At 42.9% G+C, this 244,108-nt stretch overlaps 3 protein-coding genes and 1 long non-coding RNA gene across 12 annotated transcripts; 2 read left to right on the forward strand and 2 right to left on the reverse strand.

Annotated features, from left to right (window-relative positions):
• Positions 1-598: 598 nt before the first annotated feature.
• Positions 599-31,624, reverse strand: SF3A2 (splicing factor 3a subunit 2). Of its 3 annotated transcripts, none has more exons than XM_021008822.2 (9): positions 31,525-31,624; positions 22,020-22,198; positions 20,198-20,269; positions 18,515-18,561; positions 14,222-14,331; positions 6,918-6,967; positions 6,440-6,580; positions 2,464-2,532; positions 599-1,835 (listed from the first exon to the last, which is right to left on the reverse strand). In XM_021008822.2, exons 2-9 carry the CDS (start codon positions 22,143-22,145, stop codon positions 744-746), a joined length of 1,707 nt encoding a protein of 568 aa, XP_020864481.1. In that variant the 5' UTR covers positions 22,146-22,198; positions 31,525-31,624; the 3' UTR covers positions 599-743. The 3 variants fall into 3 exon arrangements, with proteins under 3 accessions (XP_020864481.1, XP_020864482.1, XP_020864483.1); XM_021008823.2 differs by lacking the exon at positions 31,525-31,624 and adding an exon at positions 31,342-31,432; XM_021008824.2 differs by lacking the exon at positions 31,525-31,624 and having other exon boundaries at positions 22,020-29,940.
• A 255-nt stretch (positions 31,625-31,879) lies between these two features.
• PLEKHJ1 (pleckstrin homology domain containing J1) lies at positions 31,880-45,812 on the forward strand. Of its 3 annotated transcripts, none has more exons than XM_021008825.2 (6): positions 31,880-32,230; positions 34,422-34,489; positions 39,912-39,978; positions 43,292-43,382; positions 43,766-43,885; positions 44,493-45,812. In XM_021008825.2, the coding sequence occupies exons 1-6, from the start codon at positions 32,137-32,139 to the stop codon at positions 44,539-44,541; spliced, it is 489 nt and encodes a 162-aa protein (XP_020864484.1). In that variant the 5' UTR covers positions 31,880-32,136; the 3' UTR covers positions 44,542-45,812. The 3 variants fall into 3 exon arrangements, with proteins under 3 accessions (XP_020864484.1, XP_020864485.1, XP_020864486.1); XM_021008826.2 differs by having other exon boundaries at positions 43,766-43,829; XM_021008827.2 differs by lacking the exon at positions 43,766-43,885.
• A 935-nt stretch (positions 45,813-46,747) lies between these two features.
• Positions 46,748-161,736, reverse strand: DOT1L (DOT1 like histone lysine methyltransferase). 5 transcript variants are annotated; one of them, XM_021009103.2, is made up of 30 exons: positions 161,320-161,736; positions 136,497-136,540; positions 128,157-128,231; positions 120,276-120,339; positions 117,130-117,358; positions 111,859-111,953; positions 109,833-109,895; positions 99,408-99,463; positions 93,928-94,007; positions 91,971-92,039; positions 90,757-90,863; positions 89,905-89,946; positions 89,009-89,119; positions 88,007-88,241; positions 86,548-86,661; positions 84,075-84,166; positions 82,623-82,724; positions 81,853-81,990; positions 79,820-79,945; positions 77,292-77,776; positions 76,769-76,904; positions 74,709-74,855; positions 73,986-74,118; positions 70,156-70,455; positions 69,833-70,062; positions 68,514-68,719; positions 59,733-59,794; positions 58,015-58,992; positions 56,198-56,816; positions 46,748-52,813 (listed from the first exon to the last, which is right to left on the reverse strand). In XM_021009103.2, the coding sequence occupies exons 1-29, from the start codon at positions 161,398-161,400 to the stop codon at positions 56,233-56,235; spliced, it is 5,184 nt and encodes a 1,727-aa protein (XP_020864762.1). In that variant the 5' UTR covers positions 161,401-161,736; the 3' UTR covers positions 46,748-52,813; positions 56,198-56,232. The 5 variants fall into 5 exon arrangements, with proteins under 5 accessions (XP_020864762.1, XP_020864761.1, XP_020864757.1 ...); XM_021009102.2 differs by having other exon boundaries at positions 68,514-68,635; positions 69,833-70,455; XM_021009098.2 differs by having other exon boundaries at positions 69,833-70,455.
• A 156-nt stretch (positions 161,737-161,892) lies between these two features.
• On the forward strand, positions 161,893-170,402 carry LOC110223515 (uncharacterized). Its single transcript, XR_002328721.2, has 3 exons — positions 161,893-162,218; positions 168,345-168,431; positions 170,088-170,402. It is a non-coding gene; the product is annotated as an uncharacterized LOC110223515 (long non-coding RNA).
• The last annotated feature ends 73,706 nt before the right edge of the window (positions 170,403-244,108 follow it).

A 244,108-nucleotide genomic window follows, 5' to 3' on the forward strand; every position in this document is an offset into this window, starting at 1 on the left:
ACCTGGGCAAACGTTGTGAAATACCTGCTGGAGTTGGGGCTAAGTACTTGGAATGACTGCATGACCCTGGCTTCATTAGTACCAAGCTCAAACTGGCAATGCCGCAGGGATAGAAAGAGATCCTAAACTGGCCTGGCAGAGTACTGCAGATCTGCAGGCTAGCTAGGGCCCTAATCAGATGTCTCCCGAGATACAAACCCGCCTCCTTCCCCTGACTAAGGTTCAAGGAAAGTCCCAGAGCTGGAAACCTATGCCACAGATCTGCTGTGACAAACTGCAGGGTTAAGGAGGAGAAGTGTACACAGCGCCCAATTCTGGGGAGATTGTGGCCATGTCTACTCGACAGAACTCTTGCCAAGCCTTGGGAGGGTGTCGGAGCCCACCCACTCAAACAAGACAAGGGACGAGGGCTGAACCCCAACTCAACACGCTCCTTATGAATATCTGCACAAGTCAGGGAACCAAGCACTCAGAGGTTTTCTTCCTAGACCCAATATGCATGGGAACTAGGGAAAGGCAGTGAAGTGGTTGAATGTTTCCCAGTGACCTGTCATTGGGACTCTACAGTAGCTTAATGAGACTATTTCATATTATTCCATTCAATGTAAACAAGGTAGAAACCTATTTAATCAACTTTGAGGACAAAGTTCAAACCCCTGTACAAAAAAACACCAAAACTTGTCTTTGGGGGAATGATACAGTGTAAATAAAAACCAACTTGGCAGGGGAGGAGGAAAAGCTTTTCAATTGGTTGGTGGAGGAGGAGGAATGTTTCCAGGTCCTTCCGAGGGAAGAGGGGGCCGCAACATTGGGGGCATAGGAGTTGGGGGATGTACTCCTGGGTTTGGGGGATGTACACCTGGGGCTTGGGGGTGAACCCCCGGAGCTTGGGGGTGAACCCCCGGAGCCTGGGGATGAACCCCCGGAGCCTGGGGATGAACCCCAGGTGCTTGGGGGTGTACCCCAGGAGCTTGGGGGTGAACTCCAGGAGCTTGGGGGTGAACTCCAGGTGCTTGGGGGTGTACCCCTGGAGCCTGAGGATGAACCCCAGGTGCTTGGGGGTGTACCCCAGGAGCTTGAGGGTGAACCCCAGGTGCTTGGGGGTGTACCCCTGGAGCCTGAGGGTGAACCCCAGGTGCTTGGGGGTGTACCCCTGGAGCCTGAGGGTGAACCCCAGGTGCTTGGGGGTGTACCCCAGGAGCCTGAGGGTGAACCCCAGGTGCTTGGGGATGCACTCCTGGAGCCTGAGGGTGAACCCCAGGTGCTTGGGGGTGAACTCCTGGAGCCTGAGGATGAACCCCAGGTGCTGGGGGGTGTACCCCTGGTGCTGAGGGATGTACCCCAGGTGCTTGGGGGTGTACCCCTGGAGCTGGGGGATGAACCCCAGGAGCTGGAGGATGTACTCCAGGAGCAGGAGGGTGGACTCCAGGAGCAGGAGGGTGGACTCCAGGAGCAGGAGGGTGGACTCCAGGAGCAGGAGGGTGGACTCCAGGAGCCGGGGGATGTACCCCAGGAGCTGGAGGATGAACCCCAGGAGCAGGGGGGTGAACCCCAGGAGCTGGAGGATGAACCCCAGGAGCTGGAGGATGAACTCCAGGTGCAGGAGGGGGCATCTGAGGAGGCCCAGGAGGGCCTGGGGGTGCAGGCCCACTGGGAGGCATGGGTGGCAGAGGCATGCCGCCTGGAGGTGGTGGTGGCAAGGACTCTGGCAGAGGTGGTCGAGGAGGCAAACCATTCATCAGTGGAGGTGGGGGCCGCTTCACTCCAGGAGGCCCAGCAGGGAGGGCTGGAGGAGCAGGAGGCTTCTCCATTTTAAAATGGAACTGGAGAAAAAACTGAAAGAAAAGCAAAAGATGAAGAAGCCTTCTGAGAGCCATGACAGACCAGCAGGGGTCCCTAAGCTGACTCTCCTACCCTCCACCAGGGAATGTCAATAAGCTCGGTTAGGAGCTGCTTCCTCCTTTAAAGCAGGTGCCCAGGCCTCTCCAAGCTGTCCTGTGATTTGGAACAGGAACCAAATGTCCAGGAGAGGCTCTGACCTTAACCCAGACACGACCCAGCCTGCCTCCAGTCTCCCAACAGTCTCACTGAATGAAAAACAAGCTGAGCTGCACAGGCGAGAGAGCAGAGGCTGCCCAACAAAGGCCTTGGCCACAGCCATAGTGGTGAATGTAGACAGAGGACACTTGTGGCTACAAGGGGAATTTTAGCCGGAGAAGCCTCCACTCTTGACAAGTCAACATCTGGTCACGCGATAAAAAGGAGCTCTGATTTGGCAACGCCCAGAGGTTTGAAAATGCCCACCCTGGAGGTACAATCCACCTCTAACCAAGAGGACCACTCCCCTAGTCTGTGAAGTTACTCACTCACCAGGGGCTACAGGGAACCCCAAATCAGAAAAGTTCAAAGCTAGAGAAGTTCTCAAAAAAATGATCTAGGTCAAGGCAAGGAATTACCGATTACCTGCTTGGTTTCTCTGTTCCAGTGGGTCCAAAACTTTCCCTCAGCCTTGTCAATCTCTCTACTTGGTACCTGAGCAGAAAGGAAGAGATCAGACAGGGGTAGCTGAGTGATAACCTCTTAGATTTCTGTTTCTACCCCTCCAGGCATGCCGTTATGTTAAGATGTTAAAAACAAGGAGGAAAGGGCTAAGGCAGAGCAAGGCAAGGGGGTGGTGGTGGTATAGTTATGAGGATTCAGTATCTTTTGGGACCACATTAGTGTAATGCCTATATAACATCTCCCTAGGAAGCCAAAAGTCTGAAGGTCTCTGGTTCAGACCATTAAGAGACCAGGCTCAGACTTCTGGCTCAGAGATTTAGGATGATAATACGTAGAGATCTTCTAATGATGCTGGTGGGAAATAACAATAGGTTGATTTGCCCAAAGTCACATGAGTACTTTTGGCCCACACTGGGAAAGGAATTCCATGTGCAGAGTCTGAGAATCCTGAAGGCTAAAAATTCATCTTGAGGATATTGTCCCCAGATCTACACTTGGACCAGAAGGAACCCAGTTGCTAAGTGTCTGCCCACACAAAAGGCCACCTTTCTTGGGACAAGAATTAACAGGAAGTACTAGAATGCCTGCAGTAGAGATGGGGAGGCCAGTGGCAAGCACAGGGATGCCTAGAGGGAAGATATCAAAATTCTCTATGCAGGCACACCTGTCCTGACCATCATGGTCCGGCCCTATGTTAGTTTAGCTACCACATTTCCCATCACTCTCCAACAGAAACTCTCCACTGAAGGCAAGATAAATGTACCCTTCTACTTCTGGCTTCCACTTATTTGTTTTCCAGCCTAGAGATGATAAGACCACCCTCCTCTACCTAGCCAAATTCTATCCATTCTTCAAACTCCAGATCAAGAAGCCATTCCAAGAAGCCTCCTTCTAGCCTGCCATTGTCTAACTCCTAATACACTTAATGATTGTAGCACACAATCAGATCTTGGCTACAAAAAAGGGTGACAGAGTGGGGAAAATGCAATCAGATGTCGTGGATTCAAATCCTGGTTCTGCCCAACTTCCTGTGTGCCCCTGTACAAGTCACCTAAACTTTCTGACCTTCGTTTTCCTCATCTGTAAGATTAGAGGGTTGCACTAAATGACCTTTGAGGGCCTTTCAATCAATTGATTAATAAGCATTTATTAAGTGCTAGATATGTGCCAGAAACTCTCCTAGATGCCAGGGGTACAAATACCAAAATGAAACAATTCCTACTTTTAGGAAACAAAGTCTCTCAAGACAGACTGTGTGTGTGTGTGTGTGTGTGTGTGTGTGTGTGTGTGTGTGTGTGTGTGTGTGTGTGTGTGTGTGTGTGTAAGGGGGTGGGGGGGGAGAAGGAAAAGGGAGAGGGAGGGGGAGAGAGAGAAAGAGAGAGAGAGAGAGAGAGAGAGAGAGAGAGAGAGAGAGAGAGAGGAGTGTGTGTGTGTGTGTGTGTGTGTGTGTGTGTGTGTGTGTGTGTGTGTGTGTGTGTGTATAAATAAAATAAAGCAGTTAAGCATAAGGCAGCTTGCAAAGGAGAGCACTAGCCACGAAGTGGCTGTTACTGTCTAGTCTTTTTCAGTCACGCCCAACTCTTCCTGACCCCATTTGGAGTTTTCTTAGCAAAGATACAAAAGCAGTTTGCCATTCCCTTCTCCAGGTCATTTTACAGATGAGGAAACTGAGGCAAAGAGGGTTAAGTGATGTGCCCAGGGTCACACAGCTAGTGAGTGTCTGCGTCTGGATCTGACCCCAAGTCTTCGCGACTCCAGGCCCAGCGCTCTATCCACAGCACCGTCTACCTGTCCAGTGAGGAGGATCAGAAAAAACTGCATGGTAGGTGAGGTGTGAGTGGTATCTTGGAAGGAGGCTGAGGTGAGACAGAGAATCCTAGACATGAGGGACGCTTGTACCGAGGCACAGAGGGAGGTGCTGTGTGCATGCATGAGGAACAGAGAGAAGGCCACTGGGAAAGCACCAGAGTGTGAAGAGATGGATAATGTAGAATGAGGTCAGAAAGATGGGTCGGGGCCAGGTTGTGAAAGGCTTTGCAAACCAAAGAGAGTTCATGGGTGACCCTAAAAGCATGGGGGGGCACTGCAGTTCATTGACTATGGGAGTGACGTGGTCGGATGTCTGCTTGAAAAGAACCATTGCCACAGCTGCTTTGTTGGTGGACTGGAAGGGAGACAATTGGAAGGCTCCTTTGGTCTAGGTAAGAGGCAATGAAGTCCTGCACTAAGGTAAGGCGGGGGGGGGCAGGGCGGCTGTGTAAGGAAAATAAGCTGAATGCAGGAGAGGCCGAGGAGGTAGAAATGGCAAGATCTGGTAACTGACTGGCTGTAGGCCAAGGCAGTGGCTGCTACAGAAACCAGGAAACTAAGAGGGACGGGTCTGGAGGAAAGAGAATTGATTCTGTTTTGGACACACTAAGTTCAAGAGGTGTTTTCACGACATACAGTCTGAAATGCCTAGTAAGTACAGAACGACGATGTAGGACTCTGCAAAGCTCAGGTGAGAGAGACTGGATGTAAAGACCTACATGTCACCTGCCCGCAGAAGGTAACTAAACTAGCCAATGAGGTCACCAAGACAGAGTGCAGAAAGGAGAGAAGCAGCCCAAGGCCAAAGCCCTAGAGAACACTGGCAGTGAAGGGGCCTGCTGCAGATTATGTGCCAGCCAACGAGGGCCTCAACGTAAGATGGAGGAGGATCAAGAGCAGTCTCAGTGTGACTTTGGAAAGAGCAGTCAGCTTCAGGTGAGCTCGGACTGGACACTGCAAAGGCCTGAGGAGTGAGAGGAGAGGAAATGGAGGCAAGGAGTACAGAGACTGCTTTTTCTAGTCACATCAGCAAAGGGAAGGAGAGATAAAGGGCAACAGCTTGAGAGGATGATGTCTCCAGCAAAAGTTTGTTTGTTTTTTTAAGGATGGATGGCAGGAATTCAGACATGTCTGAAGACAGCATTAGAGACAGGGGAGGAGGGAGGTGAAAATGTGCTGGAGGAGATGGGATTGAGGGCACATCTAGTGGCTGGCCCTGGTCAGGAGAAGGGCCCCTCAACGGTGATCAGCCACCACCTGACAGGCGAGGTGTTAAACTGCGGAGATAGAAAGTTGGGCAAAAACAGTTCAAGGAACCTGCCCTCTAAGGCTAGTTAGAAGTGGGGAAGGGGGAAAGAACACAATATGTCAATAAATAGGTACAGAGAAGATATGTACAGAATACCCAAAGGTGATCTTGTGAGAAAGGTCCTATCAGCAGAGGAGCCTGGGAAAGGCATCTGGCAGGAGGTTGCTTGTGAGGAGGGACAGCATTCCAGGGATAAGGTCAGCCAGGGCAAAGGAAAGAGAGGGACGCACAGGAGAGATGTGGTGAAGGGAGAAAGGACAATGCCAATAGACTGTAGGGTGACTGTGAGGAGAGTGGGCCTCTCATCAGAATGGATGAGGACAAAACAGGGAGGATCAGAGGGAAAGATAATGGGTTCTGCTTTGGATATGCTGAGTTAAGGACGGCTCTGGGATATCTAGTTTAAGATGTAGAACAGGCAGTGGGGGATGTGGGCCTAGAGCTCAGAAGGAGACCTGGGCTGGACAGATGGATCTGGGATCACCAGAGACTGGGAGAAAGTACTAGCGTAAAGGATAATGTCCAGCTTTAAATCTACCATCCTTTTTCTATCTTACAGCATTTTCTCTTACATTTCTGGTGTCCTTGAGGGGATTCGTTTTGAGAGCAGGGATAAATACTCTCACTTACAACCACCAGATTTAGAGCAACTGCCCCTGCCTTCCACCTACGGTCCTAAAGCAGTGTTAGGGGTACAGCGGGTTCGGTAAATACTGGAGAAGCTGTTCTAAAGGAAGGATACAGTGACTTGGTGGGAAGCACAAGGCTGGGAGGGGGAAGGGGAAAGAAGACCAGCCTCTCAGCTCTTTTCTACATTACCTTGAAAGCAATGGTTTCATAGGGCTCAGCCGCCATCAAAAGATACTGCCAGCGTCTGTCTGGGGGTTCAATCCTCTGCTCGTACGCAGACATGAACCGGTGGCGGGGCATGATGCTCTCTGCGATCTCAGGATAGTCAATCTGCAGGGACAGGCCAAGGAGCACAACTAAGCAGAGTGTGGTTAACACAGCAGGAGAAAGGGAAAAGACAAGACACAAAAGGCATTAACAGCAGCTGCACTTTTCTTTTCACCTCCCTACTGGAGTGGGGGTGGGTGGCGCCCGGGAGATGGGAACACTCAGCTAGAACATACAACACAGAGCTGCAGGATCAGGGGTGATTCTCTGGCCTCTTATGAACCCTCATCACATGTGCACCAGAGTTCTTAAGGAAAAGAGACTTTCTGCTGAGGACTCACACACAGGGAACACGATCATTCACAAAGGGTGATGGGGGGTGGGGAGGTGGCTTCCTTACCTGGAAGAGGAGGCTCTGCTGGCCCAGCTCCGTGTCCCGCTGCTTGGTGACTGAGACAGACAAAGAAGCGGTTGGTCACTCTAACAAAGCCCACCCCAATCTTCCTCTTCTCTGAACTATACCACTCGTCCTACACTGTTCTCCTGCACAGCCATAAGAAACCTGAGGGCAAGGACTGCATTCTCTTCTATGTTCTCTGCAGTGCCTAGCACCACACTGATGAAGCACATGGCAGAAAGGGAAGCAATGCCTGCTGAATGACGGGGGTGGCAGAGATGCAAGCGTCACCGCCAGGCTGGCTGCCTCCACATCACACACCTGGGGAGCCAGAGAGGGCCAAGCTGCCTGCACTATTCCGGAAATTCAGACACTTGCTTCTCACAGATTTACAAAGTGTTGCTCTGGAGAGTGGCACATTTATCTGCCATTTCACATGCAGGACAAAAACGTGCAGGCAAACTTGCGTAAATGCTGCCTGCTTGGATGGGGATGGTCATCAGGTACAGGCAGATAAAGCAGAGGAAGCAGATGTTGGATTCTTTGAAAGAAGCTGTCCTCTGACCCATGATGAAATCCATGAGGAGGGACTCGGGGTGCACACTGAACCACAGATTTTGGGGGCATGACCAAGGCGGGAATTACTTTTGCTTGACTATATATATGTTACAAGGCTTTTTTCACCCTTACTTTTTTTTCAACGGTAGGGGGGAAGAGTGGAGAAGATTTTTGTTAACTGAAAACAATTTTAATTAAATTTTAAATATTGAAAAAAAGTAACATTTATATGCATCCCCCGAATCTTGGAAGTACACAAAGCAATAACAATATTTACTGTAAATGTACTTCACTTTGCACTGCACACAAAAGACACTGTAGCACAGTGGAAAGAGCAATGGATTTCTAGTCAAGAAGATCCAAATTCAAATCCTGGCTCTGCTCCTTGCTACCTCTGTGACCTTTGAGAGATTATGTCACCTCGCTGGGCCTCAGTATCTCCTCTTACACCAGATGCCCTCTATGGTGCCTTCCAGCCCTAAGCCTCTGACCCTCTGATCCTATTCCTGAAAAGCTGTTGCTAAGTGTAATCACTCTGAAGGCCTCTTAAGGTGATTATCAAAACCCTTCATTCACTCAACATTAAGTGAATATTACATGCAGTGTTACACTGTGCTAAGTGCTAGTGAAGACACAAAGATAAACAGGGCAGCTGTGCTCAAAAGCTTGTACTGTTACATCAGCCTCCTTCCTAACACAAGTCTTTTCCTGCCTTCCCTACAATAATCCTTCTTGAGGGAGGCAGAACCAAGATGGCAGAGTAAAGGCAAGGACTCGCCTGAGCTCTCCCAAAACCTCTCCAAATACCTTTAAAAAATGACTCTAAAAAATTCTAGAACAGCAGAACCCATAAAAAGACAGAGCGAAACAATTTTCCAGGCCAAGACAACTTGGAAGGTCAGCAAGAAAGGTCTGATACACCAGGGTGAGAGAGGAGGGCAGTCCAGTGCAGGCCACACCAGCACAGCTCCAGCCACAGCAGACCAGTAGCAGGCCTTGGCAGTCATCGAATCACCAGCAGCAGCAGCCACAGCAGCAGCAGCTCATGCTGCTACTTCTGGTGCTCTAAGCGCACAGATGGCAAGGGTCTCTGTTTTGTTAGCACTAAGAGAGAACTCTGTTGCTTTGCCTATACTTGGATCCAGGCTGCAGTCCCAGGAAGTCCCAGGACAAGGAGGAACATGGGGAGCAGAGCTTGCAGCCACGGTGGAGTAGGACCCTTGTCACAGTTCCAGGGCAGAAAAGAGTGCTTCTAGTTGCTCACAGACCAGAGTACAGGCCAGGAGAGTCGTAAACACTTCTCCTTAGAGCGTGCCACCTTGGAAGAACTGAAAACGTACAGGACCTTAGAAGTATTTCTGAAAACAGCTGCACAAAATCCCTGAAACTTGGGACAGTGTGCCCTTCACCCTGGAAGAAGAGCCCTACTTTAAGAAAGAGTTAAAAGTCAAATAATAGCCTGGGGATATGAGCAAGCAACAGAAAAAAATTGTGACCATACAAAGTTACTATGATGACAAGGAAGATCAAAACACACTCAGAAGACAACAAAGTCAAAGCTCCTACATCCAAAGCCTCTAAGATAAACATGAATTGGTCTCAGGCCGCGGAAGGGTTCAAAAAGGATTCTGAAAATCAAGTAAGGGGGAGGCAGAGCCAAGATGGTAGAGGGAAAGCAGTGACTTGCTTGAGATCTCCCCCAAACCTCTCCAAATACCTATAAAAAATGGCTCTAAACAAATTCTAAAGCAACAGAACCCACAAAAAGACAGAGTGAAGCAAATTTCCAGGCCAAGACAACCTGGATGGTTGATAGGAAAAGTATATTGCACTGGGCTGGGAGTGGAGCACAGTGCAGCGTGGGCACGTAGGCCGCAGTGAACCTGGAGCAGGCCTCAGAGAACTGAATCTCGGGCAGCTGTGGTGATTTCCAGACTTCTCAAACCAGGAACGCCAAAGATAACTTAGAAGATCAGTGGGAAAAGTCTGTTGCTAAGAGAGAACGAGGTGGTCTCAGCTCCATTCCCTGAGCACGGCCTGAGGTGGGGGCTGCCTCCTGAGCTTCTGGCCCACAGACTGAGGGGGAATCAAGTGGCTGATCAAAGGGGGATTGCAGGGATCTCTTTGCCAGTGCTGAGGCAGGAATCTCTTGCTTTGCCCATGCCTGGATCTGGGTTACAGTTCTGAGGGGCGATCCTGGGGCGAGGAGGAATGCTGGCATAGTGGAACTTGTAGTAACTGTGGAAAGGAAACCCTCCTCACAGTTCCAGGACAGAAAGGAGTGCTTGTGGTCACTAACAGACCAGAACACAGGCCAGGAAAGGAGTAAACACCTCGCCCCTTATCATACCACCTTGAAAGAACTGAAAATTTACAGGTCCCTACAAGTATCTCTGAAAACAGCTGTACAAACCCCTGAAGCTTGGGACAGTACATTCTCCACATTGGAAGCAGACTCTTACCTTAACAAAGAGTTTAAAACTCAAGTAACTGGCTGGGATCATGAGCAAGCAGCGCAAAAAGAGTCAGACTATATTATCTTACTTTGGTGACAAAAAAGATCAAAACATACAACCAGAAGAAGACAACAAAGTCAAAGCTCCCACATCCAAAGCCTCCAAGAAAAATATGTATCAGTCCCAGGCCTTGGAAGAGCTCAAAAGGGATTTTGAGAAGCAAGTAAGAGAAGTAGAGGAAAAACTGGGAAGAGAAATGAGAGTGATGCAAGAAAATCATGAAAAACAAGTCAACAGCTTGCTAAAGGAGACCCAAAAAAATACTGAAGAAAATAACACCTTAAAAAATAGCCTAACCCAAATGGCAAAAGAGGTCCAAAAAGCCAATGAGGAGAAGAATGCCCTAAAAAAATTGGCCAAATGGAAAAGGAAGTCCAAAAGATTACTGAAGAAAATACTTCCTTAAAAATTAGAATAGAGCAATTGGAAGAGTGACTTTATGAGAAATCAAGACACTGTAAAACAAATCCAAAAGAATGAAAAAATAGAAGACAATGTGAAATATCGCATTGGAAAAAAGATCCAGGAGAGAGAATTTAAGTACTGGACTATCTGAAAGCCATGATCACAAAATGAGCCTAGACATCATCTTTCAAGAAATTATCAAGGAAAACTGCCCTGATATATTAGAACCAGAGGGCAAAATAGAAATTGAAAGAATCCACTGATCTCCTCCTGAAAGAGATCCCCAAAGGAAAACTCCTAGGAATATTGTAGCCAAATTCCAGAGTTCCCAGGTCAAGGAGAAAATATTACAAGCTGCCAGAAAGAAACAATTCAAGTATTGTGGAAACACAATCAGGATAACACAAGATTTAGCAGCTTCTACATTAAAGGACTGCAGGGCATGGAATATAATATTCTGGAGGGCAAAGGAGATAGGATTACAACCAAGAATCACCTACCCAGCAAAACTGAGTATAATCCTTCAGGGGAAAAAATGGTCATTCAGTGAAATAGAGGACTTTCAAGCATTCTTGATGAAAAGACCAGAGCTGAATAGAAAATTTGACTTTCAAATACAAGACTCAAGTGGAACATGAAGAGGTAAACAGGAAAGAGAAATCATAAGAGACTTATTAAGGTTGAACTGTTTACATTCCTGCATGGAAAGATGATATTTATAACTCATGAGACCTTTGTCAGTATTAGGGTAGTTGGAGGGAAAAAATTATATGCATGTAGATAGAAAGAAAGAAAGAAAAGAAAGAAAGAAAGAAAGAAAAGAAAGAAAGAAAGAGAAAGAAAGAAAGAAAGAAAGAAAGAAAGAAGAAAGGAAGAAAGGAAGAAAGGAAGAAAGGAAGAAAGGAAGAAAGGAAGAAAGGAAGAAAGGAAGAAAGGAAGAAAGGAAGAAAGGAAGAAGGAAGAAAGGAAGAAAGGAAGAAAGGAAGAAAGGAAGGAAGGAAGGAAGGAAGGAAGGAAGAAGAAAGGAAGGAAGGAAGGAAGGAAGGAAGAAAGAAGAAAGAAAGAAAGAAAGAAAGAAGAAGAAAGAAAGAAAGAAAAAGAAAGAAAGAAAGAAGAAAGGAAGAAAGAAAGAAAGAAAGAAAGAAAGAAAGAAAGAAAGAAAGAAAGAAAGAAAGAAAGAAAGAAAGAAAGAAAGACAGATAGATAGACAGAGGGCACAGGGTGAGTTGAAGATTAAGGGGTCATATCTGGAGAATAAAATTAAGGGATGGGAGAGGATTATACTAGGAGAAGAAGAAAGGGAGAGGTAGAATGGGGTAAATTATCTCACAAAAAACCAGAAAAGAAAAGGGTCTTACAGTGGAGGGGAAACGGGGGAAGGTGAGAGGGAAAGAGTGAATCTTATTCTCATAGGATTTGGCTTAAGGAGGGAATGACATACACATTCAATTCGATATGGAAATCTGTCTTACCCTATAGGAAAATAGGGGGAGAAGGGGACAAGAGAGCAGGGGGATGACAGAGAGGAGGGCAGATTGGGAAAGGGGGTAAATTAGAAGCAAATACTTCTGAGGAGGGACAGGGTCAAAAGAAAGAACAGAATAAATAGGGGGGCAGGATAGGATTGAGGGAAATAGAGTTAGTTTTTCACAACATGTCTACTATGGAAGTGTTTTGCATAACTGCACATGTATAACCTATATTGAGTGGCTTGCCTTTTCAATGAGGGTGGGTGGGGAGGGAAGAAGGGAGAAAATTTAGAACCCAAAGTTTTAAAAACATGTTTAAAAAAATGTTTCCACATGCAACTGGAAAATAAGAAATACAGGAAATGGGGTACAGAAGTCTATCCTGCCCTACAGGAAAACAGAAGGAGAAGGGGATGAGAGAAGAGGTTGGGGGGAGAGATAGAAGAGAGGGCAGACTAGAGGAAGAGGTATTCAGAATGCATGCCATCTTGGGGTGGGGGTAGGGGCAAGATGGGGTGAAAATTTGGAACTCAAAATCTTGTGGAAGTAAATGCTGAAAACTAAAAATAAAATAAATTTATATTTAATAAATAAATACAAATTTTAAAAAACCAAGTAAGAGAAGTAGAGGAAAAACTGGAAACAGAAATGAGGGTGATACAATAATCCTTCTTAAGCATCTCTCTGGTTATGCTACTCCTCTGCTCAAACATTGTCTGTGGCTCCCTAGTGCCTAACAAGGAAAGCTAAAACTTCTTTACAAGGCATTAAGAACCTCACTACAACTTTATTTCACTACCTGGGCAGTCCAATCTCAGGTCAACTTCACAGCCCTGTCCTCTGCCCCTCAAATGGCACTTTCCTGCTGTTACTCATGCCATCCCTAATGCCTGAACTGTCTTCCTTCCCTTACCATCTTGCTGAATTTCTACCCATGATGTGAAGCCCAATTAAAACGCCACCTCCCCGATGAAACTTTCCAAGACCCCTCATAGTACCTCAGCTCTCACTAACTTTGTACCTCTCTAAAGCCTATGTAATCCTGTGTATTACAGTTACCTGTGTTCGTCTTATCCCTCCCTAGACAGCTGGCTGTTCTCCCTCCACCACAGTGCTCTACACACTGGGGTGTTCAATAACCGTTTGCTGGAGTAAAGCCATGTCTAAAAATGACAATAAAATCAATCTAAGCACCTAAGAGCAGGACAGTGCTAGGAAAATAACAAATCCTGCCACAAAGCCAAGAGGCCTTCTTCTCCACATTCCCTGGCTCCATGGGCCAGGCTTGGGATCAGGCTTGCTTAAAGACAAGATGAAAATGACTCAGACTGTTGAGAGGGTTTCTGGGTTGCCCAGCTCCAAAAAGGTGAAGGGGCCTGTTTGGTCAAATGGTTTTTGGCTACTGGCTCCATAAAGCAGCCCAGCCTATCTACAGGACTTCCCCTGGGGGTGACTTTCTCTGAAATAAATACCAATAAAAAAAGAGAGGGAGGGCAGAGGACAGAAAAAAGAAACCCCAGATTTCTGTGTTGGATCTACAGAAAACTCACTACTCTACACTGAGTGTGGTCCTCTTTGGAAAAATGCAGGCAGTAATATCAAATGGCATGCTATTATAGGGGGCCTGAGAGTCCTGTGCTAGAAGGTAAAAATCCCCGACAAGACAGGGAGGCAGAGAAGGGGGAAGGGTATTCAGGTTTGTTATTCTAGTGCCTTTCATTAGCCTGGGATGGTTGGCAAAACACTCGTTTTAAAGGAAAAGGAATAGAACACTTCTTCCTTTAGAGGCATTACTGTCGACCAAAGGGAACCTTACAAGGCAAGATTAAACACAACTAGGTCAGACACACCGCCAACAATTGTCAATTCAGAATGCATGCCATCTTGGGGTGGGGGTAGGGGCAAGATGGGGTGAAAATTTGGAACTCAAAATCTTGTGGAAGTAAATGCTGAAAACTAAAAATAAAACAAATTTATATTTAATAAATAAATACAAATTTTAAAAAATCAAGTAAGAGAAGTAGAGGAAAAACTGGAAACAGAAATGAGGGTGATACAATAATCCTTCTTAAGCATCTCTCTGGTTATGCTACTCCTCTGCTCACAAAGGAGGGGGAGACAGTTATCAAGTGTGGCAGAAAGGTCCATAGAAAGAGCTAGGAGGAGATTTTGAGGAGTTGACTGGATTCCTGGTATGAATTCCAGAGATGAACAGTCTTTCTATAGGTACAGGGAGGGTTTCAGGGTCATTGATTACAGTAGCTAAAAGCTTATTTACAATTCAAAGAGCAGCTGTGGAGACCACCTGCTATACTGTACTCCAAGTCCAGTTTGCCTGAGGGAGCCCTGAGTCACATACCTTTATAGCCTGGACGGCCAATTTTCACAAACTTCTTCACTTCCACTTTGACTTTCTCTGGGGCTGGCTGGGCTGGAGCCTCCTTGGCTTCTTTGGCTGCTCTCCGAGCCCTAAGGTCAACCACAACAAAGAGTTAGTGACGCGCCGTGTCTCTAAGTTGTCTGAAGGGGAGATTCTCTTATTGTAGCAAAAAGGGTACTGAACTAGGGGCCAGGAGGCCTGGGTTCTAGTTTGGCTCCGTCACCTTCTTGCTCTGTGGCCCCCCCCTTCCCCAGCTCTCAATTTATCATCCATGGGGATCTCATTTCACCTCATCTAGAAACTAGAACAATCATCCAACTTGTTTTGCCTGCTTCAAAGGGGTATAGTGAGGATGGAATGAGAGTTGGAAAGAAGTTCAGAGGTCATCTAGCCCCAAATCCTTCACTAGGTTGGAAACTGAGCCTAAAGAGATTCAAAAACGTGCTCAAGTAACAGAGTCAGGTTCTCCGGCTTTACCATCTAGCTCTCTTCCTACCATACCACAAATATACGGCAAAGAGTTGTGTGAAGTGTAAATCTTCATGTACATAAAGGATTGCAACAACCACTCACTCACATTTATGGAGCAGCTAACCAAGTGACTGCCTTGGCAACCCTGACAGGTGGGCATTATGCTGGGGGGCTATGACTCTCCAAGATCACAGAGCTGATCAGTGGCAAGACTATGAGTCTTTTTTCCACATCATCACTGCTGCCTCTCAGATATTCTATCTTCCTTCCTCACCTCAGGGTCCTAAGTTATGACAATCAAAATGGAGTACCCCTGGCTGTGACAGCTCTCAACTCTGGGATCTTCTCCAAGGCTTTGCAAGCAGGAGAGATTCACCACATGCCTGCTGCCTTCACTCATATCAACCAGTTCCTCTGCTTGTGGATATATGGACAGCTCAGGTAGAGGGACAAGAATTCTAACAACCTAAAAAATGGACTCAGTTGGCTTCAAACAACATTTTGACACATACCTTAAAACAATGGTTCTCAAACTTTCTGTAGTAGTAGCAGAAACACTTTAAACAAAATTCAGTGGAACCCTTGGACCCATGGGTGTCCTCCAAGGCTCTGTCCTAGGCCCTCATCTCCTCTACCTCTACGCTATTTCATTTGGTGATCTCAGTTCCTAGGGATTAAATTATCAACTCTATGAAGATGATTCTCAGATTTACCAAGTCCTAACCCTCTATCCTGGCCTCTTGTCCCACATTTCAAACTGCCCCTTGGACATCTTGAACTATATATTCCAGACACTTTAAACTCAATGTGCTCAAAACTGAACTCATTATCTTTACTCTCAACCCCTCTCCTCCTCCTAACTCCCCTCTTACTGTCAAGGGTCCCACCATCCTCCTCGTCACCCTAGCTCACAATCTAGGTGACACCTTTTAACTCCTCACTGCCTCTTATCCTTATATCCAATCTGCTGCCAAGGAGTATCAATTTGACGTCTGTAACATCTCTTACGAACCCTCCCTTCTCTCCTCTGACACTGCTACCACTCCCTACCTAGCCTATTGTAATAGGCTGCTTGGTGGTCTCCCTATGACAAGTATCTCCTGGGCCATCATCAGCTCAGCTATCAAAATGGTCTTCCTAAAGTGCAGGTCTGACCATGTCATCTCCCTACTCAATAAACTCCAGTGGCTCCCTATTAAGTCTAGGATCAAATATAAAACCTGTTTGGCATTCCAAGCCCTTCACAACCTGGCTCTCCTCCTCCCTTTCTTGTCTTCCTCCACTGCTGATGATGAAATTCCATCCAGTGACACTGACCTCATGCCTATCTCCTGCACAAGACCCTCGGAACTCCCTGCATCTCCATCGGCTGTCCTCCATGCCTGGAATCTTCCACCTCTTTACCACTGGCTCTAGAGCTCTCCAGCTTCTTTCATGTCTCAACTAAAATCATACCTTCTGCAAGTCTTTCTGGTCCCACTTAATGCTAGGGCCTTTCCACTAAGATTATCTCCACTTCAGCCTGTACATATCTTGTTTGGACCATGGTTGTGTGTGTGTCGTCCTTCAGAAGAACGTGAGCCCCTTGAAGCCTGAGACTGTTTTGTCTTTCTTGTCACTCCCAGCATTTATCACACTGCCTGGCACTTACTAAGCACTTAATAAATGCTTGCTAACTAAAACCTCTTAAAATGATTTTTAAATGCTCATTACTAGAACTTTGGTACTGTTGTACTAAATAACATATGAACAATAACTTTAAAAACTTTAAGCCCTAGCCTTTAAATTAAAAAAAAAAAAACAACCCACAAACCTTTATTTTCAACTTTTTTTCCCCAGATTTAGACAAATTATAAGCAACTTAGTAAAAAAAGATGTGACTAAAATGATCAGTAAGTATTTTTTAACTTTACCACTACACATGCTGACTCATAACAATTTTCACTTCCCTTTTGACTTACATAAACCAACATTCCGGCCTGGTTTAGTTCATCATAGTTTCATTTGTTTCTGAAAGTTGTTTCAACTTTCAAGTTGTTTCTGCATTTACTGTTTTATTTATAAATTTCTTCGTAATTTTACTATAACCAAAGAACTTTTTTTTTAAATTGGCTCCACAGCACATCAGGATAAACCTGATGTAACTATTTAAAAGTAAATGTGATTCTGCCAACTTCCTTTTCCATCCATTCATCTAACTCAGCCTATGCTTTCTCTGAGCTCTTAAGGCACAGTAAAATTTCACACAGCTTGCTCAGCTGGTCCATGGGCACCTTCTTTGTTTCCATCTATGTGCAACCATGCAAAGTGCTGAACTGCACAAAGAACTGGGAACAAAGAGAAAGATGATCAGCTGGGCACAGCTAACTACACTTTGGTGTATGAATGATGGAAAATCATTACTATGATGAATACAGAAGAGAAACACGGGAAAATGTAAACTGATGAAGAGTAAAGGAAGCAGAACCAGGGAAACAACACGTACAAAGTAACTGAAAGAACATAAGTGAAATGCTCTGCAAATCTAACGGCCAAGCTTGACCCCAAAGAAGAAATCAAAGACGACCCCTCCTCCCCTGCTCCTGACCCTGCATAAAACCTCAGACAACGCTTTCCATGTGTTGGTTAGTTTTGCTCAATTGTCTTCTTCCTCTTTTTTTCCTTCTTTATTTTAAGAAATAGCTCTCTGGGATAAGGTGAGGTGGGGAAAGGGTATTAGGGGAACTATAGGTGATCTAAAAATAAGATACAGCAATAAGAATTTATTTTTAAAAAAAATACAAATCTAAATTAGAGACAGTTAATATTGCTTTTGTATTTCTCTGATATTTTGAAATTTGGCACTCAAGTTACATCCATGGCTATTTGTTTCACTGCCAGACAATTAACAGTTTTACTTTCTTGTGACTCTTTATTATCCTCACTTTCCCCAATTATCTATAATGGGTATGCAAAAAAAAATTAATAAAAGAAAAAATTACCACACAACACTAAGAGTAAAAATACACACTTCATTATATATATTTTGATTGAGACAAACTGTTTGACATGAGACATTATTGGAGACAAATAGTGACTGCTTCCACAGCAATCTACTGCTTGAGGGCAGTTTTTGTATGAAGAATGGTTTACGTTTTTTAATTACAACATACCTGTTTAAAAACATAAAAACCATTCTCTGCAGTCCTATAGTTTGTCAGCCCCTGTTCCAGACCAACAGTAAGAAACTTTATTAGTTATATAACCAATTGAGCCTAATTTCCAACTAATTTTCCATTTTCTTTCCACATTGAATGACCATAAGAATAAAGTTTTGGGGCTGTGTTTATCTGTAGCTATTTGTCTTTTTCATAGAATCCCATGAATGCTTTAATTCAAGGAACAGTACCTTAAATAAAAGCAGAGCGTTTCAAAACAGCACTTTGAATACCAAATAACCAAGCTGAAAGAGATGTGGTGACACTCAGCCAGTCAATAAACATTTATTAAATGCCTACACCTTACTAAAGCCCAGGGGATACACAAAAGAGACATCCCTGCCCTCAAAGAGCTAACAACCTGACAGATGAAACAATTAGCAAATCAATATGTACTACAAACAAGTTACACCCACGATAAAAAGGAAATAATTAACAGAGGAAAGGCACTAGAATTAGTAGGTGTTGAGAAAGGCTTCTCATAAAAGGCGGAATTTTTTGGTTGGGACTTAAAGGAAGACAGGGAAGTTGGTAGGTGGAAATAAGTACAAGTAACCAATAATTCAACATCAGGTCCCTAAAGATTATTATTTTAAATACTTACAAATTTGTTTGATGCTTTTTTCCTTGAGTATGCGCCAAGTAGCTTCCCTAGGGGGAAAACACACCAAAGAAATTAGGGTAAGTTAAAGTATAAGAAGTTTCACAGAATCAAAACACAAGAGAATGGGATCTCAGTAATCACACAGTTCAAATGCTAGCCCAAGTGTGAATCCTGCTTACAACATGACTGGAAAAGTCCCCTCGCTCTGCTGAAAGACCTCTAGTGACAAGAGATGCCCCCTCTCCTTCCTAAAGTAAACCAAATCGGTATGTTATTGGAGAGCTCTAACTAGAGATTTCTTATAATGGGCTGAAATCCTACTACCCTTTTAAATTCCACTCACCAGTCTGTCCTCCAAAGTCCAGCTGAACAAATTTAATTCCTTTCTCACTTGACAGATTTTCCAATATTTAAAGACAATGTACATCAACCCCTCACACACACCTCCACTCCCACTTCCTCTAGCTAAGGGTCTTCAGTTCCTTTAACTGATATAGTCTGTCTGAGGCCTGTTGTCCAGTCTTCCTCCTCCTAATCCTAGATGCCCTCCTCTGCTCTACCTGGTCCCTGCCCAGAGCAGGATACAATACCACAGACAGGCTCTGAAAAGGAAAGAGTTCCATATGACCATCATTCACAGATATTAACTTGCTATGAATACAGTCTAGGACCACATCAGCTTTTTTTAGGTGCCAAAACACATTGTTGAGTTTTATGAAAATTTCAGTTTGCTAAAACTCCACATGAAACTACCGAGTCATACTTCCTATCCTGTACAACTGATTTTCTGAACCAAAGCACAGCAGGACTTTATATTTAACCCTATTACATTTCATTTTATTAGCTTCAACCTATTATTCTAACCTGCTGAGTTTATTTTGGACATCAACTGTGTTGTCTACCAGATTATCTAACTCTAGTCGTGTGTGTGTGTGTGTGTGTGTGTGTGTATGTATGTATGTATATGTATGTATGTGTGTGTGTGTATATATATATAAATATATATATATATATACACACACACACACACACACACACACACACACACACACACACACACACACACACATAGGAAGATACTTTGATTTGTCCATTTGGAACTAAATGGATACAAGAGGAGAAGAGGAGGGAGGAACAGTTTTTATTTATGTCACTTCATGTTTTTCAGGCTTCTAAGAACCATCAATGAGCTCACAAACACTGGCTAGCTAACTTCAATTAACACTGCAAATGCGACTCATATTCCTGAGCATTCTGCAGACTGGCTGCAGAACACTTGCTCGGTTTTTTCAAACTTCAGAGGGATGAGGGAGATGATGTTCTTACACTCAGCCCTTGAGGAATGTCTGCCCAGGTTTCACCTCACCATGCAGGCATACCTCAGTATTCAGAAGCTGCCTTCTCATGACCCCCCAGGAATTCTACTTCTGATCATAGGAAAAACCCACAGAGGTTAAAGGCAGCATAGGACTACAGGTACTATCGTCCTCAATTTCTTTCGTTGTTCAGTCCTTTCTGATTCTTCATGACTCCGTTTGGAGTTTTCGTGGCAAAGATACTGGAATGGTTTGCCATTTCTTTCTCCAGCTCATTTTATAGACAAGGAAACTGAGGCAAAGAAGGTTAAGTGACTTGCCCTGGGTCACATGGCTACTGTTTGAGCCCAGAGCCAACATAACTCACCTCATTGTTGTGAAGTGTTAAGCAGAGTTTGCATTCATAGGAACCTAAATGGTTCTTCATAAAGTATGGATCCTAGAAAAGTAAAAATATAATTCATGTTAATGAAATGAAAACCACAGACACAATAACATGCTTGATATTATCAGAAGGGTTGTTCTGGGGCAAAAAAAGCAGCAGCCTGTGACAATTACTACTGTCTTTGCTCATGTTCCTGCCTGAAATAACACACAGCCCTTACAGAATGGAAACTATAGGAAAAATCCTTCTTTTACTAGGCACTCAGAAGTAAGACTCATTATATTCTTTGGATGTGTGAGAGAGCTCTTAATGAAGTCACTGGAGTGCATATGCGCACGTGAGCACACGCGCGCGCGCACACACACACACACACACACACATATGACAGTGTGACCCCAAAGACCTGTACAATTTGGAGGAGGAAGGCAGGGAGAAAGAGTTTCTTTTTTTGCCTTTAAGCCTTTAATGGGAGAACTTTTCTGATTCCTAGGGATGGCCACTGCCCTCTCCTGTCAAAGAGAGAGATGAACGTGGCCAAGAAGGTTGAGAATTAGTTAAACTAAAAACTTCTTAAAAGTCAATTCAATTTAACATTTGTTATTTTGGTACATGAAACTTTGCTAGGTGCTGAGGACACAAAGACCCCCATCCCTTAAAGCAGTTCCTATTCTCAAGGACCTTACATCTGAGAGACAGGGATAAGGGGAGGGAGCTTTGGTGTACAGTGAGGAGTAGCTCATTCTATTAGGGGAAAGTAAAGATATTAAACTTGATTATTAAATTGATCATCATTTTATAGACTGCTATTCTTTGAAAGAGATCGAGGTATCAGGAAACATGCTTTCATAAAAAAAGACATTAAAGAACCATAGATTCTGGAACTGAAGTTAGAAGAGATTATCTTGTCTCACCTCTAGAAAGACAAGATATTATTTCCTCCATTTTAGAGAAGAGGTGATCAAATCTAAAAAGGCAATGCGACCTGCCCACATTCACACTGCACACATACTAAGTATCCTGAAGTGTCATGAGAATATAACAGGCCATGTCAGTGGCAGACGTTGAGACACATAGTGAAATGGAATGAATATGGAGAAGAAACTGTCACATGCTACTACTTAGGCTGTCATGGACCTAAAACAAAGGAAAACCACAATTCAACCCTGATATCCTCTTCTTCAATTTTGTACTGGCATTTTGCTAGAACTTGTTTCATTTTTAAAAGGCTTAAGATGTTGTCTGTCCTGTTCCTAACCTTTACCTCAATCTTTCACTGCAATCAATAAGGTCATACAATTTTAGGGGCTGGAAGAAAACTTTAGTGGGTAATCTTGTCAAGCCTCTCATTTTTATGGTTGAAGAAAACTGAGAAGGAAAGAGGTTAATTTGTCCAAGATAAGCAATGAAGCTGGAACCAGAACTCCAGCCTCCTGACTCCTAGCTTTCAATATAACGTGCTGCTTCTCAAAAGGCAGAGTACAAGGGGATATGGGATGGGGGGGTGGGATAGGGAGAGCTCTATGTTGTTCTTGTTTGTTCTTCGTTCTCAAAGAGGACCATGATATCAGGGAGGTGATGGCCTGAACTACAAGGGAACTGGATTTAAGTGAGGGAGGGCTGTGCAAAGTCACCAGCCTCACTCTGTCCTCCAGAGCCATCTGGGTCTAGTGGCAAGATATAGCTCAAGAGGACCAGAAATGGCTCCCGGGAGAGTTCTAACCTACCAATCTGAGATAATGTATCAAGTTCTAAAAATTAAGGCAGCCAGATGGTTTCCTTTAACTAAGAAACGACTGAATTTTACCTTGTTGATATCAATCGTTTCAAGAGCCAGTTGTCGGAGCCGTTCTCTTCTATCTCGGTTACTCTCAGACGATGAAGCCACCCCACCGCTCCCAGTCTTGCCCCCAGGCCGATGCTGAAAATCCATGGTGATGGTCTTTGTACTTCAGTGCACTGAGGAAAGAAATCTGCAAAACAAGACTGGAAGAGAGGACCATTAACCCAGGGCAAAAGCTGTAAATTTCAGAAATTTAACAAATACACCCCCATCCCAGTTTGGGATTCAACATATAAACACACAGTACGCCAATGACAAAAGCTGTCAATCACCAGAGGAGAAACGTATCCCTGCTCATGAAGAGCTTCTCTAAATCTAGCAGGAGTCTGCCATACTCCCAATAATATGACTACATCACTTCCCTCATGCAAATTCTCCAAAGATCCCCCAACGCTGCCCCCTCAATATCAGGTTCAAACTTACTAAGTTAATAGAAAATTTCACTCACATATCCCACCCCCTTGTGAAGTCTGTCCTTGTCACTCCTTCCTCTGAATTCCTGCAGGACTTTTTGACAAGCTGCTTACCATCTATGGTCGGCACTGCTAATTAACTTTTTACATAGCTGAGTCTCCCCTCCCCCACACCCTCTTTATATGCTACCCACCCCACTTTAGAAAGGTCACATTTTGTTAATTCAAATTTGTCAATTCAAATATTTATTACATGCTTACTCTGTCCTCTGGATAGAAAAACACAACACAGTCCCTGATCTCAAGGAGCTGACATTCTTGGTAGGGGATAGGGAGTAAAATATATACCAGCATTAAGTAAAGTATTTGGTTTAAGAGAGGGAAAAGCTGAGGTAGCTAGGTGCACAGTGGATAGAGCACTGGCCCTGGATTCAGGAGGACCTGGGTTCAAATTCAGCCTCAAGACACATAGCACTTACTAGCTGTGTGATCCTGGGCAAGTCACTTAAACCCATTGCCTAACCAAAAAAACAAAAAAAGAGAGAGAGAGAGAGAGAGAGAGAGAGAGAGAGAGAGAGAGAGAGAGACAGAGACACAGAGACAGAGACAGGGAAAAGCACAAACAAGTCACAGTGAGGGAGTGGCAAAGAAAAGAATGGAGGGAAGGCTTCACAGAGGAAGGGGTAAAGTGCATAACAGGCATGGAGAACAGCTGGTGTAAAGGCAGAGACAGTGACAGCTAGAATTTATGTAGTGTTTTAAGGTATAAAAAGAGCTTGACATATATATTAACTCACAAAAGGCTTGGGAGGGAGGTGCTATTATTATTCCTATGTTACAGATGAGGAAACAGAGACACAACAGTTTAAGGTGTGTCTGAGGCAGGATTTGGCCTCAGGATTTCCTAACTCCAAGTCCTGTACCCTATCTATACATCACCTAAAATGACCTGCCTGGCTGAAACCAAATTGTGAAAGAGAATAATATGACTTGAAGATATAAGAGGTAGGTTGGAAATAGTTCATGTAGTGGTTTAAATGCCAGGCTCTTTCTATTTTATCCTGGAGGCAACAGAAAGCCACTGAAGATTTTCTGAGCAAAGGAATGACATAATAGCTGTATGCCTTAGAAAGGCACTTATTTCAGCAGCTGTGCAGAAGGTTGACGAAAAAGAAGAGAGCCTACAAAAGCAAGGAAACAAATTAGAAGGCTACTAAAATAGTCTAAATAAAAAGTGAACAGGACCAGCCTAAGGTTAGCTGGGTACGGGAAAAGAAGAGATAGAAGAAACACTGCGGACATCAGGTCAACAATACCTGGCAACTGAATTTTGAATAAAGGGACGACAGTACAGGACAAAGAAAAGTCAAAAGTGACTGAGGTTGTAAACCTAGATGTCTAGAAGAACGGGGGTTCCTGTAACAGAAAAAAGGGCATGAAAGAGAAAAGGAACAAATTTAGGAGAAAGATGATTCTATTTTATAGCTGGTGAATGTAAGTTAACAAGACATTTGGGTGAAAATTCAGCAGGCAGTTGGCGATGTACACACAAAATATACACATTAAGTATATGGGAGGGAGGGAGCACTAGCCAGTTGGGGAAAGAAGAAAGGCTTTATGGTACCTGAGCTGAATCTTGAAGGAAACTAGGATTCTAAGAAGTGGAGGTGAAGGAGAAATACATTCCAAACATGTAGAAACCCTTGAGAGCTGATGAACACATAGAAAAATCTGAAGAAAGAAGGCGGGAGGAGGTGCGGATGATGATCCGGCAAAGGAAACTGAGAAAGAAGTCACACAAGCAGGAGAAAAATCTGGATAGGACGAAGTGAGAAAGACTGGCCAAGAGAAGGGGATGGTCAGCAGGGTCAAAAGCAGTAGAAAGGTCGAGCAGGATGAGGACTTAGAAAAGGCTATTGGACCCAGCAGTTGTAAGATAACTGGTAACCTTGGACAGGGTCGTTTCAGTCAAGTGGTGCAGTCAGAAGTCAGATTAGAAAAGGCTGAGAAGTGGGAGGTGAGGAAGTGAAGGCAACAAGGATAGGTAGTTTTTTTCCTAGGAATGTGCTTGTGAACGGGTAAAGAGACAGAGGATGGGAACAGTCAAGTGAAGGAGGAGACCTGGGCATGTTTATATATAATAGGGAAGAAGCCAGTTGATAAGGAGAGATTAAAGATGAGAGGAACATGCTGGCTGACAGACTGATCTTCCCAAAGTGTAACTGCGATTGCTACCACCCCACAGGCCTACCCCAATGCCCCATTCAATCAATTCCAATGGCTCCTTATTGCTTTCAGGATCAAACACGAAATCCTCTACTTGGCTTATAAGCTTTCCATAACCTTGCTCTTTTAGTCTTCTCATACCTTAAACACCCCACATATTCTATAATCATGGGAGACTGGCCTCCAGGCTTGTGCCTCAAACAAGACACTCCATCTCTGACTGCTAGTGTTTTCACGGGCTGTCCCTCATGCCTGGAGTGCTCTCCCACCCCATCTCCATCTCCATATTTCCTTGGCTTCCTTCAAGTCTTAACTGAAGTCCTCTTCGCGTCTTGCCCAATTCCCCTTGCTGCTACTCTAGTCTCTTTCCTCTATTGATTATCTCTAATTTAACCTGTGTATATCTTATTTGTACAGAATTGCTTGCACGTTGTTTCCCCCATTAGACTGTGAGCTTCTCAAAGGCAGGGACTATCTCTTACCTTTCTTGGTATCCTCATCACTTCACCCAGTGCCTGGCACACAGCAGGCACTTATAAATGCTCATTGACTAACATTTGCCTTGTTACTTTCCCTGCCAGAATCTAAGTAACAGCAGCCTCTCCATCTGCCTTGAACTGAACAAGAATGTGAGGTAAGCCTTCCTTTCTTGTGTTATCTCCCCCAATGAGAATGTAAGCTCCCCTTTACCACTGCATTCCAATGATTGATCTGGTAAGATGCCAACAGTGACAGGAGAGGATGGGAGCAAGGGCACAAGTAAAATGGCTGGACTTAGCAAGGGAAATGATCATCCCATCCTAGGAGACTACAGCAAGGAAGAGAGAACGGGGAATGACTTAATGAGACCTTAAAATGTGGGAAAGGAGAGAAGGATGGCTTCAGTTTTCTCATAAAGGTAGAAGGTAAAGTCATTCACTGACAGAGATGAAGGATCGGTGGTGTATATGGCTAGAGGACAGAGATGTTTAGAATAGTCAATGTATGGAGAATAAGCCAAGCAGGGAAGAATAAAAGGATTGCTTCAAAGCAGTAAAGACTCATTTGAGATGGCATAAATTTGGTAGCTGCAGAAAGGGGGTTATACCAAGGTATGGAGGAGAAGTCTGCTGGAGAGAAGAAATGTTCAATTCAATATTTATTAAGAACTTACTGTGTGCCAGGCACGGTGTTAAGTATTGGGGATAAAATAAGTAAGACAGCCCCTGCCCTCAAGAAGCTTACTAATGGGGCAAGACAATGACAAAGCAAAGCTGAAAGGGGAGGTAGGGTGGAAGGTGGGCAGCAGTAGGGCATGGTGTTCCATGGAGAAATGGGGGCTTCAACTCTACAGGGTCCTATGACAATGCAGGGCTAGCTCAATTTGTTTTCTCTCAAACACAGTGGGGAGAAGGAGCTGACCTAGCAAAGAGATAAACCAGACTGGATATCTGAGACTCGATACGTACCTAGCGATCAGGTCATACAGGGGACTGACTGAATTCACATGCCATGCCAATTCCTCTTTATTCCAACACAGCAGGGAATAATGTATACCATAAGATATACTGCATACACATGCATACACCTGAGCTCTGGGCAGGCCTGGGCTTTGAGGCCCTGAAGAGAGGGCTAGTGGCCTGATGCCTGGGCCCTAAAATGTTTTATTCATTCAGCAAACATTTATTAAGTACTTGCAATGTGCCAGGTACTGTAAAGGGATAAAGAGACTGGACCTGTAAGATAAAACGAAACATGTCCACTGACTTCAATGACCTCATATTCCACTGGAGTACTGTGGGGACACAATACAAAAAGTGCTCAATTAGAGAACCCCAAATAAGGGTTGGATTGATATAAGTTTGTTGTTGTTTTGAATCTTAAATGGCATATACACAGGGTGTCACACAAGTCTTAGTGGTGTTGTAAACTATTAAAGCTTTTAGCTGCACTAAGACTTGTGGGGCACCCTGTATGTATCCAAAGACCAATGTTTCTGTGGTGTTTTAAAGTTCACAAAGAACTTGTATCAATCAAGCAGGCAACAGATATGTATTATACACCTCTATGTGCCAAGCTAGGTGTTGGCACAATAAAGAAAAAGAAACAGCTCTTGCCCTTAAAGAGCTCACATTTGGACAGGGAAAACATGTACACTCCAAGTACATACAAAATACACATATACATACATACATACATGTATATGTATACCACTTACATTCATTTTTATTGGACCTATGACTTCATCAAGGAAAAATCTGCATTCTCTACCAATGAAGGGGGGCGTACCACAGAGATGGAGAAGTTAATATGTGGCAGAGGAAAAGCTTGAAACCAGGTCACCCTGGTTTTGAAGCTCTCTATCTTTTATGACACACTGCCTCTCCACATTAAAAAAAATACAAAATGCATATATACAAGACAATTTTTCAAAGGAGGGCACTAGCAGCTGGCGGGAAAATCAGGAAAAGGTGTCACAGAAGGTGACACTTGAGCAGAGCTTTGAAGGAAATCAAGGATTCAAAAAAGCAGAGATGAAGAAAGACAAACAACCCAGGAACTAAGAGATGAAACGTTATATATGAAGCACATAAAAAAATTTCTCGTGTGGCTAAGACCACAGAGTATGGGAAAGGAACCAACATATACTGTCTCTGGAAAGGGAGGTTGAAGCCAGGTTACCAAGACCCTTAAAGGCCAAAAAGACACAGTCAGCTTACTGAGGAATGATACATTCAGACCTTTGAGGCTCCTTCTGGCTTGATGATCCCATGATAAAATCACTTGCCATACTTTATTTTCCCTTCTGCTTTCTCCAAAATTACCAATGATCTATTAATTGCCCAATCTGGCAGATGGGGAAGAAATCTAGGATGGTAAAGGCTCTACAAGGATTGGTTAAAGGATATGGGAACATTTAAGCTGGAAAAGAGAAAATTTAGGGGGAAACAGGATAACTGCCCTGAAATATCTGAAAGGCTATTACAAGAAAGAAGTCGATTCATTCTGTTTGGTCCCAGAGAGCAGAACTGGGAATGGAAATCACAAGACAGATTCTGGCTTACAATTTATCAGCGCTATCCCAAAGCAGAGTCAGGTACCTTCAGAATTTTTTGTTCTCTCCTTCCTCGTCTTCAAACTAAAAGTAGATGCCCAAGGGTCAGCCCCAAGATCTCCTCTGACTGAAATTGTGTGAAAATCACATTGCTACCATGATGACCACAATGCTGACACTTAACACTAAGCCAAGATAAGGACCCAGTACAGTAAATAACAGCTTGGTCATCTGACTTGGGGTCAGGGCTTCAAGGATGTGGAAGAACTAGCCAGAGAAGCATAATACAAGCTGTCAGTAAGAGTTCTGAGAGGAAGAGATCAGTGTGGGATCTGGAAAGGTTTCATGTAGGAGGTGAGCTTAAGGAACTCAACCTATAGTTTAATCCTGTAGATTAAAAAATTGACAAGAATTTAATATGCATCTACTACATATGAGCCAGGCACTAAGGCAGGTGCTGGCATACAAAGGAAACAATTCACACTCTATAAGGGGAGGCAACATGTCCCACCTAAATATATAAGACTATATATAAAATAAAAACAAAGCATCTTCTTTGGTAGGAAGGGCACTAGGACCAGAAGGGAATTAGGAAAGGTTTCATGAAGAAGGTGGTGGTACTTGAGTTCAATCTTGAAGGAAATAAAAGACTTCAAGAAGTCAAGTCAGTCAGTCAACAAAGCATTAATTATGTGCCAGGCACTGTAAGTATTCAGGAAACAAAAGCAAAAAACTGTTGTCACTCTCAAGGATGTCACAATCTAGCAGGGAGATAGTTTAAGCAACTATGCATAAACAAGATAGAGAAGATAAATTTGAGAAAAAGCCTTTTTCAGTAACTGGCATTTTAGCTGAGACTTGAAGGAAGCCAAGAGGTGGAGGGAGAAGGACAATTTAGGCATGGGGACAGCCAGAAAAAATGCCCAGAGTCAGGACACAGGTCGCCTCATTCAAGGAATAGCAAGGTGCCCAGTGTCACTGGGGCGAGTACAGTTTAGGAAGACTAGAAAGGCACAAGGTAGCCAGGTTATGAACGCCACACACAGGCTTTTGTATTAGATGTGGCAGGTGATGGGGTACCACTGGAGTTTTGGATGTGCTGAGATGTCTAACAGACAGTTAGAAATTCCAATTTGGAAGTTAGAAGAGAAGTTGGAGCTTCATAAGCAGATCTAAGAGTCATCTTCATAGTGATAACTGAATACCTAGGAGGTGATGAAATAGTACAGAGAAAGAAAAGAGGGCCCAGCAGAGCCTTAGGGGACAGCCAGGGTTAGAGGGCACAGATTCAGCAAAGATTAAGCAAAGGAGACTGAGGAGTAGTCACCCAGGTAGGAGAACCAGGACACAGTAGAGCACCAAATCTAGAGGAAAATATCAAAGAGAAGAAAATTTGTCAAAGGCTACAGAGAGGTCTGGAAGGATGAGGATTGAGAAAAAGCCATGAGAGTCTACAATTAAAAAATAATTAGTATTAAAGCTAGCATTAATACACAGCTTTAAGATTTACAAGGGTGCTTTACAAGTACCTTATTTTATCTTCAAATCAACCCTGGGAGTAGGTAGCATTATAATCCCCATTTTACCAATCAGGAATTGAGGCAGGCAGAGATTAAGTAACTTGTACATACAGCTATTAAGACTCTAAGGTTGGGTTTTAATCAAGTCTTCCTATTTCCAGGGTCCAGTGCTCTATCCATTGTGCTACCTAACTTTTAAAGAGAGCAGTTTCATTGAATGAGGTAGGTGGGAGTGTACTTCAGGCATGAATGATAGCCAGTACAAGGGCATTACGTGTGAGGAAGAGCAAGAAGGTACCACAGAGCTCATGAAGGAGAGCAATGAATAGCGAGACTGGAAAGGCAGAGTGACAGTTGTAAAAGACTTTACATGACAGAGGGGTTTGTCTGATTCTAGAGACAATAAGGAAATCCCCGGGGCTGACGGACAAGACCATTTCCCTGCGTTAATGTACCAGGGCCCCCTTCAAATCACTCCTTTTCTAGTGAGTAGTGACATGATCAGACCTGCACTTTAAGAAGGTCACTCAGTGAAATAGAGGACTTTCAAGCATTCTTGATGAAAAGACCAGAGCTGAATAGAAGATCTGACTTTCAAATACAGGACTCAAGTGGAACATGAAGAGGTAAACAGGAAAGAGAAATCATAAGAAACTTTTTAAGATTGAACTGTTTACATTCCTGCATGGAAAGATGATATTTATAACTCATGAGACCTTTGTCAGTATTAGGGTAGTTGGAGGGAAAAAATTATATGTATGTATGTATGTAGATAGATAGATAGATAGAGGGCATAGGGTGAGTTGAATATTAAGGGGTCATATTTGAAGAATAAAATTAAAGAGATGAGAGAGGATTATACTCGGAGAAGAAGAAAGGGAGAGGTAAAATGGGGTAAATTATCTCACAAAAAAAAACCCACCAGAAAAGTCTCTTACAGTGGAAGAGAAAAGGGGGGGGAGGTGAGAGGGAATGAGTGAATCTTATTCTCATAGGATTTGGCTTAAAAAGGGAATAACATACACATTCAATTAGATATGGAAATCTGTTTTACCCTACAGGAAAATAGGGGGAGAAGGGGACAAGAGAGCAGGGGGGTGATAGAGAGGAGTGCAGATTGGGAAAGGGTTAGGGTTATACTTCTGAGGAGGGACAGGGTCAAAAGAAAGAATAGAATAAATGGGAGGGCAGGATAGGATTAAGGGAAATAGAGTTAGTTTTTCACAACATGTCTACTATGGACGTGTTTTGCATAACTGCACATGTACAATCTATATTGAGTTGCTTGCCTTTTCAATGAGGGGGTTGGGGAGGGAGGAAGAGAGAAAATTTGAAACCTAGAGTTTTAAAAGCATATGTTTAAAAAAATGTTTTCACATGCTACTGGGAAATAAGAAATACACGAAATGGAGTACAGAAGTCTATCCTGCTCTACAGGAAAATAGAAGGGGAAGGGGTTAAGAGAAGGGGAGAGAAGTAGAAGAGAGGACAGACTAGAGGAAGGGATATTCAGAATGCATGCCATCTTGGGGGTTGGGTGGAAGGGGGAGATGGGGTGAAAATTTGGAATTCAAAAACTTGTGGGAGTGAATGTTGAGAACTAAAAATAAATAAATTTATATTTTAAAAAAGCTATTGGAAAATCAACTTGGTGAGGTGTAGAAAAGGGAAAGTCAGCAAGTGTTTATTAGGTTTTTTCTATGTGCAAGGTGCTGAGAACAGCAAAGTAAAAATTACCCTCGTGGAACTTACACAGTACTGGGATGACTCAGAATACAGAAAATTAAATGCAAAATACTTAAATAGCAAATTTAAGTCTCCAGGAAGGAAGTTCACTAACACCGAGAAATCCACTGACAATGGTGGCAATCAGGAGGCCATGGCCTCCCACCAGCTCGGCCCAAGCTCTGGGACTCGAGGACTTTACCCGGCTGCCCCCTCTCCATCACAGTCTAGCAGAGACACCCCCCCCTCGCCCCGCCCCAGGCACGCCCCTCCCTGCGCAATCTCAGTCCAGTGTGCCCTCCCCTCTCCCTCCCTCCCAGGGCCACTCTCCCCACTAGCCCCCTCCGGTGCGCGCCCCCGCCGCCTACCTACAGGTGACCCGGGCTCGGGCGCGCCCCCGCTCCCCAGCGCCGATATCGGACCTTCACACGCCGAGACCCAGGCCTCAGGCCTCGCGGCCGCTTTCTCCTCCTCCTCCTCCTCCTCCCCTCGCCCCTCCTCCTCGTCGCGAGCCCCCCTGGACTCCAAAGGGTCTATTCCCGTCTCCTCACCGGCCTCCTCACAGAAATCCCAAGCGCCGGTCAGGACCAGCGCCACGAGCCCCTCCGCCGTTATCTGTACCGCCTGCTCGTCGTACCGACCCTCCACGCATGCGCGCCGCCGCCGCAGCTTCGACCTGCGCACGCGCGCGACGGGGAGCCCTCGCAAACTTTATTGACCGCTTTGCTCACGAACAGCTAGGTGGGTGTTTCGCCCCGCCCCCTGTGGCGCCTAGGGCCGCCCTGCGCCTTCCTTCCCTAGAGCCCGCGAAAAGGCCAGAGGCTAGAATCTAACTCGTCCCACCCAGAATTCCTGTACATCCGGGTCTCTAGAAATCAAAGAAGAAACGAGCGTGGATAGGGGAGGAGCACGCAACTCAGCCATCAACAAAACTTTATTGCGGGCCGCGGGGGCGAGCTCTGCGGAACAACTTTATTAGGGCCCCCGGCGACGAACAAGAACAAAGCAGAGCTCTTGGGGGCGGAGAGAACGAGGGCGGGAGGAAGGGAGGGGAGGAGTGGGGAGCGGCCCGGCCGGGACTGGCGGGCCGCGGGAGCCGGAGCCGGAGCCGGAGCAGGATCCCGACGTGGCCGCGGGGCCTCCCACCTCCCTTCGCCGTCAAGATGCGGTACAACGAGAAGGAGCTCCAGGCGCTGTCCCGGCAGCCGGCAGAGAAAGCGGCGGAGATCGGGATGCGGGTCCCCAAGAAGGGCAGCGGTGAGAGCGGAGGGGAGGCCGGGCCGGGGCGGGAGGGCGCCCGGGGGGGGGCAGGGACGCCAGCCCCCCAGGGGCTGCCCATCGCTGCCCCCTACAGGAGCCCCCAGGGTGTTCCCGGTGTGCTGAGCCTTCCAGGCCACCAGCCTCAGCCCCTCTCCCCCAAGAACGCACCCCCTCCTGAGCCCGGCCTGCCTGCCCCCCTTGTATGAGTCCCCCAGGGTCGACCTGTGTACAGAGCCCTCCAGGCCACCAGCCTCAGGACCCCCTGTATCCCTCCTGCCTGACTCCCAAGTCACCAGACTGAGCCACCCTGCCACCCCCACTTCCATGTACCCAGTCTCCCAGCGTCAGCCCCACCAGTGAGCATACCTGCCTGACTCCCCTTCACCCTCCCTCCATCTTGTCAGGTTCATATCTACCTGCACAACCTACCAGCTCTTGGACTCGGCTTCCCCCAGACTCAGTCACCCCCGTGTACATTCTCCTAAGATGCTAGCTTCAGCCTCCCCTAACTAAGCCCTCCCCACCTTCATGTAAATCACCTGCCAGGTCCTCCTGAGGTTACCTCCAGTGTCATAGCATCCCCCCTTCATCATCCCCTCTCAGGTTCCCACCAGGATCCTACTCCCTTAGGTACAGCTTCTCGAACTCCATCCAGAGAACCCTTCCTGAGCCCTTCCTTCAGTGCTCCAGTGTTACAACATGCTAGGTTCAAATACTGACTGATATGTGGACCTGTGGCCTCTGGGCAAGTTAATTAACCTTTTAGTTCTGTCATCTGTAAAACTAAAGCATTACACGAGAAAGTCTAAGGTTCCTCCTTGCTCCAAATCATTGATCTAGTTTGTCTGACTTTCTCTTCCTTTAATCTGTTAGCCCCCCCCTTTTCCTTCTGAATCCAGGAAAGTTACCCCAACTTGTATACAGTATTCTAAGCTCCCAAGTCCTTCCAAAGAAAAATCCCCACCTTGATCTAACTACCCTTCTAATCAAACTACTAACGAAGCTTTAAAAATGGAATATAAACATTTGTGGGGAAAAATAATGGTTCCTCAGCTGGCCTTGCAAACACTGCCACCACCCCCTAAACAAATAAAAATGTCAATATCCTGCTAGGTGACCCTATCGTTAGAGCACTGAGCTTGGAATCAGGAGTCGGGAAGACTCATTTTCATGAGTTCCAGTCTGGCCTCAGACACTTACTAGCATTGCGACCCTAGGCTAGTCACTTAACCCTGTCTGTCTCAGTTTCCTCATCTGTAAAATGAACTGGAGAAGGAAATGGCGAACCACTCCAGTATCTTTGGCAAGAAGAGCCCAAAATGGGGTCGTGAAGAGTTGGATATGACTGAAACTACTGGACAGGGCAGCAGCAGTAGCCTCCTGGAGCCACAGTCCCAAACAGGTTTCCACAAAAGTCTAAGCCTCCAAGCTTAGCAAACCCCAGACAGAATCTTACTGTATAACCTCCCTTAGGCTCCCCCAGGCCCTCTGCCCCAGCTGCCCTTTTACAGAGAACCTCCCTGTCTAGCCTCTGTGTAAGGCTGTTCCACCTCAGCCTTTCCAGAGAAAATCCTCTATCCCAGTCCCTCCTTGGCCCTGTCTCCCCACTGTCCATCCCACTCTAGCCCAGGCCTGCCCTCTACCCTGTCCAGATGGTCCTGCTTCCAGCTCTGCTCTGGAATGGGGCTCCTCTTTCTGGAAGGCATTTGTCCTTCGTTTGGACCGTGGCATTATTGATGAGGGTACAGTGGGGGCTCTGACTCAAGGAACTCCCCTGGGTGACTAAAGAAGAGTCAAGTCAACCCCTAAAATAGCTGGTCTCAGTCTTGGACAGATGTACTCTGCACAGATGGGACAGAGAATGGTGCTTCCCTCTTTGGGATGAGAAGGCAGGAATTTGTATTTTTGGATTTTCCCCATGGTATTCCACCTTGTTTTACTTTCCTGTTCTGCCCTCCCATCTCTTTAAACTAGGTCAGATTCTACCCTCCAAGAGTCTATGTGTTTTTCCCAAAGTTTAAAGGTTAGAGAAATTCTAGTAAAGGATGCTGTTATTTTGGAAGGAGCCTGAGGAAAGGGTGGGAAGGCTGAGGGGAGAAGCCTGGTCTCACCTGTGCTCTGGACAGGGGCTCTCTGGGATTTTCATGCAGTGCCCAACTTCCACATTCTCTTTTGATCTCTCCCCCAGTGGTGAAACGGAGGCTCGTGAAGCTGGTGGTGAATTTCCTCTTTTATTTCCGGACAGATGAAGCGGAGGTAGGAGGATTCTGGGCTACGGTCTGTGATAATATAGAATCCCTTCCAAGGGCTTCCCCATCTATGGAGTTTCTAAGCAGGGGGGACCTTTCCACCTAGAGCATTTTGATCTGGAAGAAATCTTAGCAATAATATAATCTAATTCAGAGTGTCAAATATTCAGCCCTCAACACTCCTGAGTGGGGCCCCATCATCCAGATTAAAATATAATTGGGAAATACTGAACAAAATAAATAAAAATATAATAGAACATAGATAATGTTACTATATGGTTTTCTAAGTCAATATGTGACTCAGATGGATTCTTAGGTACACTATTTCTACTTGAGTTTGACACTTCTCCCCCATTTGATAGATGAGGAAACTGAGGCCACAAAGAGTGACTTCACCACCATCCCCCAGTGAGACAGGGATTGAGCTTGAATGTGGTCCCAAGGTCAAGGCTTTTCCCACTGCCGGCTCTTTCTACTCCTCTGGTTATTATTTCATGTGCTACTCACAACACAACCCGGGGAACAGGAAGCTTCAGGCCCCGGAGGTTACATGACAGGCCTAAAGTGTCACAGCCAAGCGATGGCAGAAGAAAGACCTTCAGCCAGTCAGCCAACAAGGATTCGTCTGCTTGGTGACAGGTATTTAGGTTACAAGGACGGAGAAGGAAACAGCAGCTCACATTCTGGTGGGGGAGACAAAAAGTACAGTTAAAATATAACATGAGTAAATGCAAATATATGTGAGGTCGTCAAATGCGTAGTAGTTTGGGAGCGGAGTCCCTGGCATTTGGGGAGATCAGCAAAGGCTTTGTGCAGAAGATGATGATTGAGCTGCATCTTAAGGAAGAGAGGGACTTTTATGGGGCCAGCGTGAGGGAATGCATTCCAAGAAGGGGGCGCTTTCAGTACAAAGCCATGGAGATAGGGGATGGAGAGGTGTGGAGAACAGATAGAGGGCCAGTGTGGCTGAATCACAAGAGTGTGGAAAGGGGAGTCATGTGCAGTAAAACTGAAAATAGAGAGTGGAACCAGGTTATATAGGGCTTTAAAGCTAAATAAAGGAGTTTATGTCGAACAGTAGAGCCACTGGAAGTGGTGAAATAGGGGAATCACATTGGCATTTTAAGGAGAATTACCCTGGCAAACAGTGTGTAGGGTGGAGTGCAGTAGGGAGAGGTTTGAGGCACAGAGTCCAATTAGGGGCTGCTGTAATAATTTTGGAGAGATGTGATGACAGCCTAAATGAGGGGGGTAGGTTATGAGTAGAGAGAACAGATCAGAAAGGAGAGATGTTGTGAAAACAGAAAGGGCAAAATTTGGTAATTGATTAGATATGTGAGATGAGGATGCGTGAGGAGTCCAGGAGGCTGCTGGGAGACTGGAAGGCTGATGGTGTCTTCCACAGACATAGGGAAATTTGGGAAGAGGGGAGGGTTTAGGCCAGGGGCAGGGAACCTGTGGCCTTCTAGGTCCTCAAGTGTGGCCCTTTGACGGAATCCAAACTTCACAGAACAAGTCTCCTTAAGAAAAGGATTTGTTCTGGAGAGCTTGGACTCAGTCAAAAGGCCACACCCAAGGACCTGGAAGGCCACATGTGGCCTCTAGCCCGCAGGTTCCCCACCCCTGTGCTAGGGCAATGAGTTCTTGACATTTGTGTGTTAATGGATCGCTTAGAATAATGTTTTTAAGTATCTGGAAAACCAGGAGAAGAGAGAATACCCAGGAAGAAAGGGTGGTCAGTAGCGTCATATGCAACAGATGGGTCAAGAAGGATGAAGACTGGGGTAGCTAGGTGGCACAGTGGACAGAGCACCCGGCTCTCCAGTCAGGAGGACCTGAGTTCAAATCTGACCTCCGACGCTTGATACTCAGATGCAGATACTTGACACAGATACTCAGACGTTAGCTGTGTGATCCTGGCCAAGTCACTTAACCCCAACTGCCTCACTAAAAAAAAAAGCAATAACCAAAGAAGAATGAGGACTAAGAAAAGGCCGTTGTATTTGCCTTTTTAATCTGTTGCTGTTCAGTCGTTTTCAGTCATGTCCGATTCTTCGTGACCCCTTTTGGGGTTTTCTTGGCAAAGATACTGGAGTGGTTTGCCATTTCTAAATATCATTTTCCAGATGAGGAAACTGAGGCGAACAGGGTTAAGTGACTTGCCCAGGATCACACAGTTAGTAAGTGTCTGAGGCAAGATTTGAACTCAGATCTTTCTAAGTCCAGGCCCAGTACTTCACTGGGCCACCTAACTGTATCTACAGTTTATTGACTGTTGATTCAGCAATTAAGAGATCATTGAGGGGCAGCTAGGTGGCGCAGTGGATAGAGCACTGGCCCTGAAGTCAGGAGGACCTGAGTTCAAATCCGGCCTCAGACCAAACACTTGACACTTACTAGCTGTGTGACCCTGGGCAAGTCACTTAACCCCAATTGCCTCACCAAAAAAAAAAAGAAAGAAAAGAAGAAATCATTGATAAGATTGGAGAGAGCTGTTTCATCTGAGCAATGCGGTCAGAAGCTAGATTAAGAGGTGACTAAGGAGGAGGAGAGAAGAGGAAGTAGAGGTACTAAGTAGACCAATTTTTCATAGTGTTGGAGAAGGAGAGCAAAGATAAGGATGATAGCTTGAGGGTGTGGTAGGATGTGTGAAAGTTTCCTAAGAATGGGGGAACCTTGGCCATGTCTAAAGGGAGTAAGGAAGGAACTGTTGGACATGGAAAGGTTGAAAAATTGAGGGAGAGATGATTGAGGATGAAATCTTCAGTGGGAGACAGGAGGGGCTGGGGTCAAGGGAACATGGAGAGGGGTTGGCCCTGGGAAGGAGAAGGGCCCCCTCTTTGTCCGAGATGGAGGGAGAGGAGGAAGAGAGGGGAAGTGATGTCTAGGGGGTTTCCAGTGAAAAGAGTGGGAGGAGGAGGTGCTTCCATGGCAGTGCAGAAAGTAAAGTAAGAGGCAGGTCCTCATGAGAGAGGGCCAGGGCAGGTGCAGGAGGCCTCTGGGGGGAAGAGAAGACCTGGGAAAGTGGTCAACACTTGTTCCTTTAAACCGTGGGCTAGGGCGAGCTGTCAAGGGTTCTGAAAGTGGAGCTTGTGAACTTGTATGTGTGGGGGGTGGTTGTTTCTTGTTTGTTTTTATAACTATTTCAGCATGGTTGGTTTGCTTTGTCATCCTGTGATTTTTATTTTATTCAGTTAAAAACATCATTTTGCAAAGGGGTTCCAAAGTCTTTACCAGATGACCAAAGACAAAAAACATAACCAAAAAAAGATTGAAATTCCTTGTTTTACATATTTTCGGCTGCTACTGAAGCAGCCCCTTGAAGACAGTTTTGAAAAGTAGGAAGACTTTCCCCAGTGTGCACAGTGAAAATATTTCTGAAAGTACAGGACCCCTGGAAACTTCTCCCCGAAGCTAGATGTTTTTTAACTTATACAGTCTAAAGGTCCACTCAGGGCAGGCTTCCTTGTCTGTCGGGTCGGGTTGGTCCACACCCACCCCAGGTCGGGGGCTGGGCACTTGTGTGTCCTAGAGAAGAGTATCTTTAGCAAAGGGTTCTAGATGCTGCAGCTGGAGCATCGGTGGCCAGCATCCGGTGGTGGAAAGAGCCCTGGACCAGGCTCATAGTACAGATGTGAGCCGGAAGATATCTGAGAAGTCGCCTATTCCAAACCTCTAGTTTTTCCGATGAGGAGACTGAAGCCAGAGAGGTTAAGTGACAGGGAGTAGATGTCCAAAGCAGGATCTGGCCAAGCCAGGCTTTTCATTGCCTTGGGGCTTGCTCTGAGCCACCCTCACACACATAGGCTTTTCTCAGAAGAAATGAGGCTACAATGAAGCATGCCAAGTTCTTCAAGGCCAGTGATAGTCTCACTCATTTTTGTGTGCCCCTCGTCCTGCACCCGGGGATCCTAACATCAGAGGCTTGGTGCTGGAAGGGACCTCAAGGAGGCCCAGCACAGTCAGGTGACCTCCCCAGAGGTAGTCTCTGGGGTGTCTCCCTCCAGATGGAGTGTGACGTTGTAGGAGCACTGCCGTGGGGGAAAGTGAACCTCCCTTTGGGGTTTGGGTCCTGGCCATGTAGTGAGACACTGGTGACATGGGACTTGCTCTACCAAGCCCTCTGTGTCCTAAGTCACCCCAGGCTGCCTCATGGCAGGAGCTTAAAGGGACAGAAAGGAGTCATTGGGAGATGGGGATGATGAGCTTAATTCTATTTCTATCATGATGATGGGTGGGCATTTTTATTTTAGCATTTCCTGGAAGTACCATCTAGAAAATTTCTGACCTGAGGGGACTTTAAAGATGGGGAAATAGGCCAAGAAAAGGGAAATTATTTGCCCAAGGTCCCAGAACAAGGTCATGGTAGTTCTGGTGCTGTCCAGCTCCCGGCTCATTGCTTTTTCCCCACGATCCAAGGCTTCCTTTTTATCTGCTGCATCCCGGCATTCTCGATGAGTCACTGGGATCCAGCCGGGTTCTCCTCTGGGCTCCCTCCCCCCTTCCTTAGGGTAGTTCTAGGTCACTGGAGAAGACTGTTAATCAGTGACTCTGGGGGATGGGCCTGGTACCAGGAAGCCCAAGTCAATGAGTGATCTGCAAGTGTTAAGAACCTGTTGTGTGCTGGGTAGTGTAGCAAAAAGTACACTCAATTTAGAGCTGAAGTCCTAAGTTGGAATCCCAGCTCCATTACCTGCCAGCTGATTGACCCTTCACAAAACCCTCTGGACATAGATTTCCTCTTCTGAAAAATGAGCAGGTGGGGCTAGATGACCTCAAAGGTCCCCTTTACCTCTGAAGAGCTCCAGGAGGGCTGAGTACTGACCCACAGCCCTATTTTCTGGCTCCATCCACCGAGTTCCTTCTCTCCTTCTTAGAATGCCTCCCACTCCCCCTCCCCTTCCTCCCATCCCTGGGCTGTATGACCCTGAGGGTAGAAAGCCAGGCCCATTTTTATTCCACAGTTAATAACCTCTGGTCTGAACCTTTTCACTGGCACTGGGTGGGGCAGATCCAGTCCCTGCCCTGGAGGCCCGGATGGTACTCTGTGACATCAACTGAGGAGTGGCTCCTAGAGCTCCCAGGAGCCTTGCTAGATTGGTAATAAGGTCCTCACCCTGGTTCATAGAGCAGACTGCTGTCTCTCCAAGCCTCAGTGTCTTCATCTGTCACATATGGAAACTAACGACTATGATAGAATAAAAGATCCGTTGAGGCAGAAAACCTGAGTTTGTTCCTGGCTCTGCCACTTCTGTTAGTCTCAGCTTCTCCGTCTCTGGCAGCGCCTGAGGATCGTACCTTACGGGATGTTGGGAGGAAACCTTGAGGCCCTATACAGATGGAATGATTCCTTGTTTTCTTCCTGAATTGTGGGTCCTAAGCCCAGGTACTTAGCTTAGCTTTCTCCTTCCACTGTTCTGTCTTGCCAGCCCATCGGAGCCTTGCTTCTGGAACACTGCCGGATTGCCAAGGAAGAGCCAAGTGGCTTCTCTATCAGTGAGTCTGGAAGGAGGGGTGTTGTTAGACACCAGGGGGATGGAAAGAGAGGGTCCTGGAACCCCCAGTGCCTGCCCCTTTGGCTTCTCAGTCTGATAAATGTGGGGGCAAGAGCAGGGCCAGGGAGGGCCCTCTGTTTCCTGTTGGCCATTCTGGGGTCCCCTAGCACTGTCCCAACTTCAGAAACCTCCTCTGCTCAGGCCTCAGAAAGGGGATGGGCTGGGGCCCCTGGCCCAGCCCAGCATTTCCTTCTCCCACCCCCCCTCACACCTAGCCCTCACACCAGGCCGCTCTGCCTGGGCGGCTTGACCTTGGGATAGCGGAGGCTCCAGCCTGGCTCCTCCCGGCCCTCCTGAGGAACAATTGCCCTTTGTATGCGTGCTCACCTCACCCAGGGCCCTCCCTCTTGTCAAGGTCGGCCTGAGTTCTCAGCCTTGGCCTGCTGCAGCTGGCGTACCCACCTGGCGATCTTGTCTTGTCCCCTTGGCCTAAACCTTTGTAGGGACCCACCTCATTTCCCAGCTGTTGTCGTCAGGAGGGCAAGTAGCTGTTCCCTCCACTTGCCACCTGAGATGATGCCTTTTTTCTGCCACCAGATTTGATTCTTTTGTAGGAGGTACCTAGTCTGATGGCCCACCATACTATAAAGCTGGCCCGACACACAGGCTGGAAGGGGACCGTGGTGTAATGAGGGTGGGGTGGGGAGAGCCAGGGTTCAACATCGGGAATGCCTTGGGCAAATCATCTTCCCTTGTCTGGTGCCCCTGGGATGAGGCCATTGGACTATTATCATTTCCAAGGCCTCTTCTGGCTCTGAAGTCTCTCATCTGAAGACCATTCCCACAGACAGCTGAAATCCTACCTTTTAAGCCTTTCCTTTGGGCCATGCAGTGCCTTTTTCTAGATCCCTTTTTTGCAGTAAAGCTACATTGGAAGGGAAATCTGTGGAGTCCTTCATCCTGTAAGGTGAGTTTAGGCATAGAATCTTAAGAGTTAGAAGTCATCTACCTCAATGTCTATGTAGATTCTGAATTATAATCTGTGACATCTCTGGAATACCACCAGGAACAGGGAGTTCATTGCCCCCCTTAGCCTGCCTGTTCCATAACAGCCACATGAACAGGTTTTTGCTTAGGTTGAGCCAAAATCTGCCTCCTGTTCTTACTCTGTCCTCTGAACCCAAACAGCAAGTCTTTTCTCAGGGACAGCCAGCCACCATCCTTCCCCTAAGTCTTCCTTCCCTTCCTCAGGTTAAACATTCTCGCTTCCATTCATGGCACTTGAACCATCCTGGTCTCATCTCCACAGGGGCCTTTCTGAACAATTATGCCCCAAATTGGACGTGGTGCTCCTGGGAAGGGCAGAAGCCAGAGTATAAAGAAGACCATTGGGTCCCTCCCTGTGGACACGGGATTTCTATTTATGCAGCCTTTTGATCAGTTTTTGAGCACCTCACGCTGCTCTCTCCTAGAATGGGTGGTTCATTAAAATACTAAAGTTTGTCTAGGCGCATCTCCACTATCCTTTACTTTTGAAGTTGATTTTTTCAAACTCACCTATAGGTCTTTTTTCCCTGTTAAATTTCATCTTGTTGATGATGTCTGTCTACAGCATTACTCCGATCTACGAGTCTAGTAACCCTTTCCTTTTTTTTTTCCTCCTCACTTATTATTTATTTATTTTTAGCAGTCTTTTCTTTTTAAATTTTGAGTTCCAAATTCTCCCTCTCCCTCCTTCCCCTCCCTGATCCACAGGGAAGGCAAGCAATATGTTATCAATCGTACATGTGAAATCTAAGCCAAATCATTTAATTTTAAAAAGGAAAGAGAGCGAGAACATTGTACTTCAGTTTGCACTCAGAGCTGCTCGGTTCTCTCTGGAGGTGGATAGTGTTTTTGATCCTTTGGAACTGTTTTGGATCATTGTATTGACCAGAGTAGCCAAGTCTTTTATAGTTGATCATCAGTTTGCTGTTACTGTGCACAGTGATCTCCGGGTTCTTTTTCTAGTAACCCTTTCAAAAATGTTAATGAGATTGGAGTAGAATGGTTTGTCTTTGATGAACCCACCGTGTTGTCTCGCAGGGATGACCATTTCCCTGTCTCACAAATTATCCTTGTAATAAGGAATTCTGGAATTTTGTCAGCTCACCACGTTGTATTTTTTAAGTCTCTACTTCCTCTTATTTTTTGAAAATCAGGCTATTTGCCTATCTCAAGGCCTAGAGCACTCTTCCCATTGTCTGTGACTTCCGAGATGGACAGCAATAGTTCAGTAAGCAAATGCTTTCATTCCTGGGATGCAGTTCATCTGTACTGATGACTTGAATTCATTAAGAGTATCATCTCCCCACTTATCCTGAACTTCAGTTCTGTTTATTTTTGTTCTACCCTTCCCAGTCCAAAGAGTCTGCTTTGTAGGGGAAACAGAACAAAAACAGGAGTGAAGTAGTTGTATCTCACTGTTCTCAAACCATTATCTCCCCAGCTATGAGCATCAGGGGTCGGAGGATGCCAGGAAAGGTCAAGGATCCTATTCCTTCTGTAATCTTCTTGTCTCTATCATAGCTTAAGAAGGCCATTTTTGTTTTCCTCTGCATATATTTACAGAACTATACTGCTGCTCCTGTTTCCTCTTAGTTCCCCATGCTCCATCCTTCATATTTGTCGCTGATGAATATAAGTTCCTTGTTCAACCACATTTGTTTTTAAGCCCTCTTCCCTTCTTCTCTTTTTTGTGGCCAGTTGTGATCGGTTCGCCAGATTGTGGTGTGGGGCCCTTCTCATGCTGAATTACACTTTGAGAGTCACACGCTCACCCTAACTCTTTGAAAGCTGAGCCCTCGAGTCAAGGGCATGAATTAGCATGCCAGCCTGCCATGGTTATCTCCACTTCAAGGACCAGTCCTTGAAAGATGAGAATCAAGTATAGAACAGCCATGTTCCTTGCGTTGTTTCCTCTCTTCCCCAAAAGAGGGGATTGCCATTCAGGCCAGTGAGGCCTCTTCTCAGCAGCTCAGCTGCTTTTCAAGGAGAGAGACCTTTCCATGTCTAGATAGATGAAGGCTCCTGTCATCACCCCTGTCTCTGTGCCTATACTGCAGTCCTGGCTACCACAGAATCCAGATGTTGTGTTTTTCAGGCACTGGGAAGGGGGCAGGAAAATGAAAGTGGGATGGGGCATGTTTTGGGTGGGGGGGCTTCCCCTGGCCACTGGCTTCTGCAGCTGGTTGTCCCAGGGTGGTACCCTGCAGCCGGGGGTTTCCTGTTGGCTCGTCCCCAGCTCCGAAGGCCCTCTCTCTTTTGCCGTACAGGTTTCATTGAGGACCCTGACAGAAAGTACTACTTTGAGTGCAGCAGCGAGGAGCAATGTCAGGAGTGGATTGACGCCCTGAGGAGAGCGAGGTAGGTTTGGGGGAGGAGTGAAGAGACCTCTGGTGTCGAGTTCCTGGTAGACCTCTAGGCTTTGACTAACTTAGTGGGCAGTATGGACTGAGCACTTCCTGTGAACAGGGGATATTCTGAAGGAGGGGAACTGGGGGGCAGGAAAGGAGGGGAGGAGTGTCCCCAGTCTGAGGGGAGCAGACAGGCAGACGTAGGCTAAAGATTTGTGTCCTCTGGGCACCTTTCCCTCCGAGACTGCCTGATGTTGGCTGATTGAGGATGCCTCGATGCCTCATGGAGGTATGTGGACACTGGCATTTCCCTTTCTGGTATTAGGGCATCCTCTTCCATTAAGGAATACACAGCCTCCCTGACTCCCCTTCTTTGTGCTTCTCACTTCCCAGCTATGAGTTCATGCGGAGAAGTCTCATCTTTTATAGGAATGAGATCCAGAAGATGACGGGAAAGGTGAATATTCCAGGAAAGGACCTCATCCTCTTGATGTTTCTTTTTTTGTTTTTTAGGTAATTGGGGTTAAGTGACTTGCCCAGGGTCACACAGCTAATAAGTGTCAAGTGTTTGGTCTGAGGCCGGATTGGAACTCAGGTCCTCCTGACTTCAGGGCCGGTGCTCTATCCACTGTGCCACCTAGCTGCCCCCTCATTCTCTTGAGATCCAGGTTTCTGATACACCTGGATCCTAGTTGTGAGGTCAGGGGTTTAAGGCCTTCTTGAAATAGTGGGGATGGGATAACCTGAGGGACAAAGGTCCTGGCTCCTCAGGCCCAGAGGAGGGGCTCTGCTCCTGGACACAGTCATGATCACCTTTGTCTAGGTTCTGGCAAACCTGCGTCGCCTCAGTGTTCTCCCACCCCCTTACTCCTGGAGCCTGTTTTACCACCCTGACGATTCCAGCAACCTCAGTCCCCTTTATAGACTATTTCTGAAAGTTTATTTTGGCTTTCATTTACAAAGGGGAAACTGACAGTGAAATTTCTAACTCCATCCTCCCCCCACCCTCATCCCCATACCCAGGCCTGGCATGGTGAGAAATGCCTTCTGCCCCTCACAGCTGGGCCTATGGAGTAGAGCTCTGGGGGTGCTCTTTCAAGACTCTTTTCTCCCTGCTCAGGACCCCTTGGAGCAGTACGGTATCTCTGAGGAGGCCAGGTTCCAGCTGAACACGCACCAGGCATGACCATCTCTTCTAAGAAAGAAGTCTGCCTTGCTCCACTCCCTGCCAGTGTTCGCCCCAGTGACTATTGGGGGGTTGGGGGGTAGGGAAGGGGGGGGACAGGAGAAGAAAGGATTTACAGGCCTCGGGCCTTCTACAGCAGAAGACCTTACCCTGGGACTGGCAATGGGCTGCCTGGATTGTTTCAACAAGATCTGGGCCCAGAGGAGGGAAGGGAATGAAATGTAGTTTTTCTTCTCGGGTTGAAAAAGGTAACCAAGGCCTAGAGGTAGGGCTCCTTCAAGCAGCCTTCACTGGAGTCGGGCAGGGCAGAGTGCTCCCCAGGCTTGAGGGCTTGTAGCTGGGGTCTTGAAGGAAGGGATGGGGCCGAGCACCAGTCTCCTTGGACAACGTTTCCATGGCCTTTGTAGGTGAATGCAGACAGTGTGGAAGGGGGAAGGAAGCCATTAATGAGCTTGGTGCTGCTGTGGAAGTTGTCCTTCAAGTCCTGGTTTGTAAAGGCCCCTTCCATCCCTTCTCAGGATAAGTCGGCTTTCCTCTTATCCCCTGGCCCTAGCAGCTACTGTACTGCATCAGTGGTGTGGCCCCGGATAAGTCATTTGCCCATCTATAAAGGGAGGGTGGACTAGCTAGTCTCTTCTGAGTTGTCATGCCAGTTGGGTCAGAACTGTGAGAGGAAAGGGTAGGGCAGACCTAGAAATGTCTCTTGGGATGTTGGGGGCTACCCTCTACCCTGGAAGCTGGTTTCTATACAGTCTCAGTCGAGCCTCCGCTAACCCTGTTGGGGCAGCCGAATTCCTCATTTCTGACATAGCCAGAAACTTAGAAGGGGATGCTACAGTTTGAGCAAAGTAAACAAGTCCTGTTTTGGCCTCTGGCCTCATAAGCCAATGGGGTGAGGGTGATCAAGGGAGCAGGTGCGAGAGAACCCACCCTGGGATTTCATTACCCAGACCTGCCTGAAGATGGCCTTGAGCCAGAAGATGCTGGCCCCTGCCTGAGCTTTTTTGGCAACAGAGGCTCTGGACTTCTGTTTCCCTACCTACTTGAATGTATGCTACTAGATGATGCTGTGAATGGCTTGGGGGGAGGGGGGTGGTGCAAACCCCACGTGATTGTGGAGTCTGCTTCTGGGTGCTGTCCAGCTACGGAAAGCTCTCCTTTTCATTTCTGCTTCTGTCCCGTCAAGGAAGTGGTTCTGCAGGTACTGTCCTAGGGAGGGTCTTGTGGATTTGAAATAAATGTCTCTTTTGTCAAGACACCTCTGTGAGACTCCTCTTTGGTAGGACAAAAGCAACAGACTCCTAGGGAGGAGGCAAGCTTGGGCCTCTTCCCTTTCCCAGGACTCCGTGAGCAGCCACAAGTAATCTAGCTGGCCTCTTCACACCTCCCTGGAGAGGAAGCACAGTCCAAGCCGAATGAGAGCAGAGACTCCAGCAAACTTTCCTCCACCCCAGACAAAAAGAGGAGATTTAGGAAACCCCTTTGCCTGTGTAGGGCCTGGGTCAGGACAGGGTCAGTGCCTGGAAGACCCGAAGGTGGAAAATAAAATGTGAGGGCAACACCCAACCCATGGTCAGTGTCCCTAGTGAGGGAAGCATGACCCCCACTCCTCACCCCCTCAGCTCTGCCAGATGGGCTTCCTACCTTCCACCCCAGTCTTCATTTGCATTTCTTCCAGGGGAAGAGGTGGGATTTGGCTTCAGTCTTTTTTATGGCTCTTAGGGGCTGCTAGATTTTTAACTGGTGCCAGGACATCCAGAGACAGGCTATAATGAAGTACTGGACTTGGTGAGTTGAGAAGCAGCCCAAGGAGAGAGGCCAGGGTGGCTCCAATTCCCGTCCCCCAAAAGACACTGTGTATCTGATGGCCTGAGGTCCCTCCTAGCTTTGGAGGTGCTTTTTTTTAAAATATAAATTCCTCCATCATTTTATTTTATTTTTTGGGAAGCAATCAGGATTAAGTGACTGGCCCAGGGTCACACAGCTAGTTGAGTATCACGTGTCTGAGGCCACATTTGAACTCAGGTCCTGCCGACTCCAAGGCCGGTTCTCTATCCACTGCGCCAACCTAGTTGCCCCAAGCAATAACACTGTAAATATTAACATATGAATCTGTGATATGAAAAGGAGCCATTACTTATCCTATCATCTAACTTTAATACTGAATAAAAGTTCCCATTAAAAACAGATACAAGTGAAAATAAATATTTTTATTTGAGTCTAGGGGTGGAAATGGAGAATGTTATGGATTTCCCATAGGAAAGGATGCTTAAACCAACAGCCTCAAGGGGGAAGCAACACAGCGATACACACATTTAAAATACAGATTTTAATATAAAGGCAAACTTAAAAGCATCTTCTCAATTACAAATTAAGATAGAAGGAACTGAAATAGAAGGGAAAACCTTTTAAATTCTGAACTGTGAAGAATTAATTACAAGCATGAGAGGGAAAAGGATTAGGATTAACTATTTCCTACTAAAAATGAACGGAATGACAATGTATTGACATAAATTAAGGGAAACAATTTGAATTTTAAATAAGTCACAAATTCATAGGCTAAAGCATATAAACTAATTCCTATTGACTAGGAAACATCCCATAGCACATGTCCTAAGCAAGATGTAGGGGTGTGGGGGTGTGTGGGGATGTGTTTTTTAATCCATTCTGGGGAAGGGACTGTTTTAGTTGTTAAAAGTTTAACAAATCAATATGCGAGCAAAGTAATTTCATGACCTGCTTCATGTCCCTGAACGACCCCTCTGCTCTCCAACAGCTCTAAATCCCATGCATAAAAGCCAAAGTTGACCATTTTAGCTAAACGGATTGCAAACCCCAAATTCTCTCCTGAGCTAAAGATCTATTCCTCCCTTCCCCCCGTCTCTTAAAAAGCACCTTTATGAAAGGCTAATCTCAGTGAAGCATACAGGTGTACCTTAGAGTCAGTCACAGGGCAACCTGAAGGGTTAATCATGTTCAATTATACATTATAATTATTTGTCAGCATTTAAAGTGACACACACATATTTTTTCTTCAAGGAATGAAAAAAAAATTTTCAATCCCTAAAGAATTTCACAAATGCCATATACTGAGAGTATAATTCCATTTAATCTCAGGTGTTACGTTCTGGTAGCCACAGTACTATCTTGTACTGCAGTAGTCAAGTCAATGTGTGTGTGTATGTGTGTGTGCATACAGGTTTGGTTTTTTTTTAATGAAGAAAGTATGAACAAAAATGGCACAAAACAGTAATTCATCCGACATGTTTGTGAAACACAGCCAGCCACCATTCCAAAGACTGTGCGGTGTGGAGCACAGAAGGACTCTCCAACTCTTACTTAAGGTGTCTCTGACTGTCCCTCTAAGCCTCCTGCTGGGGAGGGCAGAGATATCACCTAACAGCTTCTGGCCAAGAGGAGGTGGGGAAGGACCCAGGAGAGGAAGGAAGGTGCCTGGGTCACCGAGGTTGGAGACAAGTGCCAAAACCTTGAAATTTGAACATGCTCCTTCACCTAGGAGGCCACAAGGAAGACAAACAACAGGCCTACTTCATGCAGAATGGGATTGGGTGATCTCCAACTCATCTATCCATAGCACACGTAGCACCTGGGAGCAAGGAGAGCACCAACTTCACTGGAAGGAGAGAGGGAACAATTTCCCTCTTGAATATTAAGTTTGTTTGTTTGTTAAAAGCTGATAAATAGCACCATCTCAAAATTGGTCTTTTGCTCTACAGCACAAATCAAGTGTGTAAGCTCCCTAAAGGGTCAAACCAGTCCTGTTCCCCACCCCCAAGGTGAGGGGGAGGGCCCCTCCAGTTGTGCCAGAGAACAAGCATCCAGGCTCCCAGTGCCCTGCGGTCACAGCGAACTGCCTCTGGCTACTCCAACATGCCAGGCCTTCACAGGGAGCAGTCACCCTCTGGCAACTCACTGGAGGGTGAGCAGAAAGGGGGGGGGGGAAGAGGCACTCCTACCAACTCGACACGCCCTCCCCATCCAGCAGGCTGCAATATTAGACCAAGTCTTTTGGGACAGTCTGCTAGGTTTTGGAAGGAGCACTCCCGTGCTGCTTGCCCTCCCCGAGCCCAACTGCATCCATACCCACGGGACCTTGTTCAAGGCCTGCTGAAGCTCAAAATCTCCAATCTTTACCAACTTATGGGAAACCCTTCCAGTGACTACTGAAGGTGAAAACAGACAAAGGAAATCTTCAGAGAACATATTCAAGGGGAAATTACTAGGAGCACTAGGAATGGCTCTGAAAGTGTCGAATATATATATGAATATATGAGAGCACCCAATGCAGGAATGCCTTTAACTGCATGCTCAAAGGGAGCTAAGACCCCTCTCAACACAGACTCCAGGGCAGCTGACAAAGCCAGCCACCCTTCATTCCTGCTCAATAATTTAATCTCGTGGGGGAGGGGAGAGACAGCGATGGATCAGAATCTTCCATTTTTCAGGCCTCTCTTGTCCCACTGGACACACCTGTTACTCTGGGCCTATTCACTCAACATTCATGGGTTTGCATCGGCCTCCTATTTCCCCTTAAAGAGCAGAGAGAGGAAGAGCACCGGGAAACACATTCTGTCACTCCATCATCACCTGAGCTGGCTCAGCACCACCATCCCTCAAAGAGCCTCTCGGCATCTTTAAGCTCTTAGAATGTACAGGTTCTCATCAAATAGTGCCCACCCCCTCCATAAACTCGGGGGGAGGGCAAGTGTTCTGAACTGGAGGGAAGAGCCAACACGGCCACTGTCACATTCTTTTAAACCACCCACCACTGGGGAGGACCCAGCAAAACCGGACTTGATCAGTGAGGGGGTTTACAAGGTTGCTTTCTAAAGAGCATTTATTAATTTAGATGTGAATTAACTGACATTCTGAGGATCTGAAAGTTATGGGAATACAAGATACAATTTTAATGGTTTCATTTCCTATTTTAAACTAGTTCCTGAGAAAAGAAAGATGAAGCCTGTGTCTTGCCCAGACACCTGCATGAGGTTCAGGGGAAGGTTCCAGCTGACAAGGGAATCCATCTAGACTAGGCGTATGGGAGCTGTTCTGAAGGGGTCTGTCATAAAGCCTAGAATCACTGCAGAAAACAGCCTTTCTAGCCCCACATTTTTTTACCTCTGTGGCTGCCTCTGGGAAATCCCAACAGGAGAGTTTCCTTTTTTCCTCCCAGAAACAGCTTCATTCAATTCACCCTCAGGCCGTGAAGCCTAAATTAAAGCTGTCCACAGGTAAAGCATCCTTCCTGTCCTCCTTCCCCTACTCCTCAGCAACCTCCCAACATCTACACTTGGGCATGAGGTCTCAGTAAAAACAAAGGCTAACGGCAAAGATGCCCTGGGTGCTGAACGATCAGACTCGATGCTTTCAGTACTTCGATGTCCCAAGCCCCAAAGGCTTTCTGTAGTAGCCTTTAAAAAACAAACCATTCTCAAGGCCATCAACATGTGGGCTGATCATCTGACCAGAACTGCTCCCGGGATTCTGTACGCAAAGGCGGCCAGGGAAGAGGGATGGCAGGGAGAGCTAGGGGTGGCAAAGACCAGACAACCAGCTACCTGAGCAACTCCAAGGGCCCTCACCTTTCATCCAGAAACACTGCTACATTCACTAATAACTGGATTTGCCAAAGTCTCACACTTAATTCTAGCCACCAGTTGGACTCCAACACGGGAACCTTTTTGATCTGCCCCCAGATCCTGACTACCCTCAGTCTTGAGCTATTCTGGGCAACGATGAAGTAGCTGTCCTTATCTTGAATCCCAATGTACCAACCACAAGGAATGCTAATGGCCTCATCATTTTACATTGCCCTCCCTTCTCCAAGCCCACATCCACCACTTTTAACAAGACACCAGTTCTATCTATAATGTCAAGAGACAGCACAATGAGGTTGCCCTCAACTCAACCTGAGGACAGTCATTTCTTGTGAGTTTCCCCGAGCCTCAGGGCTCCAAAGACTCGCATCCAAGTTTGGGCTTCCACAGAACCTGTGCTAGGGGATTCGCCTCTCTGGTGGTCAGGAGTTACTAGGCTTCATTTCATGACTTCCTGGATTCCAGGGAATATTCCCAGCTTCTACTAGAAGCTACTGCCCTTGTGAGTTATCTTCTCCAGCTCCTCCTCCACTCACTTCTTCCCAACAGTCCGACTCAACCTGCTCACTTTTGCTGAGTACCGACAATGAAACCTTCACGTCCCTGTGGCTCAGTGCAGGAATGGGGGGTGAGGGGGAGACGAGGGTTGAAGAACAGGGAGAATCACCAGCTGGGGAAATTCTGTAGCAGAGGCTGAAGCTTGGAATACCTAATCCAGCAACTGGATTCTAAATACAATTCTACACTGAGAACATTCCCAGACACGGCCTGCTGGGTTGTAGGCAATAACCTGATTCAGAGAGACACAAATAAGAAGAAATATTATCAAGATTAGGCATTTAATTCATTACCAATTAACTGATGAAGCCTAACACGATGCAGCCAAGCAGAAGAAATCAATCAAGGTAGGTAAGAACAGCTGAGGAAGAAACGTGTTTCTCCATCCCAGGTCTGTGTGTGAAAATAGGATGCTTTAGTAAGTTTTGCAGGAATGGATCCAAGGAGGCCAAAAGGCTTCAAAAGCCTCTGCCCGCCATGACTGAACACTTGCTTAGGCAGGGGTACATTGGGTCTAGTCGACATACTACTGCAATTCATGGTTATTGCCATTTCCTATCTGAGTACTTGGTCCAATCCATGATACCTAGTCTCAAAATGAGAAGCTTAAAAATGGAACCCATACCCTTTTTTGTGCACTTGAATAAATAAAAATGTTTTGTAATTTTTTTCCTCTCTTTTTTTAAAAGTTTACTGTGCATTATACAATCTAAAAATAAATGAAATCAAGTATATGAAATTTATAAATTTTCATCATATCTCTATAAAATACTGTCACTTCCATAGCGTGACACTTTTCTGTACACAGAACACCAGGTCACAAGACAACTAATCTGTCGCCACATCCTCAGATCGGTGCGTAATAAGATAGTTGTGTGGGATTTGTGTGTGTATGTGTGTGTGTTTGTGTGTATGTGAGAGAACTACCATTTAAACCTACTGAAAAGCAAAGAAATACAAAAGCAAATGCACTTAGTACAAAGGCCAAGCCATCTGGGGGTCAAGTATCAAAAAATTACTAACAAAATACAGAGTACTTTGAACAAAAACAACAAAAGCTGAGAAATCAAAGGTTGCCCCAGCTTAGGAATTAATGTCCAATGTTGCCATGAAGAATTAAAATGGGCCTGACCAACACCAGTAATTATGCACCCTGTTCATATGCCAATGACATCCCCAAAATAAAGGGCTAAAAGAATTAACAGTATAGCAGGTAAAATTCACAGTGACAGGGGAACTCAGTGATGAGGGCATGTGTGGGGGACAAGGAAAACATTAAATGGAACTAGCTTTAAGGTATTCTCAGTTCACGATGAACTGTTTGGTGGGATGGTCACAAGGACTAAAGACCAGGCGGCCTACCAGCTGGTTGAGAAGGTGGAAAACAGTGGTCAAACATACATAGTTGCTTAAAGGAGTTGTTTTTAAAAACAAAAACAAACAAATAAAAACCACCAAGGCCCCAAACCCACACATCAACTTTTTTGCCCTCACTTCTTCAGGACAGGTAAAGCCTTTGGTAAATGAACAGAGTGACTTCAATAAATAAAGCAGACTTTCCCAAGAACTATATTTGGCATTGGTCAACCCTCGAAAGTCAGCACCAAGGAGAACTACAGAGGCACAGTTCTGATGGATGAAATAGCACCGAGAACAAGCTGTTGACGTCTCTGCTGGTGTGCCAGTCCTTATATATATCTTATTTATTTATATATATTCTTATATATAGTTATTTATATCTTCTTAATAAGTTGCCTTTTATGACTTAGATGGAATAAAATAAGTCAAAATTGTTTTTACTTTTTAAAAAATGATAAATACTTTATCTAAAACTATCAACAATACAAACTGGAGCCTTTAAGTCATTTCTTCTGCAGTTTTTTTTTTTAAACTCCGATTCACAGTAGAATATTCTTTACTCTTCGTACTTAAAAAATCTTTTTGTTTACGTTGTCATCCAGTAGTTTGTGAGCTGAAACCCTTGCAGGCCAGGTGAGCACCTTTCAGTGGAAGCTGAGTGAGTTGGTCCACGATGTCCTTGCATAGGTCACACGGGGTTGAGGTAGAAATCCTAGTTACCTGGAAGAAGACAACCAGGGAGGGAGAGAGAGCAAGCCAAGAATCAAAAATCTAGCCCATCATTTTCTAACATTAGGTTTGCCAGGGAAGTCAAAATACTCCTATAAAAAAGTATACCACAGTAACCTTTTGGGGGATTGTGCATGGTAAAATGAACAAAAATTTCATTTTCTAGAATCAGAGTGGAAGCAAATGGAAAGGAAACTGAGGCCACAGAAGATTAAGTGACTATCCCTTTTTACTTAATGGAACAAGGTACTGAATCTGGGAGACCTCATGCTCACATAAGCCTTCAGCCTTCAGGGAACAGAGAACTGAGCTGACAAACCCCGTTCCTTCGCAAACAACCATTACTGGAATAGTCCCCAAACCTCTGAGAGTGAGCAGGTAGGAGCAGGGCTAGAAAGTTACACTTGTCCTGCCCTCCCCAGGGAAGCATCAGCTTCCGTGAAAAGGCTTGGCTAGAAACTGAGAGCTCCCACCGTGGAGCCAGGCGCTGCCTTTATAGGACTGGACAATATCTGGGAAGCCCCTCTCTGTGTGTGCCCCTGCCTCCTCATCTGGGAAAGGACCACGTAAAGACAAAACAAGAAACACAGCAACAGGCAGAAGACACTGTCTTCTCCCTCTGGGGATTCTCTGCCAACCAGCTCTTATTTTTTAAGGATGGTGTTTCAGTTCCTCCGGATGACGGGTGTCAGGGAGAGCGAGCAGCGAATGCAGCACTGCAGCAGCAATAGCAGCTAGCTCAACGAAGCAGAAGCACAGCCCCCGTCCCAGGCTGCCCAGGCTCAGTCAGATCCTACACTGGTTTGCTTCCAGGTGACCGTCTCCTACAGAACTGTGACAACCGTGACGGACAGTCACAGCAGGAGCTTCAAGTTAAGTAGCAGTCATTCTCAAAACACCTACAATGCCAACAGAACTAAAACCACAAATGAGAATAATACCACGCTTCATTTATCGAGCACCAGAAGTGCAGGGACGGGAGGGAATGACAACAGGAGGGTTAAGTTGGGCTGAAGAATTTCACAGGGAACAGCATCCAAATGACAACTGACTCCCGAGGGGTCAGCGATTTCACCAGGGGGCTTCCCCTCCACTGGATGATTTCAATCTCTAAGGTTTGGGAGAGGTGCGGAAATTGAAAACTTCATTGCTCTGAAGCCAAGTACTAGGGGAGCTCGTCTATACAACATATGCCGGCTGTTTCAGAGGTCACAGTGCAGTTTGAAGTTACTAAACTTAAAAGGCCCTGTCTGACCAAACTCAGAGTCTTTCCAGCTCAGAAGGACCTGCCAGCACCGAACTCTGCTGGAAATCTGGGGGGGCCCAGAAACCAGGCACTGGGAGCAGGGCGGCATGTGTACACAGAACATAAATAAAAAAGAATGGCCATGCCTGTAGTTATTTATTTGTTTCTTTCTTGCATAAGGGACCTGTCCCCTTAGAAACTGAACAGCAGCTTTATTAAACAAGCATCGATCTGTATGATCACAACTAAGGAAAAACTGAAATAGGTTCAAACAACTGCCCCAGGTCATAATCAACAGCAGAACTGGGGCCAGACTGCTCCCTGCAGTTACTGCCTGACAAGGTGCTGAGTTAAGGCCACATCATGGATACCTTAACTGGCTTGCACAAAAGTCTGGCAAGAAGTATTTGCTTCAAGGTAAAGTGCCAACTTCTGAACTGCCAGGCAATCAAAGCTGGCTGGGTGTTCATGACGAGAAGACACCAGGGATTGCCTTTGTTGTCATTTTATGTGTGCGATGAAATGATGGCCATAAGAACAGAAGCCAGCTGGTGAGCCCACATTTCACACTTACAGTCAACTAGTGGCTTACTTAAAAAGGAACTTCCAACACCATGTGTGTAAAAAGATGGTCATTTCCCTAGTGCCACTGTTACCTGCTTTAGAAAAGAAGACAGTGCGGTTCTGTTTGTCAGGCGTGGAGCAGAGGAGCTATGGGGGAAAGAGACTGGGCCTGTGGTCCTTCTGTGGACCTCTGCTATCCAAACAACGTGGATTTCATGTCTCTTAACAAAGAGTAAGATAAAAACAAACCTTGATGGGACCAAGGTTAATGCCAACCGAATCGAAATTCTCCTGGTAACACCAAAGCATCCAGCTCCCATGTCTTGCATGGAATGAGCATTTAACATTGGGTGAATCAATAACTTAGTCCATCCTATCCCTTTTCCCAAAAACACACACTTGACCTGCATGTAAATCATCTCAAAACACACACTAGGACCACAGAATTGTAAAGATAACTGAAAAGAACACAGCAATTATCGATGGGACTACTGGTGGACTGAGCTGTTCCCTGCAGGGTTTTAAATGAATTGCTGGAGCACAAATACTACTTCAAACTTGTACGCTGAAAAAAGTATGGTTCATCCCAGAGGCTAAACCTCAAAATCCTTTTTGGATACAAAGTGGTAAGACGGGCCATGAAAGTCACACCTTAAACAGGGCCTTTCTTACCTGGAATACCTGCAACAGGCCAGGGAAGGAAGATGAACTGAGGTGTGACTTCAGAGAGAAGTGACAGTGGGTCTGGCAGTGCCCATGCCACTTAGGCCTGAGTCTAGAAAGCTCATGGACATTAGGAGGGAAGAGGAAAGGGCTGCTATCTGAGCCCTAGACTGCCCCAAATTAAATAAGCAATAGGGTCTAAATTCAACTTGATCAGCTGAAAGGGACTGCTCCAGCTAAAACCACACCTCTCCCCAGCCAGCGGCCCTAGTACCCCAGAGCCTGTCAGAGGCTGCCTAAGTACAGAAGTCCAAGGTCTGGGTGCCATGCTTCAGTAGACAGGTTACTGGGCAGCACTATCAGCTGAGCCAGATTAACATCAATGAGTTTCTTCTTCCTCCTTCATCAGCACTGTGCCCCTCAAGCTGTAGTCACCCCCAAGGCCCTTACGTAGGGTGCCCCCCCATGAGGAATGGGCTTTTTTTCTGGACTTGTCTGGAGCACACTCATGACTCATGCCACCAGGGCAAACAAAATAGGCATGCGTCCTCCCGGGAAGGTCAGGATGGCAGCTCGGTCACCTCGACAGGAGGAAGGGCTTTTCACCTACTTAACCAGTGTGACCAGCCTCATGTATTTCCGGCTGCTGGGCACTATTTTTGTTTTTTTGGGTTGTTTTTTTTTTTTTGCCTCGTCGGCATTTGGAGAACTCCTGATGAGCACGAGGAAAGGATGCAATGAAACATCCCACTCTACTGGCCACGGGAGGGATGCTGATCTCCAAACCCTGGTAAAGCCTGCATTGGCACACCCGAGACTCCTACTCTGACCTTAACTGGCCTCTGTGAAAGGAAGGGAATTCAATGTTGTGCATAAACCACCTAGTTAGGCTCTAGCCTTACCTTACATAATATGAACTGCTAGCTAAGCAAGCTCTTTATCGCGGCTTAACCCCAGAAAGGTGCGAAGCGTAAGGAGACTGCATGCCAAGGGTAACCCACATAGCGGGTGGGCCAGCGGTGTTGGACTGCGGGACCACGGGTGCAGCCTGGGCCAGGGCCAAACGGGGCAGAGGCTGGTGATGGACTGTGAAGGAGGGAAGGGAAGCTTTGTGGGGGAGGGAAGTGAGCTTGATAGACAGAGAAGCGTTAGCCTGGAGAGAAGCAGCCGACGAGGGCGCAATAAAAGCTCTGTTAGCGGGAACAGACGTTAGGGTCGACAGAAGCCCCGGCTCCGGGTTAGAAGCAGCGAGTAATGGAGGGGGTGGAGGTAACGAGATGTTAGCAGGAGGAGGAGCGGGGGGAGGAGGAGGAGGAGGATGCAGGACAGGCTGCACAGGCCTGAGGTGCTGGGGGGCTCTAGCCTCGCTACATGTTCCTATGCTAGAGGAAGGGGCCTGGAAGGAAGAGGAAGTGGGGGTGACCACAGCCTGCACTGGGTTTAAGCTTAGCATGGTGCTGCTACAGAAACTGGCTCCAAACTGATGAGAAGAGGCAGAAGGCACCGCATGGTTAAAAACACCTGCAAACAGGAGAGAAAAACTGAGCTTCAACACAGAGGCATTGTCCAGGAACGGTGAAGAGACATGTGTGCCAGCACACACACACGTGCACTCAAGCAGGGGTGCCGACAGACAAGACACGCACCTGTGCCAAACACGTACAGGTACACACACACACACACACACACACACGTGCAAACGCACACATACACACACACATACACACACACACACAGAGCAAAAAGCAAAACCGTCAAGGTGAGAGCCTGATGTCCGACAGGCAGCCCGCACTGAAAGCCACAGTGCCAGAGGCAAGGGCTCCACAGCACAACTTACCTTCAGACGCCCTGGGCAAACGAGAGAGAAGAGGCCCTACCCAAGCGCAGGGAGAAAAGACTAGCCCCAGACCACGGAGGCTCTGCGCGAGGCCGGGGAACTGCGCTTTGGCAGAGACCGAGGGGCGGGCGAGGATCTCAACCCCGGGCAGCCATCACTCGGCCACTCTTGCAGAGAAGGGAGACAATTAAGGAATGTAGGGTCTGCTTCTTCCCTGTATAATATCTCCAGAAAGGATGAACAGAAACCGGGCAGGGGCATACATAGGGAGGTACATGTTCTGTCAACTACCAGCTGAAGACCTTGAAATCAATGCCGTGCAAACATTCAAACAGGGGTGTCCCCAAACAAAGGGCTTTATGGTTTAGGGCCAGGGAAGGGAGGCAAGTAACGTGCTATTGTGACAAGGTGCACACACTCAGGACTGGTCAGATAGAGGTCACTGGCTGCACTGTGCACAAAGCACCTGGATTACAGAATCAGGAAGTTCTGAGAGGCAGGCAAATCAAATCGTTTTACGGAAAGCTAGTAGCCTGTCTAAATGCTGTGTGTTTGCTGTAGGGTGGAGGCAAGGAGAGGAAGGAGAGAACAATGTAATGAGGGGAAGAGGGAGAGAGTGACAAGGCAGGATCTCCCCTCAAACCGCAACATGTAATCACAGGCTCCCTGTGAAGAGTATCCTAGAGACAAACCTAGGGAAGTCACTTCTGTCTGGGCCTCAGTTTCCTGATGTGGAAAATGAGGGGGAATTAGAATAGAGATGACCTTGAAGGGTCCCTCTGGCTCTGAAATGATCCTAGCACCTTCCCTGCACAGCTTGATTCTCAAAAGCAACCTCTAAGTGGCTCCTTGGACAGGAGGAGCAAAGCTCTGCTGACCTACCTCCAACTGTTCCACCTGTAACCCCAGAAGAGAAGTTTCCCATAGCGTGAGAATTGGTCAATCTGGTCGCAGCCGATGACACGTGGACCAAACTGGCGGCAGCAGGCATGGAATTAAATAAAGACTGCAATACTGAAGAGCCTGCCACCGAGCTGAGGTTGGCCTGCAGGGACATAGGGCCCAGGGGAAACTGGGATCCAGTGGTGAAAGTGTTTAAAAAAGGGTGGTGCGCCGAAACAGAAGAAGCAGGGTGGCCAGCCGCAGAGGCCGCGCCGGAAAGGCCTTTGCCATTGAGGAGGCCTCCAGGAGGTACGGCGGCGGCGGCAGCAGAAATGAAAAGATTGTGGCCGTTTTTAAACTCCAAGTCCCGGTCCCGTCCTTTGCCAGCCTTGCCACTGTGTTGCAGAGAGCCCTTTTCAGAAGGACCCCCCAGCTGCAGGCCCACGTCGAGCACCTCCTTGCTTCTGCCTCCAGCCCTCTGTAGCTCCTCCCCCTTCATGCTTCCCAGGCCGTCCAGCTGCCTCTTGTTCAGAAAAGGGTTGGCGTCTGAGCCATCTTTGCTCCGCTGTGCCTGAAAACCCAGAGGTGAGCTTAAGCTGGCCACCTCGGTGGTCTTGTGAGAAAGAGAAGCACCATCATGAAAGCTGTGTAAACTCATGTCAGCAGCAGATAGGCCTCCAGCATAGGAGAAACCATTGGAGGAGTTTGTGGTGGGGCTGAGACCATCAGGCCCTGACAAAGAACTGGGGAAGTTTTTCCTCGTGTGCACAGAGATCTTAGCATCAAGAGCCATCGTATCCTCTGAGGAAGGCCGGAAGGCAAACAGGGAATTCTGGCTCAGGGACGAAGCTGCCTGTAAGGGGCTGTCAGATGTTTTGGTAAGGTTGATGTCTGATATTGGCGAAAAGGTAGACTTCCATTTACTGCTGTTGATGCCTTCAGTTAGCTGACTTTGCTTCCTTCCTGGAAGGCCACCACCTGGTTTGGTGAAAAAAGAACAAAAAATAAACCCCAGTTCAATCATCTGATTGGGGGAGAGGGAGGGAATGGGAAAGGTCGGGTTTATCTGAAAGGAGTAGGAACACATTCATAGGGGTGGGAATGAGCCCCCAAACTGGCTCCTCTAGGTCTGCTACGAGAAGTCCTAAAGGTTATACAGGCCAGCAGACTGACCTGAGCAAAAAAGGAAAAAATGGTCAAGAGCTTAAGGACTGTTGACACTGAGGAGCTAAATGCTAGGAAAGGGTTGCTGGGAAATGGCAGAAGAAAAACTTTACAGCCAGGATTGTGGGCCATCAGAAGGAAAGAAGAAAGCCACTTTCCACTAGATGCCAAAAAATATGCCCTTCCCCCTTTCCCCCACAATGGCGAAGCAGTCGAAAAGAAGCAGCGACTCGCCCACTCCACTAACCGCAACCATCTGCGTCCATACATGGTGGCACACAACATGCACGTGCAAAAACACTCATGAACGTCTCGCTGACGAAAGCTTAGTCACACGGCAAAGGCGGAAGCTTTACAGCTTATATGAGATGGAATTAAAATTGATGACTCCAACTGAAGAAAGACCAGGAAGACTGCTCAGAAAGAAGCAAAGACGAGAGAAAGGCACACTAAGCCTACCTGGGGCAAGCAGGAAGGTCTGCAGCCTCCTGTCCGTCAGCCAGAGCTAGCAGGAGATGGCAAACACTGGGACATGCGATGCTTCGTTTACTTACCATTTTCTGTTTTCTGGGGAGACTTGCTCTCTAAAGAGATTGTTGCGATTTTCCTTTCAATCCTAAAAAGGGAAAAGGAAACGGTTACTTATACACCTATATTATCCCACGTTTCAGTCTGCCGCCCAAGTAAAGGCACTGCGTGACGACAGGAAACTGGAATGTTTTATGTGTTACTAAAGGAGAGTCACAGCAGCACTGTTCTACCAAAGGCATAACTGAAAGCGCTGGGTTCAAAGGTCGGCTCCACTGCTTATACATGATAATTCAGACAACTCCCATCACTTCCATTCTTTCTCTTTCTGAAACGAGTTTTAACAATTACAACTGCATCATGAGAAGGTTGTTGGAAGTAGTGGGGTTTGTACATCCCAAAACAGCATAGCTTCGAAGAGTTAAAATAAAATATAATTATAATTTAAATTCACAGGTTGGACATAAACAGTTCCATCCTCTGCTAACAAAGACAACCGTCAAGTTTAAATGAAACAAACAAAAAAATAGCTTTGAATTCAGAAAGAATCAGTAAGTTTATAGTGGAAAGAGAGCTGGACTGGATAAGAAACATTGGGGTTCAAATCCCATCTCTGGGACACAATGTCTTTGGGACCTTGAGTAAGTCATTTAAATATTTAGTGACCCAAGCAATTCTCAATAGGCTTGGAGTTACAGAAGTGCCCTCACCAAGCTGTCTACATCAATAAAAACAAATGTCTGGACCCCCTCCCCCAGCCACCCTAAAAGAGGAAGGCTCCTAACTGCTATAAAATTAAATTGTCTTTAACTCCTTGGTTTGGGGTGTTACTTACAAACACGTACAGCTATTTTCTTCTTTCTTTTTGTTTTTGCTAGGCAATGGGTTAAGTGACTTGCCCAGGGTCACACAGCTAGTAAGTGTTATGTGTCTTAGGCCAGATTTGAACTCAGGTCCTCCCGAATCCAGGGCCGGGGCTCTATCCACTGTGCCACCTAGCTGCCCCATACAGCCACTTTCAAAAAGGTAAAACCTCAAACTGTATTTTAAGCCATGTTAGCATGGGAAAAGATTACTAGCAAAAAAAAAAAAAAGACATGCACCCTCATCAATGACTTCCTTGGTACACAAAACTTGTAGAAGCAGCTCTGGGTCAGCAATTCTCAAAGTACAGTCTTCAGATCCCTGGCCATTTCCAAGGTTTTTTCAGGGGGTTGTAAGGTCAAAATTATTTTCATAGTAAAACTAAGATGTTATTTGCCTATTAAAGTACGCCTCCCTTTTCTAACTACATGCATCTGTGTGAGAACAGTCTTCATATACTACAAATAAAACAACAATGTACCAGACTGAAAGGACAAGCCGATACGAGAATCTAGTTGTCATCTCTTAAGCTAGACATTAAAAAAAATTTTGCAAAAATATGGAAAACAATGCCATTCTTCTAATTTAAAAAAAGTTACCTTTTCTTAAAAATTTCAGTTGTTAAATGGCAATGGGTTTATCAACATTATTTTAAAATGAGTTACTATTTTAAAACTATATTGGTTCTCATTTCTAATATGGTAAACATAGCCAGATAGAACCCATATAAACAAAAGCATTTTAGAGTCCTCAGCAATTTTTTAAGATTGTAAAGTGGTCCTGAGACCAGAAAGCTTGAGAACATCTGCTCCAGGTCAAATGATAGGGACATTTTAGTCATCCGCATAGTTACATGCAGTAATTCAAAACTACTTCCAAAAATCACGGACTCACAGTTCATTAACACTACATTTAGTGCACCTATCTATCTATCCTCCCATGATGCCTACACTACTGACTTCCCATACTCTGTCATCTTTGCAAATTTCCTGAGTGTCGAATTGAAACCTTGGGAATTTAAAGTTTTTATAGATATTTTCTAGGTTTTTTGACCAGCAGAGTTTCTCCCAGTATCACCTGTCTCCATCCCAGTCATCTTTAATGATTTTTAAAGAAAAAAACAGGAAGAGAAAAACACTCATCAAAAAAGCCTTAAAAGATGTACCACACCCACAGAACCCCAACTTCCCCAAAGGAGTTGAGGATGGGAGAATTTGCTTGTTTTCTGTAACTTGGCAACATTCATCATTTGTGATTGTTTTTTACATATTCACACTGCTGTGCTAACTACACATTAATGACTGCTTGCTTTCCTCTTAATCAGATCACATAAATGTTATTATGCTATTTCTTAGAATAATTTTCCATTACAGTTTTGTATCGAGACTTGTTAACTGAATGGCGAAAGGATGCGCACAGGCATGGTTTCAAATTCTTTGCTCCCACACAAAGCGCCGCTGTACTCAGTGCTAGTCCCAATGCCCAGCACACAGCAGGCACTTAAAAGTCTGACAGACCGCTAAAGATATTTCAGTGTAAATGAGATCCTGGAGATAGCTGCCTGGTAGGGGAATCTCTAGGTCTGAGGGCACACATGTCCAGTTCAGTTATTCTGTCATACTTGAAAAATGCTTTCCAATATGGTTGATGCACCTATTCACAACTGAACTAACACCAACATTGACTATTCCTATCTTCTGTCATCTTTATTTGCTGGTGGTGAGGAAATATCTCAAGGTTATTTTGATTTGCATTTCTCTTATACTGTAACATTTTTTCATATGGTTACAAATAGTTTGCAATTCTTTTCAGAAATGTCCATTCATATCCTTTAATACCTAACGGAAAGGCAGCTAGGTGGCATAACGGATATAGCTCTGGCCATGGGGTCAGGAGGACTTGAGTTCAAATCCGGCCTCAGACACTTGACATTTACTAGCTGTGTGACGCTGGGAAAGTCAACTTAACCCCGATTGCCTCACCAAAATAGATATCAAAGCAATACCTAGTGGAGAATGTCTTTTGGAGATTATGTATGTATACTATGCAAATGTGTCTATCCATATATAAATATATGTATGTGCATATATAGTTGAATTTATCTTGGATACCAACGTAGCATTTTGCCCTCATTCCTATACTTTCCTTATCCTACACTTCAATTTTGTGTAGGAGTTTCTCAGTTTCATGTAATCAAAGTTGCCAGTTTTATCTCTTGCAACTGTCTCTATTCCTTGTTAAGAATGATTCCTGCCAATAACAGTGAAAGGTACATGATCGGATTCTCAATGTTCAACGGTATTATCTTTAATATTAAGATTCCATATCTAATATTTTGAATCTATTGCAGAAAACAGCGTAAAATGTTGATCTAAGATTATGTTCTGCTACAATGCTTCCTAGATTTCCCTGCAGCTTTCATCAAACAGGGATTTTCCCCCCTCTAAGGACAGACAGTTGAACTGAATTCCACTGTTTCTTAATCCTTAGATTGGTGTGTGCTCCACTGATTTTTAAACAATACAAAATAGTTTGATGGCTGATTTATAATCTAGATTAAGGTAGAAGTACTGTACCCCTTCATCCCTATCTTTTCTCATTAGATATTCCAGATCTTTTGTTTCTAGATATAAATTCTGCCATCATTTCATCACGTGTGCCCTGGAGAGTTTGGCCTAACAATAAAACGCTGATTTTCTTAGCTAGGACTGTCATTTTTAATTAGCAGCCTAGCTCGGCCATGAGCACTGAATATTCATTTTTTTTTAAAAAAGGAACATTTTGTTATTATATCCAAGTATTTTGTGTGCTTTTGTTTTTTGATTGCCTTATTTTAAATAATTTTCCATTTCTATAACTTAGATTTTGTTACTATTGCACAGAAATGCTATTTTTTGAGTTTATTGTGTAGCCAGTAACTGGGCTGAAGTTATAGTCTTATAGAGTTATATCTGTGCTAATTTCCTAGTTTTCCACATAAACTATTATCTGAACAGCTTCAGCTGCCTAGCTTAATGCCTTTTAATTTCCTTTTCTGGTATTACTATTGCTAGCATTCTAAAACTATATCAAACAGCAAGAAGGGGCCTCCTGGCTTTATTCCCATCAGTTGGCTGCTTTTGGTTTTAGATACCTTACATTTGTTTTAAAGGTCCCTCCATTATGCACACACTTCATAGGGTTTTGGCATAAACGAACAGTTTATAAATGGCGTTTTGTGCGTTAATTGGGGATGATCATGTGGTACTGGACTCATTTTCAATATGATTATTTTGATGGTTTTCCTAAAGCTAAACCATTTCTGTAATAAATTTGACTTGGTCAAATGATGTTGAGTGGGATGCTGTGTACCTCTGATGAGATTATTTAAATTTTTTGAATCAATATTCATGATAATTTTCTAAAACAGTGGTGTCAAGCTCAAATAAAAAATGTGCCATTAGCAGTGGCATTTATATATGGTCAGGCACTGACACTCTGCGGGAGGCCTTGCGCTAAGCATGCTTTACAAATATTATTTCAATGGATTCTCGCGACAAGGATCGTGCTCAGAGGAAGATGCTCTTATTAGCCCCATTTTACAGCAGAGGAAACCAAGGCAGACAGAGGTGAAGGGATTTGATTAGGGTCATGCAGCCGGTGAGTGTCTGAAGCAGGGAACATAGTACACAGAGCTCTGGGCCTGGGCTCTGGAAGACTATGGTGCCACTTAGCCACTAAAATGTATATGTTAAGGATCTCTGTGGGCCAAATATTGAAAACCACACATATTAATTAACATGTCCAAAAGCATTTCTCAATTTTATTTGAACCTGGTTCCAGGTGTATGGGCCATGTGTTTTAACAACTCTGTTCTAAAAAGAGTGTAAAGTTCTTCCTTGGTTAAGATATCAAGACTGTATTTCTCTCCTGAAAGTAGTGTGGTGGAGTCCTTTCTCAAAGTCGTGTAGTATGGCACTTTTTTTTTTAAATAAAATTCTCCTGTGATTCTGAGTTTCTTTGTTTAGATTCTTTAGAATTGGTTCTACTTCCTTATTTTGAGATGGGATATGGTCTTGTTAAGTTTGGGTATTTTGTACTTTTGGTGGAATTTTTTTTACTTCTTTTGTGTTCTTCCATCCAAAGGAGGTCACTGTTAAGTCACCACATACACCAAAATATTTAAGCAACGCTTTCTGTGGTAGCAAAGAAACAAACCAGACGCCCATGGATTAGGGAATGGCTAAACAGGTATGGTGATCTGCAACCACCCAATTTTACAAACGCTGCAAAATTACAAAGAATTAGCGCGGTTTGAAAAAAGACCTACAAGAAGAATCCCACTCCTTGGCAGACACAAGTGGCCCACAGGTGTGGTATGTCGCATGTTTTCATACTTTTTCAAAGTAACTGACTCTGCAGATCATTCCCTCTGTATTTGTTATATTGAGATGGCTTTCTGGAAGGAAAGGGGGAAATGATAGTAAAGTTCTGCTGATAAACAGATCAATAAAAATGTATTTTTAAAAAAGCGAGGCAAGAAGTAAAGGATCTTTACATTAACTGTTACAACCAGTTGAATTTTAGACAAAGTCTAAAGGGATACTGTAAGATGCCTACGAAAGTTAATCCAATTTTGAGGATGAAAATGAGTAGCCTCTGGCTACTAGCCTTCCCACCTCTACATGGGGTTTATCACAAGTATTAATTAAAAATAAAACCAATAAGCCTTTGATGTTACTGAACAGCTTGTGAACAAATCCCCTCAGTTTTACAGACAGCAAATTCAAAGAAATGAGTTCGGGGCTCGCCTCCCTAGAAACTAAACACTTTAGGACACAGTGGATGACACAGTAAAACGTACACCAAACTTGGAACCAAGGGACGCAAATAACAACCTGAGTCTAGGTCTTCCACCTAATACTGTGGTGTTGAAAATGACAGGAACAAAGTTAAAAATATTAAAATTTATTGACTTAACAGAATTAACTATACAGCATTTCACATAAAAATCTTAATAGGCAACATATCCTCTCTGTTACAATCTTATTTTACACAATTTGGAAATGAGTTCACAAGAAGTTTTTTTAAATGTCACTTTTATTTTACTTTTTTTTTTCCATTCAACTAACAAGCATTTATGTTCTCTCCTTTCCCCCACCCCACCACGGAGTTAGTGGAACGTACGGAGAGACAAAACCTTGTAACAGATATGCATAGTCACCAGCCATGTCCAAAAACGCATGTCTTGCGCTCTCGCTCTCTCTCTCACACACGTGCGTATACATATATACGTTTGTGTATGTTTTTAAATGAACAAAAAAATAAGTCTCTCCATCCCACCCTAAACTACTGGGGAAAAATGCAAAACCACCATGCATACTAAAGCAAAACAAATTAAACACGGGCCACGTCCAAAAGTAAGACTCATCATGCACCCTGAATCTGTTGCCTCTCAGGAGGTGAGCAGCACGTTTCAAGAACGGTTCTCTGGAGTTATGGGTGTTCGCGGAGCTAATGAGAGTTCTTAAGTCTTTCAAAGGTGTTTGTCATTTGATGATACTGTTGTCATTGTGTAACTTGTTCTGTTTCTGCTGATTCCAGTCCGCATCAATTCATACAAGTCTTCTCAGCTTTCTCTGATACCATCTGCTGTCATTTTTGGTGTTGCAGTAATAGCCCATCACTTCTATGTAACAATTCATTCAGCCCCTTTCCAAATAAAAGCCCTTTTCTGGTTTAGCTCCTTGTAACTACAAGAAAGGGTCCCTTTCCTCGCTCTTTGCTCTCTCTGCAGCGCAGGCCTATAAAGAGGTGTCACTGGGCCGCAGTTTAGCTGCTTTTAGTGCACACTTCCAAAATAATTTCCAGACTGGCTATATGTTTTTGATGTGGTGATATCAAGCTGTTTTCTAGGACACAGTCACATCTATCTATTTATTTTTAGGGCACAGTCACATATATTTCTTGGACAAACCTCCTTAAAGCGTTATGACATGTAGCATGGTCTTACAAGGTGTTACTGAATTATGTCTTTTTCAGGAATTTTAGTCCTATCATTGTTATCAGAGATTTCCATCCCCTCAAAGGGGAAAAGACCTCTAGGCCCATTGTAAGTAAAAAAAAAAAAAAAGAAAGAAAGAAAGAAAAAATCCCCAAAACATTGTTTTGCGAGGCGGATGATTTACAATATTATTGAGGTGTCCGGACTGGAATGGCTGGCCTGGACTTCTTACAATGATTTTGATATAACCTCGAATGAAAAACGGAGCTTCATTCATCAATAAAAACTACTTTTCTAGCCTTTAGGACTCTACTTCATGTACTATTTTTTGTACTATCTTGGCCATGACAATATTGCTTCTTGGTGAGAATGGTAAATAGCTAGGGTTTTTTTTTGGTCTTCTCACTCATCTTCCAGCTTCAAGAAGCTAACCTCACACTGCAGAGGAAGTGCTACCAGCCCCTTTGCCACCTGGCGCCCCTGCTAGTCTATGCTTAGTTTCTGTAGTTTCATTAGGCTGTCTTGCGGGAAGTTCTTGGTGCCATGTTACGTGTATGCCCCCACTTTCCTTTGTGCTTCATTGTGATCGATGCCGTTTCACCATGCACTTGAATGATCCTTGACTTCCCCACACCAGAAGACGCTGAAATATCTCTAACAGTCACTGAAGCGTGCTCTGTAAGAGCTACAAATTTTGCACGTTTCCTTGGAGTAACATCCATTCTTAAAAATAACAGAATTAAAAACACAACAAAAGAGAGCAATGAAACATGTGCATATGGTATAAAATTGAACACTCAACTGTCAGAGAACTAATTAACAATGGTGAAACCAAATCCATATACTTTCATTTGGTAAAGGTCAGACATCCTGAGTCAACCTGGTATAGAAGCATATATCTGAGCTCTGCTGTTACAGATTGGAAATTCTATAAAAATTATGGCTTATTTCAAGTAAATTCACATCCCACTGTTCCCTTATAACCTCTCAGAGCTTCAGTTAAATGAGAGGTTGGCCCACACAAACCCTTCAGACATTCTGTAATTCCCAATTTTAAATGGGCTATTGAGGATTAGAGGAAGCATATATAATTTTGGTCCTCTAAATCAATGACTCCCAAACTATCCCCCACAAGAGTCCTTGGTACATTATAGGCACTGGACTTCTTTTTGGAATAGTAAAGCTCGATATTACTCAGATAGCTCACTAAAGCAATGGTTCCACCAAGTGCACCTACAGAAAGGTTCACCCCAAAGTGTTAACCAACAGGCTATTTCGTTGTTGTTCATGGTAACTCAAAGACTAAAGCACTGAAGAGATGGATCACTGGAGGGGGCAGTTGCAACAAGTGTTAATAACTCACATTTATCTAAAATCTTACGGTTTATAAAGGACTTCTTCTTGCCATTGTTGAGGTAATTGGGGTTAAGTGACTTGCCCAGGGTCTCACAGTTAATAATTGTTATGTGTCTGAGGCTGGATTTGAACTCTATAAAGGTCTTTTTTAAAAAGACCCCAAACAACTCTGTGATTTAGGTGGTGCATTTTGATCACCACCACCTCACTTCAAAAATTAGGAAACCAAGGTAACTTTGATCACATAGCTAGTAAGTATCAGCATTAATTATTAAAGTGCACATGGAAGGGCCTTAAAAATGCTCGTCTGATTATATGTATTTGTATCTCTCAAAAGATGTATCACGTCTCTCCATAATTTCTGGCCACTGTGCTTTTCTTACAGCACCAAAAGAAAATAAATCTCAAGAGAAAAAGAAGCTCAAGCAGAACATGTGAGCAGTCTATCCTGGGAATCTCACGTGATCCCCTAGCGGGGCATTCTCCCCTTGTGGGAGAGAAGTCAAGCTTCACATACTGAGAACTCCCTTGAAAAATAAGGCCCGGGCAATCAGTCCCACAAACAGAAGACCCACGTGAAACTGGCGCCGCGTTCTCGCCTCACCTGATGCTGTTGTGCTCGTCTTCGGATCCCTGCTCTTCATCCGAGGTCAGGGGTGAGTAGTGCGCCCCATTCGTCTGGATCAGGGGCTTCTCCTTTTTCAGCACAGGAGGCTGGTCGTTGTCCTGGTAAGGAATAGGAGAGTTCTTCAGGGAGTTTTCAGGGGAGGAAATGGCTGTTATTTCTAAAGGCTGATTAATGTTATTGACCTAGGGATCAAAAACAAAACACACACCACAAAAACCCAATTAAATGTATTCTTCAAGCAGATCATGTCACCAAAACATGATTTTCAAATTACATTCTAATGTCACCTCTGAAAAATCACCTTCAAACTCCTCTCACTACAAACCTACAGGCCTAGAGTAGATAATTTCAGCAAAGTGCTGAGATTAAAGGTGGGTAAAAAAAAGAAGTAACATAACAGCAGAGAGAGCGCTTTATTTTAAGACTGGAGAAGGAGGATGGAATCCCAGCACTGACACGAACAATCTGACTCTCAGTAAATCACTTAATCTCTCAAGGCCTCAAATGACACACCTGAAAAACGAAAGGATAAGACAAAATGACCTGAGACAAGTTCCTTACAGAACCATTTTATTAACAGGAATGCATAAATGATTGACCTTTAGGTGCTAAATAAGGTTACAGCACAAGCAAGGTTGTCAATCCCTTGTGGCGTGAGAGGTCCCCATCAGCTCTAAAATGACTATTCTGAAGAAAAGCCAAGGCCACTGGTACCACAACGGACATGACTGACAGAATTCTGAGTTCCTGACACAGTCCATATCCTGCAGTTTGGTCCACTTGGAATGTCCAGGGTTCAATGCACATCCTGGGCCCTTTTTCCTACAACACACCCATTGGTGACAAGTAAACAAAACACATTTCTGGTTGCAGAAACATTCTCAAGCTTATGTGTTTGTTGCTACCATTTCACCACAACTTACTATCAATGTTAAGCTGCTCTAGGAAGTTTTTCAACACTCTGAAATTAGACACTGATTGTATCCACAGCAGCAATACGGATGGTGAAACTCACAGTTACCCCAAAGTTATCTTTCTGACAATAGAAACAACATACATACTAACACCAAGATCAAAAGGTCAGAGTCAGAGTCTGGGGAAATAGCTTTGCAACTCTACAGCTACCAGACTAGGGGAAAGGCAGCCCCTGACTTGTTTTCAATGGGTTAATGTTCTTGGCTATATGGTCTAGGAGAGGATCTGAGGTAGCCCTCAGCCCTTAAAATCCATGTGTCAAGCACCATATCCCTTCCTCCAACACAGAGGAATCCACAAACAAAGTCTCTTTTTCTTACCATAGAGTTGATGTTGAGGGGTGAGCCTGAAGACTGGGTGAAGAGGCCTGCCACCGACGGTAGGGGCTTGCGCTTGGGAGATACCGCAGAGTTCACACTGGGGTTCCCTGTGGAAGACCGCTTCCTTCTGCCCCTCTTCTTGCCCTCCTGCACACAAGCCTGTCCACAGTCTGTGCGGATGCTAGCTGTCAGAGGACTGTGTTTGTTGGAAGGAGACTGCTTCAGGTTCCCTGTATTGGTCGAGATTGTAAAGAGGATTCTTCTCTTGACTTCATTTTCAGGATCTGAAAAGCCTGAATCTAGTGGAAGATCCCCATTGTTACCTTCAGAGAACAATTTTGTAGTATCCGAGTACTGCAAAATCCCCATCATGCTTTGAGAAGCTCCATTGAGGCGCGGGCTGGCAGCAAGTGGGTGGGTTGGAGAGTTCTGGCCGGAGTTCCGGGACTGCATCATGAGTAAAGAAGGATGCTGTGGCGTAGAACTCCGTGAACCCACTGAATTAAAGAGGCTCCCTGAATTGGAGGAATCGTCTAGGGCTGCCTGCTCAGCACCATGGTTAAGATGGGCTGGGCTACTGGAAAGCGTTCCATTGACTGCCAAGGAGCCACTATAAGAAAAACCTGTTGGAGACATGGGTTATTATGGCAATATCCCACAAAATTTTGCACACCATTTTGAAATACATATATTATACCCAAAGTCACAGACAAAAATCATAAAGCCTCGCTTTTAGCATTTCATCCACCTGTTAAATATATTATCATAGAACTTAGATGTAGATTTGAAGAAGGGTTCTTAGAATGGCATCCAGAACTTTAAAAAAAAATGCCCTGATAAATATTTCAATCTAATTGGTCTCTATTATATCCCTGCATCTTTTGTGTATTTAGAAACATTCAGGAGTCCACAGGCTTAACCAGACAGCCAAAGAGGCCGATGTCACAAAAAAAAAAACCCTTAGAGAGATAAGTGTGCACTTTACACAAAGGTAGCTAAGGCCCAGAATTTAAGTCACCTGCATGAACTCAGAAACAAATACACATGAGAAAACTGAGGCCTAGGAAGTCACATCAGTAGTTAGCACCAGAAGCAGGATTTGAACCCAAGCCCTCGTATTCAAGTTACACGACTGTCTCCACATCATCATCTGGCCTCCAGGGCCTTCTGAGGTCCTACCCAGTTCTGGGTCTACAAACCTGTGACCTGGGTGTGTAAAGTGAGTGATCCCAGAGTCTCTGACACATAACAGCTAAATGACCTTGGGGAAGTAATTCTCTGTCTAGCAAACTCTGTAAGATCAAGTTGTAGAAGAGTTGGCCTTGATCAAAAGGCTGTACCCAAGGACCTAGAAGGCCACGTGTGGCTTCGAGGCTGCAGGGTCGCCACCCCTGCTCTATGAACAAAAAGCCCCTGTAACAATATACTTGGCCTAATGTCACGTTTCTGTAGAATCAGTGACCGATTCTGTCCCAAGTATTTTTAAGGAGTTGACACATTGCTACTCTGGCAAAGGAATCTCTGAGACAACTGCAGGAAGGGCAAAGAAGCGTTATATAAGAACAAGTTCCTATCAATGACAAATGAGTGGCTTTGCTTCAATGAGGGTGAAGGCCGATATTACTAAGGGTCACAGCTGTCCTTTCAGTTATGTCACTGAAGTTTACAACACCACCATCCTAGGTTCTCAGACACATTTCAATGCCATTCTAACTCAGCCAAGAAGAGCTTCCCCATTCATTGGGCTCCAGATCGAACTCTCAGATCTGCTACGGAAGCCAGGTGAAAGCACGATAGGAAATAAGAAGTGAACAGTCCATTGTGATTACAATTTCAAAACCCATATACCTTCCATTTGGGGCTATGAGAACGTGCGTGGAATCAGAGCTCTAGGAGAAGAAAGAGTCTTCCCCTGCAGAGGAGGGACTTCTGCCCCCAACACTGTGGCTCTGCTATGATCCTGCACTGTACGGGTTTCCATAGTGACGTGAAGGCCATCAACCTCAGAAGCCACAGAGCTGAGGCCCAGGAGACTCCAGGTAGGGGAATGAGTGCAAGGAGCTGAAAAGACTGGTCCATGGGCCACATAGGAGGGACCAGAGCCATCGCCTGAGTCAGGGTCAAGCACCTACTTTCCTCACTTCAGGCAAACCTTTCTAAGTCTCAGTCTCAGTCTCATTAGCCATGAAAGAGAAGGCTTTCCAGGTTTTAAATCTTATGGCCTGCTCTTATGACAAAAAGTTAATAATGAATGATAGATATACAGCTGTCAGTAAGGCTGGCATTTTTATCATTAATATGAAGGACCTACTGTGTACCAGGGATATTATCAGTGCTGACTATACAAGGACAAACAAGCTTGATTCACAACAAAATTATACTGAAACGTGGGAGACTATAAGTACACGTAAGATAAACACAACATGAAGTTAAACACATGTATATCAAACAATTCAATAGTCTAAGAGGGAGGAACGAACAGTTAGTTGGAAGGGACCAGCAAAGGCTTCCTGAAGAAGTCAGTGCTCGAGATTCATTCCAGGGCTCAGGGACGATCAGGGCAAGGGCACAGAGACAGAAGATGGAGTGCTGGGTACCTGTGGAGAGTCCCAGCCAAAGACAGAGGGGACGAGCCTGGGAAACGAGAAGGAAGGCAGCACCTCTCACAGCACCAGCTCTGTCTAGATGAGAGGGGGTTAGGGACTAAGGCCAGTTTAGTTCTAGAACTGGTGAGGTCCACTGGAAGTGTCCAACAGGCACTGAGTGACATGGGAAGGGAACTTGGGAAAGAGACAAAAAAGAGATACAGAAGTCTGGACTCATCCCTACAGACAGGGCAATGGGTGTAGAAGGCAAGAAAAGGTTTAGAATAGCTTCAGCAGGGAACAAGATTAGGGAGGAGTAAAAGGGCTAACCTTGCTACTGAGGCTGAATAAACTGAATTTGTCAGCAAGGCGGTGAGCCTTCCTCTAGCAGCTGGTAAGCAGGAACGGTGGGGGAAGGGAAAGAAGGGAGTGACGTAGGGCTGGGGTTTAGCAAGAGAAGGTGTCAACAAGACCAGGGAGCAAGAAAGTCTAGAGCACAGGAAAGGACCCCGGTGCAATGGCTGACTGGCGGGTCGAGCCTGGAAAGAAAGCAACAGTCATGGAGGTCTCAATGAGGGTCAGAAATAGGTTTACAGAGAGTGACGCAAGGGAAGACGTGGAGGGAAAAGAAATCACAGTCAAAGAGGACGGCAGAGCTTCTAATTAGGGAAGCTGAACATCTTGTGAGTAATGACAAGATCTAATATGTGACTGCCCCAGGTATGGTTAGAGTGGAATGAAGGTCTTGGAATTTGAGGTGAGGAACAAGGAGGTGACAAACAACGGACGGAAATACTCAATTCCCCTAGAATAAGGAAAGGAATTAGTGAGGAGCAGTGGGGTCAGGAAGCAGGAACTGAATGCCACGAGATGGACACAGAATGATGACACGGGCATGGAGGGACAGATGTACAACAATCACGAAAATCTGGACTGGGCAGTCATCAAAAGAAAGGTCGCTGAATGCACAGTTGGAGCCTGCAAGGAGAACAGAAATTCAAGTCCAGGACTGGGGCTGGGAATGCCAGGATTGAGGGAAGAGCGAAAGGGGGAGGGGGGGGAAGGGGAAAGGCGTACAGGGAGAGAGAGTACGTGCAAGCACATGTGACAGACAGATGAACAGACAGGTACACACGCACGCGCACGCACACGCACACACACCCACACCCACAGAGCCAGTACTGGAGAAACCAGTCAGGGATACAGGAGCCAGGCCGAGGTAATAATAGACGAAGAGGAGGGGATTGAGAACGGGTTTTCTTCACCATGAAACAGAAATTCCAGCAGGTGGAGTATAAAGAGCATGCAAAAGAAACACTGATGACTCTAACAGGTTGACAGAAATATTCCACCCACTTAGAAAACAAGATATTAAAGTGTATTGCCTCCTAGCACAAAATACAAAAAGCCCAAATGCCAAGGTGGTAGACAACACTAATTCTACCCCAGAACCAAATCCAAAGATTTACTAAAACCACAGGACAGCAATTCAGAAGTAAAGCCCCAGCTTAGGCTTGGGCTCAGCGACAATAGTGAAGCTGAGGTGTCCCGGGGTAGAATGACCATACCTGAGGTAGCCAAAGCAAGGGACTTGTTTCCTACAGCACTGTTCATACCATTATGGGAATTAGCACCAAACTGTTTTTCAAGTGTTGCTGAAGTAGATTCTCGATTCTGATGAACTGGACTAGGTGTGTTCCTCTGCAGAGGAAATGAATACACCTTGTAATTGAAGACAAATAACATATACTATCAAACATCTATTTGCAATTACCAAAAAATGTTAAAATAACCCATCCTAAAGAATAACAGTTTGACGACACAGAACTGAGCAGTACGCATGAGTCAGGCCTAGCACCAAGCTGGAATAACTGCTACGTGGAAGTCAAGGGTTTAAACTTTGCCCAAAACAACATTTCACTTCAGTGTTCCCTCCCAATACCACCCTCCCCACAAAAGGGGAAATAATATTTCTATAATATGGAAACCCAACTTTCCCCTGAAATGAAGCTCTCTACGCAATAATTCTGAGTCATCAATGCCACAGTCTCAGATTAATTCAAGTTGCATGCCTCTCAGTGGGCTAGAGAAGGACAAGGCAGAGTTGGGTAGACTGAAGCAGTGAGGAGTTGAAAGAGAAAGAAAGGAAATGAGTAAAAGGTAGACAGAGAGACTGTGTTGTACTCCACAGCCAACACGAGCAATCTGCCCTCGTAAAGAGACACCGAAGAGAATCCCCGGGAGGAGAAAGCAGGAGAGCCTGGGTATGAAGCACCAATGCTTCTACTCACCACTTTCTCCGCGCGGCTAGGCAACACTACACTGGCCAATGGGATACTGACGGGAAGTTTATTGGGCTGCACTGTGCTCAGAGGAATACTGATAGGGAGGCTGGTGATTGTTTCTCCATTGCTGGCATAGGCTCGCTCTTTTAAAACCTGTAACACAGAATGATTTTTTAAATACAGTAAAGCAAAGTCTCTAAGAGAATAAAACTGAGTCCTAACATACTAAAACCCAGGCCTACACATTACAGAAGGTGTGGGATCTGCAGCCACACTTTATTCCACCTTCATTCCTACTTTTTATTATTTCCTTTCCCATTTTTGCTCCTTCAAAAGAGTTTTGCTGAGATCTGTAAAATATTCTCTAGGCCAGCAGTTCTGAAACTTGTGGTCAGGAGACTTACAAGGGTGGGTCAGTGAGGTCAAAACTATTGTCATAATAAGATGCTTTCATTTCTATACAGTAAATATTGATAGAGATGATCCACATAAGTCAGAGTTGTTTGAAGAGAGCATGTACAGGGCTCCTGAGACCCAAAAGTTTGAGAACCACTGCTCTAGGCACTCTGATTACTAAAGTACCAAGTCTTAAGTTAATTTAGGTGATATTGTTAGTTTCGTTGCATTGGCACTGGATAGCCACGAGCAATGAATCAATACTCCTCCAATTACTTAATTTGATATTTATTTCTTTAAGGAACATGTTATAACTGCATTTATATAGAATGAGTGTGCTTTGCTAGTCTGACTCCAAGATGTTTTATGCATTCTGTAGCTATTCTGAACTGAATTTCCTTTTTTATTTTTCTCTCCTTATTCACTAAATAGAAGTATTGTCAATGCTTGTGAGTTTATTTCACATCCTAATACTTTGCTTGAAGCTATTAAGCTCCTCAATTTTTTTCTTTGTAGATTTCCCCATTAGGACCTAATTTTAAAATATATAAAAATATAGTAGAACAGACCACATAAGGAAGACTCCAAAAGCTGAATAATAATAACTCAGTGAACAATAAGCCTGAAAACAAAACTGCCTGGGAAAGAACTCTCTATTTGACAAGAAATGCTAAGAAATCTAGAAAACAATCTGGAATAAATTAGGTTTAGACCAACATCTTCCATATACCACAATTCAGAATTTGTCTCTCTGAGAAGGATCTACAACCTATGATATATCAACAACACATATATATAAAACAAAAGGCCATTCCCCCACAAATAGTAAAAAGCTATGAACAAAACATTCTCAAAAGAATTCCAATTATGACAGAAAGCTCCAAATCACTACCAATAGAAATGCAAATCAAAACAGGTCTGAGGTTTCACTTCATTCCCAGCAAGTCAGCAGAGATGACAGAAGGTATGGATAATCAATGTCAGAGGGGCTGTGGAAAGATGGGCACACTAACATGCTACTGGTAGAGTTGTCATTAGGTCCAACTATTATGGAAAAAATGTTGGGATAATGCTAAATTAAACTGCTAGACACATCCCTGCAGAGAAGCAAAGAAATGGAGACAAACAGTGACATGCATCACTGCACCACAAGAGCCGAACATGAAGAATACACAAGATGCACAGCTAGACTAATGCGGATGGATGCGAAGAAGTAAACAGAATCAGGAGGACAATACACATGATGACTACAACAAGCTGAATGGAAAAAACAAGAACAAAATCAGCACAACTGAAGATGCAAAATGATCAGTGACGAAGCTGGGCCCTAAAAAGAGATATGAAAAGGCACCTCCTGCCCCTCTGGAGCAGGGTTTGGGGTCTGAGTGCAAACAACACACAAAACGTGAGATGCGCTGGTTGTGTGGGTTAGCTTATCTCCCCCTCTTTTCTGATTTTTTTATAAGGGATCAAAATGCAGGTGATATAAAAACAAACGTTAAACAAAAATTTTATTGGAAATGAAGCTAACCAGACAGGCAGGCACTCAGCAGCAAAGGGCACTCTTCCTCCAGCAAAATGGAACCCTAGCCTCAGCAATGGAGAACATTCTGTTAGAAGCCATGACCTATCCTGAGATGACATAAATTCACCCTTTCAAAAATCCTCACCTTGTCACTGCTCTTCTCTCCTGCAATCTGTAAGGCCGAGGGAGAGGAAGGCCGAGTTTCCTGAGGGCTCAGCTTTAGGCCATTTGACATACCAGGACTTTGATATGTCAGGCCATTCTCTTTTGCATGTTCAGCTCTGGAACAAAGAGGCACCAAGTTCACGTCTGGTTCACGTGCGCCCTCTCACATGAGGCCGATCCTTAGCCCCCTCCCTCCCTAGATACTGCTTTGTTAATGACTTGTCAATTTCCCTCGGCAAAGTGGGTTATACTTCACCCCAGTAGAACATAAACCCCCTGAGGTCAGGGGCTGTTTGATCTTAGTATCCCCAGTAGGTGTGTAAGGGAAGCGGGGTGCTGGCTACCAAAGGATTCAGAGGATCCAAAGTTCTTTGGTAAGAATGGTAAGCTTAACTCTTGAATTCTCTAGGCACAAACGCATACAAGGGAGACTAAACCACCATTACTTTCTTTCCCCTCTTCCGTTCTCTCCCTGACATCCCAAAACACACATTTTTGCTCACCTGTGGTGTATTTCATTAGCTGTAGCTTTTCCATGGACTACATGATCCTGATTCAAGTGTCTCCTTAGGGCTAACTTAGCAGGGGAATACCTGGTGTAATCAGGTAAGGACAAACTCGACAGCTTGTCTGCCTTCTGTCTGTTGTTATGAATGGGGGTGCAAGGAACTATTTCTTGGTCCAGGTGGGAGGTCAGATACTGTGGAGTGTTTTGTTTGGAAGAAGGTCGGCTAAGCATACTATGGATCTCATAGGTGGTCGCATGGCCATTCATAGAGAGTTCGGGGCTCATGCTATTGAGGTGGGGCAAGGACAACTTGGAGCACTCCAAGTCCAGCTGGAACCTGGCAGGGTCAGCCTCCAGCTCTCGGCTGAAGCTGCTTTTGCTTCGCAGGTGGACGGACAGGGCCTCATCAGCCGGCGCGGAGGATTTCAGCTGCAGTAGTTCCTGCTGCCTTTGGCTCTTCTCAAGCTCCACAATGCTGATCTTTACAACAAAGAGGATCAAGGGACACACAATGAAAGGCGGCGCCCAGAAGACCAGGTTCCCCCCCTTCCAGGCCTCCCCCGAGACATTTCCCCGTAGCAGCTTCTGAAGCAAAGTTATCTTGTCAAGGGCCTGAAATAAAAGAGGCTTTGATCCACTGCGCAGAAAGCAGAGGGCTAAATACAGACCACTGCCCTAACATGAGACAAAAGGCACGTGGACGCTAGAAAATGACATTACAGTTCGAAAAACATGTTTGCCGTGAAAATATCCCGTTTCCTTCAAGTCAAGTAAGTTTCATTCATTATTATAAATGTTTGCTTATCTCAATCTTGAAATGACCAATAACAAAAATGAATACAATTAAAAGCAAAACAATAAGCCCATTGAAAATTTTAGATAATTAAACAGTTTTATAAAGTGCTTTCCTGACAATGACTTTGAGCTAAGTTATACTAGTATTCCCCCCTTGACAAATGAGAAAACTGAGGCTAAGAAGATATGAAGATATCAAGGGGCTACTAACGGTTCTGTTGTTTTTTGGGGGTTTTTTGCTAGGCAATGGGGTTACATGACTTGCCCAGGGTCACACAGCTAGTGAGTGTTATATGTCTGAGGCCGGATTTGAACTCAGGTCCTCCTGACTCCAGGGCCAGCGCTCTGTCCACTGCGCCACCCAGCTGCCCCAAATGGTTTGTTTTTCTATAGCGTTCTAAAGTTTGAAATGCTCCTTCTATAGATCTTATCTCATTTCATCCTCCCAAGAGCCCAATGAGCTAGCTATTAGAATAACAATCCCTCTTTTACACAGAGGGAAGTCTGAGGATGAGAAAGCTTATTCATTTGCCCAGGGTCAGATAAGCTAGCTAAGTGAATGACATGGGATTCAAAACTTGGGTCTTCTTCCTGTCAGCGAGTACAACACTCTGTCCATTATGCTCCAGCTACCTTTAGAGCAGAAGCAGAGTCACGACAAGTCTTCCAGGTTCATTATTAAACAGAATTTGCATGTCTCAAAAGCATGTTTTATAACACGATCACTAAAAAAGGTCTAAACTTCTAACCACATTAAAGCCAACTGAAGCCAAGCCAAAGAACTCACATCACATTCCATGCCACTACCATTTATTGAGCTGTACGTTCAAACTCCCTGAGGAGCTTTATCAGCACTCCCACAGCACAAAATGCCAGGAAGCCCGGCTGACCAACGTAGTGGATCTCGCCCACTGCCCAATGTCAGAACAATGAGGAGAAGCCGGTGAATCAGATTAGAAGAGTGACTTTCAGAATGCAAAGGTGCCTAAAGATGTATAACTTTCCTGCCTTTCCTGCCAGAAAGAAAATCTGAATCTGCAAATAGGGCCAAGAAGCTAAACATGGTCCCATAATAAATGAGACAGTTATCAACACTAGTGATATTTCAGAATTATTGTGCCATAAAGTAAAACCAGCAGTGTGTTAAGAACTCTGCACATGCGGTATATGCTTCAGACCTGGGACGGCTGGCTGGAGAGAAGTAATCTTCTTAGAGTCATCGAATGTACACAATGCCAGGGCAACCACAAATCAAGAGATCAATTTCTCTTGTCACCCATACGCACTCCAAATACTGCTTATGATCAGGTAATTAACTACCCAGTTTCTTAACTGTTTGACAGTCAAATGATACTTAAGAATGACGGGACTCTAGCGATACCACACTGAGCTACCCAACACTCAGTATTCAAGGAAAAACACTTCTATGTGAAGGTTAGCTGTCCTGATCACTCCACGCTGCACACACACATACTGTCACTTCGTCCTGTGTTACATGTCTTTCTCAAGTTTAAAACTATTGTTGGGTTAAAAAAAAAAACTTCACATGGCCACGAATCCTGGTTCTGGTACTCACACCACTTCTGCGATCCTGGGGAAATCCCTCACACCCTTCAGACTTCCATCTCCTCCCGTGAGGTGGCTGGACGGACTAGATAATGAGGAAGGTTCCTGCCAATTAACACCACGTGATGTGGCTACACTCTCACCCTGGCCACAAGTGCCTACCTGAAGTTCCAGACAGTGCTTTTGCTTCTCAGAAATTTGATTCTTCAGTGCCTGCTTCTCCTTCAGCAAATTTTCCAGTGAGAGAGTAGACCAATCCAGCTTGAGCTCTTCACACCGAGCCTTAAGCTAGAGGGAAAAGTCAGGGAAGGATTAGTAAGAACACAACAAAATTCCCTTGTACTTGTCTTCTCTCTAAAATGTGAACATATACCATAATAAAGTGGAAAATACCAACAAATTCCAAGGTTTTTTCCAAAGAAATAAAGATTTATCTTGCTGATAACCAATACTATTTATCCCCCTACAACACAGAGAAAAACTATTAAGTACAAAAGGACATGTGGCTAAAATGAAACTAAAATAGGCACTGAGAGACTTCAGGAAGAAAACATAGTTGCCTACAATGAATTCAAGTCATTATCTAGATATGGCTTATGGATGTGGCTGCTAAGTTACAATCAGGATATAAGAAAAAAGTGAAGAACACAAAAGATATGTATTTCCCAAGACCTGGGTACACAGTCAAGTGTCCTAACTGTGAGTCATTATGAAACACATTCTTAAAGGGACAGTTGGCAAGTACTCAGAGAAAGGGAAGCAGTGAAGACTATCAGGCAGCACAGGCTCATTAAGGAAAAATAAGGTGGTGGAATGGCTTCATTATAGAATTAATTAACAGACTAGTAGAATAGTTCCAACAATACTGGAATAGGGGGCTTATCTTTCTATAGCCCCACCCACATTGATGACTGTCATCTTTACCAATGGGGGGGGGACCTCTGGCCCGTTTTACTTTCCTCTTATTCTTTCACAGTTGTGTGTCTTGTGCAGGTAATAATACAATCAAAGAAGTGGCAAGAAATTGCGGCCATCTCTAAATGATCAGCCCTTGAATAAAATACGGCTATTATCACAGGATGGACACAGAGACAGGAGAATTTAAAAAAAGAACTGACAGCTTAAGGCCTAGGAGGACACACATCATCACAACTCTTCCACAGAGCTGATACACACCCATATGCAAAGAATCATAGACACCAACGTTGGAGGTGCTGTGTGAAAATAGGAACATTACACTGTTGGTATTGGTGTTAATGTTAAGGTCATGAGCTCATAGAAAACAGCACCCAATGATGAGAGAAAAGATACGTCATTGTGTTGATCCATCAATCCCACTACCGGCTTTAGAGTCCAATCTCAAGGAGGAAAAATAAAGAATAAAAAGAACACACCCTTTTTACAATAAGAAAAAAAAAATCTGAGCTCATCATCTGGGAAATGGCTATGTTTCAAGAATGTAATGAAATGTTTACTTTATGCTAAGAAATTGCAAATATGAGAACTCCAAAGTCTTCCCATGTTGCTCTAAACAGAAGCAGAGTCTGGGTGAAAGTAGAACTAGGAGAATATACAAAGTGACTTATGATTATGTAAATGAATAAACAAATACAGATCAAATACAGGTGACAAATGCTGGGTCCAGATGACTAGAAAAAATACTTTCCACTTATTGTGAAGAAACTGCAAACTATGACTGAAATGTTACATGTTCTTTCAAGAAAATTCGACCTGTCAGATGGTTTTAATTTTTAAAAATTTTAGTGAAGAATACTGAACATGAGTGTTAGCCCAAAAAAAAAAAGGCATGTCAAAACAAATCATCACTAAAACATGCTTTAATTTTAAAAATCATACTAACCAGTTTTCTAGCTTATAAGAATGCTCAACTCAAACAAGATTCTCTCTCTCTCTTCTTCTTTTTTTTTTTTTTTTTTTTGGTGAGGCAATTGAGGTTAAGTGACTTGCCCAGGGTTATACAGCTAGTAAGTGTCTGAGGCTGGATATGAACTCAGGTCTTCCTGACTCCAGGGCTGGTGTTCTATCCACTGCGCCACCTAGCTGCCCCAAGATTCATTTTTAAAAGAAATGTGATTTTCACTTAATTTTTGTTTTCACTCAAATACACAAAATTGGGATTATGGTACCCTTCAATTCTTGATTGGAAGGCGTTTGAGTTACAGGAATGTCCTTACCAGCTGCAAGCTTTGGTTCCTGAGTTCACTGTTATCATTTTCTAGCTGCTTTGTCTGTTCTTTTAGCTGTTGGTTGTGAGCAGAGATCTCTTTCTGAGCTTGTATCAGATCATTGTAGGTCAGAGCCTTAACTCCCAACTGGAAGAAAATACATTTATATAGTATATAATTACATAATGACGAAGGCTATAAAACTCAGTCATGTAGGCCAAAACGTGCCCAACTCCGAGAATGAGCCATGTGTTATGTGCGGCTCTCCCTGAAGGATTCTAAAGATATGGAGCCTACTACCCCGCAGAGGCTGAAAATCCTGCTGCTTCTGGACAGCCTCTAATTGTCAGCAAGTTCTTCTTGACATCCAGCCTAAATCTGCCTCTTTGCAACTTCTGGCCATCTGGCCACTTCCTGGGGTAGCACACAAAGTACACAAGGCGATGGGCTCATTTCCTCACAAGCAGCTTCACGAGCTGATGGTCTACATATGAAGAGAATGACTTCACAGCCAAACCAGCGGCAGCCCAACACCAAACCTGCCAGCCAGCCTATCAGCAGGCCCTACACAAGAACTGAGAGGGGGAGGCAAAGGGAAGGGACTCCTTACAGACAGTGCATCACAGAGATGCAGAGAAGAGTTTATGCTTTTACAGAAACAGGACACACCCCCAACATGCATATGTTATGTAGTCACAATCCTGTCTCTATCCTGTGATATGAATATGCAAATACAATGACCCCCAGGTGGGCCCACTCCAACCCAACTGTACCCATACCTCATCAAGTTTCTGTTGAAACAGTCTCTTGATCTCCTCTTTTTGAGCCTGACAGTGGCTGAACAACTGCTGGGCTGTGCCTAACAACTGAGTGTTCTTTTCCTGCAAGGAAAGGGAACACAAAGAAATAGGAAGGTGCCAAAACCCATGTCAAGACAAGCACATGGCATCAGAAAAGATGGGAGAGCTGGAACTAAGAAAACAGAGACAAAACAAGATGGAGAGCAAACTGCAAGACAGCCTGGAATAAGAGAAAAAGGAGGGTCTCTATCCGACGCCAACCCTGCCAATGTGTGACTAAATTAGGTGATGCTGGAGCAGCCTCAGTTTCTTCTCAAAGACAGGATGAAGAAAGAGGGCTGGGCTGGGGGACCTTCAAGGTGCTCATCTCCACCATGACCCTAGGGCTTCATCTATTAACTAGTTTAAGTCTCCAACGGAAGGCCCAGAGCTGGTACATGTGCTGCTTTCTCCTGATTTCTATGAAACTCTCTCCCACTGTGAATCATGGCTAAATGAGCAACAGATGTATGATAAATCTCATCCTCATACTGACCCAGGAAAAGCCTGAAAGCACAATGAGAGGCACTTCTCATGAAAAGGAATATCACTTTATTCTCTTAAAGGAGAACAGATGTCTATTACTGCAATGCCTCGCAAGCTCCAGAAATGCTTAGATTGAATTACGGGGTTCATCTACTGCGGCCAGGTGATAGATTGTTCGAGTCAAGTGAGAGAAACACAGTTAAGTGTACATTAGCAAACCAGAAAAAAATTTATGTTTAATTCTCAATAAAAATTAAATTTGGACTCTGATAAATCAGAAAGCACTTCAGGAGTTTATATCTAACATTAAAATTTTAATTGAAAAAACATGACTTTCGAGCCGGGCACTGTGGTAAAAACTGGTGACGTAAAAACATCAAACAAAAAAGTCAGAACAAGCCAGAAGGGGGAAGGAAGGGCAACACAGGGAAGGCTTCCAGAAATGACACTGCCAAGTATGGAAATGATGCACATCTTTTGTCTCAAGGAAAAGACTGACAGGAGGAAAGTTAACCGGGCACTCTGGTTAATTTGTAAAAGGCAGAGAGAAGGGAGGGCAGTATTCTTGCCTTCCTCTCAATCTGTCTAAATGGCATGCATGGACATAGTTTAAATCAGGTTTGACAGCACCTGGTGAGCAAAGAAGGACATAAGAGAAGCTTGACACTATTTCAAAAAGTACCTTTCAGGCTGTTCCATAATCACAGCGGCCACTACATACCAAGACATCCTGAACCCGACTTGGGGTTGAGTCCATTATACCTCTCAATTCTGTTCTATTTGGACACCTACCTTGCCATTTTTCTGATCTATGGTAGAGGCTGGGAAAGATGCAGAAAAGGCACATCGAGAATAGGCTGCATTACGGACCAGATGGTGCTTTGGGCCACATTTTGCCACACTCACCTTTTCCTGCTCCACCAGCTGCTGCAGGTTTGCCTTGTACTGAGGGGTTTTCATGTAGGCCAGGAACTGCAGGTACTGAACCTTAAATGATTCTACAAAGGAAGAAAGTACATTTAATTAAAGCAACTAATGAACCAACACACATTCATTAAGTAAGCACCTACTATAACACACAAATTCCAACCATTTTAGGGACAAGAGGGAGAAAGAAAGGGTGAAGAATATTTGACTTCATTCCGTACTAAGTAAAGCCGGAAAGAGGAAGCTTTTCTCTTCTCTATCATGAAAGGTCAGCACACCCAGAAAGTCTCCCCTCTGTGCATGAGTCTTTGAGCTACAGCAACGGGTGGTTGTCAGGTCCTTCACTAAGTGTCTCCCCACCTGCGGCAGGAAAGCAGCAAGCATCTGAGCGCTTCTATCTCCCAGAACTGACCTTGAGTGTCAAGAGCCAAGCCAGGGCAAAAAAGAGCAGATTTCCTCCTTCCCACACTTCGGGTTTACTTGTGGGGTGATTCTGCGCAACTTGATTCAGTCAAAGGGTCCCTTCCCCCACCCAGTACCCACTCCCATTAACTGAAGCTTTCAAAAGAGTTCTGGAGTGGCAGCTAGGCGCCACTGTGGATAGAGCACCGGCCCTGGAGTCAGGAGGACCTGAGTTCAAATCTGGCCTCAGACACTTGAAACTTACTAGCTGTGTGACCCTAGGCAAGTCACTTAACCCCGACTGCCTCACCAAAAAGAAAAAAAGTTTTATTTGGCTATCTATTTCTCCCCACCTTCACCCTATCTTTTCCTCTCCTGTTCAGTTAAGTGGCTGATTTAAAATCTCCACTCCCATCTACCCCCTTCTAAATTCTGCAGGAGTTTTTGAGTGACTCCATTTTTTCTAAGAATAATTTCTCTGCTTTTCTATTCCAGAGTATTCTGAAACTATACTCTCTGATAAATGGACTAAATTCTTATTTATTCCTTCTTTAATATATTTCTGTTCCTAGTGGAGTTAAATTTCTAAAATACACAATTTAAAAATTCTCTTCTAACCAAATACCATACCATTTCCCCTCTTTTTTTCCCCATTACACCACACTCACAAAATATTAAATCATGAAGTAAAGTGAACACTAGCAGTATCCCATGGTAGAAAATACAACATCCTAAATCATGTGGTACAATTCTACTCCAATGTCGCCATGACATTCTCTTTCCCATTGGCACTATCATTTTATTTAAGCCCATATCACCTATCTACAACCCAACTATCTGGGTGCCCCTAAGAGCTCAGATTTCCTCTCCTACAGCAGGATACTGTTCGTGGAGGCACAACACTCCTGGGGAATGGAGTCTCCCAATATACCAACTAATTCCAGACTGAACCCAACTACTATCACAGACATATACCCCTTCTGCCAGTAGAGGGCTCTTCACTGGATTCCCTCCCCCCCCCCCTTTCACTTGCCCACTTTTAATATCACCTGCCTCTTCCAATTTCCTGCAGAGTCCCTCCTCTTGCTAAGAGGGCCCCATAGCAGAAATGGCCTTGTGTCCAGCTCTACCTCCAGTCCTATCATAACTATTTCCCACTGGTGCTGCCATCTATCTCATCTCTGGGTCCATCTCTCCTCCACCCTTCTGGTGAGTTTTAGTTAAATCAATCTTCTCTTTCTCATTCTTTATAATAAGGGATGGATTTCAAGGGTTACAGCGGTTAACTCTCAAGGGTTACAAGAGCTAACCAAGATAATATGGATTTTTTTTTTATAAAGCAGCGATTCTGTTCAGCTAGCTCCACCCTGGTCACGAATCAGATGGAGAACAAACATACTAAAATCACCGAAACATTTTTCTGATCTATGAAACTTGCAGTTGTCACCTATGCAGAAACATTTTGGAAGAGAGAGCCAATAGGACGCAGCAATTAGAACATTTCTCATAATGCTACTTAATGTAATGGAATGACATCTTGGAAATCACAAGACTGACTAGCACTGGTATGCTACCTTTCACAAAAGAGATGTGATAATTTCCACGTGGTTGAAACCAAATGAGAATTTGGGAAGCCCCGAAGAAGACAGTACCAAGAGACTGTATTCCAGGTATAGGAAAAAGGACAGACTGAGGCAAGGGTGGAGCAAAAGGCCAGATTTTAACTTGTTTGGGCCAATATTTCCTCTAATCCTTAGCCCCTGCGAGACTTTCCAACAGATGTGAGCTAGTATATTAGCTAAAGAAAAATAATTAAGAGTGGATGACTATCAAATTACTTCCGCAGACAATCCTAATACGCCTCCTCTGAGGAGGCTGGAGACCTGAAAGCAGAAGGCTCTGGGATCTGGTAATCCTTTAAACCATCTAGGACTCCAACCCAAAGTATGAACCCAACGTAGCCTGATTCACACTAACCCTGGAAAGCACAGGCCAGGTGACAGAAGAAAAGCATTTTTATTAACACATCTGTAGACAAAAGAGACATTACCTAATAGCTTCTGGAGTGCAGGTGGGGTTGGAGTTGCCAATAGCTGGTTGGAGGAATGCCGTTGTACTTTAGGAGGTAGTTGATAATATGGACTATGAGGTGACTTGTATGCATCTAAGTAGAGAAAACAAAATATGTTCCATAGTTGAAGGAAAAAAATTGGAGAAGTCAGAATCCTGGCTGAATTTTATCCTGTGAGGCTTTTTGTATTTTTGGACGAACCAATTCCCATCCTGTAAATGTGAAGGTGAATTCTATTCACAGCATACAAATAAATAACCCTCGACTGCCACTTCTCAATTCGTTATACTGCAATGTCATACTGGAATATTGTATAATCAGGGAAGGAGGGAAGAAGGAAGGTGACTGCAAACGTCATCAAAGTGAGAACCATGACGGAGGAGACCAAGAGCACCGGATTTTGGTTCACACAACGAACAGCATACAAATAAATAACCCTCAACTGCCACTTCTCAACTCGTTATACTGCAATGTCACACTGAAATACTGTGTAATTAGGGAAGGAGGGAAGAAGGAAGGTGACTGCAAACGTCATCAAAGTGAGAACCATGACGGAGGAGCAAGAGCACCGGATTTTGGTTCACACAATGAACAGCAATGAAGAAGGACCAGATAGTGCTCTATCCACCAGAAATACCAGTTTGTGACCACTGTTCTCTTTTCCCAACTTCTTTAAAGAACAGTAATGAGAAGAACTAGTGTTAACTGGGGAGAGGAAGGAAAAGACATCTTTTGAACAAACTGGTTTGTACCCTATGATTCTTACAAGAGTCTAGGGGCTGCCATAATTGACAAACATCATGTTCAATATGCCCATGATCATAACATCAACTTCACATATGACAGAAGCACAGAACATTTTACAGACAGTGAAACTGTGGCAGTGAGGTTAAGTGGTCCTAGGATTCTCAGGTTCAGATCTGCTTTGACGTAAAGTAGACTAGGAGGACTAAAAGGACAAAATGAACATCTCATGGGTCTCTCTTCCTTGGACTCTCCTCTCTCTCTTCCTCCATACCCCACCTTAGTTAGGAGGAGAAGCATAATTTCAACAGTTCAGGGAGCTGATAAAGAAAAAACGACAACACACCCCCTTCTAAGCAGATAAGCAAAAGCTAGGTAAACACATAGCTTATGAATGTTTTGGACACTGAAAGAGAAAATGAACGGCCCGGCGTTCCATAGTCAGCATCTTTCAACAGATAAACTTTTACACAGTGCTTTCTCATTGCACTGTGTTTCAGATACATACTATTTGCTGGAAAACGTTTCACATGGAAAATGGAAAGAGGAAAGCAGAACTAAGATTGTCCTTCAAAAAGGACAAGATCCTTCTCTTCCTGGCCTACCCAGCTTTCCCCAAATATAAGCTTTCCATGGTTCTGTGGCTGTTGAAAACGTCAGCTTTGGGCAATGCTGAGGATTCCAAGTCCCTTACCCTGAGGAGAGGATGCAGCTGCCTGGGACACAGTCTGAGCATGCAGAAGCTCCAGTGCACTTGGAGTCTTCTTGGGTTTCCGTTCAGGGTTTGCAGCACTCATTTTCTTGGGGCGTCCACGTTTTCTTCCTGCCATCTTCCTTCCTTTTTTGTTTAATTTCTTTTTGCGAGGCTTGGAAGGAGATGGCTTTTTAAGAGCAGCCGTCCCATTTTTATCTTCTTCAGCACCAGAATCCTAAAGAAAAGTGGGGGGTGGGGATGGGGGTCAAATAGAAAGAAAAGTACAAGAAACAAGGCTCCCACAAAGCAGGTTGGGTTGGGTCAGAACTCTCCCAGCCCAAAGGTTTAAAAATCGATACTATGTAACACCAAAGGTAGAGTCACTTTAACTTCAACACTTCAATTCTTGCTTTTCTGGTTAACTGTCATTTCTCTTCTCCAGAGCCAAAAAAAGGATTCATCAAGTAGTGTCTGTTATTTATTGACTATCCAGGGCCTCAGTGGCCGCACCGTCACCAACGGTTATGGACCTGAGGACTCCTCTGCATGTAATTGTGTTCTCTTCAGTTACATGAATGATGAGCTCACACTTCTAGAACGCTTTTAAGGTATGCGAATCCATTTATAGCTATTATTTATTTGATCATCAAAATAACCCGGTAGAAAGTGAAGGTTAGGAATATTCTTATTTTCTAAAGAGAAAACTCAGGCTGAGAGAATTTCAGTCCTGACCTGCCCACGGGCACAGAACTAGCCTAAGGAAGTGTTCAGAGCCAAGTCTCCAGACTCCAAGTGCAGCCCCCCCCAGACTAGGTCAGGCTGCCCCTTTTGTTGGAGCCACTTCCAATTTCAATAAACGATGGCTGCAATTAGCCTGGAGACACTGTGAAATCAGACTTTCTGTCAAGGACATCTGAAAACCACAAGGTAGGATAAAATCCGGCAATCTGTGAGCATAAGCATGTTTTCCTTCCACAAGGTCCCACCCAGGCAGACATTTACCACTCGAGGCTCCAAGGCCACAGCTCCCTTGTTTTCCGGGACCTTCGTTGGAGTCGTCGTGTTGCTCTTGCTTTCTCTTTGCTGTCGGCGGCGGGCTGCCTCCTGCTCCTCCTAAGAGGGGACATCACAGCGTCAATGCACCGTACACACGGAGCCATGACCTGAATGCACAACTGCTCAATACTGTGTCCAAACCCAGCCGCACAAACAGCCAGGCACTTGTGTGCAAGCACGCTCTCTTGGAATATAAACCATCTGACTGCTATGTATTTTGGGGGGTGGGCGGGCTAGGCAATTGGGGTTAAGTGACTTGCCTGGGGTCACACAGCTAATAAGTGTCAAGTGTTTGGTCTGAGGCCAAATTTGAGCTGCTATGTATTTTTGACTTGAATTCCCAGCAACCTGAACTTCTCCAAAAATGAAATGTGTGTTCACTATTTCTTTGGCCCCCGGACCTGTGAAATTCTCAGTGAAAATTCTCTCCCTGACCAACAACTTATCTGTAACTGAGGGTTCCAGAGGCCCCGAGTGCCCTTGGTCATACTTTAAAAGGAGGCTTTTGCAGTAGCGAAGATGTTACTCAATAATGCAGGGTAGGAGATGGCAATAGGTGGAGAGGATGGAGGGATGGAAAAGTACTGGGATCCACCACTTGGAAGCCAACACCAGACAACTGTTTCTAAACAGCTGTTATCTTAAAAGAACAACTAGTGAATACTTGAGCAAACTGAAGACACCCTTTGTGACAACAAACAGTCACCCCTGACCCTGTGCTTCACCATTTCCTAAAGGAAATAATTTCAAACTATGGATATCTGCATAACACCACATATATAAATTAGTATTACTGTTTACTTCGATACAGAAGAAAAAGACCACCATGCAAAAAAACTTACCCTGAGTTTTGGATTTTTGAGACTAGAAAAATAGTTTTCAAGCTGGAAGGGGGAGAAAAAAGTAGATTATTTTTAAGTACTCCTTTCTGATGACCCCTCAAATCAAGATTTGCCCACTATTAAGGAGTTTTTTCTGTAATAAGGAGTTATAATTAGCTTTTTGGATCAAGAGGCCAATCCCAATTGGAATAAAGCCTTATCTGATTACAAACCCCCCACCCTCCCAACCAGAAGTCACTCCTTTCTCCTCCACTGTCTCACAATCCTACTATGTGACCATCACTAGGTGAGTTACCACTTGTTTTCTCTAAAACTGGCATACATATCTCATTCCATATACTAGACTACAAGGTGCTTGAGGGCAGGGATTACTGTTCTTCACCACTGGACATACAAAGTACTTCTAAAAATGTGCGTTAAATTTAACTTAAGTCTCACCTCTCCAATAGAAAAAGAGCTGGGACACAAAGCAGGTCAGTCAAAGGAAATCACTAAGAGTGGGGTAAAAATGAAGAACAGGGCAAAAACACAGACTACATTGAAGATTAAATTAAAGCATGAATTTGCCATTTAACACTGATAAAAATAGTGACTAGATGGAACAAATGAGAAAGAAAGAAAAGCAAGCAGGCAATTTGTTAGTATTCAGAAGAGAATGGCTGTTGATAAGCAATTCCAGTGCATTTCTGACAGGAGAGAGCCCTATCTGTTGTGTCACAGTTGGGCTCATGTTCTTCTCATGGGCAGGAATGGGGTGGAGTGGGAATGAGACAGACCATCGAGAACTCCAGAATGCAAAAGTGAGAGAAGAGACCAAGTGAGCCACTAACGCGTCTCAGTGGCGATACTTACTATGGTTCGATCAATAGTATGCAGGTAGTAAGAAACTGGCTTGCCAGTCCATGAAACCGACCCTTTCAGTGGTGATAGCTCCACAACTCTCATTATAGTGCCAATATCTAAAGACAAAAAAGCTGGTTAGTTGTGAGCTAAGCCCTTGTCCTCTGTGCACACACTGAGAGAGAGAGAGAGAGAGAGAGAGAGAGAGAGAGAGAGAGAGAGAGAGACATATTATACCAGGAAAAGACAGAAAGGAGGAAAATAGCCAATCAAAGTTTTCAGAAACTCAGCAGCCATTTTCCCTCTGTTACTTCCCTATCCTTAGTTCAAAAGTATAAAGAAAGACAAGGAGAAAGAGCATGCTGTGATAAAAGCCCAACCTCTTCTCAACTTCCCCAGATTGCTGAGAGAAGTGCTGCTCAGCTCTGCAGAATTCTGTCTGGCCGTGGATGACTGCCCACCTTGACACCCAGCGTGGTTGATTTCTCTTGCCTATGGTTTAGTTTTACTCTATACAGTCTGCAGGGCTTACAGTTGTCTATCTTGTCTGTGATTCTTTCTATAGAATAATGGGCTTGTTCTTTATAAGGAAGGGGAGCGGGAATTAAATGAAGGCAAGAAAATTTGAAAATGTAGGCCTCAGTCAAGGAGCAATGCAGAGCTGACTACTTTTTACTTAACCATGTGCTTGAAATGTATGTTTCAGTTCAGTAAAGGATTTTATAGGCTATAATTTTTAATTTCTCCTTGAAAAGTAATGTAAATAGATTATTTTAAATCACATTTTAACTTGTGTTGATGGTAGTTTTGCTAGTTTTTCCTTAGTAGTATATAATCTGAATACAAAAAAAACCCAAGTCTATAGGTTACCAATATTTATCAAACATACCTGTTAATTGAGAAAAACGATAGCTAGCATTTAAATAAGTGCTTTACGGTTTACAAAGCACTTTACAAAAATCTCATTTTGTCCTCACAAAACCTAATCATAGATGCTATTATTATCCCTATTTTAAAGATGAGGAAATTGAGAGACTAAGTGACTAGCCCAAGGTCACACAGCTAGGAAGTACCTGAGGCCAAATTTTAATTTAGGCCTTCCAGACTCTAGGTCCAGTCTCTATCTACTGTGTAGTGACAGCTGTTCCAATCAACTCCCTCTAATGGATTGTAATGGTCTCAAATTACATATAATAATAGCTTAATAATGTAACAGAGACTCTTACCACTCAAGTTTCTACTGTTTATTCTAAAGTTTAGAGGTGCAAAAGGTTTGGAGGACACGATTCTGCCACCTGAAACACAAAGATAAATCATCATCACATCAAGTCACAAAATACAGTGGGAATGACATAGTTGGAAGAAGAGGGAAAAAAATCACTGACAAGACACTCAGGTATTCAACAAGATACAGGATGGTAAAACTCTAAAACCTTATTTCTAAAAATTCAAGTTGCACTGAGCACCACCACTTTCAAAGCCACACTTACACTACCACGTTCTCCTTTCTGCAATGGGCAGGACGGGATTCAGAGAGATCAAGAAGAGAAGTGCAGTTTGACAGGGGCTAGTTGGCTACCACCCACCCTCTTAAACAGTCTGGTATTCAAGCCATAAAATACAGGCTCTGGAAAAGCCTCAAAAACTCACACTCAGGATACAAGCATGACTTCTAGTGAGGGTCATGAAAAACTGCAGATATACAGGATAAAAGGCAGCTTACAGAGGGGCTGGCTGCCAAAGTAATTTGGCAAAGTCATCTTCTGATGCCATATCACCTCTTAAACATACTTGTACATACTGCAGTAAGAGTAACAAGTATGTTTAGGGACCTCAGGATACACACTAACACTGTCAGCTACCACACAAATGTGGAGTCAAAGCTAGAGCAGAAACGAGCTAGCTCAAGCCTAGACATGCTATAGGGAAACAGAGGAAGGGTCATGTCCCATCAACCATGAAGAAGCAGGACCATTTGCTTCCAATGGAAAGAAATACCCAAAGATTTTATTGATAAGTTGCATATCTTTTTTATTTTTTCTTTCTGGTGAAGCATTCGGGGTTAAGTGACTTGCCCAGGGTCACACAGCTACTAAATGTCGAGTGTCTGAGGCTAGTCCAGGTGGATGACACTAGGCTGGACCACGCAGTATCTCAAGTACCTTCTAATTATGATTATCAGATGGATACTGCATTTCCTCTTTTGAATGGAGCCTGACCCAAATATAGGGCCCATGGATGTAGAACAAGAAGGAATACTGGCGGTCCTCTAGTTCCAAGTGCCTCATTTCTAGCTAGGACATGCTGAATGTCCAAAAGGAATGCTGGGGTTCATACCGAGGTCCGTGGACTCATCATCACTAGGTTCAGGTTAACAAGATTACTCTGGACTTGTTCGTGATCCAGAGCTCTCTTTCAAAGGAAATGAGGTCTTGAAGACTCCACTGGGTTGTGATTTCAGAAGGGCCAGAGAATGCCATTGCTTTGGTCAAAAGAATACTCCAGTCCAGTGACTGCCACGAGTGGTGGTCAAAAGTAGCACAGTTTATACAGAAGGGAATCTTTCTTGGGTGACTGAAGATTAGTAGTAAGTCTCTAATTTTCATAGTAAGCCCCAATCATCTTAAGGATTCTAAGGGATCTAAAATACTTCCACAAGGGTCCAAAGAGCCCTCAAATCCTAGGGATCAGCTTTCTACCAATTTAAGAGTCTGCAATAAATATTTTGGAAGACATGTAAGGTAATTCTGATCATTTAAAAAAATAAGCTGTTTTCTTGTAATGCTAGAAATTAAGAACTCCATACTGAACACCAAAAGACAGCTGGAAAACTACATGTTTTTAAACTACACTCCTAATAAAATATTAACTTTTAAGCATAACCCAATATTTATGATGTTTGATGACATAATGACATTTAGCCAAGCTACTTATGGACTCAACTGAAAAAGCACCTTCATAAAGTATTTTTAGTGATACAACAATAGCCATAACAATGCCCAAAAGATAAAGGCTTTAAAAATACACTAAGAGGCTCTATGTTCTTTACCATATGAGAAGCAACCACCCCTTCCCAGGCCTAGGACCTTGTTTGGTCTGGTTTTGAGAAAAAGGTTGGGGAGTGGGGGGACATCAAGGTGCAGAGCAGGAAGAGAAGCTGGGTGAAAAAAAGGCCTTACTTACCTTCCTTCATGTTAGCAAATCGCTCCTTCAGTTGGTGATCCACCTCAGGACCAAAGGCAAAATTATTCACAAAAATAACACTGCAAGACAATACTCCAGTTAGAAGAATAAAAAGTAAAATTCTTCCTTAAAGCCTCTCATATGTCCATCTCTCATTCCTATAAACAATGCTTGCATATTTAACACCTTTTGAAAAAGAAACCATTGAAAAAAGTTTTGAGATTAGAATTTAGGAAGCAGCCTGCTCCCCAGATGCAGCCATTTTCATGGAGCCAGTCCAGTTTCTTAAACACTGGCCAAGTAAAAGCTCCTGCAGGGATGGGTAGCGGCATCAGAACCTAACTTCTACAAATGCAGACGACCGTGGTGTGGCAGCATTCTGTTCAGATCCCAGGAACAAACATTTCAAACAATACTGCCAAAGGTAACCCACACTAAGGCTCCTTGAATATCTTCACAAGACTCTTCCAAAAGGGGCTTTCAAGGTAATCTATATACTAAACTGTCACCAACTTAACAGGCAGTATTTTCAGATTAGAAACAAGCCAACTTCTCTACCAGTAAACCAGAAGGAAAAAGGTTAAAACATATGATTAGTAAGATTAATTCAAACTATCATTAATTGCTCAAGAATAATTTTAACCATATATATTGATCAATGAGAACCGGGGAAAGGGGTGCAGGGGAGAAATGATAGCTCTGCTCACAAGTGAAAAGGTGGCACACTCTCTCATCTAACAAACCCCGTAAGAGCCTCAGATGGCTGGGAGTCTGCAAAGGAAGTGTTTTTTGAAGGTTGCAAAAGGGAAAAATGACATTTTTACAAGTGCACAGCCTTTTCCAAATCCTTGTAATTTTGTATCTAGAGCTTAAAATACTTCGGTATAAAGTATATTTTCAGTCCTGGAAGTACTATACCAAAAGATGCACTCCTACTGGCATCATTGCTTCCCCCTGCCTCTCCCATCCTGTATGCATCCAACGAACTATAATTTCTACAGCCCTTTCTTTCAAATCTTGATGTTATGTTAATCAAGAGAAGGTCCCACAAGGCAGACCAGTATCCCCAACAAACCCAAGGTATCAATAACCAGGATCATGAGCTGTGATGAGCAAACAGAACAATAATAAAGAACAAGAGAAAGGGAAGGAAAGAAAATCAAGTCAGCAAAGAACAAAGAGAACTGGTCTGAAGATCGGGCACAGTAAACGACAGAGCCAAAAAACCATCTTCCCACCCCCAACCACCACCGCCACCGCCCCCCCCTTCCCCTTCATGTGACAAATGCAAATAAGAGGAAGGACAAGAAATGGTCATATTTTAACACAGGAATGAAGGCCAGCAATGACATCAGGGTGATGGATGATTTGGAAAGGACACACAATATCTAAAAGCATTTCCAAAGGGAAATTGTATCCTATGGGAATACTGTGAATTGCAAACTTTAGAAATTCAGCCCATCCAGTGGTCTCCTTGGTTAATTACCAAATGGCTTTTCCCAGAGCACACCTTCTCACTTAACTCGATCCTGCCGGACTCTCAGGGCCAGATTCTGCCCTCTGCCAACTACTCAGCGTCCATTCTGTGGCTTGGTCTTATCACAGGATTATGGCATGGCTGGCATGGTAGAGGAGGACTTGAGAAGTTCAAGGTATTAAAGGTGCTGGGAACCTGAAAGCCAGGAGATATCTTCAGGAACAAGTATTTACGGGGGGCTGCTGTATACAGGCAGACTCTAAAAACCCCACATTTCCTCATCTGTGAGTGGTAGATTAAAAATATGCTCATCCTTTGAATAAAACAGAGGATAGTACTCACAGAATTAAGCTGATGACCACTGTCAAAAGTCATCTTAAACCAAGTCTCTGCACAGGGCCACTAGGTTTTGACTGGTCAGCTTTTTATTTTGGTTCTGTCATGTGGTGGGGGAGAAGGGAGATCACTGGGTACACAACGCAGAGGAAGATCTGGCCCAGGACTCCAGAGCTGATGAAACAAGTCGTTGTCATGGAAAGCATTGGTCATGTGCAAAACAGAGGACTGTTCCCCAATGCAGAATAACGAGCAAAAGAGAAAGAGCTTCAAGCAAGACTGAATACAACCAGATGGTGACGGGATCACAGAGCAATCTGGCAACATCAGTAGCTTCTGTACACCCAATTCCAGTTGCCCTGACGGTTTTCCCCTAGGCTTTTCCAGCCTTTTGATGACAGCTGAGGTACAGAAACCAAAGGGGTCCAAAATATATAAAGTTCTCAATAGTCCAAGGACTGGCAATTTACTCTCTACCAATGGGAAAAAAACGTATTCAAAATCCCAAACAACAGGAGCATGCAACACCTAACAGTAATTACTACAGGTATAAAGTAGCAAAAGCATCACCAGTTTAAGAAACTAAGAGCAGCTAGACACCTAGGGCATAACTTAATGAAACTCAGATTCAGATCATGTACAGTAGTCACAGAATTGTCCGTGCTCCGGAATTCTGACCGGAACTCCTTTTGCTTTATTCAGCAGTAAATAGGTTAAAAGCATTTGGTCAAGGCAGAAGAGCTGGCCACAGTGTGTTCAGAGAGGTGCACAGAAGGGACAGGAGACATCTAAAAGGCCTGGAAATGAGAAGCATCTTCACTGAGAAGTACCCGTGGCCTGTAACAAGAGTCAGCTGACCCATCCCACTCTTACCCTGGTGTCACGTTAGTAAATATGCGCTTGGAATGACACCTCTCAGAGGTGGACAACCTCAGTTTAATAGGATAAGAGCTTTAAAAACAAAACTGAAAACAGCTGCTTTATTGTGATAATGATTCCCTGCCAATGACCAGAAGCAGACAGGAGGGAAGGTGAGCCAATGAGCAGGTGCTCACATCCCAGAAAAAAGGGTGCTTAAAAAAAGGGTCAGGAGACAAGGGACCCTCTCCTCCAAATGCACTCATCTGTCTAATGCTTTACTCCTTCAATCCTGTCCAAGAAGGCAGGACAAAAACTATGCCATGTTGCTAGATGACCAGACCGGGATCCCTGAGAAGTGGCTAGCCCGTGATTCCCCAAGAGCCACAAGCATCAGAGCCAGGGTGGAAATAGAGGCATCTCTACCTCAAGTGTGAGAATCTAGTTATTACATTGCCTTTGAAGCAAACAGTTTTTTTTTATATATTTGCTTATACCACAAAACAAATTAAGGGAAAGAAATAACATACAATATGGTTTGTCCAAATAAGAAAAAAGATTACATGCCAGAAAATAATATTCTACATCCAGCCGATATTTTTCCTTGGGAAAGGCCCTTAAGAGTTGAGCGATAGGATTCTAAACAAGCCGTGAGAGTTTCAAATAACTTTCATTTCTCCAAATGAGAACATAAATACTTCTATGTATTGGGAATTTGTTTTCCACGATAAAATTATTTTTCCTCAACAGATAAACCTAATTCCCACATAAAATGCCAACCTTCAGAGAGTTCCCAGAATTTACTGATGCCGCAAGACTAAACTCTTAAATACTGAGGAAGATACTAAAACAAAGTAGTATGTGTCAATATCCCAGTGATGCCATGGTATGGATTAATCACCACAGCACTGAGAGATAGCACAATGCCCACACCCATAGTCCCCTACCTCTTTGCTGCTTCTTTCAACATTTTCTTCCACCTTGTCCACTTTAGTAACCCTGAGTTTTGATAGTTATTTTCTAATTCCAACAGAATCTAGTTCTCAGTAAAGTGAAAATGTGAACAACGTTTCAGTGTCAAGCAGGTAGGAAAACAATGGGAACGTTTCTGGACCTGGTACTGAGATTATTTCATTTTACAGAAATAACTCGGAAGAACAGGTACATACATGCCAAATACATCGTGATATAAACTGGTAAGTATCATAATTGATACCAGTAAGACTTTTTTTTTTTAAAACACGGCAAATGTGTAAGTTTATTTTCTTTCATTATACATATTTGTCAAAGGGGTGTGTTTTTTTTTCTACTGGGAGAGATGATATGGAGAAAGGTGAATTTTTTTTTAAAAAGGTAAAATTAAATTTAAAAATACAGGATAGTGTGCTCATGTGGCAGAACGCATAGGATTCAAAAATGAAAATGACCTTAAATCATCTTGTACAGTGGTTCTCAAAGTGGGATTCTGGGGGTCTGTGGAGCTGGAACTATTTTCACACAAATGTTTCAGTTCCCAACTCTGTAAATATCAACAGATTACATCATAAACAAAAGCTCTCTGCAGTGCTCAGGCCCTGAGACGATAAAATCTGAGAATGCTCATTAATCTAGCCAATGTTCAACCCTCTCACTTCAGAAGGAACACACTGAGACCACAAAACATAAAGCTGTCAAGGCAAATGTGAGATTCGTGTCCAAATCATGTGCCTAAGTTACACCACACTGAATTCAAACTGAAACGTCCACGAGAAGATAACAGTATTATTAAGGCATGCAGTCATGGAACAGGAGGAGTTAGTGATTTAAAATATAGCTAGAGAAAGCCCACTGCCCTAACAAGAGGTACCTCTGGCATTGACCCCATGGACCTACACCCTAATTCTACTGTCCTTTTACTGTCTGGGGATCCTAGGGTCTGCTCTGATTTTCAAAAGGGGGGTGAGGGGAAGAGACACAAAATTCCCAAAGGAAACAGTAAAAATGATTAAGGGAATGGAAAAAAAGGCCACTCTAAACAAAAAGAACAAAAGTTACGTAAAAACAGCTTAAGCTAAAGGTAAAGGCTACAGCAGATTCTGACTTGCTGCTGCCCTCTTTGGCAGCACAAAATGGATTTAAATTGCAAAGTACAACTCCGGCAAAATTGGAGAAATAACTTCCCTGCTGTGAGTGTGATTGAACAATGGGCCACCCCTGGAGTCCCTGGAAAGCTTTCTCCTCTTGTTCTGCACAGGAACACAGGGAACAAGTCCATGGCTTCTGGAAGGGATTTCAGAATCACTCCATGCAAGGAGCCTTCATCAATGCATACTGGGCTACCAGGGCAGGCTTGGCCCTCTAGAAGATTCTAATCCAGTGTTCAAAAACAGAGAAGCAAAGTCATTTCTAGCATGAGTAATCAATGATGGGATCATCAGCCTCAAGAGCCAAAGGACTGACTTACTCAGTCAGAGATGGCTCGGCCCACCCCCACACACGAAGAGGATCCTTCAGCCACATGAATAAAAGCACTGACTCATTCCGAGTGAGAGACTTCTCAAAAGTGCCCCTAGCCCTCCCTCTCTACCCCCTACCCCAAAAAGAATGTGATTTCCTAATTCACCTTTGAAATGGCCAGGACAAAAAGCTATGTATTCAGAAAGAACCTAGTCTTTCTACCAGCAAGGAAGGAACTCACTAAGAAGAAAGCCAGAGCACAATTATCAGTCATAATGACCTGCCATCTAAAGCAAGGCCCCAAGGAGGGCAGAGACCCACAAGATTTCCTAAGGAGCTAAGAGATTTAAACTATTTTCAGAACTAGTCATACCTTGTGTTTGCAATTCTTTCCCGCCATTCTTCTGAAAGGAAGTCACCTCTTTCCAGCTAAAGGAAAAGCAAAGGAAGAAAAACATTATTTCCTGCTACACATCCTCACTCCCAACCAAAAATAATTAAGACCTAATCAAACCATTTAAGTGACAACTATCATATGCCCAATGCGTGGTAGGTGCCTCTGCTGAGTAACTTTAAAAATGTTGTTGTATACAAGGAAAAACAAAGTCAAAAATTGAGGACTATAATAAAGCATACAAGTATATACTTTTCCCAAACAATCACTGATCCTGATGGCCTATATACAAAAATCATGTAGAAGCAGATTTAAAATTCCATTTATAGTAAAAACTGAAAATATTAGGAAATATTATTTTTCTATAAAATCCTTTCCAGACTGTTGGAAAAAACCAATTGGAAAGCTGGATTACAGAAGTGATAAAGTAAATCTTTCTTCACATCACAGCTTCCGCTCTATCGCACCAGCAATAACAGGCTGGGACCCACTCTACTCCATAAGAAATTAAGTTCAATCCTGAAGTGAATGGGAGGTTTCAGAAACAATGGCACATTGACTCGGTTGTTTAATTCTAGCACGTGAAAATATCTTGTTAAGAGTCTTATAAGTGTTTCCTTAAATTGTCATGGGGCAGTCATGTCTCTGAGAGGTATGAGTGACAATATCAGTGAAGACATCTCTCTCCAAGCTAAAAATGACTTTGACACGGATTAATGACAAATTAAATATAATTGTATCTGGCAGCCTTGAGCCTAAATACCAGAGTATGGAATTAGTACTGACATTTTAGGCTTATGTTGTGTTTTAATGGTAAGATGACTCCCATTAATGTTTTACAAGTAATGGACTGACTAACTCACAAAACCTCTTCCAAGGCATAATTAAGCTTAGTGAGTCTGGGTCTCAAATCTATGTTGAAAGATGTCAGTCAGGGCAGCTAAATGGCACAGTAGGTAGAACACTGGCCCTGGAGGCAGGAGGACTCCAAGTTCAAATCTGGCCTCAGACACTTGATGCTTACTAACTGTGTGACCCTCGGCAAATCACTTAACCCCACTGCCTAGCCAAAAAAAAAAAGTAAAGGAATCATTCCAAGAAGAGATTGAAATTAATTTTAAAAAAAAATTAAAAAGAAAAGAAAAGAAGTCAGTCACAGGTCAAAGATTCTTCACTAACTCAGTTGTAGACCTACACTGCAACAAGGCCCTCCGACTGCTTTTCTCACCTGCCTCTCCAGAGGACGTCACTGCCCTGCTTAATAATAGTCACCAGCTCCCCTTGGCCTCCAGGATGAGGCACACACATCTTGGCATTGACACTTGTTCACTACCTGGTCCTGGCCTAGATTTCCAAAACTTATTTCCAAAACGCCGCTTCACCAAAACACTTCAATGAAAGCTCAGCTAATGCACCGTTTCCTACAAAGATCTTTTTGATCCTATCCAATAGCTAGGTCTCCGTCCCGACATCTCACCCGATACACGCAGACGCAGGACATGTGGTCCTTTCCTAAAGCTCTTAGAGAGCTCCGTCTCTTTCAGAATTTTACCACTTTCTCTACGAAGCCTTTCCTGATCTGCCCTGCTACGTTCCCCTACAACCGATTATTAAAAGGCAGCTGGTGAACAAAGAAAAAGGAAGTGATCGATGTCACTATGACTTATCAACAAGCCACATCACAACTCGAGTAGTTAGTTGAAGCGCTGCAGTAGCTCAAATGCCCTACCATTTGGATTCATAATAAGAAACTGACAAAAATGCCCAACCCCTTTGAGACAACTATTCATGGGTAGGCATTGGTCATGAATGGGAAAGGATAAAGACGTTTCCTCAAGATCAAGATATTTATTTGTGGGGGTTAAAGTGTATGTGGGGTACACAGAGAGAAGCCCCAAGACTGAAGATAAAGTGATGCAGAGCACAAGATGCCCAATGACTGCTATAGGAAATTCTGGTAAAAAGGAATTTAAAAACAGTATAAAGTGACCCAGAGTGAGGATCACAGTGGAGGACAATATACACAATGATACTGCAAAGAATAAAGTCTAAAAATAAGTCTACTATGAACATCTGTGATTAAGTTTTGATTCCAGAGAACCAATAAGCAACCCCCCCCACACACCCTAGCAAAAAAAGGTGAAACTACAGATTTGGAAAACAGACTGCACGCTAACAGATGTGGTGACCGTGTGGGTTTTTTGCACTGGGGATTACAAGGCACTCGAGGGGAAATAGGGTAGAAATAAAAGACAACAGAAATCCACAAACAGCTTGCCCTGGATCTTTCCCTTTACCAGTACATGAGCAGTCCTTTTGCTATCTGACAGTTTGTTGTTGCCCTAAAACAGACACACACACACACACACACACACACACACACACACACACACACACACACACACATCCCCCTACCAAAGCCAAAATACTTGGCTCAAAAAAAAAAAAAAAGTCAATTCTGCCTGAAAAAGCACAGTTATTTTTAGAGCCCTGTTTAATTTAAAAATAGCCAGCGGCAAGAATCCAAGGCTCCAAAACGTGGCGTCTTGTCCAAGCCACAGGGGATGCTTGGAGGGCTTTTCAAATACCAAAGCATGTGACATGTCCCGCCAAAACTGTGAATTTAAAAAAAGCTGCCAGGAGAAACACACATCCTATGTAGTCCCATCTGGGAAATGCTTAACCGTTAAGCAGAAAATATTCTAGCAATTGACACAAGGTCTAGAGGTAAGTGGTAAATGGTCATTTCAATAAGAGAAATGGATGTCCTCCCCATTAACACAGCTTCACTCAAACAACAATTGTTATAAACACTCAGCTGAGAGGTAACTGTCAGATTACCGACAGCTTCGTCATACCAATGCTCGTATCTCCAGAGGCACTAGGAAGCTTATATAAGCTTACTATCAGGTAGCAGGCTGGAAGAGAGTCTGCACTAGCTTGGGAAAAGCAAACTTTTTAAAAATAAGTGCCAATCCACGGACTTCAAACTCCAACTGTCCTCTCTTCTACAATATGACCTGCCTTTATTCCATCTTGTAGCCGCCTATGAAGTCATCCAATCACATCACCCATTACATCCAGCCCAGTCTCAACTAGGTCACTCCCACTACCTGCTGCCTTGGTGCTTATACACGTGCTTCTAAACAAAGGTGGAGAAAATAACACAACAGTTCTGACTGGATCCACTACAACCTCAACTGGGTTCTCACCATGGCCAGGCAATCCTAACGTACCTCTTTTATTAACTCATTCTCCCCCTCTCCACAGTGGCTCTTCCAAACCTTGTCATCCCTCCGCAAACACTCATACTGCACCCCCTCCTCCTCTCACTCTCTCAGCTGAAAACCGTGCCTCATAATTTAGGGGAAAAAATGTGTGGCCGTTCCCTAAGAGCTCTCTCTTCCTCATCTATCACTCAAGCACCTTCAGTAACATTCTCCTCCCTGTCTCACATGATGAAGTGACCTTACCAGGGCTAAGCCCCTCTACTTGTTCAACTCATCCATCCCATCTCCTCGTCTCCATTCTTTCACTTATTTTTAATAACTCTCTGTCTAGTGGCCAATTCCCTATTGCCTACAAACACACCGAAGTCTCTCCCAACCTCAGAACACTTTCACTTGATCCTTCCACCCCCACAGAATGATAGCTGACTATTGTCCAGATGGTCTACAATACATGCTGCAGTTAGGCAGGGCAGTGGATAGGGTGCAGCACCTGGAGTCAGGAAGACTCATCTTCCCGAGTTCAAACACGACCTCGCAGACACATGACACTTACTAGCTGTGTGACCCTGGGGAAGTCGCTTAATTGTTTCTCTCAGCTTCTTCATCTGTAAAATGAGCTAGAAAAGGAAATGGCAAACCATCCCAGTATTTTTGCCAAGAAAACCCCAAATGGGGTCAACAAAGAATCAGACACGACTGAACAAGAATGCCTGCTTACATCCTCTCACTCTCTTCTTACCCACTTATAATCTGCCTTCCAACCTCATCCTCCACTGCAACCGCTCCCTCCAAAGTTACCGATGATCTTAGCTGCCAGTGCCAATGGTTTTGTCTCAATCCTCATCCTCCTCGATCTCTCCACAGTCTTGGACGCTGATCACTCTCTCCTCCTCAATACTCTCTTCTTTCTAGGTTTCCAGGACAACACTCTCAGCTGGTTCTCCTCCCACCTCTCTGACTGCTCCTTCTCTGTCTCCTTTGTTGCACCCTCTCCCAGATCATCCTTCTAACCAGGTGTGTTCCTCAGAGCTCTGTCCTGGGTCCTCTTCTCTTCTCCCTCTAAATTACTTCACCTGGTGATCGCATTAGCTCCTGTGGATTTAATTACCATCTGATAATCCTCAAATCTAGCTATCCTGCTCCAAATTCTCAATACTGAATATCCAACTGCCTTTCAGACATCTCAAATTGGATGTCTAGAAGATATCTCAAACTGTTTCCTGCTAAACCCTCTTCCCGCTACCCCTTCCCCATTAGTGTAGAGGACAACACTATCCTCTCAATCCCTCAGGCTCCCAACCTAGAAGTCATCCTGGACTCCTCAGTATCTTTCAGCCCCCACATCCAGGCTGTTGCTAAGACCCGTTGATTTCACCTGGGGGGGGGAGGGCACCTCTCAAGTATGTCCCACCTTCTTTCCTCTGTCACTGTCAGCCCTCTAGTACAGAGCCTCACCACCTCATGCCTGGATTACTGTAATAGCCCGTGGGTGGGTCTACCTGCCTTGAACCTCTCCCCATTCCAATCCTTCCCCTATTCAGTCACAAGAGTGATTCTCCTAAAGTGCAGGTCTGATCATGTCAAGTTCCCTACTCAATAAACTCCAGTGGCTCCAGATGCAGAATCAAATTCAAAATGCTCTCTTTGGCATTTAAAGCCTTTCATAACCTAGCCCATTCTCATACCTCTCCTGACAGGTACTCTTCAATACAGTGACAATGGCCTCCTGGCTCTTCCACAAATTCCAGGCATTCTCTCTGGTTTTCCATGCCTGTCCAATGTTCTCCGTCCTCTAGTCCAATTATTAACCTCCCTGGTTTCCTTTAAATTAAATTCCTAAATAAATAAATAAAATCCCAGCTAAAATCTAGGCAGCTAGATGGCAAGGTTGATAGAGTCAGGAGGACCCGTGTTCAAATCTGGCCTCAGACATCTACTAGCTGTGTGACCTTGGGCAATCCACTTAACCCTTTTTGCCTCGGCTTCCTCAACTGTAAAATGAGCTGGAGAATGAAATGGCAAGCTATTCCAGTATCTTTGCCAAGAAAACCCCAAACAGGGTCACAGAGAGTCAAACACAACTGGGGGAAAAAAAACAAACAAACACAAAAACACACACAAAAAAAACCAACTGAACAACAAAAATCCAACCTTCCACAAGAAGCTTTCCCCAATCTGACCCATCCTAACTCTACTATCTTCTTTCTGTTAATTATGTTCTATTTATCTTGTATAGCTTTCTTTGTATCTATTTCTTTACATTTTGTCTCCCTATTAGACCATAAGCTCCTTTTCTCTTTTTGTATTCCCAACACAGCGCCTGCCACATAGTAGCTGCTTAATAAATGCTTACTGATTAATTGATCCAGCTTTGTACTATCAATATAAGGCTGCACAAATCTCCAATGCTGGCAGGCTTAGAGGTTACTAGGCTACTATGTAGACAGGCAGGAAACATGGGATATAGAGTCAACTTCTAATAAACACCCTAAATAAAGACACATCGAAGTGGGTTATCGATGAGTTGCCCTAGAAACGTTGAGGGCAGGGCCCAAGAGGATGTTTACAGCTGAGAGACTACGAAATACCATTTGTCTGTGTTAACTGCAATACTCAAATTTTAAGCTGGATCTAGTAGCTGAACATGTGCATAAATCCCCAAAGAAAGGCTGTAATTACTTACACTCAAACATTCCCCCCAACTCAGACTGCTTTGAGAACACTGTGATCCACCCCCTTCTTTTTCCTCCTACATATAAGCAGCTCTAAAAAGGTACGTAAGCAGTGGGGGGGGGGGGGAGGCAGAACATGCAGAATCTAAATAATAACCATTGGGTCTGCATCTAGGGAATGCACATTAGATCATCAAGTCCTTCAGGTAGAAATAGCATTATAGCTCCAGCACTTAGCACAACACTCTGAACACATGGGGACTTCACAAAACACAATGATAGAATGTGCCCCTCAACAATTCAAAAATACTGCTTTAATATTCAAAAACTAAATAAATGCATAAAAGTATAAAGCTTATAGGTAACGTCATCCATTGGAGGCAGCTAGGTGGCTCAGTCCTAGAGTCAAGAAGACCTGAGCTCAAATCCAACCTCTGACACTCAGCTGTATGATCCTGTGCAAGTCACTTAACTTCTGTTTGTCTTAATCCGCTGGAGAAGGACATGGCAAACCACTCCAGCATGTCTGCCAAGAAAACTCCCCATGTGAGTCCACTGCCTTCTTTTAAAGATGAGGAGACTGAGGATTAAAGAAACTGCCAGCTCACACAGGCAGCACAGATTCTAAGGAGCAGGGAATACCAGCTGGGTCTGTCAGGGATTAGACAGGAATACTAGAAAAACGCCCTAAATTTGAAACGTTTGTCATCTAGCATTTTTACATTGCTACCTCTACCCTATCATGACTACCACAGGAGCTCCTCCCCACTGCCTCAAGACACACAAGGATACTTTCAACTGGACAGTTACAGCATCTTTACAACAGATGTTTGAACTTTTGTTTTGCTTTGAAATAATCAAGGACCACAATTTAAAACATTTTCAACAACATGAAAAAACTTTACTGGAGTGGTAACCAGCAGGATCACATCTGAACAATGCTAACTAGGTAGAACACACCACGGACACTAGGACACCCTCCAGTCTTTATATTTCTCCCTCCTCAAGGTTAGCTCAGAAAGCATAGCGAGCCCACCAGCATTCTGAACAGGTGTGTCAAGAGCAGGTGATACTTGGAGCACGCCAGCAGGTGGTGCAGTCCTCAAAGAAATTGTTGAGTCAGCTGGTTTACGTCAGACTCTTCATTTGGGGTTTTCTTGGCAAAGAAACTGGAGTGGTGTGACATTTCCTTCTCCAGCTCATTTTACAGATGAGGAAACTGAGGCAAACAGGATTAAGCAACTTGCTCAGGGTCACACAGCTAGTAGATATCTTGAGGCTAGATTTGAACTCAGCTCCTCATGAGGCCAGGGGCAGTGCTCTATTCACTGTGCCACCTTGCTGCACCCCCTTCAAAGGAAAAGCAAACAGTAAGCACATGACAGGCTTTTGAAGTGCATTTGTTTCGGCGTCCAGAGCATGGCCTTAGGAAGGCCACACACTGTGTAATACTGACAAACCACAAGGACTCGGTAGCCACACTGTCCAACAGGAGACCAGCCACCATTTGGACGCCGTCATCTCCGTGGCAGCTGGCAGTCCTGCCTGCTTATCTACCTATGGCTTTTGTAGAAGCAATCCTCTCCTCCAAACCCACAGAATACTACTAGAAATGAATACGGAAAGCTTCTACGCAGTCATCATGATTTTCACTGGGGGAACCAATGTGAGATTATTTCAATAACAAGTTATTTTATGAGTTTTTCTTCCTTTTAAAATGCATAAGGGCTGGCTCTTAGAGAAGAGCCAGAGAGAGAGAAACAGTGGGAAATCACGAAGACCAGGTTCCCCTTGATGACACAACACAGCCTTCCTGGCCACCCTTTCTAATACTGGCTGCACCTTCACTTATTCTATTCCCTTCACTTCACTGAAATATTCCTTGCTCTCCATTACTACTTCAAAGTTCTCTCCCCACTTCCACCACTCAGTAAACTCTCCTTCTGGGAGGTCCAGATAATCCACATCTTCCACGTAATCAAAATCCTTGTAACTATCACCTGCAGGCATCTAGAATACTCCCCCCCTACAACACTTCCTCAAAGCTTTCAATGCATGGCTCATAATTTTCTCTGCTCCCCTAACATATTGCCTCTCCCTCAAAACACCCAAATCACTTGGCTCTTTAACCTGCTCACTGCTTATGAAAACATAATGTAGAGTTGAACTGGTTCACCAGAGGGTAGAAAAAGATGAGAGCAGAGAGCATGGGTGATGGCCTGGGAGAGGACTGAAGGGTAGGGGTGGACAAAAAGTCAATTTTGGTCTGGAAGCAGAAAGGTGGAAATATATTACACAGAATTCCCCTGACTCATTCTTGGGATAATTGTCATTGAGAGCTCATTATTGTTACAGTTAATGTAAACAGAATCTGTACTCCCCCTACTCAAGGGCAGTCTTCTCAGTGAGGGAGGGAAAACACCTACAGGTGCTGATTGGTATTTGTTCATTTGATCAATAGAGCTCCAAAGGGCAAAACTAGACTAGAGGGTAAGGGGAGGAGTTCCTGGGAGGTAAGTTTTGCTCCAGGGCAATGTTACTCCACCTCCCTTATCAACTCACTCTCCCACTCGCCACAGAGACTCTTCCACATCTGGTCAGCCCTCCTTCTCAGCTGAACATCCTGGCTGCCCCCTTTTTCATCTCATTTTCTATCACTTATATGCCTTCCGTTACTATATATATAGTGTGCATGCGTGGTGTGTAGGAGGCTTCACACCTGTCTCACTTGAAGAGGTGGTTTTATTCTATACCAAGGCTAAGCCCTCTGCCTGTACAAGCCACCCCATTCTATCTCATCCCCTCCAACAGACTGGCCCCTCTAGCACTTTCTGATTACTGGCTCCATCCTGAGGGTCTCCAAAAATGCTCACCTGGCTAATCTTCAAAAAACCCTCACTTCATCCTTCCATCTTCACTATTGTTGCCCTTTATCTCCTCTGCCCTTTGTGGCAAAACTCCTTGAGAAGACCATTTAAAATAGATGTCACAACTTACCAACACTCTGACTTCATCATTTCACTGAAATGTCTCTTTCCAAAGTTACCAGTGCCGTCCAAATTGCCTCATTTCATTTTTCTTGAGCTCTCTGAAGCCTTGGACACTAATGATCACCCTTCTATCCCTTGATGTTCTCTCTGGGCTTTTGGGACACCATTCTCTCTCTCCTAGTTCTCCTCCTGTCTAATTGCCACTACTTTTTGACTACTTTGCTGGAGGCTCATTCAGTTCACACCCACTCATTGTGGATGTTCCACAGACTCTAGGTTTACTGGGCCCTCTTCTCTTCTCCCTTTGTACTACCTCACTTGGTGATCTCAGCAGCTCCCATGGATTTAATTATCATCTCTAGCTAATGACTCTCAAATCTACCTCTCCAGCCCTCTACCTCCAGTCTGCTGTCTCCCTCCAACTACCTTTTAGACATCTCAAACTATATCCAGTAGACATCTTAAATTCAATAGTTCCAAAACTCAATTTATTGTCTTTCCCCCCCCCAAACCCCTCCTCATTCCAAACTTCCCTATTTCTGTCCAGGGCACCCCCCCCCAAGACCTCCAGGCTCACAACCTAGGAATCATCCTTGCATCCTTGCTGTAGCTCACTTCCCCTCCCCCACCCCATGTCCAAACCACTGCCTCAAGGCCTGTCAATCTGACCTCTTGAATACAGCCTCTTCTCTCCTTGTACACTGCCACTACACTGGGCCTGCAGGTGGGTCAGCCCGCCTCCATTCTCTCCCTACTCCACTCCATTCTCCATTCAGCTGCCAAGCTAATCTTCCTAAAATGCTGGTCTAGTCACTTCCCTACTCAATATACTTCAACAGCTCTCTATTGCCTCTAGGATCAATAACAAAACGCTGTTTGGCATTCAAAGCCATTCATAACCTACCCTCCTCCTACCTTTGCTTGTAATTCATGCCCGCCTCTACCTATCCCTCTGATCCTGTGACACTGGCCTTCTGGCTATCCCATGAATCCCTCAGTTCTGGCCCTTTTCCATGGCTGTCCTCCATGACTGGAACACTCTCCCTCTTTATCTCTGATTCCTTCATGTCCCAATTCTATGGAAGACTTTCCCAATCTTAAGGCCTTAATTCACTTAATTCTAGGGCCTTCTTCCCACTAATTACTTCCTATTTATCTGGTACAGAGCTTGTCTGTGCATATTTATTTGTACTTTCCTCAACTGGTCTCTGAGCTTTTTAAGGGCAGAGACTGTCTTTTGTCTTTCTTTGTAGACCCAACACAGCCTGGCAAATAGTAGGTAGTTAATAAACATTTACTAACCATGTGGCTAAAAGTGCACGTGAAGAAAAACACGATATCAATAGAAATTGTATTTTAAAAAGCAAACTTTAATATTTTACTTTATACCTCCCCCTTAGAAAAATGTAAGTAAAGGAATAAGAGTTTAAGTTGATTGTGTCCCCTGCCACCAAAAAACCCCACAAAACAAAAAACAGTACGTAAATCTTCCAAATCAGTATAGTAACTTACTGTGTATTCCGCATGCTTCTTCCCATACCATTTCATCCATTTCCTGAATTCTCTGTCCATTGTCTAAAAGAAGAGAAAAAGGATATAGTTCAATAGAAATACTACATTCTCAGGAAAATTAGGCAAAGAAGCAGCCCCGATCAATATTTTACAAAATTTGCCTTTTTTCACCCCCAAAATTTTTTATTTCCCCCTCTTCATTAAAAAGGATTAGACTAAGACTGATTCTTTCCACTTTTAAAGGCTTAGCCATAGCAAAGGACTATTGATCAAGATAATATACAGGTTAAAAAAATACTTAATAGCAAGTCTCTATTCTGACCAATTCCTAAAGAAGACCCAGAAACACACACCCTTCAATCAGAAGCTCTGTCTTCACAAGGTATGTTCAAGGCTATGACAACAAAGATGGCGTCATAAGAAATCTCTATCTGTGCCCAAGACTAAGACCCTTGAGGCCTCAACTGCTTTGTTTCCACATCAGTACCCCCAGCACCCAGCAGACTCTGCCTCCATGTTCCTACCAGACTTCTCAACTTGTCCTGTCGGTATCACCAACCATTATTGCCATATCTTGGACCTCACTGTTCTTTTCACTCCCTGAAGCGTGACACTGCATGCAGAAAACCCCTTCCCCTTCCCAGATATTTTCTCTTGCCTGATTTATTCAAAAAACTGTTCTATCACGGCTCTTCTATTAGGTTCACAACCTAGAAGTCATCCTCGATTGCTCACTCTTGCTCATCCACTCAATCCTGTCCAATTAACTGGCATTGAAAGCTGGCATATTAATCTATCTTTCCACATTGATCATTCCCCTTCATACCCTACAACAGAACCAAACAAAATGGCTTCCTTGCTATCCCCACTCAGGTACCACTTCTCTCTCTTCTCTCCAGGCATAAATTTACACTAGCTCTCTTTACCTCTGCTTCTTGGAACCCCTACTCCCTCCCTTCAAGGCTCAGTACTTTTATATCTGTATCCCATCACCTAGCACAATGACTGGCACTTAAAACACTTGTTAATGGAACACTGACAGATGCTAAACAGTTTCTTTGTTTTTAGGTCCAAACTCATGATTTCATTAGCATAGGGTGATCTCCCTCCACCTAGGGCACTAAGAGGGGTTCAGTGACTTGCCCAATGTCACCTAGAAGGTCATGTCAGACTTCATAGGACAACTCACAAAAGCTATGAACCCAGATCTCTTTTCTATCCACTATGTCTTGCTGTCAATAAACCATGTGCCTTACACTTGTAAGCACTGAATGAACCCAGAAACCACCCTTTACCTCAGAACTTTCAACATGCTTTCCCAACAAATCTTTTAGGAGGGCTCTTAACCACAGTAGTCTGAACCTTTGTTCTTTTTATACACTGGGGCAGCCCCAAGGACTTCACAACTCAGTGCTTAGAGTACAGTCAAATCCAAGAAATACATGGTTAAAATTTATAAATGTACTATTGACAATGCTCATAAATCCAAGTGAAATTCCTCAAGACAAAAGGAGGAGGAGGAAGAGAAGAAATGAAAACAGTTTTTTTTTTAAACAGCATACCAAAAATCAGAACTTTGCTACTGTTCAGTTGTATCTGACATGTTATGACCCCAGGGACCATGGCATCCAAGGAGTTTTTGTGGCAAAGACACCAGAGTGGTTTGCCATTTCCTTCTCCAGTGGATTAAAGCAAACAGAGGTTAAGTGACTTGCCCAGAGTCACACAGTTGGAGAATGGATTTGCACTCAGGTCTTCCTGATTCCAGGCTCAGAACTCTATCCACTGAGCCAGCTAGCTGCACCAGAATCAGAACTACCAGAGCTAGTCCAACCATCTTGGTTTGCCTTGCCCACTTACACTGGCCACCAGCAGAGCAATGAGAATGAAATTCAGGGCAATTCTCTAACTGGATCAACCACAAACAGATATGACTTTGGAAGAACAAATCTCTGTATCAGATCCAAAGCAAAACAAAGACAACCAGTCCATCACAGAATTCCAGTACAGAAGGGATGCTCCTCACCTCAGCATACTTCGCCGGGATGTCTGCTTTCTCCACACCATAGTGATGCTTGCAGTTTGTGGCTGCAGCCACTTGTAAAACCACCTGCCCCACTCCTTTCAAAGAGACAAAAATTAGTAAGACAAGGTTAAACTGTAAGAGTGAGAAAAATCCACTTGGGGAGTTCAGAGGAGATCCTCCACAACTGTTATAGCTTATCAGAGAGGGAAAAACAATGGAAGAAACATTATGATCAACCGGAAACCCTGTGGAAGCTGCAAAGACATTTAGCAGAGGCTATAACTGGTAAAGGAATCTGATGAAAGCTAAGGCTAAATTTCCACTGGTTTCAAAATGCATAAAATATCAGAGAATCAGTCTACTAAAGTAGACTCCATACAGGAATAGGTACAATTCAAAACACTCCTTAAATAAAGAATAACTTAACTGGAAGAATGTTTAGTGCTCACGACTAGGCTGTGCCAATATAATAAAAACAACAATGATACTTAAGTTAATTAACAGATTTAGTGCTGCACCAAAATATTAAATGTATACTCCACAGAGCTAGCAAAAAATAAAAAAATTCATTTGGAGGAAAAATGGCTCTAGATTCTCAAGGGAAATAACAGAAAAGACAGGAATACCATTTCCAGACTTCAAGACATATTATTAAACAGAAATCATCAAAACATTTGTTCAATGGAACAGAGTAGACAAGAAAAGGATCAGAAACAACTGTAGTCAGTAACTCAAGTGTGAGATGAAGCTGAAAATATCAACCTGCGAAACAATTCCCTATTCGACAACAGCTGCAGGAGAGGTAGAAACAAGTCAGGCAGAGATGGGGAGAGGCAGAGATGGGGCCTGGACCCATACTTTAGGCCATGTTCCACAATACAGTCAAAATGAATATGGGACTAGATCATGCAAGATCATATGGAAGGAAGAAAGGAAGGAAGAAATATGTGCATGGTGTGAATTATTCAATAAGGAAGACAGGCAATTACCAAAGAAAAACAGCCAATTTTTATTTCATGATATTGAAAAGCTTTTGCACAAACAGAAGTAAGGCAGATAGGATAAACAGGAGAAGTCATCAACTGAGGGGAAGATTCTTTGCCTCAAATATCTCTGTAAACAGCCTGAAATCTAATTCAGGAAGCACAGCATGAAGATATGAAGACACACACAGGTGTTTCACTCTAGGCAAATCATTTAACCTCAGAAGGCCCCAGACAACTCCCTAAGACTGCAAATTGCAAAGAACATGCTAACCTGCTTTGGGAGAAGGAAATTACACCCCTGGAAGTTCCACATAGCAATAATATAATGCGTGAAATCTCCATCATGTGGTTAAAGGTATAGATGCTATGCTTATTAGAACTGGAGAAGAAACAAAGCTGGGAAGACTTGCCAACAAGCTGGATGACAAAGTTGGGTCCACACAAAGATAGACAATTGGGCCAATCCTCATCCTATAAAAGACAGATAGATAACTGGTAGAAATACATAACACCAGAAGACATTCCCCAATAAGGAAGTGGTCAAAGTACACAATAAGCAATCAATATGAAAGAATCCTCCAAATTACTAGTAAAGAGAACATAAATCAATAACCCTAAAGGCTCATTTCACATCCAAGAAACTGAACTGGTTAAGATGACAAAAGATTAGATGACAGTGTTGAAGAAACCATGCAAAGACAGGCACACTAACTCGAAGTCTGCGAAACTGAGGTGGTCCAAACAACTGGGAAGCAATTCCTGAATATGCTACAAAGGGTGACTGAAGTGTCCTTCCTGAGAAGCATCTATCCCAAGGGGGACTGCTGACAAGAAAGACTCAAGCTGGACTGAAATGTCTACAGGAGCAACTGGCCAAACTTCACTGGTGAAGTTTGACAAGGAAAGGCTCTTGGTTGACGGCTGGGGGGGGGAGGGGAGAAGAATATATCAGGTGAAAATCCAAGCAATGTGATAACAAAAAATAAAAGCTAGAATTGAAAAAAAAATTTTTTTAATATATACTTTTTGTGGTAGCAAAGGTAAGTAAATGCTGCTGGATTAGGGATACAGCTAAACAAATTATGGTATGAGAGTAATGCAAAATTACTGTGCTGTAAGAAACAATGAATGAATACAAAGAAGCACGAGAAGTTTTACACAAACTGATGCAGAATTAAGTAAGCAGAGCCAAGAAAAAATTATATACAATGACTACAAACAACAGCATAATCAAAATTGAATGCTGAGAAACTGAGCAGCCCCCCAGAAGAGCTATGAGGATGCTTCCCCATCCCACTAATTTGAAGATATTGGGGACCGTGGCTTTCTGATACCGCTTTTAACTTTTCTGATCTGCAACAAGCTTTTTTGGTTTTGATTTTGCTAGGTATTTTCTTTCTCTTTTTAAATTCTTTATTATAAGGAATGGCACAGTAGAAGAAGTTGAAGTGAAGGAATACAGTGGAAAATGTCAGGTAATGAAAAACAAAATGTAATTATATATACTTTTAAAAGTTTAGACTCCTATATAGAAGCAACTGCCACAGACCTGACCCTGAAGGGGGTTTGGGGAAGAGAGAGAAGAAGAAATCAATAGGGTGAAAGACATAGTTGGTCACTTCCAGTTTCTAAAAATGGTCCTCCCTGAAGTTTAATCCTATGAAATATTTCATTCTGTTGCATAAATAAACATGGACAGTGTCAGCATACCTATTTCTTTCTTCTTGTTATGTTGTTGTAGAGTCATTACTCAGAGTTGCTGAGGCTAGGTCAGCCATCATTTAGTCTCATTTGATAGCTGGGAAAACTGAAATCCTGATTAGGGTGTCTTATCCAAGGTCCCAGAGGTAGTTACTGACAGAGTTGAGACTAGACTGAGTTAAAGGCTTTGCCTTCCCAACAGCATTACACAATAATTTTAGCCAACTTCTTTTGTATGTGTCGTGTACATAGAGCAGTTTCTCTGCCCATTTTATTAATGCTAGTCCAATGCACTAGTGTATTTTACAAGAAGTAAAATCTTAGGAGAAAATACCAAAATAGTTCATTCTGCCATCACATTCTGGCACATAGTGTCCAAGAGGGAAAATAATTACAGTGATATGCAGAGGCTTATTTCAAAAAAGAATTTGGCTTGTGAGCATAAGGAGAAACTTGGCATGAATTCTTTGAGAATATTCTTGAGATATAATTCAGATAAGATGTGTGAGGAGCAGCCAACTTTTGCCTTTGACCCAGTAACTTTTTTTTAAATGAACTAATAACATATGGGTTGTAAAACCTCGGTAATCTTGCATATTGAAGCCATTAACAAAGATTTCAGCTTTCTAATATGTTTTGATCTGATGCATGACTTTTTTTTCCCCTGCTGCTTTCTTTAAAAACTCTCTCTGAAATCTAAATCTGAATGGGTTTCAGACCTGATTCTGATTCATGCTTAAGAGTGACACTGAAGGTACTTTTACAGAAACATAACATGTTCAGAGGCCAAGTAAGGGGAAGGGTTGTTAAAGAGAATGGACTACAATGATTTCTGGGGTCTCTTGGCTCTCTATGATTCTCTGACAGCCCCGATAGCATCCAAAGTTTTCTATCCCACATTCTGCCTACCAAGAACTACCCCCCCTTAATTATTCAGTTGGTTTTAGATGACCTTTCATTTTCAGTTCTTAGCTATGATGTGGTGATCCTAATGGCCTGTAATAGCTACAATGTTCCATCCCAGAAATGGCCACATTATGGATGGAGGAACCATCCTTGTCCATGTGTATGATAAAAAAAAAAAAACCATTCCTCAGCCTGTTTCCTGATTTTTAAAATGAGGGAGGCTGGAATGGATAGCCCAGCTACATGCCCAAGCCAATCAAAGGAATGGGGAAGACAAGGAGAGGTCACTAGGAAAATAAGAAGCATCGCTGACTTTTTTTTTTTAAAGAAGTTAAATGAAGCACTATAATGAGGCAGTAAAGAGCAAGAAAAAGAACACTCTAACTGGAGTCAGAACCTGAGCTCAGGCAAGTCAACTCCTCTGGGCCTCAGTTTCCTCATTTGTAACTGCAGGGTCAGGCTGGGGAGGTGGGCTAGATTTCTTGAGTCCTTTGGAACTCTAAACCCTATAATCCTAATGATTATCATCCTTATTTATTACTTAAAATTCCCAAAAAAGGCACACTTTAGCAATATCACCACCAAATGAGGGCTTATCTCATTCAAATACTCAAATATTTCAATTTACAATCCCCCCCTAAAAAAATATTAAAGCAAAAAGTTAGCACATTGAAAATGACTGTTCTATATTGCCAGATTAGAAATGTTTCTATGATCCAGCCAGGAGATTTGCATTTAAAATCTATCCCAAGAAAGGAAATGAATTGGAAATGGGCTGGTCATTTCACTGCCTCAAAAAAAAAAAAAAAGCTAACAGCTAGGAGGTTGTGCCTTTGAAAAGTATTATTCTGAAGAATGCTAAAACGGTAAAAGCATCTTTATGGCTATTATTTTAAGCAACCTCTTCACTGGTTTATGTCACACACCAGATTACATGTGCAATGGAATACCAGACACTAGAAAAAAAGACTTAACAGGAAGAGTCCAAGGAAAATAAAACTAATCCCTCTACTACCACATAAGTTCAATTAAGATGAATTTCCAAACACTGCCTTTATTTACAATGAAGGTTATAACCATATACACTTGCTCTATCCTAACTTGCATATCAATGAAAAGCAAACCTCCATGTTGGGATCCAGCTGTCTTTTGCTCAAGGACCATTATTACTAGAGGGGAGATGCAAGCCCTACCCTTGCCCCAGATATTTTTAGGTCAAATTTCAGGGACCTCAAAACGACAGTTGTTCTAAAAAGTTACCATTTTAGAACAAAGAAAAGGAATCCGAGATACAGGTCTAGAAGTTCGGGGTATTAGTGAGGAAGCAGCTGAACATCCAGTAAAGCCACAAAGACATTACATTCCCAGCACCTGGCATGGTGAGTGGAACACATGTTCACTGAGGAACCTGAGCCAGCCCCATACTTTCTCAAGAGGAACTTCCTTGTGAACTGTCGGACCCTGCCCTTGGCTCTTCTGGCCAGCAGGGTGGCTAGTTAGGTAAGGGCTTTTAACATGCGGGACAAAATCAGTGCTGTGGCCAGCTTAGTCTGCTCATTCTGCTCCCATTATGCTTTCATAGCCCCTGAAGTTTTTCCCCTTGACATAATTAATCTATAACATACCACACGTTTTGGTTAACATGGAAATCACCAAACATTTGCTCACATATACTCACCACTGCCCAAATCAACAAACAAATCATCCTCTGTCATTTTAATCTCATCAATCATTTGGGCAACTAAGTCGAATGAAGTTTCTCCATACACCTCTGGAGAAAAGGGCTCATAGTTGTTGAGTTTCTCGGGATCCGTGACTGAGTGGTTATATACTTGCTGCAAGATATGTCGAAGAAGCCCATTAGATGGCCGAGTGTTCAATTTCATGGGCTGGGTGGTTCCTTTCCACTAAAAGGAATTGGAGGGAAAGGAATAGTAGAAAAACAATGACAAAAAATTGGATCAAGTCACTAATAATTCATCCTTTTTCCTAAAGATATAAATTGGACACTAAATATCCCTAGAATGGGATATGGGGAAAGGTGTTCTTTCAATTTTGAGCTGTAAACTGATAACCTGTCCAGACACCTAAAAATACGAGAAAGTCCCATTTACTCAATGGCTCGTGGACCACAAAATCTAACTATGCACGGCCCCAACCAAGGCAAGGGAGGGACCTTGGAAGCCTTGAAGTCTAACCGACACTTATTTTAATGACAAGGAACTGAGGGCCACGGGGATTAAGTAATGTGTCTAAGGTCCTTCAGGTCAGTGGCAGCAGTGAGACCATCCCCACATGGCTTCTGACTCCTAATCCAGCCTGCTGTCCAATGTGCCATATCATTTTCCCGTTCCAAACAAAATAAGATGGTAGGCATTAGAACTATAACGGGGACTCAGAGACTATGTGGTCTAACTCCTCCTATGTAGTCTTACAAAAAAGGAAAATGAGGCCCTGAAAAGGCGAAAGAACTGCCCACATAAGTAGTAAGAACCTGAATTCAAAGCAGGGTTGAACTTCAAAGTCACTATTTTTTTCCCATCATAACACAATAACTCTACAATCACCTCAGTTAATTTATCTGTGTTCCAGATTTCTCAATTCACAAGGAATGGCAGTGACCCCGGATTTTTTACTATTATACTACAAAATAGTACGCTTTGGGAAGTCTTTCAAAGCTATTATTTGAGGACAAAACAAGCTAAAAGGAGAACACACAAAAGACTGGTTACCAGGTTAGGAATTCGTCAGTAGTTGCAATTTCTGGCAGTTTTTTTAAAGGTTACTTCCATTGGGGCAGCAAGGTATCGCAGTGGATAGAGCACCAGCCTTGGAGTCAGGAGAACCCAAGTTCAAATGTGACCTCAGACACTTGACACTTAACTAGCTGTGTGACTCTGGGCAAGTCACTTAACCCTGACTGCCTCACCCCCAAAGAAAAAAAAGTTACTTCTATTCATTGCCTCTCTCCACTCAGCTCCACCCCCCCCATTTCAGATCTATGTTCCTGATTGATCCTCAATACATCAACTTTAAAATTCACCTAGTCTACCACCACCAGTAATGTCAAGTATTTTATGATGATAGTATTGGCAAAATCTAGGGCAAGAGATTCCTGTGCACCCATTCTGGACCCTCTTCTCTTTTCGCTCTTCACTTGGTAATATCATCAGCTCCCAGGGCTCAATTATCACCTCTAAGCATGTGATTCACAGATCTGTACAACTAGCACTAGTATCTTTGAGCCAGTCACTCATCACACCAATGGTCTATCAGACATTTCAAAACAGATGTCCTAGGGGCATCACAGTATACTAATTGTCTTTCACTCCGGCTCTTCCCAACAACCTCATCCTCCATCCCAAAACCAGTCTCAACCTCAAACTGTTCACTCTCCCCTACAAATTCAACCTCTCTCATACTCACAGTATCTCTCATATGCCCCCTTCTCTCCACTCCCACAGCCACCAACACTACTTCAGAGCCTGCTATTTCTCGTTGTCAGTATATTGATAGTATTCTAATTGTTCTTTCTCTCTCAAGTCCCTCTCTCCTCCAATCTCATCTCCAAGCAGCTGTCACAGAGACTTCTCATTTCACCTCTTCACTTAGTATGCTACAGCAGCTCCCTATCACCCTCAAGTTCAAAGCCCTTCAGAGCCCAACCTCTTCCCAATCTTCAGTTTTCTTACACTTTCACTCCCCATTTCATTCTAACTACCTGTTGGCCTTGCACACAACAACTTCCCATCTTTTTGGTATCCTCAGCTCTTAGAAACGCCTATCTTTGTGCAATGACTGCCTGTTCATGGTCTGTTTCAAAAGCTTAAATTTTTATTTCTGGTAATTTACTGAAATTACAACAGTGTCAATGTTTTCAAAAGGCTGGCAAGATAACAACAGTAGTAAAAACAGTTCTCATCTATGGAAGGAGTTTCCTCTCAACAACACTTGCATTAAAAAGTCTTACTCCCATTTACAGGGGAGGAAACTGAGGTCCAAAGAATTAAGTGACTTGCTCATAGGATCCCACAGTTTCAGAAATCAAGGTCTCTAGATTCTAAGTCTAATATTCTTCCAATTCCATGCATTTAAATACTTTATTATGTATCATTTATGCAAATAAGCAATTTTTGTTTGGAAAGATGGATCAAATACATGCTGTCCCAGATACAGTACCTAGGACAATTTTACAAGGACTCAAGAAACCAGTTTTCTTTAGCATTTTTCAAGGAAGCACAGAATCATAAGTGTGCTTGCAAAGTCCAGTTCTGACATTAATTTGCAGGAGGATCCATCCACACACACTGATTTCACCTCTGTGAGCCTCAGTTTCATCAGATTCAAAATAGGTACTATTTATGCTACCTATATTATAAGACTGGGATAAGTCCTTTGAAAACATTAAAAGTGAAGTCAGTTTTAAAGATCTTCCACAACTGGTCCAGCATATATCATTGTTCTTTATTCAAGTAATGACGTTAGGGATTCCTAGATTAAAGACACTGGCTTCTAAGCATAGAAGAGACCTGTAACCTATAACCATAAACAAGTGCTCTGGAGACAAATTAGCTATTTTACTCATTCCAGATGCAAAGACTAAAGACCTGGTGGTAAAATTTTCCTTCACTTAGGGGACAGCAATTTAATTCTCCCCAAGACTAGATGATAAGAGGTGAGTACTGTCACTATCACCATTATCCCAGAATGAAGAAAAATGAGGAACTGATGCTAAGAGCAAATTAGGAAGGCATTTCAAAGAAGGAAAACTTGAAAACTCCCAGCTAGCACAAAACCAGGGGCATAACAAAAGTTGATACTTACCAGTTGATGAATGCTATCGATGGCTCGGTTGTACTTGTCACAGAGTCTCTGCATGCTTTCAAAGCTGAAAAAAGTGAAGTTTCATTATCACTTAACAATTCAAAATAAACCATTAACAGAACCAGTATCACCTAGGAAAGACTCAGAATCAAGGTTAGCAGATCCTAGGAATGATCCAGGCTTTTAGGCCAAAAAAGCAAAAACAAGGAGCTCAAAAGTTCATCCATTTTCAAAGTCAAATCTTTCCCCGTCCCAACTTTTACAAAGTAAAGGAGTAGGTCTCCTGAAATAATACAATGAAGTAAAATGACAAGAAAAACACACAAATTGTGTTGGCTAATAAGTTTGAAAACGCCCAAGAAAAGAAAAATGACATCCTGGTTTCTTCAACAACAACCTTCTTGATTACACAGCATCTTAAATTTGATCTCTCATTATCTCTTCCAAGGTAAAACTAGGATTTAAAGGGCCTGTGTGAGTGGGGCTGGTAAAGTTCAATTCAATTCCACATTCAGTCAAACACTTCCATGGGGCAAACCACTCTGCCAGGCCCTGAAGATAGAATGGCAAAAGGAATAATTCCTACTCAAGGAAAGTGTATTCTACCAGAAAGTATATCACAGATATATCCAGTTAAGTAAATGACTAGGTGACTGGCCTGCAAATCCAGCCCTTTCCCCATTACTCCACAGAGCAGACATCTCTATCTTCAGACCTACAATGAACAGTCCTGGCAAGGTGGGCTTAGGTTTTCTGACAGTCACTTTTGATCTTCTGGTTATGAAGAATCTCTCCCTCCCCTGACAGCTAAAGGTCAAGGTTTGGTTTCCACTAATTGGTAAAAGATGCAATTTGGCAGAGAAACAACGTGCTGAAGCACAGCAGCTACCATAAGAGGCGGCTGCGAGCGAGCCCTCACCAGAGGGGCCATGGTGAGATGCTGCCGCCTCTGGCTCAGCAGAACCTTGGCACCAGCTGCATCACTAAGACACAGGGATACCCCCAAATGAGGTAGATCAGGCTCAGATACAGGCCATCCAATCATGGGGGGGGGATCACCATTCCATCTGGGATCCGAGAGAGAAACTCATTTTTCCAAATTCCAAATTCCATTAAAGAAATCCTTATTAAGTGCTTACTGTGTGCCAAGACCTAAGCTCCGGGCTAGGAATACAAATACAAAACACAAAACCAAGAAAATTACATGACCCCTACCCACAAGGAGTTTACACAGTGAAGAGGCAGACAAACAAAAATACAAAACATGTTCTTTACAATGGGTATTGTCTCCATTTTACAGGTAAGAAAATAGAGGCCCAAAGAAGATAAGTGATACACTCCTAGGCTCACCAAGTAAATGTCAGAAGTAGGGCAGAAGTCCCAAGTCTGTTGAAACCACCATTCCTCTCAAAAGCAAGTTGCCTTCCCCAGACCTCATAGAAAACTAGGTTTTGCACCTCTATAATGCACATGACAAAATACTGCACACTCAAGTTAATCCTACTACCTTATCTCCCTATGACTGAGCTCTATGACTACGTAATTCCATTTCCTCTTTTAACCTCCAATTTTTTCTGACTCCTCACCATTCTACTTTTTATTCAGTTCAACGTAAGGTTTGTTGAATGAATTAATGAATGGTTGTCCTGGAAGGCTTGCCAGAGCTGATGGCTGGAACCCAGGTGGCCCCACAGGATTTGCCTCAGCAAAGTAGTTGTGGGACCATGGGCAAGTCACTTCACATCTCAGGGACCCAGGCAACTGTCCAACTAAAATATATAAAAGAGGCATCGGCTTAAAAAACACAGACTAAGTTCGAGGGATCTACCCACACAAGAAATCACAGACCCGGGGCTCATCTAAAAAACAAAATCCAACACACAAGCAGATTTGCCCTCCAGCCTTGTTTGGCACCTCCTCCGCCCTCCTCAACAGCCTTTCACAATACAGGAGGCAAGTTGCTTCAAGAGTAACTGATCATTAGTGACCTGGACCACTCCTTCATGTGACTAAAAGTCTGCAACTCTTACTTTGGGCACTGTTGCTATCCTCTGACCACTCCTCTCCTGGAGGATGGCGTTTGATCTTACATGTATCTGGTAGTTGTCTATATGGGATACCAAACCTTATCTAAGAAATTTGATGGGAAGATTTTTTATAAAACTATTCAAATACTTCCCCTCTTGTCATGGGTGCATTGTGTACTCAGACGATTTTCATTGAAAAGCATCTTTTTAAATAAAGGCAGCCAGGGGCACAGTGGAGACAGCAAAGGACCAGAGCTCAAAGCTGGCCCTGCTGCCATCTGCCCCAATCCTCTCCATGTATAAAATGGTGATGAGAACAGGACCTACCTCCTAGTGTGAGGATCAAATGAAATAAGTTATATCCATGCTGCCTGTTATGATCATTCCTTCAGGAGGGTTTTTTCCTAAGACTAAATCTTGGTTCCTTTTCCCTTTCCACCTGACATGTTCTATGGCTTCAAATACCAGATTTATGCAGGCTGTTGTTACTGCCGAGTTGCCTTTAAAGTCTGCAAGGCATTTTAAGGGCTGGCAATTGTTATTTTGGATAGCTAGATAGCGCAATGGACAGAGTCAAGAAGACTCACGTTCCTACGTTCAAATCCAGCCTCAGACACTACCTGTGTGACCCTGGCTCATCACTCAATCCTATTTGCTTCAGATTCCTCATCTATCAAATGAAATGGCAAACAACTCCAACATCTTTGCCAAGAAAACCCCAAATAGGGTCACAAAGAATCAGCCAAGAGTAAACAAACAAGTACTATTTTATTTACATCTTTTGGAGTTGCTTCTATACCTACCTCATTTTGGTTAAGATTTAATCCATTAATAGCTTTGAAAGGTAAATGATCTGCTTCTAATTTTAAACAATATGATCTCAAATATTCAGGTCACAGATCTACTTTGAATTTTTGTACAACATGGTATAAGATGTTGGTCTAAGCCTAATTTCTGCCAGACTGCTTTCCAATTTTCCCAAAGGTTCTTATTAAATAGAGACTCATATATTAAACAACTTGAAATCATGCAATAAAGTAGCTAAATTGTCCAAGCCCTTTTCCCCAGAGATTCCTTGGTTAGGCAAACACTAGGAAGTCACTGATATTTAAAAAAAAAACAACTCTACACGTAACCAGAATGTACATAGCAGCATTTTTTTTCCCAGTATCAAGGAAATGAAAACAAAGTAGATGCCTTCCAACTGCCTTTTAGACATCTTATAGTAGATGTCCAATTGACATCTTACAACTCAACACGTCCAAAACTGAATGTTATCTTTCCCCCTAAATCCTCCTCTATTCTATATTTCCCTACTACTGGAGAGGGTAATACCCTTCACCCTCCCTCCCAGGGCCTCAGGCTCACAACCTAGGATTCTTCCTGAGCTCCTCGTTCTCTCTCATCACCCCCATGTCCAAGCTGTTGCATCGTCTTGACCATGCCCCTTTCTCCCCTCTGCCCCTGCTGCTCCTCTAGTGCAATCGCTGCATTCAGCTGCCAAAGTGATTTTCCTAAAGCCCAGGTCTGACCGTGTCATCCCCATACTCAGCTCCCTCTCCCTGTGCATTCCTATCACCTCCAGGATCAAATTAAAAAATCCTCTGCTTGGAGTTCAAAGCATTTCATAACCTCCTACACCTTATACCCTCTACCTCCGACCCCCACATGCTCTTCAATACAATGATAACGGGCTCCTTGCCATTCCTCAAAATCGCTAGACCCTGGGCACTTTCATACCCGGAGTGTTCTCCCTCCTTATCTCCGTCTCCTAGCTTCCCTCGTTTCCTTCCAATACCATCCAAAAATCCATCTTCTACCTTTCCCAAGCCCTCTTAATTCTAGTGTCTTCTCCCCATTGTATCCTCTTTATCCAGGATGTAGCTTGTCAGTACACACTCCTTTGTTTGAGGTCTCCCCCGTTACATGGCGAGTTCCTTGAGGGCAGGGAGTGCCTTCTGCCTTTCCTTGTATCTTCAGTGCTTAGCACAGGGTCTAGAACACAGTGCGGGCTTAATAAATGCATGGGAAGATAGGTGGTACAGCAGGTGGAATTACCAGGCCTGGAATCAGGAAGATCTGGATTCAAGTCCAGCCTAGGACACTTACTAGCTATGTGACCCTGGGCAAGTCACTTAAGCCTGTTTGCCTTTGGAGAATGAGCTGGAGAAGGACATGGCAAACCACTCCAGTATTTTTGCCAAGGAAACTCCAAATGAGGTAAGGAAGAAGAGGAGTTAGATATGACTGACCAACAACAAATAAATGCTTACAGACCAAAAGAGTACAAGAAACTATGATTACAAAGAGAGCTCTACACACACTGAAGCAAGCAGAGCCAAGAACACAACATACAGGACGACCAGAACTAAGCAGATGAAAGAGCCACCCTGAAACAGAGGTGAACAAGCACGGCCCCCCAAAGAGGAGGCACGAGAAGGCGCTCCTCCTCCCAGCCCCAACCCTGCTTTGCTTCTACTTCTACACCAAAGAAATGACAACCAAAAAAGCACTTTTGACACAGGGTTTTTGCAAGGTTAAAAAAAGAATTTTCTGCAAAGGGCTTTACAACCTTGAAAGTGCCAAATAAATAACAAAAAGCCAGAATTCAATACAAAGCCAGCTCTCTAGTCAGTAGACGATGAACATGTAAACCACCTAGTTCGGTACTAGCATTTCTAAACACAAGGTAGGTCAAAATAGAGGAGGGCAAGATCTGAATTTCCAAGACATTTAAATTCAAGACAGAAATCAGTGATTTTCTTTCACGTTACCCAGGCTAAAGGTAAAGACAAAAAAGGCTATTTTCAAAACTGGTTTGTCCTGGGAAAATGATGTTTAAAATTCAAAATGAGTCATTTTAATATAAAGAGGAAAGAGGAAGGAAACAGAAGAAAAGATTCCAATGTCTGATGGCAAACTGATCTGACTGATAAAAAGAACAAAACGAAGAACCCTGTAAATTTATCAAGTGGTTTGATGTAGCCATAAGCAGCAAACCAAGAACTAAGACTTCTCTTCAGAAGGTGAGAAAGGGAGCCCAGAACACTGTCAAATGAAACCTGGATATACAGAATCAGACTGGCCTCTCTCTTCCAGAGTAAGCCAGGGCATCACGAGAGTACCGCACTTTGCCAATGAAGCACTCCCAGTTTTGTTTAGCTAGCCCCTATATCAATTTCATACATGCCAAGAGCTACCACAGAAGCACGTGAAACAAATATCTGCTTCTCTGCTTCCCAATAAGAAATAAAAAGTTCCAGAAAGACATTCCAGAGACAGGCCCCTCCCATTTTCATTCTCTATTAAAATTTTCCCTCTGCTATAACATTACATCCAACCCTTCCTAGTGTCCTTCTCTACAGAAGCTGTAATTTATGTTAACAATCATGAGCCTGAGACTTGACATAGCATTTTCTCCCAATTCTCAAAATGCACACACAAAAACACTTTGCCTCCTCTATCTTATCTCACCAATCACACTTTAAGCAAACCCCAACTATGGACTACTTCCACCATGCCCCTCCAATTCTGTTTATCTGATGCTAAAGTAGGCTAGAGAGGGAAAAAACAGTCTCACAAAAAAGAGGCCCTCATTGTAACAAGGCTGTCCTCTACTCCCTCTACTACTCTACTATTCACCACAGAAGCTCTTCTTCGAACCTCCCACGGTACCACCTCAACCCGCTCAGCTGATGAAGTCACTTTCCAAACACCAGAGCTCTCCTCTCCATGTGCCGAGCACACAGTCAGCGCTCTTCATAAATAAATGTTTGTTGACCAACATAATATTGTATGTTATAGAAAAGTGTTTGTCTCTGAACTCAATATGGCAGAAGGTCATTTCTTCTATAAACTTCGAATCTCCCTCAGCACAAAGCTTCCTGGAGGCAGCAGGCTCACAATAATTGTTCATCAAGTACATCTTCACAAATAAAGTACCTTTCTGCTAGTTCAAAGAATAAGTATGAATACTGTGTATTATTAAATGCCATATATTACATTGTTCAGAAAACTTATCGTTATACTATTTAAATCTAACCAGAACTTATTTAAATCCAGAATGTCTCCCTGGCCTCTAAAGTAACTCTCCAGCAATGCAAGGGATGGCTAAGATGAATTCTGGTCTCCCCCAGGTCCTGGATTCACCCAAAACATTCTTGTTTTGGGTTTCCACCACCCAGATCTTATTTTGGGCCCAGCCAAGCCTGCGTTTAGGGTTCCCCTTACTTATATTTGGTTTTGCCCAAAGTTTATTGAATATTTACATTTACTTCTATCTATCTCTACCTTGCTTTCAAATTGACTTCTGGCAAAACTGCTTAGCTGCTTTACATGTTGTACCTGTGTAAGTAACACTGTCTAAATCCCATAATAACATAAACCTTCCAGAGCCTGCAGGAAACAAATCATACCTCCTTTCTGGACCAAATAAATTTCCTCCTAAAAACTATTTCTAAAACCCCAGATTTGGGGACTTGCTCTCGCAAATGACACAGCAGAGCAATCCAGTGCAAAAATAGGAGGCCTGGCTCTATCCGCTTAATAGAGGTCACCACACTCCAGCTGTCACCAAACTGGATTTGAATTCAGACCTTCCTGAATCCAGGCCTGGTACTTCATCTGTTGGATCACCTATCTGCCCATGCATTTACTAAGCCCTTACTATGTTCTAGACCCTGTGCTACTGCCACTCATTGGAGGTACATTCTGAGAGAAACTGAGTCTACTACTACTTGCTCTGATGGATTTCAAGCCTTAGGACCTACATCCAAATAAAACACGGCTCTGATCCCTAAAGTTCAGTTCTGTCTGACCCTTCGTGACCTCATGAGCCTGTCAATACTGTCCATGGGATTTTCCTGGCAAAGACACTGCAGGGGTTTGCCATTTCTTTCTCCAATGGATGAAAGCAAACAGGTTAAGTGACTTGTCCAGGGTTACGCAGCTAGTAAGTGCCTGAGGCCAAAGTGATATTAAGGTCTCCCTGACTCTAATCCCTGTATCTTCTGTATGTGACTCCTTTGTGGGATTTCCTGACCTTCACCACTCAGAGAAGGCTGGACTTACATGATCTCTCGAAGGTTCCTGCCAGGTCTAAATTTTAACTAGCAGCAAGGAAGACAGGATATGGAAAAAGGAGTCAGGAAAACCTGACAATGACACTTGCTGACCACAGGCACTTCCTTTCTTAACATCTGAGCCTCTGTTTCCTCATCTGTAACATGTGAATAATAAAATCTGGAGGACCCTCCCCACAGGGTTGTTGTATCTGAGACTCAAGAGGTAATAAATACAAGGTACTTGGCAAGCTCATGAGCACTATATATATGCCATTTATTATTACCCTATGATCCTCCTCCCAGCGTGGTTGTAAGAAAAGTCCTCTGGAAATCATTAAGGACTTTAGACACGTGAAAAGTTAGTGTTCTCACAGGTTAAAGTTTTTCTGGCATCTGGTGGTGGCAGCAGCACCACAAAAGCAACTGCTTACCCAATGCGAGAAGTTCCTTCTAAAAAGGGGTTTCTGGGGTGATGCTTCCAGAAGACTCAGAGCCAGATCAAACCCCACTTCTGGCCACCACCCATTGGGAGATGCTGACTATTGTTGCTGAGTAATTCCCATAGATAACAGGTCACTCACTAGGTCATTTCCAGTTATGTCCTTAATCTGTCCACCTCTGCCAGTCTTTCTTTTACCCATCTCCTACCCAAAGAATGTCAGAGACACAAAGATAAGGAGAGCTGCCCCTGCCCTGGAAGCATCCATGGATAACTCATTACAGGCTGCTGTGGCACAAAGCACTCAGTCCGTCCTCAATGTGCAGTGGAAAACATAGATCATGCAGCTTACCTTTTGGTATCATAGTCAATTAAAACATAATTTTCCATGGCAAGCTTGAGATCCGGTATTTCTTCGCAGACCCATCTGAAGCACAAAAGAAGCCAGAGTAAGCAGAGTATATATATTACACATCATGCCTTGTAGAGGGAAGCTTTGATTATTTCAGGAAAGAACAGCAAGCAAAGTGCCTAACAATTCAGCCCAAGTCCTGTCTGACAAATTTACAGTAAGATAAGGATCTGCTATGCTGGTAAACTTGGCTGGTTTTGTTTCCCACTTCTTTCTCCTTTTGGAAAACAAACTATCGGGGCAGCTAGGTGGCAAAGTGCATACGGCACCGGCCCTGGAGTCAAGAGGACCTGAGCTCATATCCAGCCTCCGACACATAACACTTACTAGCTGTGTGGGCAAGTCACTTAACTCCAACTGCCTCACCAAAAAATAAATAAATACATAAATAATGAAAAAAAATTATTATGAAGGAGGGCTCTCTAGAACTAGAAGAGGGAAAAGAGGGAAATCTAGGTAATGTAAAAGCAAAAGGCAGTAATAAAAATCTATTAAGAAAACATGAACTTAATAGGTGAGGAAGGGGTGGGGTGAGAATTTGGAACTCAAAATTTTTTAATGTTAAAATAAGTGGGGCAACTAGGTGGCATAGTGGATAGAGCACCGGCCCTGGAGTCAGGAGGACCTGAATTCAAATTTGGCCTCAGACACATAACAGTTACTAGCTGTGCGACCCTGGTCTCAAGCCACTTAACATCAGTGCCTAGCCGCCACTGCCCTCCCCCCAAGTAATAAAATTTGAAAACAAAGGAAAAACACGAGGATGAGGACTACTTAAAATATATACCTGCAGAATCACTGGCATGGACATTCTGGACCAAATAAGTGTGTTCATGTTACATTAATAACACCATTTATAGCTTAGCAACTTTGATACATGGGTTGCTATAGCTAAAAGAACAATCATCTAAAAGTTAAATTTAAGGTAATTCGACTCTACTTAGCTAGGCTGGTTACTGGAAACCAGCAAAGCTCAAGGTCAGTCAATGGAAAGATAAGGACAAGCTTTCCACACAATAAATAAGAGAACCTAAATGGGTTATAATTAGGAAGTGGCAAATACGCTGAGTTCCCACGAGATCATAAAGACACTTAAGTAGAGGCAATAAGTCTGTCAATGCAACATTTGAAGGATTACTATGTGCCAAGGCATTTGGGTGGACAGGAAGACAGTGGGGGGGGGGGGGACGACTTTTTCCAAAGGGCTAAAACTAATTAATTAGTAGGACTTGAAAATTATAATGTAAGAGACATACCAATCTCCTACTCTAATCCCTGACTGGGACAAGGGCAAGCAAAAGGAATAAGGATAAAAAAAATGAAGGGGACTTAAGAAAGCTATAATTAGGAAAACAGAGATGACTCAAAGAGCTACACCAGGAAGGGGGAGAGTAAGGAGTAAATGGTAGAAATTAATTCAGTGTAAGTAATTTGCTCCATTTCTTTTTTGTCAGCAAAAAAGCAAAGATACTGTTTCTTTAGGGCAAGGGCTCAAATGAGCGGGACACTGACTGCTAAGAAAGCATTTGCAATCCTTTAAACCTCCAAGTCAGGAAAAACCACAGAGAAAATCTAATGTGTTCATGTTATCTTAGGCACCATGTCTATTGACATCAATTATCAGTGCAAATATGAGTTACTTATAACTTATGATAAACTGAACACACTCAAAGAATCCATTAGAAGGTGTCTGAAAGTTGACAAATCAATATTTGCTCTTAGGAAATGTTAGTCAGAGATTCAAGGACTGGGCCTGTATCCTAAGGACGTTACTGAAAGCCAGAATAGGTATGTACATAATCTTCCCAGCAGCATCATTTGTGATAAAAGACAGGAAACAATTTTGTGTCCAATGAATACAGAATTGCTGAACAAATCATGGCACATGAATGAAATAAAGCAACGGGAATAGCAAATATAAAAAATCCTAAGAAACAGGGAAACTTATGAAGTGATAGAGACTGAATTAAACGATGAGAGAAGTGACTACAATGCTATAAATTCTAAGACAACATGGAGCAGCAACAAAGCTCTAGTCAGTTACAGCACTCAATTTTAGTATCATACCCTGAAAGTTAGACACAGTCCTCCATTCTGTCAACAGACAGTAACTGTTACCAGGAGAATATATCTTCTAAGAGAGTGTGGGTGTAAGTTGGAAAGGAGCACTTGAGATAAGCATAGTAAATATATGTGCCTAAAGAAAAAATTCATTAGTCAATAAAAGGAGTTTACCCTTTTAAAACATCAAATCAAGATGCTGAGACTTTTGGGGGAAAAAAATGTCATTTTGTTGACAAGGCACATGTCAGTTTTTTAAACTATGAGAATCCTGATTTGCTAAGATATAGTTAATTTTTTCTCCCACACAAATTTCAGTTTTCTATAATTATTTCAAAACAGCTACTAGTCCTAATGATTTTTTAAGCAAGCCCCAAGATATTGGTAGAAGGATGGTAAAATGTGATGCCAAAAAAACCTAAATACCACAGCAATTTACAAAATGTTCTTAAGAGTATCTATATGGGGCAACTAGGTGGCACAGTGAATAAAGCTCTGGCCTTGGAGTCAGGAAGACCTCAGACACTTGACACTTCCTAGCTGTGTGACCCTGGGCAAGTAAGTCACTAATCCCGACTACCTTACCAAAAAGAAAAAAAAGAAAAAAAAAAGAATATTTATACAATGAAGACTTCTAAATCTTAAATATCACTGTAAAACTTTTAAATTTTCTTTTACTATGAACTTGACAAAACACAAACATTTCCACATGTAGGGAACTGAAAATGAGTATAAACAGCCAGAAAGAAACAATTCAGATATTAAGGAGACACAGTCAGGACTACACAGGACTTAGTAGCTTCAACATTAAAGGATCTGAGAGCTTGGAATGTGATATTCTTGAACACAAAGGAGCTTAGATTACAAGCAAAAATCAACTACTCAGCAAAACCGTGCATGATCTTTCAGGGGAAAAGATCGACATTCAATGAAATAGGGGACTTTCAAACTTTCCTGATAAGAAGACCAGAACTGAACAGAAAATCTGATCTTCAAATACAAGACTCAAAAGAAGCATAAAAAGGTAAACAGGAAGGAAAAAAAAACATGTTATTCAATAAGGTTAACTGTTTACATTCCTACACAGGAAGATGATACTTTTAACTCTTGAGAACTCTATCTCTATTAGGGCAGTTAGAAGGAGTACACACCAACAGAGGGTCTGGGTATTAGTTGACTGATGTGATGATAGGAAAAAAAATTAAGGGATGAAAAAAAGGACTGTACTGGGAGAAGAGGAAAGCAAAAGAGTAAACTATATCACATGAAGAAGTCCAAAAGGGAAGAGGGGGCTGATAGAAGGAAGGGCAGGTTGAGGGAGATGGTGGTCAGAAGCAAAACACTGGTAAGGAGGGGCAGGGTGAAAAGAGAGAGAAAAGTATAATGAGTGGGGAAAAAGGACAGAAGGATATACACAGTAAGCATAACTGAATGTGAATGGAATGAACTCTCCCATAAAACGCATGAGGATAGCAGAGTGGATTAAAACCAGAATCCTACAATATGTTGTTTAGAAGAAACACATTTTAAGCAGAGAAATACACACGGAGTAAAGGCAAAAGGCTGGAGCAGAATATATTACGCTTCAGCCAAAGTAAAAACACTAGAGAGCATAGGAATAAATGGAGTTTTCCTTAAAATGATAAGTAACATATCTAAAACCATCAGCAAGTATTACATGTAATGGGGATAAGCTAAAAGCTTTCCCAACAAGATAAGGGGTGAAACAAGGAGGCCCATTATCCCCACTATTATTTAATATTGTGCTAGAAATGTTAGCTTTAGCAATAAGAAAAGGAAATTGAAAGAATTAGAATAGGCAATGAAGAAATAAAACTCACTCTGCAGATGCTATGATGGTATACTCGAGAATCCTAGAGAATCAACTAAAAAACTACTTGAATTAACAACTTTAACAAAATTACAGGATACAAAATAAGCCCACATAAATCATTAGCATTCCTATATATTACCCAGCAGCAATAGATAGAAAGAGAATTCTATTCAAAATAACTGTAGACAATATAAAATATTTGGGGGTTTGCCTGCCAAGATAAACCCAGGAGCTATATACAAAACACTTTTCACACAAAGTTAGATCTAAACAATTGAAAAAATAACAATTGCTTATGGGTATGTTGAACTAATATAATAAAAATGACAGTTTTACCTAAATTGTGCCATACCAAAACTACCAAAAATTTATTTTATAGAGCTAGAAAAAAATTATAACAAAACTCATCTGGAAGAACAAAAGATTAAGAATATCAAGGAATTAATGAAAAAAAAAATGCAAGGGACAGTGGCCTAGCTGTACCAGGTCTAAAACTGTATTCTGTATCAGCAATCATCAAAATCACTTGGTACTGGCTAAGAAATAGAGTGCTGGATCAGTGGAATAGGTACACAAGAAACAGCAGTAAACGACTGCAGTAATTTGTTTGATAAATCCAGAGGTTCCAGCTTCTGGGTTAAGAACTCACTATTTGACAAAAATCTACCTCCTCTCCAAGTGGCTAGGCAATCTCTAAGCCTCAAAAATTCTGGTCCACAATAATAGGTTTCCTCACCTGGCAGCTCCCTTACCACTGAGATCTCCAGTCCAGCCCTTATTTAACAAAGGAAGCGTACATGAGGGAAAAGGGAAAATTACTAGATCAAACTCACAGCACAACTTACTGGGGAAAAACCAGCAACCACCGAGGCCAAAGATTTGCTTCCACCCAGCAGCACAAAGCTGTAATTGACTTGCTGTTCAATCAGATTTAATGTGCCTCAGTTTACCACAAAAGGGAAATTGTAATACCTATGCTACATACACTTCTCCAGTGTCATGGAGAAGACAAAATGAGGTGACACATATTACAGTGCTCTGCAACTGTAACCCACAATACAATCCAAGCTTCCCATGAAGCAGGCTGAAGCAGGCTGCAAGGGCTCTACTCCCCTCTGCCTCTATTTACACAAACAAGAAAAATCTGTATGTAGATTAAAGAAAGCAGAGGATTCATGACCACAGAACTTCTGCAACTTCTGGTAGGCCAGAAGACACGCACATATGGCATTTATCAACACTAAGACTCTCAGCACGTTAAGAGCTGGTGGGGAAGACAGAGAGATGAGTGAACCACCTCCATGCTTTCTGAAGCGCAGATTTATTTCTTCTCTACACAGCATTACGGAGCTACCAGTTCCAAGAAACCAGGCTACAGAGCAGTAAACAAGCCGCTCCCTTCATGAAGGTTCAGCACAGTGGTCATCTTGAAGCCCACCTCCCCTCTCTGCGCAGGCCACCTTGCTACTAGGCTTCACTTTGATACGTTATAGTTAACGGTCACCTTTAATTTATTAGTGTGAAAAATCAGTGAGGGGCCAACGAAAAAGACCAAGCGGACTGAAAATGTGCCATATATCAAGTCATACACAAAGCAGTAACCAAAACTATTTAGTAGTGTTTAAAAAATAAAAAGGTGCTTAATCAAATAAATTAGGTAAAAAAGACCAAGAAGCAATCATAGTAGCAGTGTGAGAGAAATTAGGCTTAGATCAACTTCTTAAAACCATATACCAAAAATTCCAAAGATACATGCCCTAAATATAGTCATGTCGTATTTTCTTTTATTTTTTAACAGGTACTTTTCCTAATAACTATGGCAAAAGGGAGAATTCTGAACAATGAATAGAGATTATTAGTAAATAAAAATCTAAAAGCTTTTACAAATAAGCAACATCATAGTAAAGAATTAGAAGCACAATTAAGAGGGGTGGCTAGGTGGTACGGAGGACAGTGCACGATCTCTGGAGTCAGGAGGATCTGAATTCAAATTTGACCCCAGACATTTGACACTTACTAGCTATGTGACTCTGGACAAGTCACAACCTGGTGGCATCACAAAGGAAAAAAAAAAGTGGGGCAGCTAGGTGGCGCAGTGGATAGAGCATTGGCCTTGGATTCAGGAGGACCCGAGTTCAAATGCTCCCTCAGACACATAACACTCACTAGCTGTGTGACCCTGGGCAAGTCACTTAACCCCATTGCCTAGCCAAAAAAAAAAAAATTGCCATATATTTCCTTACATCAAGAGCTATTCTCCCACAATAAGTGCTATAAGGATTTCAAAGAAACACAATCATCAATAACCATACAAAAAAATACTTGAAATCACTAATCAGAGAAACAAAAATTTAAGTAACTGAGGTTATAGTACCTCATATCAAACAGGTGAAGATGACAAACAAGGAAGATGTTAACTGAACAAGGCCACAGACAGGCATACTACCAGGGAAGTGTGAAAACAATTTTGGAAAGTAATTTAGAACCACACTTAGAAAAATCACTTTACTGACCCAGAAATACCAAGTGTGGTCATCTACCTGTGGTCAAAGACAATCTCCACAGCAGTATCTGCTGTGGTAGTGAAGAACTGGAAATAAAATAGGTGTCCATTAATTAGGAAAAGACTGAACAAAATGGTACATGAATGTAAAAGAATACTGTTGCAAAAACTTATGAGGTGATAGAGAAGAAAATGAGCAGAACACAGAGCAATGATCAACAGTAACCAATGCTGACTGGAAGGTGGATGACAAAGCTTGCCTCTCACCTGGAAGAAGTACACTTTTTAAACACGGTCGAAGGATGCATCTGTTTTGCTTCATTATGTTTATTACAGAAGCCTCTCTTGTAACAAAGGTGTAGAAGAGAGAGCTTCTATTGGGGGAGTGGGGTATAGTACTAATACAGAAGGAAAAAAAAGGAAAATATTACATTTTAAAACAAAGGGACAAAAACAGGGCAATTCTTTGCCTCCCCAACAGAATATAATCTCCTTCAGAATGGCCACTGTTTCATTCTTTACAAATGTATGGCCAGTGTATGTAACACAGGGCCTGAAGGAGAAATGCTTGTTGATTGATACTACCTTGTTAAGTTTAATATGTACTTTAAAAAAAAAAGCTGTACATAACACAAGTACACAATTTCATATACAATCTTTTTGTTCAGCAAAAGCAATTCAGTACATAGACACAATGCAAACTCCTACAGAGTAAGGTAATGGGCAAGGTGTGATGGAACACGTGCCCGTCATCCTTGCTACTAAGGAAGCTAAAGATGGTGGACCACCTGAGTTATAAGCTGTACTAGGGCTTTAGTTGATTAGATGCCCACACCACTATGGTGAGCCCCAGGACGCAAGAGGTCCCAGGAAGCAGGCTACCTAAGAACAGATGAAAAGACCTAGGTCAGCAATGGAGCAGCTAAAGGCTTCCATGCCAATCAGAAGCGGAGTTGGGGTCACCAAAGGCCATTGCACTTTCAGACTGAGTGAGATAGGGAAACAGTCTACACCACCACACACATCACACCCCCCCCCAAAAAAAGGTAAAGAAATGTATAGCAGAAACAATATTGATAGCTCAGGTACAGTTTTGTCCTATTTCAGATGGCAATTATTTGTGCCCCCTCTAAAATCTAGTGGGTACAACATATAGAGCAAGAAAACTACAGCTCAAAACAGAAAATAATCACATGGCCATAGCACTGTCTCCTGAGGGATGCCTGTGTTTTTTCTGTTGTGTCCATGACTTTTGACAGAAAGTGATACTATGGAAACCAACATGATTGTTTAAAAGAAACACTATTCTGCCCACATCTTTTTCTTATTCTTACTATGTACCCTCTTCTCCCCAACTTTCTGTAATAAAATATCTGCTAAGGTACATTCCAGTAATTATGGCCACGCCCATGCTTAGTAACAAGCGGCCCAAGACACCTTTTGACTATACCAACTCCACTGCTATAGTCTTGAACAAGCCCAAGAGAAAGTTCAACAAACAGAGGAGCCTAAAGGTTTTCTAACAGTAAACAGGGAGGGAAAAAATTTTTAAAGCAGGACTATGGAAAGACAGGGAGAAAGAGTCGATCCCATAAGGAACTAAGATGTTTAAATGGAAGTATCTACAAATGTAGATTAGGTTAACTTGACAGTAATCTAGCTTTCTTTTTTTAAACATCTCTCTGCCAGTATGAAATGAAGCCAAATGTATTACGCAATAATCTGAATCAGCTATCTGTGAGTAAGCATAGAGAGTCAGCAGAGCTTGGGGTCATAAAAATGTGATTAACTCATCACTGTGTAAACAGATTCCTCTTCATACGTATCCTGACATGAGAGGAAAAACATAGATTTTCCAACAGATAGAATACTAAATGCTTACCGAATGGTCTCAATGATTTCATGAGCAGCATCATGATGTTTGTCCTACAAGGGGGGAAAAAAAAAAAGGATCATTTTATTCAACCATCTTTTACCATGAGACTGACAGTCTTTAAAGTGGATTAACAGAAGAAAGTATGCCAGAGAAAAGTACTGCCTGTCCCACCAACGTGCCCATCTTAAGTTATAATGACTATTATTATTATTAGCAATGTGCACCTGCTGTCTGGCACCTCACCCAAATCAAATGGCTTTTTCCTTTATTTTTCTTACTTGCTCCAGCAGAGCTGAATATCTCTGAAAATCTTCCCTTTTTAGTTTTTTTCTTGCTTCTGTATCACTCCCCTAATCTTGATCCTCTTCCTATCTTTCTAACTGCCACTTGTAACTCCTTCTCTAGTTCTTCCTCTTCCCAAGGAATAAATCCCAGGACTCACCAAGGTTCCATGTCCATGGCTCTGCTCCCATTACTTTACATTCATTTCCTGTCTGGTGTGTTCTCTCAGGCTCTGTCACCCAAATCTACACCTCCAGCTCTGACTACACCTGCAAACTTAAGTTCCATATGTAACCTGCCTTGATAGTTCCAAGTGGTTGCTTTATTACATGCCCATGGGTCCAGGAGTTCATCCATCCCTCTCTTCTTTTCCTCAAACAAACCAGGATTTCTGGAAATCCATCAATGATCCCAACATTCTCTCACACGAAATACATTCTCTTAAGACAAATCTTAAGATTCCTCTTTAGTTTTTCCTTCTTCCTCCAGATCCAAAGCAATGATAAGGACTAGTGGTGCTTGCTGGATTTGTCTCTGGCTTCCTTGCCAAATTCTCACTGCCACCACCTCAATTCAGAACCTTGACACATCATGCCTAGATAAGGCAGTGTGAGTTAGTAAAAAGAATGGTGGATTTGGAGTCAAGGAACCTGGGTTCAAAGCCTGATTCTGCCACTTATTACTACAGCAAGTGACTTATCTTGTCAGTTTCATCATCTATAAAATGGTCTGGAATCAGAAAGACACAAGCTCAAATCTGGCCTCAGACATTTATAGCTTTGTGACCCTGAATAAGTCACTTAACCTGTTTGCTTCAGTTTACTCATATGTAAAATGGGGATAACAGAAGCACCTACCTCCAAAGGTTAATGTAAGGATCAAATGAGATACCTACCTGTAAAAGGCATAACACAGTGCCTGGCATATAATCAACACTATATGAATGTCCACTATTATTATCCATGAACAAAGACTCTCATGTGAAACTAAGGTATTTTTGCTAGCATCATGCACTAATAATAATAACAGCTAGCCTGTAACAGTGCTTAAATTTTGCAAAAGGGGCAGCTAGGCGGCGCAGTGGATAGAGCACCAGCCTTGGAGTCAGGAGGACCTGAGTTCAAATGTGACCTCAGACACATAATACCTGCTGTGTGACCCTGGGCAAGTCACTTAACCCCACTGCCTAGCCAAAAAAAAAAAAAGAAAAAAGAAAAATAAAGTTTGCAAAGAACTTTACATATGTTGTGTCGTTTTATTGGCACAACCCTGTGAAACAGATGCTATTATCCCATCCCCATTTTACAAATAAGGAAACTGAAACTGAGAGATAAAATGTCTTGTCCAGTCACTCAGTAAGTGCCAGAGTCAGAATTCAAACTTAGGTCTTCCAACTCCAAATCTAACATTCCATCCACTGGACTACCTAGCTGCCTCATGTCCAAGATAAACAAGTCAAGAATTTCCTATTGATGGTAAAGCTCTACAAATGCTTCAGTCACAGGACACTGAATTACCTGCAAAGACCAAAAGCTCCCACAATGAAATCCACAATAACGCATTAAAAAAATCAATCTAATAAAAGAACAAAGTAGATAATATCTTACCCAGATGACAAACAGCCTGTCAAATTAGTCTTATCAATAAGTGTATTTAGAACCAACACTGCAGATGAACACGATCTTAGGTGCCCACATTTGAATAAAAGATAAACAGATCAGGTTGGAACGCATTTAGGAAATGGATGCTTTCAACAATTCCAAACTATTCATTGTTGCAAAGCTCTTGTTGATACTATTAATATGGTTACAAAGACTAGAAAACTATGATCTCAGAAGAATTATAACCACAGAAAACCCAAAGGGCAATGAAAAGACCCAAGGTGAGCAAAGCTGGCCATGCTGATGTCAAAGGAAACACGCACGTGGACAAGGAGATAGAATACCATATCATGACAGAGGATAATGACAGCTCAGAGATGAAGAGATATAGAGATGTTCAGGCTGACAGATGGACCTATACACAAAAGTATGAAAGCAAACCCCAAAACCCAGCAGCATTCCAACATCCCAAAGATACTAAAAGAACAAGAGCTGTGGTTTCAGGCAGTTTCAGAAGAAATCAAAGATATCAAGAGTCACATTAAAAAAATGTTCTAGGGGCACCTAGGTGGTGCAGTGGATAGAGCACTAGCCCTGGAATCAGGAGGACCTGAGTTCAAAACCAGCCTCAGACACATAACACTCACTAGCTGTGTGACTCTGGGCAAGTCACTTAACCCCAATTGCCTCACAAAAAAAATAAAAAATAAAACAAACCAAAAAAATATCGTAAATCATTGCTGATTAGAGAAATACAAATTTTAAAAACTCTGAGGTACCACCTCACGCCTATCAGATTGGCTAATATGACAGAAAAGGGAAATGACAAATGCTGGAGGGGATGTGGAAAAATTGAGACATTAATACATTGCTGGTGGAGTTGTGAACTGATCCAACCATTCTATACAGCAATTTGGAACTATGGCCAAAGGGCTATCAAACCTCTTTAACCCAACAATATCACTACTAGATCTTTATCCCATAGAGATCAAAGAAAAAGGGAAAAGATCTATATGTACCAAAAATATTTATAGCAGCTTTTCTGTGATGGCAAAAAATTGGAAATTGAGGGGATGCCCATCAATCGGGGAATGGCTGAACAAGCTGTGATATATATGATTGTTGACAGAATACTATGGTACTATAAGAAATGACAAACAGGATGCTTTCAGAAAAATCTGGGAAGATATATTAACTGTTGACTGGTAAAAAGTGAAGTGAGCAGAACCAGGAGAACATTGCACAGTCAACAGCAATATTGTAATGATGACCCACTGTGAAAGACCTGGCTACTCCAATCAATACAATGATACAAGGCAGTTTCAAAGGAATCATGATTTAAAAAAAAAAAAAAAGCTGCCTGCCTCCAGAGAGAAAACTGATACAACTGAGGCACTTTCTCTATTTTCTTTTTCTTTTTTTTTGGGGGGGGGGAGGCTCAACATGGCTAATACAAAAATGTTTGGCATAACTTCACATGAATAATTGATTTGGTATTGCTTGCCTTCTCAATGAGTGGGGGAGGGATTGAGAGGAGGGAGAGAATATTACTCGAAACCAAAAAATAAATGAATAATAAAGGGGGTGGAGGATGCCTTCCCCCTAGAGAGACTGTCCCAGAATAAGACACAGGAGACCAGTCACTAGTTTTTCAATCCAGCCCTTCTTTGGAATATAAAAGCCTACCCTATGAAAAAGGTTTTCTTACAGTTATGATACATAACAGCATACAAGAATTAATCTTGTATCAGATCAATGAAGGCCACAGCTTTACTTAAAAGGCAAAAAAATAGGGCAGCAAGGTGGGGCAGTGAATAGAGCACCAGCCCTGAAGTCAGAAAGACCTGAGTTCAAATCAGGCCTCAGACTAAACACTTGAAACTTACTAGCTGCGTGACCCTGGACAAGTCACTTAACCCCAACTGCCTGAATGAATGAATGAATGAATAGATGAATGAATGAATAAACGGCAAAAAAAATTAAGCTCTGGACCTACACTCTGAAAAGGGTTCACCTTTCCCAGCCTAAGAAAACAGACTACAGAGTTTCTGATTCCACCCAGTCTTGTGTAATCAAACAATTCTAACCTTGTATCTCAAGCAAAGCACTTCCAGCACCTAATAAGTGAAATCCAAACATCCATCAAATGGTTATTTCAGGCCAAGGTTGCCTGTGAAGTAGGCAGGGAAATTATTAACTCTTATTATAAATTATACATTTTAAGTACATAATATATAATATATGATATTATATATCATATAATATATAAATTTTAAAATATTATATAAAATTCTATATTATAAATTATTATAAAATTACAAATTATAAATATTAATTACTTCCCCCAGGCTATACCCGGACCTTGCCTAAAGTCATACTGTAGTACAAAATAGCAGGCCCCAACTAAAAACCCATCTCAAAAGGAAACTTTCAAATAGTCGCCACCCGGGGAAGAACATTTAGCACTGTGATGCTCACTTAATACTCAAGTCACCAGCAAGAGAAGGTGGAGAAGCAGAGGGGTCAGGTAACTGGCCCGCATGCACAGAAAGGAAGGACTAAAAGGAGAATGAGAACGAGGTTATGACAACAGCTGCTACTTAGCCAAAGGTTGTTCTATAACACTCATGCACGCAAAAAAACTACCAAATACAGGCATAGAGGGAATTTTTTTTCAATGACAATTACCTCTCTAAAACCAAAACGCAGCATTATACCACGAGGAAATGCTTTTGTACCAACAAACACACAAGTCAAGCACGCCTCTTCCTCATTATCTGGCATAACTCTAGAAATTCTAATAACAACAAAAAGTAATAGACAAAGGAAGCAAAAACATCCTTATCTGCTACTAGGATGATGATTTACTTAGAAAATCAAAGGTAATCAGAAACTAAAAATGAATAGCTTGAACAAAGTTACAGTCTACAACATAAAATGATATATCAACAGCACTTTTATATAATACCAAAATCCAGAATGCAATAACATTCAAAATAAAATGAAATGAAAATAATCTACCACATCCTAGCAAAGCACCCACAATCTCCATGAAGACTATTGAATGCTCATAGCTAGGCTGTGTAAACATAAAAATGAAAAGACTACCTATGTGAATTCACCAATAGAGTGACATGCCAATCAAAATTCTAAAGGGATACTATTCAGAGCTAGACAGATTTCATTTAAAGGAACAAGAGATCTAGAATATAAAGGAAAATAATGAAAAAAGGTAGGACTGAAGAGTGATAGTACTTTCAGACCTCAAATGATAAGAGAAAAATTATCAGAACCGTTTGGTCCTGGTATAAAATTTTTTGTGAATAAAGACTGTGTATTTAAAAATAAAGACTAGACAAGGAAGAAGCAAAAAATAGGACTCAAAAAGCCATTATTTGAAAAATTACCTAGGAAACAATTTCCTATTTGACAGAACTTCTGGGAAAACTTAGGAAAAAATGAGGCTTAGATCAACCACCTCATGCCAAATTAACAAATTCAAATCAATACTTACCTAGTAAAGTCAATCAGTTAATGAGTATTTATTAAGCACCTACTGTGTGCCTGGAACCATACTAAGAACTGATCAAAAAGAAAGGCAAAAGAAAGTCTCTGACCTCAAGGAGGAGTTCAATGAGGCAGACAACACAGGAACAACTATACACAAACAAGATACAGACAGGATGAACTGCAGATAATCTAAGAGGAGGACTGGGAAGGCTTTCCTTCAGAAGGTGGGGCTTTAGCTGAAACCTGAAGGAAGCCAGTAGAGGGGAGTCAAGAAAGCCTCCTAGACGCGAGAGGCAGCCAATGAACGCACAGCCTTGGGAACAGCATATGTGAAAAGCGCATAAGAAGACCGGTGTCACAGCCCCACAGGGTACGTGGAGGAAGTAAAGTGGAAGAACGAAGTTACAGAAGGGCTCTGAACACCAGAGACTATGCTGTTTGTTTCTGGAGGTGACAGGAAGCTGACAGAGCTCACTGAGTTGGGGGGGGGGGAGCCCTGACAAGGTCAGACCTTCGTTTTGCTGATCACTTTGGTGGCTAAATGGAGAACAGACTGGAGCAGGGAAGAGACCTGACACAGGGAGATTACTCCGAAGGCTGCTGCAGTAGTAGTCCAGGTGTGAAACGATAAGAACCTGCATCTAGTGGTGGCAGTGTCAGGAGTGAAGGTAAGATTGACAGGCCATGCAAACAGACTGGATAGAGGGTATAAGAGGGAAGAGCTGAGGATGACACCCAGGTTGCAAGCCCGGGTGACCAGAAGGATAGTGGTAGCCACAATTATTATAATATGACAATCAGAAAGAGGGGAAAGGTAGATAATGAGTTCCATTTTGAACATGTCTACAGGAACTGATGGGGATGGGATTTGCACTACACCCCTAAAAGGAAAAGACCGTGTCTTTGGAACCTGGACCCCCAAAGCCCCAGAACCCAGATCTCTAGCTTTTGCCTGAGGCACCTGGCCTTTCCCAGTCAATAATCCTTTTAACACCTCTCTCATTGCGGCCCCACCCCAGGCCACTCCTTAATCCCATCCAGATCTTCCCACAGTCTTAAATATAAAAGTGTCCATCTTGCCCCCACTAAATTGCTCAGATTCTTAAAATCTAGCCCATTTCTACAGGCAACACAATAAACCTTGTCTCTGAACTTCAGCGGTCAAATTCATTCAAGGCAGATCCGTGCCTCTCCCCAGTCATTTCAGAGTTCTTAGCACACCTAGACTGCAACGGAACCAGAGTTCAAGATGTCCACTGGGCAGCTGGAAACACAATATGAGAGGTCAGTTGAGAGGTCAGGGTTGGATAAATCGACCTAAGAATAATCTGCAAAGAGATGATAACTAAACCCATGAGAACTGATTGAGATTACCACGGGTAACAGTAAAGAAGGAAAAGAAACGAGGTTCCAAAACAGTGCCTTGGGGACACTCAAGGTTAGTAAACTCAACCTAAATGAAAATCCAGCAAAGGTGACTGAGATGTCAGACAGGGAGGAGAACCAGGAGAAGACGATAACAAGAAGTAGGTGACTGGCGGTGTCACAGGCTACAGAGAGAGATCAAGGATGAAAAATAAACAGTCCGTTAAATTTGGCCAGAAAACGGTAGATGTCTATCATACACTTTTCATAGCTGTAGATAAGGGGTGAATCCTTAAAGTTTAAAAGAATGGAGCAATGACAAGATAAAACAGATAATTCTGATTCCCCAGTTGAAAGGCTTTTGCATAAGGAAGCCTGGGACAAATATTTGTATCAAATACCTGATACGGGTTTGATATCCAAAATGTAGGCAACTAACACAAAATGTCAATCCTTTTCTCAGTGGTCAAATAATGTGAACAATCATTTCTTAAAAAAAAAAAAATTTACCAACTACTAACAAACATGTGAAAGAATGCTTCAAATAATTAATAAGAGAAATGTGGATGAATACAACCTCTCACATCCAGCTCAATTTGCTGAGGTTATGTAAAATAAACATGAATACCCTAACTCTTTGTTAGTGGAGCTGTGAATTGATTCTAGCATTCTGAAAAGAAGTTTGTAAATTACATAATAAAAAGGCACTAAAAAGTGCTTTCTTGGGAATCCTATCAAAATTCAAAAAAAAAATTCTCTATCACATGACCATCAACACAAAAGACCAGAAATATTTCTGAGAAAACCTCCAAGGTAGCCTGTTCATTTGGAATATCACCCAGTCTAACTTCAACATGTTTGGTAACATAAACCATCAGCTTTCAGGATGAAATGAGTGCATCTCTCAGAATGCTGAACCATAGTCCAAGTCAAAGTCAGAGCACACATAAGAACACTTGAGAAAAATGATCGTAATTGGATACGCAAATATAGCAAAATGTCATGAGCCTCTACACACACATCCACATCCATTAACATCCCACTGCCAGGCCACCACCAACATCCTTTTCAGTCACCTGGTCTGCAACCTGTCAACCATTCACTGCTCTTGTTCAGCTGCCACATCTTGTCAATTCTACCTCTATCTCACCTATCCATCCTTCTCCAATTTATTCACACTATAACCGTCCCAGTTCTAGACTCTCAAGATAAATATAAACTAGTAAGTGAAGTAAGCAGAACCAGGAGAACACTGTACACAGTAACAGCAACATTGTACAATGATCAGCTGTGAATGACTTAAGGTTTTCTCAGCAATACAATGATCCATGACAATTCCAAAGGACTCATGATGAAAAATGCTATCCACCTCCAGATAAAGAACTGATGGAGTCTGAATGCAGATCAAAGCATACTACTTTACAATTTTTTTAATTTTTTTTGGGGGGAGGTGCGTCTATGTTTTCTTTCACAACATAACTTGTATGGAAAAACGTTTTGCATGATTGCACATATAAACCTGTAGCAATTTGCTTGCCACATCAGGGAGGGCAGAGGGGAGTGAATTTGGAACTCAAATTTTTTTTAAATGAATGTTCAAGTAGTTTTGACAATGTAATTGGGAAAAAAATATTATTGAAAAAAAATTTTGAACTTCTCTTACTTATCTCCCTATAGTCAGTCACCTCTCCAATCCATGATAGGCATAACTGCCCTAGAGCCTGAGCCTAAGGATGTCACTCCCCTGCCCAAGAAGCTCCATGGGATCCTTGCAGCCAATAGAATCAAAGACCAACTCGTTGGTTTGCCTTTTAAAACTCTTCACATGGGGTGGCTAGGTGGCATGGATAGAGCACCTGCCCTAGATTCAGATGCACCTGAGTTCAAATTAGGCCTCAGACACATAACACTAACTGTGTGACCCTGGGCAAGTCACTTAACCCCACTGCCTAACCAAAAAAACAAAACAAAACAAAAACCAGAAGTACAGGAAGATATTAATTGATGCAAAATGAAGTAAGCAGAACCAAGAAAACAACATAAACAATGACAATGATGTAAACATAAAAGAAATTTATGATATGGTCTATGATCAACTAATGTTGGAAAATGAGCCCCTTTTCTGACTTCAGAATTACCCAGAAACCACAGTGTCTATGTGAGTAATCAAATAGGTAAACTCATTGTTCTTTGAAAGGTGTTAAAAAAAAAAAAAACAACATCAGAACTTGGGGCAGCTAGGTGATGCAGTGGACAGAGCACCAGCCCTGGAGTCAGGAAGACCGGAGTTGCAATACAGACTCAGACACTTGACACTTACTAGCTGTATGACCCTGGGCAATTCACTTAACCCCAATTAGCTCACAAAAACAAACAAACAAACAAAAAACCAGAACTTTTCCATACTAGAATTTTACATGAAAGAGTTCAATTCAGTTCAACTAAAATGTATTCAGCTGCTAGAGTACAAGACACCATGCTAGACACTAGAAAGCCAAAATAGAACCATCACAATCTTTTGCCTTCAAAGAGCCTAGAGGAGATTTTTTTTTGGGGGGGGGGGTGAAGCAGTACACCAGAGCGGAAAGAGTGCAGGGTTTTCAGTGACATGGCCTGGGTCTATACCTAGGGTTCTCCCACATAATACCTATGTGACAGATCTTAAGACAAACGACCTACCTACCCTACCTTCTCTATGTCTCAGGTTCTTCATGTAAAATGAGAGTGACCTTTAAAGTTTCTTCAACACTCTATGATCCTATGAACACCGAAGATTATGCAGATAAAACATTCCTGGAAAGGTTTTACAAAAGTTTTTTACAAAAAGTTGTGACATCTAAAATTGACCATAAGGAATGAGACTTCTTAAAATAGCTGCAAAAGTCATTTTGCCAAAGTATAAGTCACGTATTCAGTGTCACTTCAACATTCAAACTCCAAAGGCTCCTGGCATTTAAAGCCCTTCACATACAGGCTTCAACCTCATCGGCAGCCGTGACACACGCTGTTCTCCCTTCCTCTATCTCCCAGTCAGAACTCTGGCATCCCCCAGACCTCCTTATCTCACAGAATCAATCCCTAGCTTCCCGGCAGAGTGAGCTCAAGGTCCACCTTCCACATGAGCCTTTTTTTCCTTCTGTTAGTGCCAACTCCCCCAACCTTGCCTTTCATTTTGTACATACTAAAAGATGGACATGTTTCTCTCCTCTAATAAAATGTTGGCTCCTTGAAGGCAGGGACTACTACTAAAGTTTTTTTCTTTTTATCCCCAGCTGTCTGACATACTGACTCTTACTAAATAATTTTTGGAGAGGGAACATGACATAGGGATAGAATCATGAAAACCCTGGTTCAAGTTTCTCTGACAACACACTAGCTATGTGACACTGGGCAAGTCACTAAACTTCTAGGTGCCAGGCAACTCTCCAAGACTATCTAAGTGGCAGAGTAGGTGCTGATCTGCACTGGCACAGGGAGTTCTTCACCAGGATTCAGTCAGTCGAACAATGGTCAATAAGCATTTATCAGGCAATTAGTATGTAGTGGGCATTGCGCTTAAGGCTGGGAATGCAAAGGTAAAGATCTGGCCCTTGCTTTCAAGTCCACATTACAATGGGGGCAAAATGACACCTCCTAATGGGGTACAAAATATTTACAGTGTAAATGAAAGGTAAATCAGGAAACCACAAGTCTGGTCCAAAAAAAATCACAAAACACACTTTCCTCAACGATCTTTGTAAGGCATTACAAGTTATATTATCCCTACTTTACAGATGAGGAAACAAGCCTCCAAAGTTAAATGGCTTGTCCAAGAACACAGACTAATGAATGATTCAGTCCCAAAGCCAACTCTTTCCACTAAACTATACTTCCTCTCTAAGGGGGAAAAAGAACTCAAAAGAATTTTGTAAAGCCTTTCTTTTTAAGAAGGACACTAAGAGATGAAGGACATCCAGGAGGGCAATGATGATAGGAAAAGTCATGCCCTCAGAGGTTAAAGGCACAAGGGCTGGAGCCCAGAGAAGAATAAGGAGAGGGCACGTGATTTCAACAGAAAAGGGACCGACCTTGTCCGCAGAGCGAGGAGTAATGGGGGAGGGAGGTGTCCCCTGCTAGGTTCCTATAATGTAAATTGCTACTAAACGTAAAGGGGGGCAGAGAAGAAGTTCCTGACAATTCAGATACTGCACAAACACATGGGTGTATCCCCACTAAGGTCCTTCAAGAAGAAGCGGGATGAACCCTTTGTGGGGAATGTTGTAGGGAGGACCATCAGACAGAGATGGAATCAAACGGCCTCCGAGGTCACTAGGATGATGCGTGGAACCCAAATTCCTACACCCGTCATGCCTGTGGATGCTCATTACAAAATCCCTCTAGCCTTTATAATTATAGCCCTGAGGTACTTACAAATGATCAAGAGACAGACACAGTCAAAGGATTTTAAGCCGCCTCTCACAAACTAGCCCAGTGTCCAAAACCCTATATTTTACAAAAGGAAGAAACTAAAACAATCTGCCCAAAGTCAGATGGGTCATATGGCCACCATTTTGGCCTTGGTAAGGCAGGAAAGTAGACCATGACATTTTACAAAGATTTTCCATAAGGGTTTTAAAAATAGGATGTTCCCAATGTCTCAGTGCCATTTTAAACTTTAACAACTTGAAACTGCAGAGGCTTTTAGAACACCCTGTATGTAATTCAATTAACCCAAACATCCTATTCTGAGTATTCTAATTAACCATAAACCTACATTTCCCAGATACAGGCTATGTCGGAAATTCTGGCAATAATAGAATTCTTTAAAAGTGCATATTATAAACTCAAGAAAAAAGCAACACATTCAAATGGGAAACACAACGGAATAAGAGGTCTCGGGAATCTGAGGTTCTAACTCTGACACTGTGGTGACTGACCCCCAGCATCCTACTTTGGTGTGTAAGTGTGCAGAAGTATTAAACCTGCCCAGGGCACAGGAGTGGATAATCCACCATGCAGAATATAAGTAGTGATACATCTCTCCCTAAAGATATTTGGCCCCATCAATTTAATTCCCTGCTATTGTGAAGATTGTTTTAACCAGGATTTAAATGTGTCTTCTGTATAACTTGAATGGATGCATATAGTTTTATTTGCTGGACCTTTACAATAAAATAAATATCTTTGTAAAAATAAGAGACCTCTAAGTAGGTAAGAAACTTGAACTCTCCTCCTCGTAGGAATAAGTCCCTCAGAATCACCGATTCTTACTTTATATACCATTCAAACAAATCTAGTTACCCGACTTAGCCCATAAATTAGACATCGAAGGGCAATATTAAAAGGAAGACACGGGACAGTGAGGTGGTGCAGTGGATAAAGCACCAGCCCCGAGGTAAGGAGGACCTGAGTTCAAATCCAACTTCAGACCAAACACTTGACACTGACTAGCTGTGTAACCCTGGGCAACTCACTTAACACCAGCTGCCTAAAAAAGAAGAAGACGACACAGTGACACCAGGTTCAGGAAGGACTATGAAAACAGACCTCTCAAACTCAAAATGTCAAATAACCTCACACACCTAGAAACCACTGATGTCATCACTCTTATCACAAGATAACACAGTAACATTTCTAACAATGGTTTTCAGTTTTAAAAAACAAATAACACATGTTTCTATACCTTTGGGGCTTTCCCCAATAACCAACTATGTGGATCCCTGAGTAGTCTCTCCATTTGTAGATGAGAAAGGTTAAATGATCAGCCCTATAGCAGCAGTCACCCTCCCCCCTACCCCACACACACACAATGATAGAACGGGAAAATCAAACCAAGGTCCGTGCCCATTCTACCACCCTAGAAAGGTTCAGATTCCTTCTTAGGAAAGCAGTGAAGTATATAATACACACATCGTCCCCCAAACCCGGGAAGCCCTCCCTCCTCCTGAATTCCTACCTACTCTTTAAACTTTATTTCAAATCCTATCAGTTGGTAACCACCTTCCTTCCCCCTCAAGTTTCACAGAACTCTGTTTTGTGCCCTTCTGTAATGTCAGGAATGCCAACTATGTTCCTATCTTACCCCCTATTAATTGCTGACTGCAGGGTTAATATCTAAGTTTTGTACAAATTGCTGGTGTATAAAATGAAAACTCAGAAATCATTTAGTTTAACACCTAGTGTTGCAACTCCAGTGAAGTTAAGTGACTCACCCAAAGTCACAAAGTAACTCAGCGGAGCCAGAATTCCATACTGTCCCTGGTCTCCAAACTGAGAACTCTCTATAACCATGTTCTCCTACCCCTCCCCCACCCCAGGCCGGCAACATTCCACAGGCAGTGGGCACTTAAGAGTTATAAGTTAATCTCAAAAAAACAGAAGGGGGAGAGGAGAATTGTTCCCATCTTGTCCCCATCTGGGAAAATTCAATTGGGTTAAATATACTTCATTTTCCAATTATGCCAAATAACTGAGAGACCGTCCATTAGCTGCAGAGTACCACAGCTGCAATGCTCTGATGTCCTCCTAAGTATCAGCAGTGTTTACCAAAGACACGCAGCCATTACGCTCCCAAGTCCTTCCTTGAATTTAGCAGGCACCAATAATGATGGCAGGCTACTGCTTAAATATGGGACCTCAAACTATTCCAAATGGCCAAGAACTGCAAAGAGCTATGCAGCAGTGCCACATCCAGGCTCACATTCCAAATCTGATTCCAAATTTCTCAAACACGAAGCCAATGACACAGAAAGGGCTAAGTCACAGCTTAACTATGGCCATTACCTAGCCGCCCTCAAGCTGGTGGGGAGATGCATAACCACATAACAGGGTCATAAGGTGATTCCCATTCAGGCTTTGCTACATCCTTGGCTCCTCAACTAAACTGTAGGCTCAGTGAGAACAACTCCCAAGTTGAATCTGGGTTACGGCCAATGTCTGTCAACGCATCTCTGCTATGGCACTGGCTGCCCCCAGTTTGGCAGGGTGACCCCACGACCAGAGAAGGAGGGTGCCAACGCAGCAATCGTATCTGGGTTCATCACATCCTTGGCCCTACGTTTAAACTGTCCTTTCAGGAACATCATCTGGGACACAGCCAAACCACTATACCTTCATGCTAAGGACGCCACCTGCGCCTCATCGGGCCACTCGACTGGAGGATAAGCCAGAAGCCGGCTAAGTGGGGAGGATGGGGGGGTGTGATATACCTCCTCGCCCCAGCCCTGCTAAAAAATTAACACAGTTTAAGCAACATCCTTTCATCCCATTAGATTTTGGCAGATAACTATAGTATCTTGTCTTAAGACATCAAAAAGTACAATGTTCCGTGAAAAACACAATCCAAAGAGAACTATCTTCAAGGTGTCTATAAAACACTACTAAAATTTGTTCAGTGAATTTCAACAAGTACACCAGTTTCTCTCACAAAAACAAGAGACTCAAACCTAGTATTCCCATTTTTAAATGGGGAAAACAAGATAAGTGAGTCCTGTCCAAAAGTTTGACAATCTGTAAAATGAACAACAAGTTGGACAGGCTAATGAAGATCCCTTCCCTGCTCTAAAATTTTAGGTCCAAGTTTGAAATTTCTAAAAAATCAAAATAATCTCCACCTCCAAGTTTCTGTCTGTGAGGTCCCTTTTCACTGCTTCCACTTGTTCCAATGAAAAAAGAGCTGATTTTTTTTTTCTGAAGGGAACACCACTCTCTTGAGTTCCCCTACAAATACCCCTGGCTTCTCTTCCATTCACCTGATCACTTCCGTTACACACCAAACTTAAGCAAACAAGTAAATTCTCTCCTATGCAATAATTTCTAGGCATAACCTACACATTAAAGACTTACGATGTGCCAGGACTGTGCTAAGCACAGCTAATACAAAAAGAGGAAAAAGCTCCTCACCTCAAAGAGCTTCACAATCTGAGGGGGAACACACAACAAACTATATACACAAAGCAAGCTATACACAGGAGAACAGGAAATAATCAACAGAGGGAAGCCACTGGAATTACGAGAAGTTGGGGAAGGCTTCCTGTACAAAGTGGGATTTTAGTTGGGGCTGAAGGGAAGCCAGCAAGGTCAGCAGCCCAGGTAAAAGAGGGAGAACTTCCAGGCATGGGGGACAGACAGGCAGATGAAGTGTCTTTTTCATTCCTTGGTAAAGTGTAAGAAGACCTAGGAGGGGGCCTCCCCTAAGGTAAGAAGGGCTTTGAATGCCAAAACAGAGCACTATGGATTTGATCCTGGAAGCAAAAGAAGCCACTGGAATTGTTGAGCAGGGGGAGGTGACACAGTGGGAAAATCACTTTAGTGACTGAATAGATAGATAGGAGTGGGGAGAGACTTGAGGCAGGAAGGACGCCCCCCCCAGTCCCCTCTCCCCCCTCCACACACACACACACACACACACACACACACACACACACACACACACAAAGGTACTGCAGTAGTCCACGTATGAGGTGATACGGGTCTGAACTAAAGGCAGGGTAGTGTCAGAGGAAAGAAAGGGGTGTTTGAGAAATACTGTACAGGTAAAATCAACAGGCCTTGGCAACAGCTTGGAAATAGGCATAGAGGGGTGAGAGATAGTGAGGAATCCAGGATGACTTATGTTGCAAGCCTGATGGACTGGAAAGATGGTGTTGCCCCACTACAATGGGGGGGGGGTGTCTATTGGACACTGAGTGATGTCTAGATGTCTACAAAGATGTCTGAAAGTCAGTTGGAGATTGGAGGTCAGCAGAGAGACTGGGTCAGGAAAAGGTAGATTTGAGAATCATTAGCACACAGCTGAGAAATAACCCAACAGTTTTCATTACTAGGGTTTTAAAGAACTACCCAATACCTCTCAACACCTCTTCAGGCACACCTCAATTCTCTTAAAAAATTGTTTGGTCTCTCAAAGAGATCCCTTTTCATCTTGACTTTATGGACCCCTCCTGATAAACCTAACCTAAAAATGTGGTTTTTTTTCTCTCTTCTATCCAGTGAAACGAAGGCCCTACTCCTAGTCTCTGATTACACTTCTAGCTCTCTCGGTCTGGCTGTTTTTCCCGCCCTTATAGGTCCTCTCATTATCTAGCCTACTATCCTCAGTCCACTTATCAGTCTCGATGTATACTCCTAGACTCAGGTCCCTACAGCCTCAGCCAGGACCTCAATTCAATTCTTCTACCCCCAATCTCCTTAACACTATCTCCATCTAGGGATTAGCAATATACATCTGCCTGTTTAAAAAAAAAAAGTCATTCACTTTCCTTGGAGTCTAACAATATTTAAGACCTCTACCTTGGAAAAGGGATTTTTCTAGCCAATAGGCCATAATTTTAAGCAGTTGCTTTAATAACACACTCAAAGATATCCATTGATTTATTGAATTTGAAATTTTTTCAACTGCAGTTAGAGAAAAAAAACATTCCAATGATGGAATTTATCATATCATGTTTGTGAGCATGCAGAAATGTGAGTCATGCCAACTCAAAAAATAGTTCAACAGTTTAATCACCAAGTGGGCTAGAGATAGAAATTCAACAGGACAAAAAAAGTTGACTCGGCTTCAATTAATTCTACTCAGACAGGGAGATGAGTCAATGATCCAATAAGTGCTTTCTATCATTGATATCTATGATTCACTCTGCCTCCCATGGAATGTTTTTTGCTCAGAGAAGAGGCCTCAGTGAGAAAAACAACTTCGCAGTGAATCATCTCCACAGCTCAATGCAGCCAAAGGCTGCTAACAGATAGCAACTACTCCCTGCTGCAATAGGACACTTTCTCCTTTGGTTGTACCAAACTCTCCTCTGTGTAGCCACTTGAAGCAAATGATAAAAGGGGGGGGGGGGGAACTATAAAAATCATGCTCTGAAGAAAACTGGTGCATGAGGAAATGTTTGCAAAACCATATTTGAGACCTTTCCAATAGCTGACAAATATGAAATCTCTAAGATTGGAGAAAGGATTGATCTCCCTCAAATACATAAAAGATTATAAAGAAAATCATAATAGGAAAAAGAACCTGAGAACTGGGATGCATTCGACTAATTAAGTAGCAGTACCACTGTCTGCTCATTTTGAGCCAACTGACCACAAACTAGGCTAAAAAAAAACACCCTAAAATTAGGCTGAATTAATAGAAGCATATTGTTCAAAACAAAGGAAAACAGTTTCATTGTACTGTGCAGGTCAGTCAGGCTTATCCACGCCACCATGTTTTAAGAGAGAGAGAGCCTGATCTGAGCCCTAGAATTCTGATAGGTAGGATGGAGAGCGATCACCTTCTATTAGGCATATATGCCAAAGGAATCTCTCCATCCTAGAAACATTTTCCCAAACAGGTCTGGCCATACCACTCCTCCTTCAGAAACCTGTGGGTCTGTACCACTCCTCTGGGCCCTAACACAACCTTGCTCCAGCCTACCTTTGCAGCCTAATTTCCCATGAATCTGCATTTCTGCCCATCAGGGCTCCTAGCTGCTACCTGACCCCTGCACATTCTGGCAGACCCTCAAAGCCTCAGAACCTTCTCCCACCTCTATCAAAATCCTCTTACTTCAAAGTTCCACTCAGGGGCCACCTCTCCCAGAATAACCCTTCCTTAATCTCTCAGCTGAAACCATCCTCAGCTTCATTTTTCCCTCAGAGCCTTTTGTCTAGATGTCTTCTTTGCCTCTATTGCCTTCTATCTCCAATGACACCTCTTCTCTCTCGCACACTTGATACTTACTAGCTGTGTGAGCCTGGGCAAGTCACTTAATCCATTGTCAGCCAAAAAATATGACGACAAAAACAATTATACCTCTTCTGGGTACATACATGTAGTAAGACTCCTAGAAGCGAACTCCCTGGAGGAAGGCACTACCCATACTGAATCACATACTCCTAGTGTCCAGCACAGACAGAACCCTGGACTTGTTAAAATGAAAGAGTCAAAACAAAATTCTTCTTTCCTCCCAACTTTCAAGAGCACCACCACACAGACCCCACCCCCACCCCATTCCTCATTCTCACACCACTTATCCAATCCACTGTGAAAGTCTCATTTCTATCTTCATCCATGTCTAGTCTGTCCCCTCCTCTCTACTCACAGGCCTCCTAACCTGTTAACCAGCCTAACTAGTCCTCCGGTCTCAAGTTGGTTACCCCCTCCAATCATCTACATGCAGCTGCCAAAGTGGTTCTCCTAAAACACGTCTAACCTGTCATCTCTCTGCTCAGCAAGCTACAGTGTCTCCCTATTCTAAGATAAAACGTGAATTCTGTTTGGCATGGAATAAGCACTGATTAAACACTTACTATACCCAAAGCAGGGTGCTAAGCACTTTACAAATAAAATCACAACAAAACTTCAAGGTAACCTGGCTCCTTCCTACCTTCACCTTCCTCCATGTACTTGCCTCTAAATCTTACCTTCCACCCTCTGATTATATGGGAGGGCATCCGATGGTCCATTGAGAGCACTTTCTGAAGCTTTTGTTTTCATGGACTTTCCATCCACTGGTGAAGGCTCTGAATCCTCCCACAGAATGTTTTTAAATGCATACCATAAAATATAAAGGATTGTTTTTAAAAATTATATTGAAAGAGTTGTCAAAAAAAAATTTTAATACCTCATGGATCCCAGGGAAAATAACCTCTGGTACACAGATACCTTGGTGAGGAAAAGGGCCACCTCCTCTGAAAGCCCAGTAAGAAGAGGAAGGGATGAGGTTAAATGTCAGGGTGTTTGGAGATTGTAGAGGGTTGATATGGGGAGGCAAGCTCACGGCAGCAGTATTCCAGTTGTTGGGGCAGCTAGGTGTTGAAGTGGGTAGAGCACCGGCCCTGGAGTCAAGAGAACCTGAGTTCAAATCTGGCCTCAGACACTTGAGGCCTGCTAGCTGTATGACCCTGGGCAAGTCACTTCACCCCATTGCCTAGCAAATAATAATAATAATAATAATAATAATAATAATAATAATAATAATAATAATAATAATAATAATATTCCAGTTGCTTCAAGCAAAAGTTACGTCTAAGTAATCACCTAATGCCTCCAATTAGCCTCTTCATGCAATTAAAGATGGGTTACCTTGATTTGATAGGCACATGAAAGCAGTTGCACATACTGGTCAGCTAGAATAAGGGATCCCTAACAAGAAGAATACTTACAGAGGCTAGTGGCAAGAAGGGCTAGTACAAGAAATCATTCATGAGGCAGTAGGTCAGTTATCTGAGAGATTCAGGAAAGGCAAGCCACATGGGGAATCCAGGACAAGCCAACGAGTTCATTTTTAGGCAAGTCTTGTTTTAAAGACTTGACAAAGATGTACTACAAACAAAGGCTAGAAGTGAAAATTTGGGTTTCATTCACTTAGAGATAACAAACTATATGTACCATGTAAGTGGACAGGACTTCAGAGATGGCAGATAAAGACCAAAAACAGAGCATGGTGAATGGGAAAGACAAGAAGGGCTCCTCAGAGGAAAAACTGAAGCAGGTGTCATTGAAGTCAAAAGGGATATCTCTTTCTTAAAACCCAGAAGCCTTTAGTGACAGAGGCAGCAAAGAGGTGCAGCAAAATTAAAAGAGATAGTGCTACTGTATTTAACAGGAAGCCACTGGTCACTCTGGCATGAGCAGTTTCCAAGCAAGGCCTGGTGAGACAGTTCTGGGGCTTCAGCAGACTGCAAAACCCTTGCTTGTGCTGGAGCAGCATGAGGTGATACAGCAGCCAAATAAGTAAACGCAATTTACCAAAGGGGCCCTGCTGCCAGCAATGAGGAAGTGACAGTCCCTGGCACCTTGTAAGAGATAATAACAACCAGGAGAGGTAACCAGCAAGGGAAAGGCCTGGAGTCCACCAGCATGAGAATAATTTGAACCATCAGGGAATGTTTACCAAGAAGAAGAGGTGAAGCAGGGCTAACATCTTTCTTGTGGAAGAAGAATCTGACTCACCCCAATGGGTGCAGAAATAAGAACAAGGAGTCTAAGCTGCAAGACGGTTAATTTAGGCTCCAAATACTTAAACATTTCCAAGAGTGGAATGGGCAGACCAGGGGGAGAGTCAGTGCCTGCTCCCTGGAGGCATTCAAACACAGGCCAGATGACCATTTCTTGATAGCCAGTGAGGATTCTTTTTCAGGTATGGGCTAGACACGATGATCATGAAAAGTCCTTTCCAACTCAAAAATTCTGGGGGGGAGGAAAAGCATAGAGTACACCTTTCAGGCAGTTCAGCTATGAATGAGAAAAGAAAAAGTACATCAGATAAAGCAGGGGTGGAGACAAGTAGTGGTTTGTTTGGCTTTCAAAACTAGAGAGCTAGACATACCTTAAAAGGAGAAGAACTGGATAATTATGTCTTAAGAAAAGGCTGAGGGCAAGAACCTGTTCAGTAGGTAGAGACTGAAAGTTAGTGTTGACCTAGTCCAATGCCCATTTGTTCTTAAAATGAGGAAACCGAAGTCCAGAGGGCCAAATGACTTACCTAAAGGTCACATGACAACATAGGGGCAGGAAAGGGACTCAAACCCTGGGCCAGGGTTCTCTTCCCACTAAACCTGCCTTACTGCATTCAACACATCAGCTCCCCCGGATTTAATTACCATCCCCGTGTTAATGATTCTCAAACCTACTCATCCTGTCCCAAGCTCCCACCTGCTTAATGAATGTTTATTGGTTGAGTAGCCTAGAATTTTATCATCTGGTCCTTGAAAGCACTATATTTGGGGCATGTCATATTTAAATTGTATAAAGACCACAAAAAGTTTCAATCCAAATTGTGACACCAACTTCTAAACCCCAATTTTCATGATTTAGTTTTCCTTCTTTAAACTTATTGTCCACCAAAGGAAGCCAAAGAGTTAATTTGTACTTCAGTAAGAGTAAACCCATTTGAGCTCTGATTAAGAAGGGCACTCATAAAAATGGAGGTCAGCATCAGAAAATATTTTCTGAGTCACAGGGAGAGATTACTCACCATGCTCTATTCAACACAGCACGGTAAGGACACAACTGCTCACCATGTATTCATTAGAAAATCATGGCCTTTCCCTTTGAAGGAAGCAGAAGGCGGGGAAAAAAGTCATACTTTCAGTTTTGTATATAAGCCAGTGGGAGGCTATATCTGAAACACCCTTGCATCCCCTCCCACAGCCTTAATTAGTCTTGAAGGGAAATATATGTTTCACATCATCTTCTTAGGTTCTTTCCAAGCCCTGACAAGCATATGTACGTGAGCTAAACAGAAAGAGTTGATTTAAATAGGTTAGAGCTCCTATCTTGGAGGCTGCTCTAATACTGCTCAAAAAAAAAAAGGATGCAACAGCCTAAAGAATAGCAAGGTAAATTGTTGATGAAATGTGACTATCCACTTAATGTGAGAAAAACTTTTTTGTATTTACTTCCTATTAACTGAACCTTCCATTTTCTATGGAGGAATCTGTTCAGAGTTTGGAATGAGAAAGGGAAGAATCCATCAAGGAAAGTCCACCAAGTCCAGCCCTCGGACTTTACAAGACATGAGGAAACTGGGTCCTTGAAAAGACTTGCCTAAAGCCACTAACTTGCTACACAAATTAGTAGCAACGCTATACCTAAATCCAAATAGGGAGAGCCATGTTTTGTTTGCTCCTAAAAAATAAAATGTGCTAAATCACTTCAACTTTAATTCAAAGGAGTAATTCCATAACATTTCAAGAATCACTCATTTTCTCCCCTTTGGTACTCAGAAAATAAGAATTTCATGAGATTACTATTCACAAAAATATATTTTTCTATAAGAGAAAGATCACCCATTTTCCTTTCAAAATGTTTCAGTCCTTAAAAGCAGTTACCCAAAATGGAATAGGTAAGCCTAAAAGAATTTCAAAGGTGCCACTTTGGACTATGGCTTGTTAACTACCGTCTCCTGAACCTGCCTCTGTCCTCCTACCACCCAGGAACCCAAAGGGAAATGTGCAGTGAAACTAAGAAATGTTCTGCTGACGTCAAACAGCTCTGGATGGACGGGCAACACACACGTCCCCCACTCCTGCCAAATGAAGCCTGGGCCAGGGAGGGAAAAAGTCTGTAGTTCAGGACAGCCCAAGATTAGAAAGCTAGAGGACTGCAAGGTTCAAACAGTTCTTCCTAACCCAAGAAGCCAAAAAAATCATGGACTGCACCACACAGTTAGGTTGCAAATACCTTTTTCCCCTCACAACATAAAAAAAGGCATATGGTCTCTTCAACCAAGCTGCTGAAAAGAAAATATGCCACTGTCTCCAGATGACATCTCATTTCTGTAAAAATGCAACCCGGCAAGGCAAATTCATCCAAATAAAAGGATGTTTCTTAAAAAAAAAAAATCTCAAAGAGAAATGCAAAGAACGGCATGAAAATCTCCTAGGTTTAAAAATATCACCTATTTTGTCTTTATAAAAAGGCAATTAACCACAATTAGTATGCACCTGAATGTAACTAGTACTATTTCCCAGGGAATATTTGTCTATAATCTAATACGATTAGGTGACAAAGTTAAAAAAGCTTTTCTTATTACACCATCAACTGAAAGATTTCCCCTCCCCCTCTGTCTATACTGCATACACAGACCCAAACACACCCTGAGCTGCCCTACAGGAAAAGCTGCATTAACCGCTTGAGTGCTGGAAGGCTCAACATCTCTCTGGAAACAGGATGACCAAAAACAGAAAGTCCTGGTATATATAGGCAGGGCTTTGGGAAACCAGAGTTGCACAGAATTAGGCACCCAAGAACCTTGAGCCAAAGGCAAGTGTTAGCCATTTCTACACATCCCCAAAGCAGGATGTTTCCAATGATTCATACACATATATAAATTCATCAATCCTAAAAGAGGAACGGCCTATCACGGATCTTGTCAGACCAAGCTCCAGCAAGTTTGATTCCACCAGCCATCTCTACCCTACTGCCCCCCACCCACGAGTTTCAAAGTAAAGTGTCACCAAAATAGACATCATTTGTTGATATTTTTATTTTCTTTCTACAATATGCTCAATTCAACCTGTAGAGTAAGAAACATAAAGAAACATTTCCATTCTCAAGGGTTGAGGAGTGTTGTACCAACAATGGTAATGAGTTTTATCAAATGTGTGAGCCATTTGTAAATTTCCACTCAGGCTTTTCTAGTTTAAACATAAATGCTGTCGTGGGGGGTGGGAGTGGGAGAAGTCATTAAACAGTTCTATAATTCATAAGGAGACAACACAAATCTGTACTAAAATTAAAAAAAAATGAGGGGAGAAAGGCTGTTTACCCTACAGAACAATCTGAGGTGCCTGTAAGCTATAATACAACAGATTAAAAACAAGAACCATCTTAAATCCACTCAAGCAGAAGATAAAATTGAGTTTCTATATAATTAATATTAAACAGAAATACAGGTAGGTAGAACAGACATTGGGGGGAAAAAGTCTCATGCATAAACACTGTTCTATTTCCGAAGAAAACGGGGGCAGGAGAAAAACACTTAAGAGGTGTGCAATGATGGATTGACTGCCCCCATGAGCCAACTTCTCTGAACACTGACCTCCGTTGACACAAATGCATCATCTGAGAAAGTTTCAGAAACCTACATTTCAGCTGTAGAAATCTGTGAGCTCTTCGAGGAAAAAATTTTTTTTAACTTTTCCCCCTTTCATTAGTCAGTCTTCTTTCCCTCCTCCTCCCCAACCCTTTGCTTAACTGTCAAGACCGATGAGCCATTTTAGAAACCAAATTCCCCTATTGCTTCTGCATTTTTCTTTTTTAAAAAGGAATCATGCCCACATGACTGAAGGGGAGGGGGAAGAGAGGAGGAGCAGAAAACCAGGGGGGAAAATTATAAAAATAACTTCAACTGCCCAATTTCACAGGCTGCCTTGGTTCCTGAGTACTTCGTGTGATTGATGAGAAAGTGTGATGCCCTCAGTCACTTACCACCCACCTCCACCCTCATTATATACAGCAGAGAGGGCTAGCCAGATATCCAAGTAACCCCCACCAACAAAAAAACGGGGCAGGGGAAGAGCGGGGAGAGGCAAGGCTGAGAGAGACCTGCCTAGATTAGACTGGAGGTTGTAGAAGGGGAGTTTGGAATTAGTGTGGGTTATTTTGGACTGGGAGAGGAAGGGAAGGGGTGGGTGGGTGGTAAATGTTCTGGGCGTGGAAGACGTGCAGGGGGAGAATGGGGGGGGTGCCTGGGACAAGGCAGAAACCGATGAGTGTCTAGGGAATTGGGGGGGCGGGGGGCCGAAGCAGGTAAACACAGCAAGAGAGGGCTTGGGAAGAAAAGGAGTGCAGAGATACAGCCAAGGGTGGGGAGAAACATGTATGGAATTAAGGAAAAATCCAAAGGGGCAAAAGGGTGGTAACCCCGTAAAGGACTTACCAGGAGCCTAAGGGTTTGGGGGGGGAGGAATTCAGGAGGGGAAATGTACCGAACTGAAAGGGGCTTGATAAACGAGCAATTAAAGAGTGGGAGCTAAAAGAGGTCAACCAAGAAGGCTGACTTAGCACACACTACCTGACCCACAGTAGGCACTTAAATGTTTACTGATTGATTGATTGACTGATTCAATTGAATCGAAGGGGTTTACGGAGCCTTCTGAGAGCGGTACCGCGAGCCAAGTGGTATGGCCAGAAGTTTTGTTTGGGGAGGGGGCTGGGGTGGCGGACCGGAGAGAGGGTGCTGAAGGGCGTGAGGGTGGTAGCCCAAGCAAGGGGCTTGGCAGGAGCCTGGAAAGGTGAGGGGGCACAAGGGGAGTTTGGAAGCAAAGGGCGGGGGGTTGAGGGGCGGGAGGCTCGCCGCGGGGTACAAGCAAGGTAGCCCAGGGCAGGGGTTTGGCAGGAGCCGCTAAGTTTGGGGAGCGGGTTGTCTGGGGTTGTGGTGGGGGGCTCGGAGAAAGCGAAGGGGCAGCCCCGGAGCCCGGGCGCTTGAGGACGCAGATCGTTGGGGAGGAAGGAGCCCAAGGGCTGGGGGGCACAGGTCCACACGCAGGGCCCGGCGGGGCCGGGGCACACGCACACTCCCAGCCCCGCGGGGTCGGGCGAGGGGCACGCTCGCACACGCACACGCAGGGCACAGCGGGGCCGGGGCGCGGATACTCACATAGACCGGCAGGGGCCACGGGTACACGGCGGGCTCGGCTCCCACGGGCGACTTCAGCCTCAGTTCCAGCTTCTCACCCATGATCGCGAGCGCGGCCGCCGCTGCACCATACTAGTGGGCGCGGGCGCGGGGCGGGCGCAGCGGGGCCGGCGGGCGGGCGGGCGGGCGACCGCGGGGACGGTTGGCCGAGGGAGGGCGACTGGGGGCGGGCAGGCAACGAGGGAGGAGGGGCGCGAGCGGGGGCAGAGGGAGGCGGAGGCCCGGGAGTCACGACCGGCGGAGGCGGCGGCGTGGCCGCAGACTCGCTCTCTCCCACCCTCCCTCGCTCCCTCCCTAGCTGGCTCGCTGGCTCTTTTGTAGTTACAGCCCCCGGGTCTCCAGCGCCGCCGCCATCTTGGGCCGGCGTGAGGCGAGCACAATGAGCCAGGGGCTGGGCGAAACCACTCCTCCGACGCGAGGGGGCGGGGCCGAGCGGCACGCACGGGCCCGGAGAGCCCGCCCTCCCTGCGCCGCGCTCTCCTCCCCCGCCCCTTTAGGCTCTCCCTTCCTGTCCTCAGCTGCCCTCCCCCCTCCCCTCCCGCGGCCAGCCCCGGGGATGCCTGCACGAGCTGTCGAGCTGCTCCTCGCCTCGGCTGCTTGCAAAAGATGGGGGCGGGGATGAAAGCTTAGACCCGCTCACTCCTGCGGGGACTTGAAAAAGGCTTTAGCGATCCCCTTTTTACAAATGGGGAAACTGAGGCCATCAGAGGGGAAGTGAATTGTCCAAGGTCTCAAAGGGCAGCAGGGGCGAGATTCGAACCCCAGTGGTCCTACGGTTTATTATGTCTTACACCGGGCAGGTGGCCTTCGCAAGGGGCCCAGAGCCCAGTGGGTCTGCAGACCCAGGCAAAGGGAGAAAAGTGAGTAACCTGGATTGAGGATGCAGATGGCACCCCTGCCTTATGCTTCCTGGATCCCAGCGGGGGTGGGGGGTGGGGGTGGGGCCTGGAGAGGGAAGCATCTCAGAGAAGGATGCAATCTTAGAGTATCCATCAGAAACTTTATTCCTTCCTGACTGCTTCCCACCCCTTGCACCAACACCATCCAAGATATTGGGGGAGGAGGAAACTCAGTCTTCAAAATGCCTATCTTCCCCCTTGGTGGAGGAGGGAGCAGGGCAGCATTTGGAGGGTTTTACCAAAGGTTTTGTCAGATCTTCTGTCCGAGGAACCTGAAAAGGTCAAAGATAGGTGACTCACTTTGGAGGCACTGTAGCGTAATGGGGAAAAATACTGGCTTGGCAGGCAGGAAACTTGGTTTCTAATCTCTGTGCTGGTCGATAACTGGCAGGGTGAGTTGGAATGAAATCATGGCCCTCTGAAACTGAGCTTCCTCAGGTAAAATGGGGGAAGTACCGTTTTTCTGTTCTCATTCTCTTACTTGATACTTAATAAATATTTATTAAATTTAATTCAGTTGATAGAGTGAGGCTAGATCTAATGATTTCTTACTCTGTCACTTAAACATTTAGGGGTCTTTTATGTGCCAAATGCTGAATATTTTAATCCGGTTTGCATATTTTGGGGAAGGGGGTTTGGATGGGTCAGAACAGGGACACTGGAAAAATTCATTTACTTAATGATTTTACATAGGGCAGGCCCTGACGCAGGATAGTATTTATTACTTGCTTTTCTAAGCCTCCGGCCTCTCACTCAGCAAATCCTGATATGGGAATCTTAAGAGATAAAAAGGGATCACAGGATTTACAGTTGGGAGAAGATCATAAAGGCCATTGGGTCCAACCCCATCACTTCACTGTTGAGAAAACTGAGGCCCAGAAATGGGATGTGTCCTACCCAAGGTCAGGGAAGAGGACTGAGCTCCAAGATCTCTTCAAATGTAGTGTATGCCATGATGCCATCTCTTCATAACCTTAAAAAACCATCTAGTCCACCATCCTACCCCATGGAAAAATCCCCAGGAGAGCATCGCTGCGGGCCATCAAACCTCTACTTAAGTACATTTATGGGGAGCTCACTGCCTAATGAGTTCCATGATTGAACATCTATAATTGTTAGGAACCTTCCTCTATATTTAGTCAAGTTTTCCATCACCTCCAATTCTTCCCAGAGCTGGACCTAAGGCAGTATAATCAGAGCTTTGGCTCCTGGTGCCAGTGTTAAAAGATGCCGATCACAATGACAAACAATCCTTCGATGATGTGGAGATAACCAAACAGCACCTAGTAGCAAGAATCATTAGTCATAGGAAGGCTGTCAAATGAGCTGGGAAAGCTCCATCCCTAATCCACCTGGCCCATCAGGCCTGACTCACCAACAGCAACCTTAATCCAAATATCCCTGAAACTCTGCCTACCTCCCTACCCTACTGTTCCCACAGCCCCCACACTTCATGCTCTTTGTCTCTATGGAGGTTTTTGGAACTTGTCTCTAGCACAAAAATTCCTAGTTAGGGTTCTGTTTCCACCCATCCGTCCGAATCCTGCTGCACAGAGGGCCAAAGCCTTTGATACGTACACTATACAGGCCGAGTGCCCAGCATCTGTTCGGCAAGTCTGGCTGAGCCCAAGGAATTTCCCGAAGGCCTTAAGGCAGCAGCTCTGTGGTAGTGTCCTGTTAGCCAGCAGAGTGAAGGAGGATTACATAACAGGGCCAGTCTGAGGCCATCTATTTTAAGCAGCTATCCTCAAGAACGCAACGGTAGACCAGGAAGCTAGTGTCAGGCTCCATGTCCCAGGAAAACCTTTTGATAAGCCAGGCTCAAAACATCTATCCCTAGAGTCCTCCCCAAGGCTCTTGATACCACAGTGGTCCTATTAAGATGCATCATCTGTACTGAAATCTACACATACCAGGCAGGAGGGGGAGAGAGTATAAAAAATAAGAAATTGAAGCAACTTTTGTTCTTGTTGCAGCAATTAGAAGATCTCAATGTACCCTTCTATATCTGTCTAGGGAATTTAAACTGGTTTATGATACAATCTAAGCATTTTGAAACTTCAGTGTTCATTATCTGTAAAATGAGAGGCAAGCATAAAGCAATCCATGGTTATTATTCCAGGTTTGCAGTAAGGAAGATCTGAGTTCAAGTCCCATCACTGACCTATGGATTCACTTCACATCTCTATGCTGATGATTTTCAAATCTCTTTACTCAGGCCTAATCTCTCTACTGACCTCTGGTCTCCCATCTCCTGCTGCCTGTTAGACTCATAGATGTCTTAAACTGAACACGTCCAGAACTGAACTCTTATGTTTCCCCCAAAACCATCCCCCCTTCCAAACATCTGTATCATAATCAAGAGTACCAACAATCTCCCAGTTTCTCAGACTCCTAACCTAGGTGTCATCTTCAACTCTTCACTAGCGCTCACCACTCTCCTCCCCATTCCAATAGGATACCAAGGCCTGTCAATTTCACCTCTGAACATCTCTGGAATATGCCCACTTCTGCTCTGGTGCAGGCTGTCATCGGCCAACTTGGACTGTTGCAGTAGCATGCTGGTGGGTTGGCTTGGGACAAGTCTCTCCCCACTCCAGTCCATCTTCCACTTAGCTGTCAAAGTGATCTTCCTAAAGTGTAGGTCACTCCCTTCTCAACAAACGCAAAGTGATTCCCTTGAAACTGAGGTCTAAGAGGAAAAGTAAAATTCCCTGGTTTTCCAAACCCTTCATAACAGCTGCTCATTCTTCTTACACCCTTCCCCCCATGTACTCTTCCATCCAGTGACCCTAACTCTTTTGCTGTTCCTCAAATAAGACACTCCATCTTTCTTTTTTTTGTTTTTTTGAACTTTATTAATTTATTTTGATTTATCAACAATCACTTCCATAAGCTTTTGAGTTTTAAGTTTTTCTCCACCTCCCTCCCCAAGACAGCATGAAATCTGATATGCCTATACATATACATTCCTGTTAAACATATTTTCATGTTAATGATGTTGTAAGGAAGAATTAGAACCAATAGGAGGAACCACTGGAAAGAGGAAACAAAACACAACAGAAGAAAAAAAATGGCAAATAGTGTGCTTCGATCTGCATTCAGACTCCGTAGTTCTTTCTCTGGATATGGTTAGCACTTTCCATCATGAGGCCTTGGGAGATGTCTTAGATCCTTGCATTGCTGAGAAGGGCTAAATCTATCAATATTAGCCATCTCACATCGTGGCTGTTACTGTGTACAATGTTCTCCTGGTTCTGCTCACTTCATTCCGCATCAGACCATACAAGTCTTTCTAGGTTTTTTGAAGTCTGCCTGCTCGTCATTTCTTATAGCACAATAGTATTCCATTACATTCATATACCATGACTTGTTCAGCCATCTTCCAATGGATGGGCATCCTCTCAGTTTCCAATTCTTTGCTACCACAAAAAGAGCTGCTATAAATATTTTTGTACATGTGGGTCCTTTTCCCATTTTTATGATCTCTTTTGGATACAGCCCTAGAAGTGCTATTGCTGGGTCAAAGGGTATGCACATTTTTATAGCCCTTTGGGCACAGTTCCAAATTGCTCTCCAAAATGGTTGGATCAGACTCCTCCAACAATGCATTAGTGTTCCAATTTTCCCACATCTTCTCCAACGTTTATCATTTTCCTGTTTTGTCATATTGGCCAATCTGATAGGTACCTCAGAGTTGTTTTGATTTGCATTTCTCTAATCAATAGTGATTTAGAGCATTTTTTCATATGACTATAGATGGCTTTAATTTCTTCACCTGAGAACTGCCTGTGCACATCCTTTGACCTTTTATCAATTGGGAGACACTCCATCTTTCTGCTGCAGTAATTTTTCCTGGCTGCCCCTCATGGCTGCCCTCCTCCATCTCTACCTCCTGTCTTCCCTGCTTCCTTTGTGTCTCGGCTACATGTCTCATCTTCTACAAAAAGCCTTTCCCAGTCCTCCTTAATCTTACTGCCTTCCCACTGTGACCACTTCAATTTATCCTTTATGTACTTTATTTGCGCACAGTTGTTCGAATATTGTCTTTCCTAGTAGACTATGAGCTCCTGAAAATCTGGGACTGCCTCTTACTTTTCTTTGTCTCTTATAATATATGTAAATATGTAAAATATGTGTAAAATATGTAAAATATATGTAAAGCTTAGCACAGTATCTGACATATAGTAGGTGCTTAATAAATGTTTACTGACTGACCAATTAGAAACTTGAGCAAGTCACCATGTGCTTCTGTCTGCCTCAGAGTATTCCTTAGGATTGATCTAAGAACTGAATCATAAAATGAATGGATTTTCAATATGTAGAATTCACTTATAAAATCACAGATTATAAAAAATTTTTTGTTGCTGTTCAGTTGTTCCAGTCATGACCAATTCTTTGTGACCTCATTTGGGGTTTTTTTTTTGGCAAAGGTACTGAGTGCTTTGCCATTTCCATCTCCTGCTTATTTTATAGATGAGGAAACTGAGGCAAATAGAGTTAAGTGACTTGCCCAGGGTCACACGGCTAGGAAGTGTCTGAAGCCGCATTTGAACTCAGGAAGCTGAAACTTCCTAATGCCAAGCCCAGTGTAGTATATTTGCTTAAAAAGAGAATGTTGACCCAGATGTTTCATAGAATCATAGATTCAGAGCTGGAAGGATTTCCTCCTTTTAGAGGTAACTCCAAAGAAGTTAGTGACTTACCTAAGATCACACAGTAAAAGTTAGTGACTTACCTAAGATCACACAGTAAAAGTTAGTGACTTACCTAGTGTCTTACAGTAAGTATCTAAGGAAAGGTTAAAACCCAGGGAAATCCTTTGGCATGCTTCAAGTGGCCCAAGGGCCCTAAATGGGCAGAGGGCTTCAGGTTGTGAAGACCTGGTCTAGATGATCAACAAACAATAAATGCATCACTGCTTTGTAGCGTTTGCCCACCGAACATCTAACAATCATCTCCTAGGACCTAGTTGGAGCTAGTTTCCTTGCATGGCTGCCTGAAAGAGACCTTAAAGATAATCTTGTCCAGTGGTTTCCAAACTTTATGTAATTACACTCCTCTCGTAATAAAAAATCATGCCCCCCAATACTTTTCATAAAACAATCTCCATGAATAATTTACTTAAGCTTATATTTTATTCAGACATTATTGTGATTTTCACAATACAAAAATCATAAAATAGGGAAATATTTCTTGATTAAAAATACTTTGCAAATCACACAATTATAGCAAAATGATAATCAGAATTGTTTTGCTCATTTGATTTATTAAAAAATTATTAATGATTTAATTAGTAATTAGTTCTATTAAAGTAATATGTGGGTGTAGAGGGTTTTTTTGTGCAATGTCTCAGAACGTGGTTTTAGTGATACTACTACTTGTAATTCTTTTTCAACTAAGACAGATATTTTGTCTTTATGATAACTATAGCAAAAAAAAAGAAAACTTTTTTACACAATTAAGATATTGGTGATATAGTAGATCAAGTGGTAACCTTGGAATCAGGAAGACCTACGCCCTTCTGCCTTGGACTCTCAAGTTTGACCCTGGGCAGGTCACTTAACTTGTTCTAGCCTCAGTTGCCTCATCTATAAAATGGGAATAATACCTACCTCACAGGGTTGTGAAGATCAAATCAACTAAAACCCTCCTTTTCCAGGACTTTACTCATTTTGGATTTCTTTCACTTCTTCAGCAGCTCCCTCTCACCTTTTCCACTCTCTTTTTGTATTATCTTCCCCCTTTAGATTGTAAGCTCCTTGAGGGTAAGAACTGCCATATATATATATATATAATATAAAATTAATATAACTAAATATATATATATATATATATTTGTTTCCCCAGCACTTAACATAGTACCTGGATCTTAGTAGGTACTTACTTAATAAATGTTTATCAAATATTGACTAAATCAAGTGAGAAAATATATGCAAAATATATGTACATATGTATACATAAACATAAAATATACATATAGCAAACCTTAAAGGACTATAATACATGTTAGCTAGGATAATTATCTAGTACTCTTTCCACTGGACTGCATGTTAACTAATCCTACCTATTCATTTTGCTGCTGAGAGCCCATTGATGGTGGTATGGATATGGTCCTGGAGCTGGTCAGGAAGACCTGGGTTTGAATTCCGTTTACTAGCAGTGTAACCCTGGGTAAGTCACTGAGCCTCAGCTTTTCCATCTGTAGGATTATAATAGTTCCTCCCTCTTAGGTTATTGTAAGGATCAGATAAGATAACGTTTTCAAAGTGTTCTGTCAATCTTAAAGCAAATACAAGGTGTCTCAAAAGTCTCATTGAAATTTTAAGCTAATAAAGTCCATAATCACATTGATAACGAGTGGTAAGGGTATGGATTCAAATTCTGGTCTTCTCTTTCCAAACCTAAGTCCCCAGAATGGTTTAGTGAATAGATCACTGGACCAGGAGTCAGGAAGACCTGGGATTGAATCCAGTTATTAGCTGTGGGATCCTGAGCAAGTAACTTACTCTCTGAGCCTCAGTTTTCCCATCTGAACAATGACAATAATAACAGCACCTATTTCACAAGGATGTTATTAGGGTCCAACGAGATGATGTATATAGTGGTACTCTGGAAACCTTAAAGCACTTTATGAATGTAATACCCTCTCTAAGCTATCTCCTAGTTTGTACTAAAACTCCTGGGTTGAATCACACAGAGAAGGCAAAGAGACAGCAATGTTCTAGACTTCAACAGGTACCCTGCAGGTACACACTTTTGTCACAACAGCTCATAAGGTCCCACTGGGGTGTTTCCCATTAACAATCAAAGTATCATAATGTGGCCCTGGCATCAAGAGGACCTGAGTTCAAATTCTCCCTCAGATATTTGATATTTATTAGCTGTGTCTCTTAGCAAGTCACTTAACCTCAACTGCCTTGCAGAAAAACAAAAAAAATTTAAATTTAAAAAACTGTCATACTGTGGAAACATGTTTAATATGATTGTATATGTATAGCCTATATCAGATCGCATATCATCTTGGGGAGGGGGAGGGGAGGGAGAGGAAAAAATTTAGGGCTCAATATCTTATAAAGATGAATGTTGAAAACTAAAAATAAACAAACTAATTAATTAATTAAAAAAAAATCAGCCAGTGGTGTCCATCTCTTTGTGACCCCATTTGGGCGTTTGGGGCTTTCCTGGCAAAGATACTGAAGTGTTTTGTGATTTCCTTCTCTGGTTCATTTTACAGATGAGAAAACTGAGGCAAACAAGGTTAAGTAACTTGCCCAGGGTTACACAGCTAGTGTCTGCGGCCAGATTTGAGCTCAGGAAGATGAATCCTGACTCCAGACCAGGCGGTCTATCCGCTGCACCACCAAGATGCCCCAATAGACATGATTAGCTCTTAGCAAAGGCATTTACCAAAATGACATAGAAACAGTAGCTACAAACCTTTCCTCCTCCAGAAATCTGAGGTATACTTTCCCTCTCATCCACATAGCTCCCATAGAGTTGGCACTGATCCTGGGCTGTCATACCTTGTGTCTTGTGTTTACAGGTCTATCTCATTTTACTGCAATACGCAGATGTATTTTCTTACAAATTGAAGGTTTGTGGCAACCCTATGTGGAACAAGTCTATAGACACATGTGCTCACGTGTGTCTTTGTCACATTTTGGTAATTCTCACAATATTTCAGACTTTTTCATTATTATTACATCTACAATCATCTTTGATGTTACTACTCTAGAGAGGGGGTGGGAACCATAGAGCACCCCCACAAAAGACAACATAATTAACTGATAAATACTGTGTGTGTGTTCTGACTGTTTCATTGACTAGGTGTTCTGTTCCCTGTCCATCTCTACCTCTTCTCAGACCTCCCTCTTCCCTGAGACACAGTAATATTGAAATTGGACCAATTAATGGCCCTATAATGGCTTCTAAGTGTTCAAGTGAAAGGAAGAGTCAATTGATGCGGCAGACTTCATCGTTGTCTTATTTTTAAAAATTGCCACAGCCACCCCAACCATCAGCAACCACCAGCCTGATCAGTCAGCAGCCGTCGACATTGACGCAAGACTTTCCATGATTCACTGAAGACTCAGATGATGCTTAGCATGTTTTTTTTTAGCAATAAAGTGTTTTTTTAATTAAGGCATGTACAGTTTTTAAATACATAATACTATTGCACACTGAATAGACTACAGTATGGTGTAAACATAACTATTATATGCACTGGGAAACCAAAACTTTGTGTACCTGGCTTTATTGTGATATTTGCTTTACCACAGCGGTCTAGAACCAAACCCAAAATATCTCCAAGGTATGCATGTATATTGACGAGGATTGGGGGGAGTCAACTGGTTAAGAACCAACCATGCCTTCTATAAATATGAGCTATTGTTATTAACAATACATTGTCCCCAAGCCTTGATTTGGAGCTCTAGACGTCACTTTAGATTGATAAGTCTCTATTCTATTATCAATAAAATAAGGAAGAACCACCTAGTCCACCTTCTTACCCATGAGAATTATGACTGACCGTAAGCTAGTCTTGGATGGAATGCCAACCAGGGAGCCCATTATGTTTGAAGAGCGTCCCATTGCTGGACAGTGCCAGTGCTTAGGAAGTTTTTGCTTTATCAGGAAATGAAATCTGCCTCCTTTGGGAGTAGTTAGACCTGCCTGGCCTGGCCTAGCTTGGCCTGTACAAGCTACAGAGAGGGTGGATGTTTTAGCCAGCTTGGGAGCCAAGGGGAGGGACTGAAAACAGTAAATGGCTCCATAGAGCCACAGATAAAAAACACAAAGCAACTAGGCCGAGCCTATCCTTGGAACGCTGACTTCTTCAGCCACACCCACATAGGTGGGTAGCAATTCTTTTCCAACAGGTATTTATTAAGCCACCCTTACTTATCCGGTCCTAGAAGAATAGCTGAACTGGTTTCCCAGCCTCTAGTCAATTCAGAGTGTCAGAATCGGAAGGAACTTGATGTTGGGAGGTGGGCAGTAAGGAACAATTACACTTAGAATACAGAATGTCAGACATAGAAGGGAAATTAGAACACAGGGTATCAGACCTGGGAGAGCCATTGGAACTCAGAAGAGGGCCCTTAGAACTGGGAGGACCCTTAGAACACAGGGTATCAGAACTGGTAAGGACCTTAGAATAGGGAATGTCAGAGCTGGAAGGAAGGGCCCTTACAACACAGGGTATTAGAGCTGGGAAGGCCCTTAGAAGAGAGAATGGCAGGGCTGGGAGGGACCTCAGAGCACAGAATGTCAGAGCTGAAAGGACTCTTAGGACGCAATGTCAGAACTGGGAGGGATCTTAGAGCACAGGATGTCAGAGACCGGAAGGACCTTAAGAAATAAGTATTAGAGCTGGAAGGGACTGAATCCAAACCACTAATTTTACAGATGAGGAAATTAAATGACTTACCCCAGGCAAGGCATAAAAGAGATAATATATTCAAAGAGCTTTGAAAACTTTATCTATCTAATATAAATGCTATGGGGGGAGAGGGAGGAGAAAGTTACACATCCAGAAAAATCACAATCGGGACTTAAACCCAATTTTTCTGACTGTCAGTGCAATGCCCTTTCTCCTCTGCTAAGTTCCCTTTTTCTTGCAGTTTGATGCAACACACACTTATTAATCATTTACTGTGTGTAGAACACTGCATTGTTGGGCTCTGGAGGAGGGTCACATACTCAGATAGGAGACTCTGCTTGCCCTGTGACGCTTATAGTCTAGCTAAATGACATATAGAAAAAAACTACTATGCCCACAATGCAAGTAACTACTTTAAAAGAGGTGCAAACAAAATTCTATTCAAGGTCTAAGCAGCAGAGATCACTGAGGTATGGCAGTGGTGAGCAGAGACTTCAAGTAGGAAGGAGCATTTTCATTTGGCCTTAAAATAGCCCTGGGATCTTAAAAGGTTTGGGAAGAGGTGGGGAAAATGGGAGCCAATGGGAACATTGTTCTAGGCCAGGGGTGGGGAATCTACACATGTGGCCTTCTAGGTCCTTGGGTGCAGCCTTTGACTGAGTTCAAGTTTTACAGAACAAATCCTTTTACTAAGGGGATTTGTCCCGTGAAGTTTGGATTCTGTCGAAGGGCTGCACTCGAGGGCCTAGAGGGCTACATGAGGCCTGTAGCCTGCAGGTTCCCCACCCCTGTTCTAGGCATAGGGCCCAAAGGTCAGAAAACACAGGACATGTTCAGGGGCTGGTGAGTAGACCAGTTTGACAGGACTATAAAATGCACATAGGATTAATGTGACATAAAACTGGAAAGGGAGGGTGGTGCCAGATTGTGGAAGGCCTTGACTATCGGAGCAAAGTGATTGCAATTGTATTCTAGAAGGAATAAGGAAACCATTGAAGCTTTGGAGCAGGAATGACCAGATGGAGGCAATTTGATCCCCTCAGTGTGGCATTCTGCAGCCAATGCAGATAGTTACTCCTCTAGGAAGCAGCAGGGCTCAGTGAAAAGAGTCCCTCAGTTGACAGGCATTTATTAAGCACTTTAGGCTCCCTGCTAAGTGCTGAGAATGCAAATACAAATAGAAAGAAAGATGAATATAGCCCCGGAGGAGCTTGTATCCTAATGAAAGAAGGCTATCCAGAAAGGGAAGCTGAAATGGGGTGGGGAGGGGCCCCCAGACAAAGGTACCAGGCCTCTGGGCAGGGGAAAGTCCGAAGTATAATCTGGAGAGGAATGAGACCTGGCTGGCCTGGGTGTCCTCTTTAAATAGAGGTTGGGGGAGGGGGGGCACAGCTGGGTGGCAGCTGGGTGGTGCAGTGGATAGAGCACTGGCCCTGGAGTCAGGAGGACCTGAGTTCAAATATGACCTCAGACACATAACACTTACTAGCTGTGTGACTTGGGGTAAGTCACTTAACCCCAATTGTCACACACACACACACACACACAGAGAAAAGATTAATAAATAGAGGTTCTGGAAGGAGCCATCTAATCAGAGGGAGAGGCAGAAGGTGGATAGGTACTTGCAAAATATGAAGTCCAGGACTGGAGTGAGGCTTCAGTCAGTAGGTCAGCTGCCAGATGCCCACCAGTATACTAAGCAATGGAGACAGAGAGAAAAGCAAAAGACAGTCCCTGCTCTCAAAGAGCTCATAATCTAATGGGGGAGACAACATGCAAAGAAATACATATGAACAATAATATCATAAATAAAAGAGTGCTGGATTTAGAACAAGGGGCTTTGTTACTGTTTAATCATTTCAGTTGTATTCAACTCTGCTTGACCACATCTGGAGTCTTCTCGGCAGAGACACTGGAGTGGTTTGTCATGTCCTTCTTCAGCTCATTTTACAGATGAGGAAACTGAGGCCAACAGGATGAAGTGACTTGCACAGGATCACACAGCTACTAAGTGTCTGAGGCCAGATTTGAACTCAGGAAGATAAGTCTTTCCTGATTCCGGGTTCTATTCACTACACCACCCAGCTGCTCTAACAATGATGTTTAAATATTAAATAATAAATATAAGAGTACTAGGTTTGGAATGAGAGGACTTGGATTCAAATCCCACTTCTTTCATGAACTCTCTACGTGACCTAGCCAGAATCTCTGCTCATTTCTTGCCTAGCCTTAAATCTCTGAATGAGTGTTGTCTCAGACGAACTGAAACCTGGAAAAGACCTTAGCTTAAAAAGGCCCAGGGCTCCCACTGCATCTGGAGTCATCTCCGAGTGTCCTGATCTGTGTCTTGCCACTGGACTCAATGACCCTGGAGGAGAGAGTGAGGCCTGTGACCTTGCACAGCCCTGCCTCACTTAAATCCAATTCACTTGCAAGTCAAGACATCATCCTCCTAATGTCATTGGTCCTCTTTGAGAAAGAAGGGCAAACAACAGCCAGAATCTCTGGGACTCAGTTTCCTCATATGTAAAATAACAAAGCAAGGGGTTAAAATCCAGATCAAAAGTGGCCTCACAGCATGTCCCCAGTTAGAGTTGGGATAAGATCCAGGAAAGTCCGCAGGAAAGACATGTTCCTCTCAAACACTGGGTGGAACCCAGTTTCCGAAAATAGCTCCATGGGCACATCCCAGCTCCAGGCCTACATACTATGGACATTTATAGCAGGTTAAAAACCACATCTGAGGAGGACACAGGATGGGTCTGGGGGGTGGTATCATGTCATTGAAAATATTTGGGTGGCCTGACCTGACCTCGGAAGGCAAACTAGGAATAAAAAGTAGAAGTCGTAAAAAGGTAGATGGAAGGAAAAGAACACCCTAAAAATGAGAGCTCTCTTCCCTAATGCAGGAAAATTGAGGATAAAATCAGTGGGGGCTTGGAAAAATCTGAATTACACCATATTTTAAAGATAAATCTACTTCATTTCAAGTACACAAAGTTTTCTCAAAGTGTTACCACATATTGCCCCAAATTTCCTGCTTAATTCAATTCAGTTCAATTTGACAATCCTGTTAAGAACCTTTTATATAGAACACCTTATGTTGGAACTGGGCCTTAATGCTCGTACCTTCTCTCTGTTGATCATCACCAGTTTCTTCTGTGTCTCCCCTGTTAGACTGGGAGCTCTTTGACAGCGGGATTGATTTTTGCCTTTCTCTGTATCTCCAGTGCTTAGCATGGTACCTGGCATACAGTGGGAGCTTAATAAATGTTTGTTGACCAATTGACTGGAGGAGAACAAAAATTATAATATTTCATGTTCATATAGCACTTTAAGACTTCACAATGAAGTAGGCAAGGAAAGTATTATTATTCCTCTTTTAGGGATGAGGAAACGTCAATATTCCCAAGGTAACATATTCCATATGCCAGTGGATCTAATATTTCATCAGTATAGGCATTTCTTCTATGGGTGCAGAGAGCAACCCAGCCACAGTGTTATCCTGCCCAGTTCTTGTCCATGTTCTTCCCGTAGGTCCTCCAGAGAAGGTTGACCCAACTAGAGACTTTGTTTTGAGTATATTCACATTTCTTAGTATTTTTAGGTTATTAGGTATTTAGATATGTTTACATTTCTTCAGTGCAGCACTCATGTCATCCATTGGTCATGCTCTCTAGTCACATGACTTGCCCACCTCCTTTTTCAATCTACATTTCTCCTCAGCACTTCTTGTCCATGGGTTGTTGTTGGAAAGATGATGCAGCCTACTTGGGCCCACCTTGTTTCTCTCCATAGTCCCTTTAGATCATCTGTGACTTCGATCCTTTGGTTTAAAGTAACAGAGGAAATGGCAATGCCGAGGCTGGAAGCCCAGTTCTGTGTCTCCAGAGACAAACTTCTCTCCACTATGGCCCTGAGGTGACCCAAACCTTGGTGTCAGGGGGCAATCTAGAGCACTGGGCTCAGGTCCGGGCACTAGATTTTAGGGAAGACATTAATAAGCTGGACAATGCCTAGAAGATGGCCACCAGAAAGGTGAAGTTGCTTGAGTCCAGTGCTGTGAGAGGATTGGTTAAAGGAAATGGGGATGTTTAGCTTGGAGAAGAGGATTCTTATTGGGGATATGATGGCTGTGTACAAGTGTCTGAAGGACTGTCACATGGCAAAGGAAGTAGGCCTGTTCTGTTTGGTCCTCAGGGGCAAAAATAGGAAAATTGATAAAAATTGCAAAGGGGACACATTTAGACTGGATGTGAGAAACAAAACAAAACAGGCTGGGCATGATGGTACACGTCTGTGATCCATGTTCTGAGGAGGCTGAAGCTAATGAGCTCAGGAGTTCTGAGCTGTGGTAAGAGTATAGCTAGTCTGGTATTTGCATTAAATCCTACACCAATATGGCGAGCCCAGATTGGAAGTGGAATAGCTCAAAGCTTTCGTGCTGATCAGAAGTGGGACCAATCCACTGCTTGGGGGACCAAGATCACAAATAGCCGTTGAACTTCTAGGTTGGTCAAGATAGGGACACCCAGTCAAGAAAGGAAGGAAGCAAGCAGGGAAGGAAGGATGACATAGCATGATGTAGTTGATAGATCACTGGACTTGATGATTTGACATCAAGAAGACCTGAACTTTGAAGTCGTGCCTTAGATACTTATTAGCTCTATGTGACCTTTAACCTCCTCATCTGTAAAATGGGGATAACAATAGCACCTATCACAAAATGTTTTTGTGAGGATCAGGTAAGATAATATAGATAAAATGCTTTTCAAACTCTAAGGTGTTATATAAATGCTAGCTGATTATTAATAATAATAACAGTAATAATAACAATTAGAGATGCTCTGAAGTAGAATGAGCTTTATTGGACAGGTATTGAGTGCCTCCTTATTGAAGTCTTCAAGCAATAGCTGAATGAAAATGCGTTAAGTATAATAGAGAGGGGAATTCTGTTTAAGTGTATATTGGACTAGATGGCCTCTGAAATCCCTCCCAATTAGGAGATTCCATGATCCTGGGCTCTAATAGAGGGAAGAGAGACATACGTACCAATAAATATGAAGCAAAGAAGGGAGAGTGAGATAATTAAAAAGGAAGCGGTTCGGTCTCAATCCTGAGAAACTTGAAGATGACTCAGTCACAGGACAGAGAGCAACCAAACTTCACATATAAATGAGGGAAGTAATATTTGTGAATATAACATGTGTGTGATAGAACAAGACATTTGTTAATTCACTCTATTTGTTTGTGTACCCTTCTGCAACTCAATTTTCTTCTGGCACCAAACTACTTTTACCTGAGGAGGTAGTGGAGAGGTAATGGAAATCTTCAAGGATGAAACTGGTGCCCTGAGCTTTGATTTGGTAGGAGTTTGGACAGAAAGGTCAGGGTTCGGCAATAGATTGCAGGCCTTAGGAGGGACCCTTGAGATCCTCAACTCCAAAGATTAGAATATGTAATAAGCATCTCAAATATATCCATGGAAATAGATGCTTCTGGGAAACTGCAGCTCAGAGAAGACGGATGACTCCCCAAAGTCGCATACCAAATCCAAGATAGATCTGGGACTATAGCCCAGGTTTCCTGACTGCAGCCACAGCCATTAGGCTATTCCTACTACATCCCTGTAATATCAAATTAGATAATATATGTAAAGCTCTTTTTAATGTTAGTTACTACTACTTCTTTACTACTATAACTAACACTACTACTGTTGTGGTTTGGGGTGCTGAGAACCCTGAAATGTAAAGGTACAGGACTAGTTTGCATGGAAAGAATTTGAGGGCTCAAGCCTTCTATCAGTCAAGGGGCAGTTTATTGTAACATAGGAGCGTACAAGATTCCTAGTAAATCTATAGCTTGACAAGGATGGGACTGATACTTATATCCAAAAAAAAAAAAAGGTGGGGGAGAAAGGGTCAGTGAAAAGATCTCGATGGGATTAAAGACTGGTAAGTAGCCTGGGGTGGGCCAGGTGCAGACAATGAAAGGAGTTAAGTGGTCAGAGAGGGCCACAGTGAAAGGACTGTTAAAAGAATTATTGAGTATCCAGGTGGCTGGGATGGGCCAGAGTCTCAGGAAAGAGGTCAGGGACTGGGTTGTGTGGGAAAGTTCAGGGAGAGGCCTGTTTTCAAAGACATGGTCTTTTTCTTTTATGGGTCCAGATCCCATCACCCCATCACCACCACTACTACCACCACTACTACTATTATTATTACATGGGTCTGCGGTATCATTGTTGGCAGTTAGCTCAATTAACAGGACAATCAAAAATAATGGGATAATGAACTCCATCCCAACCTAAGTAAAGCAATCTTTCAATTGTAGGCTAGGACACCAGCTTCTCTGTGACCCAAGAGATTAGAGACGTGACTGGGAAGCTTTGAGCTGGAGTAAGGGAGTAGAAGGTGACCTTTATCATTCAGAGCTTAAACATGGGTTTATTGTTAACCAGCCCTCCTAACTCCTATCCTCACAATTTGCATCAGGCATCACCAAGTTTAAGTTCACTTTTGAAGTGCTAAAGCGCTGAGCTCAGACAAGTCTAAATGTAAACTCTTCCTTTCTCCCCAAATCCAAGGCTTTTCTACACACCATCTCCTGAAATCACCCCCTTTTTTTCCACACAATGTGTCCATCATTCTTGTTCAGCCCCTTATCTCTTCTTGCATGATTGCTGTAGTAGCCTCCTAATTAGTCTCCTGGCTTCCAGTCTCCCCTCCACACAGCTGCCAAAATAACTCCTAAACAGTAGGTTCTAGTATGTCACCGCTATCCTCAATAAACCCCAGTGGAACCCTAGTAACGTGAGGTCACAAATACAAGCTCCTCTGGTTTTTAAAACCCTTCTCAATATAGATCCGACCTATTTTTCCTACCTTTCCACTTCCCTTCATTCACTCCTTGGTCCAAACTGATGGGGTTATGGAACCTGGACCCCTAAAAGGAAAAGACTATGTCTTTGAAAGCAACCCAGTCCCTGAATTTTCCCATGTCTTTCAGCAACCCAGTCTCTGGCATTTTGCCTGGGGCATCTGGCCTATCCCAACTCACCTAGATACTACTGCCCTTTCACTGTGGCTCTCAGACTTAACTCTTTTCGAGTTGCACCTGGGCCACCCCAGGCTATTTACTCCTTAATTCCATCCAGATCTTCTCACAGTCTTTTTTTTTTTTTTTGTATATAAGTATCAGTCCCATCCTCATCAAATTCAAAGATTCTCTAAGAATCTCACCTACTCCTATTGGTGTCACAATTGCACACTCACTAGGAACTCTGCCTGCTCCTATTGGTGATACAACAGCAGATTTACTAGGAATCTTGCGTGCCATACCGGTATTATAATAAACACTCGCTACTTTGGCTGAAAGAAGGCTTGAGTTATCAAATTTTTTTGAGGCAGATTTGCCCAGTACCTTTACATTTCAAGGTGCTCATTACCCCAAACCACAGCATAAACAAATGAGATTTCAATGCACTCCTTCCTCACATTTTCCTCTTAGAAACTCTACTTGCCTTCAAAGCTCAGCTCAAACACACCCTCCAACATTAAACCTTCCCTGATCGCCTCTGCTGTTATGGCATCCCCAAATTACTACCTTGTGTTTATTTTGCATACATTTTGCAAATGCTTAATATGTGTACATGTTATCTCTCCCTACAAGAAGGAAGCTCCCTGAGGGCAGGTATTGTACCTAGCACAGTGCTGATCACATTAGAGGCATTTAATAAATGCTTGTTGATTGATTGATTAATTAGCAAACATTATAACACAGATTTAATTAACAAAACTTACATCATCACAGAACATGGAGGGTCTTTTTTTTTTTTTTTACAATTGGGGTTAAGTGACTTGCCGAGGGTCCCACAGCTAGTAAGTGTCAAGTGTTTGGTCTGAGGCCAGATTTGGACTCAGGTCTTCCTGTCTTAAGGGCCGGTGTTCTATCCACTGCACCACCTAGCTGCCCTTGGGAGGGTCTTTAGGACACAGAATGTTAGACTTGCAAAAGACTTTAGAGCAAGGATGGGGAATCTGGGGCCTCAAGGCCACATGTGGCCTTCTAGCTCCTCAAGTGTGGCCTTTTGACCGAATTCAAACTTCACAGAACAAATCCCCTTATAAAACGGTTTGTTCTGTAAAACTTGGACTCAGTCAAAAGGCCACACTTGAGGACTTAGAAGGCCACATATGGCCTTGAGGCCCCAGATTCTCTACCCCTGCCTTAGATCATAGAAAATAGAATGTCAGTCAGAGCTAAGAGGGTGCAAATCCACTATTTTCCATGGCAACACATTGTTTCAATTTTGTTAATGTTCCCTTCCCTCCACATTACTTCATATATTGTGTATATTTTGTTTCCCTGTATTAAAATGAAATCTCCTTGAGGGCAGCAACGGTTTCATTTTTGTCTTTCTATCTTGGCCACATTGAACAGTACCTGGGCACAGAATGAGTGCTTAATAAATGCTTCTGGAATGAACGAATGAATGAGTGAACACTTCAGTGGCTCTCTCTTCCCTAGGGAATAACCACGTATATTCAAAGCCATCCACAAAATGAGTCAACTTCCTTTTTTCCAGCCTCATGCTGGACTCCTCCTTTCTCTACTCCACATACTTGTTACATATGATCTAGCTAAATTGATTGCTTATCCTTATGAAAAACATGGAGCCCTGAGACATCAGGTATATTACTGAAAGTTCAGACTATAGGTAAGAGTGTCCTAGTCCAAAGTGCTCAGTATTCTTAAAGGGCCTAATCAATCTCCCTGGAATGAAAGATATAATCTAATTAGGGAGCCGACTTAATTCTAGAAGACTAAAGCATAGCTGATTCATTCAGGGGAGTTTATGGAAGCCAAACTAACTGTGGGAGTTCCGGTTTGTCATTGACTAAACTAAGAGTGGGAAGGTCTTTTTTGGTAAAGCGAAGCAAGATAGGAGGCCTTTTGTTTACCATTGACGGTATTAAAGAGGGAGGAGTAGGCAGTTTCTTTCCTGTAGTTCGTTTCTAGGTGAAGTCATTGCAACAAGGTTTGTATGAGCCCACATTTACATCAATCTTTTATTTAACAACTTGAAAAACTCTAACGGAAACTTCATTCTGTTTTGTTTTAAGCTGGCTCTAGAGTTCCCATCTTCTGTAACACAATTACTATAAAATGTGAGTTGGCAACCATTGGAGATGGGAACAGTCCTTTATGATTAGTTTAATTCAGTTCCTCTGGGCCCTTCAGAACCTACCTCCAGGCAGATTATTTAGTAAATAGTGTGTCTGTGATAGATTACACTAAAATGCAAGAGTAGACTGTTTTTTTTTTCCCAGACCATATACTGGCCTCCATGCCTTTGCTTTAAGCCTTTCCCTCTGCCTGAATTGCCTCCCCTGTCTCTGCCTCTTGAAATGCTACATCCTTCAAGGACAAGCTCAGATGCCACCTTTTCCCAGAAACCTTCGTGGATGGATACCAGTTAAATGGAGCAGCTAGATGGCTCTACGGTTAGGAGGACCTGAGTTCAAATCTGGCCTCATACACTAACTATAGCTGTGTGATCCTGGCAAATCACTTAACCCGGGTTTGCCTCAGTTTCCTCATCTGTAAAATGAACTGGAGAAGGAAATGGCAAACCACTCCAGTGTCTTTGCCAAGAAAACCCCAAAATGGGGTCATGAAGAGTTGGACATGATTGAAACAACTCACCAACACCATACCAGCTAAAATACCACCTTCTACAAGAAGACTTTCCTGATTGCTCCTTAAAGGTAGTGCTGTCTCTCTGTTGATTAACTCCATTTTATTCTGTCTGTATCTTGTTGTACATTGTTGATTGTATAGTGTCTCCTCCATTACACTATAAGCTCTTTGAGAAAAGGAAGTGTCTTTAAAGCAATCTGGGTTAAGTGACTTGCCCAGGGTCACACAGCTAGTAAGTATCTGAGGTCACATTTGAACTCAAGTCCTCTTGATTCTAGGGCCGGTGCTCTATCCACTGTGTCACCCAGCTGCCCCAGACGTTGTCTTTTGACTTTCTTTGTATCCCCGGCACTTAACATGGTGTTTGACACATAGCAGGTACTTAATAAATGAGTGTTGACTGACTAATCTCAGTTGAAAATGATCTGTCCTTTTTTCTAATAATAATAATATCTATGTGTATACACACACACACACACATGCACGTACAGTTTTAAAATAATAACAACATAGGTTTACAAAACACTCTACACTATCTCATTTGATCCCTACAACAACCCTGTAAAGTAGCTGCTATTATTATCCCCATTTCCCATTCTACAGATGAAGAAATGAAAACTGAGTGACATTAGGTGACTTTCCCAGGGTCACACAGTTACAAAGCATCTGAGGTAAGATTTGAACTCAGAGACTCGACCCACTGTGGCACCTAGCTGTCCTGCTTCAGTGCTTCATACCTCCAATATATTAATAGCACTTTGATCTCCCTAATGTGGGTAGCCCCTTCACTGGTTCAGATCACAGCCCATATTACAGACTTTTTGTCCATGACTTTCTTTAACAGTCTCCAAAAGGAATCTGCCCAATGCACTGGGAGCTTTCCTATGGATTTTTTTTTAATGTGACTATTCAGGACGTCCATACATTGGGATGTCCTTTGCTCTAGACACATGTCAGTCCATCTTCTGTCAAAAACAAGCATTTATGACGGACTTACCAGTACCAGGCACTATGCTAAGTACTAAGGATGCAAATACAGGTAAAAACAAAAACAAATCCATGCCCTGGAAAAGCTTGCATTCAAATGAGGGAAGATAACACATAAGAGAGCTGAAAGAGGGGTAGAGGGAAGGAAGCATAATCCTGGAAGAATGGTAATATAAAGTCTGGAGAGTCAGAAGCAGAGACTGGCAAGGAAATGAAGGATGACTGGCAGATGGCTGGTATGTGTTCTTCCTCAAATGGAGATTTTGAAAGGGAACTCACCACTAGGAGAGGGTCACAGCAGGGTGGAAGGAGCATCCAGGGTGAGAAGGCAGTTGAGACACAGTGGCAAAATATAAAAAGTTATAATGGTCCTATCTGATATCTGCTGATACCTTCATACCTCTTCTATTTTATTAATAGACTGCGAGTTTCTAGAGAGCAGGAAATGGTTTTCCCCCCTTTTCTTTGTATCCCCAGCAATTATTAGCACAGCTCCTTGTTCTTATTAAGTACCACCCAACTGAATTCTTGTGCTCTGCTTATTGTATAGTGTTAGAGAATTGTGACGTTTAAAAAGTTTGAGAGACATAATTTCTGGGTAATTAATAATTTTATTAACAATGCTATCATTTTATTAATAAAAGGAACAGTCATTTGGACTTAGCAGTGGGCTCACAGTCTATATGCCCTTGGAAGAGTGGATATTCTTGAGGGTGGCCACCAACACTGATTGGTTAATAATTAATGAGAAGAATGACTGTTACAATGAGAGGTGGACAGACCTATTCTGATGAGGGGTTGGGGGAATGTAACTTCGATTATGTCATTTACTTCTAAATTGCCCAGTCTTGAGCAACCTGATAGAAGAATTTATCCCCACCCAAACCTGTGTAGAATACAATGGACTTCCCCACCTGGATGGGGGCTGAACAAAAGTTAATTCTATCTATTCTCATCAGTTCTGTCCTTCAGAGGCTAGGTCTTGGGATGAGGACTTTAGAAAAAAGGAGAACTCTGGATCCCCCCAAATCATTGGTTATTAATAATCATTTCTCTCAGAATTGTTGTATATGATGTGGACCCTGTTAGAATCTCAGTTTCTTGAGGATAATCTCTCCACTGAAGTCCTCCTTTGATGCCTTATTGTGGTTGGGAGGTGACCTTGAATTTCGAAGGTTATGCTAGAGGAGTGCAAATTTTGCAATGTCTTACCAAGCTGGAAGAACTTTGAAAGAAAGTATAGTCCCTGAAACAGGCTGGGTGGCTCATTATTTATCTGGTCAATGCATATAACCGCAATGTTGCATAAGATTAAGTAGATGAGGGGCAGCTAGGTGGCTCAGTGGATAGAGCATCGGCCCTAGAATCAAGAGGACTTGAGTTCAAATCTGGCCTCAGACACATAACACTAGCTGTGTGACTCTGGCCAAGTCACTTAACCCCAATTGCCTCATAAAAAAAAAAGATTAAGTAGATGAGCCTTAAGAAATAATTAATCCATTTGTTGTCCTTCAGTCATGTCTGACTCTTTGTGATCCCATTTGGGATTTTCCTGGCAAACATACAGAAGAGGTTTGCCATTTCTGTCTCTAGCTGATTTTACAGATGAGGAAACTGAGGCAGATAGGGTTAAGTGACTTGTCCAGGGTCACACACCTAGTAAGTGTCTGAGGTGGCATTTGAACTCAGGAAGATGAGTCTGCCTGACTCCAGGCCCAGAACTCTATCCGCTGTATCACCTAGCTGCCTCTAGCAGACATGATTAGCACTTAGAAAAGACATTTACCAAGATGACATAATAAAAACAGTAGCTACAAACCACTACCTAGGTGCCTCAGGTAACCTGTAGCATCCCATAACAAAGTGGCAAATAGGTCTTCACAGGAGACAGAGCCCTGAGCCTGAAGTCAGGAAAACCTGGGTTTGTATCCTGCCTCAGAGATTTACTACATGTGTGACCCTTAACTTCTATTTGCCTCTTCCTCAAGGAATCATAATAATGACACATGCCTCCCCACGGCTGCTATAAGAATCAAATGCCAAAATATTTGTAAAGTGCTTAGCATAGTGCCTGGCACACAGTAGGTACTTAATAAATGCTTCTTTCCTTACTTCCTAGGTTACCTGCAGAAGCACATTACATGGATGTAAAGGATTTGCACGTGCATAGCACAACATATAGATTTATATGATGATGTATCATAGGTCATAGATTTATAGCCACATCATAGAATCCAGCCATTCATAGGATCATAAGTTTTAGAGTTTAGGCATCATGTAGTCTCATCCCCTCATTTGACAAATGAGGAAACTGAGGCCCAGAGAGGTTAAGATAACTTCTAGGAGACCTAGAAGAGCCAGGAATTGAACCCATGTTCCAGGACTTCAAATCCCAAGCTCCTTAAGAGTAGGACTATATTTTTGCCTTTCCTTGTTAACCCTGGCTCTTATCACAATGCCTGGCACATAGGAAGTGCTTAATAAATGCATGTTGACTAATACCGTTCGGACAGTGGGTTATGAGCAGCGTCAGCAGGAAGCATACAATGGTGAAATCACCCCTCCTCCTTACAGTATTTATTCAGTCTATTCTCCTTTACACGCTGGTGGCTTAGCCTTGATAGACAGAGCAGCTACTGCCCTCCCTTTTGTACTCTACCTCTCTAACACTTCTTAAACTCACTAATCCTCCCATCCACCCAAGCCTCCAGTCAGGCTTAGACTATGTGGCAGGTCCGGCCAAGCTGGGGGAGATGCCAAATGAGCTAACTTATAGAAAGCACTTTGTAGATCTTAAAAGGGCTGAATACATGCTAGCTAACTATTATACCAACTCTTCATGACCCCATTGTTGGGGGGTTTCTTGGCAAAGATACTGCAGCGGTTTTCTATTTCCTTTTCCAGCTCATTCTTACAGATGAGAAAACTGAGGCAAACAGGATTAAGTGACTTGCCCAGGGTCACACAACTAGTAAGTGTCTGAGGTCAGGTTTGAACTCAGGAAGGTGAATATTCCAGACTCCAGGCTCAGTGCTCTATCCAATTCAACACCTAGCTGCCCAGTATCTTGGGGGAGGTTGTGATATAAAAGGACTAGAAGAGTGGGAGGGGGAGATAATGAAGGGGCTTCGAATGCCAAGCAGATTTTACGCAAAGGGCTTTGAATGCCAAACAGGGGATTTTATATTTGATCCTGAAGGCAATAGAGACACACTGGAGTTTATTGAATGGGGTTGGGGGTGGGGTGGCAGGATAGAAGCCAGAAGCGGTGATCCCACTTTAGGAAAATAACTTTGACAGGGGAGTGGAAGATGGACTGAAGTGGGGAGAGACTAGAGGCTGGCAGAACCCCACCCCCACCCCCGCAGGCTATTGTAGTAGCTCAGATGTGAAGTGATAAGGACCCGCACCACCAGAGTGGGGGTACCTGTGTTAGAGGGGAGAAGAGAGTATCCATGAGAGATACTGCAAAGGTGAAATCGACAGGCACCTAAGAATTGACTACATGTGTTGTATAACACAATATATGTTTATACAAAGAACTTACATAATATGGAATAAAAGCACATATACAAACCTCATAAGGCATCAAACAAAGCAGAATTTATCAAACGGAGCACAAGAGGACAAACAAAAGATGCTTTTGTTCCATGTCCCTTTCTAACGCTGGCTGAAGTTCAATTAAAATAAATTCAGCTCAACAACCATTTATTGAGCACATGCAACGGGCAAGGAAGGCACTGTGCCCAGGACCAGAACATTCAAGACAAGGAGAAAACAGTTCCTGCCCTCAAGGCTTACATTTTGCTAGGCTTATATGAGAAGTTTTACTGCCTTTGACTATACACAGATACATGTGTGCATTTGTCTAGACCTGTGACTGAATCAGGAGAGGGGACTCTTGGTAGGGAAATTCCTTCTACAGGTTAGAGAGTTGCCTGGGCTATGGAGAATTTAAGGAACTTGCCAGGGTCACTCAGCCAGTCTATGTCAAAGTCAGACTTTGAAACCCCCAGTTTAGCTCTCTCTCTTCATTTATTTTTAGTTTTCAACAATCATTTCCATAAGCTTCCCCTCCACTCCGCCCCTGTTTAGGGAACAGGGTTAAGTGACTTGCCCAGGGTCACACAGCTAGTAAGTGTCAGGTGCCTGAGGCCACGTTTGAACTCAGGTTCTCCTGACAACAGGGCTGGTGCTCAATCCACTTCACCACCTAGCTGCCCCCTCATAAGCTTTTGAGTTTTAAATTTTCTCCCCCTCCCTCCCCAAGACAGCAGACAGTCTGGTATAGGCTCTACATACACATACCTATTAGACACATTTTCACATGAGTCACGTTGTAAAGAAGAACCAGAACCAACAGGAGGAACCACAAGAAAGAGGAAACAAAACAAAGCAGAAGAAAAAAAAGAGCAAATGGTATGCTTCGATATGCATTCAGACTCTATAGTGCTTTCTCTGGATGGGGATAGCATTTTCCATCATGGGACTTTTGGAGATGTCTTACATCCTTATATTGCTAAGAAGAGCCAAGTCTCTCAAAGCTAGGCATCACACAATGTGGCTGTTACTGTGTACAACATTCTCCTGGTTCTGCTCACTTCACTCAGCATCAGTCCATACAAGTCTTTTCAGGTTTTTCTGAAGTCTGCTTGGTCATCATTTCTTTCTTTCTTTCTTCTTCTTCTTCTTCTTTTTTTTTTTTTGTGTGTGAGGCATTTGGGGTTAAGTGACTTGCCCAGAGTCACACAGCTTGTGAGTGTTATGTGTCTGAGGCCAGATTTGAACTCAGGTCTTCCTGACTCTAGGGCTGGTACTCTATCCACTGTGCCAACTATCTGCCCTGCTCATCATTTCTTATAGCACAATAGTATTCCACTACTTTCATATACTACAACTTGTTCAGCCATTCCCCAAATGATGGGCATCCCCTCAATTTTCAATTCTTGGCCCTCACAGAAAAAGCTGCTATAAATATTTTTGTACATGTGGGTACCAGGTTAGCTCTCTGTTACACTGCTCTCTCATGTATGACCTCAGGAATTCCCTACACCAAAGAACCCACAAGTTTGGGCAATTATGAAATGTGTACGCACATAATACATACATGTGTTTATGCCTACATATACGTTTATTCACACACAAGTATAAAATACAAAGTCAAAGGTAGTGGGACTTTGAATTTGACCCAGTAGAGGGTAAAATCCCTAAGGGCATGGACCTTTTTTCACTTGTCTTTGAGCTCTGTCCCCTAGTATGCACCCATACACATATGCATGTATCTGTAATAGGCCTGCTCATGTACGCCTTGTCTGTCTCCATAGTCCTTCTGGGGATTTTCAGCTTAAACTCTTCAGAGACTTTAGTGTCCTATGACCCCTAATTCCTAGTCACCTAGTCTAGTTATAGTGTGTGCAGTTCTGTTTCTGCTGATCTTGATTTGTATGACGTCATCTGGGGCTCTCCATATTTCTTTGTATGTTTCATATTTATCAAAAGAACACAAGTGACTTGAGGGCAGGAATTGTTTCATTTTTGTCTTGGTCTTCCCAGCACTTAGTACAGTGCCTAACATGTTGCTGTTGTCTGTCCTTTGTTCTTGAAAAGGACCATGACATCAGGGAGGTGATGCCATGACTTTCAAGTCAATTGGATTTAAGTGAGGGAGGGCTGCGCAAGGTCACCAGCCTCACTTTCTCCTCCAAAGCCATCTGGATGCAGTGGCAAGATACAGTTCAGGATGACTGGAGATGGCTCCCACCTTACGTGTGGAAGACATGGATGGATGGATGGATGGATGGAGGGATGGAGGGGTGGAAAGAATCTCTTACTATTTAGCAAGTACTAAGTGCTAGAGATGCAAATACAGAAGCTCAAAAGAGTCCCATCCTAATAGCAGAAGGAATAACCTAATAGGAACATCTTAATATCTTGTATAAGGATATTTTATCCTAATATAATAAATGTGTCTATATATGTGTGTTTATAATATATGTATATATTCTCCACTATTAGGACGGATGCTTAGAATAAATAGGATAATTAGGATAAATATATACACATAAACATATATGTGGGGGCAGCTAGGTAGTGCAGTGAATAGAGCACGGGCCTTGAAATCAGGAGGACCTGAGGTCAAATCCGGCCTCAGACCAAACACTTGACACATACTAGCTGTATGACCCTGGGCAAGTCACTTAACCCCAATTGCTTAAAAAAAAGAAACAAAAACCAAAAAAAAGTGTATGTACAATACTATACAAAATAGATACAGTATGCAATATAGATTCTCTGTCTATACACACACGCAGCGTCAGTTTTGCTATAACACTTTTTGAAACTCAAATTCATGCTAATGTGATTGGTGATTGATATATTAGGGAACAGTCTGAGCCTAATGCAAATATGGACTTTGCTTAGGCACAATTTTGAGAAGGCATAAAACTGCACCGTAATAGTGGTACAGACCTCCTGCTCTTGACAGGGATGTCACCTTGCCAGATGTTGAGACAATGGGAAGAGAAGATGCCTGACTCTGACTTCTCTCCTTATATAGTCCCCTTCTCCCCTCATGATAGGGAGCCTACTTGCCTTCCAGATGGAGGAAAGTGCATTCCTGGTCATCCGCTACTGGGATGTGGAGGGGTGAAAGGCAGGGAGAGAGAGACAAAGAGACAGAGAGAGAAAGAGGTTCTGCTGTGGTTCTCTATCTCCAACCCCCCACCCTCCACCGACTAATTCTGCAATAACCCAACCCCTTTGAACCTTTCACCCTTTAGCCACCTCCCTAGAGAAAAGCCTGGCTTTCCCAGCTGTGCCCCCAGGCACTGAGGGCTAGCCGCTGACCTGGGTTAGGTTAGGTGTTTTGGATAATCTTGGTTTGCTGGGAGGTTTACATTATCAGTGACCAGACCTCAGTGGGAATTCGCAGTTTGAGGCCAAGGATTCCACCAGCATTTATTGCAATGTTTATGTATTTCTTAACCAGCTAACATGCATAATACTCTGCTACCATTTTTATTAGGTTCCTATCTGTTTTTTAATATGTCACTGACGAAGTTTTTGAGTGTTGTGCCCCAAACCCATTTTCCCCATAAGCCCTGGGGTTTTTATTCCAATGTTTTGCTTAGTATCATGATATTTAGGAATATATGTGTCATGTTATAGCAGAACTGACTCTGTGTGTGTGTGTGTGTATGCATACATATGTGTGCGTAGAAGTAGTGGCTACTGAAGGGTATTTCAGTCTAAGAAGTCACCAGGGTTGTGGAGTGGAGACAGAGAGGAATAGATTACTACCCTCTTTCCAGAAGCATTGGTAGTATTGATTTTATTATAGTTTCCAGAACAAACAGAGGAAATGGGGGGAGGGTATGTGCACAGGAGCAGGGCAGATAACAAGAAGATGGCTGGGGGGAATAGCTGGAATTCTGGAATATCCTGGAATTGGCTGAATTGGCTCAGGAGACCTGACTGTTAAATTTTCAGAGAGAGCATTTCTGCCTTGGAAATCTACAAACCCTTCTCCCCCCCCCCCAAATCCTTTACAACCCACTACAAATCAGGGTTTGATTTCTTTTGTTCATTGTCTAGATTTAAGAAAGTGATGGAGAAAGTGTTAATATGCATATTAAACCTAAAAGTGTGTTGGGTACATGTTTTGTTTTGGGGGAGCCAGTTGTTAAATATTTACAGGCACACCCGTGGTTGGATGAAACATGAAGCATATTCTCCCTGGAGGTAAAACTGAGCAATTTCAGTCCCCCAGGGTATGGTCTCTGGACATCTGGTAGGCTTCCAAGGGTTCTGGAGCAGGGCACGTGGTGGCAAGAAAATCAAAATTTATTTTCATAAGATTTGAAGGGTTGGAGGAAAACAAGTATTTTGCCATATTTTCTGATCATGTGATAATTGACGGCCTTTTTAAACCGTGGTGTCCAGAACTGCACACAATACTTTGAATGTGGTCTGACCCCGGGCAGAGTGCAGAGGGATTGTCACTTCATTATTCTTGGAAGCTCTGCCTCTCTAAATGCAGCCCCAAATCACATGAGCTCTTTCAGTGACCACATCATACTCCTGACTCATCTCGAAATTGCCAAGCACTAAAACACCAAATCCTTTGCAGAAAAACTGCTTTCTAACCATGCCACCCCATCCTGTTCGTGTAAAATTGATCTCTGATCCGGAAGACTTTTCATTCATCTCTTCTTCTCCAAGGAATCATTGAGTAGATGGCTGAGTGTCATCAGATAAGCAATAGAAAGTAAGCTCCCTGAAGGCAAGGACTCAAGGACTTCTGCTTCTGTATCCTCAGGGCCTGGCACACAATAGGGGATTAATAAATTCTTATTGACTGAGTCATTGAAAGTTCTGTAGAAGGGCAGTGGCAAGATCAAATCAACATTTTAGGAAATTTAAGTTACAATTTTTTTCATCTTGCTGACTAAGCATTATTTCAGAGTGGAAAGAGAGAGAGAGAGAGAGAGAGAGAGAGAGAGAGAGAGAGAGAGAGAGAGAGAGAGAGAGAGAGAGAGAGTGTTTGTGTTTGAGAGAAAGGGAAACAGAGACTGAGAGAGGGGATAGAGAGACAGAAACAGAGACAAGAGAGAGAGAAAGGGTGGGTCAGGGAGGGGGAAAGTGTTTTGCCCTGTCTCAGGATTGGGCAGCAGCCATCTGGATCCCAGCCAGTCTCCTGTGGGATACTGTGATTGCTGGGAAGCACCCGGACAGGCTTTGTGGAGATGTTCTCTGGCATGGCAGCATCTGCATTCAAAAGTCTTTGAAGTTGGCAGCATCTTTGGACTGCAGGGAAGGGTCACCGTGGAATGCAGCCTTTCAGGTTGCTTGGCTGGGCAGGGTAGGATAGATTGGGCCTCCACTTAAATCCAGCCTTCCAGCTCTGCAGGAGCCTGCCACTATCAGCAGTAGATACATTCCAGAATAGCAGCACAATCCCCTTTCCAAAGGTTCTGACAGAAACAGCTCTCAGCTGATTTAATTCAATTCAACAAATATTTACTCAGAGCTCACTACGTGCGTGGAAGGTTTGAATGAACAGTCACTTTGAAGGCCTTCTCCCATTCCTAGAATATTATGAAATAGAATCTTAGAATGTCAGAGCTGAGGTGGCCTTTAGGACGAAGAATGGCAAAGCTGGAAGGGTTCTTGGAATGGAGAAGGCCAGAGGTGAGAAGACTCTTAAAACCCAGAGTAACAAAACTAGAAGAAACCTTAGAACACAGAATGTCAGAGATAGAAGGGAACTTTGAGATGTTCCAGCCCAATAACTCCCCAACTGTCTTCCACTGAACTGTGGCATCAAAAGCCCCTACAAAAATAAAATTTGCTCTGGGATTGGAAATACGTAATAGTGAATTTGGAAACTCATTAGAATGAGTTTATCACAGGGTGATCATTAACGGAGAGCTAGTTTGATAAGGAAGAAGAGGAAGAAGGTCCAAAATAAAAGCTGTTTTCCAGGGAAGGCAGGCCACTGGGAAGTTATGGGTGTGGGAGATGTGTTGCTAGGAGGTGGGGGCAAGAGGGAGGAGGAGAGTCGATGCCAAAGATGAACATTACCATTTGTCCTGGATCGGGAAGGGCCAAGTCATGCTTTCTACATTTCCAACTTCTGCCTTCCAGTTCCTGGGCACAGTTTGTTCAGAGGGTAGGACACTGTGTGGCTGCCAAGCAGGGACCCAGGAGGAGGGCCAGGGCGCTGCTGAGTCAGATATCTGGCTGGAGCACCAGCAGCTCTTCTCTTTCCAACTTGAGCCCTGCAGGAAGCTGATCTTGGGTTCTGGTTCCCTTTTAGAATCTCATCACGGGAGGAGGGAGAAGGAGGAAACGTAGCCAGAGATAATGAAGCTGGGAAGTAGAAGGAGCCCCTTGCTGCTCTGGTGAGGGGGTCTGGAAGCCAGATGAGGAAAGGCTTTATTTAAATCCCAGCTGATGATTTAAAGTTTGTCTTTTATCCTAAGAGTAAGAGGAAACCCCTGAAGCGTCTTGAACAAGCGATGGTCAGATTGATGCTCTAGGAGCATTCTTCCAATAGGTGTGCGAACTGTGAATTTGGGAAAGGAAGAACAATTGGGAGGTTATTCCCATAGCCCTGGGGAGAAATAATAAGAGCCTGAACTAGAGGTGGCCATGTGAACAGATAGAAGGAGAGAGAGTTGAGACACGTAGACGTGGAATTGACATGAAAGGTTTGGCAACTCATTGGATGTGGAGAATGTGGAAAATGAAGTAGAATTTTAAAGGGTAGAAGTGAGAAGGAAATATATCCCAGGCTGGAATTGTGCCTGACTAGCTCAGGAGAATTTATCACTCCCCCCGCCCCCTTCTTCCCCCAGTAATCCCAATAGGTCACACTTTTTTTTTTTTAACCTCCCATGCCTCACCCCAGTGAAGGCTCTGGAGAGTTAGTGTCCAGTAATGAAAAGAGCATTAAACTTGGAATCAGAACACCTGCGTTCAATTCCAGCTCTATCAATTATTACACATTGTGAACATAGGCAGAATACTTTTCTGCTGCAGGCCTGCTTTCCTATCAGTAAAATGGAGTTAGTAATACTTATAGTTCAGTCAGTCAACCAATAAACATTTATTGAGCACCTACTGTGTGCCAGGCACTGTGCTGAGCACTGGAGATACAAAGAAAGGTAAAAGATAAATCCTTGGCTCTCAGGGAGTTTACCGGCTAATGGGGGAGACATAGGAACAACTTTGTATAAATAAACTATGTCGTTGTTCAGTCACGTCTGACTCTTTGTGACCCCATTTGGGGTTTTCTTGGTAAAGATGCTGGAGTGGTTTGCCATTTCCTTCTCCAGCTCATTTTACAGATGAGGAAACTGAGGCAAACAAGGTGAAGTGACTTGCTCAGGGTCACACAGCTACTAAGTGTCTGAGGCCAGATTTGAACTCAGGAAGACGAGTCTACCTTACTCAGGCCTGGTGCTTCGCACTTAGCTTCCAGTCAAACAATCTATAGACAGGATGAATTCAAGATAACTGACAAATCCACACATCCTAGCGTTACTGAAGCAGGAATCTTGGATGCTCTAGGAATGGGAGCTCTCAAGAAGCCATAGAATACTAGCCTCAGAGGACTTTAGAAGATGTCGGTCCAAGTCCATCATTTTATTTTATTTATTTATTTTTTAGGCAATTGTGGCTAAGTGACTTGCCCGGGGTCACACAGCTAGCAAGTATCTGAGGCTGGATTTGAACTCAGGTCCTCCTGACTCTAAGGCTGGTGTTCTATCCACTGTGCCATCCAGCTGCCCCCAAGTCCATCATTTTAGATGCAGAGAGGGTTCAAATGATCTACCCATCCCCCAAGTAGAAAGTAACAGCAGCAGCACCGGAACCCGGGTGCTCTGACCCCACAGCCAGGGCTCTTTCCACTGTACCCTATTGCCTATTGAAGAGGCTAATAAGACAGAGGAACATAGGAGTTTAGATGCAGGGGTGGAAGGGCCCTCAGAGGCCATCTGGTTCAATACCCTCATTTTTCTTTCTTTTTTGGTTGACTCAACCAGGATCACACAGCTAGTAAGCGTCTGAAGTTGGATTTGAACTCAGGTCCTCCTGACTGCAGAGCCGGCTCTCTATCCACTTGGCCATCTAGCTGCCCCCAACACCCTCGTTTTTTACAGATGAGGTCCAGGAAGGATAAAGATTTTGCCCAAGTTGACACAAATAATGAGAGTCAGAGGCGGTATTTGAACTCAGATCCTCTGATTCAAAAACTGGTAAACTTTCCACTCTCCCATGTATCACCAGGGACACTAATGACTATGACTGCATAGCTGTGCAGTTACCATTGCTGCCCACTTCTTGAAGAAGGGGCGATGGACTCAAGGTGCAGAATGAGAAATTCATGCTTGGATAGAGACAAATGTGAGGATTTGTTTGTCTTCATTGTGTTTATTTGTTTTGAGGGTTATGTTTTCCTTTTTTTAACTGGGGGAGGGGGAGGAGAGGAGAGAAACCAGTTAGAGAAAGAGAAAGAAGACGTGGAGAAGAATTCATTGAAGTATTTTTTAAAAATACACTGGGGAAAAAAAGAGGCAAGGTAAGGATCCTCTATTAAATGCTTACTAAATAACTGGCACCATGTTAAGCCCCGGCCTCAAGGAATTAACAATCTAATGGGCGGAGGGTGCAGATGATGGTGCATAAAAGGGAGCTGAAAAGGGGTCTCAAAGGGAAGGAGGAGGTAGCCCGCGTAAGAATGTGGTGATGAAATCTGGCAAGTCTGAAGAAAGGCTAAGAGAAAAACAGGAATTGGCCTTGGCCACCTCTCCCCAAAGTGGAGGCCCAGGGAGGAAATCACCAAAGGGAGCAGGGGGCTGGCCTTGCAGAGGGATGTTCCAGGGCGAGAAGGCCACCTTGGTGGTGAGTAAGATATTATCAGGGGTGGAAGCCTCAAGCTCTGAGGAAGAAGGCAGATGAGGCTCGGCGTCAAAGTACAGAAAATAAGAACAGAAGGAATTTCAGAAGGAAACGTAGTCAAGGAGGATATCTTTGAAAGCAACATGTTGAATTATATACTTTTGAAAAACAAATTGTACATAATAGAAATTTGTGGTTTCATGCGTAATTCTAATTTTTTCTTGTTCTACTTTGCATATAAAATGTTTTCTTTTATTTTTGGTTCTCATGAATTCATAGTAAATTTTAAAATATGTATATATATATATATATATATATATATATATATATATATACACAGATTAGGAAGGAGAAAACATTACCAACAGTTGTCATTTCTATAGCACTTTAAGGCTTACAGCATGCCATGCAATACATTATTAAGTCATCTGAGTTTTGGGATAATGCTGTGAGGAAGGTGGTCCCATTTTACAACATTCCCATTTTTAAAAGGAGGAAATTGATACTCAGGGGACCTTCCTGACTCCCAGTCCAACACTCCATGGTCCATAATGAGGGGGAAGGGAGAAGGGAACAAGCATTTTATTGCTGTTTAGTGTTTCATTTGTGTCCGACTCTTTGTGTCTCATTTGGGGTTTTCTTGGCAGAGATGCTGGAGTGGTTTGCCATTTCCTTTTCCAGCCCATTTTACAGTTGAGGAAACTGAGGCAAACAGGGTTAAGTGACTTGTCTAGGGTCACACAGCTAGTAAGTATCTAGGACTGGATTTGAACTTAGGAACATGAGTCTTTCTGATTGTAGACCTGACATTGTATCTACTGCGCCACATAGCTTTTCTCAGGTAGTATTTAAGTCCCTATAACATGACAGCACTGTGCTAAGCACTTTACAATATGAACTCTCACAATAACCCTGGGAAGTAGGTGTTGTTATTATCCTCACTTACTGAGGACCATGTGGGTTATATCTATAGATATTTACAATATTAGAACTTAATACATCTTAGTATTATTATGAAAATATTTTGACCCCATTTTTTAAAAGAAAAAATGAAATGGAGTACAGAAGCATACAGCAGCATTGAGACTTCAGTGGTGTTATGGAAATTAAGAATTAATTTTAGAGCAGAGTCTGACTGTGCAGTCATCCCTCTAAAAGGAAGACCTAATCTGTTTCCCTTGAATAAGAACACTTACTTAATGAAAATAGGTACAATCCTTAATTTACTAAAGGATGCCAGTAGCTGGATTACTTGAGGGAATGCACCCTGGCCAATCTGAGAGTAAGAATGTCTTTTTGTTAATCAAATGAAGAGAAGTGTGGGGTATGTGCTCACTTTACCGTGATCTCTGCTTAGTCATTCTAAACATTCTAACTGAAAGGATGTACTTTTGCTTTTAGACTGCAATAGAATATCTTCTTTTCTTCACAATCTCTATAAAATGTGAGCTTGGAACTGCTTTGGGGCGATGTCTTTTCTGATTTAGCAGAATAAACTCCAGGGGTATGAGGCTATTGGACAAGTGAATGGAGAAAACGAAGATACAGGTTGTCATGGGGACACAATCGAACAGACTTGACAATTTATATAGATGTCAATACAGTAGATAAGGTGGAGGAACGAGTTCAAGAGAAGTCTATGAACCTAGGTGACTAGGTGGGTAGTAGTGCCCTAAACAGATACATGGAAGCTTAGCCAGTTTAATGGTGAAGGTGATGAGTTCCGTTTTGTGTATATATGTTTCATTTGACATGCTGATGAGCTGTCCAGGTGTATAGCTACCAACAGGTGCCTAGTCATGTAGGACTAGAAGTGAAAAGATGGACATTAGGGATATTTGCTGTTCTTCAGTTGTGCCCAACTCTTTGTGACTCCTTTTGGGGTTTTCTTGGCAAAGATACTGAAGCAGTTTACCATTTCTTTCTCCAACTCATTTTACAGATGAGGAAGCTAAAACAAACAGGGTGAATTAAGTGACTTGTCCAGGATCACACAGCTTGTAAATCTCTGAGACCAAATTTGAACTCAGGAAAGAGTCTTCCTGTGCTCTCTCTTCTGTGCCACGTAGCTGCTCATTGCAGTGAAGAATGTGCTTTGTATATCTTGAAGTGTTACATACATGTGAACCATTAATAATAGTAACCCAGACTATCAGAATTGGAGTGTCCCTTAGAACATGGAATGATATAATTGGAACAGGTCTTAAAATAATAATGATTATTTTCATTTAACTAGTGCTTTTCCTAAACAAGCCTATGAGTTAACTAGAGTACGTATTATCATGATTGGGCTATGGGATTCCTGCTGAACCCCTAAAAGGAAAAGACCATGTCTTTGAATGCAACCAAGCCGCTGAACTTTCGCCCCCACATTTCTACCTAGATACTCATTAATCTTTTAACTGCCCTTTCACTGTGGCTCTCCAAAGACCACTTAACTCCTTTCATTATCTGCACCTGGCTCACCCCAGGCAATTTTCCACTCCTTAATTCCATCCAGATCTCACTGTTTTTTCTTGTATATAAGTACCAATCTTACCCCCATTAAATTGCGCAGATTCTTAAACTCTGGCTGCTTCTACTGGTGTCACAATATAACAGATTTACTAGGAATCTTATCCACCTAACCAGTGTTATAATAAAACCTCACTATTCTGAGTGAAAGAAAGCTCGAGTGGCCGAATTCTTTCGAGGCAGACCTCCTGTATCCTTACATTTCTGGGTTCCCAGCATCCTAAACCACAACATTTTTTTTTTATAAAGGGGGAAACTTCAACTCAGAAGCACTGAAAGATTAGTGCAAGGTCACTAAGGTAGCAAATAGTAAAAGTGGAACATGAATTCAGTTGCAAAACCAGTGTTCTTTGAACTATATTATGCTCTTTCAGAACATAGATTGTCCTGGTTGATGTGTCTGTTTGTTCTGCTGAATATTTTTTAGTGTTTGTTACAGGTTAAGAGTTACTTAGAGTGAAGAAAGAACTATCTAGAAATGACCATGATATATAAAAAAAGGTACTAGTAAAACTTTGAAAAAAAATGAACACAGACTATCAGATCTGGAAGGGACCTTAGAAATCATGTGCCAGGGTTGCTGACCTTGGGGTCCTGACTTAAAAAAAAATTTTTATAACCATTTCAATATAATTGGTGTCATTTGTAATTCTATGAATTTTATTTTATGTGTGTAAAAATATTCTGAGAAGGGGTCAATAGGCTTAACTAGAAGGCTATTGGGATCCATGGCATAAAAAAAGAACCCTAGATTCAAGTCTAATCCTTTTATTTTCTGAATGGTCAGACTGAAGCCCAAGGAAATTACCCCAGATCACAAGGTAAATCTCAGAACCAGGACTAGCCCCTGGATCTCTTGACTCCAACGCATTAAAACATGATTTCACCCCTGTTTGGGTAAATTTTTCCATTACCACCTCAAGATTTCTGTTTCAAAGAAGAGATGTAAAATTTCCAGGAATTTTTGAGCTGTAGAGAAAAAGAGATTTTCCTCTCCCTCTGTTCCCCAAACTTGCTAGGTATTTGGGAGTGGGGAAGCTGAAAATTTAGAGTAAAATAAAATTATCTAGTAAGTATTGCTTTCTTTAAATAATCTTTACTGATCTCAAGTTCTTTTGCAAATTTAAAAACATTTGTAAAAGATGTCTAAAAACATTTTTAAGAGACATTAGAAAAATCTTTGCATTTTTTCTCATAAACATTTCTGGACTTTCCTATCAATATTTTAGAAGATTCCTGATGTTGTGAGAAAAAACTTAAACCCTGGCTGTCCCTACCTCCCTCTGCTTTCTCTCCCCCTGTTTGGAGGGCTGGAGGGCAGAGTACAAACACCTCCCAATGTCTTCCTTTATAGAGGGCAGAAACTCTTGGGTCATGTCACTTTGCATCTGCTATCCTACCTGGTTTTGATTCTATGGAACAAGATGGCTCTATCTCCTGATGTCCCATTCCACAAACCCTACCCCATCCCCAACCCCACCCCGCTCCCTCTGCTTTCCTACCTCCTTTTGTGTGTTGTCAGCTCTTTGACTTTCTTTTAATTAATTTTATTTAATTATTTAAATTATACATTAATATTAAGCATAATATTTAAATTATAATTTTATTGTTTATATTATTTACATTTGTATATGTTATAATTTAAATTATACTTCTATTAATTTTATCCCCAGTGCTTAGCACAGTGCCTGACACATATTAGGTACTTAATAAGTGTTTATGTTTATTGGATTGGATTTAACTTCTCTGGGATTTGGTTTTGTTACATGTATAATGAAAAGTTTGGACTGGGTGGCCCTTAGAGGTCTCTTCCAGCCTAAATCTGTGACCCTTTGATGATCCTGCAAAGAGCTCTAGATTGGAAGTCAGGAGACCTGAGTTCCAGTGCTACCCCTACTACTGATTTACTGTTCAGTTTCTTTTCCCTCTTGGGCCTAAATTCTCCATCAAGGAGGCTGGACAGAGTTGATACTCAAGGTCATCAATCTCTCTCAACTCTGATATTCTTTCCTCTAAGCTTCATTCCAGCTCTTTAATTCTAGTGCTCATTCTAGGAAAGTAACTGGGATTGTAGTCTTGATTGTCAACGGGAGAAATATCAGTCTGATAACCACATTTTCTTTCTTTATTCTTTTAATATTTTATTTTTTCAATTACATGTAAAAATTTTTAACATTTTTGTTTTTTTTTTAAATTTTGAGTTCCAATTTCTCTCCTCTCCTCTCTCGTTGAGAAGGCAAGTGATTTGAAATAGGTTATGTAAGTGCAGTCATGCAAAACATTCCATCTTCATCACATTGTGAAAGAAAACACAGGCCAAAAAAAAAACCCAAGAAAATTTTTAAAAAGTTTTTAGAAAGTATGTTATGATCTGCATTCAGATTCAGTCAGTTCTTTCTCTGGGGGTGGATAACATTTTTCATCATGAGTCCTTTGGAATTGTCTTGGATTATTGTATTGCTGAGAATAGCTAAGTCATTCACATCATACACATTCACATCACATCACGATGATCATTGATCATCATACCACATCGCTGTGACTGTGTACAGTGTTCTCCTGATTCTGTTCATTTCACTTTGCATTATTTCACTTAAGTCTTTCTAGGTTTTTCGGAAAGTATCATTCGTCATTTCTTTTTCCTTTTTTTTTTGGCTGGGCAATAGGGGTTAAGTGACTTGCCCAGGGTCACACAGCTAGTAAGTGTTATGTGTCTGAGGTCACATTTGAACTCAGGTCCTTCTGACTCCAGGGCTGGTGCTCTATCCACTGCACCACCTACCTGCCCCCATTTGTCATTTCTTACAGCACAATAGTATTCCATCACAATCATATTGCCACAACTTGTTCAGCCATTCCCCAATTGATGTGCATCTCCTCAATCTCCAATTCTTTGCCATCACAAAAAGAGTTAGCACAAATATGTTTGTACATATAGGTCCTTTTCCTTTTCTTTTTTTAAATCTTTTTTTTTGGGGGGATACAGAGCTAGTAGAGCTATTGAAGATGAGCACATATTCTAATGTTGGGAAGAGGACCCATATGTTCAATAATAATTATAATAACTAACATATTGATGAGACTTTAAAATTTACAATGCCCTTTACATCCATAATTTTATCTGAAACCTGCAATAGCCGTTTGAGATAGAAATTTGTTATCCCTTTTTTATAGATGAGGAAACTGAGGCTCAGATGTGTGCGTGGTCACAAAGTTAATGTCAATGGCAAGATTTAAACAAAGGTCTCCCACACTCCAAATCCTGCACTTTGTCCATTATAGCATACTGAAAGAGTAACTGAAGTTTAGCCTAAGAGTCAGAGTCAACAGGTCAGACAAAAAGCCCAAGGTCCAGAGAAGCTCTGGGCTGGAGAATACATTCAGGACCTTGGAGAGCTCTAAGTGGACCAAAAGGCTGAGAGGGAGCAGCTGCAGCAGCAAACTGTGTCCAGTCCCAGGACCAGAACTCCTTATGCTGCAAGCCACTTTCAAGTACTATCATCACCTTCAGGTCTCCAGGTCAGCCTTACCTGAATTGGCTAGCACCCCAGTGAGAAGAGAATGTACAGCAGCTGAAGGCAAGCTGCTCTGATGTCAGGGCTGTCTTTTCTTGCTACTGGGGGTGGGGGTGAATTCATTCTCTTGCCTTGCCCTTCCTTACTCGCTTCCTATGATTCCCTAACTTCTCAGGTCTTCTAGCTTTTGTGCTTTAGGGAAGGAGAGAAGGAGAAATGGAAGGAAATAAACATTTAGCAAGTGCTTACTCTGTGCCAGGCACTGTACTAAGGGCTTTACACATCTCTCATTTGATCCTCACAACAACCCTGAGAGGTAAATGCTATTATGATCCCCATTTTACAGTTGGGTGAACTGAGGCAAACAGAGGGTAAGTGACTTTCTCAGAGTTTACCTAGCTAGGAAGTGTTAGAGGCAGGATTTAAGTGTAGGTCTTCTTGACACCAGTCTATCTCTATCTACTACACCAACTAGTATTTTGTGAAATGATAGCATGATCAAATGGAATATCATTATGAATTGATAATTTATGAAATTATGAAATGGGGCAGGCACACCTGGTTGTCTGGATACTCACTGGGAAAGACCATGACTGGCAGAGGGAAAGAGGACTGTAATCAAATTTTGATCAACACAGAAGGTATGGGGGCAAAAAAGTACAGAAAATACAGAGACAAGTGGCAAAAGGGGTACAGAGGTAGCCAGGGTGGGGACAGAGGATAGGTTGGTAAAGGCAGTCAGTGTAAAAAAGAGGATAGGGGCAGCTAGGTGGTGCAGTGGATGGAGCACCAGCCCTGGAATTAGGAGGACCCTAGCTCAAATGGGACTTTTTAGATATTTACTAGATGTGTGACCCTGGGCCAGTCACTTAATCCTGATTACCTCCCTCCAAAACAAATTTTTTTAAAGGAAGAGGATGGGGAGAGACACAGACAATCACTCATGTAATCTTTTTTAAACATTTTTTTTGGGGGGGTTAGGCAATGAGGATTAAGTGACTTGCCCAGGTCACACAGCTAGTAAGTGTTATGTGTCTGAGGTCAAATTTGAACTCAGGTCCTCCTGACTCCAGGGCCAGTGCTCTATCCACTATGCCACCTAGCTGCCCCCAATCATTCACATAATCTTGAATTAGAGTGGTAACCTGATGGAGATATAAAAGGGCTGGGATGGGGGGGGATGTGACAGGAGTTTGAGGTCTCATTTTTCTAGAGTCTTTAGGGAGGAAAAGACTAACTCTTATCTGTGTCACCTTGGGGTTAGTTCACTGACACATTCAAATCATTTGAGAGTTGTCAGTAAACCCTTAAAGTTAATATATACACATCACTTCAAAATTATCAGCACCTTTTGGCATTCTGCGGATGTCTGGAACTTTTCTGAGATTTACATATCATAGGATCAAAAACCTTGGCAGCAGAGGCTAAATATCTTCCCCTGATTCCACACAGCATGGAATTTTTGGTTAATATATGATAAAATTTGTAAATTGTGCTCTTTTGATCTTTGGGATGGTTTGTATGTGCAATCTTATTTCCTGCTATTGCTTCTTTATACTGGTTACTTATAAACTTATTATACTGACTGGAAAGGGGCCAGGAGTGAGGTGCAGGGTGGGGGTATGATCAAGAGGACCAAAATCAGATACAGTTTTAACACATATACTCTCTCCAACTCTTGATCTATAATTCTGTGAGAGAGCACATTGAGCTTAGAGTCCAGCATCTAACATTGTTTGTATGACCTTGAGTAAGTCACTGGCCTTAGTTTTCTCATCCATAAGATGAAAGAGGAGAGTAGATCAGGGGTCCTCAACCTGAAACACGAGCTTTAAAAAAATTTTTTGATAACTCTATTTCAATATAATTGACTTTTTGTAAGTATTTCTTTTTTGCATTTAAAAAACATTCTGATGTTAAAAATTGTCATTACATGCAACTGGGGAAAAATGAAATATATTTTTTTAAAATTTTCAAGTCTTTTTTTATGTACATATTTACAGAAATCTAGTCATTTGAAGGGTGCTGTGCTACTAATGGGAATCAACATTTAATTGCAGTAACTGTGGACTCATAATTTGAAGCAGTTTAACAAGGTTATTACATAGAAAAAGTTTTAAAAAAAGGTACCCTACATAAAATAAAATGTTATTAAAAAAAACATTCTGAGAAGGGATACACAGGCTCCCCCAGACTTCCACAGGGGTCCAGGACAGAAAAAAAAAGATTAAAACTCTTAATGAGATGAATTCTTCCAACAACTAATTCCTATGATCCCAGTTGCCTTTGGAGTTAGAGAACCTGATTTCAAATTTTGCCTCTCACTGTGCATTTGAGCTTTTAGCAAGTTGCTTCACTTTTCTGGGCCTGATCTGTAAAATGAGAGGGTTGTTCTAGATGGCCTCTAAAGTCCAGCCTTAAACTTATAATTCTGGCACTACCTCCCTCACAGAATCATTATCAAAGTCATGTCAGCAAGCATTTATTAGCCACCTACTATATGCCAATGCTAAGCCCTGGGGATACAAATAAGAAAAAGAAAGACTGTTCCCTGCCCTTAAGGAGCTTACAATCTAACGGAGGAAGACAGAACACAAAAACACACAAAAGGAAGCTGAAAAGCAGGAAGAGGTGGTGGGACACGAGGGGGTACCTGGCCCAGGGGCATGATGTTCTCTTGGACCAGTGGAACAGCTGGTGGAGAGCAGAGCATTAACTGGATTTAACTGATCTGAGCCCTCAGTAAAGGAAAACTTTGAGAAGCATTTATTGTTTCCTCTTCCAGCCCTTCAATCTGAGAGGAGAGGCAACTAAGAGTGTTGAGAAGATGTTGAGTGTCCAAGACTAAGTCAATCAGCATGGTGATGAGATTTCAGGTGATCGGTTTAAGTAGAGGGAGGCACCATGTGCTGTGGAGTCCAAACCAAACCAAGCTGCTGATGGAAAGTGGAGAGTGACAGACATGGTGTTAAGGAATATGGATTATTTCAAAGAAAGCACTTTGTAAATTGTAAAGCATTAAGGAAATAGGAGATATTACTCTAAAATATGAATAAGGCATCTTCTTTTAATATTAACTGACCTTTGTGTAGTATTTTGTTTAGATTATCTCACATAAGCCCAAAGGGAGGTATTAACATTCCCGTTTTACAGATAAAGAAACTATCTCAAATAGCTTATGTGATTTGCCGATAGAGCTGCTGCAAACAGGTAGGTGGTAAAGTGGGCAGAGTATTGAGCCTGGAGTTAGGAAGCTTGGAGTTCATATCCAGCTTCAGATACTTACTAGCTGTATGATCCTGGGTAAGTCAATTTACCGCTATCTGCCTCAATTTCCCCAATTGCAAAATGGGAATAATAATAATAATGGCATCTTCTTTCCAGGGTTATTGTGAGGATCAAATGAGAGCATCTTTGTAAAGCACTTAGCACAGTGCCTGGCATCAAGTGCATGCTTAAGAAATGCTTGTTTCCTTCCTTACTAATGAACTCATAAAATAATATTTGTTGACTGAGTAATTCAGACAATCGCTCTAAGGAAGGTATGAGCATCTTCTCTTCTAAGGCTGCTCCTGTCTCCTAAGCTGATTGCTTTGGCAGGAAGGCAAGGCAGGGAGCAAGCGGAGACACTGGGGAGAAGTGGCGCAGCTCTGGGGAGCCTGGTTACCAGTGGTTTTCCTAGGTCCATGCTTACCTTCCCTTGTGTGTTTCATGTGTCAGAGCTGTCTTTCAGGCTGCTGTGGAGCTGTTCTCCCTGACTGCCTTGTCATTCCCACCTCAGTTCCTAGGAATCTCCCAGATATTGACCCTGCCTGACCATGCACAGATCCTTCACCTCCAGAAGACCAAACTCCTTGATAATATTATTTTTAACAGCAACAATAGCATGTATCTAGCACTTTAAGGCTTGCAAAGCACTTTGCAAATATTACTTTATTTGATCCTCCCAGCAACTCTGGGAGGTAGATGTTATTATCCCATTTTACAGATGAAGAAATAAACTGAGAGAAGGTTAAGAAATTTGCCCAGAATCACACAGCTAGTAATTGTTTTTCTAGACTTAATGCTCTCTGGAAAGGCACAAGGCTGTAGGGGAGAATACATGAGACTTGGAATCAGAACATTTACTAGTTATATGACAGTGGACCAGTCACTTCACACCCACTGAGCCTCAGTTTTGACATATGGAAAATGGGGATAATACTATCTGCCAATCATTCAACTAACATTTGTTAAGTGCTTATGTTCCAGGCACTGTAGTAAGTGCTGGGGATATAGAGAAAATCCAAAAAACTGTCCCTGCCCTCAAGAGGTTTACAGTCTAAAGGGGGGGAACAATATGCAAATAACTATACAAATAAGAAAAATTGGGGCAGCTAGGTGGCTGAATGGGTAGAGCACTGATCTTGTAGTCAGGAGGACCTGAATTCAAATTTGACCTCAGACACTTGACACTTACTAGCTGTGTGACCCTAGGCAAGTAAGTCACTTAACCTTGATTGCCTCACCCCCGCCCCCACAAAAAGATATATAGGATAAAAACTTTTTTAAAATTTCTTTCTTTATTTGTTTTTAACATTCATTCAAAAATTTAGTTCCAAATCCTCTCCCTCTAATCCTTCCTCTACGTATTTAGAAGGTGAACAATATGATACCCATTTTACATGTGAAGACATGCAACACAGGATGAATATTCCTTTTTTTTTGGTGAGGCAATTAGGGTTAAGTGACTTGCCCAGGGTCACACAGCTAGGAAGTGTTATGTGTCTGAGGCCAGATTTGAACTCAGGTCCTCCTGACTTCAGGGCCGGTACTCTATCCACTGCACCACCTAGCTGCCCCAAGAAATGTGAATTATTGAATTGATATTACAACTTAAAAATTTTAAGCAGGATAATAGTTTTTGTCATCTTTACTATTAAACTTATAAGAATTCAAGACATTGATATTCATTTCTTTTCCCTCTCTAAACAAACTAAATTGCTTGGAGTGAAACTTTTATAAATTATTCTTTTTGTTTTGTTTCATTATGTATTTGGTTAAGTTTGATAGGCAGATAGACTGATAGATAAATGATAGAATGATAGATAAATGATAGTTGGAATAATAGGTAGATAGTTAATGGAAAGAAAGAGGATTTATGAAGAGCTTATTACGTGCCAGTCACTGTGGCAGAGGATGGGGATACAAAAACGGAAAATAAGACTGTCCCTACTCTCAAGAAGGGCAACTAGGTGGCACCATAGTGCATACAGTGCTGGACTCAGAATCAGGAAAACTCAGCTTCCTGAGTTCAAATCCAGTCTCAGCTGTGTGACCATGGGCAAGTCACTTAACCTTTTTTTACCTCGGTCTCCTCATCTGTAAAATGGGCTGGAGAAGGAAATGGTAAGAAAACCCCAAATGGAGTCAGAAAGAATCAGACACAATTGAAATTACCAGACAACATTCAAGAAGCTTACATTCTCAGAAGGGAAGATAAACTATAAAAGAAAGAGGCTGGGAATGAGGATAAGGCATCTGGTGCAGCATGGAGAAGCCCTGAGAGTGACCTGGAAGGAAAGTATGCTGCATGACTAAGGATCCATGAGATATGGAGCTCCCAGGCAGCAATCCACTGATCATGGAGCAGGCCTCAGGATAGAGTCATCCATAGGAGGGCAAGGCAGCTGGACTGGAGGTGGAGCAGACTGGAGAATGAGCTGGAAGCTAAATCTTTATGATTCAACATTATTCATGATCCATGCCCAGAACCATCTCGACAGGTGGCATGAGTGTGAGGGCAGGTGGTTGTGATAGTGCAGAAAGTCTAATGATCTTCACCTGGTCTTGTTCCTCTGTTCTCTTCAACCTACAGAAAAGCAGTCTACCACTTAAGTAATTAATTAACTAATTGATTAATTAGCCAGTTTGAGAGTGTAGTGTGTTCAGGCCACTAATTCAGTGGCTATGTCAGAAGGCTTTGCCAATGGCTCGAGTCTCCGCACCTATCACCAGAAAGTATTCATCTACAAACCCCCCCACTCTATTGGAACTCTCCCAAACTAATGGCAGGTGTACTGGGATCTAGGATCCGTACAGATCTGGGAAGATGACCTGGAATACGCTTAAAAATTAGAAAACTAGGACTATTTCTCATCTCTCCTCTCTTCTCTCCAGAGCACATGCCTTGAAGTAGGAAAGCTGCTCTTGACAGGTTGACCTCATTCATATGTCAGATTATTTACTTTTTAATGGCCACATGATTTACTAAAACACAGTAAAGCATTAGACTCCCCTTTTGTTGTTCATCCTTCATTTTTGAAGAGGACCAATGACATCACAGGGTTATGTTTTGACTTTCGAGTGAATTGGATTTAAGCTAGTCTGAGTTTCACAAAGTCACCAGCCTTGCTCTCTCTTTCACAGCCATCAAAGGCCAGTGGTAGGGCAAAAGTCAGGATGACTAGCGATAGTTTGTGATGCAGTAGATGACATTGGCACCTTCAGTGTCTGACCAAGCTCTGAGCACGCCACAGCACCTGCTTCAGCTTCCTTCATGGCTGTTGGAACAAATTGTTCTTATCTGGGGAAGTCTTCATTTGCTCAGGCAGACACCCCTCTAACTCACCAACAGGTGTGTAGCCCATTGGTTACCCTCAACCTGGTATAGCCCATCTGCCCTAAAGAGGGCTCTCCACAAGCCTCCGCACCAGATGCTCTAGTCCTCCTTGAACAGCCCATAAACTCCCCTTCTAGTGGCCCATGGACTACCTCACTGCCCAGGACATAGGGGGAGGGACTAAGGAAGAGATTGAAAGAATTGACTCTGCCATCACATACAGATAACAGGGTAGTGCCAGGGTTTGGAACTGCCCCCACTTGATACGATTTGAGCAGAGATTTTACTGTAGCAGTCACTCTTACTTGGGTATTTCAGTCTGGTGCCCAGTCCAGTTGTGGTCCCATCATGCTTTTCCCACACCACAGTTTTCTAGGACCTATCTTGGTTTGCCTATCTCGCCGATAGCATGGAAGGTGTGGAATAGAATGGCAGAAGAGGAGTTTGGGAAACGCCTGAGAAAACAGTCCAGGGAGTATGGTCACCTTCACATACCCATGCACAAAACCTTGTCCTGCCTTCCTACTTCTCCCTTGAATGTCAAATATTTCCCATCTCAATCTTAAATTCATACAGAGGTCTGAGTTTACAGAGATCGGCTCACATCCTGGGTGTTTCACTTATCACCCTTTCTTTGGCTCCTGTGCTCATCCAAAAAATCCCCTTGGAAGGAAGACAAACAATAGCTTGTGTTTTGGTCTCTGCAGAAAAGGAAAAGGGTCCTTAGCTCCTGTGCAAACACTTGGGGAGATGATGTATCAAATACAGGATAAACTTTATTTAATGTGACAAGACACTCCAAATAGAAAGGACTCCCAGCAGAGTCTCTGAGGGGTCAAAACAATTCACCTTCTCTCCAGTGGGAACTCTACCTCTCCCAGGGACTTATCTTTAGGAAGTCTTCACAACTCATGGTACTAGCTGGGGGAATGAGGGGTAAGGTTTGGATTTACTTCTTCACATCATGCCTCTGTCCCTTGCTACATGGGATACCCATCAATTATTGGCCAGTGGCTTCTATTTGCTTTTAGCAAATACATTTATTTTTCTTTGCTTCATTCCGATTTTATCTTTTCATTCCATGGAAAAATAGCTACCATTATGTGCATGCCTTTCTGTTTGTTGCATTCATATTTTCTTTTTAAAAAATAGGTTTTTTCTTTTCTTTATTTTTCAGATTCTTTTTTAAAAATTTTAAGTTCCAAATTCTCTCCCTCTCTCCAGCACTACCCATTGAGTAGACAAAAAATATGACACCCATTATACATGTGAATTCATGCAAAACATATTCCCATAAAATTTTTAAAAAGGCAAGAAAAATAAAGGAAGTGGGAGAGAAAGATAATGAGATCAGTTTTAGATTGTTGAGTATAAGATGTCTGCAGGACATCTGGTTCAAGATGTCTAATAGGCAGTTGGAAATGAGAGACTGGAGATCAACAGAAAAGTTAGGGCTGAATAAGTCAATCTGAGAACCATCAGCATGGAAATGATCATTAAAACTATGGGAGCCAATGAGATCACCAAGTGAAATAACATAGAGGGAAAAGATAAGAAACAGGGCCCCAAACAGAGCCCTGTGGGACACCCAGGGTTAGTGGATCTGACCTGAATGAAGATCCAGCAAAGGAGACTAAAGAAGGAGCAATCAGAGAGGTAGGAGGAGAACCAGGAGAGAGTAGGACCATTAAAACCTAGAGAGAAGAGAGTGGTTAACAATGTCAAATGTGGCAGAGTGAGAGGCCAAGAAACACAAGGATTGAGAAAGGACCATTAGCTTTAGCCATTAAGAGATATTAGAAAATTTGGAAAGGGTGGTTTCAGTTGAGTGATGAGGTCAGAAGCCAGACTGCAGAGACTTAAGAGGAGAGTAAGAGGATTGAAAGTGGCTGTATTAATAGTAGACAACCCACTCAAGGAGTGTAGCTACAAAAGACAGGAGAAATATGGGACAATAGCAGGGATGGATGTATCAAAGTGAATCTTTTTTGAGGATGAGGGAGAAATGGCCGAGTTTATGGGCAGGAGGGAAGCAGGAAGAGACTGAAGATAAATGATAGAGTGGAGATGGTAGAGGGGGCAATCTATGGGGTGGGGATGGGGAACAGGATGAAATGGAATCACTTGTGCTTGTAGTGGGGTTAGCCTTAGCATGGAGCTACCTCTCTTCATGTGAGACAGGGGTGAAGAAGGAGAGGGTAGGGAAAGGTATCTGAGTGATGTGAGATGAAGAAGAGGAAGCTCTCAGCAAATTACTTCAATTTTTTTCAGTCAGATATGACACGAAGATTCTCAGCTGGGAGGGTGGAGGAAGGAAGAGCCATGGTAGATTTGAAGAAGGATGAAAAGGTTTGGAAGAGCTTGTGCGGTGAGTGGGACAGCAAATTAACTAGGAAGGTATAAAAGGATTACCTAGCAGCAGTGAAGGCCCTGCTGGGGGGGCTGTGTAACATAAGTTTGAAATGGACCCGCTCAGAGGAGTCCAGAATAACAACTAGGGTGGACATTTGGGTGGCTTGGGAGGATGGTGGTGTCCTTGATAGTAATAGAGAAGTTAGAAAGTTAGTTAGACGTTAGAAAGAAGGGAGAGTTTGAGGGAGGAAAGATAATGAGTTCAACTTTGGACCTGGTTAAGACGTCCAGTTTGAGTTGTCCAAAAGGCAGTTGGAGATGAGAGATTAGAGGTCAGGAGAGAAGTAAGGGCTGGGTAAATAGATCTGACATGCAGTGTGACTGAGGGAATACCAGTGCAGCAAAGAGAGGGTCCCCCTCTTTTCTAAATCACAGGCACAGGTTGCAGGCATTCGGAGTCTGAGCGTGAGTGAGCAGGAAAAATCCAAAAGGATCCAGAAGTCTGGAATACCAACAACACTGTTGGGGAAGGGCACACAGCTGTGGTCCATTCTGCCGGGATGAGGGTGATGGGCAGTGAGCAGGGAAGTGGTAAATGTTAACTAGCAGCTTCCAGAGGAGAGAGAAACTTGAGAAGAACAATGAATTATTAAGGGGTAAGGAGGAGAATGGAGCAGGATGGAGAGATGGAGGAAAATCTGGTCAAGAAGCAATACAGCTATGGAGTCCCAAAGTGGAAAAGTAATCCCCAAGCACTTTCCCTTAGCTGGGGTATCCTCCTCCCTCTCCAGGGTGAAGAAATGCATTATGAGGACTGTCCAGGTTCCTGGGCAGAAGGTAGTGACATCCCAGAAGGGAAGGGTAGGTAGCATGTCTCAGTTCCTTCTGGGCTCAAATGCAAGTCTCTTCTGTGTCCCTTATTTTGTAAATACAACCCGGTCTTTGGGTTTAAGACTTGGGATTCTATGTATAAGGGGAGCTGATAGCTAGGTTTACCTGGAGGGCAATGTACCTAGGTTCCTAGGTTCTACTTGGTTGGATAAAAATGAGCCAGACAAGTTCATTGATAGGTACGGGGCTTGTGATTTCATTGATATAGAGAACTCCCAGATGAGGAAACGCCATCTACTAAAGCAGGCCAGGGCCTTAGTTGTAGTTTATAATCTAGGAGAGCTGCCTAGAGGACTAACAGATTAAGTAACTTGCCCAAAGTCACACATCCAGTATGTGTCAGAGGCAGAGTTTGAAATCAGGTTTTCTAGCTCTGAGGCAACTTCCTCAACACATTGCCTCCTGAGGGTAAAGTTGAGAAAGACAGAGAGAGAAGAAGAAGAGGAAGAGGAAAAGGAAGAGAAGAAAAAGAGAAGAGAGAGGAGTGAAAGGAGGAGAAAAAAAGGGAGAAAAGAAGAGGAAGAGAAAGAGAAGGAGAAGAGAGAGAGAGAAAAAAAAGAGAAGAGAAGAAGAGAGGAGAGGGAGAAGGGAGAAGGAGAAAGAGAAGGAAGACAGAGAGAAGAGAGAAGGAGAAAGAGAAGGGAGAAGGAGAGGAGGAGAGAGAAGGAAGAGAGGAAGAAGAGGGAGACAGGACAAGGGAGAAAGAGAAAGAGAAGGAACAGAGAGAAAGAGGAGAAGAAGAAGAAGAAGAAGAAAGAAGAAGAAGAAGAAGAAGAAGAAGAAGAAGAAGAAGAAGAAGGAGGAGGAGGAGGAGAGGAGGAGGAGGAGGAAAGGACTGGGGTGAAGGGAGGAGAAAAGAACGGAGGAGGAAGAGAGAAAGAGAGAGAGAAAAAAGAGAAGAGAAGAGAGGAGAGGGAGAAGGGAAAAGGAGAAAGACAAGAAAGAGAGAGAGTAGGGGAGAGGAGAAGGAGAAAGATAACAGAGAAGGAGAAGAGGAGAGAGAGAATAAGAAAGAGAGAGAGAAGAGGGAGACAGGAGAAGGAAAAAGAGAAAGAGAAGGGGAGAGAGAGAGAGAGAGAGAGAGAAGAGAGAGAGAGAGAGAGAGAGAGAGAGAGAGAGAGAGAGAGAAGCTTTTGTACCAGTGAGAAGTTTAGAGGAAGGAAATATTTGCCAATATTCAACTGGGGGAGGCGAAGGAACAATTACAGCTGTGGTCATAACATTTGTTATTGTTGGGGACAGATTGAGAGAGTTGGAAGGAGAATAGGTTCCTGGTACAAACAGTGATGAGTTTGAACAGAAGAGACACAGATTCTAGAACAGAATTAAAGATTGTTGGACTTACAAGATTCCTTCACTCACCCCTTTCATAGATGGTAAAACCTAGACCAAAAAAGGGGAAATGATTTGCTTGAGATCACTGAGACAGTTAAGGGAAGAATTTACCAGACTTTATCTAAACATTTCCAGCCCAGTATACATTCCACTTTTTCACACTGCCTGGGGTGGGAGCAGGTGTTGGCCAGAATGTTGTTGGACTTGCTAGGGAAGTAATCATAAATACCTCAGCCTTACAGATTCAGCATTATGGGAAGTGAATGAAAGGGGCAAGAATGAAGTTGAATGGACTAGAAGTGCTGAGTGTCCATTCACTCATTTGAACCTTACAGGAGCTCTGAGCTAAGTAATATAAGCATTCTTATGCTTGTTTTACAGATTAAGAAACTGAGGCTCAGTAATTATAGTAACTCTTTCATATTCCTATGATTTTGTGCTACAAGATAATTCAGCCCAACCACTACGTTTTTAGAGATGAGGCACTAAGTCACAGAAAGATTAAACAATTTACCAGGGATCCACATAGCTAGTGCTTGTCAGAGATAGGATTTGAACTCAGGTCCAGCTGACTCAAGATACAGCAGTCTACTCACTATGTGGAGTTCCTCCTTAAGAAACTATTCCACTGTATCAATGCATCAAAAGCATTTTGTGGTTTGTGTTCTAATGTCCCTTCCCATCTCTGACGTTCTATATCTTGTTTGTCATTCCATTAAATCAATGCTCCAAGGGAGTTAGTAGGATCATGGACTTTCTTACTCAGGCCTACAGGGTGAGATTTCACAATTTTATGGGATCCAGGGAAGCCGTTTCCTGGAAAAATGCACTAACTGCTGACTTAAGTTCCATTATCCTTTTCACTTAAGGATTGGCTCAGCAGATAGAATGCTGGGCCTGGAGTCAGGAAGACTCATCTTCCTCAGTTCAAATCTGGCTTCAGACATTCACTAGCTGTGTGACTCTGGGCAAGTCACTTAACCTCTGTCTGCCTCAGTTTCCTTAACTGTAAAATGGGGACAATAATAGCCCCTATATCTCAGGGATGTTGTAAGGATCAAATGGGATAGTATCTGTGAAGCACTTAGCACAGTGACTGGCACGTGGTAGGTGCTTAACAAATGTTTGTTTCCTTTCTCTCTAGGAAGGTTCATAGGGCCAGCTCTAGTTGTCTTGAGCTGTATCTTGCCACTGGACTCAGATGGCTCCAGAGGAGAAAGCGAGGCTGGTGACTTTGCACAGCCCGCCCTCACTGAAATCCAATTCACTTGCAAGTCAAGGCATCACCTTCCTGATGTCACAGTCCTCTTCGAGAACGAAGGACAAACAATAAAAAATAATAGCAGAGAGTCTCCACTTCAGAGATCAAAAAGTCAGAAGGTCCTTGGGGCGTCATGGCAGGTCAGATGACAGGGCCCAGGAGTCCTTGGGGTACAACAGCAATAGAGATGTCCAGAGGTTTGGAGGGCAAGGTCACAGGTCAGGTGTAGCTGGTGGATCTTGAGGAGCGATGGAAGAGCGGGTGGTCCCCAAGAAGTTGACTCTTGGGAAGGGGGCGATGGCACAAAAGGTTGGAGTGAGGCCAGGTTCTCTGGGTTACCTCAGGCAGGAGTGGGGATGGGAGGGAGGGGTTAACATCCATCCAGGAATGGGTATCCAATTCCTGGTGGGAACTGGACAGTAGATCTGGGCTATGGAAGAGTAAGACCTCCCTAAGTCAGCTATTTTTGCCAGGTCTTTAGGCTACTGATAGCATTCAGAATGTGGAAGAGGGTTTAAATTTGCTTTGTCTGGCCCATGAACAAAACTGGGAGCAATAGGGAGGGTTTGCAAAGAGCCATATTTAGGTACAGTTTAAAGAAAAGCTTCCTAATAATTAGATCTGTCAAAAAGTTCAACCTGCTGGGCTTCTCATCATCGAAAGTCTTCAACTTCAGGTAGGCAATTTTTATTTATTTAATATTTATTTCTTAAGCATTTCATGTATTCTTGGCACAATGTTAAGTGCTAGGGAAACTAACATAAGAGGGAAAAAAAAGTCCCTGCCCTCAAGGAGCTTATATTCTAATGCAGAAGAAAAAATATAAAAGGGAGCTGAAAAGGTTTTGGGGAAGTATCCATGGGGGGGCCATAGTGATGAAGTCCAGGGAATCAGAGCCGGAAGGGAAAGGAAGCTTCCAGGGTCTGGACTCGCTCCCAAAATGAAGGCCCCAGGAAGAACTCACCAATGGGACAAAGAGGGACACAGAAGTGGACAAGTGTTCTAAGGTAAGAAGGCCCCAGGTGCTGAGGGAAGTTCCAGGGTGAGAAGGCAACTGACATATGAAGGCAAAATCAGCAGAGTCGCAGCCATGGTGGCCTGGGCCTCTCCCCAAAGCGGAGGCCGGATGACTTGATCGGTTATGTTGTGTTAGGGGCTTCTTATTCAGATACAGGTTGTAACTGAAGGGCTCTGAGACCGCGTTATTTCCTGATTCCTTTTTTAGCCTTGTTTTGTGTTACTCTAGAATTCGGACTTAGTTACAGATCAGACAAATCACCGCCTCCAGAACGCTTCATGGGCCATCTTGCCTTTGAATCATTGCCGTCCCTGTTCTCTGTGCCTGGAATGGCCTCCTTCTCCTTCTTCACCTGTTGAATCTCTGTTCTTCCTTTAAATCTCAATTAACTCATCACCTCTTCTAGGAAACTCTCCTAGATCCTACTTCCCCTTCTCCATACCCAAACATTCTTCAGTGATGTCAAAATACGTTTTGTTCCAACCTTGCCGATACATTTCTCATGCATTTTAGTTTTCTATGTTTATGCATCATATATTTTATTTTTCTATGTTATGGGGGAGTCTTCTCCCCCATACTCTAAAAATGCATCAAGTTATGTCTAATCTAAATTCTGAATCTCTCCCAGAGCTTGGGGAAGTTCTTTGCATATTTTTTGATGTTCAGTTGTTTTTTCAGTCTGGTCCAATTCTTCATGATCTCATTTGAGGTTTTCTTGGCAGAAATACTAAAGTGGTTTGCGATTTCTTTCTCCAGCTCATCTTACAAATGAGGAAACTGAGACAAACAGGGTTAAGTGACTTGCCCAAGGTCACACAGCTAATAAATGTCTGAGGCTGGATTTGAACACAGGAAGATGTCTTTCTGACTCCATGCCCTGCAATCTATCCACTGTGCCATGCAGCTTCCCTTTTTGCATATAGTAAGCACTTAATAAATATTCATTGAATGAATGAAGAACAAGAGAAAGAGTTATAGAGACCCTTGGCTCCCGAGGAAGCGGGGGCATGAACCATGTTTTACATTTTTGTATGCCATATAATTCATAGCAAATAATAAATGTCAGCATTTTTAAAAAATTAAGTCATTAATTTGTCTTCAGTAAAACCTTGGAATTTCAACTCCAATACTTGAATATATTTGTGATCTCATCCATTCAATGAAATAACAAATATTTATTAAAATCCAGAGTCAGCTAGGTGGCACAGTGGATAGAGAACTGGGCTTGGAGTCAGGAGGACCTGAGTTCAAATCTGGCATCAGACACTTACTAGCTGTGTGACCCTAGGCAAGTCACTTAACCCCAATTGCCTCCTCCCCAAAAAAAGCCTACTATGTGCCAGGCACTATTAAGAGTGTTACGGATACAAAAATCATAAATGAGACAATTCCTACTCAAAAGGAGCTTAAATCTAATGAGGGAGACACTAGGGACATATATAAATTCATACAGAATAAGTTTAAGGAGATGAAATACAAAAATAATACAAAGTAGCTAGAAGGTAGTTTGAAAGGGAAGGAATTAGGGGCAGCTAGGTGGCACAGTGGATAGAGCATTGGACCTGAAATCAGGAGGACCTGAGTTCAAATCTGGCCTCAGACACATAACACTTACTAGCTGTGTGACCCTGGGCAAGTCACTTAACCACATTTCCTAACACCCCCCCCCAAAAAAGGGAAGGCATTAAAGAGGAAAGGATTGCTGCGTAAGAGTGGTGTCAAACACAAATAGAAATGAGGCTGCTAGATCAGACATAAGTTTCCCAGTAGGGACTCTGTGAAAAGGTTACTCATGGGGGGATCTCCTGTTTAGTGATGGACCTGATCTAGATGGCAGCGTCCATGAACCCAACTGGAGTGGTCCCTTTTATTTTCTTTTTCTTTTTTTTTTGTGAGGCAATTGGGGTTTAGTGACTTGCCTAGCATCACACAGCTAGTAAGTGAGGTCTGAGACCAGATTTGAACTCAGATCTTCCTAACCACAGGGCCTGTGCTCTATCCACTGTAGCACCTAGCTGCCCCAGTGGTCCCTTTTATTCAGGATGCCCCTGGGTATGCAACTAGATACTGTATGTTGTTTCTAGGCAGTTATAATTAAGGCAGTTACCTGTCCAGGTACGGGCCACTCACTACCAGGCTGAGCAGATCTGGCATTTTGTTCACCGTGTATTTCTACATAAAGTTTTCTGCAGATTCCCTGTACCTTACAGCAGCAAACCCAGGTTCTTGTTCAGACTGGTGCATCCTGCAGGGTTGTACATGGTGACATACAAATACCGCTGGATTTGGAGTAAGAAGACCCAGGTTGGAATCGCCTCTCTTCTACTTACCAGCCTATGTGACCTCACTTCACTTTGGACCTCCCATTTCCTCTTCTGTGAAATGAAAGGGTTATGGGAGATGATCTCTCAGGTTCCTGCCAACCCTAGACCCCTGTGATCTCATAGGTCTTCTGATGCAGGGGTATCCTAGTAAATGTTTAACAACTGGCTTTCTGGGCAGGGGGGAAGGGGGAGGAAATGTACACTTGGCACACTTTAAAGGTTCATATGCATTACTAACATTTTCTCCATCACTTTCTTAAGGCTAGACAAGCAACAAAATAATAAATCTGGTTCTGATTTCTAGCATTGCCTCTTTTCTAGGCATAAATGTTTGTAGGGAAACTGAAACTTTAACTCTGGTGAGGCAGTGCAAGCTGGCTGAGGCACCCTCTGGGGCTTTGCCCCTGAGGGAAGCAGGTAGAAAGGTAGAATGAACTGGCAGAGGACTTGGAACCCAATGCTGCCTCTGACACTCTTTGTGTGACCTCGGGCAAGTCTTCATTTCCTCATCTATAATCAAAGAGGATGTGTTACATGGCCTGTGATGTCAAGATCTGACTCTGTGGCCCTGTGATGCCTCCCTCTTCCCCTCCATGATGCTGTAATCGCTCTCTGGGTAGCCTCCCTAGGAATCCTTGGGAGACACTGTTACCCATGGTTACAATCACCATAGCGTGATGCAAGAGCTGTGTTTACCCAAAGGCTTCCCAACTTCAGAGCTGGCAGGCATCGCCTGCCCTCTCCTGGGAGGAGGCAGGACAAGGACAAGGCAGGAAGTCAGGCTGAAAAAGGAGCTCTAGTCACAAGTAGAGATTAGGAGTTGGGATCACAGGAAAGACTGGAGTAGAAGGGAGAGAGCATGAGTTTAGAACTGGCTTCTAGTCCTAGACCCACCATGCCTGAACATGCACTGACTTTCACTCCTTCATCTTTGTTCATATTTCCTTCCTGCCCCAGCTCCCCAGTCTGGATTGCCTGGCCACCTTTTTCTTTTTCTTTTTTTGGCTAGGCAGTGGGGTTAAGTGACTTGCCCAGGGTCACACAGCTAGTAAGTGTTATGTGTCTGAGGCGGGATTTGAACTCAGGTCCTCCTGAATCCAGGGCCAGTGCTCTATCCACTGTACTATCTAGCTGGCCTGCTTGGGCACCTTTTAGAGCAGGGAGGGGAACCTTAGGACCAAGATTGTCAGAAGCAGAAAGGTCTTTATAACATAGAACACAGAATGTCGGAATTGGAAATGTCTTCAGAATATAGAATATCAGAGCTGTGAGGAATCTTAATCTATAGAATGTGGATCTTCAAGATCTAGAAAGGCCCTTAGAAAATGGAACATGACCTGGCCATACTGGATAGGTCCGTACAACATAGAACGTCAGAGGGGGCAGCTAGGTTGGCACACTGTATACAGAAACAGCCTTGGACCTGAATTCAAATCTGACCTCAGACACTTACTAGCTGTGTGACCCTCGGCAAGTCACTTAACCCCAATTGCCTCCAAAATACCCCAAACCCATAGAATTCAGAGCTGGAAGGGATGGTAAGGTATATAGAACATAAAATATCAGACTTGAAAAGGTCCTTAGAACATAGACCATTAAAGGTAGAAGGGATCTCAAGGCAGTTCAGTCATTGTTCAGTTGTGTCTGCCTCTTTGTGATCCCATTTGGGGTTTTCTTGGCAGAGATACTGGGATGGTTTGCCATTTCCTTCTACAGCTCATTTTATAGAAAACTGAGGCAAAGAGGGTTAAGTAAGTAAGGTAAAGAGTAAGTAAAGAGGGTTAAGCTAGTAAGTGTCTGAGGCTGGTTTGAACTTAGGAGGATGAGTTTTCCTTGACTCTAGGCTTGGTGCTCTATCCACTACCCCACTTAGCTGCTCACAGGCTCTCAATCACTGTAGAACATTAACTGTCAGAGATGGAAAGGCCCTTAGAACATAGGGAATAAAATGTTGGAGCCTGGAGATCATCTAGCCCAAATCTCTTATTCTGTGGATGGGAAAACTGAGGCCAAGAGAATTGAAATAATTTATGTCAGGTGACCCACCTAGTTGGTGAAAGAACTGGAACCGAACGTTGGGTCTCTTGATGGTAGTTCAATGTACCAGGTGGTAGCTCTGGGGAAACAAAAGCCCCCGTTGGACTCCTAAGCCCAAAGAGGTCCCTTAAGCCCAAGGCGGTCTCCAAAGCCCAAGATGGTTTCCTGAGGAGAATTGGTCCTGGTTGAGCAGACGTCCAGCTGGAGATGTCTGAAAGGCATTTGGAGATCAGAGACTGGAGGTCAGCAGAAAGACCGAGGTAGTCCAGGTAGACTTGAGAATCCTTAGCATAGAGATGGTCATTAAATGCACGAGAGCTGCTCAGGTCACCAACTGAAGTGAATTTAGAGGGGGAAAAAGAAGAAAGTCCAGCACTGAATCCTATGGAACACTTACGGCTAGAGGTTGTGATCTGGATGAGGATCCAGCAAAGGTGTCTGGAAAGGAGTGCTCAGAATCTTCTCCTGAAGTATTCCAAAGCAATTCTGAGCTCTGTCATGGGTAGGTTGAGCCTTTACTGGGCCATGCTGACACCTATGGGGGGAGGTTTAGCCATCTTTCTGGAGCTTAAAAGAAACCTTAGTAGGCAGCTGGTCCTGCCCATATTTAAGCAGGAATCCCATCTATAACATTCCAAAGATGTGCCCATGCTGTCCTTACTAGAAGCTTGCTAATGAGAAGAAAACCACAATTTCCTGAGGTTACCCCTTCTACTCTGGGATAGCTCTAGTTGTTAGGAAGATTTTCTTTTTGTTAAGCCTAAAGTCGCCTCTCTCTAACCTATACTTATAGCTTCTACTTTATCCTCTAGGGTCGAACAGAGCTGGCCTCGAAGTGATGGGAGAAATCACTTCTCCCACTTCCACCTTTTTTCCTATACAATAACTCTTAGGACACTCAAAGGACTTTTTGGAATATGTATCTGCCAAATATCTGGCACTGATTTTTAGTTTCTACCTCCGGCCTGTACGTGAAGGGCCATTGGGTAAGAAAGGAATCTCCCCAACCCATCCCCCCCGCTCTTCATTCTGATCAGAGTCCATAACATTATCTTGAACTTTGGCACCGTGGCTGTTTTTCTGGCCTGACTTGGAGAATGTGTCACTCTAATCTACCAGGGACCGTTTGAACCTGACCTTCAGACTTTGTCATCTTCTGAGAAGCCTCTGGTCAAACACTTCCCTCTGCTGGCTAGTTATGAAAACTGCAGGTCTGTACTTGAGCCTGACTCTAGTAAGCTTGTGGACCCAAGCTGAGGGCAGAGAATCATGCTCACAGCCATGGTGGCGGGAGAAAATTGTATGAAAACTGCCTTGCATGGGGAACCAAAATGGCAGATTAGTAGCAGCCACCCAGATGAACTCTGTCAACATTCCCCTCCGAGCAACTTTAAAATAATGCCTCAAAAACCAAGTTTTGGGGGCAGCTAGATGGTGCAGTGGATAGAGCACTGGTCCTGGATTCAGGAAGACCTTAGTTCAAATCCAGCCTGAGACACATAACACATACTAGCTGTGTGACCTTGAGCAAGTCACTTAGCCTCATTGCCTAGCCAAAAAGAAAAAACAAAAACAAAAACAAAAAAATCAAGTTTTGGAGAGGCACAGCCAACAAAAGGCTAGAGTGAGACCTTTTTTCCAGTCTCAGAAAACTTGGGAGGTCAACAGGAGAAGTTTGTGTTACCCGGTGAGGCCTGTCCAGAGCCCACACACAGAATGGTGACAACTGTGGCTGCTGCAGTAGCAGCAGCAGCCCTGGGAGCTCTCTGCCCAAAGGTGCTAAGAGGGTCAGACAACTGGTCAGAATGAGATTACAAGTCGATCCTTTGCTGGCGCTGGGTGCAACTGGTGCTGACTGGCAATTATATTGCCCACACACAGTTCCAGGTCTCAGTTCCACAGTGGAGAGGAGAGTTGGTGGTCAATTACAAGGGAGTGGAAGCCCTGGTCACAGTTCCAAAGCAAAGAGGAGTGCTAGCACTTGTAGCTATGGGGGAATAGGAACCTTTCCTGGGTAAAGACTAGAGTGCAGAGCAGGAGAGCAGTGATCACACTTCTCTCTAGATCACACCACCTTGGGAACGCCAAAAACTTTAAGTCCTCCATAACTAGCTCTGAAAACCATAGATCTGAAGCTTACAACAGTACCTCCCCACTCCCAGGTGAGCAGAGCCCAACTTTAACATGAAATTCAAAGTCAAGAAACAGGCTGGAAAAAATGACCAAACAGCAGAAAAAGAACTTGACCATAAAAAGCTACTATGGTGGCGAGGAAGACCAAGACACAAATATAGAAGAAGACAGTAATGCAAATAGTTACAACGAAAGCCTAAAAGAAAAATGCTAATTTGACTCAAACCCAATAAGAATTTCTGGAAGATTTAAAGAAAACAATAAGAGTGGTAGAGGAAAAACTGGGAAAAGAAATGAGAGCGATGCAAGAAAATTGTGAAAGGAGAGCTACAGCTTGATAAAAGAGGCACAAAAAGTACTAAAGAAAATAACATCTTAAAAGACAGAATTGGCCTAATGGTAAAAGAGGCACAAAAATTTACTGAAGAAGAGAACACCTTAAAAAGCAGAATAGGCCAAATAGAAAAGGAAGTACAAAAGCTCACTGAAGAAAATAATTCCATAGAATTGGGCAAGTGGAAGCTAATGACTCCATGAGACACAAAGAAACAATAAAACAAAGTCAACAGAATGACAAAATAGAAGAAAATGTGAAATATCTTATTGGAAAAACAACTGACCTGGAAAATAGATTGAGGGATATAATTTAAGAATTATTATACTATCAGACAACCATGATCAAAAAAAGAACTTAGACATTGCAAGAAATTATCAAAATAAAATGCCCTGATATCTTAGATCCAGAGAGTAAAATAGAAATGGAAAGTATCTACTAATCACCTTCCAAAAGTAATCCCCAAATTAAAACTCCCAGGAATATTATAGCCTAATTTCAGAGCTCCCAGGTCAAGAAGAAAATATTACAAGTAGCCAGAAAGAAATACTTCAAATATCAGGGTGCCACAGTCAAGATTACACAGAATTTAGTGACTTCCATAATAAAGGAGCAGAAGGTTTAGAATATAATATTCTGGAAGGCAAAGGAGCTAGAATTACAACCAAGAATAATTACCTACCCAGCAAAACTGAGTACAATCCATCAGGGGGGAACGGATATTTAATGAAATAGAAGACTTTCGAGCATTCCTGATGAAAATACCAGAGATGAATAGAAATTTTTATATTTAAACACAAGAGGAGCATAACAAAGTGAACATGAAAGAGGAATTACAAGCGACTCAGTAAGGTTAAACTATTTATAATCCTATATGGGAAGATGATTCATGTAACTCTATAGAATTTTACCATTATTAGGGCAGCTAAAAGTTTGCATAAACAGGGGGCATGGGTGTGATTTGATTATGTTAGAATGATCTCCCCCCCAGAAAAATGAATGAGTGAAAAAGAGGGATGCACTGGAAGAAAGGGAAAGGGAAGAAGAATGGGGAAATTTTTTTCACATGAAAGAGATATGCAAGGAAGAGGTTTTACAGTAGATAGGAAAATGGGGGGGCAATCTTTGAACCTCACATTGGAATTGGTTCATAAAGAGAATATATAGACACATTCAGTTGTGTACAGAAAACTATTTTATCCAATACAGAAAAAGGAGGGAAAAGGAGTAAGAGAAAGAGGGGGAATGATAAAAGCCAGATTAAGGGAGATAGTGGTTAGAAGCAAAATAGAGTTTTGAAGAGGGATGGGATAAAGAGAAAAAGAGAGAGAGAGAGAGAGAGAGAGAGAGAGAGAGAGAGAGAGAAAAAAAGAAAATGGGATGGACAGAAACACACAGTTAGTAATCATAAATGGAAATGTAAATGGGATGAGCTCACCCATTAAAGGATGTAGCTAGCAGAATAGATTAGAAACCAGAACCCAACAATATGCAATTTACAAGAAACACACTTGAAACAAAAAGACACACACAGAGTTAAAATAAAGGGCGGGAGCAGAATCCAATACACTTTAGGCAAAGTAATAAAGGCAGGAGTAGCAATCATTGGGGGTAGCTAGGTGGCACAGTGGATAGAATGCCAGACCTGGAGTTATGCAGACTCATCTTCTTGAGTTCAAATCTGGCCTTAGACTCTTACTTGCTGTGTGACCCTGGAAAAGTGCTCTGAGGTACCATGTCATACCTGTCAGAAATTATAAATGCTGGAGGGGATGATGAAAAATAAGTATACTAATGAACGACTGGAGTAGTGAACTGATCCAACCATTCTGGAGAACAATTTGGAACTAGGCCCAAAGGGCTATAAGAGATACATACCCTTTGATCCAGCAATACCACTCCTACGTCTGAATCCCAAAGAGATTAAAGAAAAAGGATAAAGACCTATATTTACAAAAATATTTATAGTAGCTCTTTTTGTGGTAAAGAAAAAAAAAGAATTGAAAATTGAGGAGACATTCATAAATATTTATAGTAGCTCTTTTTGTGGTAAAAAAAGATTGAAAATTGAGGAGACATTCATTAATTGGAGAATGGCTGAATAAATTGTGGCATATGCTTGTGATAGAGTACTATTGTGCTATAAGAAATGACAAGGCAGGTGGTTTCAGAAAAACATGGCAAGAGCTATATGAACTGATGCAAAGTGAAGTGAGAAGAACCAGGAGATCATGTGCACAGTAACAACAATGTTCAACTGTGAAAGACTTGACTACTCTGATAAATACAATGATCCAAGATAATTCCAAAGGCCTCATGAAAAAATGCTATCCACCTCCAGAGAGAGAGCTGATGAATTCTGAGTGCAAATTGAATTATAGTTTTCTTTTTTTCTTCCTTCCTTCCTTCCTTTGCAATATTGATAGTATAGAAATAGATTTTGCCTGATTTCACATGTTTCATTGATATCATATTGCTTACTTTCTCAGTGGGTGGGGGAGAGGATGGGAAGGAGGGAGAAAATTTGGAACTCAAAATTTAAAAAGAAAAAAGCGTTAAAAATAAACAAATAATATTTTTTTAAAGAAGGAAAACTGCTATTGAACTTATCATAATACCAGAGTTCTAGTTAGTGTCTATTCTAGACTTATTAGCTCTCTCATGGGCGAATGACATCCATGAACAAAAGGCTCTGAGCGAATGATAATCTACTTACTGTAACAATAAAATCCTTCAGAGTCTGGAGGCTCACACAGGACAATTGAGAGTTAAATCAGAAATTTAGGCTCTATAGCCATGAGCTCATGATCGCATGCCCTTAGAGGACGTTTCTCAGAAGTCCAGCCAACTCCTTGAAGGATAAGGTTCCTGTTTTGATGAGAAAAGGCCCGAAGTTGGCCATGGGATAAGTTGGATTTTGTCTCCACTTCCCTTTCTCTTTCTTTTGCCTTCCTAAACAATTACAACACTCAAAAAAAGTGAGAAAGCATAGATTTGGTAGTATAAATAACACCTTTCTTCTCCACTAATCACCACTCTACACTCCCCAAAAGTGAGCCAGCATCTCTGACCCACATCAGTAGTATTTTTGCTATATAAAAGGAAAAGCTGGAATAAATATCATTGGAACACCTAAGTCTTGTGAGTAGATTTTTCTCCTGTAATTTACTACATAATCATTCATTTTTCTCTTTGCAATATTCTGTGAACTTTTGAGAAACTTATCCTTTCACACTTCCCTAATAATCAGCATGGCTTGGGGTATAGTATGGGACTTGGAATAAAGAATATTTAAGTTTGAATCCTATCTCAGACACTTACTAGCTGTGTGACCCTAGGCAAGTCACCTAACTGTTCTCTCTGCCTCAGTATCCTCATTTGTAAAAATGAATGGATGGCTTCTGAAGTCCCTTTTAGCTTTAAATCTAGGATCCAACAATGTAGGGTTTTTTCTCTTTTCTTTAACAATATTCTCCTTCTGAACAGTAATTGGAAGTCTTGTTTTAGTATTATTTTGAACACATGGATTGATATCGAAAGAGACTGATACTGTTTCCATTTCCCATTGCAATCCTGCAAACAAAGTGTTCAATTGTCAAAGGCAATGTTTAAGATGTCCCTAAACTTTGGTACCTTTGCTTTATTGAATTAACCTCTTGTATTTGATAAGAATACTGGTATTAGTGGTAGGACTCAAATGTGTTGTTTTGTTTTGTTTTTTTATTCAGTTCCTTCAGAAAACATTTATTTAGCCTTTACTCTATGCTAGGTATTGGGGGAGATACAACATTTAGATAAGACACAATCCTTTCCCTCTTGGAGTTGTAGTCTGTGAGGTAGGGTGAGGAACAAACATATAATAATATAATAAACAAATTATATAATAATGTATGATAAGAAACTATAATAGATAGCAGCATTAGGAAAGTGAAGAAGAATTTAACATTGCTGTGTTAGATCCAGTTGGGAAGATGATTTCTGACATTCTCTCTTCTGGGTGGTAGTAGGTTCCAGGCACTGTGCTAAGCACTAGTAATCTTGAGGTTTAGGGGTTTAGGGGTGCTGGGACTCCAAAATCACAACACACAGGTCCTGCCCAAAAGAATTTGACACAAGCCTTCTTTCAGCCAAAGACAAGGGTTTATTAGAACATCTGTCATATTGGGCAGACTGTTAAGGAATCTGAACATCTATGAGCTATTGGCTTAGATTATAAGAATCTGATCTGTTTTTTTTTTTAAAGTTGTTTTAAGTAGTTCACTAAAATGAATCTGGAGATCAAAGGACCACCAGCAGTGGTACTTTCTCTCATTTCACCTCTCCCCTCCTCCCCCAACATATACACTGATCTTGGAGAAGCAGAATATTCCTTACTTCCCATTTTGAATTCCACACTATCCCTTTGCCTCCTTCATTCATTGAAATCTTCCTCTTTCGAATTCTACACAATTAAAATTCTCCATCCATCAAAATTATGGTAGCCATAGTATACTGAACCCTAGGTCATTCCACCTCCTCCCTCAAGGATTCAGCATGTGCCTCACTGTCTTCCTCCTCTCTACTTGGTTTTCTCCCAGGTACCTGCCCTGGAAAGAAGGGAGCTTCCTGGTCTTCATCAGCCTCTCCAAGGTCCTACAACTCTACAGAAGCTGCCTTGCTTTGGGCACAGGCATAGAGCCCCTCCCACCCCCTCACCATTCTGCCCCTTCTTAGCTACAGAACCACATGAGTCCTGGGAAAACTCCACCCTGAAGCCAAACCCTATGCCTAAGTACCGAACATCCTGTCATATATTCCCCAATTCCAGTGCTGGGGCTCATATATCATTCTCTGTTCCTCACTACTTGTTTCCTTATTCCCATTTCCCTTGACCTCTGTTCCCAAGGTCCAACTCTAAAGCTACCTAATCCTTCCACTGTGCTCCCTGTGATGTCTATTCCGTAGATAACAAACTTGTTTTCATTTCTCTCTTCTTTCTCTCTTCCTTCATCTTCTTGCACTCACTGAGACCCTCCTAATGATACAACTTCCTGGTCACCTTTTCCAGCACTGGTTTTACTTCAGCTCGTGCCCCTTAGCTGAGACCTTTCTGGTCATGGTAGGGGAGTTGGAATACTCCTTGTTCCCCATCGCTACTTCCAGACTCTCCCTCTACCACCATTACTCAGTAACCTCTCCTTCTTTGAAGTTTATACAACTCACATTCATCACCTAATCAAGATTCTGGTGGCTCTTGTCTACTGAACTCCTACTTTCCTCTTCAACACATGCAGTCCCTGGCTCACAATCTTTTTCTTTTACCAAACTCCTGCCCTCATAACCAAGGGACTTGATCTATAGTAGATCTCACACTTCCACAATGTACTCATTTCCTCAGCTAACCTCAGCTATACACAGAGATAGTCATACCTTTGATCTTGCCATCACCCACAAGTGTACCATTTTCATTTTTACCTCTGTCTCTTAGAATCCCTAGTTTCCTTCAAAGATTAGCTCAGAAATCACCTTCTATCTAATGTTTTTCCTGCTCCCCACTTCTATTGCCTTCCCCCTCTGAAATTCTTATTTATTTTATATATACTTACATATACACATGTCTCCCACAATAGAATGCAATATCCTTGAGGGCAGGGACTGTTTCTTCTTTGTCTTTCTATCCCCACAATCTAGGTATTTAATAAATACTTGCTGATTGACTGAGAGAGATATAAATCTGGGAGTCATGTGTGCATATTGCATGCTCTGGGATGGCTCTCCCTACCCACATTCCCATTGGCAGGCTAGATCCCCAGAGGGCTGCTACTACATCTTCCTTTAGGGTTCTAGGGATACCCCTGGGGGCTGGGGATGGTTTTATAGTAGTTCATGAGCCCCCAGAAGTGTGCTTCCTTTTATGATTATCAGTTGATATAAATTAGCTAAATTTCATTAGCTGTTTTAGAAATGAGTATTTATTATGCCGTTACAATTGATATGGAATACTCCCCTCCTCCTACCTTCCAATGTTTGGGGCACATTCTCCCATAGTACATATAGAGTCTAGGGGAGAAAAGGGATCAAACATAGAATACATTTGGCAAAGAAGTAACTTATAACTTCCGGTTGTTGGAAGTCCTTTTATCCACCTTGTGGGATACTAATGAAATTCCCCATAGGCATGATGTAGCTCTTCTACTGGGCTTCTACTTCATAAAACCTTGGATCTTCCTTTTCTCATTCATCTTTCATCCATTTCTCTTCTTTTTTCTTTTTCTTTCCTTTTTTCTCTCATCCATTTCTCAATCAATTTCCTCATTCCTATTCTCAGCTTTTGATATAGACCCTACTGTCAGCCTCTACTATTCCACAGATATTGCTGGGACTCTGATGAAAATTTCAAATCCTTTGGTCTTCTGAGGGTTCACGAGATCCTTGATGGTCTAGGAGAGAGAAGAGGTTGAGGCACTATTTTCCCCTCCAAGGAATTCCTTCTCAGAGTGTTGAATGGAAGGCTTCTACCATAAGTTATCAGACACTTGAATCCTTGATTCTAAATGAGGCTTCTGGTTGGATACAAGTTAGGGCTTGACCAAATACCTCAACCAATGACAGATTTCTGGTTATATCTAGTAGGTCAAGAGACATCAGAACTGAATCTGACAGAAAAGGAGAATGATGAGGATTAAGAGGAAGCCTTGGCAATTAAGAGATCTTTGGGGGGGGGGGAAAGGCAATCAGGATTAAGTTACTTGCCCAAGATCACACAGCTAGTAAGTGTCAAGTGTCTGAGGCCAGACTTGAACTCAGGTCCTCCTGACTCCAGGCATGGAGTCACTGCACCACCTACCTGTCCCTAGTGCTTGGTATCCTTGAAGAGAGTAGTTTCAGTCAGTGATGAGGTTAGAAATCAGATTCCGAAGGCTTGATAATTAGACTGTGGAAAGAAAGTTGAGGTACATCGTTTTTCTAGGATTTTGACTGTGAATAGTCAATTAATGTTTCTCAAGTGCCTGCTGTGTGCCAGACACTCTGCTAAGCACTGGGGACACAAATAAGAAGAAGATGGTCCCTTTCCTCAAGGAGTTTACAATCTAGTAAGGGAAGACAATATACAAAGTGGGGGATACCAGAGGGAGTAAGGCATTTGTAGAGTCAAAACTAAGCAGATTAGTTGATGGGAAATGAAGTTAGCTCTAAGTAGTGTAACCATTCACCACCTTTTACAGATGAGTATTTTTCTTTGTTATAGAGGATGGCTATTTGGGTAGAGGATAGGGGAAGGGAAACATACACTCATACTGACACCCCTTATTTCCATATATGTATTTATGTATGTATATAGTTATGTGTGTGTATACATGTGTGTATAGACACATGCATATGCAAATATTTATAAATACATACTTCCACACATATAAACATATACATATATATATGGAAATGAGGCGATATAAAAACAAAAAATAATAATACCATTTAGAAAGTTTTCTTAAAATTTTCTTGAACATTACTTAAATTTTTTTCAAAGTTAAAAAAAGATTAACATCAATACAATCAACTAGACACTCAGTAACTATTTAGATTTGTTAATTAATTTCAAGACAAAAAGCATCATCACAATTGCCATCCCCTTTAAGTCCTCACACTGAGTCTTTGTTTATCTGCATTCACTTTTTTAATCATATAAGCATGTTATTATTTTATTATTCTGTTTCTGCCCTTTTTCCTTCCAACTTTTATTATTTCACATAGATCTTTGCAGATTTCTTTGGATCTGAAAGTCTGAATCGCATGATGGTTTCCCAGTGCATTAATGTACCACGATTTATTTAGCCATTCCCCTGTTGTCAGACAATCAGGCTATTCCTAGATTTTCATGATTACATATAATGCTGCTTTGAAAATCTTTGGATGGATAGTTCTTTTTGTTGTTGGTTTGTTTTTGGTAAACAGGTTAAATTCTCTTCTTTCCACATCATGGGCTCTCCCATTAGTTGCCTTTTGTTTATTTTTGTTTTTAGAGGCAATGGGGTTAAATGACTCACCCAGAGTCACACAGCCAATAAGTGTCTAAGGCTGGATTTGAACTCAAGTCCTCCTGACTCCAGACCTGGCACTCTATCTACGGTGCCACCTAGCTGCCCCTTCATTAGTTGTCATTTACATTTTTATAAAGGAGGTGAGGCTTGACCTAGAACTTGAAGAAAAGGCAAGAGTGGGATAAGAACATGATAGAAAAAGCATATGGTGGATTCTGAAGAAAATGAGTAGACTAGTGGGGCTGGAGAAGAGGGTTCGAAGGTACATGACATGTGAAAGACTCACAGAGAACCTTAGGGGCTAATCTTTGAGTCTTACCTATTAGGAAGCCCTGGCCCTGGATTCTGGACACACTCATTTAAATTGTCCTTCTGTCATTATCTATACAACCTTGAGTGAGTCAATGAACTTCCCTGGACCTCAGTTTCCTTATCTATAAAAGAAGGAGATTGGGTTAGATAGCCTCTGAGGTCCCTTCTAGACCTATGTGGAATTTCAGCTAATTAAAATTGCACATTTTAATATTCTATACCCCTTAGAGTTGTCTTATCCACTGGACAACAGAGGAGGAAAGGACCAAGAGTGCTAGGGATGGTTGATGGTAACCATGTGGAGACTCATCCTCACCTTTGCCTTTTACGTTCTTTAGCTTCCTTCGAAGTCTAGCTCAAGCAAGACCTCCTTCCCATGTGGAACTTTTCTTGTAACAAATTGTGACATATTTGTTTTGTCTATATTTTACATTTTGTTATTTCCCCAAATAGAATAGCTGTCCTCCTTCATTCTCAAAGAGGACCAAAATGACATCACTGTGTTGGGGTCAAGGTACAATGTGTCTGACTGTGGCCAACACAGCTGAGAAGGCTCTACCACAGGTCAGACACAAATAGTCCATTTGGAGTGGAGATGTCTCTAAATTTGTATATCTCATATTTCTTTTGAGCTCCCGCAATTCTGCTTTGCTCATGGAGCATGGTGCCTTCTTTGATGCAGGCACACCATGCTGGACAGTCTTGTGCCAGTATCTCCACATTTCACAATAAAATCTCCTTGAAGGCAGGGATTGCCATGTGTGTGTGTGTGTGTGTTCCCTCGGTGCTTAACATGGTTCTTGGCGTACTTGTGGCATTTAATAAATTCTTATTAGTTGACTGATTGGTCAACCTTGGTCAAGTCTCTTACCAGCTTGTTTGCCTTGCTGTCTGCTTTTAGAAACAAACTCAGTATCTGTGAAAATGCTTTGAAAGGTGTAAAACATTATGTAAGGGTAAAATGTTATTCTTTGACACTGCTTCTTCATTTTCTTCTTTTTATTCCCGTACTTAATGTTGTTCTTCCCCATCCCCAAATTTGGTCCTCTTTTTCTGCCTCTGTACTACTTTTTAGGGAGTTAAAAACAACAACAAAAACAGATGTAAGGAAGTAATAACAGAGTACTGGAGGTACCCCTCAATCAAAAACGTCAAACTTGAGGCCTGTTGCCACAGGCAGAGCCAGATTAAAATGTCATTTGGAAACATTTAACAAAATAAATAAAAACACAACACAAGTAATGTTAATTTTGTGTTTTTCTAAGTCAATATGCAACCAAAAGAAATTTGTTTCTATTTGAGTGTGATACCACTGCCCTAGAGGAGTTGCCAGGTCCAGAAAAGTTCTGTCTCAGGGTCTTAAAAGAAATAGCTTAGGAGGAAGCATAGAAAACAGAGTAGTTTTGAAAATAATGTGTAATACTTATTATAGAGGTTTTTTAAAAAGTAAACAGTGTGTGAAACGTAATTTCATGGTTTTACAGTGAATCCTCTTTTGTGCTGTGTACATAGAATTGTTCTTTTTTTTCTATCTATGCATTTAAGGTCAAAATGAATAATAAAAAAAGAGATAGCTGGTGTGACTGATAAGTCATGGTCAGTGATCTTCTGGGGAAAGAAAAGTGGAGAATGGGTAGAACTAGGAGCTCTGGGTACAAGATGCAGAGAGGTAGACTGATGAAAAGGGCAGACAGTAGATAGAGCACTCGTCATGGAGGCAGGAAGACCTGAGTTCAAATCTGACTCAAACAATTAATAGCTGTGTGACCCTGGGCAAGTCACTTAGCCCTGTTCACCTCAGTTTCTGGAGAAGGAAATGGCAAGCCACTCCAGTATCTATGCCAAGAAAACCCAAAATGGGGTCACAAAGAGTTAGACACAACTGATGTGATGAACAACAACAAAGATAATGAAAAAAGAAAATTTCCTGACAAATTAGGGCCATCTGGAAGTAAAATGGGTTACCTTGGGACTTAGCTCTGCCCTGACTAAAAATCTTCAGATTAAGTGTTTTATGACCATTTGAAAGGTGTAATAGTAATAACTGCAGTTTATACAGAGCTTTAAAGTTTGTAAGAAATTATAAATATGTTATCTCATTGGATCCTCTCAACAGCCTTGCGAGATAGGTGCTATTGTTATCCCCATTTTACAGATGAAGAAACTGAGACTGAGAGAGGTTAAATGACTTGCCCAGGCTCATACAACTATTAAATGTCTGAGGCAGAATTTGAACTCAGGGCTTCCTATCTGCCTTATTATAGGGATATATGGTAAAGGGGATTTTTGTTCAGGCACAGGTTAGACTTGATGGTCCCAGAAGTCCCTTCTAACACTGAAATTATGTGATTCTGTCTAGAGCTGTATATTGAGCTGTTACAACAGGGACTTGGAAGAACTCTTTTATGGGCAGTAGAGTTGGTTCCGTGGGAAAAGGGGTGACTGCTTCTAGGGCTATATCCCAAAGAGATCAAACAAATGGGAAAAGGACCCACATGTACAAAAATATTCATAGCAGCTCTTTTTGTGGCGGCAAAGAACTGGAAATTGAGAGGATGTCCATCCATTGGGGAATGGCTGAGCAAGTTGTGGTACATGAATGTAATGGAATACTATTGTGCTATAAGAAATGATGAACAGGCTGACTTCAGAAAAACCTGGGAAGACTTATATGGTCTGATGCTGAGCGAAGTGAGCAGAACCAAGAGGACTTTGTACACAATAACAGCCGCGTTATGCAATGACTAATATTGTTAAACCGAACCCTTCTCAGCATTACAAGGATCTAAGACACTTCCAGAGGCCTCGGGATGGAAAATGCTGTCCACATCCAAAGAAAGAACTATGGAAGTTGAATCGCTATCACTTATTTTTACCTTCTGTTGAGTTTTGTTTCATCTTTCTGATGGTTCCTCCTATTGGTTTCAATTTTTACTTACAACTTCACTAATGTGAAAGTATGTTTAACGGGTATGTAAATGTAAAGCCTATATCAGATTGTGTGCCGTCTTGGGGAGGGTGGTAGGGAGGAAGGGGGAGAAAAATTTTCAACTCAAAAGCATATGGAAGTGATTGTTGATAAATCAAAATAAATTAATAAAATTAAAATTAAAAAAGGGGGAAAGGGGTGACTGATGCCATCTTCTGGGAGCTGAGGGAAACTGCAGGCGGAATGATACACAGAATTGGCCACCTGGAAGAGCAGGAACCCAAGACCTCAGGTGTTGTAGTCCCTAGTCCTTTGTCCTCCTAGAGGATCAATGACCTCAGGAGGGGGATGTCTTGCCTTGCAAGTGAATTGGATTTAAGTGAGGGAGGGGCTGTGCAGCGTCATCAGCCTCACTCTCTCCTCCAGAGTCACCTGAATCCAGTGGCATCCAGTGACTGGAGATGGCTCCAGATGCAGTGGGAGACCTTGGCCCTTTTAAGTTAAAGCCTTTCCCAAGTCTCAGTCTGCCTGAGGCAAAGCCCATTCACTGATTCAGTGATTTAAGGCTAGGAAGAAATGAGGCAAAAGATGGACTAGTTTGCCTACTCAAAAAAAAAAAAGTCTGGGAGGGGAAGAAACTCAGGGTTTCTGGCTAGAACAGAAACAATTGCTATTTACACTCACTCTAAGCCATTAAAAACCAAACAACGACCAAGTGAGGCTTGGGCAGGGACCTCTTATTGGCCAATCTGTAACAGCAAGAGTGATTTGGGTTTTAGGCATTGGTCAGGTAACTCCTTTTGAATCCGAATGGGCTTTATCAAAGCCTGGTTTCCAGAGTTCTCTCTCAAGAATGTTTCAAGGCAGTGTGACAAGAGGACCTGGGTTCAAATCCGGCCTCAGACCACACACTTGATATTTACTAGCTGTGTGACCCTGGGCAAGTCACTTAACCCCAATTGCCTAAAACCAAAAAAAACCCAACCAAACAAGAATGTTTCAAGACCTCTGGCACCACCAAATGGAAGACATAGATTTCTGCAGGAAGAGTGACATCCTATCTAAGAGGATAAGGACCATTACAGGCAGCCATGACTAGTAGAGGCATGTACTGGTAGTCTGACTTTAACTCCACTGAATAAAATGCCCCTCCCAGGTTAAGCTCATCGCCTCTAATACAGCTAACTCAAGCTTTGATTGGACACTACCTCCCTTAGCCTCCTATCTCCTCTGCTTAGAGAACTGGAGAGGGGCACCACCCCTCCCCCATGCCTTCCTTTATAGAGGGCAGACATCAGACTCCACTCACTCCACTTAATATTTGCTGCCGTGCTTGGTTTCAACTGCACAGAAAAGATGACTCAAAACTAGGTAGCCCCTACTGTATCCCACTTTCCTGCCTCCTTTTGTCTAGTGTCTCCCCTCATTAGATTGTAAGCTCCTTGAAAGGGACTTTCTATTAATTTTATCTCCAGTGTTTGGCACAGTGCCTGGCACATAGTAGGCACTTAATAAATGTTGATTGAATTGGATTGGATTGGATGGAAGAGTCATGCTATAGGCAGATGGCTACAGAGGTGTTGTAGTAAAACAAAATAAAGAAGGGACCCTGAATATCCATGCTGGAACATTACCCAAGATAACATTCTTGTGGACCAGGCACTGTTCTTGGTCCTGAAAGTAATAAGTGAGGCAAAAATAGTCCTTGCCCTCAAGGAGTTTTATTTCAACAGGAAAGACAACATGTACATATCTATAGGAATACTATATATAAAATACACACAACGTAGACATAAGGTGACCTTGGAGGGAAAGGTTAGGAGCGCTGTAGCACCTGAGAGTACCCAGAAAGGCTTGACACAAAAGGATGCTTTTGAGCTGAATTTTGAAGGAAACCAGGGCTCCTGAGAGGAAGAAGAACAATATAGGGATGAGGGACGGTCAGTGCACAAGTACAGATACTAGAGATGCAACGTCATGTGTGAGGAACAGCAAAAAACCAGTATAGTACTGGACCTGGACAAAATCCTGCCTCTGTCACCTTTTTGTCTCAGTGCCTCTTTTTACAGTATATACATACATACAGATATATATATATGAATGATATATATGATATATATGTATGTATGTATAGTATATGTATATATACACACACACATATTTCTCTACATATCTTGGATATCAGATCATAGAAATATACTGCAAAGATTTTTCCAATAGTTCAGTATTTCCCTTATGATTCTAACTGGATTGATTTTGCTTGTTTAAAAGTGTTTTAAGGTGGCACAGTGGATAGAGTGCCAGGCTTCAAGTCAAGAAGACCTGAGTTCCAATCTGGTCTCAGACACTTAATAGTTGGGTGACCCTGGGCAGGTCACTTAACCCTGTTGCCTCATGTTCCTTACCCGGAAAATGATCCAGAGAAAGAAATGACAAATCACTCCAGCATCTCTGCCAAGGAAACCTCAGAAGGGGTCGCCTTTTGGTGAAGAGTCAGACGTGATTAAAAACAACTAAACAACAACAACAATAAAATTGAAATTGTCCATTTGTTTAGTTAAGTGTTCTCCCCTTATCCATAGTTATGAAATGGAACCTCCTTCCCTTCTTTTCTAATTTGTTTATTGTGATATGATATTTTATGTTTAGGTCATATGTCCATTTGGAATTTATTATGATATATGGTGTGAAATGTTAGTCAAGGCCTAATTTCTGCCAGGCTGCTTTTCCATTTTCTTAGCAGTTTGTGTTGAACAGAGAGTCCATACCCCAGTAGCTAGGGGTGGCTAGGTGGCACAGTGGATAGAGTATCAAGCCTGGAGTCAAATGGAAGACTCATTTTTCTGAGTTCAAATCTAGCCTTTTGAGGGTAGTTTCTGCACTTACTAGCTGTGTGACCCTGGGCAAGTCAATCCACCTTATTTGTCTCAGTTTTCTCATCTGTAAAATAAGCTGGAGAAGGAAATGGCAAACCACCCCAGTGTCTTCACCAAGAAAATCTCAAATAGGATCATGAAGACATGACGGAAAAATGACTGAACAATGCCCAGTAGCTAGAGTCCTTGGGTTTGTCAAACACTAACCTACTATGTTGGAATACTTCTTGGTATTGTTTATATAATGTTTTCTTGATCAGCCTTGCTATTTTTTAAACATTCACCAACTTTTGATGAGAGCTCCTTCTTCTTTCCACAACTCACATCACATAGATGCTTCTTACCACTATCTTCTCCTAGACCATATTTCACAAGAAAAAAGTAGCCTTTCTTGAAGCCAAGGCAAACCCCTTTACATCCATAAGTCATCACATTCCTTGCCATCCTCTCCAGCAGATTATCCCTTCCATCATCCCCCACTTTCATTAATCTTCAAACTCTCCCTCTATCCTGGCTACTTCCCTACTGCCTACAAAAATACTCATGTTTTCCCCATCCTCAGAAAATCCCTCACTTATTCTGTCCATGCTTGCCAGCTATTGTCCTATAACTCTCCTCCCTTTCATAGCTAAAATCCTTGAGAAGGTTGTCTACAATTGTGGCCTCCACTTTCTTTCCTCTCACTCTCTTTTTAGCTGTTCATGGTATGGTTTCAGACTTCATCATTCAACTGAAACTACTCTTTCCAGGATATCAATGATCTCTTTTTAAAAAAATTTAAATTTTGTCTTATTTTCAGCACCAAATTCTCTTTCCCATTTCCCCCCTTCCCTTGTTGGGAAAACAAGAAAACAAAACCTATAAAAACGTATAGTCAAGTAAAACAAATTTGTTCAATAGCTATGTCAAAAAAAAATTATGCCTCAATCTGCTCTCTGAGTCTATTGCCTCTCTATCTGGAGATGGGGAGCATGTTTCATCATGAGACCTTTGGAATTGTAGTTGGTTGTCATATTGACTAAAATTCCTAAGTTTTAAAAAATTGTTTGTCTCTACAATATTGTTTTGTATAAATTGTTCTCCTGATTCTGCTCACTCCACTTTGCATCAGTTCATACAAGGTTTCACAGGTTCTCTGAAAACTTCCCATCATCATTTCTACAGCCCAATAATATTCTATTACATTTACCTTCCACAACTTATTCAGACATTCCCCAGTTTATGGGAACTCCAATTCTTTGCCATCTTGAAAAGAGCTGCTATAAATAATTTTATATGGAATGGTCCTTTTCTTCCTTCTTTAATCTCTTTGGGGTATAGACTTAGTAGTGGTATCTCTGGGTCAAAAGGTATTGTAGACTATTCCTAGGCTCAGTTTGCCCACTGAGAGTTTTTTCAGGTTCAGAACAATGAACTGTTATCTCTTCTTGATGTTGGTCTCCTGCCCTGGTCACTCCACTAATGCCCAGGCTTATTCACTGGGTTAAAAGCTAGAGCTGAGTAGCTGCTCTGTTCCTAGGTTCAGAGCCACATAGACAAGTTTTTTTCTTTTTTTAAAATAAATTTATTTTGATTTATCAAGAATCACTTCTATATGCTTTTGAGTTTAAAATTTTCCTCCCCCTTCCTCCCCACCACCCTCCCCAAGACGGCACACAATTTGATATAGACTATATATATAAATTTTTATTAAACATATTTTTAGATTAGTGATGTCGTAAGACAAGTTTCTAGAATTTATTCTGTGCTCATTATTCAGCTGGACTCTGCTCACTCATGACTGTTCCTTTCTTCCCTGGATCTGTGACCTGGAACAGGACAATGAGCAACAGAACTGCCAGAAGGCTCCCATTCCTGCTTCCAGGGCTAGTTCATGGGTCCCCTGGATTCTCTTTCTGCCCCAGTGCTTCCTGCCCTGCTGTTCAATCTCAGTCGACTTACCATTCTGGAGAACTGGAAAGCTCCCTGCTGCGTGCTTCTGGCTAACCCCCTGCCTCAGTGTCCATAGACCTCTCTGTCTTCCTAAGCTGCCCTGGGCTAGAAAAATGACTCACATGGCTTTGTCTTGGCTTTCCTGTTCAGAATTGTGTCTTGCAAGTTTTCATGGAGACCTGGGGAGATAAGGAAAAAATATTGTCTCTCACTTTACCACTTGACTCTCCTCACTTCTTTCTCTTGGCTTCCCCTGCTTCCTTCAGGACTTAGCATAGACCCTACCATCTGTAGAGAACACACTGCTAGGTCCTTCCTCTCTCAGATTCACCTTCTATATACTCTGTCTGCATCTTACACGTACCAATTTATTTACATGTTTTCTCTTCCAGTAGAATGCAAACTCCCTGAGGGCATAATGTTTTTTGCTTTTCTTTGTGTAATGAGGGACTGGCCAATGAGAGTACCATCCTTTGAGTATGTACGATGTTTTGCCTGTTGTAATCTCCCATATGAGTAAGCCTGCTTCTGGTAATGAGTGATGAGTAATGAAAGGGTCCTAGTCCCTTACTCAGAGCATTTTTTGTTTGTTTACCATCTGGTAAAGAGAGACTTTTCAGCTGGCTGCAGAGCTGTAGCTGAGCATACACATAAGAGTCCCGCATCTTACTAGCTATTCCACACAAATGACATTGTTTTGAACAGTTGTTTGCACAGCCCTTGCACAAGTGGTTCTCATGTCTAAAATACACTCCCTCCTTACCTCTGCATCTTGCAGTTCCTAGCTTTCTGCAAGGCACATTTCTTTCTTCTTCTTCTTCTTCTTCTTCTTCTTCTTCTTCTTCTTCTTCTTCTTCTTCTTCTTCTTCTTCTTCAGAATTAAATGACTTGCCCAGGGTCACACAGCTTGTAATTGTCAAGAGTCTGAGGCCGGATTTGAACTCAAGTCCTCTTGACTCCAAGGCCCAGAGCTGTATCCATTGAGCCACCTAGCTGCCCCTTCTGGTGTTCCCTTCTACAGGAGGCCTATTATCCAGATTCTTCCAGTTAATGCTTTCCCCCTCCTGAACTTGCTTCTAGGCCCTACATAGTTTGGCCTCCAATTTAATTATCCTACTCAAATGACTCTCTCCAAAGTCAATTTCCAAGCATAATGACTTTTTCTCAGTCGTCGTCCTTGGATTCTGCAGTATTTGACACTGTTGAGAGCCTTCTGTATACTCTTCTCTCTTTTGTGATACTCCTCTCTCTAGGTTCTCCTTCTCCCTGTCCAACCACTCCTTAGCCTCTTTTGCTAGCTCTTTATCCATGTCATGGCCAACAACTATAAGACTTCTCTGGGTGTCCCCCAAAGCTCTGTTCTGGGGGGCCCTTGTCTTTTTCTCTACGGGAATCTCACTGGCTTACATGTACTCAGTTGTCATCTCTATGCCGACCACTCCCAGATGTCTGTATCCTGTCCTAACCTCTTTCCTCAGTTCTAGTCCTGCATCACAGAGCGCCTTTTGGGCATCTCAGAAGGGATATCCAACAGACGTCCGAAACTCAACATATCCAAAATGGAACTCAGCTTTTCCCTCCAGATACATCCTCCTTCCCAATTTCTCTGTTTCTATCAAAGGCATCACCATCCATCCTCCTTGTCCCCGAGGCTCACAACCTACGGCTCCCATCCTCCTCACTCCCATCATGAATATACAACCTGTTGCCAAATCTCTATTTTTCCACCTTCACATGATCTCTCATCTATATCCCTTCTCTCCAATCACACGGCAATCCCCCCAGTCCAGGTCCTCATCCCTTCTCTTCGGCAGTGTTACAATAACTGTATTATTGGTCTCTTTACCTCAGTTCTCTCCCTGCTCCTTCCCATCCTCCTCTTGGCTGCCAAAGTGATCATCCTAAAGTGCAAGCCTGCCCATGCCATCCTCATGCTGAATAAACTCCAGGGATCTCTGTTACCTCCAGGATGACATACAAAGCCTTCTTCTTGGCATTTAAAGCTCTTGGTCACTTCCTACTTTTCAGTCTTCTTACACTTTGCTCCCCTTCACACCCATAATTCAGTCACACTGGCCTCTTTGCTATTCCTCACATGAGGCATTCCATCGCCTAACTGACTCTCTGTCTTTTCGTTGGCCGCCCCCCATACCTGGAATGTTCTTCCTCTTCATCTTTGCCTCTTTGTTGCCCCAGCCTCCTTCAAGTCTCAACTCAAATTCCACCTTCTGAAGGAGGCCTTTTCTAGTCCCCTTAATTGCTAGAGCCTTTCCTTCGGAGATTCACTTCCATCTACCCTGCCTCTATCTTACATGTATGTAGTCATTTACATGTTGTTGTCTCTCATATTGGAAGGTGGGCTCCTTCAGGGAGGGTAAGGACTGGTTTTTTTTTCTTTCTTTCTTTTTTTTTTTTTTGGTACCATTTCTGTTTAGCATATGGCCTGGTTCATAATTAGCATTTAAAAAAAATCTATGCTACTTATCTATGTTCTATCCTCCCAGTAGTGTATAAGCTCCTTGAAGAAAGAAATGCTGGGGTTTTTTTTCTTTTTATCCTCAGAGATTAGCACCGTATCTTATTAAGTACTTGGCAAACATTTGTTGAATTGTAGTCAATATTATTTGCTGTAATAAGAATTATTTTTAATATATGTAGTCAGCAGAGCACCCCTTCTGGGTTACTCCATCTTCAGGTTGACTCCCAGATGCTAGCTGCTCCTGTGAGGCTCAAAGGGGTACCTTGTGGGTGGTTCCACCTTCTATTGTAGCTCATGAGCCCCCTGTGGTGTTTTACCTTTTAACAATCAGCTAGTTGACACAATCACCTTTTAAGAAAGGCATTTGTTAAGATGGCATAGTAAAAATAGTAATTATAAAGCATTCCCGCCCATGTAGCTGGGATGCTCTCTCCCATGAGTAAGCACAGTGTCTGTGGGAAGAACGGCCACAAATTGGGACTACAATAGTCGTAGGGCACACATGTAGGGAATCCATGTGGCCAAGTTAATTTACAGCCCTGTGATGGCAGGACCCCGAAGTTCTTTCTTTCCTCAGGCATCCTCGCTGTTGTTCACCTCAATTGCTCAACAGGTCTTTCTTGAGTTCTTAGGTACTTTCCTTCTCTCCTTCCAGGGGATTACGCTCCATGAAACTGCTTCCTGCATTGAGTGAACCCTCTCGGTATCTTTGTCTGAAGAAGTTTTCTCTGTTCTTTCAACTATGCTTTGAATTCTCTTGAACTGACTCCACTGATTTATTGATTGATACTTAAGTAGATGTGTTCAGATTTGGAGGCCGCCTTGTGAGTTAAGAGATTCAGAGAGCTTGACTCCTAAGCTGTTGCTTATTGCATTTTAGAAAGAGTCCCCAGCAACTACTCTGTTAACTACTGTTAAACAAAAATGGAAAGGAGCCCATTCCCTGTCCTAGCTTGCCAGAAGAATAAAATTAGTTTATCTATCATCTCTCTCTCTCTCTCTCTCTCTCTCTCTCTCTCAAACTTTTATCAATTGTCCTGGAAATGGCTTCATGTTTAGATAGTTTTAAGTTTCTGTTAAGGAGGGCTGATGAGAACAGCAGTTATAAATTACATCTTTGGATCCCGCTTAAATTCTCTGTTAATTAGAGCTTATGAGATCCTTTTGTGTTACATGATTCTTTTGTGTATACATACTAAATACCTGTCCCATACCTGGTTAATATTGTACATTGAGTACTTTTCTACTCCCTCAGTTGTGGGGACTCTAGACATAAGCCAAAATCTAAGCTCTAAAGAATCCTTTCTTGAGTTCGAGGATGGAGGTGTACTGAGCTGAAGAGGATGAACCTAAATCCTCTCTTTAGAATCCAGCTCCCCCAGGACTAAACCCAGTCTGGACCACATTCACGGACGCCCCAAGTGCAGACTGGAGTTAGTATCAGCCTACACCCCTTGCAATCCAAAGTTTCTTTTATCTTAGATGTACAAAATAAATTCAAAGTAGATCGGGAAGGGGAGCAGCACCAGAAGCTTGAGGTAATAACTGTTTGAGATGATTGTTATCTGTGTACTGCATCAATTGTTTCCACTAGATCAAAATCTCATTTTGGACAGGTTTCATATCTTATCAAAACTTTTGGTATCCCCTAGCATCCAGCACAGTGTTTAATAAGTGTTTGTTGGATTGAATCGACTTATTTTGTACAGCTTTAGAAGAGGCAAGCAAGAGTGATTACTTGTGTTCTTCCTTCCCTGCTACTGCCCTTTTTTCCTATCTTGTATTTATTTTGTATTTAATTTGTAGGTGAGGATGGGACTCCATCTTCTCCCAAATAATGTAATCAAAGAAGGCACCTCAACTGAATCAGTCAATACAAAGTATAAAATAGGTGTTAAGAGATCCTTCATCCATTTCAGAGGATCACAGAGTTGGGTCCTTGGATGAGAGACAAACAACATCATAAAGGAAATATCTTATGACTAGTTGAGATCAAGTCCCATCTCTTAGGCTACATATAAAAACAGCAAGTCAATTTGGAGTCACCCAGTAAAGGGCTGAGGTGGCACAATGGATAAAATGCCAGAGGACTCATCTTCCCAAGTTCAAATCTGGCCTCAGACACTTCCTAGCTGTGTGACCCTTGGGCAAGTCACTTCACCTTGTTTGCCTCAGTTCCCTCATCTGTAAAATAAGCTGGAGAAGGAAATGGAAAGCCACTCCAGTATCTTTGCCAAGAAAATCCCAAATGGGTCATGAAGAGTGGGACGCAACTGAAAGAACTCAACAGGAACAAGAAGTAAAGAGTTGAACCAGTCCGGCATGAAAGAGTTCAGAAGATTTCAGTTTGAGAGTTAGAGCCAACCCCTGAAAGAGAACTGCTGGGAGGCAGGTATTTCTTTCCCCTTCTTCCCACCACTGAGCATGTCATTAGAGGGAATGGACCAGTACACATTCAACTGCAAATGAAAAGCAGCGTCAGAGAGTGTGAACCCTTGGGGTGGAGAGATGTACTGGCTATGGATGCTGCAAAGACACCAACCCTTGGAAGCAAGCAGAGACCTACACTTAAGGTTACTTCCATCAGAACTCTATGAAGGGAGAGACGACTTCTTGTTACTAGGAGTGACAAGTTATCTCTTTGCCCCATACGTTCCTTAAACACCTCTCTCACTATGTACTTTGTGTTTCTTCCCACCTCTCCCAAGGACTCTGTGTGTATTTATAGGTGATGGTACCCTAGACTTTTTTTTTTTGGTAACTACTATTCTTATAATGCCAACTTAACAAATACCTCTGCTAAAGAGTTTGTTAGTGGGAAGTGCACTGGTGGGGGCTCATGATCAATAATACCCTAAACCTCTGTGTTATCCCTAGAACACTGAGCGTGTGGTCAATTCTTCTTATAGGAAGAGTTGGGAAGAAGTCCTGGAGGAGATGCCATGCATATTTGTAGTGAATACTTTGGCTCTCTCCCTAAGTGAGACCACCGACAGGGTAACCCTGTGGATTGGGAGAATCTTTCTTTAATGTCTGTGACTCAAGCCCTTATTCTGGAAATTTACTGTTACTTTTAACTTCCAGTGATTATCTCCTCACTTCCATCTAACCACTTCATATCAATTAGCCTTCACAATGGGATATTTACTTCAAAAATACAGCAAGCAGTTCAGTAAAAGCATTTCCCACTCCAATACTTCAGAGGCATATTCAGTCCCTGGGGAGACTGGGTTCAAACAACTCAGTTTCTACATTTGAAACTCAGTTTCAAAACCTATATAGCCACTGGATGAGTCCTTTTCTCAGCTAATGTTGGGATAATTTTTGAAAGTCATTCCGTTCCTTGGAGCCTCGAAGCTAGACTTTCTAGGTGCAAACACTGACACAGGCCCTATTCTGGACCTTCTGGTGGCTCATTCTTCTAACCTTTTGAACCCTGTGAAGTAGTACCCACTTATCTCCTTCATCTAAAATGTAAGAAAAACACGCACCACAAAGCACAGGTCACCTGTCTGCCTTAGAGGGGGAATGTCCACAGCCTCTCACCTATACAGCATTGTTTCTCTTCTCTCTCTAAAATGTCACCAGACAGGAAGGAATCAGCGAGATGAGAAGGGTAGAATTCCTCCCATACCTCCTCTCCTCCCCAAGTTCTGACTACTTAGACAATGAAAGAGGCTGCTTTTCACCAAGAGCTTAAGAGATGAGAGTGGGCGGCTAGGTGGCACAGTGGATAGAGCACCAGCCTTGAGTTCAGGAGGACCTGAGTTCAAATCTGGCCTCAGACACATAACACTTACTAGCTGTGTGACCCTGGGCAAGTCACTTAACCCCATTGCCTAACCAAAAAAAAGAGATGGAGCCAGTGACAGAATGTCTATACATTCTCCAAAGTCCTCATGGGGACTTTAGCAGCTGTGCACTCTGTTCAGGCTCAAATGGACTGAGCTTATTGGCCAATTCCCATGACATGTATTTATTCTGTATATACTTACATGAATGTATGAATAGGTTAAAAAGCATTTATTAAGCCCTACTATGTGTTTAGATTGGCCTTAGCACTGTGCCACACTGAGGATGCAAAGAGAGACTGTCCCTCTGGATGATAAGATGGAGCTTGTATTTTAATGGGGAGATAGCAGGCATGGGGGGGATGGTAGGTAGTCAAGAAGGGAGTAATGGTCTAGATTCTAGATCTAGAAAGTCACAAAGATGATAAGTGAAACGATAAGGCAGTCCATAGACCTAAAGTTCCTTTAAAAAAATTATTGAAGCATTTTATCTTTATATTAAAAACATTTATAGATTACCTCCACTCTGAATGGTCTCTTCAGAGACGTGCTGATGAATGTTTAGCAACCAGCTCTCTAAAAGGCATGACACACTTTGAAGTTTGACATGGGCTGTTGACATTTTCTCTGTCACTTTCTTTAGACCATCCTCACCCCCCAAAAAAAACAATAAATCAAACCCTGATTTGAAGCATTTGCTGATTTCTAAGGTGATTTATAACA

This window comes from Phascolarctos cinereus, unplaced genomic scaffold, assembly GCF_003287225.1.
Source record: "Phascolarctos cinereus isolate Bilbo 61053 unplaced genomic scaffold, phaCin_HiC Scaffold_4;HRSCAF=312, whole genome shotgun sequence".
NCBI lineage: Eukaryota > Metazoa > Chordata > Mammalia > Diprotodontia > Phascolarctidae > Phascolarctos > Phascolarctos cinereus.

Bases quoted from the DNA above. Each gene is read 5' to 3' on its own strand.
- SF3A2 (XM_021008822.2), bottom strand. From the start codon at position 22,145: ATGGATTTTCAGCATCGGCCTGGGGGCAAGACTGGGAGCGGTGGGGTG. The intron at 14,332-18,514 runs GTAAGTATTTAA...GGTTGACCTTAG, and splicing joins AAAAAGCATCAAACAAATTT to GGCTCGGAGAGCAGCCAAAG. The intron at 6,968-14,221 runs GTATGTGACTCA...TGTCTGTCTCAG, and splicing joins TGGCCGTCCAGGCTATAAAG to TCACCAAGCAGCGGGACACG.
- PLEKHJ1 (XM_021008825.2), top strand. From the start codon at position 32,137: ATGCGGTACAACGAGAAGGAGCTCCAGGCGCTGTCCCGGCAGCCGGCA. The intron at 34,490-39,911 runs GTAGGAGGATTC...CTGTCTTGCCAG, and splicing joins TCCGGACAGATGAAGCGGAG to CCCATCGGAGCCTTGCTTCT. The intron at 43,886-44,492 runs GTAATTGGGGTT...CTCCCTGCTCAG, and splicing joins TTTCTTTTTTTGTTTTTTAG to GACCCCTTGGAGCAGTACGG.
- DOT1L (XM_021009098.2), bottom strand. From the start codon at position 161,400: ATGGGTGAGAAGCTGGAACTGAGGCTGAAGTCGCCCGTGGGAGCCGAG. The intron at 136,541-161,319 runs GTGAGTATCCGC...CCCCCCTTGTAG, and splicing joins CGTGGCCCCTGCCGGTCTAT to GACAAACATCATGATGCTGC. The intron at 128,232-136,496 runs GTAAGCATTTAG...TTTGTGCTTCAG, and splicing joins GAAATCATTGAGACCATTCG to ATGGGTCTGCGAAGAAATAC.